This window comes from Siphateles boraxobius, unplaced genomic scaffold (assembly GCF_051911475.1).
Source record: "Siphateles boraxobius isolate OS27281-9 unplaced genomic scaffold, OSU_SipBor_1 65, whole genome shotgun sequence".
NCBI classification, from domain to species: domain Eukaryota; kingdom Metazoa; phylum Chordata; class Actinopteri; order Cypriniformes; family Leuciscidae; genus Siphateles; species Siphateles boraxobius.
In genome coordinates this window covers 12,790,583-13,015,000 of record NW_027509192.1, presented here as the reverse complement: position 1 = coordinate 13,015,000, position 224,418 = coordinate 12,790,583, and the positions used below count along the sequence as shown (strand labels likewise).

At 40.9% G+C, this 224,418-nt stretch overlaps 5 protein-coding genes across 9 annotated transcripts in view; 1 reads left to right on the top strand and 4 right to left on the bottom strand.

The window, feature by feature from the left end:
• Positions 1-9,059, bottom strand: part of LOC143721031 (beta-1,3-galactosyl-O-glycosyl-glycoprotein beta-1,6-N-acetylglucosaminyltransferase 3-like) — a 101,763-nt gene extending 92,704 nt beyond the window's left edge. The window contains exons 1-2 of one of the 2 annotated variants that reach the window (XM_077211101.1): positions 9,012-9,059; positions 8,836-8,927 (exon numbers count right to left, since the gene is read on the bottom strand). The gene's annotated coding sequence lies outside the window, so the exon portion shown is untranslated. Of the gene's footprint in view, positions 40-7,055; positions 7,159-8,835; positions 8,928-9,011 lie in introns of those variants that run through there. The other variant, XM_077211100.1, reaches the window with a different exon arrangement.
• A 17,923-nt stretch (positions 9,060-26,982) lies between these two features.
• Positions 26,983-48,150, bottom strand: LOC143721026 (proprotein convertase subtilisin/kexin type 5-like). 2 transcript variants are annotated; one of them, XM_077211091.1, is made up of 4 exons: positions 31,857-32,062; positions 31,301-31,402; positions 30,212-30,353; positions 26,983-27,664 (listed from the first exon to the last, which is right to left on the bottom strand). In XM_077211091.1, the coding sequence occupies exons 2-4, from the start codon at positions 31,376-31,378 to the stop codon at positions 27,258-27,260; spliced, it is 627 nt and encodes a 208-aa protein (XP_077067206.1). In that variant the 5' UTR covers positions 31,379-31,402; positions 31,857-32,062; the 3' UTR covers positions 26,983-27,257. The 2 variants fall into 2 exon arrangements, with proteins under 2 accessions (XP_077067206.1, XP_077067207.1); XM_077211092.1 differs by lacking the exons at positions 26,983-27,664; positions 30,212-30,353 and adding exons at positions 46,651-46,852; positions 48,067-48,150 and having other exon boundaries at positions 30,937-31,402.
• Positions 48,151-49,665: 1,515 nt separating this feature from the next.
• LOC143721025 (cysteine repeat modular protein 2) lies at positions 49,666-79,935 on the bottom strand. 2 transcript variants are annotated; one of them, XM_077211090.1, is made up of 17 exons: positions 79,644-79,935; positions 76,632-76,835; positions 76,173-76,241; positions 72,929-72,971; positions 70,037-70,182; positions 68,180-68,374; positions 67,096-67,182; positions 66,741-66,936; positions 65,626-65,849; positions 58,861-59,103; positions 57,581-57,826; positions 56,516-56,714; positions 55,930-56,135; positions 54,293-54,393; positions 53,361-53,532; positions 51,245-51,639; positions 49,666-50,291 (listed from the first exon to the last, which is right to left on the bottom strand). In XM_077211090.1, the coding sequence occupies exons 1-16, from the start codon at positions 79,849-79,851 to the stop codon at positions 51,251-51,253; spliced, it is 2,928 nt and encodes a 975-aa protein (XP_077067205.1). In that variant the 5' UTR covers positions 79,852-79,935; the 3' UTR covers positions 49,666-50,291; positions 51,245-51,250. The 2 variants fall into 2 exon arrangements, with proteins under 2 accessions (XP_077067205.1, XP_077067204.1); XM_077211089.1 differs by having other exon boundaries at positions 49,666-51,639.
• A 2,749-nt stretch (positions 79,936-82,684) lies between these two features.
• otud7a (OTU deubiquitinase 7A) lies at positions 82,685-166,361 on the top strand. 2 transcript variants are annotated; one of them, XM_077211086.1, is made up of 13 exons: positions 82,685-82,862; positions 119,451-119,571; positions 123,755-123,885; positions 135,355-135,537; positions 138,330-138,548; positions 141,998-142,099; positions 142,255-142,382; positions 145,569-145,681; positions 148,794-148,921; positions 150,228-150,377; positions 161,298-161,412; positions 162,171-162,255; positions 162,515-166,361. In XM_077211086.1, exons 3-13 carry the CDS (start codon positions 123,801-123,803, stop codon positions 164,030-164,032), a joined length of 2,826 nt encoding a protein of 941 aa, XP_077067201.1. In that variant the 5' UTR covers positions 82,685-82,862; positions 119,451-119,571; positions 123,755-123,800; the 3' UTR covers positions 164,033-166,361. The 2 variants fall into 2 exon arrangements, with proteins under 2 accessions (XP_077067201.1, XP_077067202.1); XM_077211087.1 differs by lacking the exons at positions 82,685-82,862; positions 119,451-119,571; positions 123,755-123,885; positions 135,355-135,537 and adding an exon at positions 136,327-136,441.
• Positions 166,362-197,543: 31,182 nt separating this feature from the next.
• Positions 197,544-222,240, bottom strand: klf13 (Kruppel like factor 13). Its single transcript, XM_077211088.1, has 2 exons — positions 221,475-222,240; positions 197,544-199,722 (listed from the first exon to the last, which is right to left on the bottom strand). Exons 1-2 carry the CDS (start codon positions 221,923-221,925, stop codon positions 199,409-199,411), a joined length of 765 nt encoding a protein of 254 aa, XP_077067203.1. The 5' UTR covers positions 221,926-222,240; the 3' UTR covers positions 197,544-199,408.
• Positions 222,241-224,418: the final 2,178 nt, after the last annotated feature.

The following is a 224,418-nucleotide window of genomic DNA, read 5'->3' as shown; positions in this document are numbered from 1 at the left end:
TCGACAGCCTTGTAGCCCCATTTAGTCACTTGTTAGCAACTGCTTTTTTCAAGACACACAACTAAGAAGGTAAAATGATGACATAAAGAATCGTATGCGCAGGGTAAGATTTGTGAAAGTGTACATAAGATTGCAAGCGTAAATTAAATTTGCATGTGCAAGAGAAGATTTGTAAAAGTGTAAATCGCATTTCAAGTGTAAGAAAAAAATATTTGCAGCATTTAACTGTTATTCGTAACTGTAATGCATGTATTTTGAAGCTGCAGCTTCATGCTAATGCAAAATAAATAAGATCTGTATTCTTCAGGCTTTCATTTTTCCGCGCTTATACTTTTGGCACGGTTTTCGAAAGAGAGCACTGAAGTGATCAAAAGCTTTCAGGATCTCCTCTGGAGAGAAGACGCACTCAACGACTAGGTTCCACTTCTAAAGGCGTAAGCACGCTACCCATTTCTAGGGGGTGCTCGCAGAAGTGAGGGTAACTATCACATGTCCCTGTGATAGCCACCTGAACCTCCGCGTTCAGATGTAAGACCGCCCGGAATCTCCGGGGGAAGAACGCGGGTGCCATCGTGCCCCGTCCCTGAAAGAGTTTTCAGGGGAAGTCAGGAAGGCTGTCGATGGGAACCAGGTCTAGTTGGGCCAATAAGGGGCAACTATGAAGACCTGTTCCTCTCCTGACTTGGCACATAGGTGCAAGCAACAGGCGCAAAAAGACAGGAGCATTGCTCAACACAACATGTGAAGATCACTGGGCTTCAGGAGCATTTTCTGCTCAGCACTTGAGTGTGATAAGTTCACTGAGCTTCAGGAGCATTCCTGCTCAACACCTGAGTGTGATAAACTCACTGAGCTTCAGGAGCATTTCTGCTCAACACTTGAGTGCGAAGAACTTCACTGAGCACCAGGAGCATTTCTGCTCAGCACTGCGTGTGATGAATTCACTGAGCTACAGGAGCATTTCTGCTCAACACCTGAGTGTGATGAACTCACTGAGCTACAGGAGCATTGCTGCTCAACACCTGAGTGCGATGAACTTCACTGAGTTTCAGGAGCATTTCTGCTCAACATGAAGTGTGATGAATTCACTGACATGAGCAGGCGCAAGGCGACCATGAGTCGCAGTCGCTTTTAGAAGGCTCACTGGGGTTAAACGCATTTCTGCGGGCCCCTGGGGCAGCTGAGAGCCAGTGTTTGTCCAAGGGTAGTCCGCTCGGTTTGTACAAACACAGGCAGGAAGACGAAACCAGAGGGGCAACTGAGCGGCCCCGGAATGGTCATGACCCAGCTGGACCCAGGGGATGGAGTCTCCACTTGCCCTGGCTATAACTGTCGTGAGGCTCGATGGCGGCACGATTGAGTAGAGCGGGAAGAGTGGAACAAAGCATCCTCAGAAGCTTCGGATTCCAAGGAGGAGGTGACGGGTGAGTTGTGACATGCAAGGGAAGCCTGCGCAACGGTCGCAATGTCTAACAACTCGAGGCACGAATACCCGTGTAGTCGAGGGTCGCCCAGGCCCCCGTTAAAACACGCCCTTTGTACATGGCCCCTCTGTTGAAGAAGGTTTGGCAGCACACCGGGATGAACTATAGTCACACAGGGTGAGCTGCTCTGCCACGGTCACCTCGGGACTCGATCATGAAGCTAGCGCTGTAGCGGTCACATATGGAGGAAGCCAATGGCTGCAGTTCTTTCAGTGGGACCCTTTCTCACTCCAAACACCAGCTGAACACATTCTCATTGGAGAGACGTGTTAGACCGAGTCCATCTCCAAAACTGAAAAAGAGATACTCAGCCCGTGGGCGAGATTACTCTCTTCCAGTTGACCTGAAGACCCAACGGGCTCTGGAGCACTCGAAGGGAAGGACACTGTACTGATACTCCACCCTTACATGCAACCCACAGGATGGCCTGCGGTGCGGAAGGTAGAGATCTGTTTTTAAGCACGTCTTTCAGGTCGGAGCTGCAGACCAATCTTGAGCCAAGATGATCACGACCCACCACCTAGTAGCACGAAGAACGAGTTTACAACTGGCCTTCGTACCGGCTGGAGGAGCGGCTATATCAAATCCTTCGCCAGCAGGATAAGATAAGCACGCACAAGTCAGGAGCACTGCTCAACACTCGGTGTGATGAATATCACTGAATTTACAGGAGCACGTCTGCTCAACACCTAATGTGATGATTATCACTGACTTGAGCGGGGTAGCCGAGCCTGAGGTGGGGCAGCAAAGTAGAGAGAGTGATGTTAGTGTGCTGTGCAACACTTACCTGTCTCCACTAGCGGCAGGGGGCGCGTGAGAAGGCGGATGACCGGGTCCTCGAACGCACCAAGCTGCCTGCTGGCGACCAAGGGGGAGCTGAGGGGTGTAAGGCTATACAGGGTCACACCCGCCAGACTGGCCCTCTTGGGACCCAGGAACAGATGAAATTGCTCTCTCTTTGAAGTGTGGGTACCGCTTGCTCCGCTCTTTTTTTTTTCTTTTTTTTTAGGGAGCCAGCGGCGGAACAGACACACACACAAACAAAGGCTCCACCCGGCCCTCACCCGGGGGGAGGGAGTGATCGTGCCACTCCAAGAGCATCTCATCCATTCCTGGGCGGCCCGCTCCGGAAACCTTCCGCTGTCGCTTGCCACCTGGCTTGGCAGCGCCTGGAGCGGGCTGGGCGTCTCTGCTGCGGCCGGCTCCATGCTGAGGCCTGGGTGGAGGCTGCTGCGGAGGGCCAGCAGGAGCGGCGGCCGGGGAACGCCAACGGCGACGAGCAGGCGAAGGCGCTACTGGACCACCAAGGTGGACATCGCCAGACCGATCACGCACGCTACGACACTCATGCCCCGGAGGGTGAGGTCGGATGCAGTGAGGTGCTCACCTATGAGCGCACGGTCTGGATTACCCTCGTGCATGCCATGGGTGCCCTGGCCTGCAGCAACGCCATGGCACGCAAGAGGAAGCGGCTTGCCCACAGGCTTTGTAAGCTCTGACCGTCGGAATGGACGAAAACTCACAGGCCTTAGGGGGGAGACGAGGATCCCCCCAAAAGGCAGCGGCCGCCGGACACAGGTGCACCTGTGTCGACAGACCGCTCCAATGGAGGGACACCTCGCAACCCTTCACCGTTCCTCCATCAAGGGTAAGAAGGGGGGAAAGCTATTCAGGCAGTTTCTGGCAGAGAAAGATGCTGTTCACCACCTGATAAGCTCTCCATGCATTTCGGGAAAGAAAGGCACTGGGGCGGCGAGCTGAGAACCAGCGCGGCCCGCCCCAAGATATCAAACTCCAGATTCCAACCGAGACTGAACGGGACACGGTGGAGGTTCCACTCGAGCCCGGCAACCTCGGCGGCCCGTTTCAGCATAGCTGATACTTCTGGATCCGGCTCGGGCAACATTGAACTCCCGGAGGGAGACAATGCAGCCGAGTCATCATCTCTAGAAGTCAGCTCACCCTCCGATGCTGCAATCGGCGTCCTGTCCTCCATGGGAGCCCCGAGTGAAACCGCTGGCCCACCCATTACAGACGGACCAGCAGACAACACAGGAGGCTCCAGTGGTTGCAGTGGAAGGGAGGAGTGAGGAGCCCACAGGGAATGGTTACCGGGCGGGACATCCAACACTATCCTCCGGTCACCCATCCCACACAGCACCCGAGGGTGGGGCATGGTAATGGGGACTCGCTCTCCGCGAACAAAGGCGAGTCTCGCCCTCAACACTGCGACAGTCATGTTCCCACAGTGAAAATATGAGCTGTCCACAAAAGCTGTCTCAGCGTGCTGTAAGCCCAAACACGTGACACAACAGTTGTGACCATCAGAGAGAGACAGGGAACGACCGCACCCAGAAACGCACGGACGGAATGACATCTTGAAAAAGACGCAAACGCACCCGTGTTGCTCTTTCAGAAAATAGGACCGTCACCAGTGCCGGAGCACACAGGGGAATGACCGCGGGAACACTGAACAGAGAACTGAAACAGTGAAGCACTCACTTTTCCGCCCTCTAACCAGCCATCAACACACACAAACATTTAGAAATTTGTTGCTGTTAAAACAGCAGTTGAGAGCTCAAAGCTCGCGATCACCGCTGCACTCGCGCTGTAGAACACCAGCACTGGGAGAGTCTTCCTGAAGAGCACCGACACACTCGCTCATTGTAGACAACAGCACTCTCAGAGACATCAAACGATCGCCTCCAAAGCGAAAGGCAACTAGTGCGTGCATCCACTTCCGTATTTATACCCGCGCCGCGGGGGCGGAGTGTGTGATGCGAATCACGCACGCCAATTACATTTGCTCGTTCAATAGTACTCGAAGAGGATAGGCTCTCTAGCGAGATCCCCATTCAGTCGACCGTCGACTACGTCTGACGTTATCGACTGAAAGGGAACTAACGCTACACTTAATTTCAGCCATCTAACCAAAACCCCATTCAAAAAGACCATCAACCTCGGGCCGATGGAACAGGAAGTGTTAAAATGCTAACTGGCTTCCGCATTTTGGCCTACAAAGTGATGTTATACCTCCACCACTCTATTGAAAATGAATGGGGGAAAGTCACGTGAGAGGTGGTAATGCCTTCATCGCGCTTTGATTTGAATATGATTGGTTTTGATTAGATATCATTGGTTCGTGCGATAAATCCCGACTATTGTTTTCGTGCACATTCTCATCGGCCCTAATCACATTAATGGGAAGACTAATTAAAAAGTAAACAACTCAGCCGTTTCACAGCTTTGTCACGTCAAAATCAAACTTACAACATCGTATTGACTCCTTCCTCAGTCCCCTTTGTGATAAATGTCCTGATCAACAACTTGGATCCTTTTTCCATAAGATGTGGGAATGTGAAAAGGTTAAAACAAATTGGATTGAGGTATGTGCTATTGTGACGATGCAGAGCAGGAAGCAGGATCCAAGTGCAGTAGTGTTTTTATTAAATAAACTTGAACTTAGACAAATACTCAGGAACAGGACTCTTGAACAGAACAGTCAACATGCAACATCAAGAACTCACAAAGACTGAACTAGACACAGTGTTTAAATACACAGGCAGACAAGCTAAACAAGATAACAATCTAAAACACCTTGGGAGACTAGCTAGACATGACGGGGAACTACCAATCAGAATCAGAATCAGAATCAGAATCAGAAAGAGCTTTATTGCCAAGTCTGCTTGCACACACAAGGAATTTGTTTTGGTACTGAGGCTTCCAGTGGACATATACAAATACAAATACAACAAGAAACATAATACTACAAATTATAAGAATAAATTAAAGCTGCAAGCAGCATTTATCGGTGTTCAAGCAGTTAAGGCAGTTAAGCTCAAAAGCATGAAAAAACATTAGGTTTCATGTTGCAAGCATTTAACCACTGACATCATAGATGGAATCGACCATGATTTACCCTGTTATAGCATAGTTTACCACAAAGTGAACACATTCCAGTATTATTTACCATGAATCTAGCATGATTTACCATGAATCTAGCATGATTTACCATAGTTTACCATGATATACCAAGTTCTAGTATGATTCACCATGATTTACCCTGTTCTAGCATGGTTTACCACAATTGAACACATTCTAATATGATTTAATATGATTCTAGCATGGTTCACCATAGTTTACCATGATTTATCTTAGTTTACCTTGATTTACCATGTTATAGGATGGTTTACCATGATATGCCACATTCTATAATGATTTATGATGGTTTAAAAAAATATGATATGAACATTATATGATTGTAGATGGAAAAGACCATTTACAGCTAATACAGGCAATTTACCATAGGAAATATATGGTTTTGAAGCTTTTTAACAGTCATAGCGAGACCTTTCCGACTATAGCGAGTCCGATCTCCATGAAACTTTGCATGCTTCTTCACCATGTTATGACAAAGAATAGGCCTAGACTGGTTTGGTTCCGATCGGGCGAAAAACCAGGGACTAGTTCGCAAAAGTAGGTTTTGGACAAAATCCGACATAGCGGAAAATTCTCTTGCCTAAAGGCTTGAGGCTAGAACCAACGGTCGAGGAGTTATGACCAATTTAGTACTTTTGGTTGCTGTAGCGCCACCTAGGTGCCAATCGGGTTCATACTCTGATAGGTTGTCCCCAAATTGAGGCCTACCATCTGGCCGAGTTTCAAGTCTCTGGGCCTTACGGTTTGGGCTGCATGATGCGTTTTAGGGGAATTTTTTTTTTCAAATAGCAATTACAATAGGTTTTCAGCACTTCGTGCTTGAATAGTGACACAAATGCTCATCAATTTTTGTGAAGTTTTTGACTTTTCGTTTAGGATTTATAGGCTTTTGACTATTTTTGCCCCGCCCCTTTTCTAAATGACCCTGTTATAGCCACCCAAATGTAAAATTTCAACCTTTTTTCGATAATTATTGATCTAGAGAGTCCAGAGAATAGGCCTAGACTGGTTTGGTTCCGATCGGGCGAAAAACCAGGGATAGTTCGCAAAAGTAGGTTTTGGACAAAATTCGACATAGCGGAAGATTTTTCTTGCCTAAATCGAAATTGGAGATATACATTTTGTCCATCTTGAGCCAAGGATCACAGTGGTGTAAAACGCTTGAGGCTAGAACCAACGGTCAAGGAGTTATGAGCAATTTAGTACTTTTGGTTGCTGTAGCGCCACCTATGGATCAATCGAGGTCATACTCTGATAGGTTGTTCCCAAATTGAGGCCTACCATCTGGCCGAGTTTCAAGTCTCTGGGCCTTACGGTTTGGACTGCACGATGCGTTTTAGGGGAATTTTTTTTTTTTTCAAATAGCAATTACAATAGGTTTTCAGCACTTCGTGCTTGAACACCTAAAAATATAAATATAAATATATGAGAATAAAAGTATCACAGTTGGGTTTAAGCGGACTGAGCGGATTGAGTTGACCTTTTCGGTGCGATGAGGTTTAATCTCCTCGACAGCCTTGTTAGCAACCGCTTTTTGCAAGACACACAACAGCTTCAAAAAATCAAGAGTGGGTATTGATGTATTTTTTGTCGTGAAATGAAACGTGAAAGTGTCTTGGGCTTGTTTACCACAGACTCTATTTCTGTCAGAACCACTATCGTCAAATACGATTGGCAATTGCATACAGTTAGCATTGGCGGTATGCTTCTGTTCTGGGCAAGAACTCCCTGTGCAACCATGTATCCTAGCATGGATTAGAGCAGCGAGAGCAGCAATAACCCCCCTTAGGGTAAACAGAACAGAACCAACATGAATGTATTGCAGATATCATTAATTCAAGATTTTTTAAAGTACAACATGATCAAGAATTTATTCTAATTCAAGGGGAATCAGAATGCCATACTGACTGAAGAGAGGAGGAGCTGGGGATGGAGGAGGGTAATTAGCTCCTGAGAAACACAATAGCTGCTGATAATACTGAAGGAGCTTATGTATGTATATCGTATGTATACCGTGATAGGGTTCGTATTCCTATAGGTAGACGTGGATCAGCTGACTAGGACAGCTTGACTAATATGACCTGCCAGAACTAACGCTACACTTAATTACAGCCATCTAACCAAAACCCCATTCAAAAAGACCATCAACCTCAGGCCGATGGAACAGGAAGTGTTAAAATGCTAACTGGCTTCCGCATTTTGGCCTACAAAGTGATGTCATACCTCCACCACTCTATTGAAAATGAATGGGAGAAAGTCACGTGAGAGGTGGTAATGCCTTCATCGCGCTTTGATTTGAATATGATCGGTTTTGATTAGATATCATTGGTTCGTGCGATAAATCGCGACTATTGTTTTCGTGCATATTCTCATCGGCCTGAATCATATATGAGATATAAAGTATCACAGTTGGGTTTAGTCAGAATAGTCAACATTTTCAGATTTACAGATTATGAACATATTTACAGTGTTTTGAATATTATAAATAAATAAATCTACATATAAGTATCACCTGAGTTGTAGGATATTGCAGTAAACAGTGGGAGTATTGCACTTAAAGGCATATGCCTTGGGAGGAGTGTTAACTGTTCAGGAGGGAAGTGGCCTGTGGGAAGAAACTGTTCCTGTGCCTAGACATTCTTGTGGCCAGTGATCTGAGTCTCTGTCTTGACGGTAACAGTTCAAACAGGAGGTGTCCAGGGTGAGTGGAGTCTGTGATGATTTTACCTGCTCTCTTCCTCACTCTGGAAGAGTACAGGTCCTGGAGGTTTGGCAGGGGGGCACCAATGATCCTCTCCGCAGTCCGGACTGTCCGTTGTAGTCTCCTGATGTCTGATTTGGTAGCTGAACCAAACCAGACAGTGATGGATGGGCATAAGACAGATTCAATGACGGCTGAGTAGAACTGAATCAGCAGCTCCTGTGGCAGGTTGAACTTGCAGGTGACACGGTGAGATGGTGAGTCCATATCTCTGGTCCTCTGTCCCCATTGACTTAAAACTGACACCCTAATGGGTAATAGAGTGGTGAAGGTATGACGTCCCTTTGTAGGCCAACCAGCAGCTTGCATAACACTGGTTCCCTTGGATTTTCCCATAGGCTTTTGGATTATCGCAAAAAACAAGCTCAGTGATCAACAGAAGTTTATGATACTTACACATTTTGTCCTTCAAAATAATTATCACAGATGAACACAACCTTTATACATTTTTAAGCCTAAATGCAGTCGCCAGAAGTAAAAAGCTAAAGGTAGGCTATAAACAAACTACACCACAGTCTCACGAGTTCATCACTGAGCTTCCGACAACTCTTTCAGTTATCTAAAAACATTTACCCAGAAAGTTTTAGTTAGAATAGTTTGTAAGAGCACAATTATAAGCATAACCATGCTGTAAAAGCGAACTGAGTTGACCTTTTCGGTGCGATGAGGTTTAATCTCCTCAACAGCCTTGTAGCCCCATTTAGCCACTTGTTAGCAACCGCTTTTTTCAAGACACACAACAGCTTCAAAAAATCAAGAGTGGGTATTGATGTATTTTTTGTCGTGGAATGAAACGTGAAAGTGTCTTGGGCTTGTTTACCACAGACTCTATTTCTGTCAGAACCACTATCGTCAAATACGATTGGCAATTGCATGCAGTTAGCATTGGCGGTATGCTTCTGTTCTGGGCAAGAACTCCCTGCGCAACCATGTATCCTAGCATGGATTAGAGCAGGGAGAGCAGCAATAAATAAATAAATCTACATATAAGTATCACCTGAGTTGTAGGATATTGCAGTAAACAGTGGGAGTTTACTGCAAACTCACTGTTTACCCTTCAGGGTAAACAGAACAGAACCAACATGAATTTATTGCAGATATCATTAATTCAAGATTTTTTAAAGTACAACATGATTCAAGAATTTATTCTGATTCAAGGGGAATCAGAATGCCATACTGTCATACCATAAAGTAAACAACTCAGACGTTTCACAGCTTTGTCACGTCAAAATCAAACTTACGACATCGTATTGACTTTAGTCCCCTTTGTGATACATGTCCTGATCAACAACTTAGATCCTTTTTCCATAAGATGTGGGAATGTGAAAAGGTTAAAACAAATTGGATTGAGGTATGTGCTATTGTGACGATGCAGAGCAGGAAGCAGGATCCAAGTGCAGTAGTGTTTTTATTAAATAAACTTGAACTTAGACAAATACTCAGGAACAGGACTCTTGAACAGAACAGTCAACATGCAACATCAAGAACTCACAAAGACTGAACTAGACACAGTGTTTAAATACACAGGCAGACAAGCTAAACAAGATAACAATCTAAAACACCTGGGGAGACTAGCTAGACATGACGGGGAACTACCAATCAGAATCAGAATCAGAATCAGAAAGAGCTTTATTGCCAAGTGTGCTTGCACACACAAGGAATTTGTTTTGGTAATTAGGCTTCCAGTGGACATATACAAATACAACAAGAAACATAATACTACAAATTATAAGAATAAAAAATATAAATATATGAGAATAAAAGTATCACAGTTGGGTTTAGTCAGAATAGTCAACATTTTCAGATTTACAGATTATGAACATATTTACAGTGTTTTGAATATTATAAATAAATAAATCTACATATAAGTATCACCTGAGTTGTAGGATATTGCAGTAAACAGTGGGAGTATTGCACTTAAAGGTATATGCCATGGGAGGAGTGTTAACTGTTCAGGAGGGAAATGGCCTGTGGGAAGAAACTGTTCCTGTGCCTAGACATTCTTGTGGCCAGTGATCTGAGTCTCTGTCTTGACGGTAACAGTTCAAACAGGAGGTGTCCAGGGTGAGTGGAGTCTGTGATGATTGTATCTGCTCTCTTCCTCACTCTGGAAGAGTACAGGTCCTGGAGGTTTGGCAGGGGGGCAACAACGAAAAGCTGAACATTAGGTCACAAATAATATATATTGTTTAAATTGTTACTCTCTCTAGTTATTATTTTGGAATAAATGTAAAAATGAATAAAAAATAAATTGGTTTTAATAAATAGAACTTAGTTATTGCAACAAACAAATACAAAATAGAATTGTATTTGGATTCTCTTTTTTAAGTTTAACCAGGAAAATTAAGTATTACGGACATAGATTTATATTTGATATACAGTATAAAAAATGTGAGGACTTTGCCTCCTTATATTAAAACACCACCGCACACCACTGGTCAAAGGATGATATCCTGTCTTTGCATGAGTGTAAATATCCTCTGTTTTCCTGTATTTAGCGGAGAATCAACTGAGCAGCAATCTGGTCTCTGTGTCTCTAATTTGGTTCTCCCAGTGCACTGTAAGGCTTCACTAGATCTGGAGGGCATTGCAGAAGACTAGATAATTAATAAGCTGTCCATTAAAAACGCCATTATGACGAAGTAGTATGTCCCTGAAACTGCAGAGAAAAAAAAGTCAGTTTAAAAAACGCGGTTTGAAATCGCTGGTGTTTCTGACGTCACAAACTACCTTGTCACCAATCACGTCAACATTAACTGCGAAGCAGGGGAGTCTCAAGAGAAGCCAGGTTATCCAGGTATATTTTTCTGTTGATATGAAAAATCAGGTACATTTAGCAATATAGCGGCTGAAGTATGCACAGTATATGATATATTACGATGTAATGATGAACTATGCCTTTCTCGACTGACGTTCAAAGCGTTTCTAAGGATACTGATTTTCAGAAGGCAGATGTCTGACTCTGAGATGTTGAATGGGAACATGGTTTGTAACATCAGCAACACATTATTACCTGTGTGATAACAGTCAGGCAAAAGGCTAATCATATTAATTACCGTTAGGTAAATACCGTGTCTGATATTTTAGAGAGCGATACATAAAACGTATTACCATTCTGATACATCAACTTGTATACGAGTCTGTATAATTTACTCTTCCACTTCTTCTGAATCAGTTTCTGGTTCAAACATATAAGGCTGAATTAAACCAGTTTACTACAGTAATGTTGACCGAATGGGTCTCTGAGCTGGTGTGAGTGACTGGAGGGCTAAATTCACAGGAGGAAAAAATAAATAAATTTCATTTTGGTGATCAAATATGAGTTTTAAGGGATACAATGATTGACTACAGGGGGACTTTAATATTTATTTATAGCTTTTTACTTTTTCATTGGTTAAATAATATAGAATGGTATAATATAATATATGTGTAATAAAATAAAATGTTTATTTTTACAAATGTGAATTTGTACTGGAAACCGTGCTTGTTTCATGCATTGTTTTTATTTTGCTTACTTTTGTCACTTTTGTTCACTTGAAAGGAGAATATAATACAGTACATAACACAATGGATGGTTATCACATTACTACTATTACGTGAACTTATGTTTGTTTTAGAAATCATCTCATGGGCCCTGTTTTTGGTATATTACTTAACACAACTGAAATAAAATGATGTGCCGGATCTTCAAATTATTGTAATTACTCTCTGGATAATTTGATTAGTATATGATGAACTTTCACGTATTTCTGTGAGATCAGGTTGGATGAACTGTGACAGCATCTGAGTTGAGTGCAAGTATAAGTATCTAACACTTCATGTACTTGTGCACTATTCTATGATGTTTTGTTGTATAAATAGGGAGTACAACCTACCTGCAAACCACTGTAAAAATATACCTAGGTAAAAGGTGTTTATAAAATAAAGGGTGATCACTCCAAATATTCATGTGATGTAGTTCATGGAAATAAATCGAAAAATAAAAACTATTTATGGCATTATTTTTGAAAACATTCTCACTTTACAGCATTTTCCCCCACAAGTGCCTATCACAATCGTATTCGCTTGTTAAGTCATGTCATATTGAGTACTGTTTCCGGGTCCAAGCCTCAACAATGTTTCAAGTGAGAAAACTATCTCAACAACTGTTTATGAGCATAATTAATTTTTGTAAAAAGGTTAGTTCCATTCCTTGATTCTGATTAGTCAATAGCTGTGTTTTATTCACAATAAAACACGGCTATGACCGCTTCACCCGACTGTACTATGTATCACTACACAACACACCTAGCAACCACTCTTAGCAACAACGTAAACAAATGTTTGCTCTCATTGATGTTGTTCATTGAAGCTTATAGAAGTAGAGTATTGTAAAAGATTGAGTATGCAAGTGAACCTGCATTTACAGTATAGCATTTTTCTTCAGGTCAGTCCTATATTCGTAATAAAAAATTCATTTGAACGTCCTCTGCGATATCTTGTCCTTTTAAAAGTTAAGTGTTTTTCCCGTGACCTATGTCATGGCAGTTGCTTCTCCATGTTCACAGCAAGTTTCAGTCCTTTCAATAATGAATGTCTTCTCTACTGACCACACACTCATAAAGACAGTCTTTGCCGCTTTCTAATTGGAAATAATGTAACTTCGGTTGCTGTTCATGGTCAGAGACAATTTTTTCCACTGGCTTTAAAATTTGTATTGTGTGGTTACCGTTTTATAAAAGCAATAAGGTGCTTAGGCTAGTGCTGTATCGTGAATAAGTCACTCCTGAAGGGATGCTGCCTTTCAGCCATGACTTACAGCACAGTTTGTACCTTATTGCTAATTGTACACTTTTAAAGGTGTGTCCCAATTCGGGTACTTGTGGACTATGAGACGTTTACACAAAAAATTCCAAAAGGAAAAAAATACTTTAAATAAGCACCATAAATACACAGATGATTCACTTAATTAACCGAAAATATGAAGTTTGGAATGTTGGACACATCATGCACTCAACTGTCGCAGCTTTATTTAGCGGAGGGTTTATCCTAGCCTAAAAACCTGCGTGACAAGGGAGAAACCTCTTGTGTTCTGACACCTGTAATTTATCATGAACATATGCAAAACTACATTTGCCATCAGGTTGTTTAGTTTCAGTTTCTTTATCTTATCTATCTACCACAAAAGCTTTTAGTGTTACTAAACTCTCTTCTAATTAACAGGTGACTAGTCCGGTAATGTGAAGACATCCTTATGTCATGACACATAATGACATTATAAAGAATTGTTTGCTTTAAGGTTTAAGGACAAGTTGGGATGGGATGTTTTTCTGGCATGACAATAGTGTGTCCCAATTCAGAGGCTGCATCCCTTGAAAGCTGCAACGGTCAGAATCAGCACTGTTAAATTGGGCGGGTCAGTCTACAGTCTTCTATACTTGTCGCTTAGCAACTGTGACAGCTGCCGTTGACTAGGCAGTAACGTTTGTTCTGGACTTTTTTTGAAAGTTATATTTAACTGTCTGAAAACAAAACGTCTCGGTTACGTATGTAACCCTCGTTCCCTGAGTAGGGAACGGAGACGTTACGACGGATAACGACGAATGGGGTTTCGCTTAGAACACCTATCGACTTCAAGTATTACAAAACGAGCCAATGGCAAAGAAATGCCATGGGTCTGCGGAATTTGCATAGCGTATCTCCGCCTTACCTCGTGGGTATAAAAGGAGGACGCCGGCAACAGGCAGATATGTTTCTTCGCTGAGGAGCCAAGACTGAGCTCAGGCGATCCCCGCGGTACAGCGGAAAGTGGCAGGAAGACGTAACGTCTCCGTTCCCTACTCAGGGAACGAGGGTTACATACGTAACCGAGACGTTCCCTTTCGTTGTCACTCCGAGTTACGTCGGATGACGACGAATGGGGTTACCAGTCTAATCACGCCACCTTCTCAGCTGTCTTCCAGTGCCCTGCGTAAATCTGAGATCCCTGTCGTGAGACTGGCACGGACGAAGGACTCCTATTTAGCACAGGAATACCAAGGTACACTGGGGAGCATATCCCAAAGTTTAGGGGAAATATGCAATTACTGCCAACCCAGAGGGGGGGACTTAGAGAATACACATATGACCCGAAGGAGACATATGGAGAACACTGGGGTGTCCAGCCGCAGGTGGAATATTTCAACCCCAGGGGTGGCAAGGTGGCTTGCCAAGGGAAAGACACATGCTCAAAGAGGCTTACAGTGGAAATACACATGTGGGGGTCGCTCAGAGGAGGGACCATGCACACGGGAGGCACCTAGCCGACACGCAGGCAATAGACACTGGCGCCGACGTCAGGAGTGCTGGAGGAGCTCAGGGCTTCCGGGGAAGCTCACCTGAGGAGAATATCTCACGTATCCAGTCCATGGAGTGGAATGGCGAGCAAGCGAAGACACCTGAGCGGGTCCGGTACTAGCTGGTTGAAGCGAGTACACGAGAGGACACTGGCTCCACTCGGAGATTAAGGAATCTGGCGAATGTGTTAGGTGTCGCCCAGCCTGCAGCTCTGCAGATGTCTGTTAGCGAGGCGCAATGCGCTAGAGCCCAAGAGGATGCCACACTCCGGTGGAGTGGGCAGTCACACCAAGGGGGCACGGTCGACCTTGCTGCTGGTATGCCAAAGCAATGGCGTCCACTATCCAGTGAGACAACCTTTGCTTTGAGAGAGCCTTTCCCTTCAGCTTCCCACCATAACAGACAAAGAGCTGGTCTGAGGTCCTGAAACACTGCGTCCTGTCTACATAGGCGCGGAGAGCGCGTACTGGACAGAGCAGTGCAAGGCTGGGTCTGCCTCCTCCAGGGGCAGCGCTTGCAGGTTCACCACCTGGTCCCGGAAGGGAGTGGTAGGAACCTTGGGCACGTATCCAGGCCGGGGTCTCAGGATCACGTGAGAGTAAGCCGGCCCGGACTCCAGGCACGCTTCGTCAACGGAGAATGCGTGCAGGTCCCCTACCCTCTTGATGGAGGCCAGTGCAACCAGGAGCGCTGTCTTCATAGACAGGAATTTAAGCTCGACTGATTGCAGGGGCTCAGATGGAGCACTCTTCAGGGCAGTTAGAACCACTGAGAGGTCCGAAGAGGGAACGAGAGGAGGGGGGCGGATTTAGTCTCCTCGCTCCTCTCAGGAACCTGATAACCAGGTCGTGCTTCCCCACCGACTTACCTTCGATGAGGTCATGGTGTGCGGCAATAGCGGCAACGTAGACCTACAGGGTGGAGGGAGACAGCCTTCGCTCCAGCCCCTGTTGAAGGAAGGAAGGCACAACGCTGATCGAGCATCTCCGGGGGTCTTCTCGGTGAGAAGAGCACCAGCTGACGAAGAGGTTCCACTTCAACGCATAGACGTGTCACGTGGACGACGCCCTAGCGGAAGTGATGGTAGCCACCACCGCTGGTGGTAGGGTACTCAAACCTGCCTCGTCCCGTCGAGGAGCCACACGTGGAGGTTCCAGAGATCGGGACGAGGGTGCCATAGGTGGCCCCGTCCCTGAGGAAGAAGGTTCTTCCTCAGAGGGATCGGCCAGGGAGGTGCTGTCGCGAGGAGTACTAGTTCGGAGAACCAGGTCTGGGCGGGCCAGTATGGCGCGACCAGAATGACCTGCTCCGCGTCCTCCCTGACCTTGCGCAAGGTCTGCGCAAGAAGGCTCACTGGGGAAAACGCATACTTGCGGCCCTGCGGCCAGCTGTGCGCCAGAGCATCCGTGCCGAGCGTGCCCTCGGTCAGGGAATAAAACTGGGCGCAATGGGTCGAGTCGTGGGAGGCAAACAGATCTATCTGTGCGTCCCCGAACTGGTCCCAAATCAGCTGAACCGACTGGGGATGGAGTCGCCAATCTCCCGGGAGGGGCTGAAGCCGTGAGAGCTCGTCGGCTGCACAGTTCAGGGCTCCGGGGATATAAATGGCATGAAGCGACCTCAGATGCTTCTGACTCCATATGAGGAGGTGGCGGGCGAGTTGCGACATACGGCGGGAGCGTAGACCACCTTGATGGTTGATGTACGCTACAGAGGCGGTATAGTGTGAACGTACTAGTACGTGTTGGTTCTTGAGCACGGCCCGGAAGCGGCGCAAAGCAAGACGTACGGCCAGCAACTCGAGGCAATTGACGTGCCAAAGGCGTCGGGGTCCTGTCCAGGAGCCCGCGGCAGCACGTCCATTGCACATGGCACCCCAGCCCGTGGAGGAGGCATCTGTCGTTACAACAACATGCCGCAAAGCTTGCTCCAGGGGCACTCGGCCCGTAGAAAGCTGAGGTTCGACCACGGGGTGAAGGTCTGACGGCAGGTCGGAGTAACTGGTACTCGGAGGGTGCCGTGTTGCCATGCCCACCTCGGGACTTGGTCGCGGAGCCAAGCTGAAGCGGTCTCATATGAAGCAATCTGAGCGGCGAACCGCGGCTGCAGATGCCATATGCCCCAGGAGCCTCTGAAGAAACTTCAGTGGAACCGCACTCTTGCGCTTGATAGTCTCAGGCAAGTCAGCAATGGCTGAGTGGAGAAGGCGACCAAGTCCATACCGAGAAAGGAGCTCCTCTGCACGGGGCAAAGTTTACTCCTTCCCCGGTTGACCCGAAGGCCCAGACGAACTAGGTGCCGGAGCACTGGGTCCCTGTATTCGCAAACCTGGTCTCAGGAGTGAGCTTAAGACAGCCAGTCACCGAGATAGTTCAGGATGCGAACCCCGTGTTCCCATGGAGGAACAAAGGCAGCCTCAACAACCTTGTGAAGGCGCGAAGAGACAGGGCTAGCCCGAATGGGAAAACAGCGTACTGATATGCGCGCGCCCTGACAGCAAACTGTAGGTATGGTCTGAGTCGAGGGAGAACGGAGACATAAAAGTAGGCGTCCTTCAGGTCGATCGCTGCAAACCAATCCTGTGGCCACACATCCAGAAATGCGTTTGGCCAGGAGCATCTTGAACGGCAGCCTGTGAAGGGAGCGGTTCGGACCAGGATTGGCCGTAACCCACCAGACTTCTCCGGGACAATGAGGTAGGGGCTGTACCCCTGGACCTCCTTTCGGCTGGAGGGACAGTCTCAATCGCACCCTTCGCCAGTAGGGTAGCAACCTCCGCTCTCATGATAGGGCATAGCCATCGACCAAAGTGGAGCGGACTCCCCTGAAGTGGGGAGGAGACCGTGCGAACTGAATCGCATAGCCGAGCCGATGGTTCGCGCGGAACAGAAGGGAAGCTCTAGGCAGGCTCCCAACTGTGCCAGCGGCGTCGAGAACCACAGACGTCCCTCCGGTGGTGCAGCGAAGCGGAATGACCGGCCCAGACGTGGACGGCATAGCGGCCCGGTGTGGGGGCAAGGTCAAAACCGCACCCTGACAGAGGAGGCCAGGGAAGGACCAGCGTTCCACAGGGGCCTGCTCTGTCAAGGGTCTGGCGACAGAGGGGGACAGGGGCGAAGCGGTCGTGGACGGCACGCCGTGTCAACCACCTCCGGGACAGAGGGGGACGAGGAGAGCACGGCATGTGGGCGGCGCTCTGTGTCGTCCGAACTCTCTGTGCTCAGAGACGGGAGAGTCAGTTCTTTGGAGAATAAGGATTCTTCCCCGGCCCTCACCCGGGGAAAGGAGTGGTCCTGCTACCAGCTCCTGGAAAGAACTGAGTCCCATCTCTGAGGAGCCCATCCCAAGAGCGCCGCTTAACCCGGCGTGTAGCGGGGGGCGGGGCTGGAGAGGACTGTTTTGGCGTCCGACCGCGGCCTCCAGAGCCGGCCCGGCTGAGCGGGCGGGGTGGGAGCCGCGGGGGAGCGCCCACGGCGGTGGGCAGACCGAGGGACCTGAGCGGACGGCGGGGCCGTCGGGACAGAGTCAACCTCAGTCTGCTCCATCCCCGAGGAGCCCGACTCAGGAGCGCCGCTTAACCCGGCGTGTAGCGGGGAGCGGGGCTGGAGAGGGGCTGTGGCGTCCGCCCGCGGCCCCCAGAGCCGGCCCGGGTGAACGGGCGGGGTGGGAGCCGCGGGGGGGCGCCTTCGGCGGTGGGCAGACCGAGGGACCTGGGCGGACGGCGGGGCCGTCGGGACAGAATCAACGTCAGTCTGCTCATGAGCGGCTGAGAGCTGTTGGTCAAGCCCTCAACCGCACCGCCGGAGAGGCCGACCTGGGATATGGGAATGTCGGACAGACGGGTCCGTGCGACATCCAGCACATCAGACAGGTTCAGCCACAGAATGGTGAGCATCACCTGACCCAGGGAGCGTACGGCCACTTTCGTCGCTCGGAGAGCAAGGTCAGTGACGGCGCGCAGCTCAGTGAAGAGCCCTGGGTCAGTCCCGCCCTCGTGCAGGTCCATGAGCATCTGGGTCAGCCATGGCATGCAGAGAGGCGGCTGCCAGTCCCGTGGCACTATAGGATCTCGCCACAAGCGTAGACGAAAAACTACAGGCCACGGGCGGGTGCTTAGGATTTGCGCCGAGAAGAAGCACTCTGAGGACACATAGCATCGCAACAGAGCGTTCAGCCGGGGGAACCCCAGTGTACCCAAGGGCAGCGGCCCCATCGAGGGGAGGAAAGGCGGATGAGATCAGCGAGCGGTCCTGAGAAGACAAGGGGGTCTTCTAGGACTTCGAGATCTCATCATGCACGTCCGGGAAGAGAGGCATTGGGGTTTGCCACGGACGAGGGTCGGCGGCCTTACCCAAAACCAATCGTCCCAGGAAAGCATGGCCGTCATCTCCGGATCAGACTCAGGCACAGCCGTATGCACACCGGAAGGTGGCAGCTGTGACGAGCCCTCACTTCCAGAAGACTCAAGCCCACCTAGTGATGCTGCAACAGACATGGCATCTTCCTCTGTAGCTTCAACTGAAACACGCGGGCCACCAGAGGGTAGACTCGCGGAAATCAGCAGTTCACTAGCGGGCACCGTCATTGAAGAGGGGGGCTGGGGTCACGGACACGTAGTCGGCGCCTTGTTCCAGACCGTAACCCTCAGGTCACCCTGGCCACCAGCCGAAGATCGGGGGGTGGATGAGGGGACTCTCACTCTTGCGAGTTCACCGAGTCTCGACCTATATATGACGCGATGATCACGTTCCCTTGCGAGAACATGAGTCACCCACGAGCGCTGTTCAAGCATGATCAAACACACTAGACAGCGCTCGTGCCCATCAGAGTCCGATACCAGTCCGCTGCAACCAGAAATGCACGGGCGAGCCGTCTTTAAAAAGACGTGCCGCGTGCGAGCTCTTTTATGAGAGGAGAGAAAAAAACTCCGCGATGTTGAAGCGCACAGGGAGACACACACACACTGGCAGATTACTGCACAGATCAGCAGGCACTGTGAGCTCGCTGCAGATCGCCGTCACACCAACACCGGAGAGAGAAGCTCGTCTCGTAGAGCGAAGTCAGAGATGACTGTGGAGTGAAGAAATACTCTTGGCTCCGAAGCGAAAACATATCTGCCTGTTGCCGGCGTCCTCCTTTTATACCCACGAGGTAAGGCGGAGATACGCTATGCAAATTCCGCAGACCCATGGCATTTCTTTGCCATTGGCTCGTTTTGTAATACTCGAAGTCGATAGGTGTTCTAAGCGAAACCCCATTCGTCGTCATCCGACGTAACTCGGAGTGACAACGAAAGGGAACTTTCTTTATTTCCTTATATAATAAAGCGTATAAACTAGGCCTATAATCGCATATAAATAAGAAATGTCAATATTTTAAGTTGTTAAAAGCTTAAAGTGTTTTTTTTTTTTTTTGTACATTTGTATCATTAGATATTTAAGGAAGCTGAACCTTAATCAGGCGTTCGGTCGGGCCGGTGGTTCCAATTAATTTTTATATCATGATTCCTGTCTGTGTTCCCCTGCTTTTTTCCATGTTTGGTAGTTCCCCGTCTTGTTTAATGTCTATTAATCTCCCCAAGTGTTTACTATTACACACGCCCTCTTGTTATCTTGTTAAGCTAGTCTGCCTCTGTACCCTGTGTCTAGTGTCAGTGTTTGTGGGTTCTTGACTTTGTATGTTGTTCTGTTCCTGTTGTTCGAGTCTTGTTCCTGAGTCTGTCTGAATCTGTGAAGTTTTGAGTTTATTTAATAAAGTATGCTGCACGTGGATCTGGCTTCTGCCTTTGATTCAACCGCAGCGTTACACATACTGATGTAAAAATGAAAAATGTTGAGTTAAAAAAAAAAGGTATAACTTACAGTATAGATATAGTTACATAACACGACCAAGGGAGCTGTTTTGCTGAATATTATCACGAAATGTCCTATTTAATTATCATATTTGTTTATTATAACAAGTAGCCTATATATTAAAGGTGGGGTATGTGATTCTCTTTTTTGTTCATTTTTTCAAAATAACTTGAGATCCTATTCCTAACCCACTTACAGCCACTGAGTTAGAAGCACTGAAATGAAAATTAAGCAATTTAATCATCTGTGGAACGGGCAGGACTTGAAAACTCCAGCCAATCACTTCCAAGACCACCTGGAATCATTGGACAGTAGGTTTGTCAATCAAACGTAGCCCACACCCCCCTCCCCCCAGCGCACGTGACCCCCTTCGTGCGCATACTCAAAGCTCGTGACGCATGCGCATCTCGTCAGTAAAGCCGGTTCCATGATTAGTAGTAAATCGTCATTACAATCTCTCGCACATCTGAGTTTTCGCTCGTGCATGATTGCGCGTCCATGTTCTTCAAATGGGTGGAGTCAGAGCCAGCGTTGGAGGAAAGAAGCTAGGACCATTTGAATTGTGTATTTTCAAAATCTGCGAGTCGTTTTCCAAATCACATACCCTACCTTTAAGTTACTTACATTTTAGACACATTGTTGACTGTTTTAGTCATATTTCACCAACGAAAAATATTTCCAAAGGAAAACAACAATCAGCGCGGTGTTTTGTTACTTCATGATTATGAATCAGTGTTTTGAACGAATCGTTTAAACGTATGACTCACTTAGACGGCCACTTTCCGCAACCTACTGGCGGTTTAGTTTCATGTTAAAGTATTATTGATTTTTTTCTTGTATATTTAAAAAACAAGAAACTCCCGCACACTATCTGTGCTTGCAAAATGAGTATCAAAATTTTATAAGCAACATTTCGGTCTCACACCTTCATCTGCCTGATGGAGGTCGTGAGACCGAAACGTTGCTAATAAAATGTACCAACTCATTTTGCAAGCACGGATAGTGTGCGGGAGTTCCTTGTTTTTTATAATTGTTTGACCCACGCACCTATCACCTGCAGGTGTGCGACGGTGTTTGCTAATTTCTTTTATATTTAAACATTTATTTAAAACATTAATCTCACAAAATTAGGCCATTTATTGCAGTTACAATTAAGCCTACAAGGTCTTGCATACCCCTCAGCAAATGTGCAGGTGCGCCCCTGTGTACAACTGATGTACGCTCAACAGCTTGTTTTCATTCACTCCTTCAAGTGAACAGTATTAGTGGACTAACGTGGACTAACATAGTGAATGAGGGTTTAAGGGGCGATTTCGGATTCAGCCATGTTAACGTTGAATTTTTATGTTTAATGTTTAACTAATTATGTTTACGATGATAATCGACAAGACGGGCAATTTGATATAATTGTGTGTGACTATGTCTGTACAAGCTCAGGAAGATGTGAAAGAGTATTCGCACACTGTGAGACATGTCACGCTGCGTTCTATGCAAGTACCAAACTTAGACACCCAGGTACTTTTGCGTTTGCGCTTGAATATTTAAATTGGCAAGGCTTAAAAATGCGCAAATTATCAACTTCCGTTAAGATGATCTGGCAAGTAACTGTTCCGTCAACTGCCCCGAGTGTCTTTCACGCTCACCATCGGGCAGTCCTTATTGTCGAGCCCTGCCCAATAGGTAGGCTACTTAAGTTTAAAGTTTTCTCCTTAAAACTGCAGTGAACCAAAGACAGTCTAAAAAACGCAGTTTGAAATCGCTGGTGTTTCTGACGTCACAAACTACCTTGTAACCAATCACGTCAACGTGGGATCGTCAACAAGTGGATCTCTGAGCTGGTGTGAGTGAGTGGAGGCGGGGCTAATTTGCGGAAAGGAAAAAAAAACATTTAAATATATATTTTTGGTGATCAGAGACTAGTTTAAGGAATACAATTATTGACTACAAGGGGACTTTAAGTGTAATTCGGTAAAATTTCTCAAAAAAAAAAAAAAAAACCTGTCATCATCGGTGCGCAATGAATTCTGGGGTAGCCAAGCCCACGAAGGATCCATCTGTTGTATTCTTCATTTCACTGGAAATAAATGACGCATTTGAAGGAGCCTTCGAGTTGGGACAGCGTTCGTCGCTCAATCGGTGGTGACGCAATCGTCCTTCGAATGCACCATTCGAAGGATGCAGCCTCTGTACAAAGTAACATTAGCTGAGTCGCAACTCAAAGTAAGATAATCACCTGAACAAGCTAATCAAAGTCTTCAATTACTTGATAATTGGTGGCAGGTGCGTTTAATTGCATAGGGTTTTTGTGTGACTTCTTTGTTTTGATTTGTTAAACTGAAAACTACGGGGGCAGAAGGTGTGTTTGTATATAAATTGTACAAGTATGCTAAAAGCATTCCAGTCCAAGCTATTACTGTGGCATGGTCAACAGGTCATGTTAAAATTTCACACTTTGGTGTCTGTATTAAGGGGTCATCAAAGACTGCTGTAATAAAAGGCAATTTTCATTTATTAATAGGTTTGAACAAAGTAAGCTTGATGTCTGTAAAGAAATGTTTCTTTATCATACAGCTATACTACGAATCTCAACTTCCAAATAATTACCAGACTTTGACAGACTGTTTTTTAGTCCTACCAGTTTTAGTGCTAACAGTGCTTGTCAACAAATTGAATCTGTGTGTTTTTACATGACATTTTGGAAATATTAACTACTTTACTAGGTTTAGTTCTACTAGTTTTGATAAATGTAAAGAGAATGTCCAATACACCAATTATAATTATACTCACACTTTTTTACACACTCACGTTTTCTAATCCGATCTGGACAGTTATCAGAGTTCTATGTAATCCATAATATTTTCTTGCTATACCACCCTTACTGTAATTTAACAGTTGGTTTAGGAATAATTAATTTATAATACCCAGTGAAGTCATATTAACTGTAATACAATGTTTGTACATTAGAGCAAATTTGACAGAATGTTTGGCTTGTGGGGTGTGAACAATTTCTTGGCAATAACATCTTTTCAGATTCACGTCAAACATTTAATGACCTTTCAAGATACAGTTTTGTAGCTTAACTGATGACAGTTGTTGTTGTTGTTGTCTTTATTTGCTATTTTCATAACATACAAAATAAAATAAAAAAGGCTGTTGCAAGCAAGCAATGTAATGATGTGAGTTTAGGTCATTGACACTAAAAAGGTAGTTGGACAGGAAACAGCTCTTGCAGTCAAAGGCTCACGGCCCCTCCCAGGATAGGATTCAAATAGAGAAAACTACACATTGAAACCAAACAGTGACACAATATTTAAATTCAAAGTCACTGTAATCTAATTTCCACTTATAGTAATCCCATTGTAAACACATGGATAGATAATAAACAACATAATAGAACAGGGAAAATTAAATTAAATTTCGTAAATTAAATTTCAGGTTTTTTGTGTTCATGGACAAATGTCTATTGCTGGTTAAGTTTTGCAGAGGATCTCAGCAGTAATACATGTTTATACGCACACACGTTTTTTACACATTTGGGTGGGTAAATGTGTGTTCCCTCGTCTTGTTAGCTTGGAATTCCAATGGGAATATAGGGAGAGACCAGGGACCTGTACCATGATGGTAGTTTAACAAACTCAGGGTTACAGTTTCGAGTTGACAAAACCAAACCAATCCAACCAGGCTTTGTTGGTACCATGATGCTGATCATCAACTTTCTCTGTCAAGTCAGGCTTAGATACTGAGTTTAGGAGTTTATAGGTGTGACATTAGTAGCGAACAGCCAATCACATGCTGAGAAAGACTGAAACTGCGATTCATTTCTCGTGAGAAAAGCAGTGCGATTCACTTCTCTCTTCGGCAGAATATTACAAGATTGAAAAATATGAAGAATTTAAACAAATTTACACAGCAAGAAGAAAATAGCTGTCTATGAAAGAGGACAACTAAAAGAAAATGTCTTGCTATATCAGTGCAAGTAAAAGTTGCGAAGTTAATTTATAGTTGATAAAGGTATAGAGAGAATTGAACATTTAAGCTCACATGTAGTCATTTTATAGCTTTATTCTAAAGCGTATATTACCTTCATATATTTATTCATTTAAACTGTGGTAATAATAATTGATAAACTACAATTGTACATGTGTGATGAAGTAAGGGAATATCTATTATCTAAATCATACAAAATTATTATTCTAAATAAGCATTAGTAAAAGCCAGACCATTTTGTCTTTAAAAATCATTATCTGTATGTAGGCTACTGACCTTTAATTTGGAGTAGAACAGGTGGAGAGACTTTATCCTTTGCTCACTGCTGATTGGTCCAAGTTCGGTTTCCTGGAACTTAAACTGCCCCGAAATAACTCTTTAAACCACAAAACTAGTTATGAAAACTTTGGGCAGGTTAAAAAGGAAGATCACAATGCTCACAGAAACACAGTGATTGTGATGCTGAATTATTTTTATTAAGCTGTTGTCTTGGTGTTCAATGAACACGTCTCAGGTTATTTAACCCGGTTACCTGAGTGGAGAATGAGAATGCGTCATGGTTGTTAATGCTATGGGAACACTTTTGTGTGAGCCAGGGATTCTTTGATTCATAACCAAACTGTAGAACCTGATGAATGTGTGCAGAGAGAACCAGCCTGCCACAGCACAAACATCCTGTAAAGGTACACCCCTTGCAAGTGCTTTGGAAGATGCTACTCTTCTAGTGGAGTGGGCCCTGACTTAAGTGCAAAGCCATTTTGTGCCTATCACGAGAGGGTGATAGCATCTGTAATACAATGTGACATACACTGCTTGGTGACCGCATTACCTCTATTGCCAGCACCAAAGCATACCAGAAGCTGAGAGGATATATGCCAGTGTTTTCCAACCTGGGGGTTGCTAATTTAAGTTCCCAAACGTAATTTCGGTAGGAGTGAACACATCTAATCTTTCAATTAACTGTCAGAGCATATAAGCAGAGCACCTTGCTCTGGCATCAGCTGTTTTGGCATCCCTTCACCTCCCGAACTCCACCAACATAATTTCGGCATCATGTTAGACTCCAAGCATTAGTAGTCTCAATGGGGCTTAACAACTAAAGTTAAAAACGTTTGCATTATGACGCAGCATGAACCATAGGTTTTGTTTTGTGAAAACATGGCTGAAAGAAGTGAAAGGGTTTTACATCTGAAGGAAAGTATATGAATAAAGTAGTGTTCATAAGCGATGCGCTGCTTTGCTATAGCGGTTAACAGGAAAACCGCTCTATTTCTGCTGTTCCTTAAGCGCCATCTACTGTCAGAGAGTGGATGTACAGTTTCATTCAGACTGTCTGCAGTTTTTGTTCGTAAAAATCAGACCATATGTTTATGTTCTGTTGTAAATGTAAACCAGTTGATGGAATATTAGCTAATGAATCATTAAGAATGAATTTTCCTGGAAAAAAGTTTCAGAACCACTGATCTACGCCACTGACCTGAGCGGTTTACAAATTCTCAAAACACCGACCAAACATAGCAGGAGGAGGCTCTCTTGCTCCAGCGTCTTGTGAGACAAAGAATAGAAAGCCCCCAAAGTGACCCGCTGAGGAGCCGCAGAAGGGACTTTTGAATTGGAGTCCGGTCTGGTGTGCAAAATAACTCTGATATCTCCTGGTGCAAAGTCTAAGCAGGATGAGCCTACTGAAAGAGTGTGGTCTTCTACTGTCTTGAGTGATGTTAATGCTAATAACAGAGCTACGTTGATAGCATTTTTTCTGATTGACTCCAAGGGTTTAAATGGGGCTTCCGTTAAGGCTCCTAAGACCAATGCTAGGTCCCAGGAAGGAAAGTTAATTTGTTAATTTGAAAAAAGAAAAGGTTGGGATCATGAAAAATCTAAGCATGCGTCAAAACCACCGCCATCTTGGAACAGGGGTCTAGGTAACGCTGAATTAATTGATGATGCCGGACTTTGCTGCGTATGGATATTCACACGAATGAAATCTAAAAACCAGACAGCAAGGGATTACATGTCACAAGAATGTGAAAGTTTGTAAAAAAAAATATATATATTCTGGACTAAATACACAAATACATGTCTGACCGTTGGAATGAACCAAAACATCTAGAAAATCACATTCATGACGATTTATGGCGATTTTATTTCCGTTAGACCTTTTCCTACATTGACACTGATGCATTAAAGAGGAGGGGCTCCCGTGTTCCGTGATGGCGGCTCTATTGACGCATTCGTTCCAATGAACTGCCGTAGCCAAGGCGCCATCTAGTGTATCTATGAGAATCTGAGCTCCAATTTCCGTCTTTATTAGTTTGCTGTCTGTTTCTCTATAATAAATTATTACACATAGCTGTTAAACACAGAAAGTAAACAGTATTCAAAAAAGTTTTTGCTATTATTAATAATTGAAAGAGAAACACCAACTATACTTTCTCATACTGTCAGCATACACCAATATGCATTTATATAATTTAAACAGGTTTTTTGAATCTAAAAAACATTTTCATTTCATAAACCTTGCAAACATGGGCAAATCCAGCTGTGAAATATTGTGGTGTACATTTATAGCCATTATAAAAACGTGTATACTCATTTATATTTTTAATTATTTATTTATTTGCGAAATATACTATAATGGGATTGCAAAAGTATATATCGGTTTATTTCACAATTCAAAATATTTCATATTAATTTTCAAATGATCAATTTCTAATTTAGTAAATATTATGTCAAATACATTTAAATTTAATGTGAACAATTAGTACGTGTTTTTATTATCTTTAAATTAAATAGTGTGATATATATCGGCCATTGGCCAACCAGCGAAAATATCGGCAGTGGCATCATTGATAAAAAAATCAATATCAGTCGACCACAAGTTTTGACTACAGAAGTGTGCGCGTAAAGAATTAGCAGAATTTATTTAGTGACCATATTGTAGGTTCTGTTGATATGTGTATTCTCAGTAGTGTCCTCCTCTTCCTGCTCCTCCTCCGTGTCTGCCTCGTGGATGAAACCGTAGCGGCGATAGACAGATCCATCTCGGCTGGTGTAGACCACATCTGCCTCGTCTCCGCTGTCCTCTGGTTCTGGTACTCCGTGGGGCATGGGCCGGGAACTGGCCTCCCCGCTCAGCCGTTCATAGCTCTGTCTCCAGCATAACCTTTTTTTGGCCCTTGCCTGTACCAGAGCAAACACAACTAGAGCTAGCACTACAGCTAGCAGCAGAGCAGCAGGTAAGGCTGCAGATGCGTGCTGTACCGCTTGGGACCTCAGAATAACTTCATCCTGAGTTTGACTCGGAACAGGTGCCTCAAGACACAATGCTGTAAAAAAAAGCATTAAGCATTGGACTTTTTCACTGTAAAACCTGTAAAATAAATATTATAGACATGCATACGTTGATGAGCCAAAACATTCTGACCAGTCACCTACTGTTGATCATCTCCAATCAAGGCCACATATTAAAGTCTGGTTATATTAGATAGTAAGCAAACAATCAGTTCTCATATCGATGTTGGATGCAGGAGAAATGAGCAGGAATAAAGATCTGAGTGACTTTGACATGGGCCAAATTATGGCAAGGTGACTGGGTCAGAGTATCTCTGAAACAGCAAGGTTTGTGGGTTGATCCTGGTCAGCAGTGGTGAGAATTTACCAACAGGAAGGACCAACCACAAACCAGTGACAGGGTGTTGGTCACCCAAGGCTCATTGATGCACAAGGACAACAAAGGCTATCCAGTCTGGTCCAAGCCAACAGAAGGTCTACTGTGGCACAAGTCACAATAAATTTTAATGATGGTTGTGGGAGGAATGTGTCAACACACAGTGCATCACACCCTGCTGCGTATGGGGCTGCGTAGCCACAAACCAATCAAAGTGCATGTGATGAACTCGTCCACCGTAGAAAGCACCTACAACGGGCACGCGAGCGTTCTAACTGGCCCTTGGAGCAGTGGAAGAAGGTCGCCTGGTTCGATGAGTCCCGTTTTCTTTTATATCATGTCGATGGTGTGTACATGTGCACCGTTTACCTGTGGAAGTGCAACAGGATTTGCTCTGGGATGACAACAAGCCTGTGGAGGAAGTGTGATGCTCTGGGCAATATTCTGCTAGGAAACCCTGGGTCCGGCCATTCTCGTGGATGTCAATTTGACATGTGCCACCTACCTAAACGTTGCAGACAAGGTACACCACTCCATGACGATGGTGTTCCCTGATAGCAGTGGCCTCTTTCAGCAGGATAATGCACCCTGTCATACTGCACACATTGTTCAGGAATGGTTTGAGGAACATGATATAGTTCAAGGTGTTGCATTGGCCTCCAAATTCCCCAGATCTCAATCCAATTGAGCAACCGTGGGAACTGCTGGACCAAAAAGTTCGATCCATGGCGACTCCACCTCGCAACCTACAGGACTTGAAGGATCTACTGCTAATGTCTTGGTACCAGAGACCACAGGAAACCTTCAGGGGTCTACTAGAGGCCATGCCTCGGTGCATGAACAGCATATTAGGCAGGTGGTCAGAATGTTTTGGCTCATCGATGTGTGTGTGTGTGTGTGTGTGTGTGTGTGTGTGTGTGTGTGTGTGTGTGTGTGTTTGTGTATATATATATATATATATATATTAGAGATGCACCAATTGATCGGCTGGTGATCGGAATCGTACGATTTTCACGTGATCAGCCATGACCGGCGACCGGCCGGTCAGTCTGACATATTCCGTTTTTTTTTGCCGGTCAAGGATCTACTGCTAATGTCTTGGTACCAGAGACCACAGGAAACCTTCAGGGGTCTAGTAGAGGCCATGCCTCGGTGCATGAACAGCATATTATGGCGCTTTTCCACTACATGGTATGGCTTGGTACGGCTCAGTATGGTTCGGCTTGCTTCGCTTTTCCACTGCGTGGTACGGCGCGGTACGGCGCGGCACGGCTCGGTTCGCTTTAGCTCGGTTGCTTTTCCACTGCAGTTAGTACCGCTTCAAAGTGGGTGGGATTATGATTGATCGTTATAGTTTATCCGCTCCTCGTCAACCAACAAGAGGAACGTCTGCACTTCTCGTCCACTGACCGCGATTCAGCCATTTCTTTTTTGGAAGTTTTTTCTTCTTCAAGCAAGTAGTTTTAAAACAGGTGCTACAGCGGTGGCTGTTACTGGCTATTTAAATCCAGCGGGTTTGATGTCTCGCAAATACAATGATGCTGGTAGTGACAATTTTGTCTGTCTGATGAATCAGTGATCTGCAGTTTTTTCATGTCACATTTTAGTATCGGTACGGTACGCTTGGAACCTCAACTGAGGTGGTACCATTTAAAGCGAGCCGAAGTGAACCGTACCGTACCGTACCATGCAGTGGAAAAGCGCCAAAGCGTGCTGTACCGAACCGAACCGTACCATGCAGTGGAAAAGCACCATTAGGCAGGTGGTCAGAATGTTTTGACTCATTGATGTGTGTAAAATAATTGCAAAAACATGTAAAAAAATATTTTATACAGTACAGGGTGGTGAAGGGACCATTTATATATTGGACCAGTTTATTTAACTTAACTTTTGAAACGTAATTACTTTTTTGGCAGTGAAACCGTGCTTACAATATAATGTGAATGAAACCAATAATGTATAACTAAAGCATACGTTTTAAGTTAAATTGTTTTCAACTAAACCAAAACAATTTGACAGCTTTAACAGAAAGGAGTAATTATGGAATTTGTTTTTCATCTGTTCCTCGTAAAAAGCTGTTGCAAGTCATATAGAAAATATGGTACTGCAAGTAAAACAGGAAATGTATGACTCCCATTGTAAAAATGCATGGCATTGTGTCTCTATGCAAATAACCCAATTAAAGGCTTGTAAAAATGAGCAATACCTGAGCCAGTATCGCAGAGACAGCACATCCTGTCCTTGCCCTGACTGGCAGCATGTAGGGCAAAACCCGAATGACAGGTGAGACAGCTCCTGGGCCCGGCACTGGAACAATGTCCGGTCTCATCACAGGGTTCACAAACTCCCTAACACCATTGAAAGAGATACTTGTGGAATGATTAGAGTCTTTTGTTCTGTTTGACAGTTGCAGTGTATTGTTGTCTTATTAAAACTTTAATTGGTCATTTAAAATTTGTATTATTTGATCTGTAAAGCTATTAAAAAATTATTGTTTCAGGGTTTATGGAAGTCTATACTGACAAAATTGGATATAACCTTTTACATACCTTCAACCTAAATTCGTGTTCAGGTTTTATTTATGTCTTGTTGCCTTAAGTATTGGAACATTGAGTATTTTTAATGTTTATGGACAGACCTCACTGTAACCTAGATTTTGATTAAAAAAACAGTTTTGTAATTTGTAAAGACATAGGAATGCATGATCATTATCATTTATGATACATCTGATGTATTTTAGGACACATTGTTAATGAGAAACTCAATACGGGCTTATTACAAAAATGACATGATGACTATTCTGGGAATTGTGTAGTGCCTTCAGATCAAAAGATTCTTTAGAAACATACTTTACAGTCACACATTTTTTTTGTATATGTTTTCGTCTTGGTAGCCAACGCTAAAATAAATAAAATAAATCAGAGTAAATTCTGTTATAAAGAGTTTAATAGTTCAACATTTACTTTATAGTCTTGTTAATACTTTCTTAAATTGTGTAAACTTAAAACTGCATACTATGCATCCATGTTTTAGTCACAGATATTGTTGTCAATGAACATGACACTATTTTGCAGGCAAGAAGCTTTTATCTTTTAAAATGGCTATAGATTATATTTCATTCCTAATCAATCAATGACATTCTAACATTTGTTAGCTACAACAGCCATGTGATGATGGCTCACATTTGGATTACATTTTTCAAGAATTAGTAATGATAGTTTTCATTTTTTCACAGGGATATACTTCAGGAAATACAGGGATAAACTTCCACACCCTCTCTGACATGAGCACTTACACCCTGTGAGTAATATCGACTCTCCTCACAGCGAGGGTAACACACGCCATCCTGCAGGACGCTGCCCCAGTCACACATCACACATCAACTGAGGAGTTCTATCTGCAAACAACACAGAAACACGCAGATGAGAACGGGCGAGGCGTATGTGGTTACCTTCAAAGAGATGGTTATCTGAGTTTTTTTTTAAGGTCATTGTTTTACTTCTTTAAGGGAAAGTAGGCAGGTAGAAATTCATTTTCATTGTAACCAACATTGTGCCATAAGTTCTGTTGGCTGAGCTTAAATTGTGAACCCAAAATATTCCTTTTACAGTAGGAGGTCATTAGTAAGAATGAGTAACTTTTAACTACTAGATATCTTTCTCTTTTTAGATCTCTATAGCATGTATTTTAGCAGATTGAAACCAATCATCAAATTGAACATCTGTCTGCCTGTTTGCATTGATATTTTGAGATCAAACAAGGGCCACCATATAATGATAAGAATGAAGATTGTAGTAGATGCTGGCTTTACAGAATCTCATAAAATGTAAGAACAATGATAACAGAAGCACCTGTGCGGGACTTGCAGCTAGTGTGGCACTGTCTGCAGCTGTGCCCGCTCTCAAAAAAGTGCTGTGGACACTGATCCACACACTGTCTTGTGCCCTGCAGGTCCATCAAAGGAGGTGTGCACATCCGGCAGGTATCCGGCCCTGGGCCCGTGCACTGCTCACAGGAACGGTCACACTTCTCACAGCTCTCCTCTGAGCTGTAGTACCTGAGGACGGGACATCAAGACATGTATCTCTTGTTATTATTTGCAGGCAATGAAGAGAAAGCAGGAAGTTACTGTGGAATAAGGTCAAAACAGGCCAGAAACAAACCTGAATTTCCCATTTGAGCAACACAGCTCAACATATCTGTAGCCACACCACTAGGGCATGACTCTGATAGCTGTACAAACCTTGCCGTTTCACCAGGCCATAACAATTTGACCCTTGTCAAAGTCATTATTTACTTAAAGTCAGTCTATAACTACTTTAAGTTATGAAAAGTTTTAGGAGCAATCAGTTCCCTTTCAAGGGACATCATGAACCAGGAAGTATATAAGCCGGTTCAAACCCATTCGTGACAGCTTTCTGTGTCTTCACAAGCGCTCTATGTGAAATTGTCCTTGTTATTTGGTTTTGTCTGTTATATATATATATATATATATATATATATATATATATATATATATACGTATATATAGACTATGGCGAGCAAGCAGCAGCTGAACCTGGCGTTTTTTAACGAGGACGCCCAGCCTCGCATTCCCCAAAGCTCAGGTCCCGCTGCTGCCGATGCACAGCAAAGACTTCAGACTTGGGGTTCGCAAATGGATCTGTCAGCGGTTAGAGATGGGCTCTGCCTTATCTCTGACTTCACCTGACAGGTCTAATGCCTCGTATCAGGGTTCGGAAGCACGCTCTGCAGATTCTTCCACCCCGATACAGGCACAAACACTACAGCTATCCAGTTCCGAGGGACTGGATGTTGTTAGTGTTTATGCTCGTGATACTTAGGATTCGCCACCTCAGTCTCATGCTTTTGAGGAGCTCGTTGAGGTTGTAACGAGAGCGATTACATATTCGAAAGATTACATATCGATTGGCCGGCAGTTAAGCAGGACGTTTGTTTAAAAAGCAAACTAGACGAATGCTTCCTGTCCTCTCGTTCACAATCTCAACGCCTGAGCCTTCAGTTTTTTCCCGATCTCCACACTGAGGTGTCGAGATCGTGGAAGAAACCTGTGTCATACAGAATGTACAGTGCACAATCATTACACTCTCTTCTGACTATTTCATAATATAACGAGCACGGATATGGGGAAATACCAATGTGGAAGAGACGCTCGCGAGCTATCTCTCCCGTGAATCTGTATCTTCCCTTAAAGCCACATTATTACCCACCAAGCCAGTTAGAGTAACTTCAGCTTTGGTGGGTAAGGCTTATTCAGCGGCTGGCCAGGCTGCAGCATATCTTCACACAATGTCGCTGCTGCAGGCTTATCAGGCTGAAATGTTAGGAGACATGAGGGCGGGGCTATTGGCCCGAACGCAGTTTGCGAACTGCGTCGAGCCACAAGGCAAGGCAAGGCAAGGCAAGTTTATTTATATAGCACATTTCATACACAATGGTAATTCAAAGTGCTTTACATAGAAGAAATTAAAATAATCAAAAGAAATCAGAATAATTAAAACAGTTTAGAATAAAAGATAAAATACAGAAATAATCAAATGAAATCAGAGTAATTAAAACATAAAATAAAATACAGTGTAAACAGTCGGACGAACAGTGGCACAGTGCTCATTCAGTAAATGCACAGCTAAACAGATGTGTTTTGAGTCTGGATTTGAATGTGACTACTGTAGGAGCACATCTGATCTCTTCTGGAAGCTGGTTCAAGCTGCGGCTGGCATAGTAGCTAAAAGCAGACTCGCCATGCTTAGAGTGAACCCTTGGTATTTCTAGCCGATGTGATCCTAATGATCTGAGTGATCTGTTGGGTTTATATTCAGTGAGCATATCTGCAATGTATTGAGGTCCTAGGCCATTGAATGATTTATATACCAGTAATAATACTTTAAAATCAATCCTAAATGTAACTGGCAGCCAGTGTAAAGACCTGAGGACTGGTGTGATGTGTTCATATTTTCTGGTTCTGCTCAGAATCCTAGCGTTCTGTATGAGCTGCAACTGTCTTATGGTCTTTTTGGGAAGGCCAGTGAGAAGTCCATTACAATAATCCACCCTACTGGTGATGAAAGCATGCACAAGTTTTTCTAAGTCTTGACTGGAAACAAAGCATCTAATCTTGCAATATTTTTCAGGTGATAGTATGCTGATTTAGTTATTGCTTTGACATGACTACTGAAACTAAGGTCTGACTCTAGAGACACACCCAGATTCCTGACTTGATTTTTAGTTGTTTGACCCCTAGACTGAAGGTATGCGTTCACCTTGAGGACTTCATCTTTGTTTCCAAACGCAATGACTTCAATTTTGTCTTTGTTTAACTGAAGAAAGTTTTGGCACATCCAATTGTTTACTTCGTCAATGCATTGGCAAAGGGAGTCAATGGGGCTGTAATCGTTAGGCGATAGGGCTAAGTAGAGCTGTGTGTCATCTGCATAGCTATGGTAAGCGATTTGGTTCTTTCTCATTATTTGGCTCATTGGGAGCATGTACAGGTTAAATAGGAGTGGCGCAAGAATTGAGCCTTCTGGGACTCCGCATGTCATGGATGTCCACTCAGACTTATGGTCTCCTATACTCACATAATAACCTCTGCCTCCTAAGTATGACCTGAACCATTTTAGGACTATCCCAGAAAGCCCGACCCAGTTTTCCAGCCTGTCAAGAAGTATTTTGTGATCGACAGTGTCAAATGCAGCACTGAGGTCGAGTAGTACCAGCACTGATAATTTGCCTGTATCAGTATTTAAGCGAATATCATTTATTATCTTTATGAGCGCGGTTTCTGTACTGTGGTGCGGTCGGAAACCAGATTGAAAATGGTCAAAGTATCCATTCGAGCTTAAGAATTTGTTCAGCTGATTGAAGACAACTTTTTCAATGATCTTGCCTATGAAAGGAAGATTTGAGATCGGTCTATAGTTGTTTAATATGGTCTTATCCAGATTGCTCTTTTTCAGGAGGGGCTTGACGACAGCAGTTTTCAGGGAGGTCGGAATACTCCCAGAGAGAAGTGAGTCATTTACCACTTCTAGGAGATCTGCTTCTAAGCTGTGTAACACATTTTTGAAAAAAGATGTGGGAAGTGCGTCAAGGGCGCAGGTTGATGTTTTTAGGTGCTGTACGGTTTCTTCCAAAATTTTGCCATCAATTTCTTCGAAATCAGACATAGTGGCTACTTTCTCGTGCTGTTGTCTGATCTGCCTGACCCCAGCGCAACTCAAGGATGAGCTGATCACCTTTCTGATATTATTGATTTTCTCAGAGAAGAAAGAAGCAAACTCACTGCCCTTTCTCACTGAGAGCATTTCACTGGGAATCTGGGTTGGGGGGTTTGTCAGTCTCTCTACAGTAGCAAAATGAGTGCGCGTGTTGTTTATATTGCTGTTTATAATATTCGAGAAGAAAGTCTGTGTAGCTTTGCCTAGTTCCTTATTGAAAGCATGGATGCTGTCTTTGTAGATGTTATAATGGACTACAAGCTTTGTCTTCCGCCACATGCGCTCTTCTTTTCTGCATTGTCTTTTCATATTTTGCACTGCTGTTGAGTTTCTCCAAGGTGCTTTTTGTCTGCCACTCTTCTTCCTGACTTTCACAGGAGCAATATCATCAATTACACTCTTAACTTTTGAGTTAAAAGAATCAAGGAGAAAATCAACAGAGTCAGCAGATATGCTTGGTGTTAAAGATATAGCCTTCATAAATAGTACACTAGTGTTCTCATTTAAGCATCTCTTCTTGACAGACACAGATCTAGCTTCAATGGCAGGAGAGATCAATATATCAAAGAAAATACAAAAATGATCAGACAGTGCTACATCCTTAAAGGAGAACGTCTCGGTTACGTATGTAACCCTAGTTCCCTGATAGGGAACGAGACGCTGCGTCAAACGCTGCGGGAACGCCCCTGCGTTGTGCGTCATGAAGCACGTATAGAATCAGCCCAATGGAGAGATGAAACGTCATAGGCGGGTGACGTCATCGACCAGGAAACTATAAAGCACCCCAAAAACACAAGCGCATTAGCTTCTGATAGGCTTGAAGGAAGCGCTAACGGGAGTGCCGGGAGTATGGCGGAGCGACGCAGCGTCTCGTTCCCTATCAGGGAACTAGGGTTACATACGTAACCGAGACGTTCCCTTTCAAGGGAACTTCGAGCTGCGTCAAACGCTGCGGGAACGCGAATACCCACGTCGCCATAGGACCAAATGACCGTCATGTGAGACTAGCGCACAGAGGACGAGAGCACCTGTGCCCCAGGGGTAGAGCTTAAGTCTAGGTCATAGAACTTAATAAAAGTATGCGGTGAAGACCATCCAGCCGCATCACAAACATCACTCAGGGAAACCCCCGACAAAAGAGCTTTAGAAGCAGCCATACTCCTGGTAGAGTGAGCTCGGACAACCAAAGGTGAAGGCTGGCCAGCCGACTCATAAGCAAGTGAGATAGCCTCAACCACCCACTTGCTCATTCTCTGTTTAGACGCCGGACACCCCTTCCTGGGTGGCCCGAAACATACAAAAAGTTGTTCTGATTTCCTCCACAGGGCAGCTCTGTGGACATAAGCGTCTAATGCCCTAACAGGGCAGAGTGAATTAAGTTTCTCCTGGTCCGATGACATAAATGGAGGAGGACAGAAAGCCTGCAGAACCGTAGGTCTAACAATATTAGTAGGAACCTTAGGAACGTAACCTGGTCTAGGATGCAGAAAAGCTTTAACCATGCCAGGTGCAAATTCCAGGCACGAGGGTGAAACCGACAGAGCCTGCAAATCTCCGATTCTTTTTAGTGAAGAGATAGCAAGCAAAAAGATAGTCTTAAAAGTGAGAAACTTCTCGGGAACTTCTTCGATAGGTTCAAAAGGAGCTAGGGAAAGACCTTCTAATACAATGGCCAGATCCCAAGTCGGCACCCTCGTACGAACTGCTGGCCTCAGCCTCAAAGTGCCACGGAGGAAACGAGTTATAAGCGGGTGTCTCCCAAGAGAAACTCCACTGAAAGGGACGTGGTAAGCAGCTAGTGCCGCCACATACACCTTTAGTGTGGAGGGGGATAACCCTGTGGAGAAGCGCTCCTGCAGGAATTCCAGCACTGCACCCACTGGGCAGTTAACTGGGTCCTGCAGGTGTTCTCCACACCAGGAAGTGAAAAGTTTCCACTTCAAGGCATAAAGCTTCCTCGTGGATGGAGCTCTGGAGTTAAGAATGGTCTCAACAACCTCGGTTGAGAGACCGGAGTCTATGAGCTGGGCCCCCTCAGAGGCCAAGCCCACAGTTTCCACAATTCTGGGCGGGGGTGAAGTATCGTGCCCCCCGCCTGGGAGAGTAGATCCCTCCTGACCGGGAGCTCCAAAGGAGAACCGTCCAGGAGAGAAATCAGGTCCGCAAACCATACTCGGGCCGGCCAGAACGGGGCTACTAGTAGTAGACTGACCCCGTCCCGGCGGACCCTCTCCAGAACTCCTGGTAACAGAGCAATCGGGGGAAAGGCGTACAGACGTGACCTCGGCCACGGCTGCACCATAGCATCCAACCCCAGGGGGGCTGGAAGAGTGATGGAGAACCACCGATGACAATGAGTGGTCTCCTTGGAAGCGAATAGGTCCACCTCGGCGCGACCGAAACTCAACCAAAGGAGCTCCACCACCTCGGGGTGGAGTCTCCATTCCCCTGGCCTCGGCCCCTGCCTCGACAGGGAGTCTGCTACCACATTCAAATACCCAGGGAGATACATTGCTCTCAGAGATAGTAGCTTCCCTTGGGACCACAGGAGGATCTGACGGGCCAACTTGTAAAGCCGGCGAGACCGCAGGCCCCCCTGATGATTTATATAAGAGACCACCGACGTGTTGTCTGATTGAACTAACACATGATGGCCTCTCAGGTCTGTTAGGAAGTGTTTCAGAGCCTGAAACACAGCCAACATCTCTAGACAATTTATGTGCCACGAAAGATGATGATCCTGCCACAGACCTTGGGCTGGGCGACCACTCATGACCGCCCCCCACCCTGTGAGGGAAGCATCCGTCGTTAGCGTTATGCGACGACAAAGAGCCCCCAGCACAGGACCTTTGGATAGGAACCAAGTTTCTCTCCACATGACCAGAGCACGAAGGCAGCGCCGCGTGACTTTGAACGTGCGGAGCGGATTTCCCCTCGGGGAGAATCCCTTGGTCCTGAGCCACCACTGTAGCGGTCTCATGTACAACAGGCCGCAAGGTATAACGTTGGACGCTGCTGCCATCAGACCCAACAGTCTCTGAAACTGCTTGACAGTGAGTAGCTGGCCTAGCTTCACTTGTTTCACAGCTGAGAGAATCGAAGCGATGCGGGTCGGAGAGAGTCGCGCCCGCATCGATACCGAATCCCAAACGACACCCAGAAAAGTGGTCTTCTGGGAAGGAGATAATACACTTTTCTTTGCGTTCAGCCTCAACCCCAACTTTCTGATATGAGCGAGGACGACATCTCGATGCCGAACCGCCATCTGCTCGGTCTGAGCTAAAATCAACCAATCGTCGATGTAATTGAGAATACGAATGCCCTGAAGCCTCAGAGGCACTAGTGCTGCATCCATGCATTTCGTGAAAGTGCGGGGAGATAAAGCTAGGCCAAACGGAAGAACCCTGTACTGGTACACCTCGCCCCCGAAGGCGAACCTCAGGAACTTCCTGTGTTGTGGAAGGATGGACACATGGAAGTATGCGTCCTTCAGATCTATCGTGACAAACCAGTCCTCGGACCTGATTTGAGACACGATCTGCTTGATAGTGAGCATCTTGAATTTTAGCTTCCCTACCGAGCGATTCAATATGCGCAGGTCTAAAATTGGACGCAACCCCCCATCCTTCTTTGGAACGATGAAATATCGGCTGTAATAACCTGACTCCAAACTGGGAGGAGGAACCCGTTCTATAGCCTCTTTTTGAAGGAGCGTTTTCACCTCTTGTTCCAATACCAGAGCCTGCTCGGGGCCCACCACTGTGTGCAGAACCCCTCTGAATTTTGGTGGACGACACCTGAACTGGATAGCATAACCCTTTTCTACTGTCTGCAGGACCCAATGAGATATTTTTGGAAGGCTTTTCCACTCTGCCAGAAATTCTACTAAGGGTACCAGCCTCTCGAGACTGGCCTCTGGTGTAACTTGAGCAGCAGACGCAGCGCCCTGTAACGGCGCACCGGCAGGGAACAACTGGTCTGACCGCTCTGAGACCCTCCTCAGAGGGAGCGAGCGTCCCTCGGGAAAGCGCTCGCTGGGATCGTCTGTGCCCCGGCATAAAGGCGGGGTTGGCAGAACGAGCCCCTGAGGGCACCGAGGAGGAATGGGCACCGTAAAAAGAGGTGAACACCTTTCCGCCTCGGTGGGGACCACCCTCAGCATCCTGAACGGCTTGGCGTCAGGACTTCTTCTTAGCCGAAGCCTTCTTAGCCAATATAACTGTCCTCAGATCAGTTCTACTGGGAGAAGGCTTCGGCTGAGAGTGTCGCGGCTGAGCCCACTGTCCAGCAGGGGGAGCACGAGACGCGACACTCTGCCTCTGCTGCGCTCTATGTGATGAGCTCGAAGACGGCCGGGGCTGCTCCCGCCCAGCAGCCCCAGGGACATGAACTTTAAGGGGAAGAAACTTTTTAAAAGCTGCAGTTTGTTTCTTTTCTTCTTGGAATTTATCGATAACTGAATTCACAGCATCACCAAACAACCCCATGGGAGAAAGAGGAGCATCTAAAAGAAAAGCTTTTTCTCTCTCTTTAATATTAGTCTGATTTAACCACAAATGTCTTTCTGCGGCCACCAGAGCTGCCATAGAACGACCCATTAATTTGGCCGATTCTCTGGTGGCACGCAGGGATAAATCAGCAGCCTGACGCAGTTCACGAACTACGTCAGTACTGACCTCCTCACTCTCACTCATGTCCCTTAGCAGATCAGCCTGGTATGCCTGCAAGATTGACATAGTATGCAGACATGACGCAGCCTGACCTGCTGCCGAATATGCTTTACCCACTAACGCCGAAGTGTTTCTTAAAGGCTTGGTGGGTAATGCCGGTGCCTTAAAAGATGATGCTGCTTCGGGGGAGAGATGGCTCGCAAGCGTCTCTTCCACACGAGGCAAAGCACCATAACCATGAGCCTTGGCTCCCATAATATTAGCGTATGTTGAAGTCTGGGGACTAAACACTCTATATGACACCGGTTTTCTCCATGATTTCGACACCTCGGTGTGGAGATCATGGAAAAACGGCAGGCACCGGCGTGGAGGCTGCACACGTGACGGCAAAAATCTCTCATCCAACTTTGATTTAGAAACAGACTCCTGTCTAGTCACTGGCCATTCAATATTAAGTTTTTCAACAGCTCTTGTTAACACCTCCATAAGCTCATCACTCTTAGGAGTGTGGGGTGGCGAATCCTCCACATCTCCCTCAACACTAACAACATCAAGTTCCTCAGAACTGGATAGCTGCAGCATTGGTGCCTCAGCCCGAGCGGAAGAAACCGCAGCGCGTGCTTCCGAACCCGGGACTGAGGCACTGGATCTCACAGGTGAAGGGAGAGATAAGGCAGAGCCCGTCTCAAACCCCGCTGTGAGATCCATCTGCGATCCCCACGATAAGCGCCGCCGCTCTGCCTCGGCAGAAGCGGGACCCGAACCGCGGGGAGCGCGCACCGAACCGCTCTCCTCAAAGAGCGACCGGCGGGAGCGGAGCGTCCTTAACGGCAAACGCTCGCAATGCTCACAGTCTGCTCCCTCGAGAGCAAACTGGGCATGCTGAACTCCCAAACAAACAACACAAAGATCATGTGTATCCCCGCTCGTTAAATAACGCGAGCAGGGAGGAACACACTTTCTAAACTGCTGTTCGTCCGCCATAATCTCTCAATATATATATATATAGGGATAAATTGTTTGTGTGGTGCAGGGTATGTAAGACAGACAATATCACACAGGGACAGATTCACATGTAGCGCGACTGAAAGCACAGAAGCTAATGCGCTTGTGTTTTTGGGGTGCTTTATAGTTTCCTGGTCGATGACGTCACCCGCCTATGACGTTTCATCTCTCCATTGGGCTGATTCCATACGTGCTTCATGACGCACAACGCAGGGGCGTTCCCGCAGCGTTTGACGCAGCTCGAAGTTCCCTTGAAAGGGAACTCCGGGCAATTTTTAAGTTAATCTTGATCGTTAGACCTTTGTGAGTACTGACTATAGAAAAAAAAAAAAACGGATTGGTGCTTGCTACGCGGAGCTGCGACCGCGAATGCCCAGAGCTCCCACCCAGCTAAAACGGCAGCTATGGGGACATGGACATAAAGAGCGTTTTTGAGCCTCTTAACAGACACAAAATGCAATTAAAATGTCTGTCCAACATGAACAGGGACCCTACATGTGAACAAGATGCGTTTAGCAACTTAGCCATTGTTTCAACTCACCTAAATAGTCTTTTAGACGGCAAGCTGTAGTCTCGCGCTGCAGTCCCGTGCTGTAGCCGGAAAAGGTAAACAATGTCCAGGTGGGAGGAGCGTTGATCATGACAAAGCAGTCAAACTCTGAGGAAATTGTTGATAACAGTTCTGTTAAGTTCTCAGCAAAAGCTTGAGAGTATTTTGGAGGCCTGTAAACAATGATAAGTAAAATGCGTGGAGCACCTTTTAACACAATACCCAGATATTCGAAAGACGGGTAATTCACCTAAATAGTCTTTTAGACGGCAAGCTGTAGTCTCGCGCTGCAGTCCCGTGCTGTAGCCGGAAAAGGTAAACAATGTCCAGGTGGGAGGAGCGTTGATCATGACAAAGCAGTCAAACTCTGAGGAAATTGTTGATAACAGTTCTGTTAAGTTCTCAGCAAAAGCTTGAGAGTATTTTGGAGGCCTGTAAACAATGATAAGTAAAATGCGTGGAGCACCTTTTAACACAATACCCAGATATTCGAAAGACGGGTAATTCCCAAATAATATTTGCTTACATTGATAGACATCTTTATAAAGAGCAGCTAAACCTCTGCCTCTTCTGACAGCTCTGCAGACACTCATAAAAGTAAAGTTAGGAGGGACTGTTTCATTGAGGACTGCTGCACTGCAACTTTCTTCTAGCCAAGTTTCATTTAGCAACATAAAATCCAGGTTGTATGTGGTTATTAAGTCGTTGACTAAAAGTGATTTATTTTTAAGTGAGCGGATGTTTAAAAGTGCTAACTTAACAGTCTTACTTTTTGTCCCCACAGCAATCTTGGTATGTCGTGTAATAGGCACCAGATTAGATGGGTTTGTTGTAAGGCTTTTGAAGGCCTTAGACTTTCTATCATGTAATCGAACAGCAATAGAAAAAGATAAAGGCACACTGGGTTCCCGCTTGTTCTGTAAACATTTGAGAAAGTTATTGTTATCATAGCGGGGACCCGACACATATCACTGAGAGCTGGTATCAGTTGTTTTTGGGGTTGTTGCTCTGGTGTTATTGGAGGCTGTAATATGCTGTCCTGGTTTCCCTGGCTGTTTTCCAGAAAGTCGTCCTTGGGTGCTGTATCTTGGAGCACTGCTAGTATGTCACAGTCTGTCTATGGTGAGCTCTGTGGGCAGGGCTCAGCTGAGATTGTTTCCGTGAGCAGAGGTTGTTGTGGCTGAGTGGTGTTATCACTGTCCTTGTGTGATGTGTCAACCGCATGTCCATTCAGGTGCTGAAGTGAAATCCTGTGGTCATTCATACTGTATCCAGGTGTGTGTGTGCCATTCAGGTTGAGTGGATTGGCACACATTGCAGAAGGATGACGGAGGGAGAAGGAGATATTGTCCTTTAGCACTCTTGAACCAAGTTTGTTTGGGTGGTGGCAGTCCTGTTGAAACAGTTGCCTCTGACTCCAGAAAAGATTGAAGTTGTCAATAAAGTTCACTCCTTTTATATTGCAGGTTTTTTGCAGCCATGTATTAAGCCCAAGCAACCGTGAAAACCTGTTTGTTCCTCCTGCTGGGAGTGGTCCACTGATGAATGTCTGCACTTTCAGTCTTTTAAGTGTTTCAAAAAGTTCATTGAAATCCTTTTTAAGAAGTTCCGACTGCTCTTTATGAATATCATTCTTCCCCACATGAATGATGAGTCGATTTGCAGTCTTATGTTTTATCAGAATGTTCTGAAGTTCCCTGTTTACATCAGATGTTGTTGCTTGTGGAAGGCAGCACGTTGTTGTATCCCTGCCATTAATGTTTCTGATTACGGAGTCGCCCACTATCAGAGTCCTGGGCCCGGCTGCGCTCTGAGCTGAGTGCCGCTGTCTGCTCGACCTTGAGCCCCAGTTAGCATCAGTGTTAGCTACTGGCTGATTCAGTCTGTGTTCGATCAAATTCACCAAATTTGGGGATATTCCTCATTCATTAATACTTCAAATCTGTTCTCAAGATGTATAGGCGGTGGTAGGAGACCAGTGTTTGCAGTCCTTGTCAGAGCCGTATCTGGGGTAGAGGATGCTACTGCAGTAATATGTGATGCTCGTGACAATCTGATGTCTCGAGTACCTTTGGGTCTCGCACCCTGTTTGTGCCATCGATTAGTAAGTCGATCGGCTTGTTTCTCTACACTCAGTATGGCCTGTCGAGAAGCACTAGATTCATGGGACTCACCGGCTGTATGCTGAGCTCTGTTGTGTGATCCGTCTGGTTTGGTGGTCCCGCAATTAACTTTGTTTCAAGAATTGCAATCCTTTGTAAAAGTCTGTGGCAGTTGGAGCAGCAAGTAGATTCCAGAGGAGGTATTTTCTTATCCTTATGAATGTAGGTAGTTGTGTTTTCTCTTCCCCGGAATGTAAGCTTTCAGTGGGAGGCTGTTCGAATAAAATAATCCTGCTTTTTTTTGTAGTAATCCAATAAAATATAGAAATATAAAAGCGATAGAGCAAAGCGCGGAGCAGTAAGCGAGAGCGTCCGAACAGTAGCTGAGCAGGAAGTTGGACAGCCACAGATTTGTCTCTCAGGGTCGCCAAGGAGACGGCTATTTCTATCGGCCGGTCTATGGCAGCCCTGGTGGCCACTGAGAGACATTTCTGGCTCAATTTGAGCAATATTAAAGAAAATGAGAAAATATTTTTTATGGATTTTCCCTATCTCTTTATATGGCCTCTTCGGCGACGCAGTGAACACGGTCGTCGAGAGGGTTCAGGAGCCAGCCTTACAAGAAACGGCTGCCTTCCAAAAACTTCTCCCTCGCCAGACTCATGTCTCTGGGATTGCTGAGCGGGAGCAGCCCCAAACTTTTAAAAACTGTGCCACACAAAAACAGAGCGTGGCTTCCCATGTTCCCCCACAAAAAGACTGGGGTCACGGAACACGCGCTCAACAGCAGCCTTCAAGGGATAAGACGGATCTGAGGACCGTCGTTATTTCCAAGAAAGCTGCAAAGAAAAGGCCTGACGTCCGAGGGTGCAGGCCATTGAGGGCAGTTCCCCACCGAAGCAGAGTGGTTAACACCTAATTTTACGGTGCCCGTCTCCCTTCGGTGCCCTCGGGGGACTGTTATGCTAACCCTGCCACCTCGTGTGTTACAGGGCGCAGCGGTCTCCAGCGAGCACATATCTCAGGTGCCACCCGGAAACGTAGTGGCCCTGGGATGCTCGCCCCCTCCGAGGAGGGTCCTAGAGCAGTCAGTTCAGTCATTTCCTGCCGGTTCGGTCGGTCACTCACTGTGAAACAGTTTCAAAGGCTGTTGGGTTTGATAGCAGCAGCGTCCAGCGTGATACCGTTTGGCCTGCTGTACATGAGACCCTCGCAGTGGTGGCTCAGGACCAAAGGGTTTTCCCCGAGGGGCAACCCCTTTCGCATGATCAGGGATATGCGGCGATACCTACGTGCCCTAGTTATGTGGTGGAAACCTTGGTTCCAGTCCCAGTTCCCCGTGTTGAGAGCTTCTTGTAGTCGCAGGATGCTAACGACAGATGCCTCCTTCACGGGCTGGGGAAGCGATCCTGGAAGGACGCTCGACTTAGGGCCTACCTAATTGGAAGGTTTTCACTTCATGGTGTAGTGACCGTCAGCTGGACCCAGTTAACTGCCCGGTTGGTACAGTGCTGGAGTTCCTGCAGGAGCGGTTCACTGCAGGTCTATCCCCGTCCACTTTAAAGGTTTTTGTGGCGGCCTTAGGTACTTACCACACTCCTTTGGGTGGAATGTCTTTGGGTAAAGACCCCTTGGTATCTCGTTACCTACGTGGAACTTTGAGGCTGAGGACTGCTGCACGCACAAGGGTTCCGACTTGGGACCTGGTAATTGTCCTCCAAGGCCTTTTCCCAGGCTCCCTAGAGGAGGTTCCTGCCAGATTTCTGACTTTGAAAACTCTGTTCCTCCTCGCTATTTCGTCTCTCAAGAGAATTGGAGATCTTCAGGTGCTGTCAGTTGCACCCTCGTGCCTGGAATTTGCACCCGGCATGGTTCATCCTATGCCGGGTTATGTTCCCAAGGTCCCCACTAATGAGGCCCGATCCATAGTGCTGCAGGCCTCTGTCCTCCTCCGTTCCAGGAGGTGGACCAGGAACAGCACAATTTGCTATGCCCGGTTAGGGCTTTGGATGCTTATGTCCACAGAGCTGCCCTTGTGTTGTAAATCCAAACAGTTGTTTGTCTGTTTTGGACCCCCTAACAAGGGGTCAGCAGCATCTAAGCAAAGAATGAGCAAGTGGGGGGTCGAGACTATCTCACTTGCTTATAAGTCGACCGGACAGCCTTCACTTTTGGCGGTGCGGTCTCACTCAGCAAGGAGTATGGCGGCCTCTAAGGCCTTATTGTCAGGAGTACCTCTTCAAGGCGTTTGTGATGGCTGGCTGGTCCTCACCTCACACATTCGTTAGATTTTATGCTCTGGACTTTACACCAGGGTCCCGAGTGCTCTCGTACTAGTGCTGCTCGCCCTTATTTCACACTGGACAGGCACTTCTCGCTATGGTGGCGTTGGTATAGACGTTCCCTTAGCGTCAAACTACGCAACGCGAGTTCCCTTGAAAAGGAAACGCCTTGGTTACGTCTGTAACCTCGGTTCCCTGAAGAGGGAACGAGTCATATCTCTGCCATATCTCCTACTGTACGTGTCTGTAAGCGACTTGTTCAGACCCTACGAAGCTGTAGCGGCTGGGTTTGAACTGGTTTATATACTTCCTGGTTCATGACGTCACCAGCTTCTTCTTCCCGTCACGCCATTGGACTGATTTTACATGTGCTTCAATACATCAACACGCAAAGCGTTCCCTTAGCGTCAATCGAAGCAACGTCTCGTTCCCTCTTCAGTGAACCGAGGTTACAGTCGTAACCGAGGCGTTTAATCTAACTCTGGTACTAGTTGTTTTGTTAACTTTTAATTAGCAGTGGATGGATTTGAAATGTGCGTGTGTGTGTGTGTGTGTGGCCTGGTAAACCCTACCCTGGCAATATCTGAAATCCTTGTTCGTGTGGGGTAGTATATGGGGCAGTATAAAAATCATTATGTCTATGGAAAGTCCCCAAAAAACATGGAAACACTACGTGTGTGTGTGTGTGTGTGTGTGTGTGTGTGTGTGTGTGTGTGTGTGTGTGTGTGTGTGTGTGTGTGTGTGTGTGTGTGTGTGTGTGTGTGTGTGTGTGTGTGTGTGTGTGTGAGATGATCTCACCCTGTGGGACAGTGGCCAACACAGAGATGAGAGAGGAGATGAAGGTAGCCTGGTACGCAGCTCAGACAGTCTCTTGGAGATGCCCTGGTGCAGGTGGCACACACATGATCACAGCAGGGCATACAGAAACCCAGATCTACCCCGTCAGCCTCCTCATGGGCACTGTAAGTTCCCACAGGACACTTGCTCATGCACAAACCATCTGGAACACAAACACAGTGACTTTAAGTAGAACTTAAAAGAGCCAGACCACAACTGATGAAACCTTTCACCATCCAGTCCATTTAATTCAGTATTAATAATTACAAACATCAGGGGGAAGATTTTCTTTTTTCCACTGTAAGTGCCCCTATAATGCTATTTTAAAGGTTCCTAGTTTTATTTTTGAACTCCTACAAAATGGTTAACATGCATCCAAGGTCAAAAAACACTTTCATTTCCTCATAATATACATTGCAGCATCACCTAATTTGTCAATGAGTCTAAAACTATTTGTTCGAAGATTCAGCCTCTCCGAACTCCTCCTTTCCACGAGTCTACTCCGCTCTGATTGGTCAGATGGCCCAGTCTGTTTTGATTGGTCTATAGCTTACGGCACATGTTGGAAATGAAACGCCAATACCATATACTAATTTCAGCTCCGGAGCCTTGCTCAATCCTCAGCGATTGTACACAGTGTAAGAAAAGTAACGATGGCTTCGATTTTACTATATTTCGAGCCCAAACATTGGAATTCCAATGGGAAAATAGGGGGAGACCAGGGGCCTCTACCATGATGGTAGTGGAACAAACTCAGGGTTACAGTTTCGAGTTGACAAAACCAAACCAATCCAACCAGGCTTTGTTGGTACCATGATGTTGATCATCAACTTCCTCTGTCAACTCAGGCTTTGATACTGAGTTTAGGTGTGACATCAGTAGCGAACAGCCAATCGCATGCTGAGAATGACTGAAACTGCGATTCATTTCTCGCGAGAAAAGTAGTGCGATTCACTTCTCTCTTCCGCAGAATATTACAAGATTGAAAAATATGAAGAATTTAAACAAATTTACACAGCAAGAAGAAAATAGCTATGAAAGAGGATAACTAAAAGAAAAAGACTTGCTATATCAGTGCAAGTAAAAGTTGTGAAGTTAATTTATAGTTGATAAAGGTATAGAGAGAATTGAACATTTAAGCTCACATGTAGTCATTTTATAGCTTTATCTATTGATTCTAAAGCATATTTATATTACCTTCATATATTTGTTCATTTAAACTGTGGTAATAATAATTGATAAACTAAAAATGTACGTGTGATCGAGTAAGGGAATATCTATTATCTAAATCATACAAAATTATTATTCTAAATAAGCATTAGTAAAAGCCAGACCATTTTGTCTTTAAAAATCATTATCTGTATGTAGGCTACTGACCTTTAATTTGGAGTAGAACAGGTGGAGAGACTTTATCCTTTGCTCACTGCTGATTGGTCCAAGTTCGGTTTCCTGGAACATAACCTGCCCCGAAATAACTCTTTAAACCACAAAACTAGTTATGAAAACTTTAGGCAGGTTAAAAAGGAAGATCACAATGCTCACAGAAACACAGTAATTGTGATGCTGAATGAATTGTGAGCCAGGGATTCTTTGATTCGTAACCAAACTGTAGAACCTGATGAATGTGTGCAGAGAGAACCAGCCTGCCACATCACAAACATCCTGTAAAGGTACACCCCTTGCAAGTGCTTTGGAAGATGCTACTCTGCTAGTGGAGTGGGCCCTGACTTAAGTGCAAAGCCATTTTGTGCCTATCACAAGAGGGTGATAGCATCTGTAATACAATGTGACATAGACTGCTTGGTGACCGCATTACCTCTATTGCCAGCACCAAAGCATACCAGAAGCTGAGAGGATATATGCCAGTGTTTTACAACCTGGGGGTTGCTAAATTAAGTTCCCAAACGTAATTTCGGTAGGAGTGAACCCATCTAATCTTTCAATTAACTTTCAGAGCATATAAGCAGAGCACCTTGCTCTGGCATCAGCTGTTTTGGCATCCCTTCACCTCCCCAACTCCACCAACATAATTTTGGCATCTTGCTAGACTCATCATCCAAGCATTAGTAGTCTCAATGGGGCTTAACAACTAAAGTTAACAACATTTGCATGCTGGCGCAGCATGAACCATAGGTTTTGTTTTGTGAAAACATGGCTGAAAGAAGTGAAAGGGTTTTACATCCGAGGGAAAGGATATGAATAAAGTAGTGTTCATAAGCGATGCGCTGCTTTGCTATAACGGCTACTGGGAAAACCGCTCTATTTCTGCTTTCCCTTAAGCGCCATCTACTGTCAGAGAGTGGATTTACAGTTTCATTCAGACTGTCTGCAGTTTTTGTTTGTAAAAATCAGACCATATTTTTATGAGCTGTTGTGAATGTAAACCAGTTGATGGAATAATAGCTAATGAGTCATTAAGAATTTGAATTGTTAAAATAGGGGTTTCCTGGAAAAAAGTTTCAGAACCACTGATCTACGCCACTGACCTGAGTGGTTGACAAATTCTCAGAACACCGACCAAACATAGCAGGTGGAGGCTCTCTTACTCCAGCGTCTCATGAGACAAAGGAAAGAAAGCCCCCAAAGTGACCCGCTGAGGAGTAGCAGAAGGGACCTTTGGATTGTAGTCCGGTCTGGTGTGCAAAATAACTCTGATATTTCCTGATGCAAAGTCTAAGCAGGATGAGCCTACTGAAAGAGCGAGGTCTCCTACTGTCTTGAGTGATGTTAATGCTAATAACAGAGCCACGCTGATAGCTTTTTTTTGATTGACTCCAAGGGTTTAAATAGGGCTTCCGTTAAGGCTCCTAAGACCAATGCTTGGCACCAGGGAGGAAAGTTAATTTGTTAATTTGAAAAAAGAAAAAAGGTTGGGATTGTGAAAAATCTTTTTTTCTTTTGTTTTTACAGTGTATGCCAAGACATTTTCAAGACTTATTGTTCAGCAAAACAGCTAATAAAGAGACAGAAATAATATTTTTCTGAAATGGATTGCATATTCTTTACTAAGAAAATATAGGATCTCTAAATAAACTGCCATCTTCTAATCACCCCCCAAAAAATGTCTGGTACCACTTTTTAGTAACCATCATTAATAACATTAACAAACATTACATTACAGACAGAGCTATATTACAATAACATAACAGTCTACATAGACGCTGGAATCAATATTTTGAAATTCCAGATAAATATATACAGTATATAAGAATAAACATATCAAGAAAGAACATAAAAAAGATGCTATCATGAATCGATTTAGCATTAATTACACAGAGTTGTTTGTTGATACCATCATCCAGTCCAGTGGGTTTTTAGAGGTCGACCGATATATCGGCCAATATTTGGCCATTTTTAATGATGGCCCAAATATTTTTTTCTGTTTGGCTGATTTTTTTTTTTTTTTTTGACAGCCAAGACTTTAATTTTGAAGAATCTGACATAGATATATACAATAGATGTCACCTTGGGGTTCTAAGCATTCGTCAAAACAGCCGCCATCTTGGAACAGGGGTCTTGTCATAGAAAGTAGCTAGGTAACGCTGAATTCATGGATGATGTCGGACTTTCGTGCTGCGTATGGATGTTCACACGAACGAAATCTAAAAACCAGACAGCAAGGGATTACATGTCACAAGAATGTGAAAGTTTGTAAATTTTTTAAAAAAAATTCTGGACTAATACATAAGTACATGTCTGACTGTTGGAACGAGCCAAAACATCTAGAAAATTGCATTCATGACATTTTTTGGCGATTTTATTTCCGTTAGACCTTTTCCTACATTGACACTGATGCATTAAAGAGGAGGGGCTCCCGTGTTCCGTGATGGCGGCTCTATTGACGCATTCGTTCCAATGACCTGCCGTAGCCAAAGCGCAATCTAGTGTATATATCTATGAGAATCTGAGTTCCCATATCCATCGTTATTAGTTTGCTGTCTGTTTAACAGTTCTCTATAATAAATTATTAGACATAGCTGTTAAACACAGAAAGTAAACAGTATTTAAAAAAGTTTTTGCTATTATTAATAATTGAAAAACAAACACGAACTATACTTTCTCGTACTGTCAGCATACAGCAATACGCATTTATATAATTTAAACAGGTTTTTTGAATCTAAAATCATTTTCATTTCATAAACCTTGCAAACTTTGGCAAATCCAGCTGTGAAATATTGTGGTGTACATTTATAGCCATTATAAAACGTATGTACTCATTTATATTTTTAATAATTTATTTATTTGCGAAATATACTAAATGGCATTGCAAAAGTATATATCGGTTTATTTCACAATTCAAAATATTTCATATTCATTTTCAAATTATTAATTTCTAATTTAGTAAACATAATCTCAAATACATTTAAATTTAATGTGAACAATTAGCATGTGTTTTTACTTTCTTTAAATTAAATAGTGTGATATATATCGGCCATTGGCCAACCACCAAAAATATCGGCAGTGGCATCATTGATAAAAAAATCAATATCAGTCGACCACAAGTTTTGACTACAGAAGTGTGCATGTAAAGAATTAGTAGAATTTATTTAGTGACCATATTTTAGGTTCTGTTGAGATGTGTATTCTCAGTAGCGTCCTCCTCATCCTGCTCCTCCTCCGTGTCTGGCTCGTGGATGAAACCGTAGCGCCGATAGACAGATCCATCTCGGCTGGTGTAGACCACATCTGCCTCGTCTCCGCTGTCCTCTGGTTCTGGTACTCCGTGGGGCATGGGCCGGGAACTGGCCTCCCCGCTCAGCCGTTCATAGCTCTGTCTCCAGCATAACCTTTTTTTGGCCCTTGCCTGTACCAGAGCAAACACAACTAGAGCTAGCACTACAGCTAGCAGCAGAGCAGCAGGTAAGGCTGCAGATGCGTGCTGTACCGCTTGGGACCTCAGAATAACTTCATCCTGAGTTTGACTCGGAACAGGTGCCTCAAGACACAATGCTGTAAAAAAAAAAATAGCATTAAAGGGACTTTTTCACTGTAAAACCTGTAAAATGAATATTATAGACATGCATATGTTGATGAGCCAAAACATTCTGACAAGTCACCTACTGTTGATCATCTCCAATCAATCATCTTCCCTGATAGCAGTGGCCTCTTTCAGCAGGATAATGCACCCTGTCACACTGCACACATTTGGAATCCAAATTCCCCAGATCTCAATCCAATTGAGCAACCGTGGGAACTGCTGGACCAACAAGTTCGATCCATGGCGACTCCACCTCGCAACCTACAGGACTTGAAGGATCTACTGCTAATGTCTTGGTACCAGAGACCACAGGAAACCTTCAGGGGTCTAGTAGAGGCCATGCCTCGGTGCATGAACAGCAAATTAGGCAGGTGGTCAGAATGTTTTGGCTCATCGATGTGTGTGTGTGTGTATATATATATATATATATATATATATATATATATATATATTAGAGATGCACCGATTGATCGGCTGGTGATCGGAATCGTACGATTTTCACGTGATCGGCCATGACCGCCGGTCAGTCTGACATATTCCGATTTTTTCGCCGGTCAATCGCGCAACATCAGCATCACACGTGCACATGGAATGCACATGTAGGAAACCTCGTTAATTACGGCCGTTTCACACCCCAAGCGTGAGAAGCGCAGGGTTTTTTTCTGGCGTGCATGTTAATCAATGAGTGCATTCACACCGACAGCAGGAGCAGTGCTTGAGCATCGAGCTCGCGTGATCAGCAGTGAAGCGGGGTTTCGGTGCAGTCTACTTTTGCTGCACAGCTCGCGCTCAATTAAAGTGATTGTTTAGCCTGGACATGTGGCAGACGAGAGAAGAACTGTTTGCGAAATAAAACTTGCCATTGATGTACAAGTGATTGCAATAAGTGTGTGTGTGAGTGTGTGTGTGTGTGTGTGTGTGTGTGTGTGTGTGTGTGTGTGTGTGTGTGTTGAGAAACATCTTTATACTGCAAGGCTATATTTATTTTATTTTTATTTGCTAATATATGGAATGAAAATGTTTGTTCCATACCATAACTGCACTTAGATATATGTGAATTTCCCACACCAGAAGGAATAATTTATATAGTTCTATTGTATTTAATTTGTTCAAAAAATGTTCTATGTAAAATGTTATATTAAAGAAAAGATAGAAAATAAATATTTGTGTTTGCTGTAAAGTGGTTAGAAAAAATTAAATCGGAATTGGCTAAACAGGCAGGCCAAACTTATTGAAAATTGGAAATCGGAATCGGCCTAGAAAATTGTAATCGGTGCATCTCTAATATATATAGTTAGATTTAGGGAAACTAATTGCAAAAACATGTAAAAAAATATTTTATACAGTACAGGGTGGTGAAGGGGGCCATATATATATATATATATATATATATATATATTGGACCGGTTTATTTAACTTTTTTGTATAACGTATAAGTATAACGTAATTATACTTTTTTGGCAATTTTTTAAAATTAAACAACCACAACAATTTGACAGCTTCAGAAAGGAGTAATTATGGAATTTGTTTTTCATCTGTTCCTCGTAAAAAGCTGTTGCAAGTCATATAGAAAATATGGTACTGCAAGTAAAACAGGAAATGTACTGTATGACTCCCATTGTAAAAATACATGGCATTATGTCTCTATGTAAATAACCCAATTAAAGGCTTAAAGTAAAAACATGAGTCATACCTGAGCCAGTATTGCAGAGACAGCACGTCCTGTCCTTCTCCCCCGACTGGCAGCAGGGTACACACTGACTGTCATTGACATGTAGGGCAAAACCCAAATGACAGGTGAGACAGCTCCTGGGCCCGGCACTGGAACAATGTCTGCAGGTCTCATCACAGGGTTCACAAACTCCCTAACACCATTGAAAGAGATACATGTGGAATGATTAGAGTCTTTTGTTGACAGTTGCAGTGTATTGTTGGCTTATTAAAAAAAACGTACAATTAAAGCAGAATGGCTGCTCAGATATGTGAAGCATATAATTTTCTAAAAACTTGAATTGGTCTGTTAAAATTTGTATTATTTGATCTGTAGAGCTATTCAAAAAAATATTGTTTTCAGGTTTTAGGGTTGTGTATGCTGACAAAATTGGATGTAACCTTATACATACCTTCACACTAAATTCATGTTCAGGTTTTATTCACGTCTTGTGCCTACACTATTGAAACATGGAGTATTTTAATGTTTATGGACAGACCTCAATGTAACCTAGATTTTGCTTAAAGAACCAGTTTTGTGATTTGTAAAGACATAGGAATGCATGATCATTATCATTTATGATACATCTGATGTATTTTAGCACACATTGCTAATGAGAAACTCAATACGGGCTTATTACAAATAAGACATGATGACTATTCTGGGACTTTTGTAGTGCCTTTAGATTAAAAGATTCTTTAGAAACATACTTTACAGTCACACATTTTTTTTAGATGGTTTCGTCTTGGTAGCCAACGCTAAAATAAATCTAAAGAGTAAATTCTGTTATAAAGAGTTTAATAGTTCAACATTTACTTTATAGTCTTGTTTATACTTTCTTAAAATGTGTAAACTTAAACCTGAATACTATGCTATATAAACTTCCACACCCCCTGTCTGACATGAGCACTTACATCCTGTGAGTAATATCGACTCTCCTCACAGCGAGGGTAACACACGCCATCCTGCAGGACGCTGCCCCAGTCACACGTCACACATCCCTGAGGAGTTCTATCTGCAAACAACACAGAAACACGCAGATGAGAACGGGCGAGGCGTATGTGGTCACCTTCAAAGAGATGCTTATCTGAGGGGTTTTTTTAGGTCATTGTTTTACTTCTTTAAGGGAAAGTAGACAGGTAGAAATTCATTTTCATTGTAACCAACATTGTGCCATAAGTTCTGTTGACTGAGCTTAAATTGTGAACCCAAAATATTCCTTTTACAGTGGGAGGTCATTAGTAAGAATGAGTAACTTTTAACTACTAGATCTCTTTCTTTTCAGGGAATCCTGTTCCGGCCTAACTTCCTCATAGATGGACAGGATGAATGCTAAAAGATTTTTCCAGGAATTATTTACTTTGGTGGTTGGGTCAACAGGTTTTATATCATTGTGGTTTCTATAGCATGTATTTTAGCAGATTGAAACCAATCAGCAAACTGAACATCTGTCTGCCTGTTTGCATTGATATTTTGAGATCAAACAAGGGCCACCATATAATGATAAGAATGTAGATTGTAGTAGATGCTGGTGTAAGACTGGAAAAACTTGAAGGACTTTAAGAGAGGGCCACTCTCTGAGAAAACAAAGGAAATTAACATTTGAACTCCCCCTCATGCACTATTGAGATGAAGGTCACACCTCCCTCATCCTAATCTACATTTCTCTCCCCCATTCTTCATCCTGGCAGAGATCTCCCAAACTCACACAAGAATCTTGGTTCTTGAAATGAAGAAATGGTTTAATGTGAATGATTATCATCTAGTTTTATACATATTTGGTATTATTTGAAATGTCTCGGTACGACTGGTACAAATGTCTCATTCCCAAAGAAGTAAACCCAAAAGGTAATAAAGTTCTTAGGAAGTTTAGAAATATCTTCCACACCCTCCAACACTGGAGGGTGTGTCTTTGAGTTAACACCTTCGACCATTTGACTGAATGCTAATTTTCCACTGCTAGCAAATGGTGACTTACAGGTAAAATTCCACTGTGAATGATGTTTAGATTTGAAATGAGGTCTGGGTATATAATGAAACGCAGCGAGAGTTCAGGGCCTTTTCTATATCTGAGATCGGCCCGTGAGGCTGAGAGTTGCGAGACTCTCAGCCTCACGCATTCTTGTCGGGTAAACTTTTTCCTCTTTGTTATAGAGCATTTGATGTTTTGCATTGATTATCCTTGAATTGATTATGAAATTATAATGATACATTTACCTGCCATATTAAATTGTGACATTTGATTATTCTAATTGACTTTGACATTATTTTCATTCAAGAGTTTAAAAGAATAGTAGAACATTCGCTCACATTTAATGATGCACAGATATCATTTAAAGCCTTTTTCATTTATGGAGTCAGATGAAATAACGAGTTAATACATATGAGAAAATGTATTGCATTTAAACAAAAATACTTTGCTGCGAGAAAAGACAGTAACACGCAAAGACCTTCACTGCTAATTCGATTACCGCCATTGGATCGAGTTAGACGGCCTTACACTGGCATTTCAGAATCTCATAAAATGTAAGAACAATGATAAAAGAAGCACCTGTGCAGGACTTGCAGCTAGTGTGGCACTGTCTGCAGCTGTGCCCGCTCTCAAAAAAGCGCTGTGGACACTGATCCACACACTGTCTGGTGCCCTGCAGGTCCATCAAAGGAGGTGTGCACATCCGGCAGGTATCCGGCCCTGGGCCCGTGCACTGCTCACAGGAACGGTCACACTTCTCACAGCGCTCCTCTGAGCTGTAGTACCTGAGGACGGGACATCAAGACATGTATCTCTTGTTATTATTTGCAGGCAATGAAGAGAAAGCAGAAAGTTACACTGGAATAAGATCAAAACAGGCCAGAATCAAACCTGTATTTCCCATTTGAGCAACACAGCTCAACATATCTGTAGCCACACAACTAGGGCACGGCGCTGATAGCTGTACAAGCCTTGCCGTTTCACCAGGCCATAACAATTTGACCCTTGTCAAAGTCATTATTTACCTAAAGTCAGTCTTTAACTACTTTAAGTTATGAAAAGTTTTAGGAGCAATCAGTTTAATCTAACTCTGGTACTAGTTGCTTTTCTAGCTTTTAATTAGCAGTGGATGGATTTGTTGTGTGTGTGTGTAAGATGATCTCACCCTGTGGGACAGTGGCCAACACAGAGATGAGAGAGGAGATGAAGGTAGCCTGGTGCGCAGCTCAGACAGTCTCTGGGAGATGCCCCGGTGCAGGTGGCACACACATGATCACAGGGCATACAGAAACCCAGATCTACCCCGTCAGCCTCCTCATGGGCACTGTAAGTTCCCACAGGACACTTGCTCACGCACGAACCATCTGTAACACAAACACAGTAACTTTAAGTAAAACTTAAAAGAGCAAGACCACAACTGATGAAACCTTTAATTCAGTATTAATAATTACAAACATCAGGGGGAAGATTTTCTTTTTTCCACTGTAAGTGCCCCTATTATGCTATTTTAAAGGTTCCTAATTTTATTTTTGAACTCCTACAAAAAGGTTAACATGCATCCAAGGTCAAAAAACACTTTCATTTCCTCATAATATACATAGCAGCATCACCTAATTTGTCAATGAGTCTAAAACTATTTGTTCGAAGATTCAGCCTCTCCGAACACCTCCTTTCCAAGAGTCTACTCCTCTCTGATTGGTCAGATGGCCCAGTCTGTTGTGATTGGTCTATAGCTTACAGCGCATGTTGGAAACGAAACGCCCATACCATACCTTAATTTCAGCTCCGGAGCCTTGCTCAATCCTCAGCGATTGTACACAGTGAAAGAAAAGTAACAATGGCGTCAATTTTACCATATTTCGAGCCCAAACATTGGAAGAACTAGTTGATCAACCCAAACATCCGACACAATTTTTATTGACAGAAATTTAGGTAATAGTAGGCCCACATCTGATTAGTAGAACTTTTTCAGCTATTTCAGCATGAGTTAGCAAAGACCTACCTACAGTTGTGCACTGGGTGTAAACCATATTAAACACAAACTATGTATTTTGAAAATGTATACATCAATAATTAATCATAATTACAGGGAGTAATTGGGTCCAAATAAAGTGTATACTGCCCCGTCTTTAAAAGATAAAGTTTTGCAAAAGCATAATAGGGGCACTTTAATTGTAGATCTAAACTTAAGAAATGGAAATGTATTGACACAAGTTCAAGTCATACGTACTGTGGAGGTAGTTGGGCAGGGCACAGGTCTGGCATTCAGTGGGTCCAGGCCCCTCGCAGGACTGGCAGAGCCGATGACATGCTTGGCAAGTGAACTGATTATTATGAAGGAACGTTCTGGGTGGGCAGTCTGAATCCCCGGTAACCCCACACATCATGGTGTTGGGATCAAGAACGAGACTCTTTTCGCACTGCAGACACTGGGTGGGCTCAGGACCTTCACAGCGTGCACAAGTCTGGTGACATTCTACGGAGACAAATATGGGACATATAAGAACATTTTATATTTGTTTGCATATCAGCCACATTTATCTACATATATTCAATTATAGCAATTACAAAATATAACCAGTAATTCATATAACCAGTTTGCTTGTGTAGTTGGTTGTTATTCCATCTCATCCGTTTATTTTTTGACAACGGGCTGGGCTAGTGTTGCCAACTTATGGACCAATTAATTAGTGCGAAAAAATTCAAGATGCATATGGAGCTGAACAGAGTAATTCTCTCAGTTATGTCATGAGTGAAAATTTGAGAAAGAAATTGGATGTGTGTCAGTATATTCGTTCCTTGCATTCGGTCTTAAAGTGACAGCAGTGCAACTGCCTGAAACCAATGCAACTATAAGTATTGCTTGATTTTGTCTGTTTGTTACCAACACCCTGATGAAGGCCAGTGGGCCGATACACATTGGTGTTTTTTAATGGTTTAGCCCTCGACTAAATAATAAAGGCTTTTTTTACTTTTGTAATCTACTGAGTGCCTGGACTTGGATTGTTTTCCAATTTTTTATCACGATCTGATTGGTTGAATTCTACAGGATGTCTGGGAGACGCGTGTCGCGTTCTTTAATTGTCCACGTGGAAACAAATGCCTTGATGCTAAAACCCCTTGTGGAAGAAGAAAGCCGTTGTGTTACAACTGTGACAATGAGCGATTACCAGGATCGCTGGATTTTCAAAAGTATGTAAAGTTCACGGCTCCATTGTTGCAGTAAACTTGCACAACATTCTTGAATGAATAACTGATTAGATGCACGCTGTTATTGTAATGTTATTGAAGGGACATCGACATTATATTGTCACGCCCCTAAACATGACGTGGAACAAAACGAACTGTGACTGGTTGCGTTACATGTCAGTCAAATGTCCTCTTGGGCGGTCCTTGGCCAAGAAAAGCTGCGATAGAGTCCAGACCTTCTGCCGTAAGTCTGAAGGTCTGGCTACGCGAGACTATGCGCACCCCTGCTTATAATACATTAAATTACAGATAATACTTCACCCTGGCATTCTTTATCAGAGGTCTGGTAATAAGTGCCCGTTGGGCACACCTCCAAACACGTGCCCTCGTAGAGTTTTGGGGTGAGGGAAGAGCAGGTCTCGCAGTCGTCAGATAGGGGACCAGAGCAGGTGGCACAGGTGGGATGGCAGCTCACACAGATCCCCTTATCCAAATCTTCAAAGTAACCCTTCGGACAGACCGCCTTACATGCCCCGTTTAAGAGCAAATAGAGAAAACTGCACCCTGAAATGAAATATTTACACAATATATTTGAATTTCAAATGAATTTGAATCTAATTTCCACTGAAAGTAATCAAGGTGTGTTAACTGATGTGAATATTTGCTCAAGGATAGATAGCACACAAGATAATTTAACATGGAAGATTAATTAATAGATTGCACACAAGATAATATAACGTCCTGGTTGCGTATGCAACCCACCGTTCCCTGAAGGAGGGAACGGAGGACGTAGTCGACGCGACTGAAATGGGATCACGCTAGGGAGCCTATCATCTTCGATTACTATTGAACGAGCCAATGGAATTTGGCGTGCGTGATTTGCATCACACACTCCGCCCCCGCGGCGCGGGTATAAATACGGAAGTGGATGCACGCACTAGTTGCTTTTCGCTGAGGAGCCGAGAGTAACCCGGGGTCAGCGGTGGTCCAGCGGTAGTGGCAAGGGGACTACGTCCTCCGTTCCCTCCTTCAGGGAACGGTGGGTTGCATACGCAACCAGGACGTTCCCTTTCAGTCGATAACGTCGGACGTAGTCGACGCGACTGAAATGGGATCAACCATTGAACACGCCACTAACGCTGCCACCTTCCAGTGCCAAAACCAAAGCCTCCTGATGCCCCCGCAAACTTAAGGCGGGGAAGGACAGGGCTTAGGCCAGGGAAGTCACTGCTGTTCCTACAGGACCACTGGGAAAGCGTTCCCCGTATGTTGGAAGGAAGGGACGCTGCGGAAGCCACATCCAACCCGAGGGAGGTAACGTGGAGAATACACATATGAACTGGGCGGAAACCGGGCAGTCTAACATATGGAATGTCACTGGGGTGGCTCCAGCCTAAGACGGGGGGAGACACACCGGACAGTGACGGCAGAGAGACTCTGCCGAGGGAAGACACGGGCTCACCGCAGGGAGCCGTATCGTGGAAGAATACACATATGGGGTCACCGAAGGGACCACAACATATGGACCCAGCCTAACACAGGTTCCACACTGCTTACGAGTGGTAGGCCTAACACCAGACGTTCCGCACGTCCGACGTCGGAGGGGTGTGGAGGAACTCAACAGGGTTCAATTTTAAGGGAACTCAACTGGAGTAGAAAGGCGCACGTATCCAGTCCATAGGAGGGGAATGGCGCAGCAAGCCGACACTTGAACCGGGCTCACGGTGAAACTGGCTTCATGAGAAGGGAGCCCACGGGAAGCAGCGGTTCAACCAGGTGTCGTCCAGCCCCCAACTCTAGAATCTGTTTAGCAAAGTATATCGTCAACGCCCAGGCGGAGCACTTTACACTCATCATAGAGGAGCTCAACACCTAAGTGGACATGTTGCATCTCGGATCTTTGCCGAAATGAAGGCAAGCACTAAGTGCAACTTTGCATGGAAACAGCCTTCCCTCTCTGCTGAATTCCAACAGATATTTGAAGAGCTGGTCTGAGGTTTATGACTTGCATTCTGTACACGTCCAAGCGAACGGACAGAGAAGCCAGGGCTGGATCTGCCTCCTCCAGGGCAGCGCTTGCAGGCTCACCACCTGCTCCTATTACGGGAGAGGTAGGAACCTTGGGCACAATCCGAGCCGGGGTCTCAGCTTGTGAGAGTTAGCCGGCCCAGACTCCTGGCACAATACGTTGACCGAAAGCGAGCAAGTCCCTACCCTCTAGTAGAGACCACGCGAGCAGGAGAACTGATATAACAGAATTTTTAACTCACTACCTGCAGTGGCTCAGGGGCGGTCTCTGCAGTGCAGTCGCACCAGGGACAAGGCCCAAGAGGATAAAGAGGGACACAAGGATTTACAAGACCTTGCTCCTCAGGAACCTGACGATCAGAACGTGCTTCTGCATACTTCTGCAACCCGATGAGCGTCGTTTAAACACCGAGGCAACATCATTTTGAGGGTGATTTAGGAAAACAGCCTACTGCAACCCATTTTGCAGGAAAGAGAGCACTGAAGTGATCGAAAGCTTTCAGGATCTCCTCTGGAGAGAAGACGCACTCAACGACTAGGTTCCACCTCTAAAGGCGTAAGCACGCTACCCCATTCTAGGGGGTGCTCGCAGAAGTGATGGTAACTATCACACATTCTTGTGATAGCCACCTGAACCTCCGCGTTCAGATGTAAGACCGCCCGGAATCCCCGGGGGAAGAACGCGTGTGCCATCGTGCCCCGCCCCTGAAGAGTTTTCCGGGGAAGTCAGGAAGGCTGTTGATGGGAGCCAGGTCTAGTTGGGCCAATAAGGGGCAACTATGAAGACCTGTTCCTCTCCTGACTTGGCACGTAGGTGCAAGTGACGGGCGCAAAAGACAGGAGCATTGCTCAACACAACATGTGAAGATCACTGGGCTTCAGGAGCATTTTCTGCTCAGCACTTGGGTGTGACAAGTTCACTGAGCTTCAGGAGCATTCCTGCTCAACACCTGAGTGTGATAAACTCACCGAGCTTCAGGAGCATTTCTGCTCAACACTTGAGTACGAAGAACCTCACTGAGCGACAGGAGCATTTCTGCTCAGCACTTGAGTGTGACAAGTTCACTGAACTTCAGGAGCATTCCCTCACTGAGCTTCAGGAGCATTTCTGCTCAACACTTGAGTGCGAAGAATTTCACTGAACGACAGGAGCATTTCTGCTCAGCACTTGAGTGTGACAAGTTCACTGAGCTTCAGGAGCATTACTGCTCAACACCTGAGTGTGATAAACTCACTGAGCTTCAGGAGCATTACTGCTCAACACTTGAGTGCGAGGAACTTCACTGAGCACCAGGAGCATTTCTGCTCAGCACTGCGTGTGATGAATTCACTGCGCTACCTGTGATGGACTCACTGAGCTACAGGAGCATTGCTGCTCAACACCTGAGTGCGATGAACTTCACTGAGTTTCAGGAGCAACTCTGCTCAACATGAAGTGTGATGATCTCACTGACTTGAGCAGCGCAAGGGGACCCTGAGTCGCCGTCACTTCTTAGAAGGCTCACTGGGGTTAAACGTATTATGCGGGCCCCTGGGACAGCTGGGACCCAGTGTTTGTCCAAGGGTAGTCTGCTCGGTTTACCCAAACACTGGCGGAAAAATAAAACCGGGGGGGGCAATTGAGCGGCCCCGGAATGGTCAAGACCCAGCGGACCCAGGGGATGGAGTCTCCACTTGCCCTGGCTATAACTGTCGTGAGGCTCGATGGCGGCACGATTGAGTAAGCGGGAGGGGTGGAACAAGGCGCCCTCAGAAGCGTCTGACTCCAAGGAGGAGGTGACGGGAGAGTTTGTGACACCCGCAATGTCTAACAACTCGAGGCACGAATGCCCGTGTAGTCGGGGGTCGCCCAGGCCCCCGTTAAAACACGCCCTTTGTACATGGCCCCTCTGCTGAGGAGGGTTTGGCAGCAGACCGGGATGAACTATAGTCACACAGGGTGAGCTGCTCTGCCACGGTCACCTCGGGACTCGATCGTAAAGCTAGCGCTGAAGCGGTCACATACGGAGGAAGCAAACTTAGGCTGCGCTATCGTATACCCCAGGAGCCTCTGAATCTTTTCAGTGGGACCCTTTCTCACTTCAACACCAGCTGAACACATTCTCACTGGAGAGACGTGTTGGACCGAGTACCTCTCCAAAACTGAAAAAGAGATACTCAGCCCGTGGGCGAGATTACTCTCTTCCAGTTGACCTGAAGACCCAACGGGCTCTGGAGCACTCGAGGGGAAGGACACCACGTGTCCTTCAGGTCAAAGCTGCAGACCAATCTTGGGCCAAGATGGTCACGACCCACCACCTAGTAGCACGAAGAACGAGTTTACAACTGGCCTTCGTACCGGCTGGAGGAGCGGCTATATCAAATCCTTCGCCAGCAGGATAAGATAAGCACGCACAAGTCAGGAGCACTGCTCAACACTTGGTGTGAAGAATATCACTGAATTTTCAGGAGCACGTCTGCTCAACACCTAATGTGATGTTACTATCACTGACTTGAGCGGGGTAGCCGAGCCTGAGGTGGGGCAGCAAAGTAGAGATAGTGGTGTTAGTGTGCAGTGCAACACTTACCTGTCTCCACTAGCGGCAGGGGACGTGAGAAGGCGGATGACCGGGTCCTCGAACGCCCCAAGCTGCCTGTTGGCGACCAAGGGAAGCTGGGGGATGTAAGGCTATTATACAGGGTCACATCCGCCATACAGGCCCACTTGGGACTCAGGAATAGAAAAATTGCTCTTTTTCTGAATATGTGGGTACCGCTGACCCCGTTTTTATAGGGGCCAGCGGCGGAACAGACACACACATAACAAAAAACTCCAGCCGGCCCTCCAACCAGCCAGAGGGAGTGGATCGGCGACCACTCCACAAGCAACTCTTCCATCCCTGAGAGCCCGTCCAGGTTCAGCGTTTTCTTTTGCGCTGGAGCTTACCACCTGGCTTGGCAGCGCCTGGAGCGGGCTGGGCGCCCCTTCCGCGGCCGGCTCCGCGCCGGAACCTGGGTGAAGGCTGCTGCGGTGGTCCGGCGGGAGCTGAGGCGGCTGCAGGCGGACGCCCTCGGCGACGAGCAGGCGGAGGATCTGACCTCGGGGGGCGGGTGAAGGCAGCAGCGTCCCTCCGAGGCAGGATGTGCCGGATGGCCTCCGTCTGCTTCTGAGCTGTAGAGAACTGTTGGGCAAAGTTCTCCACAGCGTCGCCGAATAACCCAACCTGGGAAATGGGAGAGTCCAGGAACCGAACCTTGTCCGCATCTCTCATATCGGCCAGGTTGAGCCAGAGATGGCGCTCCTGGACCACTAGTGTGGACATCGCCGAACCCACCGCGCGAGCTGCAACCTTCGCCGCCCGGAGGGCGAGGTCAGTTGCAGTGCGGAGCTCACCCATGAGCTCAGGGTCCGAACTACCCTCGTGCATGTTCATGAGTGCCTGGGCCTGGTGGACCTGGAGCAACGCCATGGCATGCAAGGAGGAAGCGGCTTGCCCACAAGCTTTGTAAGCCTTGCCTGTAAGAGCGGACGAGAACTTACAGGCTTTAGAGGGGTGACGAGGATCACCTCTCCAGGAAGCGGCCGCCGTTGGGCATAACTGCATCGCAACGGCCCGCTCCACCGGAGGGATAGCCTCGTAACCCTTCACCACTCCCCCATCAAGGGTAGTGAGGGGGGAGGAGCTACTCAGGCGGTTTCTGGCAGAGAAAGGTGCCATCCATGCCCTCGTAAGCTCCTCATGCACTTCAGGAAAGAAAGGAACCGGGGCGGCGGACTGAGAACCAGTACGGCCCGCCCCGATATACCAATCATCCAACCGAGACGGCTCGGGACACGGTGGAGGGTTCCACACGAGCCCTACCACCTCGGCGGCCTTTTTCAGCATAGCTGACATCTCTGGATCTGGCTCGGGCAACACTTGTCTCCCGGAGGGAGGCAGTGCAGCCGAGTCATCATCTCCAGAGTTCAGCTCCCCCTCCGATGCTGCGATTGACAACGTATCCCCTGGAGGGGCCCCAAATGACACGGCTGGCCCGTCCATTACAGAGGGACCAGCGGGATCAATGGGGAGCTCCACCGGTTGCGGTGTGAAAGAGGAGTGAGGGACCCACGGGGCGTGGCCGGGCGGATTACCCCTCACTGTGATCCTCAGATCACCCAGCTTGGACGGCACCCCAGGCCTCCTCTGGGAAGGTAACCCAGAGGAAGAACAGGGGCGGGGCCCAGAGGTGGGGACTGCACCAACGCTTTTAACGAAGGCGAGTCTAGATCTCAACACCGAGATGGACATGTTCCCGCAGTGAGAACATGCCTCATCCACGAAAGCTGCCTCAGCATGCTGTAAGCCCAAACATGCGACACAACTTTCGTGACCGTCAGAAGGGGATAGTGCCAGACCGCACCCAGAAACGCACGGATGGAATGGCATCTTGAAAAAGACGCACTCACACCCGTGTTGCTCTTTTAGGAAATGGGACCGTCACCAGTGCCGGAGCACACAGGGAATGACCGCGGCAAACACTGAATAGTCTTTCAACTAACAGTGAAGCACTCACTTCTCGCCCTCTAACCCACCGTCAACACACAAACAAACAGTAGGAATTTGATGCTGTTAAAACAGCAGTTGAGAGCTGAGAAGCTCGCGATCACCGCTGCACCACGCTGTAGAACACCAACACTGGAGAGTTCTTCCCGCAAGAACACCGACACACTCGCTCGTTGAACACAACAGCACTCTTCAGAGACATCAAAGACGAACGGCTCCGAAGCGAAAAGCAACTAGTGCGTGCATCCACTTCCGTATTTATACCCGCGCCGCGGGGGCGGAGTGTGTGATGCAAATCACGCACGCCAAATTCCATTGGCTCGTTCAATAGTAATCGAAGATGATAGGCTCCCTAGCGTGATCCCATTTCAGTCGCGTCGACTACGTCCGACGTTATCGACTGAAAGGGAACATGGAAAATGATTGTAATGTCATTCTAGAGAAGTGACACACAGGTCTTCAGTGCTCATTTAGGCTGTAACTGTTTCTAATCTTGTTAGTGCACAGGATCTGAGCAGTAACAATCACTCACTAGTGCAGGTGTAAAAATTGGTGCACACGTCACAGTGAGGAGCACAGCGTCTGCATGTGCCGTCTTCTGCCACGTAGCTCATGGGGGCGCAGCTTTGCTTGCACTGCCCGTTGGCCAGATGAAGGCCTTCACGACATGAAAGGCACTGCGTGCTTGTGCCATCGCAGGTCAGACAGAGTTCATCACAGGGTTCACATGTCCCTAGCTCAGTCTCAAAATAACCTCTGCAAGAAAAACAACAGATACAATTTTTTTCAATGCATTGATCAATGCATGCTACTGAGCGACGGTTAGTATTAAACAAGGTAATTCGGCTTTCAGTTTAGCTTATTTTCTTAGAGATACATTTCATTAAATTTAATTTTAAGGTGTCCTTGCTTCACTGTAATTATACGTTTAAGTATTGAGTAATAGCTAGTAACTACATGTACTTGCTATAGGATTAGGTTTAAGTTTTGGGTCAGATGCATGTAATTATGCATTATCTATAGTTATTACTATAGTAACTACATGTAACGTGTAACAAGGACACTGTAAAATAAAGTGTATACTTTAGAATGTATTTCTAACTGTATTTCATCAGTGATTAGACAGAGAAGACAGATAGATTGATCAAATTTCACAATATTGCAATGGCACTGTGTTTTTGCATGCTACTGTAAATATCTCAACAATATTGAAGAATTAAAAATCCTTAAATAGAGTCAAATCACAGTAATATTTAGATTCTATAAAAATATGAATATTTATTAAAAAAGATATATATATATATAAAGTTTACATTGACATTTCTAGCTATGTGAGCATTTATTAATGTACATTAATGATGTTATATAAAGCATTCTATAAATATTGTTTGGGTTCGGTACGTCTTTATGCTCACAAAGGCTGCATTTGATAAGCAAAACAGTAATATTGTAAAATATTATTACAGTTTAAAATAACGTATTTCTCTTTTGTTATATATAAATGTACATTTATGATTTGTTGCTCAAGAAAATGTTCTTATTACTATCAATGTTGAAAACAGTTTAAAAAAAATTGGAAACCATGATAAAAAATATATTTTTGGAGCGCCTGTAAAGCATGTTCCAGAAGTTACAGCCTCGACTCACTCTGGGCACTCAGACCAGCAGCTGCCCTGGAACAGATAGAGCTGGTAAGAGTCCGTCTTACAGCTCACACACTCGTCTCTGCTCTCACAGGCCTCACAGTTGGCAGAACACCTCTCGCACAACAAACTGGAGCTGTTTCCAAAGAAACCCAGTGGACAGTGGTTTACACACACAGACTCCTGCTCCAACATGTATCCTAGCAAAAAAGACACCTATTAGAGTGGTTTAAAAAAGCAAACAGGCGTCTAATAAATATCTTATTTATTCAGCGAGTTCTTATGAAGCAGGAACCCATTCAAAGGAAATGTTTACATTTATCAGGTGGGAGGGAAAGGAAAGCTAACCTATACGTTACCGGTAGCACAGGTGATGCAATTCTGAGCTTTGGGGCCGTAACATGTCAGGCAGGTTCCATCACAGAAACGACAAGTGCGACTATCCCCTTTGGAGTAGGAAAAAAAAATACACGGTTATATATAGTTTTCCATGATTTACTACAAGGATTTTCTAACTTTTTGGCGCCAAATATGATAATTTGATTAAAAACTTCAACAAAAATGAGAAATGTTGCTTTGATAACTGAAATAAGTTAAGTTACTTAAATTACTAAAACTAAAATAGAAATGAAAATATAGAAATGTTAAAAATGATAAAAGCAAACTTAAACTAAAATGAATTACAAATTAAAATATACTATAATACTATAATAATTACACTATAATAATAGAAATACTGTAATAGAACATAAATAATGATAAAATAACATTGAGGATCTTCTTAATGTAAAGGCAGCTGAGCTGTATATTTTCATATACAGCTTTTTGTCACACTTGTATATATGAAAAGCATTTTTCATATATACCTTTATACTGTGTTAAAAAAAATATAAAATGTAACAAAATTAAATAATTTGGTTCGAATTTATTTTAAATGTCCTTCTTTCACTGTATTCATATATATATATATATATAATATTACAGAGTAATATTAATTAACTACATGTACTTACTATAGGGTTAGGGTTTAGTTTAGGGTTAATTACATGTAGTTACTATAGTAATAACTATAAATTATGCATAATCACATGTAACATGTATACTGTAAAATAAAGTGTTACCAATAATTTGATATTTATTGTCATTGAATGAAAGCCAAAGCAAATAATTAACACCAACCCCATTTTATACTGTAAAAAAATATTAAGGATTTGAATATTTTCAAACTTGAAACATCACAGCATATATTGTTATATAACATCAATTTGACACATGTTTAAAAAAACAGTAAGAATACCTGCTGAATTAAAGGACAGCGTTTGAGGTGTAGTACTACCAACAGAGGGCAGTATTACACCAGCTGTAACAGGCATGAGCAAATATAAAACTGAGGGCAGACTTATTCTTTTTATTGTTCTTATATTAAATGTCAGAAGTTCTCACCATCAACATATTGCCCTTCGAGACAGCTGATCACCGGGCACTTCCCGTAAACTGGGCGGCTCCAACCACTGCATCTGTCACAGTCTCTCACTCCAGGGCCATGACAGGTCAGACAGGAGCCGTGACAGGGCTGACAGCGCCACCCTCTGGTGTCTTTAAATGTGTCTGCTGGGCAGTCCTTCACACAGGTGCCGTCTGAATGGTTGAATGCAAAAAGATGTTAATGTAGTATGTCCACATTATGTTTACCCTCTTATCTTCATTTTTACTCTTTACTTTGTGTTATGATTTTCATATATAGTTATAGAGATATGAACAATCGAGCATTCAATTTCTTCACAAAGTGTGCAGACACTACTATTCAAAAGTCTGGGGTCAGTACACTGTAAAAATTGATCAGTTGACAGCTTTAAAAAAGTGAGGAAACCCGTTGCCTTGAAATTATTAAGTAATAAAGGAGTAATTGAAAAAATGTAGTTATATAGAATTGTGAAGTTCACATAACTTTTTCAATTACGCAAGAAGTTTATTACTTAATAATTTTAAGGCCACGGGCTTCCTCACTTTTTTAAAGTTGTCTGATCTATTTTTACAGTGAAATAAATTAATACGTTTATTCACCAAGGATGGATTAAATTGATCAAAGTGACAGTAAATAATTTACTGTATAACGTAAAGATTAAGATTTCTATTTGCTATTTCATAGAGCTGCCTGATCATCAACAAAGAATCCTGAAAAAAAGTTTCCAACAATCAGTTTCCATGAACAAAAAAAATAAAATAAAGCATAACAACTGTTCTCAACATTGATAATAATAAGAAATGTCTCTTGAGCAGCAAATCATCATATTAGAATGATTTCTGAAGGATCATGTGACACGTTTCACAAGATTACTGTATTTTTGAACAAATAAATGCAGCCTTGCTGAGCTGAAGAGACTTCTTTCAAAAACACAAAATCTTACTGACCCCAAACTTTTGAATGGTAGAGGTTCACAGGTAATACATACAGTTCTATTTCATAGAATATTATTGAAGTAAAAATTAAGAATAAGCAATGTTTGTGAATTTTGGACTGAGTTTATAATCATGAATATTAAATTTGCATGAATGAACAACTCACAGTTTGCATAAACCATATTTGCATCCCATTTCTATTTCCTATTCAAATAAGTGAGCAAGACTGAGTGAGCGCTGCAATAAAGAGCACATGCAAGGCTCTATCGGGCATTTTCTAATCTTTCAGTAAATTAATGGACAATAAATTTAATTGTTTTCACTCCCTTGAGGTTTAAAGAAAAGTGTTCATTTTTGATTGTTTTAATTGTTTTTAACACAATCTGTTTGGTCGACCAATGGCAAAAAGTTAGTGGGTTTTTCATTTTTTATTTTGCAAATCTGGTTGGTAATGTGTTGCATTTACTATTCATTTAAATATTATTAAATATATTTCCATTTCTATAAATATATTTCCATTTCTGTTGAACACCAAAGAAGAATGTTGGTCACCAGACAGTTGACGTAACCATTGACTTACACTGTATTGTTTTCCTACAATGGAAGTCAATGGGCTCCATCAATTGTCTGGTTACCTACATTCTTCAAAATATCTTCTTTTGTGTTCAACAGAACAAAGAAACTCATACAGGTTTGGAACAATAAGAGGGTGAGTAAATGGTGATTTTTGGGTGAACTATTCCTTCAATGTAGTTTAAATTTAAATGAAAGATTTAATCTATAAACATTATACAATAATGAATGCTTTATAGGTAAGACTTATCCAGCCAAAGTAATGTGAATAAAACAGATATGGCTATCAGACAGGAAAATGAGAGCGAACGGAAGTAGAGTACGCACTGTTCAGGAAGTATCCGCTCTGGCAAGTGAGACACAGGGCATCGTTCCAGCAGTCCACACATGGATCTATGCAGCTGATACACAGTCCTCTACCCCGGTCCTCATACGTCCTCTGGGGACAGTGCTGACGACACTGGTGTCTGTATCTGTATGGATAGAGAACAAACAACAAAGGCGTTTCACATTTTTAATGCATTGTTTAAAAAGTGAGCAGGCCTTCAACATAATATTTGAGGGTTGTTTAGTAGTATAAGCCTTAGAAATAATGGTGCAATTCGCAAAATTTGTGCCTAACATTTAAATATGGCTTGTTTATATATGCATATAAATAATGGTGAAACTCCAAACTGAAACTTATTTTATTTTAGCTTGGCTTGTTGCCAAGAAAATATTTCTCATTTTCATTAAGTTTAACTTGATGTGCTAAAACTGAAAAAAAAAAAAATAATAACAACTATATATATGTAAAATATAAAAAAACTAAAATTTTACCAAACATTTAAGTGAAAAAGAATATAGAAATAAAAAACTAATTCAAAATATGAATAAAAACTATACTTGTATCTCAATGATACAAAAAAAAAAAGATGCTAATAGTTAGTGTTTCTCTTCAGCATTTTCTTTGCAATATCCAAAAATAAATTCCTGGACATGCATTGAAAAAGTAAAGTGACTGAATAATCTGCTTGGAGAAAGAAAAAAAAAACATGCTGCCATTTTGTCTGAGCGCACTAAATGACAGATTATTTATTACATTTAATAAAGTGTCAATTTTTTAATTTTCTGTTTTGCACCAATTTCTGTGGATGAGGCAATTTCATTCTCATTAAAACTTGCTTCCATCGCCGTTTCATTTGTGAAATATTTGTCATTTTTTGCAACTTTGGAAACAAAGCTAATGATTTCATTTACAGTAAATTCAACACAGTGGTAAATTAGTGAATTGAGCTGGTGGTTAAATTGTATGGTGTGTGGTTTTTTGCACTCAAATAATGACTTGGACCTGTTTGAAAACTTGCTTACAAAAACTTTGGAACAGCTTCAGAGCAGCAACTGTCTTTGTAGACTTACTTTTGAATCAAAGACGCATTCTGATTCACAAGCTCCAGCTTCAGGGTGAGGGATATAATGAACCTGAGACTTTGGGGCTGTTTGTCTCAAGAGTAACCAGAGAACACTAACCACACCAGAGAAATGAACACCATCCCAAAACCACAACGCACCTGCCCTCGGCAGCATTGCTGGAATTATTAAGCCATCAATCCTTCAAATCAACCTTTCGGCAATAGAGCTCTGATAAATGAAAGCGTCAGAATGAAAGATCATCCAGGGGGCTTTTAATTTAAAGTCTTTTGTCATAATAATTATATCATGATTCTTAAACCTGTTGTATAGACCATTTGGGAAGAACACTATCTTCAAATCGACCAATAAATCTTCCTATTATTGTTTGCACATCAGTGTCTATGCTAGAAATGTGACATTGAAGACTGGAGTAATGATGCTGAAAATTCAACAATGGATCACAGGAATAAATCATATTGCAAAATGTATTGAAATAGATTTTTTTTTTTTATCGTAATAATATGTCACAATATTACTGTTCAGGTAAATGTAGCCTTGGTGAGAAGAAGAGACTCATTAACATTTAAAAATCTTACCAACCCTAAACTTTTGAACAATATATATTATATCCCAAAATCCTTTTTCCAATAATTCCACTTTCCTGTATACTGTAAATCTATTAAAGCACAACAATCCTGAAAATAAAAACATTTAATACAGTAACCAGCCAAATGTTTACATGTTAATTAGTTTATGTACGGTATGAATTTCTATGCAAACTAACATACTTTTTTTTTTACTTTATTTTTTATTTTTTTGTAAATCTATGAATGTGCAGAGTTGTAACCTAGACTTGTAATCTGATTATAGGAAGATAAAATATAAACACTTTTAGCAATGTTTTGGTCATTTTGTAGTTTTGACGAGTATCATTATTCTAAAATGTGGAAAATAGTAATAATAAAGAATTACTGTCTTCAAATGTCTGACCGGTACTACATGTATTAAAACTACAAAAAGAGTCAAAATAAATCTTAACGTAAAGATAAATTAAATGAAACTACACAAACCATGTTTAAACTATGTTAAAGCCCCCCTTTAGTCAATCATTTTATTCCTTAAAACTCAGCTTTTAGGAGAAGACATGGTTTGTCTTAAAGCATATTAAAAACTCCACATAGACATATAAACAACATTAAAACATTCATTTTCACCATAGGGGGACTTTAAACACGTATCTTACTCTAGTTAAGCAGTTGATGAGCATGTCTGATCAAGTGCTCCGTCTGAGACACAGAGGTGCCTCACATTGGAACTCAACACTTAAGCAAGATGTTTGAGTGGGACGGCAGACAACAGCAGCCATGGCAACAACGCAAGTACAATGAAAGCATGAGGAATGTTCAGCGGGATTAACATTGCTCTTTTCCTCTCTGAGTGGACATTCATTAGTCAGGACTCTCGTACAAGACACTCCAACTCTCTGAGCAAAGAAAGTCCTCCAGCTTCAACCAAGCGAGGAAAAGATGGGCTCAAATTTGTGAGGAGAGAAAGAGAAGGACAGATTGAGTGAGTTGAGGGAAAAACTCATAAGAGGTGCCTTTATGTCGAGCAGCCTGGATCTCAGGTAACCGCGTGAGACTTAACTGAAAGTGAAATCTGATGCACACAATAGTTGGAGGCCATAAGACAGGGAGAAACACAATCAAACCTCTGTTCTCTTCAAAGTATCTCCTCAATATGCTCTAGAAGACTTCAACATAGCTTAAATTGCATAGCAGCAGAAATAAACAGACAAATATTTCAAAAAATACAATAGTAACTTACAGGAAGTAGCCGTCTGTGCAGCTGTTGCAAACCTCCGGCTCATCTGTTGTGGACAAAAAAGGGAATGATTACACAGCCCTGAATCTTAAAAAAAAAAAAAATTCGTTAACACTTTATTTAAAACTATAATGCATTATAAAGGCATTCATAATGTACGTTATGCATTATCATAAATTATCATAAATAATTGTAAGCAAATGCATTACGTAAAATGTAAATGATGCAAAATGTAAGATGTAAAATTCTTGTTACATCTGAAACTGGTTGTTTGTCCTGTGTTTGAATTATGTTTTGCACTTATCTCTAGTTATGTTAATTAATCTCCTAGTGTATTATAGCCCTTAGTTCTGTTTTACATGGTTGTGCTATTCTGTTTTTTGTTGATCCCCTGCGTCTTACCTTTTTTAGATTAATTATTAAATGATTAAATATTAAATTAATTATTACTGATGTTTTTGTTTTTCTCCTTTGTCACTGTGTGCTCACTGCAACACGTTGACAGAAAACGCTCCCTCGAGGACCACATAATGGACTTTTGAGATCTGGCGTGCCTCACCTTCTATCCGGACAGCTAGTTCTGCATATTTTTCTACACCAGCCTCAGTGAGTGGTCCAAGGCACGCATGCCTGTGGATGGTTCCGCCTATGTAGAGTGGGTGCTGGTGAGTTGTCGATCTTCATTCACTGTCTGTGCTGGAGAAGAAGACATCACCAGCCCCACTCCGGACCCAGGGCCCAGCCAGCCACCAACCAAGCCCATCAAGGACAGGATGCCAGAGTCCAACTGGTTTTTTGCCATGTGTTTTAATGAATTATTCTTTCTAAAGGTGTAATAATGAATAGATAAGTATTATAATCTATTACAACTGTGGTTACAGACCTTACAATGCATTATAAGGTGCAGACACAGAGCCCGAGCCCGCCTCGATGCCAGCACCAGAGCCGATTAATGACCAGGTGCGTGAGCTGGCAAAATCATCTGTTCCTGTTTTTTGTCCTCTTGGAGTTCGAGGGAATGGACTGGAGCCCCACCTATACTCCTGTGCGCTGTGCAAGGTCTCTATAACTTTATTTAATGGATTGGAAAATGTGAATCCACAAAATCTCCTGTTGCCGCTGGTCCCGCCCAGCTCCAAGTCTTCTTTGTCTCCGCTGGTTCCGCAGAGCTCCAAGTCTCCTGCTTCTCTACTGGTTCTGCCCAGCTCCAAGTCTTCTGTGTCTCTGCTGGTCCTGCACAGCTCCAAGTCTTCTGCGTCTCCGTTGGTCCAGCACAGCTCCAAGTCTTCTTTGTCTCCGCTGGTTCCGCACAGCTCCAAGTCTCCTGCTTCTCTGTGGTCCCGCACAGCTCCAAGTCTCCTGCGTCTCCTCTGGTCCAGCACAGCTCCAAGTCTCCTGCGTCTCTGCTGGTCCCGCACAGCTCCAAGTCTCCTGCGTCTCCTCTGGTCCAGCACAGCTCCAAGTCTCCTGCATCTCTGCTGGTCCAGCAAAGCTCCAAGTCTTCTTTGTCTTCGCTGGTTCCGCACAGCTCCAAGTCTCCTGCTTCTCCGTGGTCCCGCACAGCTCCAAGTCTCCTGCGTCTCCCCTGGTCCAGCACAGCTCCAAGTCTCCTGCGTCTCTGCTGGTCCTGCACAGCTCCAAGTCTCCTGCATCTCTGCTGGTCCCGCACAGCTCCAAGACTCCGGCATCTCTGCTGGTTCCGCACAGCTCCAAGTCTCCCGGATCTCTGCTGGTTCCGCACAGCTCCAAGTCTCCGGCATCTCCGCTGGTTCCACACAGCTCCAAGTCTCCTGCGTCTCCACTGGTTCCGAACAGCTCCAAGTCTCCCGGATCTCTGCTGGTTCCACACAGCTCCTAGTCTCCTGCGTCGTTGGTCAATACAACTTTTGGAATCGGTCCCACCCAGCCTCCCTCTCCTGCCTCCTCTATGCTTGCTCACCTATGCTAACCACTTCCTCAGCCCCACCTCCGCTGGCTCCCTTTAGTCCCTCGGCTCATCCTCTGTCTTTTGATCTCCAGCTCCACCTTAGCAAATGGATCCCCTGGCTCTACCTCCGGCTGCCGAGCGCATCACTCCACCTCGGCCCATCGACCAGTCGGCTCCACTTTGGCTCCTCTAGGGGTCCCTTGTCATCACTCTGCCTATGCCACGGTCTTCCGGACTTTCGGCTGTGCCTTGTCCCTCCACCCCTTCGTCTCCTCCTTCCCTTCAGCTCTGCCTTGGTCCTCAGTCCCACTGGCTCTGCCTCAGTCTTCCAGCACCCTGTCTTCACCTCGACCGCCTGTCACCATGGATTCATCTTGGCCTCCATGCCCCACGGTGTTGCCCGTTCTCTGTATCTCCTCTGCTCCGCCTGGGTCTCCAACTCTCCTGGTGGTCAGATCTCTGACTCTACCCTGGCTCCTCCCACATTTGGTTTCACCGTGGGCCTTTATCATGGCTGTCCTCAGGGTCGTCAGCTCTCCATCACCTCCTCCATAAGGGTTTCCTCTGTCAGCCCATCCTTGGTCACATCCCTGTCTAGCTCCACATCCTCCTCCAGAGCTCCCACCCTCTCTCCTCTATTGGACTCCATAATCATTGCATAAATTAATAAAGACTGTTTTATTTTATCTCCTTCATCATTGTGCACTCATGGCAACCCGTTGCAGACAAAAACATATGGGGCTGCATTTCCGAAAAGCATTGTAAGCTCAAGTAGATCATAGAATTATTGCCACCAATGGTCTCTACGATCAACTTAGCTCACGATGCTTTTGTGAAACGCAGTCTAGGTCATGTTTGCATTTTCTTCTATCACAGGCAATAATTCTAACCTTAAAATCAGGATTAGGCATAAAATAATGTCATACATGTGAAAATCGGCTGAGAATTGAACAAAGAGTTGTAAACTTGCTCAGAGTAAGACAGGAATTGTGTCTTTGTGGCAGTTTTTCTGGTGATTAAGGGATAATACAAGACTTCTTCACCTTAAAATGACTTTTTTTCAGAGACAGCACCCCAAAAATAGTAAGAAACAATTATTGGATTTCAGCAAATATAATGCAGGTTATTCTGCTAAGCACAAAACTAGTACATAACAACACAAAAAAACAACAGGAAAACAATTGGGTGAAAGAAATATTAATGAATAATTAATATTCATATTTAAAAAAATATATATAACAGAAATTACGTAATACTGCACTATTAATAAAACATAAAATACTATACACATAGTCATTAAAACTAGTATGTGTTACTTACCCGTGGAACATGTTTTACAGCCGATACTGCAGTCTATGCATTCTCGCGTATCCGGGTCCTGAACCTGACCTGTTCAAGCAAATGTCTGTGAGTATCAGACTCTTTGTATGTTACATGATTATTTAGAAGTTATGTAATAGCTAGTTCTTGTCAGCGAATTTGATTCCAACTCCAGTTTGTTTTCAGTTGTTTGATTCGTTTAAAATGATGTTTAAGGCATGACACTACAGGTGAACAGGGTAAACGTTTTAACAGTTAATTGATCACAGTTACAGTAAGACAATTGTTTTGTATGGCACAATCTCTGAATTGTTATGTTTAAATATGCAAATCAATTAAAATCAAGTTCAAATCAATTCAAATTTAATTTAGCAAATTCGTTAAGTGACATCTGGAACTGCTGCATGTTGCAACGCTGTATTAGAATTCACCTTTAGTTTTATTAAACGATAAACTCACCGACTCCACACAGGACTGTCAGACAGATGCCACTTTGAAGCTTGTATCCTTCTCTGCACTTGGCACACACGTTGACATCAGCACAGATCTCACAATTAGGCATACATGGAAGGCATGTGTACTGGTCTCGGTCCGGATAAAACTCTCGTGGGCAGTGTAGTCTGCAGTGACCCTGATACAGGTAGCGCTCCTTACCCTCCTCATCTGCAGTGACCCACAAATCCAATTAACATGACACGGTGACTCATGAACATATTTAAATAATGCTCCAGTTACAGTAATCAGACGATAGAATAAGATTTGATTTTGGATATAAGAAGCTCAGCTAGTATATATATATATATCAAACCAAGAGTATTACAATGCCAGGAGCTTTTGTAAGGCATTTGTATGTCCTTTGCATGTCCTACCAGTCAAATGGTTGACTAGCTTCCTCTTAATAAATTACTGCATGTTTAATATTATCACATTGGTCAGAGGTCATTACTACACTAGCAATCTTGAGTGATTGTCATGAAAGCATGAGCATGTGTGATATTTTTAAGATTCAGACTTTTTTTGTATTTTGGCATTATCACCATGGCTATTAGGTGCATTTGAACTCCCAATTGTCATTAGATTTACTTGTGGAGTTTTTGCAATTCTGTAATTCCAACAGTAAAAAATTATGTTGCAGTAAAACAAATCATTATATACTTTCCACAAAAATATAAAGCAGCTATTTTCAACATTGATAATAAGAAATGTTTCTTGAGCAGTAAATCAGCATTTGATTTCTGAAGGATCATGTGTCACTGAAGACTAGAGTAATAATGCTGAAATTCAGCTTTACCATCACAGGAATAAATACAAATTTGAAATATACTAAATTAGAGAACAGTTATTTTAAATTGTAATAATATTTTACAAAATTGTTTTTTTTTACTGTATTTTTGATCAAATGAATGCAGCCTTGGTAAGTAGAAGAGACTTATTTTTTAAAAATATTATAAGGTCTTACCGAACCCAAACTTTTGAAAATGTATTTTGGAATAATCATGATTTTTATTTTTTATTTTAAATCTTCCAAAGGGCAATTTCTTCAAATTCTGGCAATGTGAACTGGGGGAAAACATTTCATGCAAATCTTTGCCTTTGAAAAACAGTTTGCACTTTTTTTATGCACTGATTTGAAAATGATTTTGAAGTGAAGTTTCACTTGGAATTACATGTTCTTGTCAGGTTTTGTGAAATAAATGCACTAAAAGATTAGAAGCCACACTATATGCTTATTCTTTCTGCAAACAGATTGCTACTATACGAAACTCAAATATCAACATCTGCTTGTGTCCATCATGAACTCTTCTTTAAATAGAAACAGTAGTAACTATCTGGCTGACAGGTTTTGCCAAGAACAGGACACAAACAAGGGCTATGGAGAGTGAATTGGCACTTTTGGCAATGTTGTCACACACTGATGGATGCAAGGCCTACCCCCTCAACCGGCCTGGGCTGCAGGGAGCGAGAGTAAGAGTTACAGCACTCTTCTTTGAGATGCTTGAAAAGTAGGGATGGCAACCATGAACGCCTACTAACAGAATTCAAAAGAGTGGCTTGGTTTGCTAAAGACACGAGTTTGCGTATTCATTCTTAAAGGAATTGTTCAACCAAACATTTAAATTCTGCCATTATTTACTCACACTCATGTCGTTTCAAATCTGAATTATATGCATCGAAAGGTACTGGATTTGATTTGAGAGATATATTGTATGGCAAGATTATTATTGAACAATGATTTAAATATCAAACTGTTCCTCCACTGAAAAAGAAGTGCCATGACAAAAACGTAGAGATTGGTGTGTTCCAATTCGCTCCTAATTCTGCACTTTTCTATGCCTTTTTGTAGTATAAACAACGTGAGTATTGTGTTCACACTGAAAATTGCAAACGACAAGGATCCAGTCAATTCACGATGGACAAAATCAAGTCCGCCCCTACTTTTTTTTCTTTTTTTTTGAGAACTCTTTTCACTCGTATATACGTCACAATGGGGAAGAAAAGACTATCACAAATTCTGTTTATTGCTGACTTTAAAGGAAGCCATCAGACTTTGATGCTTTATAACAAATTAACCATTTAAAATGTAAATGGTAGAGTAGGCTACATAGTGCATAGTGTACAGTATCATTTGGGACACAACAGAAAAGATGTTTCACTTTAGTAGACCTACTTCTACACCAAAAGACTAGCTTTAGGGCACAGTGAATCTGAAATTGCTGAGAAAGAAAAGCTAAAGAAATCGCCAGGAGCTACTGTCAGAAGTATCCGATAACTTAAGGAATTTTTAACTAGCCTATGTCCAAACATTACCAGAAACATTATCAGCTTTCCCGATACTGAAAAGGAAGTGGTCTCAGTTTTCCCCACCCCCATGTTTGGCAGTTAAAAGAATACTGTCAAACGTAGGTTGATAAGTGTTCAAAAGCATAGTCGATTCATTTGTGTTTAAAATTACCTTCATTTGAAATCTTCCTAAAGTGGGCAGGGCACTTTCATGTTTGAGGTCACTAAACAAACTCTCTTTTGAGGTAAAGCACTCTTTGTCACTTTGATAAATAGGGAGAGCGGCTTCATTGTTTTTCCGCAGCAGCTGTGCAGGGAGGACTGAGAGGTTTGCCTTCCCAATTGTCTCTTGGAAAACCCTTTTGTGAACCTGCACAATGCTGCCACAGATTCGTACCACAATGGCCAAAACAACCCAAAAATTATTGTGAGTTAAATTTTAATTAGCACACTAGCGACAACACGTAGGCTACTTAAGTTTTTCCCTGGTATCATTTGCTTTGAAATACATAGTAAGCTAATGTTACCACAAAGTAAAGAGACATCGTTGTGATAGGAAAAAGAAAAGAAAAAATATGCGCATGCGCGATGACAGCAGGGATATGCACGGTCCAAATGGAGACACCTGTTTTATTAAATAAATATACTCGAGTGTTAAACTAAAGAATATAATAGTGAACTATTACTTACCTAAACCACAAGCGGTGCACTCGTATAGCTCATGACCCTCACACTCCGTGCAGGTGGGGTGACAGAGAACGCACTGATTTTTTAGTAAGAACTGTCCGCTGGGACAGGACCGCATCGGGGATTTGGCTTGAATAAAACCGAGACAACATAATGATAAAGTAAACAGTGTCAGACCGGCGTTCATCGTTCGCGATGTTCTGCAACGCATCTATTCGCCATACACACACTCACACACACAGTTCATTCAGTGAAGTGGGTCAGTCCTGCACTGCCAGATGACAACGAGCGTCTAAATAACAAAACTTGCTCAACAAGTTGCTTTCAAGGGGATTGGTCAACGGGCCTTTGGGGTCCACCCATTCCTCTGGTCCTTTTCGCATTTGATATCTAAAGGACAAAGGTAATGTTATGCACAAACGGAAAACACTGAATTATTCAGTGCTTCAACCTCAATTCCAATAATTTGTTAAAGGATAATTTATCTAACAGAATAGTTAACAGTAGGCCAATGCACAGTTCATAAGGTAGCCTACCCCTTTATATAGCCTAGTAGCCTACAGTAGGCTACTTAAATGTATAATAACAATAATATAGTATTATTAATATTTGAACAATCATGTATCAATGTTAATAATAATAATTATGTTGTTGTATAATACCGTAATCTATAAATTTAATTTAATTTAATGTGGTAGCCCACTTAAAAAGAACATGGTAAAAAAGGTAACACTTTACAATAGGGTCTCATTTTTGTATTAACAAGAACGTTGCTGCCTTACATTTAATCAACTTGGATGTTTGAGTCATTTCAATTTAAACTGACCTACAAAATTTGTTGAATCTTGTAGAACATAAAAAAGTTTAAAATAGCTTATTTTGATAAGTTAAAGCAAGGTAAAAACATTGCAAACGAATGTTTTTTTTATAGTGAATACATTTTGAAATTAACATAAACTAAGATTAAGAAATGCTGTAGAAGTATTGTTCACTGTAAGTTCATGTTAATTCATGTATTTAACTGTTAACAAAGGAAACCTTAATCTAAAATTTTACCATAAAAACTTTAAACCATATAATTAATCTGAGATTATTTAACAGTAATCAGTATAGTATTTCATAATGTACAGTGGTAATCATTTTATTAATATTACTAAATTACTTAAATGGTGGCAGCCTACTGTGGTAAAACATTATATTTTAAAAGGCACTGCATTTTATTTAACGTTCAAATGTGTTTGTAGAAGTAAATAAATAAATAATGGACCAACAAATGATTTAACAAGACAATATTTATACTGGGTTTATATTGGGTATACCCAATTTATATTGGGTTTTTTAGCACAAAGTATATAATCTCAATTTATTTTCTTCTTTTCAAGCCTTTTACAGACATGAGATGTGATATGCTTTTTCCTTGACTTCATATTTATGAAATGTACATGCTGCATGATATTGTTGTCTCATGTGTTTCTCTTATTTCTGTCCCAGAGGACTTCAGCTCTTGTGAAGCTGTCTTGGCCTCATTGGTAAACAGATTGTGTGCGCTAACTAGCCTAAGGTATAAAACAATATATTCTCTGTGGATCATTTTGATACCTTGCCGTAGTTTGACATGCAACATTCCTAAATATTGACTCTATTTTAGTATAAATGGGTTAATAAATAAACATGTAATAGACAGTTGCAATGTTTCATATTTGTTATACCCATTATAAGGACTTTCAAAGAAGAGAAAAATTATGTTTTAGAGGACCCTGATTCATAACCTGTAAATCCTATTCTAGGGTATGTACTGACCTCTGTGCAAATCTATGAAGACAAATGACCAGTAGAGGGCGTCAGAGTGTATAGTACCGGGGATTTATCAGTTCAAAATACAGGGCCTCCTTTGCTTTAGTAGAACGTCTTAGTGTATTTGTAAAAAAATTTCTGTTCTTTACTTGCTAAACCATGGCAATACACTTAACAAAATAATTAACATATATTTAGAGAAGCAAAGAGTTTTTCTAGGGATATTATCATTAATATGTTTATTATTAGGCTTATATATAATAATCTCTGCAGTTACATGACAGAGGACAGATTGTGGCAAAATACCATGCCAATGTCGTGGCATTATAATCAGTGGCCATATTATCCTTACATTACATTACATTATTTATTATTAGATAAGTACACTGTAAAAAAGAAGTTGTTCCCTTAATTTTTTTCCCTTAAAAAAGTAGGCCTACAATCAACTTGAATTTTTGAGTTATCTAACCTTCAACTTAAATTACATACAACTAACTTAAAAAATGTGTTGAATCTTGTATAACTTTAAAAAGTCTTATTTTATATCTTATTTTGATAAGTTAAAGTAATGTAAGAACATAAGTTGTCATAACTTATTGATCATATTATTGTTGTTTACAGTGTAGCCTATATTTTGCATTTTAAAAAAACATCAAATAGGTATAGCTAACAAATATTGCAATGTAAATTAATAGCCAATTAACGCCAAGTACCACCCTTTCCGTTGATTGACATTTGAAAAAAGTTTTCAAATAAATAAAATCCAATTTTGAGGAATAAATTATTCTGAGAAAATTTTATTTAAAAATGTCCAAAAACTCAATTATTTTAAAAAAACGACAATATTTTTTTTAAAACGACAATGGAAACAATATTATATCTATTCTACTTTTCTGTTTTATAAAATAAATTTTTAAAAGATTGTTTCAAACCATTACTAGTTGTGCGAAATTTTCTTTGAATATAAATACGTAAATACAAAAAAAGGATGAAAAACGTGCGCCTTTATTTATCAACATTATAATATTTTAATATTAATAATAGTACATGTTCTAAAAGTCTTTTGCTTTTATACCAAACAGTATTGTTTAGAGTATTGTTTATATTTTATAAAATATAGGCTACCACAAACAGCCAGCAGTCCTACAGGCAGCTGTTTTCCAGAGGTGGGCGGGGTCTGCAGCTCATTTCTTACGTCAATCAATAGGCATGAAAGGGGATGTGGGCGGAGTCTGTTGCTTCTTTACGTCATTCAAGTGGGGGTACGAGATGAGGTGGGCGTGTCTTCGCTGGCTCTGCTGCATCAGTGAATGACATGAGGATGTGAACGAATACAGCGGGCTGGGCATATGATTTCAAAGCCATTCTCGAGCGGACTGATATATGGACGATGAGGAATAGGCTACACTAAGGACTGACTGAGGAACGGTAAGACGCGTCTTAAATAATAGCCTATTGGCATAAGGAGCATCTGTGCGTGCAATAAGAGGCTGTAGGGATCCTTGCGCAGGTGCACCTGTCTTCTGTACGTGGCCGGACCGCTATAAGACGCATATTGCGGGTATACACTGTTTTTATTTATTTATTTTCCCAATTGAGGCCAGTTTCAACAAAGGAACTTGTGTGGCACAATAAATAGCCGATTATATGCGGGATTTGAGGTAAGGGCGTCTTTCCAGCGCATCATCATCCAATGCATTGCGATATGATTGGGGATTGAATTTTCTTTGTCTGTACACACATTATATGACTATATATCAGTATGGGTTGGGACTGTTGCGTAACAGGCTGACAGGGGAAAAAAGCCGTTTGTGGATTACAAAATAATGATAAAATATATCCTATTATTAGGCTGTAGTTGATGTAAGAGGAGGATGATAGGTGGATGCATTCATGTGCATTGCCTCTGTATGCACATATCCCTGGCAGAAATCAGCATGTGTGTGTTTTTGTGTGTGTGTGTCAAGAAGGCTCTTTGGTTATTCGACCTATAGATGCTTTTAATATATTGTCTGTATACTTTAGGTGCTATGGGCTGAAGGTACCTGTCAACAACCTACTAGCTATCCAATGGTGCTTTTAGGCCCAGAGCCGGGCTGTTGAGCTCAGTATTTATTTTTTTTCTTTTATTTGAGCTTAAAGGTGCACTCAGTCATTTTTTTTTCTCAAATAAAGTTTTAGAAATGCATAACAGTTTTGGATTTTTTTTTAAAAATGCTGAGATGAATTTAAGGCTACACTAGACTGGTGGTTCTCAACCAAGTGGTTGCATTAAATTTCTAGGGAGATTCAAAATTACTTATTTATAATTATAAAAAATAAATCAAGGTAAATAAAGTGTAATGTACAGTTCGTTTGACATTATTGCTGGTCACAAAGTGGCTAGGTACTAAATAAATAAATACTTTGAAAAAATATTATATTTGAGTTTAAAATATTTGCACAGGACTGCTTCCCGAAACTGTACTCCTTAAATTGTAACTTTAATGGAGCACATTTGTCATCATTCTAGAAGTAAATATGCTGTCCATATTGTTGAATTGTTCAAAATATTGTTTAATCATATAAGTTTGAGAATCACTGCTCTAGGCAGATCAATTTCCAAAAAATAACTCTTATTTTACATGGAGTGGGTAACCGCCTCAGGCGCCATTTTGAGATCATGTGACCAGAGTTACTAATACAATACTTATTACTTATTGCAAAAATACTGCTTTCTTTATAGCACTTTAAGCAAGTGCTTAAATGCTATATAAAAAATAAATGGAAGCATAAACAGAGAAACATACAGGAAAAGAGACAAAACAAAAGATAAACAACTGCAGTTAGTAAACAAATGCCATACATCCAGACCAGTAGGTGTCAGTATAGAGTCCAACACTACTTGTACTTTTATGACAAAAAATTACTGACTGCACTTTTAAGCTTCATTAGATTTATGAAATATTGTTGCTTTGCCTTGCTTTGCCTTGAAATTCCCAAAAAAATATTGGGAATTTCGTAGCTGGCCAAAAGAGTATGTTTGTAAAATCAGATACCATATCTTACATATCTTTGTTTGTGCAGAGCAGCTCTCTAACACTGTATGACAGACAACTAGTTGTCCAGTCCAGTTGCGTTTACACAGCACAGGTTTTCGTAGTCCTTAAAATAACTGAACTGTGTGTGAACATAGCGTATTAAGGAGTCAAATGGTGGACTGACAACCGTATTCTGCTGCTGTCTGAACATGGCCTTTAGATTCCTGATGTTGACTCCTGAATGATCTTAACTTATATAACAGTGTTAATATTGTGTGCTTGTGGTTGCTTAAGAATGAAAGTCTTTCGGGAAGTTATTGGAGGCCTGAATTCAAGCTTGGCCTCTAACACTCTTGTCAGTTTGTTTTAGCATCAAACAGCACTCACAAGAACGCATTGAATACCTTGAAAAATATTTTCTTTTCTTATTAACAGCTTCTCTGTAACAGGAGACTTACATCCATTTAAGTTAGACATTTCTGACAATGTGCAGACAGGCTTTATATGTCAAGCATCCCTTTATTTTGTCTCTGAGTTTTTCGTAATGGTAATTTAAAAGTATATTAGTACAGTATATTTATGTGCATTTTAGGATATGTATATACACACACTCATCGGCCACTTTATTAGGTACACCTTGCTAGTACCGGGTTGAACCCCCTTTTGCCTTCAGAACTGCCTTAATTCCTCGATGAAAAGATTCAACAAGGTGCTGGAAACATTCCCCCGTGGTTTTGGTCCATATTGACATGAAATCATCACGCAGTTGCTGCAGATTTGTCGGCTGCACATCCATGATACATATCATGGAGGCCATTTGAGTTTAGTGAGCTCATTGTCAATGTTAAACCAGTTTGAGATGATTTGAGCTTTGTGCCATGGCGTGTTATCCTGCTGGAAGTATCCATCAAAGATGATACACTGTGATCATAAAGGGATGGACATTGTCAGCAACAATACTGGTGGTGTTTAAACGATGCTCAATTGGTACTAAAGGGCACAAAGTGTGCCAAGAAAATATCCAACACACCATTACACCACCAGCAGCCTGAACCGTTGATACAAGGCAGGATGGATCCATGCTTTCATGTTGTTTACGCCAAATTCTGACCCTCCATTTGAATGTCGCAGCAGAAATCGAGACTCATCAGACCAGGCTCGTTTTTCCAAACTTCTACTCTCCAGTTTTGGTGAGACCATGCAAATTGTAGCCACAGTTTCCTGTTCTCATCTGACAGGAGTAGGGGTGTTAATCGGACAGTTCATCACGATACGATACGATATCGATTCTCTCAGCCAGCGATACGATTATTGCCGATACCTCAAAAAATTCTGCGATACGATTACGATTCGATTCGATTCAGGGTTATCAATCGATTTATCGATATTTAGATATTATGTGCCAAGTTTACACAACCAGTTACGTTTATTAACTCACAAATGCATCCAAAAATATATGAAAGTTTAATTAAACTCTTTGAAAATGGCACACCCTCTCCCAATTGGGACATTTACAAGTTGTTTGTTACAAGTTACAAGTAAAAAAAAAACATGATAGCCTATATGAAAATGAACAAGAACGGAGTTATCTGTTTTTGCAAATGAACTATAACAGAAGAGGTTGTTTTGATTAAGTAATAATAACAAAAAAATACAGGTAAATGATCAAATAAAAGTGCATTGAAAGTATTTTATATATATATATATATATATATATTTTTTGTGTGTGTGTGTGTCTGTCAAAAGCAGATAACTCCACATTTCATGTTTCAGAGTTAAACAAAGCCTAGTAATTGCTATGATACTTAATAAAACACTTAATCGTTGTAACGTTAATCTCCTCAGCTGACATCTAACGTTAGACGCCTGTCAAACTTTGTTGTTGTGAATAACGTACACGCGATACAGAGAGCTTTTCCCTCACCACTAACCTGCTGTTTTAGCAAGATTCCGTGAAAAAGTTTCAGATCTTATTTTCCTTTTACGCCATGAAGTTCATCAAGTTCGTTGAAATCCATCCTCGATCACTTTTAATCAGCTTTGACGAAACTCCTCGCAGCTAGCGCGTCTTTTCAAAGTGACTAGCAGCCTTGTCACCCGACCTGAATACTGCGCAGTGCGCACTGATTCGCTAACACAGACTTTTCGGGTTGATTTCACAAACAAGGGTGCTTGTCGTTTCTGCTGTAAAAGATGAAGTCGCGATGCCTTGACAGTGGAAAATACCCGCTTTTGTGACAAAGGGTTCTGTCAATCTTGTCAGGTGTCTATTTCAGCTGAGAAAAGTTCCGTGTGAGGATGTGGAGAGTGTCAAAATAAAGGTACCGTATAATCGATATTTTGTGTGTGGCATCGATGCATCGTATCGTTAGACTTTTGATCGATGCATCGATCCATATCGATGTATTGTTACACCCCTAGACAGGAGTATCACCGGTGTGTCTTCTGCTTCTGTCGCTCTTCTGCTTCAAGGTTCGACATGTTGTGAGTTCAGAGATGCTCTTCTGCAGACCTCGGTTATAACCAGTGGTTATTTGAGTTCCCTTTCTATCAGCTGGAACCAGTCTAGCCATTCTCCTCTGACCTCTGGCATCAACAAGGCATTTTCACCCACAGAACTAACGCTCACAGGATATTTTCTCTTTTCAGACCAATCTCTATAAAACATAGAGATGTTTATGTTTAAAATCCCAGTTGATCAGCAGTTTCTGAAATACTCAGACCAGCCCGTCTACCACCAACAACCCCATGCCACGTTCAAAGTCACTTAAATCATCTTTCTTCCTCATTCTGATGCGTAGTTTGATCTTCAGCCGATCGTCTTGACCATGTCTACATGCCTAAATACACTGAGTTTCTGCCATGTGATTGGCTGATCGGTGAAACAGGTGAATCAGTGAAAACAAGCTCCGACAGGAGTAACACACTGATCCGACCAAACTCGACGAAGTGTCTGTTGCCGTCTGTCTGTGTCTGTGCAGACCTTCACCCAAGTAGGTGGCACACAATAACACATCTGACCTTGACCTGATTGTTTCAAATGCTGCCATACAATCCAGCATGCCCCTATTGACCCAGTCTGCAAGACTCCAGCTTTTTGTTCCAAACCATTGATGATTTGGAGACAGATGGAACGATCAGGGCAAGGCACCAAAGTGGACACCCGGGCCGATGCAGCCACTGAGGGCCTGTGTACAACGCGACACCAGGGGACAATGTTTGGCAACTGATCAGTTACTACGTGTAATTCTGTCCATGTCGCAAACACTTTACTAGCAGAGCTGAGATCGCTGAGATCGGCTCCACAGTCTGACATTAAATTAATTCATTCATCAGGCGCTCAACACATGCGCACGAGAAAGTTTCCCCCTTGTCCAGTGTCTGCATTAGTGATAAAATGTCTTTGATATATTTTAAACTAAAGTTGTGTGTAACTCTTAACCCCTTCATACAAGTTCTCATCAACACAATCATTTGTTGTTCTTGCGTCTCCAGTAGTTTGTTGTTGTTTCATCTAATCGGTTTCATATTTTTTTTTTCATTTTTGTGAAACAACAGCCCAGACCAGTGTTGCCAGCTTGTGGACAAACTAATAAGTACAAAAAATTCAAGGTGCATGTGCAAGGAAGTTGAACTAGTTAGAAAGATCCTAGGTGTATATGGCTTTCTTCTTTCAGACGAATACAATCAGAGTTATGTTAAAAAATATCCTGGCTCCTCCAAGCTTTATAATGGCAGTGGATTGCAACCAACAGATTGAAGCTCAAAAACGTGCATCCATCCATCGTAAACAAACACCTAACGGCTCCTGTGGGTTAAAGGGGTCATCAGATGCAAAATTCACTTGTATATGGTGTTTGCATATAAATGTGTCTTTGCTGTGTGTGGACAGAACCACCATTCAATGAAAAAAATTAATTCGCTCCTTTTTTTTTAATCGTCAAAAAGCTTAAACACTCAAAATTCAAGCTGTTTGGATTTTCTAAACAATATGATGTCATATTGCTCATGCTCCGCCCACGACCACTGCTGAAGCAAAACGAAATATCAGTAGTGTAAATATCAGCAGTACGTCGCATTACTCGCATAAGTTGCGCTTTACACTCAAGTGGAATCCGTATGTTCGTTTGGTTTAAATGTGAAACATTTTCTTACACAGACTCATCGTTTAGCTTCAGAAGGCCTTTATTAACCCACAGGAGCCGTTTGGAGTTCGTTTACGATGGATGGATGCACGTTTTTGCATCCTGGTTGTATCCTGATTGTATTTATCTGAAAGAAGAAAGTCATATACACCTAGGATGGCTTGAAGGTGATTTTTTACTTGTAAAAGGAGGTTGCTAGCAAGAGGCTAAAAGGGACTACAGAGTTTGTCGGGACACTAAACATCATGTCATTTTTTATTTCATTTCTGGTCTATCATCTATATTCTCTGTCTGAGCGTTTCCAAACTTGGCACATCAGGAGAAATTGAACTACTCATTGCCATAAACGCATTGTATTGACTTTATTGTCAGTCCCTGTAGTAGGAAAGTATCTGCCAAGAACAAATGTAAATGTAACCAAGAGTGAGGGAAAATTGAGTATAACGCTTTTTCCCTAAGATATAACTCTATAAAGCATAACATCCTCCACATTTTTAGACTAGACTATATTTAGTGTATCAACATAAAAGTGGCTTAAATATAAGTAATAACTGTTGTATTTTGCATTGAACTTTTGGAAAAGTGTAATATAACCACCTTTTTTGATTGTTTGGCTTCGTGAAAGTTGTCAAGACCATTTCAGTGTTGCTCAAATGGGCTTACAAAGGAAGCTCATCCCATCAAAGGCAGAAGCTGCTTGTTTTTCCGCAGCATTCCATCTGCCTCCCACCTCATTCTCCAGAAGTTTTAGTCCTTGAGATGAGATGAAATGAGTCAAGTGGCCCCACAGCAATCAGTGCTCAATCACTGCACGGGGCTTTTGAAGTGCCTCCCCGCTCCCTCCGTGGCTCCACAGGTGGGGAAGCAATGTTAAGTGGTCTGTCCACAAGAAGGGGAAGGTCACCCAGAGGGCAAAAGGGATTTTTCGGGAGGAGCGGTCCAGAGAGAGAACGTAAGGAATGAAGGGATTGAAAAGACAGCGGGAGAAAATCAGGAAGGGTTGCACAGGTCAGAGAGGGGACTGGATCATTCTGTGATGACTTTTAATTTCCTGAAATCTCTCTCGTTCATGATCTCTGTCTCTAATCTCGGTGTTAACGTTCATGCTGATTGTCGGGCCATGCATACAGACACTCAGATACTCCAGATCAAGCAAAAGCTTGCTAGTATAGTTTAGATAGATAGATAAATAGATTTTCATTGTATTAAAAAGACTGCCAGCAAATTCTTCAGAAATTCATATTTTGCATTACACAGATGAAGGAAAGTCATGCGGGTTTGAGCGAGGGTGAGTAAATGATGACAGAATTAGCATTTTGAGTGAACTCTTCCTTTAAATAATCTGCATAACATCAAGTCATATTTTAAAGCTGGTATAAAATATTCTCTATTGTGATAAATTAAACTGCTTCTCAAACAAGAACAAATGTAGGGCGGGACGTGATTTTCTTCATGGGGAAATGATTGGATAGTTGTGGTTTGCTATTGGTCGATCTAATGTGAGTGACAGGTTGCCCCGCCCTCATGCCATGTCCATAGAAATGCATTATTCCCTACTGTTAAGTGATGTGACTGGTGGATGTTCTCTGTGAACAGACCTGATATATGTTATGTATAACGTCGATTTTCATTATCGAATATTATCGATTAAATGTTGTAGACCAAGTTTAATATAACTCTTACACTTAGTTTGAACTTAGCTTTACCTGAAGACGTTTAATAACTTGAACATGGTTTAGAGTTGTAGTATGTGTGTGTCGACCTTTGTGATAATGTTCACTTTAGTCCTATTTGAATTAAAAGTGACGACTGACAAGATGTGCTGATGAGGTTACGATTGTGTGAAGCAGAGTGTAGAGGTTTATAGAGGAGAATATGGTGAGTCAAGCAGCTTGTTGTGGGATGTGACCGTGTCTGAGGAATTGTAATGAATTTGCAGCTTCTCAAACAGTTCATTCTTTCGTTATGTAAAGTTTATGCTGACCTGAGATTTGGATGTACTGAATTTTGCCAGATAAAATAAACTGGTTATTTTTATATTATGGCCAACAACTGACAAATGGCAGAAATTAAAATATATACTATTTGCTCTAAATAAATGATATATATATATATATATATATATATATATATATATATATATATATATATATATATATATATATATATATATATATATATATATATAATATCGTCAAAGTCAATTTTTTTAATACTAGAAGTGAATTTAGGCATTACAACATTATAATTGTCAGTATGTGCAGTTTAAATAATTAATATTGATTTAAAGATTACATTTAAAAGTGATATTAAATTAGTGTTTATATAGAATAACTTAAATTTCAGATAATTCCCCAGCTAAAATATTTGATTTTGTTAATATTTTTTTCTGAAGAAAGACAAACATACTGTCAATAGTGATGAAAGCCAAATTGTAAATGCCACGGATAAATATATTAAAGAGTAATCCATTATTATTATTATTAATACCCTTCTACAAATTAGTGTATTACACAGTTAATATTCATATAATATCTGGGCTGTCTTTTTCTTTTATGTATTTCTTTTACAGTATGTGCAGTATGAAATATGAATATTAATTTTGAGATTTGCTAGAAAATAACATTTAACAGCAGTATTAAATTATAAGTGTTTTTAAAAATGAACTTTAAGGCAGTGTTTGATGATGGCAAAGGTAATCTAAATGTAAAAATAAGAGAAATGAGCAGCACAATTAAATATCCAATATTGAACCAAATAAAGCTAAGTAAAAATGATGAATCATATCACAGTTCAAATACTGACAACTCAAGAAATTTCAAGAAATAGTTCACCCAACACTTTAAGGTCACAATTCGCTTAATTAAGTTCCTGAGTGTTTTGTAACCAAACGTCATGACGTCACAGAACTAAAACAAGTCACTTGCTGTATTACCTAGTAGAGATGTCCTCAAGAAAGATCAGCTTGTCCTCATGAGCCGAAGTGAGGGTCACACTTCAGATGTGACTGAAAGTCTGTGGAGAAACTCAAAGTGTGGTGAGGAATCAAAGTGACAGCTCAGAGACTGGACCAGGAACAGAGGCCATGGGACTGAGGACCTGACAGGTTAAATATGCCCCTCAATCCGACAGACGTTGGGTCAGGTCAGGACTCGCTGGTGTGAGGCTGAAGAACATATTGAGACGGACAGGGTGAGAAGTTCTTATGATGGAGGTATGAGGACAGGGTTACTGAAGGTCACAGTTCTGAGACCAGCCGTGTCTTCTGACCTTTGAAGGTAGAGGTTATGAATTTTAATTTATTTGTTAAATCTAGATGCATCATGATGGATCTACAGAAATGACACTCATATAAGGATCTGATTGGATTTATAATTAAACCAAGGAAGCAATATCTTGCTTCCTTCATTGGTGCATCGTTAAAAATAAGTAGGCTGTAATGCATAGTTTGTTTTGGCTTCACGTTTCATATTACAGGTCATGTTTCCTGTATTGTCATGTGATTCCCTTTCCCTCACATGATCCTGCCATGTGCTTGCCTAGTCTCTAGTGTCAAGTTGTCATTGGTTAATTGTCTTGATAATGTTCACAGGTGTGACTTGTTTTGTCACTGGTCCTTATGTATTTAAGCCCTCATGTTTGCCATCCGTCTTGTGCTAGTAGTGTTAGTTTAGCCACTGTTTGGTTAGTTTTCTGTTAATGTTTAAGTTTATAGTGTCAAGCCAAGTCTTTCTTTATTTTGAGTTTGTTCATGTTTGTATTTAATAAATACTGCACTTGGGTTCTTCAAACTTGCCATCAGTGGAATCATTAGGCAAGCACTAAAATCTTTGAATTTAATATATTTTTTCAGAAGAAAGACATTTTAAATGCCATGGGTGAATATTTACTGATTTTCCTTGTCAGTTTTTCCCCAAATAGCGGATTACTCTGTAAATTTCAATCCATGGCATTTAATATTTTTGGCATTCTTCTTCATTTTTGTATTTCTTTCACCAGGAAAAAAAAATAAAAGGAGAAAGAAAAAGAGAAATGGTCTCAATGTTCTTATTACCAAGTATATTCTGTAAAATTTGATGGGTGTTTCCCCTGATTTTCCCCTCAGAATAAGCTCAGAAAATGTGAAAACAATTGTATTCTGTGTGGGCCTGGAAATTTAATTAGCTGACGTTTTGATTTTTAACAGGTTACTCACAATAGACTCATGTGTGACTCAAACACTGATGCATTTACAGGAATCTACAAGATGTTTGAGTTGGATGTGGAAACGAAATTGGCATTGATTCCATTGTTGTTCAAGAACAGCTGCAGGAGTAAATATCTGAATGGGACTTTTAGTACACACTTGTAATATTTAACCTACAGTAACACCAGCCATGTACTTGTCACAAGTGGACCCAGTGTTTTACAGGATGTTGCAGTAATACTGTTGTTAGCACATGTCATCTTATCATCATGATCTTTTAAGAAGTATTTCATTCACTCCAAATAATTTCAGAAGTAAATAGTTCAGAAGTTGCCTAAGAGGTTCAATAGTGGTATGTCTTTATGCTGCTTTGTCTCCTATATGTTTTCACACACAGTTAGCATGCTAGTGTTGTGCTTAAGCTCTTAGGCAGCACATAAAATCTACATTGAGAAGCTGTCTTCAATTTCGTTGACTTTGCTGTTACAGCTAAACATATTTAAGCCCATGTGTCAACATTTAGTCAACATGCACTGTATCTTCAGCTTCTTGTGGCATGAACACTACATTTTTACGACAGAAAATATTTCTTTTCAATATTAAGTAATGGCCACACAGTGTTAGTGTTATGCTAACAATGCTAACATTATCAATTGTTGTTTATCTTCCAATTAAGGAGGCGTTTGGACATTTTGAGGCTGCTTTTGTTTTTATTTGACACTAGTTCATCTGTTTTGTGAACAATAGCTAAAATTTGTGGAGGGTGGTGTTGGATTAGATCAAATAAGGAAGCTAACATGTGCCCTTTCTGCCTTTTCTTCACTGTTGCTCGTTATTCCAAATGCAGAAATCTTTCAATGAAATCTCCTCCATCTCTTAAATTACTTTCCTTTTGAGGGGTCATTTACGTGACACATTTTTTACTAAAAAGGACAATTTTTAATCCATTTTGGCTGTTCATTTACATGACAATGGCATGTCGGGTGCCTGAAAATGCAAATACCTGTGGGAATAGGTTTCAAAGTGCAAGTTTTTGAAAACTATACCGTTATTGTCAAGATTTCAAGATTCAAGATAGATTGAAAACGGTGATGACATGCGCATGCATATTACGTGTTCAGTCTATAGGTGCGTAGTCTTTCTTTACAAAGTGACATCGCCACCTACTGGCCTGGCATTAATAATACAGCTTTTTTATTCGTTCTCGCCGTTCCGTGTGAACGGGGATCGTTTTGACAACATTGTGTCTGTACATGAAAAACGAAAAGGAAAAACTTTTCATTTTTTAGTATTGTTGTCATGTAAACTTGCCCTGAGTTAAGGTCACCTTATTTAATCTCTATCCAAAGGGGCTTTTGCACTGAAGGAACATTTTCATAGTTTCTGTAACTATTGGCGTAAGTACCCCATTTTGGACGTGTTTTCACCGCAGGAACCGAACGATTCTATTTCTAGAAACGCCTTTTAGGGGAATTAAATAAGCTCAACCAGTGACGTAAGTATACGTTGATTGATTGAGCATGCCATATGAAACACTGGCACCTTCCATTTTTAATGGCACACACAGTTTACATATACTTACTCCAGGAACTTACTCCATGAACATGGAAAACTGTGATAGATAGCATTTATATTTTGACTTTTTGTTGCGATTGCAAGCAGGAAAATGTCCTATAGGGGAAAATTTAGTTTTTCGGTTGACTGCCCCCTGGTGGCTAGTTTCCTATAACTACCCGGTGTAAAAAAAAACTCTAGTTTGTGATGGCCATTGTCCTTCATTTTGGGAAGAAAATGAGTTGCAAACGCCATTTGTGTTGTTTTTACTAGTCAATGGCTGTCTAAATGGCACACTTGATATGGCCTCTGTTTGCACGTCCATGAAGTCCAGAGACCGTAGTGTATCCTATTTGTTAATTTCAGTTTCAGAACAATGATCATGAGCATTGGCCACTATGTGCACTCAGTGTACACTTGTTTCTGTACTATTACAGGAGGGGGGGGGGGGGGGGGGGTTACAGCTGGGTGAAAAAGTAAACTTCATGTTCTTTCTATATTATACTCACTAGATGTAAGTAGGTCATTATACTACATTTGGAGAATTTCTGCATACTTCAACTAGGCAGAAGTAGGACATGAATTAAAACATTCCGAAGAGACCGAAAGCATCTCTCAGTAGCGTAAGAGAACGGAAAGAGAAGAATGAAGGAGGGGTGAAGGATACGGATGTTTGGGCTCTTCTCTCAAGGAAGAGAGGGGGCAATGTCAATCGTATCTGGAAGAAAGCCATGTTGAGACATAAGTGAGACAGTGAAAATTCGATTAAGAGGGACGCTGGGTGTTTTGGCACAAACAAACACACGCTCGCTGGACAAACGCAGGCACATGATGAAGGGCTGGTGGCCAGCGGTGACATTCGTACTGTGGCGTTTACTCTGTCATGGGGGATGGGTGCAAGAAAATGACAGCCCAGACACAAACTGACATACAGCAGGCAAAGCAAGCTCAACAGACACGTCACCTCCACCCAATGTCCCTCTGAGCCTTTGTTTCCCATTAGCTCTGTCTCAGAAGGCAACAACGAGCTGTTGTGTACCAACACTACAACACATATTTTCAAAGTCGAGTATTCAAGCAATTGAGAAACAACAAAGTTGAGAAATGATCAACCCTCACCCACACTGACTGTAAATGCGGTGTAATGTCATCATCAGTCAGATATGCTTGATCGAGCTTTAAGGATGTTGTAGTTTTTGCTGTTTTACAGTATTAGTTTGTCATGTTTGACAAAATCTAACAACAATGATTAAATTAAATATTAGAAATTAAAAAGCATGTCTGTTTGATTGAAGTATTGTTGAAATTACTAGTGCAAAGTGCCCATGCAAAATCAGTTTTTGTGTGTGTTTTTAGTAATTGTTGGTTTGGTGTGTTTGAGTGTTCGTTGTTACAATTAAACAGCAAAAGTTCAGTGACGTTTTTATTTGTGCATAGTAGAAAGCAAATACTGATACTGACATAATAACATACAATAAATATGGAAAATTGAACTACACAATTCAGGGAGCAGGCTACGCAGTGAACTGAGAAAACGCTACGCTTGAGCAAACAGTTTGTGAGTAGGCTACTACAAATGATGGCCGTGAATAAAATATAATATTCAGAAGTAAACCGTGTAGCTGACTTAATGTTTAGCTGACAGAGTGTTTATGTCAGAATGTTTATTTTTAAACCACAACCTTCTAAGTGCTTCTTTTACCGATATATTTACCGATATCTTTTGAATTTCTAATCCAAATAACCTCAAACTTGGCACTGCACTTACTCATGCCCGTAGCAAGACACCTGTCAAGTTTGAAATCCATCGGACTAACGGTTCGAGAGATATGCGATTAACAGACACACAGACAGACGTTCCTGTAATTTATAGATAGATAGATAGATAGATAGATAGATAGATAGATAGATAGATAGATAGATAGATAGATAGATAGATAGATAGATAGATAGATAGAGAGATAGATAGTATTTAACAACAACAAAAAAGGACCCTATGAAATCTGTTTATATTTATAAATGTTTAAATTTATATATGTTTCAACAAAATGTAATAGTTTATTACATTTTTTTACTGTAATAGGGCTGTTTAAAATTATTTTTTATCTTCAAAAATTCAGTTTTGTCAGTTCTTCCGGAATTATGATATAATACAAATGTATTATCAAAAATGGTGGAAATAAAATGAAGGTATCAAACATTAACAATTTAAATATCTTCTAAAATGTAATCAAAATAAATTTTAACATGCGACACAATAAAGGTTTACTTTTAAAACAAAAACATGGAGGGAAAATTGTAATTCCAAAAGTACGTTCTTCTAAAAAATGTAAAATATATAGGTAACAATTTTTATTTAGGTTTTATTTAGGTTCATGTGTTCATCTCATATAGTGAGACGGCAGTTGAGAGTCATTTGTGCTTCAGTATGTGTGTAGTAGACGCTCATTCACACAGAGACATGCAGAACATGCAAACCTCATATTTAAATCGTAGTCTTTTGTATTGTAATATTCAAAGACACTTGTCCATATCATGATTTGATTTATTGTACAGCCCTGCTTTTGATGTATTACAGTAAAATGTCTTTACAGGTTTAGCTAAAATCTCATTTGCACTTTGAGACATTTTCCGCACCAGACAACCTGTCACCTCAGTGTCGACATTCAGCTGTGAAAAATTGCACCTTGCTCCATATGTCACTCTATAACAAATTACATTTCATTTAGGGAAATCTTTGGAATTGTCTTCATGTAAATCACCTGATGGACCCCTCTAGATTTAGGTCGACTGATGTTGCATTAGCTGAGCTCTTGTTCAGATGGCTGAAAAGTAGGACAGAAACAAGAGAGAGACACAATGAGAGAGAAAGAGAGGCCCGGTTCTGGCTCAGCCGGCCCAACCTACCGCTGCGTTCAAAGCCATGTTGGTTCTGTCTGTTCCCATGCCAATCCGTAGAGAGTCCAGGCCCAAACACAGAGCCTTTACTAGAAAAGGATTGGACCAGAGCCATGCATACAGAGAATTCTAAAGCTAGCAAGCTAAGTCTGTTTTCTGCCTTTATTTCTATGTGGACAGTCATTTTTTATGTGGGAAATTTTCACCATTTACAGGCATTAGCTGGGGATTTTATTTTTGACTAAATCAGGAAAGATAATGTGTTCCTCCCATCATTCAGAAACAAACCACCAACTCAGTTAAATTACTGATTTTTGACAAATGTAGTAATTGGTCATTTAATTCCATACAAATCAACACCTCTGAGTTTACATGAAGAAATTGGCCCTTTTAATTTTAGGATAATAGTTTTGGACATTTTTTATTGCTGTAGGGCAACTGTTGTGGAGGAAAATTAGTATATTTGACAAGAACTACAGTACATGAACAAAATAATGTTCCCGTCCAACCGCAGAAAGAGAACAAAGAAAAAGAAGAATTGTGTGTCAATACCACAGTCTCCATTCACTTTTTGCACTATTCTGTTTTTGACAAAGCAAAAGTGCATAAAAATGTCTCCAGCCTATTTCCAACCAATTAGCCTTTTACCAAAAAAAACCTGTGTGCGTATTGTGTGCGTATTCTATATAAAATAATTGTCACGTTTTCTACACATCCAAGATATCCACAAATCTATGTAAAATGGAGAGACTAATGAGACCATTGAAATTAGCCAGCTTACGGCTTACTAATTATACAAAAAAAAGTATATTATTAAATTAAGAAATGACGCCTAACTGTTGCTTGTCTGATAGGACTGCTTGTAACTGCCTTTATGCGACAGCCGATTATGACGGAACTTTAATTTTGATATTTTGAAACAACTTTTGAGATTATTGATATCATACTGATTTAGTGTGAGAAAATCCAATTAACATCTTGCTAATATGTTGATGCTAATGCTAATTATGTTTAGCATTGCTGATGTTTTGATTATGTTTGTATAGATTCTCAACAAAATCAAACCCATTATGTCACTTCCCAGTGAATGATATCATTAAGAGCCTGGCTTTTGTACGTTAAAAGGATAGTTCACTCAAAATGAAAATACTGTCATCATTCACTCACTCTCATGTCGTTCAAAACGTGTATGAGTTTCCATCTTCTGCTAATTTCTTTTGCTAATTCTACAAATTAGCAGAATTTTGGTAACCAAACAGTTGCTGGTAGCCGTTGACTTCCATATTTTTTTGTTTCTTTCATACTATGGAAGTCAATGGCTTTCCAACATTCTTCAAAATATCTTCTTTTGTGAAGAGGAAAGAAACTCATACAGGTTTGGAACAACATGAATGTGAGTAAATTATGATTTTTTTTTAATTTTTGGGTGAACTCTCCCTTTAAAGAAAATTTTTTTGGCTCCTCAGTGATAAAACTCATGCACTCAGATGACGATTTATTCAAATTGGAGGAGTTTTGTTTGTGATCCTACAAACCCGAAAATGTGCTTCCCACATTGTCATCACGTTCAACATTTATTTAAATGTCCTATTTAATAATAGGGAAACGTATGCTTTATGTTTTAAATGGCTTTCTGTCTTGCTTCTTATCTCTCCAAATGATGGTGAATGGTGTCATTTTAAAAATGTGGAAATGAGCAAAAATAATCTAACATCTTATTTACATAAGGAAAACATTTGACCCAGTTACTGTACTTGTTTGACTAGTAAAATGATTTGTCGTGCAAGCCATATATGTATATAAAACGTTTTACATTTTTATTGTATACCTAAATGCTGCCATAATAATAGTCCATTTTAAAAGTTTACATTATTATGACTAGAATCGTCACCACCTTTTGCCCCGCTAGCGACGACCCAGGTTAGACATATGTGATTGGTGCATGGACCAACTAGCATCTAAATGCAGAGGTTTTATAAACTTCACCAATATTATCAGTGTGATGAATATCAGGTGAAAAATACATGCACTTTTGTGCCTTCAAGGACTAATTCTCTCCCTCAGGTTTGTTTAGACCCCTGTTGCTGGCTGTAAGAACTGGATTTTTGAGTTTTCCGTCAGCTGGTGGAACAAACACTTGCACGTTCTGACTGGCGGCTGCAGATGCAGATCCAGATCACGAGTCGAGGCATCAGGGACAAAGTTAGAAAGGGAAGGAGGGGGTGACGAAAAGCGCTTTCCTCACGACACTTAACCCCACTCGTTGTTTCCATGCGAAAAGACTTGACCTGAATCAGCAGAAGTTAGAATCATGCAAGAGATGAGATGGATCCACCGTGGCCGACCTCATTGATCTTTGGGAATATTTGTGCAGAAATTAAACTAATGTGTCGGACGAACTAGCATTAATAAACCCTTCTAAAATTAATGAAGCCATTTCCTCAAATGCCATTGATGTGAAAAGGAATCAAATATGCAGATAGATGTTTTCTCAGCTAGTAAGAACTAATCACTCATTTCAAAGTGGTTCTTTGTCATTCTCCCACAATGCTCAGCCATGATGCTTAGTTCTCCTTTAAAGAAATATGAGAATAAAAAAATGTCATCATTATCACTGTTCCGAATCTTTCTTTTGTTGAACACAAAAGGTGAATTTCTGTGTAATATCCTGAACGCTCTATTTAGTTTCATTGAAGCTAATGAGGATTAGGGCTGTCAAGCTTCAAAATGATAAAAGCACCATAAAAGTAGTACATATGACTACTTTACGCACTATATGCAAGTCTTTTGACGGGATATGATAGACTGTAAAAAAAAGTTACTGCCTTAAATTTTTTAAGTACAATCAACTTGGATGTTTATGTCATTTCAACTTAAATTACATTAAACTGACTTGAATCTTGTATAACATAAAAAAGTTGAACATTGCTTAATTTATTTAGATGAGGTAAAGCAATGTAAAACATGTTGTCATAATTTATTGATCATATAATTTTTACAGTGAACTTTGTGTGAGAAACAGATCAAACGCTGTTATTAAAGCTCCACGTCTCATTGTATTGGAAAAGAGCAACCAGCACATCATTTAAAATATCTCCTTTTGTGTACTATATCCATGTAAATATTCCCATTTGCTTTAATGGAATCCTGCTTATTATCTATGTAACAGTGCACTGTAAAATAATGAACACTGAGATTTGGAATCACTTGTTTGGTTGTACCGTGTACGACTGGAGTTATTACCGAACACATTGACATGCTCTTGATAATCACTTGAGTCTTCAGCAGATCTGGGACATATGCTCTTTCCCGTACTTCCGTCCGGTTTTTAACACAGACACACACACACACACACACACACACACACACACACACACGCACGCACGCACGCACGCACACACACACACACACACACACACACAAGCTAACCATTGTGGCTGGAGGGGGAGAGATTGGAAGTGAGTGATTGATTCAGAGGGTGAATAGTCTTTTCTATCCTGCATTTAAATTCGCTGGTTTCGAGCAGGTTCCAATAGCAGAAGCACTTCCTGTGACTACGGTTCAGTGTCCAGTGTAACAATATCCCTTCACAAACTCCATGGTGTGGATAACATTTTGGAACATATGTTTATAATAATAAGACATGTGTTTGTGGTTGATATCAGTTTCATTTCTTTAATAAGTTCTGTTTACAGTAAATAAGGAACTAATACTGGAATTATTCAAAATAGGGGACCTCAGAAACGTTCCATTATGGTTTTTAAATAATAAATAATAGTTCTCTTACGAGAGTACTCTCGTGTTGTGTAAGCGAGCTTACGCTACGCGAAAAGCCCCTTTTCTCGAGAATACTGAAGCCAAAAATTATCCTTAATTTTGCATTAGTTTAAAACCCATTGCTGCACAGAGCAGACCTAGGCGAAGCAGCTCGAGCGCCTATTGGTGGCTCTGCGGCAACTGCTGCAGTCTATCGATGGACTGTTCGTGACGTAAGCACCAATGAGGGCGCGGGCGGGGGACCGCCACATCTTGTGCGTTTCCTGCCTGGGACGGACCCAGGCCGATCTCACGCTTTCCCAAGGCGGCTGCCCGGAATGGGAAACTAGCCATTCTCAACTAGCCACGTTTGACGTGGATCCCACCTCCCACGTCTCTTCTGTCTGGGCCGTGCCGTAAAAAGCGCCGCTCGCAGAGAGCTCCGGAAGCTACCGCATTGAGCGAATGCACGCCGGCTATCTCCCCGCGTGCATCGCCATCTTGTAAACCTGCCTCGATCACGGCCGCCCAGCCTCCGTCTGCTGCTGTCGTGCACATTGAGTCTGAGGGGGAAAACGCGGATGAGGACAGCTGTTCTATCGCCGGATAAAGGCTACCTCGCCATTCCTCCGGTCGAGGAAGCTGTTGCCACACACTTGTGCCCGCCCTCCGCTTGATGGCAGGCCAAGCCCGCTCTTCCCTCGAAAGCCTGCAGGACCACTTTGCTCTCATCGGTCGCGCATATGCCGCCGCCGGTCAGGCCGCGTCGTCCGTTCACTCGATGGCGGTGCTTCAGATTTATCAGGCCAACCTTCTCCGCACTATGGACGAGGTGGGCCCGAATCCTGAGAACTTTACAGATCTCAGAAGCGCGACGGACTTAGCTCTACGAGCCACCAAGACCGCTGCACAGGCCATCGGGAGGAACATGGAGGCTCTTACTGTGACTGAGAGGCACTTGTGGTTGACTCTGGCCGACATGAAGGAGTCCGACAGAGCCACTTTCCTTGACGCGCCTGTCTCTCCGTCCGGCCTCTTCGGCCCGGCGGTCAAGGACTTCGCCGAACGTTTCTCGGAGGTGCAGAAGACGTCGCAGGCCATGCGAAATTTCATTCCAAGGCGCTCCAGCTCCACGACAGGTCGCTCTAAAAAGCAGCCGCCTAGCCGCAGTACAGCGCCTCCTCCTCCGCTACTCCGCCAACAGAGGAACTCCCAGCAGCGCTCACGCTCGTCGAGTCGCCACAGGCGTATGTGTACCCCTACACATAAGCACGGCCCGTCCAGTGTCACACACGCTTTCACGGCCCACCCCATTATAATTGTCTCATGCCACACATGTTATAAACGTAGGTTATGTGCCCACTATACAGTGTTCACTCCTACCCACAAACGCTGTTTGTCATACGACACACTGCCCGGCTCACGCGGCGGATGTTATAAGTGTAGAAGTGGTGCCCACTACCCAGTGCTCGCCCCTACACATAAGCACAGCTCGCTCTGGGACTCACATGCACTCAGATTGTGTTCAGTGTGTAGAGAGCACGCGCCTCTCTCAGAGCGAGGGCTTACATGCAAACACCGCAAGCTATGTGTCACACACGCAGCAGCAAGAGTCTTCCCCTGGCTTTGAGTTTAAAAGCATGTGAAATGATCCCGGGCATGTCACAATGGGTACTGAACACCATAAAGAGAGGCTATTCGCTGCAGTTCGCTTACAGACCTCGCGCCAGGGTCGAAACTACGGTGAGAAACGAAGTAGCACATCTACTTCGTGCCGACATAGCGAAACTGCTGGTGAAAGGAGCTATAGAAACCGTCCCTCTGACACAGAGCACTTCAGGTTTCTACAGTAGATATTTCCTTGTTCCCCAGAAGGATGGCGGTCTCAGACCCATTCTAGATCTCAGACGCCTGAACAGAGCCCTTTGGCAGAGATCATTCAAAATGCTCACGACCAGACAAATCCTCGCGCAAGTTCGCCCGAGGGACTGGTTTATTTCAGTAGATTTGAAAGATGCCTATTTTCAGATTCAAATATCGCCCCATCACTGGCCTTTCTTACGATTCGCCTTCGAGGGCCAGAGCAATCAGTACACCGTCCTGTCGTTTGCCTGTCTCCAGCACCTCGCACATTCACGAAGTGCATGGACGCAGCGCTCGCTCCCCTGAGGCTACAGGGGATGTGAATATTGAACATTTGAACATTGAACATTTTCGCCTCATGGTAAACCAGAGCTGTGTGACAGCACTGGAACCCTGGAAGGTGACAGACTGGTACCAGTCAGGTGTGGATCTGGGAACAGTTTCGAAACTGAAAGTAATCTCGACAGACGCCTCCAACTCAGGTTGGGGCGCCCTCTACGAGGGCAGGCCGGTCTTCGGCCTGTGAGCAGCCCAGGAAAGGCGCCTACACATAAACTATCTAGAGATGAAAGCGGTCAAGAACGCGCTGGGACACTTTCTCCCCTTCTTAAAGGGCCGGAATGTCCTAGTCCGCACAGACAACATGGCAGTTGTGTCATACATAAACTGCTAGGGCGGAATCAGATCAAGGAGCCTCCACGCGTTGGCAGAACGCCTCCTCGTGTGGTCTCAGCACAACCTGTGCTCACTGACGGCGGCACACGTGCCGGGCTGTCAAAACGTTGGTCCGGACATGCTGTCCAGAGACAACGTTCCCCCAGGGGAATGGTCCCTGCACCCCCAAGTGGTTCAGTTGCTATGGCACCGGTTTGGCAGAGCCAAAGTCGATCTCTTCGCGTCGTCAGAGAACGTGCACTGCCCAATATTTTTCTCGAAAAACAGGGATGCGCTGGCCCACGACTGGCCCAGCCTCCCCCTCTATGCATTTCCCCCGGTCGCGCTGTTACCTCAGGTAATCAAGTGAATCAGGGAGAGCAATTGCTCTGTGCTCCTCGTGGTGCTGCTCTGCCGGAACCAGGTTGGTTGCCAGAGCTGATGCAGTTAGCGAGTATGGCCCCGTGGCCTGTTCCAGTGAGGAGGGATCTCCTCTCTCAGGCCAGGGGTGCAGTTTGGCACCCGCACCCCAAATTTGGGCACTGCACGTATGGGCCATCAACGGGTATCCGCTGATCTCCCAGTAAAAGTGCTTAATACTATCACACAGGCTATAGCGCCCTCTACTAGACGGCTCTATGCTTCTAAGTGGTCAGTGTTTTCTAGCTGGTGCTCACCTCGAAAAATCGACCCACAACCAGCAGCGTTATGGAGATCCCCTCCTTCCTACAATAGCTTTTGGACGAGGGCAGGTCCCCCTCCATGCTCAAAGTGTATGTTGCGACCATTGCAGCTTTTTTGAAACCCCTGCATGGTCAGTCATTGGGAAGGAATGATCTTATCATCCGTTTCCTTAGAGGTGCTAGGAGACTAAACCCTCCGCGACCCTCTAAGGTTCCTGTCTGGCACCTCTCCACGGTCCTGGACGCTATGAAAAAGGTCCCTTCGAACCCTTGCAGTCAGTAGACTTGCGGGTTCTATCTTTCAAAACCGATTTCCTCATGGCTCTCGCTTCAGTCAAGCGAGCGGGTGACCTGCACGCGCTCTCTGTGAGTGCGACGTGCTTGGAGTTTGGGCCTAACGACTCTAAAGTTGTCCTCAAACCAAGACAAGGCTGTGTCCCCAAAGTGCTCTCCACTCCGTTCAGAGCGCAAATCATCTCCCTGTCAGCCCTACCTGGGTCTGACGGCGAAAATTCCATTAATCTCCTCTGCCCGGTCAGGGCATTGAGGATATATGTTGAGCGGTCTGCTGCATTCAGGCAGTCAGAACAGCTCTTCATTTTGTTCGGTGGCCGCAGCAAAGAGCTAGCCGCCTCGAAACAGACTCTTTCCAGATGGATAGTTGACGCTATCGCGCTGGCTTATAGGTCTAAGGGCCTTCAATGCCCCTTAAGCATCAGAGCCCATTCAACCAGAGGTGTGGCCTCTTCATGTGCCTGGTCCAGTGGGGTTTCACTCCAGGAAATTTGTAGGGCGGGAAGCTGGGCCTCTCCGTCTACATTTATACGATTTTACAACCTGGAAGTTCCTGCGCTACATGCTAAGCTGTGCTCAGTCTAATACTTGACTGACAGACTATAACAGTCAGTTGCAATACAGTTCAGGCCGACTCAGGTCCCTCCTGTCTGTGATTATGTGACAAGCACTGATTCCTATAGTTATAGGATTATGATATATTTTAGGCCTACTACTCGTTGGTCTGAATATTACTCGCTAGTATGGTTCACAAGTAGGGTTCTCCGGGTACACATCCCTTGAGGCCATGTGTGGACACTTCAGCACGCACGGCGTTTTACATTGGGTTCCCGTAGCGTAAGCTAGCTTACGCAACACGAGAGTACTCTCGTAAGAGAACGCTCTCGGTTACTAACGTAACCTCGGTTCTCTCTAGATGAGGGAACGAGTGTTGCTTAATGTAGGGTAACTAGCTCATGGATTGGGGAATGTATAATCAATCAATAATTAATAATTCACAATTAATAACTGATCATACGGGTTATGAGACAATATTACCTACCATTTTAAATTGTGAAATTATCTTTTAGATATTTTATTTTAATGGTATCCATGAAAACGATGATATTATGATAATATTGGTGATGATATATATGATAATTCTTATCCCATTCATACATTTTTATGCACAGCTGAACCATTAGGACTCTCTAAGTGATCTACAGTAAGTGCATTTACGACTGTGATTAATTGTTTTTAAAATCTATTTTATTGTGAGCTAAGGCTTTTGTTGACCTTTCAGCCATTTAGACTAACGGTTTGTATTGCAGCTTTGTCTTGTACAGGAAATTCAAACGAGGTTTTCAGTTCACAGCTGAGCACATTATCATAAAATGTCTGGTTTGGCAAATGTACCGTAGACTCAATGTACTGAATAAGCCTCTTACCTCATCAGTCATGTGTAAACCAGACATTATGATATTAGCCTGGAACAAGATGTCACATCTAAGATGTCACATCTCGATATCTCTGTGTCTGTACATTTACCACACACGTGAAGCACAACTTATCCAGAACTTGATTTCAAGTCCACACAAAGATAAATGTGTGATTTCATCGTCCATTTAAAACCAGAGACCTTGTTTTACAAGCATGTCTTTTGGCTGAATTCTTACTAGATGGGTCTTAACATGCTTGAATTTACTGATTTTTATAATTGCATTAGCAGTTAGACCCCCGTTAAAATCGTTCTGTGTTGAGGTATTTCCTTTTAAAAAGGTAAGGTTGGATGGAACATATCGAGGAGCACTTTAAAAACAAAACAAAAAACCTTGCCAGTAGACTACATACATGATTTGGTGATTGCTGATCACAGGTGGTTTTAAGGGGCGGGGCATTTTCACTCTTGAGAGCATTTGATTCGACAACAATCTGTGCAGTGCAGGATGAGTCATCAATAATTTTTTATCCATTTTCCCAAGGAAGATAAATTAATAAGCAGAAATCTTAAATCTGTATATCTCATTAGAGTTAATTTTGTCAACTTTTTGGAGTACACCAAAATATGGATTTTACCTCATGGCTGACACAGACTAAAGGCCACAAAAATGTAACTTAGATATCAAGTGATCTTTAAATAGTTTTTTTTTAATAGATCTTTTGAAAATTTGTATAGACAAAGGCATTTGGGTTCTCTGTATTGAGGCCATGAAAATAACCCCTTTTTTGTCATGGCATATGAAGTGTTTAACCACATGACAGATGTGTAAACTGAAGTGCGAATGAGTCTGGTATCTGTGAAGATCTGTATCGCTGAAGAATCTGTTCCTGAGAATGCAAAGGCACGCAAAACACGATCACAGAGACAATTTATTTATAAATGTCTTTAATGTTGCGTGATCAACATTGTCATTTTCTCCCACATTTAATTTTGTTGAAGTGACACACAGGTTGTGTTTTAATTTCATTTGAAAAAATGGCACATTTAATGCATGTCTTGTTGGTGAAAATGTTTGATGAAAAGGAGACTGACCGTCATCCACTACACTTAGTTATTTCTATTCGATCACAATACGAACTCAAAAACGTGCTAAGATTATTATTTTATTATTAAGATAATGTAAGGATATTATTGTAACATTGTCATAATGTGATATAATTGTGTCATTAAATATATAATTTTAAAAATATATAAGTATATAATTATAAATAATAAAATACTTTGCCAGAGTATATAAAAATATAAATGTATAAAATATATAGCTACTAATATAATAGATCATATTATTATTTAATGTATTTTCTGGCAATTTTTTTATTATTATTTTTGATAAAATATATAGCAAGAATCAACTGTAAATATAAACATAATTAGATATATAATTAAATAAAAACGTATCTAATGATATATTTATATTAGAATATCATTATGTAATGATATATGATATTTTAATTTGTTTTATTTTTATCCTGGAAATTTTGCATTGTATTTGTATTATTTATTATTTAATTCATACTAAAATATTTTAAAAACAAAATTAAAGTGTAACAAAAAATTAAAAATCGAGGATTTTTTAATTATTACTTTCTTTTTTCTTCTTCTTCTTTTTACATCTAAATTCTACAATCCAAAGTGGTCTCATAAATACCATGTTTTTTGTTTATATTTGAAAAAGTTTATGTCATGATGCCATGCTTAGTGGTGTTTTGTTTTGAATTTGTTTTCCGAAACCAAGAGTAGCGGTAGCTAATGAAATATTATGTCATCATCACCCTTATTAGATTGCGCATTAGAGTCTAACTTGAAAAGCTGGCATTAAACTGAGCCCAGCAGAGGGGTGGGGAGACTCCATCTGGTGTTCCTGGCATCCAGTGGGCACAGTGTTGCCCTGCCCAGCCTCACTGATCTCCAGAAACACAGAACACATGCTTCTGCAGGTACTTAAAGTCACCATGAAGTTGACCCTTTTTTATTTTTTCTGGAATATTCTGTGGGAGAATTATTATTGTAAATGATTGATCAGTGCACATCGTTATTTATTTTATTTAATTTTTTTGAAATTCATGTGCCCTGTTAATCTTTAATCAAATTAATTTCCACTCCCTCTTGCAGCATCATCTCTTCTCTAAAAAATGTGTTTACTGGGCCGAGGGCTGGACAACCTGTCAATCACATGAGATTGAACAATAGCAAACCACAACCCATTCAATTCCCTATGAACAAAATCAAAATAACCCACATTTTTTGTAGTTCACCAATTTCATTTGGATATAAGTCACAATAGGGAAGAAAATGCTATCGTAACTTCCGTTTCATGCCATTTCATAACTTTAATGACGAGTTGTTGTATTAGGGGGCTTTAAGGGGATTGTTTATATCAGTGGTCTTCACTATTTTTTTCATGAGAGCCGCACTGATAGGACAAAGTCAGTAGGAGAGCCATTTTTACAGGAAAGTATAAAAAGTTACATCCAGTCATAAATACCATGTCTGTTTATTAATATGTCACCCCTGAACATTCAATATGCAATGCAATAAATACATTTTTTTTAATGATTTACCAGTCAAATTTGTAACTGAGACAAGATGATTTCCCTTAATGACAAAAAAAGCAGGATTTCCAGAATAGATTCATCCCAGAATGACATTAAGTAATTTTTTTCTACATTAGCCCCTCATGTATCTAATCATCCGAGCACATGCGGCGTTAAGAGCTGGAAATACTGCCATAACTGGCAACTCCGCAGGGACTGGATATGTTTACATGCACAACTTTTGTTTCAATCGGTCTGAATTCATTTTGATTAATTAATCTGAATGTATTGTAGTTTACATGAATGCTTAACATCGTGATATGATGCATGATCGGGGTGATGTGCACGTTTATAAGTCAAAAGATTCAAATTTGGAATAGGTTTTTTGACATTCGCACACTGCACAAATATACAAAGTTTCCCGCTGTTGTTGCGTAATAACCATTTTCCTACATTGGTTCTTTATTTGTTTTAAACAGCAGACTTAATATCAAATTCTGGTCATAATTTGGAGACTATATGAACCGTTATGCAGTGCTGTTTGTATTGATCACGCAGTAAAAATGCCCAAAATCAGTCGTCTGTGGATGCGAATCTGAAACAAGGACTGGTGAGGCGTTGTCCTGCTTCACTTCACAGATACTGAGTGAAAGGAGAATTATAGAACGACGTGACACTCGTTTATACGACACTTTATTCATCAGAAGAACAGCGCGTTCAGCGCGACGGACGGCGTCCTTTCAGTTTCGGTTTTCAATCGATCAAGTGAACATGTTCTCTCGATAAACCACCCCTTTCAATCCGATCAAAATTATTTGAAAATAGAGCTGACACTTTGAGTTTTTAATGGGTTATGTTATAGTCCAACTTCTTTTTAAATGTTTTTATGAAATATCTGTAGTGACTGCTTGATCATACCACTGTATTATTTACCGCCATGCGAGCCACAAATGAAAGCTTGGCGAGCCGCGCAATGAGTAACACTGGTTTATATGATGAACAGATTGAATTTAGGATATTATTCACATATTAACATTGATCAGCGAACATAAACGTAAACTCAACTGGTTTTACTTGACCTCATTGGTTCTTGTGGAAGCTTAAATGTGCTGTGTTACATTGGTTCCTCGTTGTTCTTACACTTTAAGCAAGCATGCTTGAGCTTCCATTTACCTTAACTGATGAGTTATTGAATGTTTATGTGAATAAAAGCCTAAATTCAATCTGTTCATCATATAAAGCGATCGAGTTTTTTCAGAAAATTTGGACTAAACCGCTCAATTCATATGTATTAGTTTTACAATCTCAATATGAACTTTTTGAAGCGTCAATTGCATAGCTGTCAATGGAGGGACGAAAATCTCTCAGATTTGTGTTTCGAAGATGAAAGACAATCTCACGGGTTTGGAACGACATGAGAGTGAGGAAATGATGACAGAATTTTCATTTTTGGGTGAAGTATCCCTTTCAGGTTTAATTTAAAACCAAAAAATGTCAAATCTGTCATCATTTACTCACTCTCGTGCCGTTCCAAACCCGTAAGATGTTTAATTCCATGTATAATTCTGTATAATTCTTCACTATTGCTATATTTTGACTGGTTGAACTGGTGAAAAACATTGTGTGTTGTACGGCATCAGCTCCACGAGATCAGTTTGTGGGTCCTGGCGCCGACCCTGGTGTTATATTAAATCAGACAATTTGAATGTTATTGATTCTGAACATGTACGAAGTGAAGAAACAGCTTACAGTTTCTATGAACAAAAAAACAACAGCTGTAATATAGTGGAGAATACTGGGAATATACTGTAGTGTTTGTTTTGGGCTAGTTGACTCATCGAGATGCCTCAAGCAGCTGAGTTGTTCGCCGATTTTAGTCAGCAAAACTCCATTCACATCTGATACAAGAGCCTGAGAGGTTGAACAAGATATCAAGTGCTTGTGTTCTAGACCTCCTTTGTTTGCAAATCACATTTACATTGAAAAATACACTTGTACTTTAGTCAACCTCAAACTCAAACATGTTGATAATATAGTGAGGAACAAGGCATATGATTTATGAGCATGGGTTTCAGTGGATTTTATGCTCACCCAGCCTTCATTTATTTAATCAAAATACAGTAATATTTTGATATATTATTACAATTTAAAATAACTGTATTCTACTTTAATATATTTTAAAAAGTAATTTATTTCTGTGATAGTAAAGCTGAATTTTCAGCATCATTACTCCAGTCTTCAGTGTCACATGATCCTTCAGAAATCATTCTCATATGCTGATTTGGTGCTCAAGAAACATTTCTTTAAACAGTGTTGAATATAGTTCTGGTGCTTAATATTTAATAAACAGCATTCGTCGGAAATATAAACTTTGGTCACTCAGATTAGGTTCCAATTCTCACTATTAACTAATTATTAATTACAACTTTTCCCTCAATAAACTTCTAATTACTGCATATTAATAGTTAGTATGGTAGATGTTAAGTTTAGGTATAGGGTAGGATTAAGGGATGTACTGTAGAATATGGTCTTGAAGAATAAGGCATTAATATGTGCTTTATAAGTACTAATAAACAGACAATATACTGGTAATATGCATGCTAAAAAGCAACTAGTTAATAGTAAGATTTAGACCCTAAACTAAAGTGTTACCGAGACTTTTTTGTAATATTATACATCTTTACAGGGAACTTCTGTATGATATTCAACAGCATTTTTGTTGTTGTTGTTGTTGTTTTTGTTATTGTTGTTGTATTACCCTGACATTTTTTACTTCACGTTCCTGAAAATGTCAAAATGTATATTAATACAGAAATTAAAAACATGCTCATCTTAGAGGTATTCAAATCACTGTATGTATGAATTGCATTTTTTAATGTATTTTTGAATATAGAAATATAGAATATAGATATAGAAAAAAAAGAACCTTGTTTGTTCAATAGTTGTGATTTTGAATGTTATTGCGAAGTGTTTAGGTAAAATCTCACATTGTGACTTGCCTTTTTCCTTTTTTGTTAGCTTGAGTCGTTGGTAATGCCTTCACTTGAACAGAGGAGTGTTTCTCTCTAACTAGGTCTGAGAGACTGAATCTTCTCCGGCGTGTTGCTAAATATAAAGGAGACGCCGTTTCACAGGAGGGTGCTGGTTCTTCTTTTAAATCCCTGTACACTTGTGTTTTCTGATTTGTCTCACAGCAGCAATGAACATGGATGAATTAGGTGCTTGTATTAGCCTTCAGCTGGGATCTGTAACCTGCAGTAACAGCTAGCGATGACAACAGGCTTCTGAATGTTAGCATGCTAACAATCTGATCAACAAATTGCATACTATCCACTCTATATTATGGTAATTTGGATTTAATATTTTAATATTTAGGACTGATAATTGGTTATTTATTTAGTTTAGTACATGGCCATCTGGTTTGCATAGTTAGCATATTTAGCATGTGTGTTTTTGCTGACTCACATCCTCATCCTCTGGAGAAATGCTTCTGGATACAAATCAGGCCATGTCCTTTTTACGTGTCTCCGTGAGGATGTTCTGGTATGTTATGACTCCATACTTTCATCATCGGTCATCATCCACAGACATAGTGTTGTTCGTTAACTGTTGCCCTCCAACACATTGATTATTAGTAGGCCACACCTTTTCCTGTATGAATATTTATAAGTAAGAGGCACCAGATAGGAAATCAGTGTTCATGTTAAGGGGTGATGTTTGACGGAAATAGTGCAGTGCGAGCACCTTAGTCTCAGTGAAATTCTCACTTGTCAGCAGCGCAAACAAACGCTACACTGCCACAAGCAATGTGCAGCCAGAACCTTACAGCCTATAAGCATGTCTACAGAAAATCAAGCGGAGAATTGGAATTTAGTTCAATTAATGACTAGCAATTAACAACAATTAGATTCTTAAATTTTCTGTAGAAAATGAAAGTTGTTGGTTGTAGCTTCAGACCGCGGACTAATTCAACGATCTAAGCGCATGGTCTAAAGCGCACAGCACAAGTGCACTTAGGGCGTGTTTGAATCCACTTTTGCTAGTTTAACGACGGGAAAAATGGTCGGCGGTCTAAAATGGTTGTCCCTATTCTCTTAATGAGTAATGGGTGCGTTTTGGGCGTAACGTGCAATAAACCAATCGGAGTGTAATTTCCCATTCCCAACAAAATATTGCGCCATTGACTTTAGATCAGGTTTTTGTTGGTCAATGGCGCAGTCTATTTCAGTTGCCTCAAAATATCACCGTGCCAAAAATGCGCCTGAACACACCTCGTTTTCAGAAATGGGCGCAAATGCATTTGCTCTTTGAAAAATGTGCCGCAGGACGTGAAAATGACAACTGCGAAAATGATGCCGCATCTGGCACTGCATTGATAGGGCCCTGAACAAACAACCCGCTGTAACAGTGTAAAAATAGCATAATTTGGCTGGAAAACCACATACTTGGTAATGTAGGAAGTTATTTGGCTATTGTTGGGATGTTTTGAATGGTTTCTAGGTGGTTACATACTGGCCTAAATCAAAAGTGTCCACCTTGAAAATTTGTATGATTTCTGGCTCACTCATTTAATGTTCATTTCGAGTTCTCAGTGTTAAGTTATCACTCATTTGATCTTTGGACTAGTTTCTCAGTGTTACCAAACAGTAAACAGGCTACGGTGGTTTGCTGTGGTTTTACTGTGGTCTATTTTTCTCTTTCTCTCTCTGTTTCTCTTTACCTTTCGCCTGATGCTTTTTCTTGTGGTGACAAAGGCTTCAGCACAGAAGCAAGTTCTTCTAGTCGTGAGAAGCTTCTGCACGACACGCAGTAGACCTACAACAGACCCTCGACATTATGCAAAAACACACTGTATCAGAGACTGAGCCAAATGAGCCAGCGCTGGAGCCATAATTACACTCATCTATTTGTTCTATCTTCATAATCGTCTTGCTGTAACTGCAAAAGTGATTTATGAGGAAAATGTTTGTGTTTAATGTGTGCTCAGTATTGTACAAGGCACATGGGAACATCGGAGAACTTTCAAGTTTTTCTCACATGATACACATGAAGAGATGTGATTATATTATATTATATTATATTATATTATAATGTATAATGGTATAATGTTTTAGAAATTTTTTTTTATTTAAATTTTTTTTTTACTATTATTATTATTATTATTATTATTATTATCATTATTATTATTGTTGTCTCTACTGTATATATGACAGGTAGTTGGTGACATTAAAAAAGTGTGAAAATTATAACACAATTATTATTTCTCCTTATATATTCAAAATGTGTTAAGAGTGAAAGTATCAATTTTGATTTCATATTGACTTTAATTTAAAAAGTAGTATTACTTATTACTTATTACTAAAGTAGTAATACCTTGGTACTTTGTTACTAAATGATTACCATATTCCACCTATCATTTTTATGTTACTCCAAGTTATTACAATTATAGCATGGTATTACAGTAGTACATGTCCCAAAAACATTATCGCCACATTGTAGTTGGAAATGTATGATGCTACGGGAACAGAATAAAGATTTGTGGTTTTGAATTGAAGAATTTTTATTATTATTTTTTATAAATTGATTTTATCGAGAACTTTAAAAACAAAAAAGATGGATGAATCAAAATGAGTTCCTAATCAACGTTACATCACAAATGCTGTCAATAGAGCTTAACCTGTAATATTTAGCCTTTAATGACTCGATTATGAAAAAGAACTTTGACTGAACTAGAAAGCGAGTCATGAGAAGGTTTGAATGGCTCCTTGTATGCAGTCAGTGTGCGAGTCTTAGTGAAGGCAGCTCACAGTTTTGTTAACTCTGAGTCTGGCCTTGTTAAAGCACACATGGATGAATGAGCACTGCGTGACATGTCCTGAGTCTTATTTTCATCGCTGGGCTTGTATCCCAGAATTCCTTGGGGTTGCTAGACCTGCAGCTGTGTCTCTTTGGCTTTGCAGGTCTATGAGGTAATCGGCTGCATGTTGAAGGATCAGAGTAAGGGAACGCGGCCAGGCGTGTGTGTATTGCGTATGTACCTGAAGAGCACCTGTTGAAGCGGTAAGGAACGCTTGAATAATGCAACACACACAGATGTTGTGTGAATGCTGTGTCTCCATTGGCAGGTGTGATCGATGTTGCTCATTATGTCCAGGAGTGTCAGCAGAGCTCTTTAACCTGTCTTTACCAAAGCTTCATAGATCAGAGGTGGATTCATTTGAGTATGTGCATTCATCAAGTTTTATAGACATGACAGCAGTGTCGGTTCCATGTCTCTAGACAAAATAAAATATGTTGGGCATATATTGTTAGCGTGTGTCTGCTATGCACAACAACAGTGATTAAACTTAAAACACAGGAGAACGCTGGTGATAATTAGTAGAAATCGCAAACCACACCAAGTACAAAATGAGAACTGACAAAGAACAATTGAAACACATGGGTATAAAAAGCAAATAAACTAGACACTAGTGAAACTATTGGGTGGATATAGAAACAAACCAGGGAATAAATAGTGACCAAGGAACTGAAACTAAACAGAACGGTTTAAATAAAATTCAACAGAACAGAACATAACCCTGATATAATATAATATAATATAATATAATATAATATAATATAATATAATATAATATAATATAATATAATATAATATAATATAATATAATATAATGTTAATTTCTGTGATTAATATTTTTTCATAATGGTTTAATTTATATTTAATATTGTTCTTTTGTATATTATATTATATTATATTATATACAATTACATTATATGACATCATCACATTTATTTGTGCGTATGTAACTACATATTAGGTTATAGTATGTTCAATTTTACATTACATTATCATTGTATTAATACATAGATTATTATCTACAGGCTATAACAATATATAGATTAAAAATATATATATATATATTATATTATTATTTACAGATGGTTAATTGACATTAAGTTCGAGATTTTAACTTTATTATATTATATTATTATCAAGTCAAATTTAATTGCATAGTGCTTTACACGATATGCATTGTTTCAAAGCAGCTTTACAGAAAATCATGATGTGTGTAATACCATCTAATATTATTAAAAAAACAATTATATATTTTTTACATTGTATATAATATTGTAAATAATGTAATATTATTAAGAAATATTCAATTATAACTAATAATAAAATTATATTAAATATGAATTAATACAAAATATTAATTTATTAATATATAGCAGTATAATACTGTATATTATGTTGAAACTGTACACAAATATATTTAATATATGTCTATGTACATTTAAATTCATATTAGAGTTTTTTTTGTGTGTGTGTGTTTTAATAGTTTAAAAAAATGCGCTTACACACTCAAATGCACATTTACTCAATGTACATATTGTGGAGAAATTGTGAGTAATTGCTTCCCATAATTCTCACACTTGCTTTGCATATCAGTTGGGTCTGATGGCACATTTTTCCACCGCTGCCAGACGTCTGACACTCTGAAAATAAACCTTGCAGCCTCGGAGCGCAATTCTGAAGGTTACTGTGTTAAATTTAGCCGTGGAAACATTGATGATCAGCGGGAGAACAGGGAAATGTGATGAATGAGTGCGTGGCTGTTGTTGATGGTGACAATGTCTTCTCTGTGGACTGTGAGCTGTGGCAGAGGTGAGGCCGTGTGGAAAGTGTTTTATATCGGAGGTGGAGGTGAGAGCGAGGGTCTTTTTCGCGCTCACACTTTTACTGTGAATGTTTTCTAGCTTGTTAACGTGGGCTCATAAATACTAGAAGGCTTCAGGTCCTTGTGCTCCCAGGTCAATGCGACATGATGATGTGTGAACAAACTGGTTCATGTTTTCTGGGAATGCACATGTGGGTGGAAGTTATATTTGTTTGATAAATAATGTATGTTCTTTTTTCAGTTTTACTAATTACCTCTAATTAGCTTTCTCTGTAAACCGTGGGTGTACATCAGAGGTGGTATATCTGTACATTATTCCTCATTTCTTCAGATATATTTCTGAATAAAATTCTGCAGTAGCTGCAAGTTTGGCTAATTCAATTTGGTGTCAATGGAAATCAAACCTCTTTTGGACCCATGAACGATTACATTCAAGGAATGTTTTTAGGGGGGTGTATTTTACTCAGTGAATTAGAAATACTACACGGTAGATTGTAAACCTGTGAAGAATTCTTTGTTAGATTGTTAGATATCTTTATTTTTTATAAGTTGTATATACAGTAGGCTAGTCAACATTTGAAGTGGATCAAAAAAGTTCATCAAAGTTGCCCTAGGACAAGAACGGGTATTGGTACATGAACGAAATTCATGTATAACTCTGATGAAAGGTTTTGATCCAATTCAAATGTTGACTAAACATAGTTTTGTCAGTTTTTAGGAGTACATTTGGTAACATTTTATTTTACAGTGTCCTTGTTACATATGTTAAATGTACTTACCGTAGTAATAACAGTAAATGATGCATAGTTACATGCAATTTACCCTCAGCCAAATCCTAATCCTACCCTAACCCTATGGTAAGTACATGTAGTTGCTTAATATTACTCAGTACTTAAATATATAATTACACTGTAATAACAACCTTAAAATAAAGTGTAACCGTACATTCATATATAGAGGGCCTTAAATGGGGTAGAAAGTCCATCTCTTCCCCAGTCTGACGCTGTGAAACGAGACTCAGGCATTCTATAAATGTCTTGTCAGAGCTGTGAGCCGTTCTTCCGTGTGCTGGATGAAATGACAGGCAGGAGAGGGAAATGTACAGCATGCATAGCTGTGAAATATGTCTTGTGTTCTTGCTTGTCGAGGTTACAGCAGCTCAAAGGACTCTTACTGTAGAAACTGCTGCCGTGTGAGACTGTTTGGCCTGCTGAGGCATCAAATATGTATTGTGTATGCATAATGTTTCTGTGCCTGTAGAATGACCTCATCGCTGATAGTATACGCAAACACACACACACACACACACACACACACACACACACACACACACACACACACACACACACACACACACACACACGCACACACATCACTTACAAATAATACCAGAGTTTCCACAAAATTACTTTAGTTGCTACTACTGTAAAACTATCATAAATTAATATGGTATCTCTTTTCTGTGGTTTGATTTCTCATTTTATATGACACTGGCTAATACTATAAATAAAAATAATTTGTAATTGTATTTACCAAGCTACCTAATTTTAAATAAGTAAGGGCTGAAAAAATATCTCTGGAGTTTATCGAAAAATAAAATAAAATAGAGTAAAAAAATTGCAATGATATTCTTGATTTCAAATGATATACTCTATTCAATGCAAGTCTATACGATTTTTTTACTGACAAACATAGTGTAAATGACGGTGGTGTAAATAACATTATTGATTGATTGATTGATTGATTGATTGATTGATTGATTGATTGATTGATTGATTGATTGAATAAAATGACCAACAATTTTTCTCAGGGTAATTTCTTTGCTAGCCTGCTAGGTATCTAAAATGCACACAACTCTATAATTTCATTTTTTATTTATTTTTTTTACATAATTTGACTCATTTATGATAATTATGATAACACACAATAAGTAGCTATATTCTAAATAAATTATATTTACCCTTGGTTTTTCTTAGTTTTCTTTGTACATCACATGACTAATTTTCTATCTAAAGCTTGTACACTGTCGTCTCCTGCGTAAAAAGTGATTTTATATATATATATATATATATATATATATATATATATATATATATATATATATATATCACACTATATTATTAATATGAAATTCTATACATTATACATTATTTATAACTATAACATTTATGCGTTTACGTTTATATGAATGATGAGATACAAGTTTTGTACAATTATTATATTATATTATATTATTAATAAACAGATCATTAATTTATATTAAGTTCGAGATTTGTACTTGTGTTCTCTCACAAGAAATATTCCTATAAGCAACAACTACTCATATTTCGGGTATATTGTAATCCTAGAACTGGTCCTGTGGTTTGTTCAAAAACGTTGATGTGAGCAAATTTATCTAACACACACACACACACACACACACACACACACACACACACACACACACACACACACACACACACACACACACACACACACACACACAACACTTGCTCCGTCATCTCAGAAATACCTTAATAAATTCGCTGTGATTCATGTCTGTTATTAGATGGTTGACAGGCTTTGTCATCTGTCATGAAGGAGATTGATGTTCCTAGTTCATGTAAAGCATTACATCACTGTGATCAGTGAATACTGGGCTCAAGTTTCGGTCTTCACTCGGCTCTCACATTCCTCATCTCTACTACTTCAATTCTGATCTAATCAAATGTTCCATCTATCAAATATGGATCTCATTTGATACATTTTTGCTTTTCCCCCTGAATGTTATGAATATTTTCCCCGCAGTATCACTTTTAACACTTGAGCACCAAACACATATTTGAACATGTATAATATTTATTAAATAATATTTATATTTCAACACTGAAACATGTATAAACAAAAAAAACTATGCATTTAAAAAATAGCAAAATAAATGAAAGCAAAGTTTTTGACACAATTTGAATATCTTGTTGATAAACGTGTCTACCTGCAAATTTCTTAAATCTAAATATGGGCGCATTCAACAGCTTTCACTTTCATTTCAGTGATGTTAGTGACTGTAAAAATTGTATTTTTTTACTTTTTTTATTTCCATTAGCTATGACCACTGCTGTGTTTGAACAAAAACAGCAATAATTGCAGGGGATTTTAAGAGGGTCAGTGGGATATTAGGTCATACTTGCAAAATGTGTCTGAAGTCAGGCAACATTACTGTGGTTTATAGGGCACAAGAATTTATGTGAGATTAGTGCACTAATGGTTTTCTCTCTCGCTCTCTTTTTCTAGCCCTGCTTTGAGCCTGAATCTTCCTCAACTGCCAGCCATGGACTAGACAAGAGGAGTGTGTGACCGCAGACATAACCATGGTGGTGAGGTGGCTGCTCAACTCCCATTGAGAACACAGAAAGTAAGAATGCCTTTATTGTGCTCGTCTTTTTCACGAGTCCCACGCGGAATCTGTTTCCACGGAAGCCAGATAAAAGCTCAGCAGATTTACATAGAATTTTAATACCGGTCATTTCATAATTTCATTGACATTTGTCTGCACTATGTGTTGATTTACCTGGTAAAAACAAGTCTTGAGGTATGTTAAAATAATATGCATTTTATAGTTATGACGAACTCTTAATATTTCAGCTGCTAAACAGCTCTTTGTACAATCTATAAAACGTTTGTAATTTTTATTAATAATTATTTTAAATAAATGTTTGCTTATCATATACAACTGGAACTCATTGTTTCAAATGGAATTCATTGGTCAAAATATACAAACAATTATTTAGTTTGAATAAATTATGCTTCAACACAACGTTATTATATTATATTATATATTATATTATATCAATTACTGATTATTTTTAATTTTATACTAAGGATGAAATACAACTTTTTAATTATATAATTATATACAATATAATTACTAATTAGATGTACTTTACAAATGCACCACTATTATATTATATTATATTATATTATATTATATTATATTATATTATATTATATTATATTATATTATATTATATTATATTATATTATATTATATTATATTATATTATATTATATTATAATGGTGGATGTGGATGCCACCATTAGTTTCAACACTGTTAATTTTTCCTTTGGCTGATTCTCACCACCCGCAACTGTCATTTCCTGCTGTAGAGATCTCAGAAATGAAAGTTAGCATGTTCACTGAAGATCTAGTGGGAAGATCTAAATGGACACAAACCATTTCAAAATGTGTTTGAAAAAATAGCAGAACGCATTTATTTTTTTATAAATAAATTTTATAAACTGGTCATTCAGTGGGCAGTGGTTCCGCAATTTAATTCATGTGAGGTGTTTTATAAACACTTATACCCAAATACATTCCAGTGGTTTAAATATGGAACCACTGGATATTTTGAGCTAATGGTTTGAGTGCTTTTCTCAACTGGTCTTTCTTACATTGAGGCCCAACGCAGCCCCACACGTACCTCACAAATCAAAGAGCAGGATGTAAGTGGGTCAGCTAAACTGCTGCTGAAGTGCTGGGATTTCTGATAAATAATGCAAGGCATATGTAAAAAAAAAAATAGATATATATTCCTTATCTTGATATGATGGAGATATGTTTTTGGTGTTAACACAAAAAAAACATGTAAATACAGATATATACAGGTTCAGGATCAGCCGTTTCTTAGTTATTTGCTTATCTTTTGTTAAATAGTAAGTAGGGCTGCACAATATATTGAAATAAAATCAATATGACGATATAGCTTAGTGCGACTGTCAAAGCGCACAAGCTGTGATTAAATAAAATAAATATATGCGCTACTGGATTCAGAGTGAACGCCATGCATTTTTCTTTGCTGACAACTCTTCAAAATAAAAGCTTGATGGTTTAACGTTTGAAAATGTAATTAGTATTCTCGTTTTACAGTAAAATTATTTTTGAATTACTTCGCATATTTTTACAGTACTATAGTATTATTACAACATATTTCTTATTTTGTTTAATATTTGTATTTAATAATAATCACAATAAATCAGAATAATTATAATAATTGTATAAATATAATTATTATGGTCATATTGAATTGGTCTATCAAGTGGATAATTTTTGGCATTTTATTTATTCATTTATTTATTGTAAGCTTTCAGTTTATGCTCACTGAAAGAGGTTTGAGTTGGTTCTTGTAAAAAGTAAAAACCAGAATTTCACACCCAAATGTTGTTCAGCCTTTTTGTTCAAAGTTTGTTCAGCCTTACAAGTATTTCACACCCAAAAAAAAGTTTTTTATTTTTTTTAATCCATTAGAAACTTCCTATTTCATATTTCAACCATATTTCAAAAGCAAAATTCCTACTTTTTTTTTTACAACTGAATATTTAGTTATTATATATATATATGTTATATTTGAATACTTGTAATTATTTTTATTTTTTTCACACATTATTAACCACACAGGTTGTGTAAAGTTCATCAGCTTTCTGTGATTATGTCATTCTACCATCTGTTGGAACCTGACAAGATCTGTCAGCACAGATGTGATCTATCAAAAAGCACAAAAAGAAACCAGCCGCCGGTATTGTTAATGTGCTCTGTCTCTTAGAGGGTGAATGATCTAATCTCGCGTTTAATTCTGCAGGGTTAGTCAGGCTTCTCTAATGGCTGTAGCAGAATGTTATTACAGGTTTTGTAGTCTTACTCAAAGTGCAGTGGATTTGAATCGTTTGGAAATTCGCTCTCGGCTATTCAGTTTAGATTAGTGGCCGAAAACATGCTTCATGGGAGTGGGCAAAAATTAGGTAAAAATTAGATTGGAAGTGTTTCTGTGGGGCCTTTGCATAATCTGCGCTCTTGTTTTTAAAAACAGCTAGCTATTAGCATGCTAAATAAAGCACTGCTGCTAATAATCTAACTAGGAAGTTAAGCTTTTTTCTGTTGCACTCTGTAGTGATAAGTTAAGCCTTTTCTCCACTATGGGAAGCTCCACATTCCTCTAATTTTTGTGTCATGCTCCGTAGATGGTGCAGAAGCTGCTGGCCATCGGTCCGGTCGTATTACACACGGCACACGGATAAACAGTCCTCTGTTATTGCAGCTAACCTGTAGGTGTTGCCCCCTCCTGCCAGCATAGTTGGTTTGGACTGATCTCACCAGCATCAAACAATGGCGCATTTCATAAGCCAGTGACAAAAATGGCCTTGAGCAGAATGTCACAGCCAATATTGTCCAGCCTAAATATCCCACACGGCATAATGTCATCACAGTGTTGAAACATCACACCAGTCTGTCCAGTGGTATGACTCACTCACATAGCCATGTGACACTGCCAACAAACCAAAACACACACTCAACTGGTTATTGACACACCACAACTTAGGCCCAGATTTAATAAACAGGGCAAATTAGCCTGAGAGTGCAATTCCGTAAAAGCGCCGATGGGAGTGGAAAGTTCTGCGACTAACTACAAATTAAAGAACAAAGACGCAGTCAGATCATTTCCATAATGACCAACGCAATCTATCAAAGCAGCGCAAATTAGCATCTGGTTTAAGGCATGCTTTTTTGGGGGCGGTAAATAATGGCGCAAATACCAGTAAATTGGCAAGCGCAAACTATAGTAAATCACCTTGCATGATTCATTTAATATTCTCCTCCTATATATATAGCATCTTAAACACATGCATATGCAATAAGGTCAGCCACAAAAAAATAACTGTCCACACCTTTTCAGCACTTATTTTTCACTGTATGTCTTTAAGTAGTTTTTTAATGCCAAAAGAGGGTTTGCGCTGGCGCAAGCTGTTAGTAAATCTGGCCCATTATGTCTTAAGGCCTGTTCACACCAAAAATGACTACCATGTCTATAAGAATAACTATTTGTGTCCACACTGATGCATGATATTAATCTGTTTATTATAAGCACGTGCTGCAGTTTTGCTGCCTGTCGCTTTAAATGCTCGAGCACTTTAAAGTCGGGTGGATTCTGATTGGCTGTTAATGTTTTAAATCAGTTTGAAGCTGGAAATAAATCATTTTGAAAGGGATTCCAACGATATCGTTTCTCTGTGTCGTTATCGTTATAGTTGTGGTTTAGTGTGGACTCTGCTACCCTTTTACATTTAGAAGGATATTTTAAACTATATTATTATTATTATTATATATAAACTCGTTATTGATATATCAAAGTAACATTCTTTAGCAACACTGTGACCTTAGTAAAGCACAATATATCTCACTTTTTCTTTTCTCTAATTAAGCCACATTATGTCCAACAGCTGCGTCCCACATTGTCTTTGGAAGTCTGGGAGTTTGTTAGTATTCCTAGCTGTACGGTGGGTTAATCATACCCAGGTGTCTCTCCGTCAGCTGTTGTGAGATCAGTTTCTAGACACTTCTCGTAATCATATCACTCATTCCTCAGGCCCTATTCATTTCTGATTAATCTGAATGTGATCAACAGCAAATTTCTAAGTGCAAATACTAGCTTGATGTACTGGCAATGCGTCATTTTGTGCTCGGCCCATGTTGTTTTGTTGATGTTTTGTCTTTTATATGATGTTTTACATTGATTTATATGATATTTTATGTTATTTCTGTGTAGATGAGAGTGTGAAGCTGCAGGGCAGGCAGCACAGCCACATGATCCCATGACTCTGGACATGGATGCGGTCCTGTCAGACTTTGTTCGGTCCACAGGGGCAGAACCGGGTCTGGCACGAGACCTGCTAGAAGGTAGGAGACCTGATCTGTACCTTTTTTTCTTTTTTTTTTTTGGAATGATGCTTAAGTATTGATTAAGTATATGACTAAGAGAAATATGCTCACAGTGAGTGCAGTGCATCTCTGTGCCTGTGACCACCATGACACCTGCAGTGTTTACTGAGCTTTGATACCTGATGATCCAAAAATATGTTGACTAATTAAAAATGACAGCTAAACATCTGTTCACAAATAAAATAGAGGTAATCTGAAATTTGTAACTGCATTTTTAAAGTTACTTTTTTTAAATAAATAAAAACTTGATGAGAAATATACTTGGTTTTAATAAATAGAAAATGTATTACATTGTTCATGTAAAAATACAAAAACTGTATTTTTTGATAAAGTAATAATGTTTATTAATTTAACCTGAAAATATGTCAACAGTAAGTTTAATTGGAACATGAACTTATATTGGATTAGAAAAGATAAAAAGCAGTGAGGACTTTGCCTCATCATTTCAGAAAATCACTACATGCCAATGAAATATATGTATATGTTGCTGAGGATGTAATTTTCAGTGCGTCAACGGTGCTTTTGATTTACAGTCCTCATGCTGAGTTTGCTTTTATTTCTTTAATGGTTATATTAACTGCAAAAAATCTTTAATATATTATGTCAGCTACATTATGTGCATTGATTTCTTGCAGCTCAACACTTTTTTAAGAAAGCATCTTTTAAGATTTGTACCTCATCTAATATCTGAAATACGGCATCATGTCGTGGATTATTTTTGTATGTTTTTTGAATATATAAATATATATATATATGTATGTATACATTTGGGGTTGGTCATGATTTTTGCCTCAAGTGTGCTTGTGTGGAGTTTATGGTTCAGTCAAGCGCAAAATGCACCGTCAAATCTAACTGTGCTTGAGATTTCATTCAAGCTAAGTTATTTTCTCAAGTGTGTTGATGTGCAACTTCTTTTTTTAATGATAGGCCAGCGCTCAGTATGCTTAGACCTGTGTTTCAACTGCCAAGCCTTTAGGCTTGTTGATGACGCTTTCGACTCGTTCCAGACTCATTTGAAGGTCCCAAGGCTTGTGTTTTTCTGCTGTAATAAGGGTTTAGTGCTGGTCTACTTTCTGCTCTGATTGGCAGCAAGAAGGGCCTGCCACGATGGGCGGCGGGGAAGATGTAGGGCCCGGTGTGATGGCTTCACTACCAGGCATCTCCCAGGAGACCTTTGTGCCCATTGAGTGGAACTCATTGAGGAATGGAGGGTCGCAGACAGAGAGAGAGAGACATATCCATAAACCAAAAGGCAAGGCCAAGGGGAGAGAAATAGTCCGTCTTTAGAAAAGATCAGGACGGAGAATAGCGCCAGCAAAAGAAAAAAAAGTTTAGCCTTTTGAGAAACGGTGTTCAAAGAAAAACAAGAGAACATGAGGGTGGACAAGAATGAACTATATGGCTATGTTCAAGTCCTACAGCATCATAGACAGAATCACATGTTAGAAAGTAATTGTACATTTTTTTATGATAGCAGACTTGACTTAGGATGCTGCTTTAGAATGTAGCACCCTTTGTAGACAGCAGACAGTGAGGCAGCTCATTTGGATTTTGTAAAGCCAAAAAAAGGGGATGCAAAAACAAGAAAATAGAAAAATAAGAGAACAGACTCCGGTATGAGTTTCATTTTTTTCAAGGCACTCAGATTATAATGGCTGAATAAGTGTACATACATGTATGTACGTAAACACACACCTGGTTCAGCTAGGCCCTTACTCAGCATCAGCTATAGGTTATAATGGCTGAATAAGTGTACATATGTACCTAAACACACACCTGCTTCAGCTAGGCCCTCACTCAGCATCAGCTATAGTTGGCTGTTCAGCTGCAAGTGTTGTCCTCACCTGCCTGGCCAAAGCCACCTCAATCTGAGGCCCAGACCTTAGACCATCTCACATCATCACGTAATGATATACCTGTCTGTTTGGAGCCTGACACAGATAGAGCAGGACTGTTTTTAACTGGAGTAAGGAGAAATGCCCAATTCATTGAATTCGTACGAATCCGCCCCTATACCTACCCATCACTGGAGTTTAGACAAATCATGCAAATTCGTATGAGTGAGGTCGTACGAATTCGTACGAATTAGTCACCTCGTACTCACTCGTACAAATACGTACGAACAGCGTTGGAGAAACACACCAGTCCTTGCTTTACCATCATCTCACTGGTGCAATGGAAAGCACATGGAAAATAATTTTTGACAGGGTCATTAGAGCATATATGTCACTTTTATTTGTAAATTAATTTCAGATTAATGTAAACAGTATTTTTTATTATTTGTTTAATTATTATCATTTAATTTAGTGTCATATGTTATCATTAAATTGCATATTTATTTGTTGCTTATAAAATCATATACTATTATTTGTTATTATTTATAAATTATGAAAACACTACTTCAGATTCATTTAAGCAGTATAATTTATTTATATCTCAAATGTTATATACTGTACTATACTATTATTTATTTAACACATTTTATGCATTATACTCATATTAATGTATTATAGTTTATTACATATTGTAATTTATAATATAATGTGTAGCAATTATTTATTTACTTATTATTATGAAACTGTCAGGTTTTAGCAATTAAGCATTATTTATTTAATTTAGTCAGAGTCTCTTATATTATCATTAAATTGTATAATACTTTAGGTTATATTAGGTTTCAGTATTTTTGTGGGGACTCTCCATAGACATAATGTTTTTTTTATACGGTACAAACTCTATTTTCTATCCCCTAACCTTAAACCTACAAATCACAGAAAACATTCTGCATTTTCAAAAAACATCACTTATTATGATTTACAAATTGTTTTCTTCATGAGTACCTAAAAAAATGTCCCCACAAGGATTTTGGAAAATGCCATCTTTGTACTCTTTCCAGTACTGACAGCATAGTCTCTATGGGACTGACAGGAAGAACAAAAGACTTTTTAATTTTCGCTCAGTCTGAGTTTCAGAGTTTCAGAGCAGAGAGCGTGACAACGCTGCCACAAATCACGTGAGTCGCAAGCTCGCAACTGTGTGGGTGTATCTCCGCAAAGTGGGTGTTGTAAACTCAGCTCTAAAAAAATAGTCTGCAATAGGAGTGCAAATGTAATGTAATGTGATAAGTTTCGCTCTTTCGAACCTCAGTTTTCAGAGTTTCAAAACTTTTTTTCACACATTCGCACGCCAGTTTTCAGATCACCATTTACAAGGTTTCAAACCTGGAAAACAAACTAATACAGTGGGAGAACACTGACAAATTTGAAACTCTGAAAAATTGTTTGCGCAACATTGTAAAAAAAATGTTGCAGTTCTGAAGAAGTAAATCTCAAAAACAACATAATGTTTGCAGAGATATTTTTACTTATTTACATTTTGCAAGCTTGCAAACCTTATGTTTCGATCTTGCAAAACTTTTTTTTGTAAGACTTTGAGTTTTCGAACACTTAGTTTCAACCTTTCAGAACTTTATTTTCAGTTTTGAATCATGGCAGGATATTAATCCCATATCTTTGTGGGGAAACGTACATACGTCCCCATGACGTAGGGTATACCTGAACCACACACACACACACACACACACACACACACACACACACACACACACACACACACACACACACACACACACACACACACACACACACACACACACACACTAACACACACACACACAATGCAACTACTTCATTTCCGTAGATTTAGCAGGTTGCTGAGTGTTTTGTCTGATCCAGCATTTATTCTCCATAAATCATGTCATAGAGTGAATGCACTGAACCAGCTATTTTAGATGTTGCATAAGCAATCCTACTATCTCTGAGCTAATGTGCATTTAAGGCCCTCTCTTAAAACTGTGTTGATAGATAGCTGTTAAATGCTTATAGCAAGCATGCACCTTCTTGCCCAGTCTATCATAGCAATTGCAAAAAAAACACAAGAATGTTCTAATATCAGTACTAACTGCTTTACTGTGAGGCACTTCTGTAAAAACAGTGAGGCTGAGGCTTGTTATTTAGAATTAGCAATTTGTTAATGCTCTTTTAATGGCCCCACCGCTGACATTTCACTGAAACCGAAAACAATCCTGCCTCTAACAAGCTGTAGTTGTGAATGAAAAGCTTATGAAGTGCCTTCAGTCCTCCCCCTAGATCCCAAATAAATGGCTCCGCTGCTGTCAAGCAAAACATACTTTGTATCCGAAAAAGCTTGGGGAAAACACCTCTATCCACATGTTTATGGCATATTAGGTCTCGGAACAAAATGATGATTTTTCTCCCAATGTGCTGTTATGTAATCTGTATCATGCAAAGCTTATAAATACGAGGCGGTTCCCGGAAAGTGAACAGCAGGAAGTCCTCATCATCCCGTACATGCGCTTGAACAGATCATATGTCGGGAACCTTTCACCTCCATTTCCTTCATGCATACGTGCAGGAAGAAGTGGAACTATTGAACGAGAGCTTGTCTACAGCATCCCAGCCGCCATCACGCACACTCTCAAGTGTTCACAAAGCACTGCACGGACCGTGATATTTATGTAACATGCACTCAATAACCTCTGTATATGTTTGCAATGCCCTGTTTGTGCTGCCATATTGCTATCATTACTAGTAGGCGTTTTTGCCACTGCATGTTTTATTTTTGGTCTGTGGAATTGTTCATAGCTTCTGAAAGTCTGATCACAGATGATTTGGAAACACCCACAACATGCCACTAATGGTCTCTGTTGCTCATGCCACTTGATTCCAGTGGTTTGTTCACTTCAAGTCACTGTGAGTTTGAACAGCCCTTTATTGGTCAGTCCTAGAGATCCAGGTACTTTGTTTAAAGTTGACTGGAGTGCTTCCTAGCAAACACAGAACATTCTCTTAAGTCTAGTCTAGTTAAAATATTGTTTTGTTTTGTCTCGAGATGCACACCAGTAATGTTTTTTTCAAAGACACGTTTATAAAAGCTGCTTAAATGCCCTAATTGAACTAAGGCCTTATACTGTCTTAATCTAAGCCTTGTCTGTGAAACCGGGCCAATGTGTGAAAAAAATACAGAAATCATAAATCCATGGGTTTAATTCCATCTTCCTTTCCTGCCGCCTCCGATCCGCACGTGATCTTGTCTTCCTCAAAAAAGACCGGTTTTGGTTTTAGAGCCGACTTTTTGAACGTCTGCTTGTTGAACTTGTGCAATCCATCTGGATAAAGTAGTATGTTCCTGTTATAAGGATTATTGTGCTGGTATGCTAGACTTTAGTCTGAGTAAACTGAATATTTTATTTGATAGAAATGAAAACTATGTTAAAAGGGGGTCACCATGATTTTGCCAAATAGGACATGTTCCTGGATCAACATATTTGGTTGATCCTGAAACAACATTCCTGTCTGAAAACTCAGTCCTGACCTAATCCTACCCCTAAAGCCCAAAGTATCCTTCAGCCATCCGAGTTATGCGATGGTTTCCTCACTGTCTGTGTGTGACATCATTTTCGTCATCAGGAGGAAGGTGCGCGTACACCAGTGCATGAGCGCTTGAAAACAAAGTCCACTAGATAGTGCGCATGGTCCACGCGTCTAAAGTCAAAATGAAATGATAGGTGAATAACACTGATGTAGAAGCACCTTATCCTGGTTGTAAGCCTAAACTCAACATAAACTGTAAACTTGTCCCTCAACTCTGAATGGTTGTTGTTACAGAATCAGGAACATGTCGTACTTGGTGAAATCACATTCACCGTTAAAGGAGACAAGAATGCAGTCGTACAATATCTGTTTCAATTCAACCAATTAAGACGGATACTGCATTTCCATTAATATCCAGTACATTAATATACATCTTAATCCAGTTGCAACATATTGGACCTCATTCATGAAACACAAGCAGAAGTTTCTGTAAAAACAATAAATTCATAGCAAGAATTCACATAAGAATGGTTTTACACACAGTTTAAACTGAAAAATACCTTACGAACTACTGATCAGGAGTAATAGCATAAAAGCAGGGATGTTAGCTATATTTTTTAGTTGCATGACTAGCCTAGCTGTTTTCAAAAATAGCGTATAGCGTTTACAGTAACAAGCTGTTTTTTGTGGTTTTGTTTTGTGTGTTTTTTATGCTAAAAAGAAGTGTATTTTCTGTGCCCAAGTGAGCTGGGGAAATAATTAAACTGGAAAAACAGCTGGGCTAGTCATGCCACTGAAAAATGTATAGCTAGCATAGCTGCTTTTATGCTAGTTACTCCTTATCAGCAGTTTGTAGGTCAGGTTTTTTTTTTCAGATCTCTTAAGACACTCTAGAGATTCACTCTTATCAAATGTCTTTCTTTCCCAAGTAGCATTGGGAAGTCTGATCTTTTTGATGTGCTGTCACCATTTCTGACATGCTTTTTGATTTTTTTTAACCAAAAACATGCAGCGTTTTTTTCAAGATATAAAAGATCTCTATATACAGTACAATATCTGATATTTATATAGTTGATTACACATTGCCCCCTATGTGAAAAAGAAGTGCACTTAATTGTATTGAGTGTGCACTTGTGGTGCACTTCAAATCCTAAAAGTACTTGTAGATATTATGATATTAATGAAGTAAAAGACCACTTAAAGAGTGTACACACATGGCTGTTTATGATATATGCCTATTTTTTCACAATGGAAGCTAACATATTTAGCTACTTTTTGTTAGCAACTTGTAGTGTTGTATAGCTACATACCAAATATGAGTTCAACAGTAGCTTAAATACTGTAAAAGTGCACTTAGTAATACATTGGTCTTGGGTTTCGCACTGACACCTGCTGGCGTGGATGGTCGGCAGTATTGCTATGCGGTTGCTAATGGTGCATACCAATCTGTGTACTTATGCACTATTCTATGCTGTTTTGTAGTATAAATAGTGAGAGAATTGTGTTCACACACTGAGAATTCCAAAAAGAAAAAATGCACTTTAAAATACCTGGAAGAAGCACTTAATTAACTGGGAAAAAACAAAGCATGGAATGTTGGACACTTCGTGCACTCGACTGTCGCAGCTTTAATTACATCAGACTCCAATGACAAAATAACCGTATAAAATTCATACATTGTATAGTTTGGAATGTCATATGGGGCGCAACTTAAGTGTTTTTAGGATGTCCCGAGCATGCTGGGAAATTCCGGGGCCGTGTTGCTTCTCTAATACTGTTATAAAGCTAATATATTCACAACAAAAATCGTACTCTTTCACCTTGACAAGACGAACAGTTGGAGCTCTTTGAGAACAAAATTTCTCACTGATCTTTTCACCTACCAAACATCACAAAACAGCTCTCAGATCAGATCAAAGATCTGCCACAAGGCTCAAATGATCCTTGGCTGTGTGTGTTGTGTTTAGGTCATATTGACTGATAGACTGTGGCAGTGGAATGATTTGTCCCTGGTTGTCAGTGCCACTCATCATTAACACATCATCCCACCTGGCTGTTGTTGCCCTCCAACGGCTCCCTGCGGAACCACCGTCACAGAAGCTGTTGTGGAAAGCTGAGTGGGAAGGGCCTCGGCGTTTCATCTCAGGCACAGGCCCTTTGTGTGGTTGTTCTGGGAAAAATGACTCAGCCGACACTGGCAGACATTTTGGTATGAGCAGTGTGCTTCATTCAGAGAGTCACTATTGTGATTAAGACATGACATTTCATGATGGAAATTCAACAAGGCCCTTAATAAATATTAAAATAAAATTTAAAATTCTTTAGTTGTATCACCAATGAAGCTATTTGTGGTTTGTGAGGGGTGTATTGTCACCCTCTAAAGGACTGATAAGATATCACAACTACTTGTTTTATTTCTGCAGTTTTGCTTGACTAATTTCTGTACTGTATACAGTGCATAATATGCAAATATTTCTAAATTCATGTAGTAAGTACACTACTGTTTGAAACATTTGTTGTTACATAATGTTTTACATACTATACTAGTTGAATACAGTGTATAGTATGCAGTATGTAGTCAGCTTAAAGATTTTCATTTTTGAAGCAGAAGTAATTGTCACTGTGAGCTATCCAGTGTGTCGTCCCTTCACAGTACACGGTTGACTGACCATTCGCACTTGTCACTGTATTATCAAAGTCTCCCCAACGTAGATAAAGTGGAGTAGCTGATTAATGGGAAAAGAAAAGGTTAATTACTGAAGGAACATCTTGCAGAAGGACTGCTAAAGTCCTCATTCATTAGCAAAGACACACAGATGCACCAAATTAGAGTTGTTCAGTTGCCCAGTTCCATTCTTTACCTGCTCATTTGGTCTTGTTTGGACAAGGAAATAAGCATTGAAAGTTGGATGTACTGCTTTAACTTTGAATTACAGTCAGGCCCTTGCAGAATATATAATATAATGTAATGTAGCCTATTATAATATACTGCTATATAATTAGTGTTGTCTAATCGTGATAAATCGCATCTAACATAAAAGTTTGTAAATATATATAGATTAGACGCATATATTATATATTTACAAACTTTTATGTTAGATGAGACAAATAATCAATTTGACAGCACCAAATATAATATACTATAATATATATTATAATAAAAATAAATCGAAAATATAACATGAATATTGTAATTTGATTTATATTTTTTCTTATAGATGTGTATGTGTGTGGATATATATATAAAAGTAAATTGTTAAAAGATATATAAATATATAAACTCAATACTCAAGTCTCAAAAGGATATCTGGAATCAGTTCAATATCCTTATTGAAGATAGTTGATTTTTAAAATTTAACAGGATTGAACAGGATGTTTTCCTTTAAAACCCTGCAAACCTTTTGCTGTCAAAGCTCCCAAGGCTACTTGTTTAATTCAATTATGTGTTTGACCATATTTGGAACCGGAAAACTTCCAGCTTTGGAATTTAAAAGCACTGATTATTGACATTTTATATATTTATGTGGTCTGATTGTACCCGCAGTATGTGATAATGTCTACAAAATTCAATTGTACACCTAAAGGACAGACAGAGGAGTGATAGTCAACAGGAAGCTTCCATCCACCGCCTTCAGCACATTGATTGAGACACATAATGCTTAGTAAACCGCGAAACGCATGTATCAGAGGTGCTGAGCGGTCATTCGATTAAACCTTAAAATGTCTTTTAAAATTTCAGGCTGGTCAAAGGATGTACAAATCCATAAACTAAAATGAGATTTGTATTGATTGATGTGGTTTCTGGTGCTACTAAGATTACAGTGAGAATGTAATAACACTGTTCAGACTGCCAGATATACCTAGCAGGAAAATGTATGCTAGGATTTTAGTTTTAGTAAGATTTTATTTATGTATTTACTTATTTATTATATTATATTCCACTTTTTTTTATTATTATTTATTATATATAATATATTGCAAATTATACATATTTTATGTATTTAAATTAGTGCTGTCAAATTGATTAATCCCAATTAATCGCATCTAACATAAAAGTTTTTAAATGTACAGTATATATATATATATATATATATATATATACATATATAACTTTTTTTTTAGATGCAATTAATCAATTCAACAGCACTAAATCCATAAAAATTGGGGTCACTGGTCATTGTTCTGAATATTTTGAATATTTTCATGAAAAATTACATTTAAGCAACTTCAGCATTATAAATGTGCAGTTACAAATATATAGGGATTAAAATATATTGGATCTGCACAGTGGGTATATAAAAGATTATGTAGTATATTACATAGTATAAATTATACAAAAAGTTTAGATTTTACATTATGTAGGAACAGGTTTTGCTATCCTTGCAGGGACATTTGGTTTCCACGAATCCTGAAACACACATACACAGGCTCTCGACGGTTAGAAGGACCTATTTCTTTGGTCCCTGCAAGACCTTTGGGTTACGGAGATAAGACAGTAGCTGGAGGACATGGAAGCAGCTGTGTTTGTGTGTAGGAGTCTTGAGGTGACTGTCATTTCACATTAGAGGGTTTGGCTTGGTGTCTTTCCTGTGATCTTCCTCCAATTTTCCTTGGTATGAACTTTCTCTATTTCTGTACACAAAACGAACTGAACAAAAACAGATCTTTATTGTTATTTCATCAAATTGTCTTCACTCAGAGCACGCTGGAGAAAAACCCCAAGCTTTTTGTCTCCCTTTATTATCGGGCTTGATGTGAAGCTGAGCATCATTGTTTAGGGTTTGTGGCACTCGTGTTGGCAGATGATGTAATTGGGATTAAACTGAAAAGCCTTATGGGAGTTGGCAGGACTACACAAACAATGGCTTGGGGAAATGAAAGAGGAAGAACAGGCTACGTTCGTTAACAATGACCTCCCATTTAGTGAGCATGAAAACATTGTTCTTGATTTTCGATCCAAGCAAGACAAGCCTTTTAATATATTTGCATATTTATATTGTTGACAACATTGCTTTACTTATATGTATGTATATGTGTGTGTGTGTGTGTGTGTGTGTGTGTGTGTGTGTGTGTGTGTGTGTGTGTGTGTGTGTGTGTGTGTGTGTGCGTGCGTGCGTGCGTGCGTGCGTGCGTGTCCGTGTCCGTGTGCGTGTGTGTGTGTGTGTGTGTGCGTGTCCGTGTGTGTGTGTGTGTGTGTGTGTGTGTGTGATACGTAAATGTATTATACGCATTATAGTTTTATATTAGATTACATTATAATGTTTTGATGTCTGATTTCACTTCCTTTTTCCTTGTAAATTGGTGTAGATTAAAAATCTTTTTTTATCAATTTAACAAAGGACTAATTTTGGGATATTTGGTGCACAGCATGGTTTGGAGTGTGTGTGTGTGTTCTATTATCTTATCAGTTTTAATGCAGATTAATGTGGCGCTAACAAACTACAGCCCTCAAGGGGGCGATAGAGTTAATTTGTCTGTACCATTAAACAGGATGTGCTGTTGTGGAGTTAGCTAACTTTGGCTGCTTCCGAAATCGTATCTTGATTAGGTTCTTTTTTTGAATAAGTAATTACTTAGCGACCTCTAAAATTGTACGTTCTATATAGTATGAATGTAATCTGGATGTGCTACATTTGCCATATTTTCATTATCATGTACCCTGTGTCAGTTGCGTTGCTTCACTGTCATTCACAAATCCTCTCCTGTGGCCTCATGGGATAGTAAAGTGTACAGCATATGCACACTTCAGAATCTCACCAGAAGTATTAGGTCATCCAGGTACTTTTTACCTACTCTTTTATACTGCGAATTCTTTCGGACATACTTCTTGCATGTTTTTTCACCTACTATATAGTAGGGAAGTATGCGATTTATGATGCAGCCTTTAACTTTTTCTGTAAGATTATTTTCTTTCCTGCTCTGCCATGACAGTTTTCAGTTTGACCTGCAAGAGAAAATGAAAAAGCAAGACCTTTTAAGTATTAGTATATGCTCACCATGTAATCATGAATTATGTTGTTTGTTTGTGGTGGATCAGGTAAAAACTGGGACCTGAGCGCTGCTCTCAATGACTATGAGCAGCTCCGGCAGGTCCACACGGCCAACCTGCCCCACGTCTTCAACGAGGGCCGTTTCTACAAGCAGCCGGAGCATAGCGGCACCCCGCAGCACATCAGCAAGCCTGAGCAATGCCCCCAAAAACAAGAGGACAACACTCAGGGTGAGCAGAGCTATCCATCAGCTCCTCCTGTTTTGACTTATTGGTGTGTTTTCTCCGTATTTTCCCTTGTACCAATTTAAAGTCAGCATGAAATGAAAATTCACCTCATCTATTTCTAAATGCGTTATTGATCTGATTGTGAACAATTCAACAGCGCTCCAGATTCATTAACAATATGCCTACAGATGTTGAAGTTTGGACCCTCTGGTGTCACTAAATGACTTAATTTTCCTGTAGAAAATTATTTTTAAAAATCCATTCTCACATATGCTTAAACTGTCTGTCTTTTGAAAGAATAAAACTCTTTGAAAGTAACAAATTGTAAAAATAATTTGTATAAAATAAAAAAGTCAGATTAGTTCATATAAACAAATTAACATTATGTGATTAATTCACAGTGTCACATTTTATCTCAACTCACCAATTGACGAAATATCACACCGAATATGCAATATATTAAGTGGCAAAATTAATGAATGTGTCTGTCACACCTTCACTATAGATGAAATGGTCACAGTTTTTAAGTGCACTGAATAACAACATATGAAAATGAAACACTGTGGGCCCACACAAACACACATGCATCAGTTATTCCCAACACACACCGTTGCAGGCCTAAAACGTGCTGGGGTACGTGGTGGTGGCCTTTGAAACAACAAAATGGCCTCTTCACTCTCCTGAGCAGGAAAAATAAACTCACACAAAGGTACCTGAATTCCGTTTGGAGCACTAAGCGACTCTGCACTGAATACATCTCAGGGAAATCTTCCTCCTGTGCGTTGCTGCGCGCCCTCTAAAGACGGGCCAACGACTCCTCCGTCGCAGCCAGCAAACTCCCGATTCTCACATTAAAACTGAGCACTATGTGGTCTTCACACTCGCACATCAACAAACAACAACTAAAGTGTGTGTCTTCAGTCTTTGAGTCTGTCACCAGTTATCTTTAGAATAAAGGTCCTTGCACAGTATGCGTTTTTTCGTAATTGTGATTCGGTGGCTCTGAATTGTCAAAACACGGATGCGAAAAACGCAGAAAATCGAACCTGAACGTAATGTTTTTATGACACGAAAGTTTCAGAGGCAATGTGCAAACGTGATTGACAAAACATGAGGTCGTATTTATTTTTTAAACTTGCGAAAATTTAGGACGCGAATATCGGACTCAATGTGCAAGGGCCTTAACTTGAAACACTGTCTGTATTTGCGATCTATAGCGCAAAAAATGAAGAAAGATCACAATGTCGAGCGAACATACACAGAGAACTCAGTTATGAAACAAAATAACACACATTCAAAACTTGTGTGTATTAGCCTACTTTACTATGCACAATTCAGTCTTTTGATACGATGGATTATCGATTAAACAACTTTTCGTTATTGCAATCTCTCAGGGTCTTTCGATCGGCAGTACTTGTCAATATCTTCTCTCTTCTTCCCCCGAACAACCACTCACGTTTCACAAAACACCAGTGAGGGCAGGACTTAATCACATAAACCAATAAAATAATGAAACACCTAACTTGTTTGTTAATGCCACGTTTTTACATGTACATAGCAATCAAACTTGATGAATGACGTTCTTAAAGGAACACACAACACCTTTATTCATCAATATATTGAGATGTATATTTCATTCACAATTTAGCTCTGAATAACCCATTACCTGAAGAATTACATTCTACTGGGCTACACGTGTTTCATTTTTTATTTATTTTTTGACCTTGTAATGTTTAATCAAAATGTGTGAACGGTGAAGTGACAGACTTCTCTTTGGTGACGTATAACAGACTTCTCCAATCATTTTCTAACAATCGACATCGAGCTCACATTCAGATCTGCCTCCATCCAGTCAACAATTGATGGATTGAACCAAGTCCCCGCTCTACATTTTCTTCTTTTTCAATAATCAAAAACATTCAATGTTTCACTTGAATGTACATCGCTGTAAAGAAAGAAAAAAAATCTGTCATTACTCCTAATATGCAGAGATAAGTATAAGGTCGCCATTTGTAGGTTGGTTTGGTTTCTTTGAGAAGTGTAAACACTGTGGCTCTGTTGGTTTGGGAACAGCCCGAAAACAACATTGGCTCAACCAATAGCATGAGAATGGGCGGAGCTATCTGTTTTTCTGACCAATGAATGCAGTTCAGTCATAATAGTGTCACAAAAATTACACACTTCATTTACATAATTTTTCAATGTGCTATTAGATCATATTAGCATATTAGCATTCAAGACAACCTAAAAAGCCATTTTTGATTAATTTAACTTCAATAATGTAATTTAAAACAAATTCAGGTTGAAAAATAATATTTAGGGATAAAATAATGTACAGTTGGTCTTCATTTTATTTGTGATTTGATTGGATCCTGAAAAGTATAATTGGTATATATTATTTTCCCCTGCCCACATGGATTTGGTTACATCAGAAGGAAAATATGTCAGAAGGGGTTGGAGAAACTTAGTAAAAATTTTTTGTAAAAATATTTTTTAAAACAATTATTATATAATATATAAGCATATTTATTTATTCTGCAGTGGTAATTCATCAGCATTACAAGACCAAGAACATTAAGAAAGTAAATGCAGTTTTAATTAAAAAAAGAGAAAAAAATGGGTTTAACAGATTTTCATATTTTTGAAAAACATTTATTTTAAAAACATTGATTGATGGATGGATGTTGTTTGATTGATTATGCAGTGATGGTTTTAAACATCAACATTTATTAAGAAAGTGAATCTTGTCTGTTTTTATTTCTCATCTCTTGCGCCTCTCTCTCTCTCTCTTCTAGAGAAGCGTCTGTCTCGGGGCATTTCCCATGCCAGCTCTGCCATCATGTCTCTGGCGCGGCTGCAGGTTTCAGGGGATTGTGCCAGGGAGCAGTTCCCCCTAGAGATGCCCATCTACACATTCCAGCTGCCCGACCTGAGCGTGTACAGCGAGGACTTCCGTAGCTTCATCGAGCGCGACCTCATCGAGCAATCCACCATGGTGGCCCTGGAGCAAGCCGGTGAGCCACAAACACTGCGCTCAGATCAGTGACGGAGTGAATACAAAACCTAGCCTTTCATTACAGTGATGATAAACACAGGTTTATGATCAGTACTAATGTCAGCTTGGATTACACAAGATTAACTAGATTGTTAGAGTCAACGCAACAGCAGCAACCGAATTAAACTAATCCCTGATCTTGGATCAACTGCAAAGCCAAGCGGACCAATGAACAAAAACCTGCACTTAGCAAATAACATAGCTCATGCCAACACCAAAATCTTAGCTTTAGACGGATAGTTCACCCAAATGTCTGTCATCATTTAAATATCACTTTTTCTTCATTGAAACATAAAAGGAGAAATTCTAAAGATTGTACTTACAAGTATGGGTCAATGACATGACTCTTATTTAAATGTATTTATTTATTTTAACTTTGTCTGTTAAATTTAAGGCATGTAGTACAATCAACATTGCAGAAAAATAATAATAATAATAATAAAACAGGAAATTATATCATAGAAGACCCCATACGGACCTTAAAAAAGGTTCGTTTTATGAAAAGGAAAGGTAAGTTCAGTTCAGTAATTATTTTTTATTATGATTATAATTTAAATGTAATATTAAATACAATATTTTTTTAAAAATTACCTTGAAATGGATTTAAAATTATTAAGATGCACTTTCAGGTTTTCAGGGTGTAAGAAAAATATGTTTTCTTTTTCCTATATTACACCACTTTGCATTTTTAGAGTCATTAAACTGAATATTTTCTTAAAAGTGGTACAAAACCATATGAAACCTACAAAGTTTCTTAGAAATTGGTACATGTGTTTTATACTAGATTTAAACTACAACCCCAAATCCGGAAATGTTGGGACATTTTGTAAAATGTAATACAATCAAGAATCTCTTTAACCTTTATTTAACTGACAAAATTACAAAGAAAATATTTTAAAAATGTTCACTGACCATCTTAATTGTAATTTGTAAATATAAACAAACTTTTGATTTTGATGGCTGCAACACACTCCAAAAAAGTTGGGACAGATGCTAAATAAAAGTGACAAGCTTGTAGAATATCCAAGTTAAACTCGTTTTACACAGTCCATAATAAGTAGTATTAGGTGAGGGTATTGTGATGAAGTGTAAAAGTGGTTCAGTCTTTGCAAGCAAAGATGGGTCATTGCTCATGGGTCCCAACTTTTCTAGATTTGGGGATGTATATAGTTAATTAGCAAAAGATCAAATATTACAAGGACACAATACCAGTCTGTGCAAGCAAAATAATACTATAGCAAAATGCTAACTGGTTGGAAATGGCCTCGGGACTTTGGGAAAAGCTTTTGGACTGTGGGAGGAAGACCCTGTCCCAAGGGAGGGCAAAGGGGCTAAGGGCAGAGGCACTGAAGTTCGCTCGTGGTGAGCTTTACCAGCTCCAGAGAAAAGAGTGAGTGATAGGTCAATGCCCAGTGCAAACCGCCTCAGGGCCGAGAGCTTGCAGAGGATGACTTATTCTGCTACTGCACGCCATGAAAAAAAAATACTTGGTGAGCTATACATTATAACCAAAGGCCCCGATACTCACTGCAGTTGTTATTCACTCAGATGTGAAAAGTAAGAAATACCTTTTCAGTGGTATAATGTTATCTTACCTAAAGACGCCACCCACACTGAGTGACTGTTAGATATGTAAATTTGTACTGCACACTTTCCTCTCAATGACTAAAAAAGCACAGCGGTGAGAAAGCAGCAGTTAAGAAAGCATCTGATCATAGTGAAGAAGATATGTTTGCACAAGCTCTGCAATTCGGCACTCCAATAAAGTCACGTCATGTTTATTTAGAGACAGTTTTTTTATTTAGAAAAAAAAACAGTTCCAGTGTCTGTTTCAATTAGAATTACAACCTGAATTTCTACTACAAAGCATCTCTCTAGTGTGTTGATGTTTTTACTCATGTCTGACATTGTTGGACAAATAATGCTTCGCAAAAAATAAAGCGGAGATGTCGAATGAATGACAAGGAAGCACAAAAAAATGAACATACAGTACACAAGAGTATATACAAGCAAGAGTTGGTTGTTAGTCGCACACACTCAAAACCATGTTACTCACATATGGAGCAGAAACAACGTAATCTCAACATTCAATTCAATTCAATTCAAATGTATTTGTATAGCGCTTTTCACAATACATATTGTTTCAAAGCAGCTTTACAGAAAGTGCATTTCAGAAATGTACATAGAAAAAATAGAGTTAGTTAATCATGTATTAATTTAGGGCATAACATATCGCCGGCGTTGAGTCGTCTCTTCACAGTCGTTTAGTCATCTCATCGCAGGTGTTGGGGGATCTGAAGTCTCCGTGAGAGGCTGGATACAAACTGGAGCTGACGAACGCTATTTACCTCGGGACTAGCGTCACGAGATAACAGCAGGAGAGCAAATGGGAGATACAAAATGGGAGATGGGAGATAAAACATCCGTTTTCAGGCCTTCCCGCTCAGGTCTCTCCAGCGCTGGAAAGCTTTTTTAATATTAACGCGGGTCCTAAAGCTCTTGCCTGATCATGACCCTTCTTTTTCCACTGATATTCCTCTGAGCTCTCAGTCATCTCTCTTTCTACAGTCTTAAAATCTCCCTCTTGCTCACTCTCTCTCTATACCATCATGAGGGGACACGCCCTCTACTGCTGATTGGCTACAAGGTGGTTGTGGTGATCGGTCCGATCCACTTTTAACAGTTTTCTTTCAAAAATCGACTCATGCACCTTTAAAGGTAGGGTAGATCATTTTCGGAGCGGCTATCCATAGCAAGTTAGCTTTGAAAGCATGAGCGCTTTGTGAGTGAAACACATGAACGCACACAACAGAGTCTACAAAAACGCCAAGGGACAAGAGACGTCATTAAACTACCTCATGTCTCAAAGCACATACCATTACAATAATAATGAACATAAACAACTTAAAGAGCACTAACCTGTACCACCTGACTGCTGCAGATTCATTTCGCCCTTGATAGTGTTGCCATTGAAGCGCATTGAAGCGCTAGCCTCCGAGTATATCCTCACGGGTTTCCATATCTTCAAAATACAGTAGTTATGGTGTGAGCGCAGCATAAGCTCGTTGTTTTGGTTCAGGAGGAACTGTAAAAGGTGGCTAACAAAAATTCGGACCGAATGCAATGATTGGACAAACATGTTATGGTCCTACGCCTTCCACAGACGATATTCATATAAATACATTTATGCCCCTTAACTTAGTATATGAAGAGACTTTCAACCAGCATAACAAAAAATGTTTAGGAACAAATCGCCTACCCTGCCTTAACATGACGATAATTTACAGTATGACCAGTAACTTTATAAAGTTTAAGACTAAGTTTTAGCTTTGAGAGTGTGATGAAATGTTGAATGGTGTTTATTATTCCATGTTTAAGTAATGTCAGTGTGTTTAAACCGTTCCGTAGGTCGTTTGAACTGGTGGTCCACCATGTGCACCAGCTGTAAGAAGCTATTGCCGTTAGCCACAACAGGAGATGGCAACTGCCTTCTGCATGCAGCTTCTTTAGGTGAGACTTTCACAATTCACTCTCATGCTCAAATGTCACACCTGTAACATCTGGAAAGAAGAGAAGTGTCCAGTCTCAGATTTCATGTGATGTTCCTTTAATTAGAAATACAAGATAAATATGGTGTCGTATGTCTGACTTTAAATGTGTTCCAGGAATGTGGGGCTTCCATGATCGGGATCTGGTGCTGCGGAAGAGTCTGTATGCCATGATGAAGAGCGGAGCGGAGAGAGAAGCTCTGAAGAGGAGGTGGAGGTGGCAGCAGACTCAACAGAACAAAGAGGTTGGCAACTATCCAGCTAACAAAGATATGTTCTAAGAAGTTTTGATAATGTTACTTTTACTTTTCTTTGAATGTTCAAAACATCCATGTTTTTGAACAAATTTTTAAATGTCTTTTATTGGTTATGCGAACGTTAGGCAACATTACATTTTACATTATGAGAATGTTACTTTCAAATGTTCTATGAACATTTTGAAACAAGTAGTAAAATACATTTTAAAAAAAGTTAGACGAACAATGTATAAATAATGTTTTTTGTGCTAAGTTTTGAGAACATTATTAAAGACCAGGTAACTTCTTATGAACATTTAAGTTGCTTGAAGAAAGTTTGTTCATAAGTTTCTCTCCAAAAGTTATGAGCAATTAAAAATATCTTTGTACTTTGAACTGGAGTTGTGTCTTAAACCCCTCACACAAGGGCTCAGCTATGCAGTAGTTTGTTGTTGTTCTATCTCATTCATTTCTTCTTCTTATTTTAACAACGGGCCAGGACAGTGTTGCCACCTTGTGGACAAAGTAATTGTTGCAAAATAAATCATAATCAAGGTGTATGTGCGAGAAAGCGCTGGCTGCGTACGTTATGCCAATGTAGCCTAATATATGTGTAAAAACTGAGGTATACTTTGGGAATTTTTAAAAAAAATTATAGAAAGTTTAGCTGAGAGAGGACAGGAAGAGAAGTGGGAGAGAGAGGGGGGCGGGGTTAAGAAAGGACCACAAACCGGGACTCAAACTTGTATCACACGAAGCGCAACTGCGCTACATGTCGGAGCATTGCCTTTCCCTGTCAACATTTTTAAATGAATATAATTGGCATCACCATTATCATTTTCTTTCTGTTCTAAATTACTTCTTCTTCTGTTATAGATATCGACAGTTATAAGAGATCAAAATCAAGTCCTTCCCTGATCCATTTTTTTGCCATTTTGCACCTAGCCTTTTATAAGTTTTTGCTATTTTAGCATCTGTTAAACAAGGCCTTAGACACACAAATAATACTGTTTTGATTTAACATTCAAAACATATGCTAACCACAAAGGATTTTAAAAAAAATTTGTGTAGATAAACTGCCACTTCCCTCACTGTACCAGATAGCAGCACTGCATGTTATGCTATTACTGTTCGTGATGGTTTTTGTCGACGTTTACACTCCTTTTAGTTGTCGATTTGTTTCCTTAGCTGCCTACTTAGATAATACAAACTCAATAAATGCACTTCTTGCAAGTACTTTGGTAAGAAGCTGTCTGCCAAGTGAGTAGCGTAAACATTAGCCTGCAGTTCATAATGGCTTTCCCCATAAACACCCCTGCTGATTAGCTTGTGCGTTTCCTCCCCAGCTTTTAGCGTAAGAGCTTATTGCTGCAACAGCATACCGGAGGACAGACAATCAGCGGTGTGATCGATAGCAGATCCTTGAATTTTTTATTAGCGGTACTGTTTTCATTGTTCTGAAGGCCCAGAGCTCTTGAATCAGCTTTTGCTGAATGAGGATCACTGATTAAAGTCGTATGGAATGAGTGGGTGTGGATGGAGTGGAAATGTTTGTGTGCATATGGGAGTGTGAGAGGTGGATGAGTGTGAACGAGTGGGTGTGTTTCCTTTAGAACTTGTGCATCTTGAAGCCACTGAGATGACAGGGTAGAAAACTGAAGAATTAAAAGTGCATGTGCAGAGGAATTATTTTAAATTTGTTGAATATGTTCAGAGGTGTTTTCTTATGCTTACACAACCTTCTGCTTTTCCATTCAGTGACACTTTTTTTTCTTGCTGTAACTCAAGCGTGCAAGTCTGTCAGTGTATACAGTAATTATGTGTACTGGCAAATAAAGGGAAATTCAGCAATTTATTGAGACTATAGACAGCTCTAAAACTGATTTTCATCCCAATCTATTGAATTGCCATCACTGTCAGAGCGATAATGTATAGAAAATGCATTCTATTTAATCACACATGTATTGCAGGGCAAAATATGTTTGAAATCATTTAAAAATCCAAATTTATTTTTATTTATTTTTTACAGTTTTTGTGACAAAAGTGTTAAATATAAAACAGTGTTGGGAAAATTTACGTTCACAAAGTTACGTTACTGTTGCATCGCTTTTTCTCATCTGGACTGGGCTTGCTTGTTTGTTTTTTAATAGCAAATACAAAAATTGGTAAATGTAAAGGCCATTTCCCACCAGAAGTGAAATGAATAAGCCTCAAGCTGAAGGGAATGCAAATTCATGTAGTAGTGCTCAAACCAAAGCTGTGCTGTTGTATTCAGAAGAATAAGATGCTGAGAAGAAAGATCAAAACTATTAGGCTACTTCAGCAATGAAAACAAAAAAAAGAAACACAAAAGTGATGTTTATCTAAAGTCAGTTTTACTTATTAGAACATTGGATTGGATGATCGAAAGTCAGCAACAAAGACACTCGTTAATAAATTGAGATTAAATACATAAAGTGTATTTGTGTTATTTAACTCTTTCCCTGCCTTTGATGGAAATTTCTGTCATTTGTGAGATAACGCTTCCCCTTCATTGACGGAAACGTTCAGCTTTCCGTGTTTTCACTGTTATACAGAAGGGGGTGCTATTACACATCTTCTGAAAGAGTACTGAATCTCCTGAGCAAAACACAGGCGAAAAAGATGCAGAAACATGCAATGTATCATCCATCATATGTAAGCATATGCATATGTAAAAAAAAAAAAAGGAAAATAGGAAAGATATCAGTCAATAAACAGGAAAACAAAGTAACTTGAAAAAGTACTATTTGAAAAAGTAAAATTAAAAATAAAATTAAAAGTAATGGGTTATAATATATATATATATATATATATATATATATATATATATATATATATATATATATATATATATATAAAAACATTATAAATTATATAAAATATTATATAAATATTATATAAAAAATGTAATAAATATAATAAAGTGCAGCTAAAGAATATCTAGAAAATTGATTATAAACAGATTTAATAGATTAAATTATAAAATTCAATATATACATTTTTGAGTTTAATGGGTTTTTAATAAATATAAAGTATTTATTTATGGTCTAAGGACAGGCGGTTTTGACAGGTGTGATGGATATAAAATGGAGCATCTCCAGTAATATCAAGAGGAAATGTTGCAAGTAATATTGTGGGACATGTTATAAATCAGAAATCTCTTTCCCTCTGTAGTCGGGGCTGGTGTACACTGAGGAGGAATGGGAGAGGGAGTGGAACGAATTGCTGAAGCTGGCCTCCAGTGAGCCACGCACACACTTTAGCAAGAACGGCAACTCCAGTGGAGGGTAATGCTCACCCACACACCCTCACACATTTACATATTGTTGTTATGTCACTTTCGGTTGTCTTTCCATTCCAACCTGCTGTATAGATATTCCGTTTTCACTACAAACACTTCCTCTTATGCCAATTTTGTAACCATTTACGACAATACAACATCAAATGCTACGGAATTTAAAAATCATATCAGCCTCCAACACACATTTACCCATCATAATACACACATACAGACATTAAGACATGAGTATGTCATAGGTAATGTGCAATGATTTCCACTTCAAAGTTTGACTACAATGCACTCAAACTGTGGGTGAGCTATGGGCTGTCCCAGCATGCCCATCTTCAGTTCCCATAGATCGCTCACACTGCACTCAGACTGCTATTAGAGGCCACTAGAGATTAACTCCATCCAGCAGCTACACTTAACACATGACTTTTAGACACTGTCATTTTCAAAACACAAAGAACCCATCAAGAACCTTCTTTAGCAATTTGAGGGACTGTTATAATGCACGGAGAAGAATGCAGTTCATGGTATTGAACTTATTATGTGATTGAAAAACCACTTCATGCTCATTTAAATGTGTGCCACTGCCACCTGGTGGCACTAATTGGAATGTTACATTGTATTTGGCTTCATTCAAAATTGCATATTGCCAATACTCTTTCTGCAGTATGTATACTGTGCACAATATGTACATTTTCTGAAAGGCTATACCCTATTTTGTGGAACGTTGTTTCCCACAATAATTTGTGCTTGAAATTAACTTCCATTTCCAGTGGGACACATGAACCAGAAGTAATGTCAGCCTTAGAGGAATAATTCACCCAAATTTGAAATGTCTTTCATCAATTACTCACCATCATGTCATTCCAAACCTTTAAGACTTTCGTTGATCTTCGGAACTTGCCTAGTGATTGTTCATCATCTGGTTGCCCGTTTACGGCAACATTGCCCAGCAACATTGGTCAAAAAGTTGCCCTGTGTATCATCACCTTAAGAGCTTTCTGTCCCTCCATTTACAGTCATGCAACTACTTCATAAAGAGATTGCAAAACTAATCCATATGAATCGAGCGGTTTAGTCCAAATTTTCTGAAGAGACTCGATTGAATTATATGATGAACAGATTAAATTTAGGCTTTTGTTCACATATAAACATTCATCTACTCACACAGCTGTGGTAAATGGAAGCTCAAGCATGTTCGTTTGACATTCAAGAACCAATGAGATTTATTCTCATGATATGCAGCACATTTTAGCTTCCACAAGAACCAATGAGTTTCATTCTCATGATATGCAGCACATTTAAGCTTCTTCAAGAACCAACAAGGTTCATTCTTGTGTTACGCAGCACGTTTGAGCTTCTGCAAGAACCAATGAGATTTATTCTCATGATACGCAGCACGCTTGAGCTTCCGGAAGCTTTGTTCTCGTGCGCCAAGCAGTTCGGTTAAGCTTTTGTCATGCATAAAAGCCCTATAGATAGTTTATTAGAAGCCTAGATTCAATCTTTTCATCATATAAAGCGATCAAGACTTTTCCGAAAACCAAATTTTAAGGAAATGTTAGGTCGTTGAGGAAATTTAAACTATCCCTTTAATTTCTAAGATGATAGCAACAATGTAGCATTCTATCGGAAGCACTAATATAAACAGCATATTACTGTTTCACATTCTTAACACTATTTTTATTTTAAACTAATATGTATTCAGTATACACTGTGTGCTGTAGTATGCATAAGCAATATGCTAATATTCCATTCTGAACATCCATAGCTCTGAGAGCATTTAGAAAATCAGAAAATGCAGATTCTGATTTGTCCTTTAAATCCATAACCATTATAAGAAGTGAAAACACTCACCTTAAATATGAAAGGTGTAATTTCATGTTAAACATTTTTAAATTCCCAGTTTTATATGCGGATGAAACTGAGGAATGTATGCTTTATATGTAGTTCTGTGTCTCTGTGGTGTTTTCTAAACATTTTCCTATTGTTTGAGAATTATGACCAGCCCCTCATAGCAACACTGGCTCAACCAATTGCGTGCATTTGGGGTGGAGCTATCTGTTTGTTCGACCAATGGCAGACAGTGCGAGTGTTAGGGTAACCTGTTTGAAAACAGTCAGTATTTACGCTGTTCCATTTGGTGACGCTAGTGCCTCAGAATAAAAAACAAAACAGTTGATCTCAGGTCACAGATCAGTGAGGTGGAAACTCTGCGCTGAGAGTCAACAATTGGGTTTGGTTTCTCCTCAGTAGTGTCAACTGAAGCGCTGCGGTTGAATTCAAGTTTCGACCGCAAATTCAAGAATCTTGCTTCTGAAGGAAACGTACCCCTTACCTTTAATCTGGCTTCTGAAGTCACGCTGACTGGAAAGTGAAAGCATCAACCGCCAGGTCTCTGGTCATGCTTCAGAGTCTTCTGGCTTGGAAAATGAAGCTTCCTGTTTTTCTCAGAGAGATCAGGGTTATGTATGCTCTCACAATAGTGAGCTAAATATGAACGGCTTGCTTTTTACTCTTTAGGACTAAAAGGTTTAAACATCAGTCACTTTATTCAGCTGTAAACAATGACATAAACAGCTATATACAATGTTTTGTAAGTCTGGTACAGTATTTTAAAAGTCTAATACATTTTCTATACAATACTATACAACACTTAAGGGATGTGTTAATAAGTCACTCTGCGTGATGATGAATAAACAGATTAGTGTTGATAATGTGCATGAAGGTTACTAAATTGGATGGGTTTGCTTATTAAAAAGCTCTTTATGAGCTTTGGCAGCATTTCCACAATGGAAAGAGGACAGTTTTACATCAGTACTGTAGATGATCCATGCATTTAGAAAATATCATGATCCAAAACTTTTTCTTCAGATTCTTATGTAGGCATTAAGTATCTGCTGTCTAAAGCTCACTCAAGTTTGTTGTAGGTCATTAAACGTGACGTTGTGAATTGGAAGATGCACACATTATTAAAAAATTAGAAAGTATTGCCTGTATTGTTTTAATTTCCTTACTTTCACCATTATACAACCACACTTATGTCATGAGAATTATATTGTACATCAAATATACCACTATTTATGTGTCTGTGTGTGTTTCTCCTAAAGTGTGGATAACTCAGAAGACCCGGTTTACGAGAGTTTGGAGGAGTTCCATGTGTTTGTATTGGCCCATGTTCTGAGAAGACCTATCGTGGTGATAGCTGACACCATGCTCAGAGACTCCGGAGGGGAAGGTAAGATTCACAACCACAGTCACTTTTCCAGCCAGAATATGTGCATTTCTTTTTTTGTTCAGACCACTAGAGGGCTTTATTGTTTTCTTTTTAACCCTGTTTAAATAGAAAACAACTTTATTTCCCTTGTGGGAAACCAATTAAAACTGTTATCAAGAGTTATTAAATACCTGATAACTCAACTTTGTGTGACTGTAATTACATGCTTGAGGATTAGTATGAACCGAAACCACGACTTTCATATGGAAGCTTATTTCCGCCACTGAATAAAACATAAAAAGGGTAATTAGGACTTTTTATCTCACAATTCAGAATTTTTTTATGTAAACTCACAATTCTCACTTTTTTTTTTCCCTCAGAATTGTGATATAAACTCACAATTGCGAGTTATAAAGTCAGAATTGTGTAATATAAAGTTGCAACTACGAGCTTTGTGAGGTAGAAACACGCAATTCTTTTCCCCTCAGAATTGGAATTTATAACTCTTAATTGTGAGTTTATATCTTGCAATTCTGACATCATAACCCGCAATTGCGAGTTTATATCTCGCAATTATGAGAAAAAAGTCACAATAGTGAGGTAAAAAGTATCTTTTACATTTTTTTTATTCCATGGCGAAAACAAGCTACCATACTTTCTTTTGTGAAAAAACACCCTTAAAACTTCAAAAAGGAAACAAAAGCTTGTTATTTACATGACTAAAGCACTAGCACCAGTCTTTATATGAAAAACAGTTTGAAATTATTTCATTTTTCACTGAAAATATTGTCTTCTGCCCTAGTTTTCCATGTTACACTAATGATTAGTTTCATGAACAAACTATTCTTTTGAATCAAACCTTTTCAGTTCAACAACTATGTAAAGTTCATTCATTATGAAACAACTTAAATTCAGCGATAAAGCAGCTCTACAGAAGACAATAGTGTCATTATTCAGCTTAATTCAGTTCAAGTTTTGTTTTCAGTTTTGGATCAAGAATATCGCAGAACATTAATCGTCCACAATTAAGCAAGCCAAAGGCAACAATGGCAACAAACCCAAACTCCATCATGTTCCATTCATTTAAAAATTCTGACTAATTCGTTCAACTCGCTGTTTCAATGATCCAAAGATGATCCAATGGAGCGGAAGATTCGCTTTTATTTTAATTTTGTATGAACTTATTAACCTTTGAATTATTATTCAATTCCACCAGTGTCAACTAAACATTGTAGTATGAATTTAGTCTTTAAAATTAAAAGTAGATGAATTGAAGTTTCATTTAGACAAATGAACTTCTACCATTTTTGTTGTGATTACCTTGCAGCTTTTGCCCCCATTCCCTTTGGAGGGCTGTACCTGCCGCTGGAGGTTCCTCCCAACCGCTGTCACTGTTCCCCGCTGGTACTGGCCTACGATCAGGCCCACTTCTCCGCCCTGGTGTCCATGGAGCAGAGAGACCAGCAGAGAGAGCAAGGTAGACACCAAAACCATCAACCGATCTCAGCAGATTGAATTAAACAATGACACAATGAGATGATACAGCAGTGGTTAAGTAGGTATGTCTAATTGATATTAACCCTTAAATGCATGAATGTTTCGCCAATCATTATTTCATATTCGGCTCTTTAGCGACCCGGATCTATATCTAACACGGATGGATCTCTACCTGTCGCGATTATATAAAATGATCCTGATATTAGAGTAACGATTACAGAAGAATAAAATAAAGCATATTTTGTTACCTTTTGGAGCTTGGAAGTGTTCAGTTTGAGCAGATCATCACTGTTTTATACCATCATCACTGTCCTCATCAGAGCTCATTTTCCAGCACATTCAGCATCTGGCTCATATTCTCGATTTTAGAACTATTATTTTCAACATCTTCAAAATCAATATTTTGATCGCTGACAGCTTCTTCACAAGATCCACCATCAAGTGACAGTGACACTAATATTTGACTGCGTTGTACTTGCTCTCATTTCAAGTTTTGCTGATGAAATTTCCTATTATTTTGTTTTCTCTCTGCGGTAACTATGAGTGAAATGTCACTTCATCATTGTATCAGACTTCATTGTATATCAAACATTGAATTGCAATTATTCAGTCAGTGAGTAATCAATGATTCAATTATTGGTGTGCATAAAAATATACTTACTCTGTTACACACCGCGGGTCGTTAGCGTTAACAACCCTGTACAATTTTTACAAAAAAATTAATGGGAAAACAGCCATTTTTTTGTTGTTATATTGTTTATAATTAATTTATTGAGGAATACTAAGTTAGATGTCTAACTTTAAAAAATGAATGATGGAGAGGGTGGTGAATGACGTCCCTGGTCACTAAAGACGTGAGGTATTACAAGGGACCAAGTAAATCTAGACTCTCCAGATATTGTGGTTAAATCCAGCCAAATATTTAGGAAGGAATGTTTAGTAATTAAATAGTGTTAAAAGTTTAAATATGAGGTCAAACCTTAGTAAATCACCTTTGTAGCAAATTAGCTGAAAAGATATGTGTATAATTAATCATAACGAATTATTAATTCATTATAAATATTTGAATTAGTTTTAGAATTGACTGTAGCAGAATTAATAGTACAATTATTTAATCAGTTCATTCAATGAACGGAAAGCATAATCAATTATTGGAAATAAATTATCTTCCTGGCCAAGAAAGAGTAACCTTTTCCAACTAAAGTAAATAAAGTACTAGCAGTAGCAGGTTTATAGCATAAGTATCGCTAGATCAAGATGTTTAAGTGACTTTTATCTTTTTGTGAGTGGCAAACACAGAGACAATAAAGGGTGGATATAATGGATTAATAAACAAAACTACGGGAAGCTACACAGACAACTAAACTAAGCAAAGATTGTATACAGAATCAAGGAAGTGAAGAAAAGTGAAGAAAGAGAGAGAAGAAAAGAGAATCGTAAGATTACAATCAGTTAACCACGACCTACGAGAAACATCAGAGAATCAGGGTCACCTTGAAGGGGCACAATAACTTCAAGAAACGCATCTAAAGGCTGCGAACTGGTACTTGCATTGACTTCGGTTGCTGAACAAGTCCAGATGCAGGAGATTCTTGAGATTCTTGATGATTTTGCCAGGAGTGCGCTGAAGCGTTCGTTCCACGTTGAATCCAAAGAAGTTAACTTGAAGATGAAGTTGCCGGAAGAAGACAGGAAAATGTTGACTCAAAGAGATTGAGCAAAGATATATTGAGCTGAAATAATCAGACACTCTTAAAGGTCCTATCAGTTCACACCATTTGGTGAGGTGACCAGTCAGAGATGACCGGGAGAAAGTCTTTGTTCCATCTTATCCCCATTTGCATGTTCATGGTGGCATGGAGAGTTTGTGTAGTCTCTACACAAAAGTATGGTCAAAATGATGCAAAAAAAGTGATAAATCATCTTTGGATATCAACATTTGGGGCCCTATCTTGCACCCGGCGCAAATGACTTTGTACACTGACGCATGTGTCATTCCTATTTTGCACCCGCGCAAAACGGACTTTTCCCTCCACAGACAGACGTCGGTTAACTAAGAAATACACTTGCGCTCCCCGGGGCGGTTCAGCGCAAAGAGGAGGCGTGTTCCGGCGCAAACTTTCCCTCATGCTATTTTGCTGTTCTATAAAACAATTGCGCCACTGACCAGAAAAAACCTAGTCTAAAGTCAGTGGCGCGTTGCGCGTACATTCAGATGCTATTTTAAGCGCGCATGCTTGGCCATAATACAGAGTGTGAACAACGCGCATACACTGTAGATGATTCTCTCATCTACACAGATGCATTTAACTTTTTGCAAATGATACATTATTATAAAGAAAAATATTAAAACACGAGGGAAATCATTGTTGTGTCCATGACGATGGAGAAAATAGGCATAGTAAAGCTTACACATTTACCCAAATTATTATATGCATGTTTAACCGAAGCTAATTTGGGTGGGTTTGTCCCAACCCCAATGTCACTTCTCTTTCTTTTACGGCCCTGACGAGAACATCGATCTCCTCGGCTGAGAACCGATTCTGAAGTGCGCCTGGTAAATGCGCCGTTATAATAGTATTGCGCCATGGAACAAGCGCACCTCGTTCATCATGCTCTTAAAGGGAATGTGATATAAAGCTCTTATTGGTTTGTTTCCCGTTACGCCCAAACCACACCTATGAATAATGAAGCTACTTCAGACCAACCCCTTTTAGACTTGCGCCAGGCGCAAGAGGCATTTATCCCGCCGGGAAAATAGCAACAGTGCCGGGATCCGCCCACAAAGTTACTTGCGCTTTGCGCTTTGACACTTGCGTTTCAGATCGTTAAACTAGGGCCTGAAGTTACTCTAACATAACTTAAGAATCTTAATTAGGCTAATAAATATAGAGAAATGCATAAAACACAGCAGAAATACTATACACATTTGGGAAAGTTTGTGGGTAAGAATGGAGTAAATGTCGTTGCGTATTGGAAGTTTATCACTATAGTCTTAGACCAAATGGCTAGTGCCGTCTGGTCTCCTGTGCTGTCTTTGAGGGTTGCAGACACAGTCTCCTGCTGAGATCGTTCAGGTAAGCAGAGGGGATAACGGTATTTGAAGAGAACTGGTTTGAGGGCCGGTGACAACAGGGGAGAGGGCAAAGGTTTTATGATGTCTAGAGCATTTTGATTAAGTCCATTCGTTATATCTTGCATGATTCATTTAAATATTTTACTCCCATAAATTTTGCGTCTTGGGAAACTTCTACAAATGCATATCCAATAAGGTCAGCCTCAAAAATAACTGTCCACGCCTTTTCAGCGCAATTTTTTCACTGCGTCTTTAGTGAATCTTGACAGTAGTTTTTTAACGCCAAAAGAGGGTTAGCTCTGGCTCAAGTTATTAGTAAATCTGGCCCAAAATGATAAAAATCACAGTGCACATTTTGTATACTGTAGGAATGGTATGAAAAACCTGTTAGTATGTGATACTGAATGTGTGTGTGAACCTGAAGTTAGTGAGGTTTAATTATTTTATTTGCTGATTCATTCATCCTATTCAAGCTAGTAGTTTTAGCAAAGAACCGACTCGAATCCATCTCATGCTGAATGAAAAATGCAGACCTGAAATCTAATTACGTTTGATCAATTATTAAAAGCACATTTCGTAGACTCCAGTCGATCAGATACTGAAACAGAAAAAAAAGGAACTATACTGTTTAATACTGTTTCAGAATCTCTCAGGGAGTCTGGCTGCCAGTTAAGTACATTATTAGCTGTCTGTCTGAATTAGAGCCTTCATTCTAGACCATTATGGTTTATCTTGTAATCTGTAGTATAATGTAATGTGCAATACAATGTGCCCCCTCAGAAGTATGGTCTGTACACTGCAGTGTTTCCAGTGTGAGGTAAAAAACAACAGGCTAATGTTGTCTAGGGCTGAATGGGAATGAATCTCTCTCTCTCTCTCTCTCTCTCTCTCTCTCTCTCTCTCTCTCTCTCTCTCTCTCTCTCTCTCTCTCTCTCTCTCATGTTTTTTTTTTCTTCTTAAATATGGCCGAAAGCCATGTAATGACTTTAAGGACGATGGAACCGGAAGAGCATCTGTGTTTTGGCCTACAAAAATACCTGCAGCACTCTGTAACGGTGAAAAATTTCAATTGCTTTTCAGTAAACCCTGATTAGAAAAAAGTAAAAGTTTGACAACTAGCCCCCAATTGTAAGTTTGCCAAGTTAACTCTGATTTGTTTCATTAAAGAACATATTTGATTAGGTTTTGTGCCATAAAAATGGATAAAGACAGCATTGTCTGTAGTTTATGTAAATAACATGTCTGGGGGATGTTTTTTTTTATATAAGAGAACAGATTGGTTGAGTGTTTAGCCCACTAGATGGCACTCTTTCCTTCTGTTAACCGCAAGAAACCTCCCCACACGTACCCGATGACCCTAAAAGCATGTGGTCGGTTTGAAGCAGTGGGTTGTTGACAGATTAGAGGCCTTCGCTGTAGTCCCATTTCTCCAGGATATGAATGACTGACTCCTCTGAAAATAAAATAAAAACACCTTGCTCACTCCCGTCTGGAATACAGGAAATTGGGGGGTTGCCAATTTTTTTTTTTTTAAACCTGTCATACTTGATATCATTTAACATTCATTCATATATTGTTTTATTTTAAATAATATTATTACAATTATAACTTTTAAACTAAACACAATTGATTAAATTACTCTTCAAATCCTCTTGCTTTAATGAGACACTTTTATCTGATAAAGTTTTGACAGGTTAGAAACTCTCCTCAAGAATGACCTAATGGCAAATTAATGTATAAATGAAATCCAGATGGGAAAGTAATTTGCAGTTGTGTGTGGTGGAATTAAATTATCACACAGAAATCTCATCCACACAAATTGACGAGTATTTTGTTTTCTTTCATGGAATGGAAAAATCATGAGATTGCAATTTTTAACTGTCAGCAACCCTAAAATTGGACTCTAATTTATGTTTTTAATTATTTAAAATCAAAAAAAAAATTCAGAGTTACCCTAGTTGGGAATCACTGCTTGTGCTGTGCAGAGACGTGAAGGAGCGTTTGCCTCGGTTCCTTCTGAGCCAAATTAGGTCAAATGATGCAGTGTGTCTGGAGACAGTTAGTGCCATGAGGCTCCACATACACATTTACCAGTCCTTTACACAAATGTACACACACAACAGGGCATCTCCCTCTGACTCATTTCCCCTGATTCTATTCTTACCTGATCCCTCTCTCTCTTTCTCTCTCTGTCCCTAAAGAACCACTTGGCCTCGGCCGTTTGAGGCAGATCAGTCCAGGCCAACCCCTACATGTGGTTTAGGCCCTAATATGCTCCTCCCAAACCCCTACCTCCCTTCTTCCACTTCCCGACAGAGAGTCTGTCTCTGTGTGGCTGTCTTGGTGGGTGATGACCCCTCCCCCCCCCCCCCCCCCCACACACACACACCCCCCCCCCCCCGGATCTTCCGCTCGGGTCTGCCAGGGAGTGCCCGTCTGCCCAGTGTGTGTTCAGGTGCCAGCGGTTTCCCGAGAACACTGAGACTCTTTTGTGTGTGTGTGTGTGTGTGTGTGTGTGTGTGTGTGTGTGTGTGTGTGTGTGTGTGTGTGTGTGTGTGTGTGTGTGTGTGTGTGTGTGTGTGTGTGTGTGTGTGTGTGTGTGTGTGTGTGTGTGTGTGTGTGTGTGTGTGTGTGTGTGCGCGTGTGTGAGTCAGAGTTGTGTGTCAAAGACTCTGTGACATTTTTTACGAATTTTGTGGCTTTTGGTGTTTGCTATGCTCTGAACATCTATATGTTAGTCTAAAAGTTTATAAAACAATTTGCATTTGGCAGATATGCACATTAAAAAATTCTCATTCTGCACTTATGGGCAGGTAAATTTTTTGTCCTATCAAATTCTTTAGAATGAAAATGCTTCACCCAAAAATGAAAATTCTGTCATTAATTACTCACCCTCATGTCGTTCACATTAAGATCTTTTTGATGTTTTCTGTCCCTCCATTGACAGCTACGCAACCAGATCCATGTGATTTCAGTGGTTTAGTCCAAATTTACTGAGGAGACTCGATTGCTTTATATGATGAACATATTTAATTAAGGCTTTTATTCACATAAACAGAAGCTCAACCGAACCTGCTTGGTTCTTGCTAAAGGTCAAATGTGATGCGTAACACGAGAATGAACCTCATTGTTCTCACACATCAAGCAAGCATGCTTGAGCTTCCGTTTACCACAACTGATGTGAGTTGATGAATGTTTAAATGTGAATAAAAGCATAGATCTGTTCATCATATAAAGTGATCGTATCTCTTCAGAAAATTACTAAACCACTCTATTCATATGGATTAGTTTTACGATCTCTTTAGCTGTCTCGGAGCTGTCAATGGAGGGACAGAAAGTTCTCCGATTTCTTCAAAAAGATCTTCATTTGTGTTCTGAAGATGAACGAAATTCTTACGGTTTGGAACGACATGAGGGTGAGTAATTATTGACAGAATTTTCATTTTTGGGTGAACTATCCTTTTAATACCACATTCCTCTGACTAGCAATACAGAGTAGTATAATTAACAGCTGAGATGTAAATTAAAGCTGTTTGTGAAAAAAGAAAAGGGACAAGCCTGTCAGTATGTCTATAGCTTAAACTTCCTGTTTTAAAAAGCGTCACCAAAAGGAAGAAAATTATTTCTCGTCAATTCATGGGGTTTTTACATTAGTAGTCTACTTTTGGCCCTCTTTGCTGTTGTCATTCTTCCTCAAAATAAAAACAAATCCTCAGACTCTTATTCACCAATGCACACACACATACATTTGTTATTTTATCATGGTGAGGACTTCCCATTGACCATGTTAAGCTAATTATGGTAGCCATACCTCAACCCTACCTCAACATGTTTGTCCTTTAATTTTGTAAATAAGATGTTATTTAATTATTTTATTAAGATGTTTTCATGAAATCATCATTTAGGCACTATACAGATAGCAGAGCCTTTACCTGTTCCTTGTGGTTAGACATACTGTAAGCTACAAAATAATAGTCAAGGTGAACAAAATGTGGTCCTATACCTTTCATCCAATTTTCTCTTTTTACACGTGTAATCATTCTTTAACCACAGGGCAATTGCTCTCATTGATTTTAGTCATTGATTTAAAGTCAAATAATTTAAGCTGTTTTTGTGTTTTAAGGCCCTTTAGAATCTTTTTTTTTTTGTTGTAGTCGAGGCACTTTTCCTGCGGGTTCCTTCCCTGTGACGTGCTATGCTAGTACTGTTTTAATGCACCTTCATTTTTCTGTGGTTACACTTTATATGACACCAGTCAACCAATAGAAAACGTGTGTTGCTATTTTGAGTCACGCCTCTCCAGTTTTATGAAGACCTCTATTTTTTGGCATCTGCCGGGCAGCTTTTAAAGTTTCATCTTGTAAGAATGAAAAACTTTCTTGTGCCATGACCAGCTCACACCAAGCTTGGGTTAAAAACCTAACCCAGCTGCAGACTCCATCAGCAGTAATTATCAGGAGACTTACGGATATTTCTGTAAACAGTTTGGTGTATATGTGGCCCTGGAAAATATGTTAGGCAATCCGATTCCCTTTCAGAATCTCCCTCTTAGATTCATGTCGAAGCTTTGTTTAGCTGCATGATTATTGTTTACAATGGCTGTAAAATACACAGCTGCGAATGAAACTCCTGAATTCACACCTCATCAAGCACAAGCACGGTTTGCGTGACTAAAGAGGACTAATTGTTTTCCTTAGTGGGCGCAACTGCAGTGATTGATATCGCCCACCAGAGGGGGGAAAGTCAAGAAAACCTCAACGATCCTAGGAAATAATGCCTTGGGAGTCATTCTCAAAAGGATTATATCACACATGCCGCACTTGACAGATATTCCCGCTCATTGCCTGTCTAACCTCACATTGCCTTCCTCAGGCGGTGCCATGTCGTGCAGCCAGACCCACTCGGCATACATCAACCTCCATCTCGTGCCAACAGAATAAACTCTGCATGTAATGCGCTTGTAATGTAGCATGTCAGACTCCATGAGCAATGTTGTCTGTCAACAACTTCTGTTTGTATTATCACGGCAGCACTCAGTAAAAGACTTTATTTACAGTCTCGTCATCTTCTGGTTACTTGTCTATTATCACTCGCTCTGATGTGTCCTGTTTATTCAGTCAATGTATTTGTGTTTTAATAACAGTTTCAAATACAAACAAATATTTCAGGAATCAACGGCCCTTTTTCCTTCAGAGCGGCCCTCGACGTCACAGTTTTCGAGCGTATGCGTTTGAAGTGGGTCAGTCAAGGACAGGCCTGTGTGATAGCCAGCAGGGATACAAAATACATTATGCTCCAGTCCCTCGGGGTAGAACTGGCAGTGGCGGTGTTTGGACCTGGAATAAGCCCAACTGGTAACAACAGTGCGAGCTGAAGCGTGTGAGTGTGTATGCTAGGCCAGAGAAAGGAGGACAGCTGCAGTGTAGGAGTCGGGACACAACCCCACATAGCTCCGACGTTCACCGTCTGACCCCACTCTGGTGGGAAACTGTATCTATGTGTGTGCAACGGGGAACACAATGGGGTACTTGTTGGCCCACGTGTATGAATTGTATGTTATTCCGAACAGTGTGTGCTCTACTTTGGGAATTCCACCTACATTTCTTTCAGTTTGGACTTTGGATGCTCTTTCTTGTCCTGGTGTGACTCCCCAAGAATTTGACCCACAAAATGCTGGAAGAAACCTCATAGCCTCATATGCGCCAGCAGTTTGTGTTTCAATAATAGTGAAAAGAACATGATGGTTGGGGTAAATGATTTTGGCAGCTTAGATGTTTTCTTGATTCAAAATTTTTTGTTGGACTTGGAACTACATTCCCATCAAAGAAACATAGTTGTATATGAGCTTTGAGATTGAGTAGCAATGAAGTATGTTTCTGTCAGTCAGTGTTATTCTGACATTATTTTCAAAGTTTTTTGTTTAATTGCCAAATTTCTGTTGTATAACTACATTAACCATAATCCCGAGAGATCCGACTTTAATCCACCAATCAGAGAAGTTGCTGTTACTATGAAAACAAGAACCATGTCATAACAGCTCAGCAGCGACCTTCCACTCCCAGTGTGAATGACAGTCTCTCTATACTGTTAAGCAACATATATTATATCAGAATTTTTTTGCAATAAACTTCAAAACTTTTTTACTTTATAATCAACTAGTACAAATCAGTAGTCTTATAGTAGGCATTCAAGCCAAAATGTCTTTGCTGAAGTGAAAAAGTTGGGAATTCTTAGAGCGTGGACTGAGATTTTGGATTATATGTATGTTCTGTAGACCAGCTGGACATTTTTGGCGCTTGTTATTGCCAGGATTGTGAATTAAAAGACGTGAGTGGGAGGCAAAGTCGTGTGCTGATTGAAAATTTTACAGGGAGGAAGTGTGTTTCAAGTGTGCTCATGTCTTACTGTGTAAAATGGCTAAAAAATACACTTCTCTTCACACTACAGTTTCATAATTTGGGTAAAAAAACATACTGTGATTATTTTGACATATTGTGATTTGAACTGTTTTAAGATACACTGTTTTTTTTTTTAATAATAGGTTTTAAAATGTTCCTCAATCCATGTCTTGTGAAATACTGGTGTATTTTTCTCCTTTTGTGATCTTGTGTCATATTAGATTTGTATAATAACTTGTAACTGTCAGAAATTTGTATCACGAACATAAGCACAAATATTCACAAATATTCACAAAATGTGGTAAAACAATCCTAAATGGACTTATCATGAACTGATTTTTTTCTGCCTTACTACAGAAAATGCATCTCTCCTTGACCTTTTCTTTCACACACACACACACACACACACACACACACACACACACACACACACACACACACACACACACACACACACACACACACACACACGTTCATTCAGTACTGTGACTCGATGTCTCTCACTCCTACTCTGCATAGTGTCATTTAAATGAGTCACTGAAGAGCATTATGTTCACTGTGAGTTCTACCCAGCAGTCACCTGGCAAATGGCAGGCCTTTCATGAGGAGAGGAGACAGTTTGTTCTATCAGTGAGTGCATGTTTGTGAGAGTATGGTCACAACCAGAAGGGACTGGAATGTCCTCTGTCCAAACATGCTGTATTTTCCAACAGTCACAAGAACTGAATCTTTCTCTTTATCTATTTTACTTCAACCCATTCTCTCTTTTCAATTCCATGCCTGTGGTCTGAAAAGACTAGTCAGGTACAGTGATGAATAGAGTGATGTGAAAGGGGGGAAAATGGAAGTAGTTAAAACGGATGGAAGGCTGTGATATTTTCTTTTTAGGAAACAGTGCCGCACCCAGGCCTGTTCACGTATGTCTCGCGTACCCCTTGATTAATGTTGAAATGTTTTTTCCTGTCAAGTGGTTGTTGGAAGCATTGAAATATGATTTTTGTTTCTCTTACAAGTTTTTTTTGTTTTTTTTTATACCTAGTAGTGAAGGAGTAATGGATGATTCTTTGTGAGGAGCAGCCCACTGAGTCTTACATTCTTTATTCACTTCACAATCTTACATTATTTATTCGCTTTTTGAGAAAGTGAAAGACAACATTATGCACTGATAATCTTCTCTTGTTAAATTAAATATTGTGCCTATGACACAGGTTGGACCTTGGACGTCAGTTTAATCAAACATAATATCAAAACCTTAAGTTTTGGGTGAACTATCCCTTTAAGAAAAGCTAAGCAGTGTAGTCATTAATCTGAGCAAGAACACTCTTTTCATAGTTGTAATATCCACCTAGTAGCAACCTGGTTTGCATCCCATTTCTGAATGTTACATCTAAATCTTTCATGTTTTCTTTTTGTCCCTCCCTTTCAGCCATCATCCCACTGACTGACTCTGAGCACAAGTTGCTAGCGCTGCACTTCGCGGTGGACCCTGGGAGGGACTGGGAGTGGGGGAGGGATGACAATGACAATGCTAAGCTGGCAAAGTAAGACCCTTCTTTTTCTCTCTCTCATCCTCCATCCACTCCTACAGCAAGCTTAGCTAAATTAAATTAATAACTTGTGAGCATGCTCTAGATCTTGAATGAGAGGTAATTGAGACAAAGGTCAGGTAGGGCCAAATGAGGGCATCTATCTAAATGTTATCTTTATAATATAAGGGATTTAGAAGGGTTAAATCTGTCCAGAAGGTCCCAGCACATGGCACCAGGCCACATTATCCTCACAGAGGTCGATCTGAACTTCACTCATCTTAAAGCCTCATTCAACAATTAAAGCCTGTACATGTTCCAAAATTTTATCAGTTGCATATTCCTGCATTTGTCTTATGTTTGAGAAGATTTGTGCAGGATGTTTCCAGTGACTTTCCAGAGGTCAGCCAATTAAAGCATATGAATAAATTGCAGCAGCACCACCCCAGCTATGATTTACAGAAGGAAGAACTGAGACACAAAACAAACATCTGCGATAAAGTAACTGTAATGAGTTGGCCCCCACTCCATTGGCTCCATAATGGACTGATGAATACAAACTAATTGCTGTCATTCTCTGGAAACTAGATTTATGCACTGATTGAGTTCCTAGTTGCATGCCTCAAATGGTTTGTAATTTCTACCATTCCATCACTGGCACGTAAGAGATGACAAGAAATTGCAACAGGCCTCATTCGAGCTGATAAAAACCTTTTGTGCTAGAAATCAGGTTTTTAGAAAAGATGTTTGACTATGTTCTCCTCTCACTCTAGTCTTATTCTATCACTGGAAGCTAAACTAAACCTTCTGCACAACTACATGAATGTAACATGGATTCGAATTCCTTCTGAATCAAGGGTAAGTGGTCATCCATTTATTAGTTGACAAAAATTCTCCTGGAGGCAGGGCCATGGAGCCTACATATATTTTGAGGAGCTCCAACCCTGCTCCAACACACTTGACCTTTTTTTCACATATTCCTAAAGACCTTGGTTAGGTGGTTCAGGTGTGTTTGATTAGGGTTGGCAATAAACAAATGTTTTGTAATATTTGACAACATTACTTTGCTTAAGGTAACCTCAGTTTTGAGTTCTTATGACTGATCTGTGTATTACAGGCTCCATTGGCTCAGCCTGAGTCGCCCACTGCCTCAGCAGGTGAGGATGTACAGTCTCTGGCAGAATCCATGGACTCGGACCGGGAGTCTGTTTGCAGTAATTCCAACCTCAATAATGGAAAGTCAATGAAGGAGAAAGACAAGGACAAGCAGCGAAAGGACAAAGACAAAACACGGGCAGACTCAGTGGCCAACAAACTGGGCAGCTTCAGCAAGACTCTGGGTATCAAACTTAAGAAGAATATGGGTGGACTTGGAGGACTTGTCCATGGCAAGATCAGCAAGTCCACCTCAACAAATGGAAGAACGGTAGAGAACGGAGAGCAGAAATCTAAGAAAAAGGACTCAAAAACACGAAAAGGGAGCAAAGAGGAGTCAGGCCAGTCAGCCAGCACATCCTCCTCAGAGAAGACAACCAGTCCCTCGCCTACAGACCGCGCTTCTGGTAGCTCACCTATTGAGAGACCGCCAGGATCAGGCAAAATCTCGGGTGATCGGACACTGGACAACTGGAAGTACAGCACAGATGTCAAACTCAGCCTGAACATCCTTCGAGCAGCCATGCAGGGTGAGCGCAAATTCATCTTTGCTGGGTTGCTGCTCACCAGCCATCGACACCAATTTCATGAAGAGATGATCAGCTTCTACCTAAGCAGCGCCCAAGAACGCTTCAGTGCTGAGCAGGAACAGAAGAGAAAGGCTGAGGCTGAGAAGAAGCCTCAGACCAATGGGGTGGCACTAAAGAAGCCTGAGCAGGAGAGTGTTTTCCAAAGGGAGCGTTCAGATAGCTCTCCACCTGAGAGTTGCTCACCGGTGTTGCACCCTAGCCATAATCTTTCCCAGGCTGTGAAGGTCCAAGAAAGGGGAAGCCCAAAGCTTGCTGCTTCTCCCATCCCGATACCCATCCCAGTCTCCATCCCAGGATCCTCCATGTCCCCTATCCCTTTCTCCTCCCCTAGTAACGGTGCTAAGAGACCCGGACCAGTCCCTGTTTCAGCTCACTATAGCCATACACCACCTATCCAGAGGCACAGTGTCATCCACCTGAGGGATGTCAATGTGCAATCATCCAGCTATCAAGATGAGTCCTACAAGCCAATGATAGGCACTCTCAAAACTTGTGCCACCTACCCCCAGCAAAACCGTTCACTGTCCTCTCAGAGCTACAGCCCAGCCTGCATGTCTGGCATCCGTACTGTCAATGCCGTAGACACCCTACCGTACAACATGCCTGGGGAACATAAGTCCCACACTTATACCAACGGCTTCAACACTGGCGACATCCGGGACTGTCTGGAGTTTGCAGATGAGGACCCCATGCCCCATGCCTGGCTGGGGCAGGACAAAACCAAAGGGCAGAGTGGTGTTTGCCCAATGTACTGTTTTCAGCAGAAACGCTGCAGGAGGGAGAACTGCACCTTCTATGGCCGACCCGAGACAGAGAACTTTTGCTCCTACTGTTATAGAGAGGAGCTGAAACGCAGGGAACGAGAGTTGAAGGTGCACCGACCTGGATAGCCCTGCAAACATGCACACATATATAGGCACCCCCAATGTGCGTGAAAAGAACAGCAACACCAACACCTTTTTGCACTTTGCAAGTGATACAAAGAACTGGCATAACATTTTCCTACTATATTTAAGATCGGCCTCCTTGTATTCTTGTTACTTTACTCTCAATAGCGAACAGACATTGCTTTACAATGACAGGAAGTGCAACCAGAATCAGTTTACAGCTTTGGCCAGAGATTGTGTTATTGTTTGTTCTATGTCCGATTGAATTCAGTCTTTTACTTGTTCTAGAGTAAAAGCTCTTGTCTGTGCATTTTGCTCAATCTGTGTTGTAAAACTCCTTGTACATGCAGAAAGAGATGTAAAGGCATATGTCAGTCTCTAATGGAGTTTCCCAAATCATAGAAAGGAAAACTCAGTTTAGAGATCATTATAATGCAATACTTCACAGCATAGCTCTTTTGAATCTTAATACCGAATAACATTGATTTTGCTGTGCATTGCAAATAATTACAAGGGAGGGAGGTCCACTGTTCAGCACTCTGATTTTTTTGAAAGCAATAAGTTTGTTAACAACCGCCACCCCTCCCCCCTTTTATCTATGCATTCATGACGTCAGCCATATTCTACTTTTCACCATATGATTCTAAGGGATATCGATATGATTGTAAAAGGTCTGCTGTACAAGGATTATTATGGTGGAAAATATTCGATATGTGGCATATCAAAGTGTGCTCTCAAATTGATCTTGTGACTTTCCATCATTCACTATATTGTAATATAAAGCCTTTTCATAGGAGGGTTTGCATTCCATCATGAAGATATCAAATGAAACCTCACTATTGTGTGCTACTTGACATCTGATACAGTACGCATTTGACTTCCACTCATTGCTGTCTGTATTTGCAATATATAACAGTCATGCTAGCAAATGCTAAATTACAAGAACCACTTTACCTGAAAATATAAGTATGAAATGCAAACCCTAACAGTATATACTTCATCAGTGGACTGAATGTGGAAAACTTATGAAACTGTGTATGTAAACTGTTTAATACCTATTGGCACAGCTCGGCTACAAGCAACTGGCAACTGCTCATCAACATTCTGTAGCTAACTCATGCTAACACTGCCATGCTTGCCTCTCATGTGCCAAAAAGGTCCCTCACCTCCGTTTCATTTGTCCTCAGGTATATTAGTCTTAACCACACAATTGTGATGATCATATACATAGAAGCAACTAAATCTATAAATGTAAAATTGGTTATTTAAAGGTTCAAAACTACCTCTGAAAAGAATTTTAGAATTTTGACTCATACTGTATATTATACAGCAGCGTAAAATCATGTTCTAACAAGGCAGTTTGGAATAATATATATATATATATATATATATATATATATATATATATATATATATATATATATATACATATAACTGTAATTTCCATGTCTACAATGTAAATGAAAAATGTGGTGACACAACAAATTCATAGCCAATCAGAACATGTTTTACGTTTAATAGACCAATTAGATTGCACTTTGGGCGGAGCTGCCCAGTTAAACCAAGCAATGGACAAAATTTTCACATGTTGCTTGGTGCAGTAATATTTAGTTTGGACATAAGCTCATATTAATTTACCCCTTGTCAATTTGTAGGATATGTTGTTTAATCAAATCTCTACATGTGAAAACTGGACATTTAATGGTATAAGCCTACTTTTTCTTTTTTTTAATCACGCCAGATTCACCGGCAGTGCAAAAACAGTCATAGACAACAACATGCTAAGCTACTGACTGACTAACTGGCTAACAAACATACAAATGTACCACAGCTCACAGTGCTAGTTCTCATTGTGTGCTAGAAAATCAGGATGTTACAGGTAGCTGCGCCAATCAAGTTAACTAGCATGACTAGCGTGTTAGCCACTTTGTGTGCCTCTGCTAAGCAAAGGCCCCGCCAAGTGCTTTTCTACTCAATGGACAAGATTATCATAAGAGCAGCGCTTGTTGTGTTTTGTTGTGTGGCAGTGTCCAGGTAACCAACTCCGTGTCTCTGTGAGTGTTTTGTCTTTCCTGGCCAAGGATGTCCACTGCTTTGTTCTCTTCCCACATTTCTACACCTCCACAATTATGTGTCTTTTGCCTCCCATCCTCCTGCTTTTCCTCTCCCTCCTTTATATTGGACAAGCTCATGGACTCTCACTGTCTTAGAATTGTAAAATATGATTTTGTATTCATTTGAGAGTTTTACACTACTTTAAATTATTTATTTGCACATTAGGTACCGATGTAAATAGCAGGAGAAAAAGAGACAAAATAAGATTAGTTGTTAACTATGTTGTCCGTGTGGTTCTTTTAATTGTTCTTGTGGAAGAAAGGTGTGTGCTTGAGTGCTAGCAGACTTGCGTGTATGCGTGTTTGTTTTTCCTCAACGTTCTGTAATTTGAGCAGCGCCCTAGGCTGCTGTTTCAGTCTACAGCATACAACACCCATATTAGACTGTCTGCCTTCTCATAGGATTGAGCCGTGAAACTGGAATAAATTCCAGTATAAAAACGGCAGATCTTGTTGTGGTCAGCTTCCATATCGCTGCAGTATTTGCTGTCAGTCGTGGAACATGGTATTAGCATGAAACACAGCACCAAACAGCTGCCCCTCAGGTCACCTGTCTAACATCTGCCAGAAAAGCTTCGCCCTGACAGTGAACTCTGTTATGTTGTACGTTCATTTAAGATGAACATTCTTCGCATACTGTACATAGAAGCATTTTAATGGCCTGGGATTTAAAGCACAAATCAGGTCACTCTAAATAACGGGAGGTAAATAACTTAATAATTTGGGTCACCCCTTAAATTTTAGTCATGTATATTTTAAGCCCCTCTAACTTTGAGACTCTGAGATATTATGAATTATGAATTGCGAAATACACCGGTGGCTTATCTGTTATTGACATGTCATTTGCATCATACATGAGTGATTTTACGACTGTCGTGAAATAAGATACTCTCAAGTTTTTGCAAAAGGATCACAGACACACCCACACGTTTTACTGAGAGCTGATCTAATGGCACATGGAAGGGAAGATATAATTCTGCTGATGTAGAAGCTAGGGCACTTTGCCAAGAACTGAACTGTTCCAGCTGTCATAAAGATGTAAAAATGACTTTGCATTCAGCAAACCTATTCACTGTAGTTTTATCAGGATTTCACATTTAAAAAGGGGTCCTTCTTAGTATCAAGTAGTTGAGGGTTTTCATTTTGTTTATATACTTTTATGATAAAATAAACAATTCTAATTTAAATTTAGTAATAATGGAAATCTAATTTATGTTTTATTTAAGCATTGTGGTCTTCGTGTGGGTTGACTGTCAGGTTTTTTTTTACCTTGTAATCATACAGAAGCACTGGTATACAACACAACAGTACGACTATACAGTACATTATCTCTGACATTCGCATACAAGTCAACCATCGCCGGGAGTTTTATTGACAGGTGATCTGACCAATCATAATCTGCCGAATCCGCCATTTTGTCCGACAAAGCAGTCAGGAGAGTTAAGCCCTATTCGGACTGGACTAGTTTTCCAGGAGGTCAGTAGAGAAATTTGTGTTTCACAGACATACTTTGCCATTTTAATCCCATTTGAATCTGCCAAGTCTGTGTTTTTTCTCACACAACCTCATTAAAAATTTCAGAGGAAATTACCTACTGTTTTTCAGCGAACTCAGTGGTACTCTGAGAAGTCTAATCCCGTCCGAATGCGAATGACTGTGATTGCTGATTATGTATTATTCTAATGCTTTTCCTCAAGTGCTTTTGACCTTCCTGAGCTACCGTTTGCACACCAATCTTCAGCATTCTTTCATTCAGTTTCAATATGGATGGTATCCGACGAAAAAATAACATACAGTCAATAAATAGAACCAAATCGTGGAAACTGCGAAGACTGCCCATTTTATTATCAGTGTCAGGTAGGAGTAAAATGCTTGTCTAGATTTCTCTGCTCACATATGTAGGTTTACAATAAACAGCCAAAACAGAATTGTAACTCAAACATTGTTTAGAAAACTAGTCCCATCCGAATAGGTCTTTTATAGATTAACGTCGGTGGACTTGACGCAGATAAGAAGTTCACGCAGCTTCCGTACTACTCCGTTGTATATGAAATACGTCTGGTCTGTCAGTTGTCATAGAAAAGAAAAGGCAGCTTAACTATAAGCTTTTGGTCTTTCTTTGCCTGTTTCGACAATTGCGGCAATTCATGGGATTGTTGTCGGAACTCGCCAGGTAATCTATCTACAATCTTTTAGTGTTCCACTGCTTCTGTGGAATGGTCAAATAAAATGACCCATAACATGTGTTCCTAACCTCCCGATTGTTGGAACTTGCACTGTAAAAAAGGCTGAAATCATGATTCAAGTTAATTAAATTTAAGTTCATATTAAAACCTATGACTCGTGGCACAGACTGCAATGCGACCGAAAAGGCACTTTACTATTAGCAATTAAAGGGGCAGGGGCTCAAGCCCCCTCTGTGCACACCACTGCTCTGACTTTTGATCAGAAACTTGGCAAATTCAAGCAGTGTGAGATGTTATCTCTTCTGAACCTTTCAAAGAGACATGTGAGTTTACTTAGATCTTTTTCTTAGAAAACTCTGAGACCTTTCCTCAATGCGAAAACCAAAATACTACTGACATCCATGTAGCGCCCTGACCTCTCGAGGGGTAAGCAGAAGAGGAAAGATGTTTTTCCTTTTCAAGCAGGCCATATGATCTCATCTCCGCTCAAGGCAGCACGCACAGAGATGCAAAGAAACACTGCCATCTATCAATCAGAAGAACGGCCCCTCTCCCATGACCTAGTTTGCGTTTGTGCGCAGCTCTCTTCAAAACATCACCATGCCTGTGATTTTTTATCTCAGAAGTCTCTTGTCAATAATCTAACTTTCTCTTCAACGGCTTAGTTTTTTGTTTTTTTAAATGTGAAAAATGTGAGAAGAAAAACAGGAGAGGCGGTATAAGGTCATGCAGTTCTTTGGTAAAATGTTGTTTGTGATCCATGTCTTTCTTGCATTGGTGGAGAGGAAGACGGAGAATGTGCTCAACTTGGACATGGCATGCCGTCATGTGTTTATTGGACTGAATGTTAAGAGGTCTTGTGACACGGCAGCCAATGCTTTATTGTGCCTTACAGTACGTAGCAGCACGAGGCAGCGATAGTGTACCATTGTACGTGGTCCACAGCGGAAACACTTTACAATCGTGCCTCTCCTGACAGTTGATACCACAAATAGAATTCACACTGTTAAAGCAATAAGCCATTCTTTAACATGGGTAAAGAGGGGTTCTTAGGCATTATGTGAAGCAGTGTACTTACTGTAAAACAAGCTTGCCTGTGCTAATTTTATGGTACCATGCAGCCTTGAATGGCTTATTGCTTTTAAAAATAGTAATAAATCATAAAAACAAGAACAGCAATAAAATAAGTGTTCATTATTTTCAATAAATAATGTTCAGTTACACTTTGTTTTAAGGTGTCATTGTTACAGTGCAATTAAATATTTAAGTACAGTGTAATATTAATTAACTATATGTACTTACTATTGTCACGTTTCAGTATGTTTGAGTTTTGTTTTGTGATCTTGGTTTCCCCTGTGTTTGTGATTTTGGTTCAGTCCTGTTAATTTTCCCGCCCTGTCTGATTAGTAATTCCCTTCACCTGTGTTTCTGTTAATTATCATATTAGTGCCTGTTCATTTAAGCCTTGTATTTTCCCTCAGTGTTTGTTGGTCGTCGTCAATGTATGGTTGTGTTTACCCTGAAGACCTGGAGTTTTGTTCTTTTGTTCTTGTATGTTCCTGAAGTTAATTTTGTAAATAAATCAACTACTTTGAAGTTCCTGCATCCTCGTCTTCAGCTACCTGCACACAACCTGACAGAACGACCAACCAAGACAAGATGGATTTGGCTGGCCATGACCTGACGGATTACCTGATCAGGATCCTGATGGAGAGAGGTCTCCGCATCACCATCACCCCGGTGATGGCTCCAACCATGTTCGCCATGCCATCCATCCTCATGCATGGTTCTGAAGAGCCCTCGTCGCTGCTGGTTCCGTCCAGCACCAAGCCCTCTTCGCCGCTGGTTCCGTCCAGCACCAAGCCCTCTTCGCCGCTGGTTCCGTCCAGCACCAAGCCCTCTTCGCCGCTGGTCCCATCCAGTTCCGAGTCCCATGATGTGCTGGCCCCGTCCAGTTCCGAGTCCCATGATGTGCTGGCCCCGTCCAGTTCCGAGTCCCATGATGTGCTGGCCCCGTCCAGTTCCGAGTCCCATGATGTGCTGGCCCCGTCCAGTTCCGAGTCCCATGATGTGCTGGCCCCGTCCAGTTCCGAGTCCCATGATGTGCTGGCCCCGTCCAGTTCCGAGTCCCATGATGTGCTGGCCCCGTCCAGTTCCGAGTTCCATGATGTGCTGGTCCCGTCCAGTCCTGCGCCAGAGCCTGTTGATCCTGCGCCAGAGCCCACTGATCCTGCACCAGAACCCCCCTTTCCTGTCAATTTCCCCATTAAAATTTTGGGGGGGCGCCCACCCGAAGGGTCCTTACCGTCATGGCCACCCGAAGGGTCCTCACCGCCATGGGCACCCGAAGGGTCCTCACCGCCATGGGCACCCGAAGGGTCCTCACCGCCATGGCCACCCGAAGGGTCCTCACCGCCATGGCCACCCGAAGGGTCAGCTCCGCCCTGGACCCCCGAGGGTCACACAGCTCCGCCCTGGACGCCCGAGGGTCCCACAGCCTGCTCCGCCGTGGCCGCGCCCACAGCCTGTTCCGCCGTGGACACGCCCACAGCCTGCTCCGCCTGGACCGTCCTGGAGTCCAGGATGCCACCCCTTTGGATGTTATACAGCGCGAGGACGCGCCTTCGGGGAGGGGGGAGGTACTGTCATGTTTCAGTATGTTTGAGTTTTGTTTTGTGATCTTGGTTTCCCCTGTGTTTGTGATTTTTGTTCAGTCCTGTTAGTTTTCCCGCTCTGTCTGATTAGTAATTCCCTTCACCTGTGTTCTGTTAATTATCATATTAGTACCTGTTCATTTAACCCTTGTGTTTTCCCTCAGTGTTTGTTGGTCGTCGTCAATGTATGGTTGTGTTTACTCTGAAGTCCTGGAGTTTTGTTCTTTTGTTCTTGTATGTTCCTGAAGTTAATTTTGTAAATAAATCAACTACTTTGAAGTTCCTGTATCCTCGTCTTCAGCTACCTGCACACAACCTGACAACTATAGAGTTAGGGTAGGATTTGGATTTGGTTGAGGGTTAATTGCATGTAATTAGGCATAATTCACTGTTATTACTATGGTAATTACATGTAACATATGTAACAAGGACACTGTAAAATAAAGTATTACCCAATGTTCAATAAATTTTTTTTATTATTGTTTATTTATTGTGGATAAATATTATAATTAATAAATGTATAAAATTGTACATTATGCAACACAGTACATACATAGGCCTAACAGATGTTTCATCTTTTATTCTGATAATTTAAATTAATAATTTAATAAAAAACTAAATGTCTGTTATTTATGAGCTGTTTTGGATAATGTTAAATTGAAAAATAAGAAAAGTAGTGCGGATATTTCTGTTCTTTTGAAAAATATTCAGCTTAAACCATTAATTTAGTTAATAATATGTAAAATAATATAGTTTGCCTATAGCACATTGTACTAAACAGGCGCTGTTCTAAATTACAGTGCGCAAAAGCCAAAGTATCTCCTCCATGTAAATCCTCATGTTTTTTTTTCTTCTGTAGACTGTTCACTGCAAGGTTTAGCAGGTTAGCATGGCTATTTTAGCCCAATTAACACACTAATAGCTAAAACATATCTGCCATGTAATTCTGTGTTTTTGTCCTATCCATTTTCCCAAGTATTTTCGTGTGTGTGTGTGTTTTGTTTTTTCTTTTTTTTCTTCTGTGGGTTGTTTACAGCAAGGGGGTCAAGTTTAGAAGGTTAGCATAGCTACATTAGCCTGGTGGGAATGCTAAAAACGTATCTACATTCTACACCCTGTGTAGCACACCAGTTCTCAAACCACTTTAATCTAAGAGGCGTCTCGTTGACGGAGCTGTAGCCTCCTTTATGGTTTTCTGGACTCCCTCTGGGAGGTCCCAGTGTACCCATTGAGAGGCCATACATGTAGGCCCCACAGATCTGGGCGGGGTATCATGAGGAGGTCCTTCCTCAGCGGTATGAGCCAGGGTGCTGTTTCCTGAAGTTCCACCAGCTCTGGGAACCAGGTCCTGGATGCCCAGAGTGGGGCTATGAGGAGGACTGGGCACTTGCTCTCCTTGATTCTCTCGATGACTTGTGGGAGCATCGAGACCGGAAGGAATGCATAGAGGTTGAGGTTGGGCCAATTGTGGGCCAACGCATCCCTCTTCTTTGAAAAGAATATTGGGCAGAGAGCGTTGCCTTCTGAGGCGAAGAGGGCGACCACTGCCCTGCCGAAGGTGCTCCAAATCATTTGAGCCGCCTGTGGGTGGAGAGACCATTCCCCTGGGTTGACGTTGTCCCTGGACAACATATCCGCACCCTGGTTTTGGATGCCCAGCACATGCGCCGCTCTCAGTAAGTGCAGGTTGGCATGGGCCCAAAGGAGGAAGAGTCTGGCCATTCTGTCCAGGTTGGCTGACCTGTGGTCACCCTGGCAGTTTTTGTAGGACACCATCGACATGTCCGTGCGGACTGACTGTTACCAGTCGGGGCGTTTCCACGGAGCTAGAGCTCTGACAGATTTGTGGTCCACTTCGATATGCAGGTGGCCGGAGCGCCACACTCGTGCCAGCACTCAGGCACGAGTGCTGGGCTCATGTGCAGTAGACCTATTTGGAGTACTGACGATGCTGAGGCCATCAGACCCAGGACCCTCTGAAACGTCCTCAGCGGCCTGCGTGAGCCCGTTTTGAACGAAGCCACCAGCTGTTGTATAGCGAGGGCGCGCTTTGATGAGAGGTGCGCCTTCATCAGCGTAGAGTTGAAAACTATCCCCAGAAAAGCAATGCGCTGGCTGGGGGACAGTGCGCTCTTCGCGAAATTGACCTTGAATTTAGATTTCATTTCAGGTAGTTCAGAACGCGCATTCCCCGAGAAGCGAGGCATCCATGCATTTCATGAAGACACGAGGTGCTAGCGATAGGCCGAATGGTAGGAACTTATACTGATAAGCCTGCCCCATGAAGGCGAATCTCAAGAATGGCTGTGCTGGGCTGCTATTAGGATATGAAAGTAAGCATATTTCAGGTCCAATGAGAGAAACCAATCCCCTGGGCGAATCTGCGCGAAGATTTGTTTGGTTGTAAGCATCCTGAATATTCACCTGGTGAAGGCCCTGTTCAGGTGTCTGAGATCCAAAATCGACCTGAGCCCGCTGTCTTTCTTCGGAATGAGAAAGTAGCAGCTGTAAAAGCCCAACTCGATTAGGGGTGGGAAGACTGGCTCCTTTCATTAGAAGTTTTGACACTTCGGTGTGAAGGATGTGTGCTACACTGCCTTTCGCCGAGGTCTCTATCACTGCGCGAATGAGTATCCCCATTTTACTGAATTGACAACCCAGTCTGATACTCCGGGGATGGCCTGCCAGGCCTTGGCCCGAGAAGCTAGGGTCTGTATGGACAACGGGGACAACGGGGACGGGCTGCCCTGAAACAGGGATACCACCGCCTCGTGGGATGGGGAAACGCTCTCTATGAGTGTGTTTGCCTCTGTCGTGGAGGCAGCATTTACTGTCAGCGGTGCACGCTTTGTAGCGGCCATTGCAACTGATGAATGAACGATTCAAGCCACCTGAACTGAAAAGGGGGCTGCTATTGAGACACTCTTTATTTGTTCTGACTGAGCTGCCGTCATGACGGCGTTCGCCTGAAACGGCCTGTGACGAGGTTAGATGTAGAAGGAGGCGGGAGCCGGCGAACATTCAACAAACTTTAATATCAAAAATAAAACAAATACAAAATTAATGTAAAAGACAGCAACTCCTCACGGACGACTGCTGTCACATATAACAAAACAAACACAAGTCCAGGCCTGGCCTCTCTCTATCTCCACTGTCGTCGCTCCTCCTTTTATGCTTCCGCTCCTCCGTGAGATACAAAACCGTTGCGCAGGTGGCGCTCATCAGTAATCATGCCTCTGGCCTCATGCCACTTTCTCACGGGAGTCACGGCCCTCGGCCTCGTCCTGCTAGCCACACGGCCCCTTGGTTTTTATGAGAGTGTTTACTGCTGTAGTGGAGACAGTGTCTGTTATCAGTGGCGTGTGCTTTGTAACGGGCCTGGTGACTGATGTTTTAACATTTTGGGCTGCCTGAACTGTATAGGGGGGCGTTATGAAAACACTCTTTATTCGGTGTGACTGAGCTGCCGTTGCTACGGTGTTCGCCTGTAGTGGAGCGCGCTTTACAGCGGGCCGATCTTAATGGGGGGATAGACAGAAAAGTGCTATTTTTGTGCTTTATTTGGGTCGCTGTAAAAACAGCGTTTGTTTGCAGTGGGGATAGACAGAAAAGTGCTATTTTTGTGCTTTATTTGGGTCGCTTTAAAAACAGCGTTTGTTTGCAGTGGTGTGTGGTTATTGACGGGCCCATTTACTGCAGTAAGAGCATCTACAGTCACTTGAAGCGAAGTGGGAACTGTGAGATGTGCACGAGCTCTCTTTGAGGGCGGTCCGGCCACAGCGGGTCTCGAACCCTCTCTTTTCCCCCCTGTCCTTGGACTAGGCCTGAGGCACAGGGTCAAACGCAATCTTGGGTCGGGGGCCCTGGTGAGCTGGGTGCGGGTAGCATTTCGCTTGTGGCACGGACTTGGCTGGCCGAGGAGGCGGTGTTCTGTTAGGGCGCCTAGAAACGAACTTGAGTGCTTTGGCAAGAAGTGTCACATGGCTTGCGATGACTTCTGCGCCTCAGTGAACCTCTCAAAGAAATCCTTGACCGCTGGCCTGAGATTGAAGGGCGGGGTCTGGTGTCGAGCTCGCCCATTCCTCTCCCTCAGACGCAGCAAGCGAAAGACTGTCGCCGCCTTCTTCCCCTGAAGCACCGAACGAGATGATATCTGCCGCTTGAGACGAGGGGCAGAGATCCATCCGTGAGAACAGCACAGGGGAAGGTGTCTCTCGAGGAGAAGGCGAGAGGTGAAGCGACAGGGCCGGCGCGGAATCGCCTTTCTCTCTCTTCTCTGGCATCCTTTGTGCACACTGCTTCTTCCGTCGAGGCTCGAGAGATGGGAGCGGGAGAGCGCAAGGGTCGGGGTCGACGTCCGAGAGCCGCGAGCACAGGATGGTGATGGGAAGGCTGTCACAGTGTAGGCAGCCGCCCTGGTTGAGTGCAGTTCTTGCATGGGCGAGGCCCAGGCAGATCGCATACTCGCTGTGACTGACTCTGTCGTGCAGAGAGGCTCCGCATGTGGCACAGTTGATGAGAGGCATTTGCAACAACACTCTCAAAAAATTAATAAATAAAAGCCCTTTTAATTCTGGTGTCACGACGGCAAGCACACTGAAAGCTTTCAGAAAGGATATGGCTTCCCTCACCGGATAGCTGCAGTTTAAAGGAGAATTCAGGGAGGCGGTGCCGGTCCTCTGACTCTGCTTAGCTGGCAGGTCGCTTGTTCCACTCCAAGGTGCACTTCGATGGCGAGATCTCTGGATCTCAAGGATGTGAAGTTTTGCTGAAGCAGATTAAATCTGATTCCATGGCGAGCTGGCCAGGCTTATATAGTCATAAGCCACGCCCCTTCTGGCGGGCTCTGATGCGCCCTGGCGCGAAGCGCGCTGATTGGTTTGCGCGTCTCAGCCGCTTGGCCATAGGATGTGCAGTTGCTGCAGCACAACCAATGGCAAGCTAGACGCTATGCTCTATGCTTGCTGAGCAGCTGCACTGCATTTTAAAATGAAGGCTTCAATATTCTCGAGAAAAGGAGTCTTCCCATAGCATTTACCTAGACGCAACAGGAAATGACCATTCTTGAAAGGGAAGCTAAAGCATCTTCCATATAAATCTATTTTTGTACTGATTTTCCCCCATGCACTTTCTTTTTCTGTAGGCTGTTTATAAACCTTATTTTAACGTTATTTATTTCCCTATAGTCAGGGTTTGACAATAACACCTGCCAAATGCGGGTGGATTTCAGCAGTGGCATGTAACGCAGTCACTCCTACTAGCCACTTAGTCTTTTAAAAAGGCATCTGAAATAATAAACTAAGTGCAATGTAGTGTTGTCAAAAATATAGATTTGTTGGTACATATCAATATATATTGAATATCTGAATTGCTTCTAATACACATTTTATACAGAATAGATACAAGATACCAGCTGCGCTTTCTCGCTCTCTAATCTTTCCTACAGCAAGTTGACACAAACAATCCTCCCCTCACTCACCCGTTTCATTTGCTCCGGATGAATATTGTTGCTGTAACAGGGCTTGAACTTCAGTGTGATTGCAGTGCAGATTTTGTGCTCACACCCAAAGTGGCTGTTATGTTATATTTTAAATGAACGGTTGAGAAAGAAAATGCATGAGTAACGTCCCGGGTTACATATGTAACCATATGTAAGGGACGGACGCTGCGTGAAATCGCAGTGGGAACGCCCTCAGCGTGACGCGTCTGAAGCATGAATGAAATCAGTCAATGGAGAGAATGAGCGTACGGCGAGTGACGTCATCGACCAGGAAGCTATAAATATCCCCTGAGTACACAATACGCCAGCTTAAAAGTTACTGAAGCAGCGACCCAAGGGGATGCCGAGAGTATGGCAGGACACGCAGCGTCCGTCCCTTCGGGGAACTAGGGTTACATACGTAACCCGGGACGTTCCCCTTCAGGGACTACCGCTGCGTGAAATCGCAGTGGGAACGCAATACCCACATCCCCATACGACCAAATCCCCATCGTGTGTCATTAGGAGACACAAACCGACGAGAGAACCTGAGCCCCGGGAGTGGAACTAAGATCGAGGGAATAAAATCTAACGAAAGTGTGCGGTGAGGACCAGCCTGCCGCATCACAAACGTCCTGAAGAGAAGCTCCTGAAAGAAGAGCTGTAGAAGCAGCCATACTCCGGGTGGAATGAGCCCTTACCGCCAAAGGTGAAGGCTGATGGTCCGAACCATAAGCAAGTGGGATGGCCTCGACCACCCACTTGCTCATCCTTTTTCTAGATGCAGGACACCCTTTCTTAGGTGACCCAAACAGACGAACAGTTGTTCCGATCTCCTCCACAGGGCAGCTCTGTGGACGTAAGCATCAAAACCCAAACTGGGCACAGCAAATTAATTTTCTCCTGGTCTGACGTCAGAAAAGGCGGAGGACAGAAAACCTGCAGAACTATAGGTCTAACTGAAACAGTTGGAACCTTAGGAACATAACCTGGTCTCGGAAAGAGAAAGGCCTTAACCAACCAGGAGCAAATTCCAGGCACGAGGGAGCCACCGAAAGTGCTTGAATATCTCCAATTCTTTTTAGAGATGAGATAGCGAGAAGAAGGATAGTCTTTAGAGTAAGAAACTTTTCCGAAACTTCCTCGATGGGCTCGAAAGGAGCAAGGGAGAGACCTTCTAAGATGATGGCCAGATCCCAAGCTGGTACCCTCGTGCGAACTGCAGGCCTCAGCCTCAAGGTGACACGAAGGAAGCGAGACATAAGTGGGTGTTTCCCGAGGGAACCTCCACTTGAAGGGGTGTGGTAAGCAGCTAAGGCCGCCACATACACCTTCAGTGTGGAGTGGGATAACCCTGTGGAGAGACGGTCCTGCAGGAAATCCAGGACTGTACCAACCGGGCAGTTAACTGGGTCCTGCTGGCGCTCTCCACACCAAGAGGTGAAAAGTTTCCACCTCGCGGCATATAACTTCCTCGTGGAGGGAGCTCTGGATCGGAGGATGGTCTCAACGACCTCAGCCGAGAGACCAGAATCTATGAGCTGGGCCCCCTCAGAGGCCAAGCCCACAGCCTCCATAGCTCTAGACGGGGGTGAAGGATCGACCCACTCGCCTGAGAGAGCAGATCTCTCCTGATCGGGATCTCTAGGGGAGAGCCGTTGAGGAGAGACACTAGGTCCGCAAACCATACCCGGGCCGACCAGAACGGGGCTATTAGCAGGAGACTGAGCCCGTCCCGGCGAACCCTCTCCAGAACTCCTGGGAGCAGAGCGATCGGGGGAAAAGCGTACAAGCGTGACCTCGGCCACGGATGTACCATCGCATCCAACCCCAACGGGGCTGGATGGCTGAGAGAGAATCACAGCGGGCAGTGTGATGTTTCTCGAGAAGCAAATAGGTCTACCTCGGCAAGACCGAAATGTTTCCATAGGAGTTCCACCACCTCGGGGTGAAGACTCCATTCCCCGGGCCTCAGCCCCTGTCTTGACAGGATGTCTGCCCCCTGATTTAAATACCCCGGGAGATAAAAGCTCTCAGAGAAAGAATTTTCCCCTGGGACCATAGAAGGATCTGACGTGCCAGTTTGTAAAGCGGGCGAGAACGCAAACCCCCCTGATGGTTGATATAAGAAACCACCGATGTGTTGTCTGTCTGGACAAGAACATGGTGGCCCCTTAGGTCTGGGAGGAAGTGTTTCAGAGCCTGAAACACCGCCAACATCTCTAGGCAGTTTAACTGCCACAGACGATGATGGTCCTCCCACAGACCCTGAGCCGGACGACCATCCATGATCGCCCCCCCAACCCGTGAGAGAGGCATCTGTCATTAGCAAAACGCGACGACAAGGAGCTCCTAACACAGGGCCTTGGGACAGAAACCAAGGATCTTTCCACATGATCAGGGCGTGATGACACCGTCGCAAACTCACGATCATGCGAAGCGGATTTCCCCTCGGGGAGAATCCCTTGGTCCTGAGCCACCACTGTAACAGTCTCATGTGCAAGAGGCCAAGAGGTATCACGTTGGACGCAGCTGCCATGAGACCTAGCAGTCTCTGGAACTGTTTTACAGTGGATGACTGGCCTAGCTTGACCTGATCTACTGCAGCGAGAATCAAAGCAATACGAGCAGGTGACAATCGTGCCTGCATCGTCGTTGAATCCCACACTACACCTAGAAAAGTGGTTCTCTGTAATGGAGAAAGAACACTCTTTTTGGCGTTGAGCCTCAGCCCCAGTCACTTGATATGAGCAAGAACGACATCTCGGTGCCGAACCGCCTGTTGTTACGATTGAGCTAGAATCCAGCAATCGTCTATATAGTACAGAAAGCGGATGCCCTGTAACCTCAGTGGGGCTATAGCAGCATCCGTACACTTCGTGAATGTTCGGGGTGACAGTGCTAGGCCGAACGGAAGAACCCGATATTGGTACGCTTCGCCCCCGAAAGCGAACCTCAGGAACTTCCTGTGTTGAGGGAGGATAGATACATGGAAGTAAACGTCCTTTAGATCTATCATGACAAACCAGTCCTCGGATCTGATTTGAACATCCCCAGTGACAGACACAGCGCCCTGTAACGTACTGGCAGGGAACAGCTGGTCTGGGCACTCCACAACCCTCCTCGGAGGGGGCGAGCGTCCCTCGGGAAATCGCTCGCCGAGTCTCTCTACGCCCTGTGAAGGCAGGGTTAGTAGAGCAGACCCCTGAGGGCATCGGAAAAGACAGGGCACCGTGTTCTTGTGCAGTGAACTCAGGTCTTTCACGATAGGGACCACCCTCAGAACCCTGACGTTCAGCACGTCAGGATTTTTTTTTTTTCCGATGAAGTAGTATCCTAACTCCCTGCTGGGTGGGGGACCCATTCCGCCAGGAACTCTACTAAGGGAACCAGCCTCTCGAGGCTGGCCTCCGGATGAACATCCCGAGTGACAGACACAGCGCCCTGTAACATACTGGCAGGAAACAGCTGGTCTGAGCACTCCACAACCCTCCTTGGAGGGGGCGAGCGTCCCTCGGGAAATCGCTCGCCGAGTCTCTCTACGCCCTGTATAGGCAGGGTTAGTAGAACAGACCCCTGAGGGCATCGAGAAAGACAGGGCACCGTGTTTTTGTGCGGTGAACTCAAGTTTTTCCCGATGGGGACCACCCTCAGAGTCCTGACGTTCAGCCCGTCAGGACTTTTTCGACGCCGCTTTTCTGGCGACAATGACTGTCCTCAGATCAGTCCTGCCCCGAGAAGGCCGCGCCGGAGAGCGCCCCGCCTCGTCCCTCCAGTTTCTCTGCAGGGGGGCACGAGACGTGACACTCCGCTTCTGCTGTGCTCTTTTGGAAGACGAACTCGACGAAAGACTTTGCTCTGGTTGAACATTCTGCGTGACAGACACAGTGCCCTGTAACGGCGCACCGGCAGGGAACGACTGGTCTGAACACACTAGAACCCTCCTTAGAGGCGGCGAGCGTCCCTCGGGAAAGCACTCGCCAGACCCTTCTACGCCCTGTTTCGGCAGGGTTAGTAGGACGGGCCCCTGAGGGCGCCGGGAGAGACAGGGCACCCTTAAGGGAGGTGAACGCAAGTCTCTCTCGGCGGGGACCCCCCTCAGATTTCCTTTGAGCAGATCGGCCTGAAAAGCCTGCATAAAAGTCATCGTATGCAAACATGCAGCCGCCTGCCGAGCCACCGAGTAAGCCTTCCCCACCAGCACAGAGGTATATATATTTATTTATTTATTTATTTTTTGGTGGAAGAGCCGGTGCTTTAAGTGAAGACGATGAAGCAGGAGAGAGATAGCACGCGAGCGTCTCCTCCACCTACAGTATCGTCACATAACCAGCAGATTTAGCACCAACAATGTTACCATAAGCATTGGACTGATTTGTGTAAATTCAGCCTGAAACCGGTCTAACCCAGGTCTTTGAAACCTCAGCATGAAGATCTGGGAAGAACGGCAAGCACCGGCTAGAAGGTTGAGGTCGTGCAGACAGAAATCTATCATCTAGATTGCTTTTAATTCTAGAAACCTGTCTATCAGCTGGCCACTCGATACTGTTATTTATTATTATTTTTTTTTTATTTTATTTTTTTTTTTTAGCTTTTCAACAGCTCGAGATAATACATCCATCAAATCTTCTTCATTTGCAGTATAATGTGATAAACTAGTTTTCTCTGATGCAAAACTTTCGACATCCAGCTCCTCAGAACTGGAAAATCTCAATTCAACATCATCATGTGCCTCCACCCGGGCAGAAGTAACCGCCGCAGCGCGTGCTTCCAGAGCTGGGTGAGACGCACTAGATCTCGTCGGAGATAGCTGAGATAGGGCGGAGCCCGTCTCAACGTCGCCAGCGAGATCCATCTGCGAGCCCCAAGACAAGCGCCGCCGCTCTGCCTCAACAGAAGCGGGACCCGAGCCTCGGGGAGCTCGCAGCAAATCACTCTCCTCGAAGAGCGATCGCCGCGAGCGCAGAGTTCTCAAGGGAAAACGCTCGCAATGCTGACAATCGACTCCCTCGAGAGCCGACTGGGCATTGCTGCACTCCCAAATAAGCCACACTTAGCTCGTGTGAATCCCCACCCGTGATGTACCGAGTACAGGGGGGAACACACTTCTTATACTGCTCGCTCATATTGTTTTTTTTATATAAAATATATATAGTGAAAACTCCTGACAAAAAAGACAAACACAATCGACAGATTCAGACACACACAGAGCTGCTGAAGTAACTAAAGCTGGCATATTGTGTACTCAGGGGATATTTATAGCTTCCTGGTCGATGACGTCACTCGCCGTACGCTCATTCTCTCCATTGACTGATTTCATTCATGCTTCAGACGCGTCACGCTGAGGGCGTTCCCACTGCGATTTCACGCAGCGGTAGTCCCTGAAGGGGAACAGTATATTGGATCCGTGCGTCAGATCTTAAAGAGACACCAGCCTAATATACCTGCTGCCAAATTATGATATAATATTAAAAATATCTATATGGCCATTTTCCCCCATTTTATCGATGTCAAAATTGTGACGACTGAAAGTTCTGAGTGGCTAGTAACTTTAGAAAACCACTAGCCACAGTGGCTGGTTAGCAAAAAAGTTATTGTCAAGTCATGTAGCAGTAAATTAAGTCTTGCACATTTACAGAAAAATATCTTAATTCCGCATTGCAAAATAAGGTGGATAACAAGGGATCAAGGCTAGCAGGTTAGTATGTTGTATTCCTCATTTGTAAGTCTCTTTGAATAAACGCTTAGGTTACACTTTATTTCGATAGTCACTTTAGACATTCTACTAGCTATAAGTAACTTTTCAACTATATGTCAACTAACTGTCATTAGAGTATTAGTATACTGTAATAGACTGTCAGTAGACTGTTAGGTTATGGTTAGGTGTTAGGGTTCGGGTTAGGAGAACAAGTTGACTTGTAGTTGCCAAGTTACTTATAGTCAGTAGAATATCTGTTGGGGGACCAACAAAATAAAGTGTTAGCAAATATTAAAGTCCCCGTGAACCAGAAGTTGCAAACGACTTTTCTACAGTGTTGTGACGTATTTCCGAGAGAAACGGAATACTAAATGAGGCAAAATAGTGTGCGTGGCTTTTTTTCCAACTAGCACCTGATTGGATCTAGAAAAGTAGGTGTTTCATTCAAACACACAGGCAGCCTGTGTACTGTCAGTTGGAGGGGTGTCGTTACGGATGTTAAGCAGACACCCAAACCGTCAAACCTACGTCATCAGGGAAGGTCCTCCAATGCAGAGGGGAGGGGAAATTTCAGATTTTGATTAAAGATTACGAAGCCAAAAAATGTTTTTGTGTGGATTGACTTGCATGGATGAATTGTTCACCACAAAACGATCAATTTAGGCAAACAAAGTAAGTATGGTCAATTTTGAATTCATGGGGACTTTAAGCTGACAGTCTACTAATACTCTAATGACAGTTAGTTGACATGTAGCTGCGAAGTTACTTATAGTTAGTTGAATGTCTAAAGTGGACTATCGAAATAAAGTGTTACCAAAGCGGATGCTAAATTAATAAATGTAAATGTACATTTGTGTGCTAAAATCTTATCTATTCCATGAAATCTGTGCTTTTGTCCTAACCATGTTCCCAACCATTTTCTTTTTCTATAGGGTCAAGATTTAGCAGGTTAGCATGACTATATTAGCCCGATTAGCGCACTAAAAGCTAAAATATCTCTTCCATGAAAAACATGTTCTAAAGTATTTTCTTGTCATTTTTCTGTAGACTATTTACAGCAAGGGGTCAAAGTTTAGCAGGTTTGCATGACCTCATTAGCCTATTAGCTGATGCCATAACTATGCTTCTTATTAGTTTCTTTCTATATTGATTGCCTTTTCTGCACACTACTTGTCTACAGTGCTTAGCATAAGTGAAAACACCCATGCTGAAGTTGACTAAAAAGAGGAATAAAAAATCATCTTGAAATTGATCTTAATGCCTTTGGTATGGTATATTCAGTTAGCCTAATAGCTGGTTTGATTTGCATTGAGAGACGATCTAACGGAAAATTTCCCATGCCAATCTCTAGGTATGGTGACGGGTATGTGATGTGATTTGGGGGGGGGGCTATTTTAATTCCAAGGGCCAAGGGAACTTTATCAGGATGCATAGTATCCTGGATCCATGAAATAACTGGCCTTTAAAAAAAAAAATCTGCCTGTCTCTAAGGGAATTCAACATAGGGGTGTACTGACTTATGCCCCCTGTATTTTAAGGAAGAACATTTATTTATTTACGATACATTATTCATTCATAAAAGAAAATTGGTGTCCTTAAAGGTTGGATTTTCCTCATTTTTTTAATTGAGGCATTAAGATAAATTACCTAACGATGATTTTTTTATTCCTCTTTTTAGGCAACTTTAGCATGGGTGTATTCACTAATGCTAAGCACAGTATGGGTAGCCATTCAAAAAAAGATCAAGATATTATAAAGATTGTAGGAGAACATAAAGGTCTTTGTGCAGGTGAATCAGCCCAGCCTGTGTAGGCGGTGTATGAGCAGAGAAAGGAAACAACCAAAATACTCCCTGGTGGGAGTGTCTTTTCACTGGTTATTCTGAAAGAGACAGTGAGACAGAGAAAGAACAAGACCTGTCTTTTCTTTGTGTGTGTGTGTGTGTGTGTGTGTGTGTGTGTGTGTGTGTGTGTGTGTGTGTGTGTGTGTGTGTGTGTGTGTGTGTGTGTGTGTGTGTGTGTGTGTCTGTGTGTGTGTGTGTGTGTGTGTGTGTGTGTGTGTCTACAAGATTTACAGTTGCAGTTGAAACCATCAACAGCTTTTGCTCTTTTGGCAGAGACCGGAGAAGCCCTGAGATGGAGACACACCCTGTGATCTGTGTTGCCAACAATTTTCCAACAAAAACCCTTATCAGAAATGCCAATTATCATCTTTATGTGTAACAGCGGTGTCTGTTTTGGCTCTGACATGATGAGACCAGAGGAAATGAAGTTTCTAATAAATATGTAGCCTATGCTTATTTTCTGCCAAGATCGACAAGCATTCAAATTAAAACAAGAGGACTGACTGTAACAGCATGGATCATCTCTTTTTTTAGCAATGCTTTTACCTCAACCTCTTGAAGTTTTTCACTGGTTAGGTATATTTATGTGTTTTTTTTTTTTAATGGACAAAAATATTCAGATCGGTCTAGACCATTTTAAATCCACTGATAGACAGAAGATGAAGAAATTACCTTGATTCTGGTCTTTCTTGCTGAGATCTGCGTGAAATAGTAAATTCTGGCCAAAAAGTATAGCTACATATGGTAGTTTTCCTTGTTTGATTTGTGCAGTCGTAGAAGAACAGTGTGTACCAGGCTTTAGCCAGGCTTCACATGTAAGTCTGCTTTGATGCAGAAGTTTGAAGTGTAAATTGGTTTCAGAACTGTGTTCACCTAGTGTACAAGCCTGTTTAGACGGCTCATACACAGCACACAAGCCTGTTTAGTTAGATGCTAGATGAGGTGTGTCTGTGATCTATGTGTCCCCAGAGACAGATGTTCCCTGCTCACTGCGTCTCATCCAGGAAGGCTTCAGACCAGCCCTACAAAGAGAGAAAGAGCTTTCTCTTGATAGAATGATAATGGTTCCTTTGCTTGGTCAATTTCCTTGGTATAAGAATTCAGCTTATCAGCAAGTCTTATCTTATACAGTCTCCCTGTCAATTTATATTTTGGCTTTATATCTTGATTTGAACGAGAGAGAGAGAGAGAGAGAGAGAGAGAGAGAGAGAGAGAGAGAGAGAGAGAGAGAGAGAGAGAGAGAGAGAGAGATTACATTTTAACCATACTAATAAATACATAAATAATAAATAAATAATAAAATCCATAATATCTCAAATCGAATTTTGTTATTTGATAATTTTGTTATTAGTGTTATTTTTATTACTGTTATTGCATTTATTAATATTTCTAATTTGCTTTTTTTGTCCTAGACACCAACATAGTGTTGACCCATATCCAGGCCACATCTGGTACATGCCGATTCCACGGGGGGGAATGGGGTATTGTCATTTTAATTTTTGTTTAGTTTTTAGTTTTATGTGCTGTTGTCACTTCTATTAGTTTGTGTTTATAAATATTTCTATTTAGCTTTAATTTATTTTATTTAAGTTGTACTTACTTAACTTAGTAATTAGTTTAACTGTAGTACTTCAACTTCAGTTAAGTTCAATTTCAGTTAATTGCTAAGGCAACATTTCTAGTTGCAAAGTTTTTTCAAGTTTTTTTTTAAGTTTAAGTTTTTCATCTGATAAATATTTTTTTTCAGCTTATAATTTCAATTACCAAAAAACATTTTAATAGTTTTAGTTTTAGATAATAATAACACAGTAATGCACATTGGAAACTGACAACAGTTTTTCTTTCTTCTCTTTTTTTTCCTTCTTCTCTCTTTTTTTTTTTTTCTTTGGCTTGGTCCTTTGAAGCTGTAGCAAGCTGTTAAAATCAGTGTTTCTGTTACAAGTAACAGTCCACCATAAAAAAAAGTATAGTGTAAAAAAGTCTATGGGTTGTTGTCAGCAAAACAGAATATGGGGTCATAGTATGAAGGATTCCAGCTTAATAGGCTAAAGGATCTAGAGTAAGCCAATAGACCGTGCAACTTTATGCCTGAAATTCTTAAGTCTTGCAAGATTACATCTATTTAGCCTACATTGAAAGGATAGAAAATCTAGACAGGAAGTGTGTAAGCGAAAGGGTGATCGGGATCAGCAGTATCATTTCCTGTACGGGCATACAGTAAGCTCCATGCCACCCGATGCCACCCCCTTGCCATGCTGGAGTACGTGAGGGACAGAAGAGCATCACACCACGACGGCACCCACAGAGACGCCCACTCACAGTCTGAGCTCATGAAGCCTGATCATACACGATTTCACCCACTCTTTTATCTCCACTTCCTTTCTCTCTCTCTCTCTCACACCCACACACACCTTCTTTTCTTTTATCTTTGCAGTTTACCCGTTTCAGTTTTAAACTCACACTCGCACTGATGCTCTCAAGCCACTGTGCCACACAACTGAATGAAATGCTTGTCAAACCTCACATCGCCGACCTCACATCAATTGACCACAAGCTGCCGTTTAGCATCCCAGCTGGCGAAAACCAAAAGCAGATAGAGACGAGAAATAAAAGGAAAAGATTCAGCTATCTTCTCTCCTTCTCCCTACCCCTCCACCCACCAGCAGTCACTGTACACACACACACACACACACACACACACACACACACACACACACACACACAGAGTCAGCAGAGGAACAGTTCGTTCTCTGGGCTCACATGGTCTGTCTGACTCTCTTTCACTGCAGTTTGATTATTCACTGAGGGTGAGAGAACTAAATTATGCAAATTCCTGTCTCTCTGTTTGTCTTGACATTCAAGTTACAAGTGGTGCAAAACTTCCGTCCGGTTCTATTGATTAATTAAAAAAAAACATTAAAGAAGACCTTTTATGCCCTTTTTCAATGCCATGTCTTAATTTTGTTTTTTGAGGCTTCTAGAATAGGTTTTCATACTTGACTGTTCAAAAAACATATTTTTCACATTGTTGCAGCACCTCTCTTCACAGTCTGTCAGTAACGCTCTCTTTAGTTTCTGTCTCTATGAATGTGCTCTGATTGGTCAGCTGGATCATTGTGTTGAGATTGGTTGACTGCTTTGAGCGTATTTACCCTTACCATAACCATGAGTTTCAACACACTACTAACTCAACTCAATCAGACCTTGTCCCTTTTGTTCTGCGTATGCCTTGAGCGGGAATTATTTAAACGAGGGATATTGTGAAGTGTTCATTCCCAGAAGAAAACTCAAGACTACAATCGAGGCATTTCAGGGAGTTCAGAAACAGTGTGCACTGATATAGAAAATAGCTCCCTTTGAAGTGACTTCGTGCTTCATAACTTTGTAGACTTTTTTCATGCTCAAACAGCAACATTAATCACTAAAGTTGAACATTTGCATGAGCATTATAGGTCCTCTTTAAATGTGGTTTAATACTCAATATCTGTGAATGTTTTCATTCCTGTATTAAAATTAATTTTGACATTTTTGGGAGGAATGAAATTAGAAATGTCAGGGTGATGTCACTATCCTCTTATCTTTAAAATTCTAAAATTCAATTCTTGAAAAGAAAACAGTATTGTTTTTTTTTCTTAAAAAATATTAATATATTACAAATGTGAATAAATATAAAATATATTATTAGTAATAATAACATTATTAATATTTGTCTGCCAAATAAAAGTCATGTTGTAATAATATACAACTTTCAATATAATAATTTTCTCCACCTATGAAACAACTTTACCTTTTGACTGAAAAAACAGATTTATTCCACATAAATAAAACTTTTCAAAAATGAAAATTCTGTCATCAATTACTCACCCTCGTGTCGTTCCAAACCCGTATGACATTCACTCATCTTCGGAACACAAATGGAGATATTTTTGATGAAATCTGAGAGCTTTCTGTCCCTCCATTGACAGTCTATCCAACTACCACTTTCAAGCCCCAGAAAGGTAGAAAAGGCATCATTAAAGTAACCCATGTGACTCCAGTTGTTTAACCTCAATTTATGAAGCGACACGAGTGCTTTGTTTGTGTTAAAATAATTCCCGCTCAAGGCATACGCAGAACAAAAGGGACAAGGTCTGATTGAGTTGAGTGTTGAAACTCATGGTTATGGTAAGGGTAAACATGAAGCGGCACGAGTGCTTTGTTTGTGCAAAAAAACATAATTTACCACTTTATTTACAAAATATTAATCTCCAACAACATCAGGGCTGTGCTTAAATAAATTTTTACGCCCTTCCCTCGCAAACTTCCCTCCGTCTCGTTCCGTTGAATGTACGTCATTGCTTACGTTGTGCACTGGCGGAACCTTTGAAATGTGTAAAAATTGAATCTTTTTCCTCATGAATTTGTATTACACACCATTCAATATTCAATAGGTCTGTATGCATGCTTAGGGTGAAAATGATAACAGAACAGTAAACTATAACAGTCAAGGTAGCTTCAAGTATTAAATGTGGTTAAATGTCCAAATTACTCCAATCTCATACACTAGAGTTGTGTGGGGTGGGGGTAAATTAAGCAAGATCTGCAGTGACGTCACAATTGTGTTGCATTGTGGTCTATGGATCTGCTTGAAGTGTAGCCTACATATTGAATAGACTTACTCCCTCGCTCAAAATCGAGACATCGAGGGACTGTCCAAATAAACTTCCCTTCTCCACCAAGTTAAACACACTTCAAAATGGTGGCTGGAATTCCACTCAGGGGAAGTGTTTTTAAGAAAGTTTGCGATTTAAATTTAAAAAAAAAAAAATTTAATTGCAACTTTTTAAATTAACATAAAAGAAGAGTATGTTACAAATACTACTACAGTAGGCTATACGTGAAAATATAACACATGTAACAGCGTTGCACACTGGGGGGGGGGGTTAATGTAGATCTTCATAAAGACATCACTGTCTGTTTCACTTTTTGCTTCATAGAAAATCGAATTTCTATAAAAAATAAAGTCAATATAAAGCTCCATTTCTTTCTTTCTTTCTTTTTTACAGGAAAATGTACATTTGTGAACATGAAATTTTGCCATTAAAAGAATAGCATTTAATTTATAGGCTAAGGGGAAGTTTGCGAGTGTAGTTAAACGCAGCCCTGCTCTCGCGTCCTCACAACATGCATGCGTCGTGGTGCTCTTGTGAGTGCGCGCGCGCACACACACACACACACACACAATAAACTACCGTTCAAAAGTTTTAGTTCAAAAACAGTTTTAATTCACAGAAGTAGGAGAGTGTAAAACTAAGTTTGTGTCTCTGATATAGAAAGTAGGGGAAACACAAGTGTCCCATGGACAGACAGAGCGAAAGGTGGAGAGCAGATGTAAGAACACATGACCTTCTCTCAGCATATGTTTAGCATTTTCATCCTTAAGAAGCTTGAACATGAGAATAACCAGAAAATGTAAGGCCACTCAGTGTGGGTGGTTGTGAATTTTGAAAGTGTTGCTTTATTACATAACTCATTCTCATAACGCCACTCATTGTCTAGTTTTGAATCAGCCCTTATAGAGGGTTTGCGCCTACATCACGATTTGGTCAGTTACCCGGATGCGCGGCCATATTGATACTCGGATGTAAGGCCATGTGTCCACTAAAGCGTTTTTTCACGCACCTGGCGTAAAATTCTAATTGTTTTCAATGGGAGCGCCGCGTTTTTTAAATGCCATGAGCGTAACGAGGCGCTGAGCGTGTACTTAACGCTCAAGCGCTGAGCGCCCGGCGTTTTTTACTGGTCGCCGAGAGTTGAAAAATTTTCAACTTTGGGTAAAACGTACCCTCACTGGGTATGTTGGCTCATCACTGTCACTTTTTACACAGCCGTCCAATCACAGTGGAGGAGGGGCGGGACAAAAACCACACCGGCCAACAGTCACAACATTCTTTCTGAACAACGACGTCAACCAGCAGAGCTAACCGAACAAAATGGATGAAAACTAAATTTGTAGTATGAAACAAATTATCTGCGAAATGAGTTACAAGTAAACTGTGCAGCGAATATTCTGTATCATAGCAACGAATCGTCTCAACTGAAAAAACGGAGCGCTGCCAAAATGCTCTGAAGCGCCCACAGCTAGGCGTTTTCAGCTGGCTAAAAACGCTTTGGTAGACACACGGCCTAAACAACAGCATTGATTGCACTGTTTATGTACAACTGAACACATTGTTACATTACTTTATGATGTCTAAACTATGGAAAAAACACATGGAAGATACAAAATCATATAGAGAAGGACTTAGTAAGCTGGAAAGAGCACGGAATTTTGACAAACTAAAGTTAATATGTGGTAAAGATTCGAACGAGCTAGCTTCTCTAGCCCCTACCGCTATTCTTCCTTCTATTTCTTATCCCGAGATAGGCTACATTCAGATTGTCAGTCCAAAAAAAAGCACATCAAATCCGTTTCAAGCTACATCCATATGTGGTTTGAAATCCAATTCAAATCACATACTGTATAAGGAAATCCGCTTCAGTCTGAACGCTCTGATCGGATTTCACGTGGTATGTGACTTTCTCACGCCACGTAAAATGTAAACGTCAGACGTTGTTATAGGGAACATGCTGAAAGTTGCTGCCGAAACATGTTTTTTCCCGGTGCGACCAATTAGTACAGACCAAAACACGACCATTTTTCAGCAGCAATAATCAGCCAAATATGCAAGTCTGTTCAGTTCAATAGCATTGTTTACGCTCAGTGCCTCCAAAATGGCCAACTTCCGGATTGATGACGTGTAGTGAAAACCCTCTATTTGATATTGTAATGGTCCAGATTTTCAGTTGTGAGAAATATATGACTTTACACACATGACATTTGATGCAGCGCACATGTTCCAGACACATTGCTCCTTTGATATCTTGACCCTCTATATATTTAACACCAGCCTTGTTCAGTGTTGCAAATGACAAGACAGAAAACACAAATGCCACCTGTTTTGTGGTCTCTGTTGACATGTCCCTGCATCAGTTACAGTAAATATTTGCATGAGTGCACAAATGTCAAAAACAAGCTGTAGCTACGTCCTGCAGACGGACGTATCTGAGCGCATCGTTTTACACAACAGGTGTCTCTCTGTTCTTGGTTCTTATTGGCATCCTGCTGAGCAACAAGTGCAGCCATTGGCTGTGGACTAAAGGGTTCGGTGAATATGTGATGCAAAGTCTGCCTAGAATTGTGCTCTTCAAGAGCTTTTGAATTTCATAGCCAGGGACAGCAGTGCGCTCAGGGCTGCCAAACACTGTGAATATGTCAAGGTTATCTTTAAGGAGTACAGTCTGTATTGAAGTTAGGCCTACTGAGCATACAAATAAGCAAGTCATTATAGTTTGATGGATTTTTCTAGCCTTAGTTCGGATAACTTTGATAAGAATAAATCTGTTTGACAACTTTTACTTAAAAAACGAATTTTATATATGATATATGTCATTCCCTTATATCATCCTGTCCAGGTTTATATGCAATAATAACAGGCTGACTGTAAATATCCAGTTTATTATATGGGTGATAAAATAAATCAAATAAATAAATGCACATTAACATGAAAGATATATTTATTTAAATTAAATTAAATTATAAAATCATTTAAATTTTATTTTTAAATGTATTTAAAAATATGACATTTTATAGATTTTATATATTTAAATATGATTTGAAAATAATCTATAAAATAAGCACTGAAAAATAGCTGATAAATTAAACAAAACGGTATATATATATATAATATTCTAATGTTATATATATATATATATATATATATATATATATATATATATATATATATAACATTTGAATATACACTTAATATATAAAACATTTTATAATAACATATTACATTTTTATTAAAATAATGTATTCAAATAAATGTAATGCATGGATTAAATTAATTAAAGATTTTTGTATTTCTATTTTTTTAAATATGTAAATAATATATTTATTTTAAGATTTTAAATAGCTGTGCACATCTATGCTTAAACATTAAAATTAAATCTATTTTGTACAAAATACCCTTGTAAACAAAAAAACGAGACAATCCTAGTAATGCTTCTTATTTATGAATTTATTCTCAAATGTAAACTTCACTATTTCATGCATACAAGTTAAGACAGACAACATACATTATTTGACAAATTCTTGTTAATTCTCATATTTGCATAGGACATAGTCACAATATTGTCTAACATGTAAAAAAAAAAAAAAGGTCATAAAAAGATACAGCAGAGCAACCATAGACCAGCAACAATAATATAATCTGATTAATTCAAGGAACTGTACAACTGTAATACTTCACTGTAGTGATTTGGTTGATTGCAAATCAAAATAAAATCAAAAATAGTTTCATTATGCGGCAGTTGTCTTGAATGAGGTTATGGAGAACAGAACTGGCCATTGCTAAAGAAGAGCTATTGTACAAAGTACAGAGGTGCTGGGAAATAGAAACCCAGCGCAATGTAGTCACTGGAGCAGGCATCACACGGTGTCGGTAAAAGAGATTGTTAAAATACAGACGAATACGTACAATAGGAAGGCAAGTCGAGTTCACGCGGCGAACGTCTACTGGACAGCATGGGGCAGCTAGTGCCTCATTACGATTCAATATACAACATTTATTGAAATCTCTACAATAGGAGAGTATTAGCACACGATGTGCTTAACTTGTATGTATGAAGAGAGAGGAATTTGAAATAATTTCGTTCCCATATCCGGAACATCGAACACATGATTTCACAGGTGCCGGAGAGTAAAGTCATATGGAAGCGAGGATGCGTTCAGTCTTTCAGATGGTTCTTTCACTGTGCCTTATTTTCAGACCGGGGTTTAATCATATGGGAAATGTTGGCTTATTAATTTGAAATGAGTTTCAGTGTTCGTGAGGGGGTCGTCTGCGCGATCCTCCCCAAATTAGGGGAGTTAGGTCACCACACCTGGGGTTCAGAGAAAAATGGGCGCCCTTCGCTTTTTACAGGCGTGAGGTTGTGCGAACCCAACCACATGATTTGGCAGACGACCAGACTAACAGAAATGACCACAGCCCTCAAAAGCAGTTAGTGTCTCCTGAGCGGAGCAAGAGACGAAACATAAACAACAGTCGAAACTAAGCCACGGCTAAGACTTCAATCCACATCCACCATTAGAGGTTAGCCTACCATTACACAGACCTAAACTTTTTAGCCTATGACATCGTAAATATCGATTTCTGAAGTTACACTCACTGTCTAGTGATTCCCGAAGTGTGTCAATGTCTCTGAAGCTTTGTTAACCTGGATACACAATCACTGAATGGCATTTAAACATCCATAGGTTCTTTGGAGAAACATCTAACTGCAAAAACACAGTGTAACTTTCACCAGTACGGGATCTTTGACTGCACGGTGGGACTATAAAGACAATGCTGTACAGTTGTTTTGTAAGTGGATTTATTCCCAGATATGTATTCCTTGAGACTATATTAAATCAAAAAAGCCTTTCCAATGGCTTAGAATGTGTGAATAACGGTTAACCAAGTCAAACATAGTTGATTTTGCATATCATGTTGAAAACAGCCTAGTTTGATTGATTCAACTAAAAATGAGTTTAGGGTGCATTAATCTTTTGTTCAGAATCTTTCAGTAAAACAAATGTTCTTCTGAAACTTTCCAACTAACGTGGCATGAACATTCATTATTTCGATCCTGAAGCCTTTGGTAACGTCTTTAAAACAAGAATTCAATAAGAGACTTCCAATGCACCCAATGCCAAAAGTGAGGGTGAAATTACATGTCGTGGCACTACAGCATCCTTGACAATCGCATCCTACAGCTCTTTAAACTAAAACATCATCCTCAATCAGCACTGAGAACATCAGTTATTCAAATTGACCTTATTTTGCATGGGAAGACAATATTGGAACTGATAACTGCACACTTGTATGGAAGCCATCTTGCCTGTTCTCTATTCTGAGAGGGTCAAGGGTTCTGTTTAATATATCAGAACATGGCTGTTTCTTTAGGTAAAGAGAGTATGTAGCAGTTTACAGACAAATAAATGTCAGAAGGACAGCAAAGAGGAAAAAAAGTTAAGTACCAAATTGAACTATAGTAACAAAAGTCATGTAATACATATAACAGTCAAAAAGAGTAATTGCAAAATAAATACATAAAGAAATTAAGCTTTGATGCATTGGTTGGATATAAGCAGCATATTTATAGCAAATGTAATTGCAATCCTTTGGAATGGTAGAGCTTTCACGTTGGATGGTGGGCAGGTTAATATCTGAGTTTTCACTTTTACTAATATGTGCATTTGTTCTGTACAACAATGACAAATTAAGAAAAACAACTAAAGGAAACAAAAACTACATCGAGATCACGGCAAAGGGGGAAATTAGAAATACTTGCGAATCTAAAAACATCATTCACCCCGCTACATACACGTAAAAACGTACATCACTCATAGAAAACTGTACAAGGTCATTTTTATCTTGACTATCACTGTATATGATCAAATAAAATCACCCTTCTAATGCCTTTGGCACGTTTTATTGAACTAACATGCAGTTTGTTGAATGTAGGATTCAAATGCAATCAAAATCATTAGTTGGATTTTGTGAACAAATAGCCTTATACAAAACAAATCGTTTCTGGATGAGTCAGGAGTGTGGTTTTAGCAATCCACTGGTAGAATGAGTTTCACGAAAGATGATTCGCTTTCAATATGATGCTCTGTGGCTCATAAGACCCTGATAATTCATAAAAAATATTGTTTTAAATGTACAATTCTTTCAGGTATGAATTCCCCAACCCCACTCCATCCAAAAAAAAAATCATTTTCATAACCTTCTTGATTTTTTAGAGGTATGAGTTTAAAAGAATACATGACAGAAAAAAATGTACGTTAAATAACAAAGAAAGCAATAAAACATGAATGTGACTATCTACTCACAATGCTGTGGTCTCTATGGTAATGCGATATCGAACTTGATTGTGCGAATCGCACTCAGTCTCACGCAATACTTCTGAGAAGTCAGTATATTTCCCTTTTTTTTCAGCTAAAACCACATTTTACCCTCCATGTTTCTGAATTTGGTGGTTATACACCTATATCCTGCTCCTGACAAAGAGCTTTCAGTGTCTTTCAGTGTCCAATTTTACTAGCATCGTTGCAGCAGACCGAAAAGAAAGCCTTATGAAACACTAACAAACTTTGCAAGAAATATCGGTAATAATAATAATAATAATAATATCAGCTAAGATCTGAACACAAAGAAAATCAGAAAAATTACACCACAATGCAGAAATATAACAAATAAAGAGAAATGAGTACATTGATGGGTTGTCAGCCGAGAAACGTAGCAGGTACAGTTTGACTTGTCATGACCTAGACATGTTTCCACCTGTGTTCAATGGTCTTGCTTCGCATTCAAGTAGTATCGGTACAGTGAAAAATACAGAAACATAAGCACACGTGTTCGGTTTTATATGTAATTCACACTAACCCGGGCTGAGTGAATTTCCATTGAGAAAATACATTTTTTCAGTAAATATTATAAGGAAAAAAATATATATTTAGTCGTGTATATTCCATCTAACCATTACCCAAATGCGAGAGACTTCTGTTGCCTGCAGGTTTCGGGTTTTCGAGGTTCACTGAACGATACCCAACATGTTTCACCGGGTTTGAGAAGTACTAATGAAGAGGTTGTTGGTTCAGACCGGCCTTATTCCGCCCTTGTATTCCCTGAAATACCCTTTCCTAACCAGCAGTTGGGGGAATTTGCAGATACAATCAAGGGCGGTTGAACAGATACTACTATAAAATGTCTACAAAGAGTAAAGATTCTTGAACACAGTGATCATATTTAGCCAGCTTGCTTTGGAAGTAAAGCTGACGTGAAATTCTGGAGGAGAAATACGCTAAAGTAGGCAACGTCGCAATGGCGATGGTTGATGTTGCATCTGAAATGACTGTCGGGGCGAGGGGAGTGTGTAACCACAGCTAGATGGCTTTACGGATGGGTTTATTGCAGAAATAATGCCGCCGTGGCACTGTTTATTTTGATTAGGGCTGTTTTCTTTAGCTGAAAGCCGTGATTATGTGGAGTTTTTTTTTTGAGGGCTATAAGAGAGGCCCTGGGAGGGGGAGGGGGAACTGTTAGGAAGGATAAAGGGGGGACAAGGCCTGGCATTCACAGACCTCCCCACCTGCTCCTCAAACCCCGGAGCACTCTTCCAGCTGGGTGGCTCTGATGCTGGTCTCCCCGCACTGGGCATGGAGGATGTGCAAGGAAATCGAACAAGATAATATGAGACAAGACAAGATGGCTGGTTTTGACTAATGAGCTTATGAATATAAAGTGAAAAATTGTTACAGAAAAGTTGCTAAACGAATATTAAAGTGTCACTTTCGGAACATTGCGCGTTTGGGAAAGTGAGACCGTGAATGAGGCGGCACCACAATAGTTTTGATAGCGGTGCCTCAGTTCCTGGAGGGTCTTGTATGCCTTTCGCCTGAGCGAGTAAGGCCCGGTCGACAGTTTATCATGGTGTCCCTTCATCCTCGGAGGCTGAAGCGACAAAGGACGGCAAATTCATTGTTCACTTGATATGTATGAATATGTACAAATCGAGTAGTAATGCCTAAAGCCCCGTTTTTAATGAGTTAAGTTTGAAAGCAGCTGTTCATTGAGGTAATGAGTGGTCACACTGATGTATCAGTGCTCCGTAACAGTAAAACAAAAAAAAAGGATGTGCGATTGTTTCCCTGTGTTTGTTAAAAGACAGTCATTTAAGGAAATTGTGACTGAGCTTGTCTGAGAAATTGACAGTGCCGTACTGGAGGAAAAAAACACTGATAACATCTCATTTGAAAATTCCCAACATGCTCAACTCTGATAGCATATCATGCCCATTGTCTGTGAGACGTTATGATTTGGTCCTCAACTTCCTCTATTACAACCCCCCCCCACGCCGACTGCTTGGGCGCTATCCAATCAGACGAGGCCATTTTCTCTCTTTAAGCTCCTGCAATGCATTGTGGGATGCTGTTGGCGGGTGAGAGGGGAGGAGTGCAGAGGGGAGGGAGGTTTCTGTGTGAGAGACAGAGGGAGCTGACTGGGTGTTTCTTCTGCTGGAGTGCTCAGCTCCTGATAAAGCTTCAGTCTTTATCTGTCTCGCTATGGGTCAACCCCCTCTTTCCTGTCTCCTGCAGATAGCTCTCTTTGTTCTCATGGAGGCCTGTTGCTCTCCTCACCATAAAGTCAGTCAGCCCTGATCATACACACTCTTACAATCTAATTCACATTGAGTTGTATTATCTGTGCCCCAACTAGTGATTGACTGATATATCGGCAAGGCCGGTTAATCTTCTGATAATTGGCCATTCTGGCGATAAGAGTGTCTGACAGACGAATATATATATATAAATATATATTAGCCAGGCGAATTAATCAGCAAATATTTGGTAACTTTGAGATTATCGGTATCGGATGATAACAGTATCTTATAGATAAGCCTAAGTAAATTTTAGAAATTATTGGCACCAGTGGACTCTACGATCTATTTAGGCTTACAATGTTTTTGGAAAATGCAGCCGAGGCCAATTTTTCAGTAAATATTTCTCCATTTTGTGATTACCAGCATCATCCAATAACCACGTAAGACAGACCAATATATTTCAACCAGGCTGATTAATAAGCCGATTTTTGGCATTCTACATGTCAATTACATGGTTTTGAATTTCGCTTGTTTTGCTGGATAGCTCTGCCCACAGTGCAGTGTCATTGGTCCAAATTCCAGATTCACATAGCTGTATATTAATCTTCAAATATGGCAGCAATATTGTCACTTCACTAATTGTTGCATGGCGCCTGGTTATGACACTGATATCTTTCTTATAATCTTTTGCTTTGGCCCTCCATCCATCTCTCTCATACGCCCACTCCTTCTCATCAGCTAGAGTGAGCGAGACAGAGTGCGTAAAGCTCCACCGTAATGCTCTCGTCTCCCTGGCTAGTGTGCTATGAATAGCCCTGTGTAGGATGATGCAGTTTCCTAAGTGGAAGGCCTCTGCAGATGGACTTCTGCTGCCAGGACTTCTGCTGTTACCTGAGAGAATGCCAACATCCCTCTCTCCCTCCCTCCCTCCCTTCCTTCTTCCTCTGGGTGGAATAAAAAAACCTCTGTTCTCTCGTTCACACCTTGGTCTTTGGTGGATTCTGCTCATGTGCTTTTTGTCTTTATTTGTATCTGAAGTAGGAGTACATCCAGACGAGTCCCTTTGAATGTGTCGTACTGTAGTGAAAACCCTGAAGTTGATGAATGTGCTGTTTTTATTAAGGAAACAGCTGCTTTGAAACTTCAGCCTCCAAAATTTCAAGGGGAGTTTAGTTTAGTCCACTGAGAGAAGTGGTGCTGTCTGTTCTCTTCATTGGGTGGCTCAAGGATGTAAAAGTGGATTGATCACGACATTCATGCTATATTGAGAGGATTTCCTTTGAAACATGGAACCAGGCCAGCACAGCTCTTTGTGAGTACAGGGTTATCGGGAGATAGAGATGTTGAAAATAAAGTCATTTCCCGTCTCAAGACAGAATTAACACCCCCCCCCCCACCCCCCCCCTCTCTCTTCGTATCTGGCGAGTGGTTCTGCCGATCTCTTTAAAAGACTGATTTACAAACATTAAAGAAATGAATGACTGTTAAAACCCAGAATTTGCTTCCCCTGATGTGAAAACCAACCAACTCAACAAAAAAAAAGTGCAAAAGTTCCTTTTGTCCAAGTGTAAGGCTGTTTCTTAACGTATGTTTATCTTCATCATGCTCATTCTTTCAAGCTAACGAGGCCATCCCTGAGCAGGGCGCAAAATTCAACCTCTGTTGAATTTCAGAGTAAAGTGATGCTTGTATTGTGCAGTCAATGTGAGTATTAAAGGAGAAAAAAACTGTTCTGAATCCTGAGGTGTGTGTGTGCCCCTCTCCCTCACCCGTTTTAAATAAAAAAGAAACATCTTTACCTGTCAAACCTTTCAACTTTTTAGTTCACTTGAACAGAGCGGCTGTATATGAAATCAGCAACAAAAAAAAAAACATAATGGAAAGAGGCTGTGGCCAGAAGCTATAAAAATACAGACATATGGTACATCATGTAAATATTGCCACGTGGAAAAGGCATTTTCTTTTTTGTGTTTTTTTCTCTTTTAGGGGTTGCACAAGAAAATTGCACTACAAGAAGCAGTTATGTACAGTACAGTACACCACAGCAAGCGACAGGGTTTAGCATGGGCGCTTATTACGCCGGTTATTTTTTGGGGGAAAGAAAAATAATGGATAGAGAAGAAAAAAATCAGCCTGGAGACCCAGGCGCTGTGGGCAGAAAGTGCGGCCAGGTTAAGGCGAGTTGGCTGGGCTAAGGGTGGGGCTTGAGGCATCGGATCGACTGTAATCGCTGAGGGAGCCGGGACGCGTGCTGCTTGAAACGGTAGCGTTGTCACCACCATGCTGCCTCTTCAGCATGGCTGGCTGGAAGTCGGAGTGACGGCGTGCGTGTTTCATCAGGTGGTCGCTCCGCATGAATCGCTTGTCGCAGAGGGGGCAGCCGAACTTCTTCTCGCCTGTGTGGGTGCGGTAGTGCCGTGCCAGCTCATCAGAGCGAGCAAACTTCTTACTGCAGTCAGGCCAGGTGCAAGGAAAGGGGCGCTCTCCTGTGACAAACACAAAAAGAAAGCAGAGCACACAGCTGTTAGAGTTATTACATACATTCATGATCAGACATATGTGATACTTTCAAAACAGAAGAATCAGTAAAGATATACAAACATCTACAAATAAGAAGCTGCAGCTGTGCTTCAGAAAATTTAATTGTTGAGACTTCGCTTTGAATACGATTTTTGAACAAGTTAAAAAAAAAGGTGTTAAGGAAGCCACATCATAAACACCACGATGCGTCGCTAACAGCGATAAATAGGGCCAGCAGTGCCAACTGATGTGAACCCATTTCTTTTTTTCCAGTCCTTATGTGGACAATGAACTCTTTCATTAAAGAAAGTCCTACTGCGGCCTTTTTTATTCGCATGGCCCCCTCCGTGCCGACTGCCGAAAAGCCTCATTGGTATAATATGCTCTTTTACACTGATGTTGAAGCAGTTTTGTGGTTTCTCTTGGTATGTCTACGTGTAGCATTCACTGAAGAAAAGGCAAACCTATAACAGAGCACAAAAGCCATTCAGGTCCCATACAACCCAAGTTCACAAACTAGAACAGCTAAACCACCACAGAATTGAGATCAGTTCACACTAAAAACAATGGTGAATGACCCAGACCATTCAGGTCCAGGCCATGCAGGGGTTTACCTTCCACGGGTGGCTTTAAATCCCAAAATGAACAATCTTTATCAGACGTGAAAGACCTGATGTGGCACAACTATTTAGAAGCGGCTCGTGAGAGTGTGCTAATCCTCTCCTATAGAAGCAAGGGTCTGCAAAAAAATTTTTTTTTCCTTTTACAATCGCTAAGCTGAGTGAAAAGCCCACACATTAAACCAGGAATGCACTGCATTAAAAATGAACCATATGTTCCAGTCCAGTAAGCATTGCATCATGCTAATTGGAGAATCATGAGAATACATGGGGGACATGTATCATTTTGACTGCTCCAAAGAGGCTTATGGGATTTACTGACTCATTATTGAGATAACTGATGGACATACAAACACATACTCGCTGGTTTATGTGGAAGTGGCATACAGCTCGAAATGGCCTACCAAAGTATTTTTTCTTCCCCCCATTACCGCCACGTTGCAAAGCCAGACAGCGAGTTTAATTAGGCAGGTTAACAGTCTCTACTCTGGTACCCTGCCCCAACTTGTACTCAAACATGAAACTAACAATGAGCCAAGAGCATGGGAAATTATACCCAAGCCCTTCCCCTTCAGGCAATAAAAGTGGGCTTTGACACAAATCTACCCAAAGCCAGATGGGACCATATATCTCGGTGCGGTTTCCTCAGAGTTTCATGTAAGGCGAGTAGATGTGGTACCAACGCCCTCTTTCTTTGTGCACAAAAGGGCCCACATGTCAGATACAGCATGCATTTTAGTTCCATTTCATTTGTTGTCTTCCACCATGAATGTGTGAACTGCTTTACTTATTTTACCAGCTTTTCAACAGCCGTTTCTCTCCCTGACCAGTGCCACCACAAAGATCTTGAAACCCCCATTGAAAAACGTATGGGTTCTGTGTCTGAACTTGCATAATTTTTGAAAAGCAAAGAACACGAAAAATATCTCAGTCATTACTTGGTTAAATTAGACAGAGTACACAGTGACCCAGCCTTCTTGTTGCTGCTGCCTTTGTTTTGTGGTTTCCCCTTAAGGCCCCAAAGAAAAACTACTTCAAAAGAAACATACGTGATACCAAATTTATGTGTGGGACGTCAGCTTTACAGGGGTCCCTTCCCCCTACTATAAAACACTGAGAAAGTGAGAGAAACCGCAGGCCAAGTGAGTCTAGACTGTCTATCTATGATCTGTCACTCACTTTCAGACATATTTGCTCCCACCATTTGCACAAACACACATCCAAAAATGCATGATGGCATATATTATGCACCTCACACATAGACTCTTTCAATATTGTCAACAAATAAAACGTTCACACACTCACGAGAATAGAAATCTGTGTGAAACTTTATGTCCATAACAATGTCTGTGTAGGTTCACTTGTATCTGCCATATATTATATCCTCCCACACACCCATGCAACAAAATGCACAAAAATACACAGTTATGGACACACAAACACTCACTACCACTCTAAGTAAAGCAATTGACTTCTCAGCACTCTCATTGCTTCAAAACAAATCATCTGATACTCATTTGCCACACACATATTCAAGCCCATCCAAACATACCTTAAGTATACAAAACCACAATTTAAATCCTCTAACCTTCAAATGTGCCACACCACGAGAACTAATTTGAGAGGGCCACTGTTGTTTGACCTTTTTTAAACATCCTGGATCTAGTCATGATTGTGGCATATAAACATAAATACACAAGATCTAACATTAGTGTAGTAGGAATGGGACAGAGCGTTCGGCGGTTTAAGATTCTACCTTTAGTGACGACAGGAGCCAACCTATAATTTACGGTCTAATTAATTCACAAAAGCATCTGTGGGAACTCAAGGTTGTAAAGTGTGTGTTATGAGTGAGGGGAAAAAAGGGAGGAGCTTCACAGAGTTGCAATAGTATGAATATTATACAGGTTAAAACAGAGATGAGCAGGACTAGGCCATGTAATGGTGTGAATGGTGACATAAATACAATGCACAGATGTTAGTAAGTCTAATCCTCACGCGAGCAAGGCAGTTGAATAGGGCAGGTTAAAAAAAATCTCAAATTCTAATCTTTGCAGTCAATATTTTAATATTATTCATATCCTATTACAGCATTTATTAATATTCTAAAATTAGTTTTTGTCATTTTATCAGTTTGTTTTATTATTTATATAGCTCTAATTCATTTTTATTTCAGTTTTAGTTGAATAATTTTGGTACTTCAACTTGAACATATATATTTCAGTTCAGCTTTTCATACATTTTATCATCTTAATTTTCTGCTTGCATGGTGCGACCATATTTTTCAACTGGGACACATTTCTGGGAATATTATTACCACTAGGGATGCACCGATACCACTTTCTTTCAGGCCAAGTACAAGTACTTACATTTGGGTACTTGCCGATACCAAGCACCAAAATGAGTACTTAATAATACCATTACAGTTCTTCTAACAAGGTTTTATTTTCATCAGATGTTTTTCACTTTCGGACTGCGACAAAGTAAATAGGCCTATAACTTATATAATCAAATTGCTTGTGTTAAAGCAGCCATTTCTCACCCCTCCTCTTGACAATTTAGCAGAGCATAGTTTGCAGTCTGCTCTACTTTTATAAACATCGCTTATCTTAAAATATCTCCAAACGGCTGACATTACTCCTCCTCCAACTACCTGCTCAAATGACAAGAGGTTAGGCTAATGTTCACTTATTGCGTTTTTTGCGTGTGCAAATTCGTCATTTCAAATGTAGGCGCGCTCATAATAGAAGTGACGCGAATGCGGTGTGGAGCGCTTGTTTTTCCAGGAACCCTTATGTTCATGGTTGCATTGCAACGACAGACTCCACGGGAGCACAAGCGCTTGTGGAAAGAAGGAGAAACATTTTATGGAAATGGTGTGGTTTTAGATGCAATATGTGAATGGCCCCTTAAAGTGGTATCGTGTGCGATTGCATCAGGGTAGTTTTACGAGTACATGAGCACAGTATCGGACCGACATGAGTACTGGTATCGGTGCATCCCTTATTATCACCAATGAGGACACTCTTGATGTGGCTCAGAAGTAGGCTTATGTAAAAAGATCGCACTGTCCAGCGTGGGGCAGTTTCATAACAGATGGAAGTTGCTGCGGCACTATCAAGTACATCAAGAACCATGCAAAAGGGACAATGAGGACGCTTCTGCTTTTTGTCCCTCTGGGAAAACAATAGTGAGTCCGCAACCCATGGTGAAACTGTGTCATCCTGTTCATGCAAATATCCATTCCAAAATATATGTAAACTTTACTTTATTGACCCCTTGCCTGTGGTCAATTTTTTTTTAATCGCAGCATTGCAACGTGTCACTTAATAATAATGGTTTGTATGCCATACTGATGATGTGGTGCAACCAGCTTTGCATGTGCCCATGTCTTTTCGCAACTGGGGACGGTAATTAGGAGAGATTAAGATTTAACCTCAATGTTAACGAACACACTGACCCAGTTACCCTTTGCAGCAGTTACATCACACCTGCTAGTACGGGCATCCCATAATGAAGGTAACTGAGCAACAGTGTTTCCCTTCAGAGGCGATACCATTATGTCACAGACAGCAGCTTTACATAAATGTTCCCTTTCAGGGCCACTGGGTCAGTAAATAAACTCATACTTATGTCTTCTCTCATGTACAAAAACACATCGCAAATGCTCGATTGCACAGAGGCCCGAATTAAGAACAACTTCAGACTCCTTTGAATCTGTAGGAAACAGGAGAAATAGGCCTTTTGAGGTGAACAGTCTATGGCACAGACATCTGATCAGGCCACTATCTGAGCAACACAAGTGCAGTCTGAATGTCGATCCAGGAGACTTGGTGTCGCTCACCTGTTCCAACAAGAGAGACAAGCATCTCTGTGTGGGTGAGATAAAATTCCTCAGGTATCTTCAACCGTGAGGCCACTTACGCAGGCAGAGACGTATGTAGGAATGGAGACAGCCAGACACTGTGTGAGAAATGCAGGCAGACATTAAGACCGACAAGGAGGACCTCCAGTGGGAGGTCTTACAAATCCTTTATAACCATGCAACCAAAGTGCACTCTAGGCTTGCTCAGGGTCAGCACACACTTGATGCCCTAGAACATGCTCTGAAATTAGGTATTCCAGAGATTAAACTCTGCAAGTCCCATGTCAGCTGCTGTCATTCGGAAAACTTAGAAAATGTTTATACTAAGGTAATTAGACGAAGATTCCACATTAAAGGCCATGGAGCAGGTTTTTTTTTTTTTGGCAATTTTCTAGTTGGTAATAAACATTTAAACAGTTATCCATTGTATTTGATGTTGTAGGGTACTCAAAAATTTAAATATAATACGGAAAAGTAGGTGATATGTTAGCATTTAGCTACAGCTTAGCGATGATTCTTATTTCTCCCACAATGCATTCCATGACGTCACATGAGGTACTCGCTGACTGTTGGACGACAGACGAAAGCCCGCGGCCCGCCTTACCATTGAGGGAGAGTGATACGAGGAGTAGCTAGCTACTGAAAGAGTGACAGTGACAGATTTATAAGTAAAGATAGATAGATAACGATAGATAGATAGATAACAATAGATAGATAACGATAGATAGATAGATAGATAGATAGATAGATAGATAGATAGATAGATAAGCATAGCATATATAGTGAGAGATAGCATAGCATAACAGATAGCTTAGAGATTGATAAAGAGTAGATCATAAATAACGTTAGTCAAAATGGTTTATTACTGTGTTTGTGGCGGGTGCAAGAACTACAGCAAAACTGGACATAGGGTCCATTCCTTCCCCAAGGACAAAGCGATCTTCCGAAGCTGGGTGCAGTTTGTGAAGATTAGGCGGGCAGATTTTTCAGCTAGCTCTGTCACCGCCTACTCGAGAATATGCAGCGCGCATTTCAAAGAGGAGGATTACAACTCAGGGGACGCCAAGATGGTCTCACCTGGTTTAAAGAGTGAGAGAAGTGCTAAATTACTTCCTACCGCCGTGCCGTCTGTGAACGCAAACCTCGCTGCTTGCCCTGTCCCGAGGTCGAGAGACACCGCCTGCCGCAAGCGAGAAATTGCCACGGTAAGCATCATGCTAACGTTAATGTTTACAAGCTGCGTGTTAGCTAGCTCTGTGTGTATTTTGTATACCGTGCTCCCTTTGACACAGCCTCCACTAATTTACAAGCACGATCACTCTGACATTAGAAGAGCATATTTCGTGATTCACGAATAAAAATTAGAATAATAAAAAAATTGCCCTGAGGTAAAAGTCCATATCATCATGAGTGTTTGGATCAGATCAAGCGGCTTTCGCAATAGTGTGTTCGCGTTTTATTTTTTGACTGCTACGGTTCTCTTTCACATATATTTGACCGTGACCATGTCGCCAGGGCTGAGGTGAAGGCTAAACGCAAGTAAAACATTTAGTATCGCATATCTGGGTCCACAGTACTGCAATCTAAGTCAGTGGTTCCCAACCTTTTTTCTCTTGTGTAGCACCTAAGTTACCCTCTTAGCATTTTTCTCACCCACTCGCACTGTTTTGATTTTGGTACGGCTGTGCCATAGGTTATTGTTTCCACTGGGAAACTAACGTTAGTTGTAGCACACACGTCCCATTTTATTGATGGACTGATGAAATGACTGGGAATATTTACTTATCGTCTTGGAATTTCAAAGATAAGTAAATAATTCTCAGTACTTCCAAGTTGAAAATAAATGATTAATTTAATGTGCTCCTGCAATGTGCTTGTGCACCCAATGTGCTTGCGAATCACTTGTAAGTATTCATAGTTTACCCACCTCTTATTTCACCACTACACCCTTGCATTTTGCTGACCCTTTTTCACATTTGTTTTTGCAAGATGTTGATAGACGCCTCACAGCAGGAGAATGTGGACAGTATAGACACTGTGGAGAGTGTCTATACTGGGGATCAGCCCTTGCCCTCCTCCACTTCTGACGCTGGGACACAGTGTTCTTTGAAGCCCCCCCGATGGTCTCACGGTAAAACTTGGGTATTTTAAGGGGTAGATATTATCATATAGTCTAAAACATTGCCAGTATCTATGCAATCAGAACATTTCCATACACATTGATTAAATTAATACATAGCCTGTAAATGTGTTAGTTTGTAGGCTTCTCTTAGCGGCGCTGCATTATAATCACAATGGCAACCGGGAGACAGCAAGGAGAAGTGATTGGACGGAGAAGTACTGCGTGCGGTATCCGCGCTTCAGAAAAGGTGCCCATGTGGTGCGTCCCATCAAAGAGGCAGCCTCATACGTAGCCCTCTATCATATTTTGAGATGATCTTTATTAAATATTATTATTATGTCTGCAGGTTATGCAACATCATTGATGAAGGCCCTTCAGGAAAGCTACACCCATTCACCTGCAGCTCTTCGAGAGGTTAGCGCTAATTTTTCCTCCGATGCACCCGCCCCCATCGCCAAATCCTTTGAACAGGTTCCTAAGGAGGAGGCCGTCAGCCTCTTCCTAGGCCGGCAGTACAAGAGAACCTAAATGCACATTATTAAAAAAAAAAATTCCACAGACAATTCCAATGATTTAGTTGTAAGTATTTATTTTATTTTAATTTATTTTAGTAAGTATTTATTTAGTTATCTTATTTCCTTCTGTCCCTGTCATCTCATTTGGTGGTGGTTTCCTGTATTCTGCATGTTTTGTTTTTTCTTTGTGTGCTGTTGCTTTGGTTTTACTTTGCACTAAATCATTAAATTTTTTCGTCTTTGTAAGTGGGAATAATTGTCGCTGTACCCCATTCACGGGGTCCTGCATGTCTGCTCCTCTGTCTGTTATTTGCATGAAATTTGTTGTATGTAATTCAAAATAATTTACCAATCATTTTACCTGTGCCTTGTCAACGTCTGTGTGCGGTGTTGTCTGGGCTCACTGTGTGTCAGCTTGATGTGCTTTTGCATGTAACACTGCATATGCATTCATGAAAGAGTGTGTGTGTGTGTGTGTGTGTGTGTGTGTGTGTGTGTGTGTGTGTGTGTGTGTGTGTGTGTGTGTGTGTGTGTGTGTGTGTGTGTGTGTGTGTGTGTGTGTGTCTGTGTGTGTGTGTGACTGTGTGTGCGTGCGTGTGTGTAAGTGAGTGTGAGCGAGTACGAGAACCATCAGTTGACCCTCAGGTAAGACCACACTTTTGAAGGCATCTGAGAAATACTTTTTTATCCTTGGATGATGCTAAGAAACTCATACATATTTTTATTTTCTCCCATCTTGATTACTGCAATGCTATGTACACTGGCCTTTCGAAGAGTTCTTTAGCGAAGCTACAATTGATACATAATGCTCCTGCCAGAGTACTAATGAAATTAAAGCGTTGCATTCCATGTATGAAAAGTGCTATACAAATAAATGTAGTAACCCTTACAAGCAATGCCAATAAACTGTTTTTACTTATTAAAATTCATGTGTTCTGTGTACTTTATAACATTTTAAGGGCAATTGGGCGATCACAACAGAATATTTATTTATTAATATTTATTTACAGAATTATTTTTATTCATTCTCATTCAAACGAGGCCATTGAAAGCCCTGATAGGTCTGGTCACCACTTTGGAAGTTTTGCCTTATGGTTGAAAACACACAAGAGGGTAGAGGCTTCCTTATACTCCTCCCTAAAACTCCATAAGCCCAGTGTATAGCCTGCCTGTACGCAGTGTACCGGTATTGCCTAGGGATAAGTAGGAAACATTTGTAAGTTTTAAACTCTGTAAGTAGGTTGGAAACGTAATTTGAAGCCTGTCTCTTATGCATGTTTGTGCATGCAACACATCTCTTGTCACCTATAGCTGTTGTTCAAAGGACTCCCTGTAAAAAGATTGGTAAAGTAAACATAAACCATGAACATACTCGTGCGTGCTGGCTTGAAGCCATGATCCTGCCTGAAGTGTGAGTATGCTATCTGTAGCACAAACGGATTCAGGCAGCATGCCTCAAATCCAGGATGCTGTGTTAGGCACGTTACATCTGCTGGCCGCGGGGTGAGATCCTCGACCAGCGACCAAAATGCGCTCACCTCCCTACAACACAAGCTCTCCACCACAGTTTCCATGGGACGACACCGCCCACACACACACACCTGCCAAACACAGCGACACAGACGCTTACTACTCACTCCCTCTCCCGGTAAGCCTGACTGTTTCAATGACAATCAATCTCGAGGAAAACGAGTTGGCACTATCAACAATAATCACACTGAAGACATGACCACCCTACTCGGCGTCGGCTACGGTGAAACAACATTTTCACCGGAGAAAGAGGTAAAAGTTTAAAAATAAACACTCACAGGTGGGACTGTCAAGCTTGCATTATATTTATAGATCTTCTGACTAAGTTTAGGGTAACGTTACTTTTCTGAGCCAACGACATAATCACCGTCACTGGATAAAAAGAAAACGTTGACTTTCACTCGATGCTTCACTGACAGTAAAAAAAAAAAGGTGTTATTGTATGCAGTGCTGTTCATGGACTACTAGCTCCAGCGGTCATTGCTGCGTTTCTAAATGGTAGCAACTCACCAGGACACTACACCAACTCTCCATTCATTCTCCTCTGACCATGCATTTATTTGTCTTTGACGGCCATCGGCTCTCTGTATTTCCTCATTCGCCCTCTCACGTCTAAACGGTTCGAAATTGTATGGCTGTGGGCCATCATAAATGTTAACTGTGGGTCTTGCCACCTCTTCCTCATCCCAGTTAGACGCCATAGTAGTCAGTGCCAGTCTGCTAGAATTAGTTCAAGTAACTTAGCTGAGAACGGCTGAGGCTACATTCCACCGCGTCTACCTCGTGTGACGTCATCGCCTAGTTGCGTTAAAAATAAACGTTACTAACCAAAAACTACAATAACTAGATTTTAACACCATTTTGGAGACATTTCTAACTTTATATACATATCTTGACTGCTTTATCTACCCATTAATCGACAGTGGTGTTTAACCTGCACCATGGCCTTTAATCCCACAGATACCAAACCACACCCATGCATAATGCCCACACAAAACGGAAGACATGAGTTTATAGCAGAAACCTTTTGCAGGAATCTCGGTCAGGACCAGGAGAGTGGAAACTGATCTTAGATTAGTATAAAATACCTATTTATAACCATAAGTATCTAGAAAGTTACTGTGAATTTGTCCTTGTTTTTGTGAGGTTTATTGCCAAGAATTTTACAGACAGTACACATGTGCCTTCAGTTACCTTTAGCCAGAGGCAAAGCAAAAACAATACAACAAATACAGATGTAAACTAGAACAAGACACGCTGCTTTCAATATCATATGTATTAGATCCCAATGTTGCAGATGGTGATCCCAATTATATCAGAAGTTCTGAATCAGGGGCACAGTCCTAGCCTCTGTTCGTCCTCTGGATTCATTATCTGTGGAAAACCATAAGAAGCTCCAAAATGGCACCACAAATGTAGTTGCAGCACTTACACAGCAGGTTGTAATTTGTTCCTGGTGGGTCATACAGGAATCTGCCAGCTTAAGCCCTCAATGTTAATGATAAGACTGCTTCGGGACACTGACAACCTAGACAGGCCTCTTCACAATCCCAAAGTTTCCTAAACTGTCTGCAAGTAAGTTCTCAGCTTGTCTCAGCACAGCAAACTGGGGAATTTCTGCCAACTAACCAGCTTCCCCTTTTTACTAAGGCTGAGATGTTTGCCAAGATGACCTCATCACTACCCCATAGGAGCAGGGAAGTTTGGAAGTGAATGTAATGCCATCAGCAACCAAATTGGGAGAGAGAATAGTTCACGCCATCCATCACACCAAGGTTTCCAAGAAGTGAGTTTACACTTCACAGAGACCGCAACACACCATGGAGACCAAAAACCACAAAGTTGGGCACAAACATAGTTTTTACTTACACTATAATTGTGGGTAATTTAGCAAATTATCGTCATATCTGCATTAGACACAACTTCATATTAATCTCGTGAAGGCCTAGTGAGCAGATTGCTGACTGAGTGAACATTTTCCAGCATTCAGAGACAAGTGTGGGAATGAAACAAAAAACAGAAGTACAACACACATATGTATTTGCTAATGGAGGGAGGGGCGCGGGGTTGACTAACCACACTAAGTGAGTCAGATCAGGCTTTCAGTATTCTGTTCGTGCCAGTGACTTTGAGAAACTGAGGATTAATGCTAATGGATGTGGGTGTAACAAAGACATTACGGCTAGGTCAGGTGCAATGATTAGGACTGGAACAGACTTGTCCAGAGACATTGTGACAAAGGCAACTATGTTTAATTTATCATCCTCTCTTGTCTTTGATGAAAAATGCCGAAAACCACTTGCTTTTCAATTGCACATTCTCCTCCCAGGGTTTTAATGCTGTTGAGAAACAATAGTGCTGGCCTTGTGTCTGGCAAGAGAGCCTTCACCATCAGGCATTTCAATCAAGCCTAGTAGACATAACTCACTCCTCCCAGTCTCTACAGCACATGTGCACGTACACGGTCTAAGACACATTATATGGGAAAGCAGCCTCAACTGCTGCAGATTTACGTCCCCTCCTCTCTATTTTCCCACCTTGTGAGAAGCGCATCTCAGAGCATTGCCCCTCTCATGATTACAGCCTTGGAATAGACCTTTCTGCGGGTCCTGGCCTAACTGGGCCACTAGGATTGTTTTGCAATACAGCTTAATTATTTTAACTCCATTTAACGAGGGACATTAAGACAGCCGTAGCCATAAGCCTACAAATGGTAACAGGCAAGAGCAGGTGGGTGGGGTCACCCATTGCTCTGACACTCATGTACAGACACAAAGCCTGCTAGATGTCAGGACACTGAGCTAAAATTATATTTTTATATCTACAGCTAATGAAAGAAATTGCTGATCTTGAACAAGCGTCCTCTTTTCAAATCCCAATTATTATGGACAAATTTTCTTGTCCAACTGGATTATTTCTTTTGTCAACCATGAAATTGTCCAAACATCAATCAAAGCTGTTTGAGGTTCTGTTAACATCCTTGAATGATGCAAAAATTAAAAGGGATATTTACACCCAAAATGAAAATTCGGTTTTCACCCTAATGTTTATGGAATGTCCCCATAAAACATGGAAACCCAACGCGCGTGCATGTGTGTGTGTGTGTGTATATATGAGTGAGTGAAGAACAACGCAGTGCTTACATCAAACGTGTTTACATGAATACCCACCAAGGTGGGCATTTTGACACATTTCTGTGCGTATTTAACCATTAAGGCACGCAACCGAAGACAAAGGCTACTGTGCTTGTGCTCACACAGAAATCATCCTGTCAGTAGCGGATTCAGTTCTCTTTCGCGGCTTATTCTCTCCCTATGGAGGATCCCTATACCACTCTACAGATAAAGCGTTGTGGAATTTTTCAGTTCGCGTACCTACCCAAAGTGATAAGATAAAATAAAATTTCTGCATCAAAATTTATAGACAAGACAAGTAGTTTGTTTAGGCATGGAAGGTAAGGAATTACAAACCTGCGCACATATATTCAAACGCACATAACTATAGAATCAATTCTTAATGCGCATGTGAACGCCATCAGCGTCTATCACAGGTTCAGGTTTAAAGTCTGTTTAGAGAGAACGGTATCGTCTTAGCGGCCCCTAATTTAATAACAAATGATCATTTAGACGGAAGTGAATCAATCAAAACTAACTTTAGCTGGAAAAAACATTTTTCAAGAACCACTATAAAACCAAACCAATCTCTGTTACCTTAAATTATATGTTTATCTCTGTAAAGCTGCTTTGAAACAATCTACATTGTTAAAAGCGCCATATAAATGAGGATGACTTGACTTGACTATTGCGCTTCTAATATTTCTTTTCGATATCAAGCACATCCCGCTCTTTACTTTCGCATTCATCCATGTGTCTTTTTTAATATATTCAAACAGTCCCAACCACTGAAAGCTGCACGGATTATCATACGGACATAAACACAACACCCAGTGAAATACTTCGAAATGTCTCTTGGCACAGCAGAGCACCATTTTCAATGAAAGGATATGTTTTAGTCCAGTCACTTTTTTATACTTTTAAATTTTCGCTGCTGTTCTAAAAATCTTTTTTTTTTCACCATAAACCACAAATAAGTTACGTAGCTGCTTGAATAGGACTGCAGTTCTAGGTTACCATAGAAATGTAAGTGGTTTGCCCCTGATTGCTGTCGCAACACTTGCGAACAGCACTGAACACACACTTTGGCCGGTACAACTTGAAATATATTATTATTTTAAACTTTTTATTAACTTCGGTAGGCTGTACAACAAAGGAATTGTATTTGGCTGATTTTTTGGCAGAAACCTGATCTCCAGTGATGCGTCTAATTTTTAATCGATCATTTGTTGGTAAAGGGTGAGAGACCTGACTAGCCACATGATTTTTGTCAAAAGAGCCAGGTGTGGCTTGCAAGCCATAGATTCCCGACCACTGCTTTAGACTATTTTATTTGTTTGTTTTCTGCAAAAGAAAAGTTATTCCTTTTTTGAACAAAAAGTAAATAGAGTAAACGTAAATTTTTGGGTGAACTACACCTTGAACATATTTAGTTCCTGATGATTTACCTTGAGTAGAAACCACTGACAGTGAGATCCTCTCTATGCAAAACCACTAAGCCAACCCTTCCCCCATGACTGTCCACTGAATGATCCTTTTCATCCTACAGCTACGCCTGGCAGAGCACACAGGCCCGGGTCCTCCACATACAGATTTATTAAACAGTAAAGGGGTCAAACATCTCGCTGGAAAGACCTAATGTCAATATAAAAGCGTAGGAGGCAACCAAGGTGCTGGCACAGAGCAGAACACAACCTCTCTCCTTTTCTTTTTGTGGCTCCCCTCAATTTTCATTTCAAAAACTCAAATGCATGTATTGCTTCCGCAACTGCAGAGAATCATCAAATCAGATTGCCAGCAGATGAAGTTGAGCAAGTGACCTACATCAATGGAGGGCTTTGACAACGGATTCCACCCTGTACCCACCCCCACACTTCTGCCTTTCCATACAGTACATTCCCACCCACAAATTGCAGGGTTAGCACCCAACGTTGAGCTTGCGTGAGACTCTAAGTCAGCTGCTCATGCTTTAGCAAGCTGAACATACAGCTCCACACTAGCTCCAGATCCCCTTCTTCCTGCACAGAGAAATCGACACCCATACATAGTAAATGTTTGAAAGAAAAATAGCTCAAACTATACAATGCTTCAGCAGTTCTTTCACCTTACACCCTCACGGGTGGGTGGAGAGGACACAGGGCAATGGGGGATGGTTGGGTAGGAACAGACTGGCTTTTATATGACGCTGCCAAAGCTAACTTAAATAACCATAAGTACAGCAGAGTATGAAAGGTTATAGGAAGGCCTAATACCAACTCTATGGTGAGATAACTATGGCTGAGTTGGTCTAATGTATGGTGAATTCTGAGTTGGTTTTTGGTTTTTATAGTAGCTATAGACTGTATGCTTTTCTTCATATGAAAGAAAAATAAGAGAGCTGTATTCCCGTCAGTGAGGGCTGCTTCAGGAGAGATGGATGACTGCAAAATGGCTGATAAGCGCATGATGAAACACCCAGGGGGCTTTAGCACTTCAGCCAATCGTATTTGAGTGAGAAAGAGATGCACCAAAGCATGGTTTCTACCATTCACACACAGCTGACTGTAAAAATCTGACTTTATTTTCACAGAAATGAGAAATGCTAAGTGGACAGAACCGGTGTGTACAGACAACTGGGTCAGTAGCTATGTTTCCATCCAAAGTTGCGAATTTAACTTATGTGCAAAATGGGAATATCGCATAAAACATACGCGAATAAAGCAGCGTTTCCATTCAGTGAGTCGAAGAGAACAACTGACACTAAATATCACTAAGAAAATTAGAAGCCATTGTAATAATTTTCGTATATAATAAATCACTTGCATCTCAGAGCGCACCGACGAAACGGAAAAAACGCATTTTGGAGGAAGATGCCTGCTGTTTAGGAACTTAGTAATCGGCCCGCTGGTTAGTCTAGTTACGCCATCCAATCACGTCACGTGATTTTTTTGATGCCCATCAAGGAATTTATTCTGTAAATGTGTTTCCTTCGTAGTTTATGCCCATGGTTTCTTATTTTTTTAATTGATGTGCAATTAAGTGTTTCCATTCAGCAGTTTTTTATGCCGTATCCAAAATGTGGATGGAAACATAGGTAATTGTCATGAAGAGTGTCCATGAAGAGTGTCCACGATAAATAAAAGCAAAATTTAGTAAAGCACATGTGCCAAGTTCTTAGAAATGTACTTTTGACATTCATGTTTGTTTAATATGTATTATACCATTTAAGAAAAGTTTAAAATGCTAATATTATGCTCTAAAAATGCCATGTGGTGAAACATTTGGTAACACTTTATTTTAATGTAACCTTGTTACACGTTACATGTATTTACTATAGTAACTATAAATTAGGCATAATTACATGCAACTAACCTTAAACCAAACCCTAATCCCTAGTAAATGTTCCTATTACTCAGTACTTAAATGTATAATTACACTGTAACAGGGACACATTAAAATAAAGTGTAACTTTTTAAACAAATATCACATTTTTGGGGAGTAGCAACACAAAACGTTTTACAACCTAAACTAAAACATTAAAAAATATTTTTTCTGATATTCTTAAAGTCTAATTGACCTAATATAACACTTCTCTTTTAACTTCTCTTTGTTCTAATCTTCTCTCAAACATAAACACAAGTACACACATAAAACTCATGTGACCCCTGCTCAACATCATTCCCAATTAACAAGCATTGCGTGTATCCTGAATGACAAGTGGGTCAGCCAAGCCCATGCACTCTTGGGCATCTAACATATATTCTGGTTACAAGGTATCAGGCCAGGGGTGTGGAACGGAAAATAGTTTTAGTCAGAGAGAGCAGATTCCTTGTTGTGAAGCAATCACCCTCACACTGTGCCCAGACCCACCCCAGCCATGGCACTGGGCCCAGCACAGGGCAAAAGGGCCCAGGTCCAGCCTATCCTCTAAAACCTTCCACCTGATCCACAGGCAGAATGAATGCACAGGATGTCATGTCTGTAAATAACCCAGTTCAGAGGAAAGAAAAATGGCTGACGAGTCAGTTTAATTTTGCACGTATTTGCTATAAACGTGGGAGGAGGGTGTGCTTTAATGTGCACTTTAACCAATGGTCCGATCTATTGTTCGAGTGAAAACATTTGACTACGTACACTGTTTTTATCCATACACTGAATTCTGTAGCAAAACAATGTCATCTATACATTGTGCACACTACTGTATCTCCTGGGACTCTTGAACACTATATAAAGGATCACGTAAGGAACATAATGGTTCACCGGCCAAACAAAAAAGCTAACCAACTGTGAAATATGTGATTATGGGCTTTGTTTATGAATGTTAAAGAGGGCTGCTGCTGGTCATTGAAGCTAATGCGTACTAGCCACACACAGAAGCAGCATGACCTTTCCTAATGACCCTATAATCACGTAATTCATAATGTAAAATGTACTTGTTAGCATCCTTCTCCCAACAAAGCTGTTTTACCCAATCTTGCTCATCAATTTGTGGCCAATTCTGTCCTTATTCTCGTTCGGTCTGAAGAGGAACCCCGCCTCCTCATATTCACAGGAGATCAGACAAAGCTGTCTAGTAACCTTAGACCCTCAACCTGCTGTGTTCCCCTTCTCTTCCCCAACCCACTCAGCAGAATGAGCAATTTGTGTACCGTGTTTGCTCTCATCTTCTATGTCCCACCGCTCCGCTCGCTCAAACTTACCATCTCAATGCTACGGAGGATTACAAAAAAACCTCTGAGGCCTTGGAGGTGATCTCATTTAATCTCCCTCGCACAGCACATAATGCAACAGTGTGATCTGAGGCGTGCTATCAATATTCAAGACTCTCTCAAGTACTTAGTGGCTTGATGTGGTAACATGCCCCTCCACTTCCTTAGAGATATTCCCATGAGTACAAGGACTAGTGATTCAGTATCCCAATCAGAATAATGAGTGTAGGATCTGGGTCCAGATGACATTATAGAGTTGTACCGGGAGAAGATTAAATTATGGGGTGAGGGAGATTAACCAAGAACACAGGGGCCACATGTAACCATTCTGATCACGAGGGTCTGTCATGGGGTTGCCACTGAAAGCAATTTATGAACCTAATGAACTTTTTCATTTAACCTTGACTTTCAAAAAGCATCAGAAGAGAATGCTAACAAACACAATTATAGTGAATACCTTTGAACAGGATTATATGGGAAAGTGACTTAATTGAATGCAAGCCAAAGGAATATTTCGGGTACAATTTCTGTAAAAGTTAAGATCAATTGGCCGCATTTGTGGCATAATGTTGATGTGAATTGTGCATATTCAGGGACATTAAAATGCTCACTGTTTTAATAGTACAGCCACAAGACAAACAAATCACATGGAAACCTGCAAAAAAATGCTTACTAATCTTTTATGTAAAGTTGCATAAAGTTTGTTCAAAATTATGATTTAAACAGATGCACAGCGCAAATAACAAGTTTGAACAGATGTGCTTCTTACTAGTTTTGAAGTAATCAGCATTATTGAACCAAACATATTTCTTTAATGCTGAAAGGAAAATAATGTGTGTGTTTTTTTGCATTGCATTAAATCTTTAAATGTGTAGAAATCAAATACTTAAGAGCTAAAGTACTAATCCAGCGGTTTCACTTTGAAAGTCAGGTGTCACTGTCGCATGCAGAATACTTTCAGAGGAACTACATTTACGAGAAAAGTCACATGCACTGAAAGGACACCATGTCTTTTTTTGCATACTGAACCGCCAGAATACGTCACAGTCATCGCCTGGGCTTTCTTCTCAAGCAATGTCACTTCCTCTTCCTGAACCGAAACCTGTAGGTTTCGTGAAAATCGTTTTTTTTTTTTTTTTGCTCCCGGATGGCCCCACACCCATTTCATCTGCATAGGTCTACCACAAGTTCCTTTTCTCATCACAAGTCAACTGCAGTCTAATAAAGTAATGATAATGTTATAAATTATCATCTGCAAGCACATTGTGCACCATTACAGTTAACAAGGCAAACCAAGCATCTCTCTGAATCTGTCCATCTGTGTTTATTAGGATGATTAATGAGCCCTTCCTTATTCAGCCACATGCTGGTTGGAATCTTTTCCTTTCTTTCTACCCTCTCCAACTTTTCCTGTGTGTCCTCCTTTCTTGCCTTGAGACTGTGCACAGCCATAAAACATCTGTCAAATATTACGCTTGATGCTCTCCTAGGCCAAGATCTAATCTTAACTTGACTATAACAGTGGAGATAAAAGTTCAGAATGCACCCAGACAACAGAAGCAGTGCTAGTTCAGACTAAACTGAAACCATCCTCTCGAAAGGTCACAAGAAGGCTATTTTACCAGACTTACCTAAGTAAGGGACACTCTGTAACCACAGAATTACTGAGGGCAAGGACTTACAATACATAGTCTTTCTTTAAAAAGAAAACAAAGCTACAAATAGATCCTGAACCTAAAATTGTTGGCTTGGCAAACGTATGTGGTTTGAGACAGTTACCGAGATGGAAAGGGTCTTTTCAGTGTGCGAACAAGAGCTGTCCAAAGTTATGTGAGCTAGTAACAAATTCCTGGGAAGGGATATAGCCAAAATTTAAAAAAAAAATACTCTGACGCTGACATAGTTATCTCTATTAATGCAATACTGTCAAAGTCAAAGTTCCTTCCATTTAAGAACATTACAGTTTAAACAACTGCATTTGCGACATTGCATTTCAAAGCATTAAGTTGAGCCCTTTGCAATATTTCAATGTTGTATAATCGTGAGAGTACATCTGCTCCAGCTCTATCATAAAACGCCTTCTTTTTCCAGCAAGCTTGCACTTGTGATGGTTGGGCCCTCCCCCCTTTCTCCAAGATTTACTCATTCAACCGTAGAGCACAAGAACACTGCAAAGGTCTTGCAAACAAATTAAATATTTACACTTTATTATGAAGTTGCCATGACAGAAACATGCAACAAAGAAGCATATCAAGACCTGTTGCACTTGTCAAAAATTACTAATCGTTTTTATGAAAGCAGTTTGACTGTGACTGCATCTCTGCGCATGAAGGGAAGCCCAAGCTTTTATCCTACCGCTGTACTATATGACTCCATCGACCACACTGTGCTCTGAATCGAAAGCTGGATGCAACCCTGTGCCCAATTCCTTCTGGATTAAAACAAATGATCCAAAGCAGGGTTCAAACCAGAACCAGCAGGGAATTCAGGGCGTTTGCTTAAGTCAAATGAGGTCTTCTTCAGTACTTTTGGACTGAAGTTTGTTTTCATAACTCTGTGTTCCCCCTTCAGTTCAAAAAGCAGCGTGTTGCTGGGAGAAAGATCCATTCTCTCTTTGCTCCATTGGTAGAGACTGATGGAAAATCCGCTGAGTATTTAAGAAAGGCTTCCATAACAGAGCAGGTTGGCTGAGCCTGAACTCAAATGACCCACATTCTCTGATTACCAAAACAAATGAAATGGAACACTCATTGTTTAACCGAATCATGGTCCGATCGCAACCCGGTGACTATAGTGAAACCCAATCTAAAGTCTGGAATTTAGAGAATAACCTAACTGAAAGACAGGAAGTGAGGGAGATCTTAAATGCACAGTGCACACCATTAACAAAATCACCACAAATGATGAATTGTGCTGTTTATCTGCTCTACATGACTTACTCTGATATGTCAACACAAAACTAGACACATAACCAACACCATACACTGGACCACAACTGGAGCTAGAGATTTACAGAACAATATGCCTGAATGCAGGGTGGTACGTGGTGTGTTCCGACATAAACATGTCATTATATACTGTAAAAGGCCAAACCTATTATCAAGTAAAGTAAAAACTAAAAGAAACGGCATCCGTGTAGATGACACGCCCTCCTTAAGTACTTCAAAGCTAAGTTACAGTATTACAAGGCCTGTTCTAAAAATCTGGTCAATCCACACTACATAATTATTTTAATGTATCTATGTAATCGTTTAAACTATAAACATTATTTGATGTTAAGGTAAGGTTTTGGGGGTAGTCTTGACAGCCTGACAATATATGATTTTTGTGGTGGCAGCAAATCTGGATAAGCATGCAAGACAAGATGTGCAACCAACATTTTCAACACATTTATTGTTGCTAGTACATCCTGGTTGTTTTTTTTATACCTGACAAGAAGTGCTGCCTTTGTTGAAGTTTCAAAGATGACAGTTTAAAGTCATCGTGACCAGATTTTCAGAACACCAGAACCACATGAGAGTCACTATGGTTGATTAGTTAGGTTCTGAATTAGTGAGAATGACTAGTTTACTCACATTTGTAATACATTGTTTTACTTTTTATATTTTTAACTGTAGTGCTCTAATTAGAATGCTAACAATGTGCTGTGATTTACTTGTTCAGTTTGTACAATAGCTTTACTTCAAAAAATATTTTATAAAGGACAACCTTAAGATCGTAAAGAATGGTTTCACAGACAAGGCTTAAGCTAGTCACAGACTTAAATGCATGTTTGAGTTGTCAGTGCTAGGTGCTTTCAGTTAAGATATTTGACCATTGTTTTGCCTCAATATGCAAATCAGTCATGTATTTTTTTTTTCTAAGGCACGTTTAAAAAAACTACTTAAATGTCCTAATTGAACTAAATTCTAATCCTGGCTTAATCTAAACCCTGTCTGTGAAACCAGGCCTGAGTGTATCAAAATTAAACCACGACACATTGACACCAGACGATTGACAGAAACATGTTAATGTGTCTGAACATTCATCATTTCAAGTAACTAAGTTGTGTTTCGGGAACCCCTGACACAATTTACACACACGATTTATCTCTGATCTGAAGCCATAATGCCGTCAATAACATCACAATTTAGCTCAGGGTTTCCTGTCAGGAAGTCCTATTGTCTGACATGAAGACAGCAACACATAAAATGATAGCTGCGGCTTTGCACGCCACGACGCTTGAAAACGTGGTACAGAACGTGTACTCTCCTAAATGTATTTTCAATCCTAACGGTCAATTATAAAGGCTTGAGGTGTGCGCGTAGGGCGGGCACTCTGTCTGGGAGGCTCCGCGCTCGGCTGGTTGAGTCTGTTGCTGGCCAGATCAGCTGGCAGTCTGTGTGACGGGGGTGTGGCACATCACAACAAAGAGCTTAACAGTCAAACAAGCAACCGCAGAAGTCTCACCAACCCCCATCTTTTATTCCGTTTTCATTTTTAACCCCCTTGAATATATCTAACGGACTAACGCAAAGAAAAAACCCGAAGTATACGCGAATCTGCTGTTTTTGGACCGTTGCTGTGTCTGCACCGCGAGCTACTACCAGTGCACTTTTCGCAAACCACCACCGACTCTGAAACTATAGACTACAAGACTTTTATGAGTGATTACATCATGGGGTTCCTGGCTTCTTTGCTGCAGTGTTAGATTTAATTGCGTGCAGATTTTTTTATGCCAATGTATTGAATATAGAGAACAACAAGTATGCACGAGCACGCGCGCATGTTTTAAATGGTTTGTATTGCTATGTCTTGTTGAATGTTTATTTTATAGTATTCTTTAATAGTAGGCTATTGTTGTTACTATTATTTTTTATTTTATTTGCTGTCACCGTTCTTATTGTGTGTATACTTTGGGAATATTGTTCGCAGAATAATCATGCCAATAAAGTGCTTTTTGAAACTACAAACTGGTGGGCTTGTGTGTTGAGGTGGCTCATATAGGCGAGGCTCTGGGGGAGAAGAACTGTTGCTGTTTACCATATAGCTTCCTCATGGTGGGCGTGACAATATTTAGGCTACATCGAATAATATACTATTCCCTTCAAACGACAATGTAAAGTAAATGCACGTTTTATAAAAGATACCAACGTATTCATTGCGACAACAGTTGTCCCGTCAAGTAAAACTGAGCTTGTGCAGAACATAATGTGCCCAAATGTGTCGCGATGTTTACATTGGATCCGCGAAACGGCAATACACTTGGCAGGAATGGAAACTGACCTGTATGTGTCCTTAGGTGGGCTTTGAGATGGGACGATTTGCCATAAACTTTTTCACAACCTGAATAGTGGCATTTGTGCTTTTTCTGTGGGGGTTCTTGCTCAATTCGCCCCCTAAACCGTTTGTTTCTTTGTTTAAGAGCAGGGTCGCCGGTCATGGTGGTAGGTGTGGCAGAGTTCCCATCATCTCTGGTCGGGGTTGCTATTGCTGGCGTGCTCTCCTCTTTTACTTTTGCCTGCTCGGCAAAATTGGTGGGGGTCTGTTGATTAAAATCCGCCAGAATTCTCGCCACCACAAAAAGAGATGAGTTGTCTTTCAAAGGTTCCTTGGTTTCTTCTCCATTCCTCTGTGAAGACGCAGGTTCGGGCTTGATATCTCTATTCCCTTTTGGACCGTGGACAATTGCTTGGCTGGACATTGACACAAGGCACTCTGCTGCGAAGTGATCCATTTCGTTTTAAGAGTAGAAATTCTTTATGACATTCAACCCCAATGACAGTAGACCACTGAACTCAGTAGATCCCCTTTGTGTGGTGCTGAATAGGCAGCTCTCATAAGCAAACTCACTTTGCACTATCTTACCGGCTTTTCAGCAACACTGACATCCTGCATGTAAATCATGCGAGATCAAGCCGTGAGCAAGCGAAATCGACTGCTTTCTTCCTTTAGAGAGAAGTTTCCGGTGATGAGAGCTCTGAAAACTTGTCTTGATTGATTATCAAAACTCCCATCGTGGCTATAGTCCTCACGACGATAAAGTGACAGTATGCTGTGCGCCGATTAGTGCTGATTGTATCCATGCTGGGGGCGTGTCGGCCGGTTGCGTTTGGCAACGTCATCCGAGCCACGCGCACTCATTGGATGGCGAAGTGTCCCGGAGTTCGCTACCTTACTTGCCCCCACCAAACTTTTACAAAGTATAAAAAAGAACTCCACTCAGTTAGGAGATTATTTTAAAGCATTATTTTTTTATCCATAGCCTAAATTAAATGGTAAATTAATTGGTGGTTATCATAGTGAAAAATGGTCTACAGCATGTGTGAATGAAGCAAAGCAGTAAAGATTTCCCCTCATCCTCTCAAAGCATTCTGATCAAGATGAATGATCTACTGAACCCTAACCCCCCCCCCCCCCCCCCCCCCCCCCCAAGTCAGAGTCACAACACTCCAAGGGCCAAGTGACAAAACTTTTCTAAATAAATAGCGCATAAACACTGAATCGCAGACTGGAAAATATATTCATATTCTTGCATTGCACAAGCAGACTGTGGGGGTGAAAATGGAGATCAGTGTTTCAAAGTTACTTAATCTTTTATTTTATGTGAAAGTAGGAGAGGAGAAAATAAAGGGATGAAGCCCAACACTTCAGGTCTAACGATGCACTGTTCTCCTGTGGGAAAGCAATGTACTCTCTTTCAGTCCTATTCACAGTACTTCTCTGGAAAGTTCTAAGTGTTCATTGAGAGCAAGACTACATGGCATTCAGAGAGCCATCTGGTTGTATTACTTTACATATTCTTTCACCACCACAAGAACGGCTGTTCTTGCATTGCATGCAGTGTTTCTGAAGAAAATCACAGCATAACGACAAGACGGCAGTTCAAATTTCACAAGATGGCTGCCTCACGTCTCAAAAGGAAGAAAATGTCCCCTAAAAATATAAATTATATAAAAAGATTTATTCATAATTGTAATTAATTCTATTTTATGTTGTTATTTTATATTCATTTTATATATTTTACAGAACTATTTTTGCTCTTTATATAATATTCTGTAAATTATATTCTGCACCTAAATGAGCATTGCATATTAGAATGCATTTAAATGAACATGTCTGTGATTCAATAATAAGTGTAAGATAGACCTAACATTCTTGAGCAATGTTTGTCCAGAACAAACCACAGGATGTATAAGTGCACCTCACCATACAATTTGACTTTTACCATTCATTTTTGATGCCAGTGAGAAAACTTAAATGAAACTCAATGTCACACACATTGAATATTTGTGTTCTTCTCTCAACAATCAATAAAACGTTTCAGGAGTGTTGAATCACATTCTCGATTTCACCATGCGAGTGAGATGACTCAGCCATTCTTATATACTATCAAGAAATATTGTATTCCCCTGGGGCTCTGCATCGTTCGGCTACTGATGATTGTTCCACTTGTCCTCTCTGGCTTTTGAGATGTAATCCCATTGGATTTACAAACAGTTTGTGAGGACAGCCTGACCGTACGAACAGGTGGAACTGCCTAATCAAGGCCATGCTGTCCTAGAACAGGCCCATATAGCCGCATGGGCTGATTTGACTGTTTCCTTGTATGGCACGTGGAAAATGTAATATAAACTTTTTTGTTGTTTATTTAGAACTTGACTTAATGAGGATCTTTCTACCTTTGTCAATATATGTTAAATTTAAACATTTATTTTCCTCTGTGGAACACAAGGCTGCTGTTTTCCATCAAAAGAAAAAGTGGTTAGGACAGACAGACAGACTAGATAGATAGATAGATAGATAGATAGATAGATAGATAGATAGATAGATAGATAGATAGATAGATAGATAGATAGATAGATAGATAGATAGATAGATAGATAGATAGATAGATAGATTGATTGATTGATTTAAACTCCCTCAAAGCCCTGTCAGCTTTACCAAAGCAAGTTGATACGTTTTAAGCAGTCATTATAGGTGGAAACTGATACTTTCCAGTCATGACTCATGTGGGTTGTGCATGTGATTCCTTTCTCTCACTAAACAAGCAAAGAAGGACAATAATGTGGCAGGTCTTACAGTGTCTATCATAATCACCACTTGACTGCACGCTTCCTAACAACTTGTCATCGTGATCTGAGAGTCTGATTGGCAAACACACCTCACAGGACTGAAGGTCACATAATACAGTTCAGTCTGTCTTCTTTCTGTGGAAGCCATAAATTAG

What these genes read in the sequence shown, in the direction of transcription:
- LOC143721026 (XM_077211091.1), bottom strand. Translation starts at nt 31,378, where the DNA reads ATGTGTGACTGGGGCAGCGTCCTGCAGGATGGCGTGTGTTACCCTCGC. An exon ending in GTCGATATTACTCACAGGGT is followed by an intron (nt 30,354 to 31,300) that starts GTAAGTGCTCAT and finishes CAATGGTGTTAG; the next exon opens with GGAGTTTGTGAACCCTGTGA. An exon ending in TCTCTGCGATACTGGCTCAG is followed by an intron (nt 27,665 to 30,211) that starts GTATTGCTCATT and finishes TTTTTTTTACAG; the next exon opens with CATTGTGTCTTGAGGCACCT.
- LOC143721025 (XM_077211089.1), bottom strand. Translation starts at nt 79,851, where the DNA reads ATGCGTTGCAGAACATCGCGAACGATGAACGCCGGTCTGACACTGTTT. An exon ending in GTGCACCGCTTGTGGTTTAG is followed by an intron (nt 76,836 to 79,643) that starts GTAAGTAATAGT and finishes GGGTCACTGCAG; the next exon opens with ATGAGGAGGGTAAGGAGCGC. An exon ending in GAGCGGATACTTCCTGAACA is followed by an intron (nt 68,375 to 70,036) that starts GTGCGTACTCTA and finishes TCAACCATTCAG; the next exon opens with ACGGCACCTGTGTGAAGGAC.
- otud7a (XM_077211086.1), top strand. Translation starts at nt 123,801, where the DNA reads ATGACTCTGGACATGGATGCGGTCCTGTCAGACTTTGTTCGGTCCACA. An exon ending in CAGAGACTCCGGAGGGGAAG is followed by an intron (nt 148,922 to 150,227) that starts GTAAGATTCACA and finishes ATTACCTTGCAG; the next exon opens with CTTTTGCCCCCATTCCCTTT. An exon ending in GAATTCCTTCTGAATCAAGG is followed by an intron (nt 162,256 to 162,514) that starts GTAAGTGGTCAT and finishes TGTGTATTACAG; the next exon opens with GCTCCATTGGCTCAGCCTGA.
- klf13 (XM_077211088.1), bottom strand. Translation starts at nt 221,925, where the DNA reads ATGGATCACTTCGCAGCAGAGTGCCTTGTGTCAATGTCCAGCCAAGCA. An exon ending in CCACCTAAGGACACATACAG is followed by an intron (nt 199,723 to 221,474) that starts GTCAGTTTCCAT and finishes TGTTTGTCACAG; the next exon opens with GAGAGCGCCCCTTTCCTTGC.